At 40.2% G+C, this 243,753-nt stretch overlaps 14 protein-coding genes across 20 annotated transcripts; 7 read left to right on the top strand and 7 right to left on the bottom strand.

Annotated features, from left to right (window-relative positions):
• Positions 1-9,394: 9,394 nt before the first annotated feature.
• Positions 9,395-30,541, top strand: LOC124413021 (paired box pox-neuro protein). Of its 2 annotated transcripts, none has more exons than XM_046893327.1 (6): positions 9,395-9,783; positions 14,204-14,254; positions 22,287-22,507; positions 27,475-27,721; positions 29,266-29,440; positions 29,618-30,541. In XM_046893327.1, the coding sequence occupies exons 2-6, from the start codon at positions 14,242-14,244 to the stop codon at positions 30,162-30,164; spliced, it is 1,203 nt and encodes a 400-aa protein (XP_046749283.1). In that variant the 5' UTR covers positions 9,395-9,783; positions 14,204-14,241; the 3' UTR covers positions 30,165-30,541. The 2 variants fall into 2 exon arrangements, with proteins under 2 accessions (XP_046749283.1, XP_046749274.1); XM_046893318.1 differs by having other exon boundaries at positions 9,396-9,783; positions 27,448-27,721.
• Positions 30,542-34,327: 3,786 nt separating this feature from the next.
• On the bottom strand, positions 34,328-39,632 carry LOC124413032 (LHFPL tetraspan subfamily member 3 protein). The gene is made up of 5 exons (XM_046893340.1): positions 39,321-39,632; positions 38,634-38,828; positions 35,641-35,728; positions 35,404-35,558; positions 34,328-34,850 (listed from the first exon to the last, which is right to left on the bottom strand). Exons 1-5 carry the CDS (start codon positions 39,535-39,537, stop codon positions 34,618-34,620), a joined length of 888 nt encoding a protein of 295 aa, XP_046749296.1. The 5' UTR covers positions 39,538-39,632; the 3' UTR covers positions 34,328-34,617.
• A 21,650-nt stretch (positions 39,633-61,282) lies between these two features.
• LOC124413135 (SAGA-associated factor 29) lies at positions 61,283-63,486 on the top strand. Its single transcript, XM_046893515.1, has 6 exons — positions 61,283-61,412; positions 61,828-61,882; positions 61,983-62,240; positions 62,591-62,752; positions 62,820-63,048; positions 63,126-63,486. Coding segments are annotated over exons 1-6 (900 nt in total). The 5' UTR covers positions 61,283-61,410; the 3' UTR covers positions 63,320-63,486.
• Positions 63,487-64,343: 857 nt separating this feature from the next.
• Positions 64,344-69,834, bottom strand: LOC124413144 (polyadenylate-binding protein 2-B). 3 transcript variants are annotated; one of them, XM_046893536.1, is made up of 8 exons: positions 69,538-69,834; positions 69,014-69,147; positions 68,169-68,283; positions 67,985-68,052; positions 67,580-67,821; positions 67,400-67,489; positions 66,565-66,649; positions 64,344-65,479 (listed from the first exon to the last, which is right to left on the bottom strand). In XM_046893536.1, exons 2-7 carry the CDS (start codon positions 69,143-69,145, stop codon positions 66,616-66,618), a joined length of 681 nt encoding a protein of 226 aa, XP_046749492.1. In that variant the 5' UTR covers positions 69,146-69,147; positions 69,538-69,834; the 3' UTR covers positions 64,344-65,479; positions 66,565-66,615. The 3 variants fall into 3 exon arrangements, with proteins under 3 accessions (XP_046749492.1, XP_046749483.1, XP_046749501.1); XM_046893527.1 differs by lacking the exon at positions 69,538-69,834 and adding an exon at positions 69,311-69,525; XM_046893545.1 differs by lacking the exon at positions 69,538-69,834 and adding an exon at positions 69,311-69,524 and having other exon boundaries at positions 66,565-66,640.
• A 457-nt stretch (positions 69,835-70,291) lies between these two features.
• Positions 70,292-73,196, top strand: LOC124416029 (probable ATP-dependent RNA helicase Dbp73D). Its single transcript, XM_046896852.1, has 6 exons — positions 70,292-70,412; positions 70,646-71,298; positions 71,431-71,643; positions 71,785-71,995; positions 72,092-72,526; positions 72,650-73,196. The coding sequence occupies exons 1-6, from the start codon at positions 70,390-70,392 to the stop codon at positions 73,020-73,022; spliced, it is 1,908 nt and encodes a 635-aa protein (XP_046752808.1). The 5' UTR covers positions 70,292-70,389; the 3' UTR covers positions 73,023-73,196.
• Positions 73,197-76,646: 3,450 nt separating this feature from the next.
• Positions 76,647-165,605, bottom strand: LOC124415858 (lachesin-like). Of its 2 annotated transcripts, XM_046896540.1 has the most exons (10): positions 95,659-95,662; positions 88,090-88,094; positions 86,922-87,039; positions 81,877-81,992; positions 80,248-80,433; positions 79,480-79,666; positions 79,125-79,256; positions 78,082-78,201; positions 77,154-77,324; positions 76,647-77,003 (listed from the first exon to the last, which is right to left on the bottom strand). In XM_046896540.1, coding segments are annotated over exons 1-10 (1,380 nt in total). In that variant the 5' UTR covers positions 95,660-95,662; the 3' UTR covers positions 76,647-76,659. The 2 variants fall into 2 exon arrangements, with proteins under 2 accessions (XP_046752496.1, XP_046752495.1); XM_046896539.1 differs by lacking the exons at positions 88,090-88,094; positions 95,659-95,662 and adding an exon at positions 165,411-165,605.
• Positions 165,606-167,954: 2,349 nt separating this feature from the next.
• LOC124415857 (4-coumarate--CoA ligase 1) lies at positions 167,955-173,586 on the top strand. The gene is made up of 7 exons (XM_046896538.1): positions 167,955-168,021; positions 169,986-170,201; positions 170,859-171,066; positions 171,181-171,514; positions 171,801-172,095; positions 172,169-172,712; positions 172,892-173,586. The coding sequence occupies exons 2-7, from the start codon at positions 170,082-170,084 to the stop codon at positions 173,008-173,010; spliced, it is 1,620 nt and encodes a 539-aa protein (XP_046752494.1). The 5' UTR covers positions 167,955-168,021; positions 169,986-170,081; the 3' UTR covers positions 173,011-173,586.
• A 5,901-nt stretch (positions 173,587-179,487) lies between these two features.
• Positions 179,488-181,450, top strand: LOC124411211 (calcium and integrin-binding protein 1-like). The gene is made up of 6 exons (XM_046890201.1): positions 179,488-179,874; positions 179,984-180,087; positions 180,153-180,255; positions 180,350-180,497; positions 180,689-180,813; positions 181,010-181,450. Exons 2-6 carry the CDS (start codon positions 179,996-179,998, stop codon positions 181,118-181,120), a joined length of 579 nt encoding a protein of 192 aa, XP_046746157.1. The 5' UTR covers positions 179,488-179,874; positions 179,984-179,995; the 3' UTR covers positions 181,121-181,450.
• Positions 181,451-181,506: 56 nt separating this feature from the next.
• Positions 181,507-182,448, bottom strand: LOC124411201 (protein FAM166C-like). Its single transcript, XM_046890189.1, has 3 exons — positions 182,213-182,448; positions 181,975-182,139; positions 181,507-181,800 (listed from the first exon to the last, which is right to left on the bottom strand). The coding sequence occupies exons 1-3, from the start codon at positions 182,384-182,386 to the stop codon at positions 181,534-181,536; spliced, it is 606 nt and encodes a 201-aa protein (XP_046746145.1). The 5' UTR covers positions 182,387-182,448; the 3' UTR covers positions 181,507-181,533.
• Positions 182,449-182,570: 122 nt separating this feature from the next.
• Positions 182,571-187,102, bottom strand: LOC124411194 (E3 ubiquitin-protein ligase TRAIP). Its single transcript, XM_046890176.1, has 9 exons — positions 186,788-187,102; positions 186,064-186,438; positions 185,792-185,893; positions 185,578-185,700; positions 184,270-184,483; positions 184,081-184,179; positions 183,717-183,815; positions 183,364-183,531; positions 182,571-183,240 (listed from the first exon to the last, which is right to left on the bottom strand). The coding sequence occupies exons 1-9, from the start codon at positions 186,898-186,900 to the stop codon at positions 183,052-183,054; spliced, it is 1,482 nt and encodes a 493-aa protein (XP_046746132.1). The 5' UTR covers positions 186,901-187,102; the 3' UTR covers positions 182,571-183,051.
• Positions 187,103-187,256: 154 nt separating this feature from the next.
• On the top strand, positions 187,257-192,775 carry LOC124411179 (translocation protein SEC63 homolog). 3 transcript variants are annotated; one of them, XR_006929655.1, is made up of 14 exons: positions 187,257-187,586; positions 188,167-188,269; positions 188,366-188,480; positions 188,571-188,676; positions 188,755-188,978; positions 189,062-189,223; positions 189,308-189,536; positions 189,621-189,766; positions 189,856-190,003; positions 190,087-190,585; positions 190,681-190,972; positions 191,080-191,253; positions 192,563-192,620; positions 192,761-192,775. XR_006929655.1 is itself a non-coding variant. In XM_046890145.1 (13 exons), exons 1-12 carry the CDS (start codon positions 187,463-187,465, stop codon positions 191,218-191,220), a joined length of 2,289 nt encoding a protein of 762 aa, XP_046746101.1. In that variant the 5' UTR covers positions 187,257-187,462; the 3' UTR covers positions 191,221-191,253; positions 192,563-192,675. The 3 variants fall into 3 exon arrangements, 2 of the variants coding, with proteins under 2 accessions (XP_046746101.1, XP_046746092.1); XM_046890145.1 differs by lacking the exon at positions 192,761-192,775 and having other exon boundaries at positions 192,563-192,675; XM_046890136.1 differs by lacking the exons at positions 192,563-192,620; positions 192,761-192,775 and having other exon boundaries at positions 191,080-192,042.
• Positions 192,776-193,018: 243 nt separating this feature from the next.
• Positions 193,019-197,867, bottom strand: LOC124411189 (inhibitor of nuclear factor kappa-B kinase subunit beta). The gene is made up of 13 exons (XM_046890163.1): positions 197,569-197,867; positions 197,340-197,471; positions 196,969-197,168; positions 196,668-196,826; positions 196,373-196,590; positions 196,189-196,293; positions 195,927-196,065; positions 195,653-195,841; positions 194,729-194,937; positions 194,342-194,629; positions 194,105-194,254; positions 193,591-193,884; positions 193,019-193,289 (listed from the first exon to the last, which is right to left on the bottom strand). Exons 2-13 carry the CDS (start codon positions 197,449-197,451, stop codon positions 193,226-193,228), a joined length of 2,127 nt encoding a protein of 708 aa, XP_046746119.1. The 5' UTR covers positions 197,452-197,471; positions 197,569-197,867; the 3' UTR covers positions 193,019-193,225.
• A 3,145-nt stretch (positions 197,868-201,012) lies between these two features.
• LOC124413086 (bypass of stop codon protein 1-like) lies at positions 201,013-205,219 on the top strand. Its single transcript, XM_046893443.1, has 6 exons — positions 201,013-201,098; positions 202,100-202,213; positions 203,011-203,115; positions 203,813-203,917; positions 204,136-204,381; positions 204,914-205,219. Exons 1-6 carry the CDS (start codon positions 201,054-201,056, stop codon positions 205,124-205,126), a joined length of 828 nt encoding a protein of 275 aa, XP_046749399.1. The 5' UTR covers positions 201,013-201,053; the 3' UTR covers positions 205,127-205,219.
• A 29,240-nt stretch (positions 205,220-234,459) lies between these two features.
• LOC124416272 lies at positions 234,460-235,290 on the bottom strand. The gene is made up of 2 exons (XM_046897202.1): positions 235,023-235,290; positions 234,460-234,899 (listed from the first exon to the last, which is right to left on the bottom strand). The coding sequence occupies exons 1-2, from the start codon at positions 235,288-235,290 to the stop codon at positions 234,460-234,462; spliced, it is 708 nt and encodes a 235-aa protein (XP_046753158.1).
• Between the last annotated feature and the right edge of the window lie 8,463 nt (positions 235,291-243,753).

Raw genomic sequence — 243,753 nt, 5'->3', positions numbered from 1 at the left:
TCGGAAATCGTTAAGAATTGCATAATTAACGCGCATTGCAGGCCGAATTTACGATCAAGCGGTATTTGGAAAGAAGAAGAGGAAGAATGATAATAACAATAATAAAAATAGAAAATAAAATGAAAGCTATGAACGCCTGCAGACAAACGTTTAACATCTGCCCGCAATCGTAAAGTCTGCAGCAGCGCAGCGCATGCGGGGATAAAAGTGGCGAGAACCTGGATCCTAAATAAAGCCATACGAACGGGCCGCCGCACGTTCATCCGTGATTTATCGCTTTATTGGTCACCATGCCGTACACCGCGTTATATAATTAACACGTAAGAACTAATGGCGAGCTGCCGGTGCTCGGCGGCCCTCGATTCGCAAGAGAATCGCACCGACGAGCCGCACTCAGAAAGTCTTCGTTCAAATTCAGGCAGGACGGGTACAGGATTTCGTTTTTCAAGTGTGAGGGATAATTTTGTGATCAATTTACCCATCGCCTTCGGCCGTGCCTCCTGATTTTCAATTTTTAATTTCACTTTCTCGACACCCTCGAAACCCTCATTAGGGTTATAACCTTTGGCGACAGTCTTAATTGAGTTTAAATTACCCGCCGTTGACGCGGAAGCACATAATGGGTACAATTCAGGCCGATGAAAACTGCGATTCATTAATAAAAATTTTCACAGCTCTCAAAACGAAGAATCGTTAAAAGTCCTATAATGTTCATCACGAAACTAAGATGATAAGTAAAATTTGTCGAATCTGTATAACGGAAATAATATCGTAGATCGAAATACGCGCAGGGTAAATATGGCGACACAGATCGAACATGGCCACCGGAGCCCCACCTGCGATTTTTATTCAACTCTCCGATCGATTACAGCACTTGTAAACTATCGAGGTTTGTTTCACGCTAAACGGAAAGTTGGCAAGAACTTTTCGGGTGTTGTTTCACCTCGGGTGAAGGCCAAGGACTGACCATACAAGCTTGCGAAATTCAAAGCGTACATGCATTGCGTATGTTTAACCCTGAAGCGCAAATTATCCAAGGGCAGATAATAAGTACTGTTGAAACATTTCTCCCAATACAAGCTGAAGAAAAAGAAAATAAAAAAAATTCAACACTACGTGTATGCAAATCACTAACTCAACACACACACATATGTGCTCGGTTGTAAATATAATTGGGCGTTTTTTTCAACCATCCAAATGCGCACGTGCAAGATACATACGTTCGTGCTTCGGCGGTTTTTTCTCATAGTTTAGCAAAATCCAAGCCTAACTTCGCGAGCAATTTTGACACTTTAGCAAAGCTATAACCAGGCGCGAGCAATAAACGCAAGGATTTCATTGCCCGGTTATAATTCTAAGGTAACCAACTGGTGTCGGCTGTTTTGGGCTCTGTTCATTCCCGCAGCTTATCGTTAGACGGAGCACTTCGCTCTGCCGTTACACTTATATACGCGGATAATTCCGTGTCGGTGGATTTTTACGATCTGCAGGCTCGCTGGAGGCCCGAAGACCCTGAAATGAGCACGATTTCGCGTCCCCGGGGGCGGAACTACGGTACGAGTGAAACAAACCGTCGACAAATATTTGTACAGCAACGCATCGGGTTCCTCGCACACCCTGAGCGTAAAATCGTCCCGGGCACCTGCCCGCCGCCTGTAATGAAGCAATTTCACAATTACCGAAATGACGGGCGAGCTTTAAGCCCAGAGAATTGTCTCTGGGGCATCCCGGTATGCGTCGGCCGAGCCCTGAACCCTTCTTCGCGTAATAGCGTGTGTACTTAACACCGCTTCTGGCCGCTTTCATTTCGCCTGCACTTCGCCACTTCGCACGTCGAAGTGTGAGCGAGTCATTGCCCGCGAGGTAATCCCAATACTCTGCTCTTTCGTCTTTTTCGTCTTATTTCTCTCCTTATTTTTTCCAAATTTTCTTCCTTTTTTCCTATAGAGTATGTTATTATGCACGTAAGAGTGTAAACTCGAACGATATTCGTCCATGGTAGGTATATAGGTACTGCGCAGAGTCCTGTGCAGGACTAACGAGTCCTAATTGCACACCTCGCTTCGTATTCTTATTGACCTTTACTGGCGTGTCAGAGAGACATCTATCATTCCTCAGTTAAGCTACACGTAAGCATCAACAGTTTAAACAACCATAGAAAAACAAGATCGAGAAAAAGACACGAGAATTACCCGTCAGGTCTCTTGATCGTGTCGTTACGCGACCTCGACCCTCGAGTGGTCTCTTCTGCCATTACCCATTCCAATGATCAGTCGCAACGAATGCAGATATCAAAGTGGCACCAAACATTGACGAAATCTTCTACTTGGCTGCAAAATTGCAGCGCTTCTCAAGATTCTTCTCGATGGGTTCGGAAGCAACAGGCATCGACCATAAACTCCGAGTCGCTGATGGGCATCATGGGCCGGTGGCCGACCTCTTGACCTCGTCAATATCAAAGAATAAAAGGAACCGTGCAATGCATAATTGGTATTGCATGACTGGACGCCTCGACGCCTCAAGGTACCTACACTTTACGGCGGTGCAAAGAGGCCAATCGACGTAGCGGTCATCACGTGGATGCATGTGTGCAATGCATGGTTATGTCGGTATTTATGTGCAGTACCTGTACCTACATACGTCGGGGCAACGACGATCCGGCGCAGGTCGGCATAACAGTCCATGCGGAGACTCCGGGCGTATTATACGCATGTCCCAACAGCTGCGCATCCTTCCTGGGCGTTACGAGGGGAGGAAAAGACCAATCGGAAGGCAGGCTAATATCATCGGGCAGTGTTCATCAGCCAGTGAAACCGTAGCATCGTATCTGCGCGGGGGTGTCTGGCCAATAAGAATTCGAGATTTTATCACGCCAAGACCCATCATTGATCTCACATGGGAATTGACACTTGCCGCGTTTACTTGAGGTGGTGTAGCGAGCCTCGGCTCCGCGATGGTCAACCTACATACTTATTTTTTTCATTCTTTGCTTTTTCATCTTTCCCGCCTAGCGATTGTCATCATTCCAAGGCGACTTGTGTATTTTCCATGATCGATCTTGGGGCCTTTTAGTCCGGCTGTCTTTGATCCACGACGAAGGTTCAGGGTCAGAATGGCGACTGAGTATCGGCTTTCAATTTTCCACTTTCTACCCCGATTTTATGGACCGTAATTTTCAACCCCGATACACAACCAAACCCACCCTAGATGATCTTGGTAATTAATGTTTAAAATTCGATGACCCGTAAAATCGTGCAGCATGCTTATAGAGAAAGGATTTAAACAAAATCGCTCTGCGGTTATGCATTGTGGTTGAAAAAAGTATGATAAAAAAAGGAAAAAGTCGCCCAAAAATTCTCTGAAAAGGATACACGAGCCGCCGTGTTTATACGTTGGTATATATCTATAGTAGCTGCAGCCAGTGCAGGGCAGGTGCGTTGTAGAATATTTACCCGCAGAAATTGGTAAGGGAAAATTACGCCAAGAGTGCTCTTTGGTATAAGGTATTATAGAAAATAATTTCTTTTTCGTTCCGTGGCAATATTAATTGTATATAATGGCTCATCGCTCCCGTCGGTGAATTTCTAAGGTTCCTTTTCACGCCTGTGTGGCTAAATCGGTTGGTTTTAGAAACCCCCATGAAAATTGCAACAGTTCAGCGGGATAATTTCATGGGAGGAACTATGCGGTCTTCGGCTCTGATCCTAAAGCCGTTCCATGTCTTCTTCACACTGTGATTTTCACCCTCTATACGCTCGTTATATATTATACAACCACAAATTAAATTAACGGAGAGGTGTGTTCACCGTAAAAGCTATGAGTGAATTTTCGCACCATTTTATATATCTGCAGACATAAACAACACGTTGATTTTCTTGTCTTTTTGTTTTATTTATTTATTTATTTATTTATTTATTGCTTTTGTATCCTATCTTTATTCGAATTAAGGAATTGACGTGAGTTTAGACGTTTAATTGCCATGTATACGGCATGTGATGGAAAAAGTGTCCTAATTTTCAGTACACGCACAGCGATTAAAAAAGAAAAGAAAAGAAAAAAAAAAACAGATAAATAAATAAATAAATAAATAAAACAACAACAACAACATCGCCACGAAAACTAAATTACATTGAATTATACAGGGGTATAAATTACAAGCGAGCCCAATTAAGCCACGTGAAACTTACATACAATGGCTACAGTCGTATTTAATGAATATATAAAAAGGAGATTAGAGAATTAGAAAAGAGATAAACAACATCAGACTGTACAATGTAAAGCTTATTTCACGGTGTTAGACTAATGAAAATACCGCGTAGAACTGGACTTCGATGAATTAATTCTATATGAAATAGCTTCACCCGATTTTCTGACGCAATTATCCTTTTGCTCAATGTATAGGATTCTCCGTGGCGAAGACGAACGAACCTTAATTTCGGCGGAAGCAAAGCTTTGAGAATTCCGGAAGAAGCTACGTATTCGATTAAGTATTATTCGATACGATGTAGATCAACAGGCTGATCGCTGCTCGGAGGAGAAAGACATTAGAAAATGGGACGATTCACCTGCGTGACTCGTGTCGCGGCGAGTTCCGTAGAGGCTTCCCACCCTCCACCCCGCGTGTAACGCCGTCCACGGCGTTATTGGAAGCGCCGAGTGACCCCTCGAGGCGAGCCGAAGAGCGGTTTTGAGGCCGCCATAAATTAATCCGTTGCCCGATCTAATCCACTCGTTAGGGGTTGTAGAACCACGCTGTTATGACCCTCGGTGTCCCTCCGGGCTTCCCGAGGCATCTGATAACCGAAACTGCGGCGCCCTCTGCAACCCCCGTCACCTATGGGGCACCAGGGGTCGAGGTGTTACACCCACGAGGCTTAAATGCGAGCTTGTGCCGAATTTAGGCTTCTCTCCACCCCGCGTATGCTTGTCGTTGTAAAAATATTCTGTACGTTGGTATATATGCAGACTAACGCGGTGCGGGAAACGCGATTTAATCGGGGCAGTTATTAACAAAGAACCTCGTAAACATTCGAGTAATTGAACAATGGGCTTTGTCACGTGAGTAAACCCAGAAACGTAACCGATGGCCCCCTTTTCCGGTCTCGCTTAATTTTTCACTCCACGGTAGCTTCTTTTTTTTTTGTTTTGTTTTTTCTTTGTTACGGAGTGACGCGTTACGTGCAACTACTGTACTTGTATATTATTTTCTTGTTTTATTTTTTTCGGGTATATTTATATAATTATATGTATCGGAAAATGTTGCAACATTAGGGCTGTAACTTGTTTGAAAGGAAAATTATAGAAACAAATTTACAAAGAGTAGTAAATAATCGACATGTTTTTGTTCGATTTTTATTTTACCAGGCCGCAGCTGGTGAGGTAAGAAATTTAATTTCAAGTGGATGATTGATCGCGTGAAAGACATAAATGCGTTTCGTTTGATCAGTTTCATTAGCCGAGGGAGATAGAAGGAGAAAAAGGTAAAGAACAGTCGAAGGAGAATACGAAGAATAGCCTAAACGTGGAAGAAGTTTCATCCGAGAATCGTTACACGGTGCCATGCGGTAATAGTTTCGTGAGTTGTCAGAATTTTTGTATAATATACAAGCACTAAGGTTGTATTTCATCTTTGTTCTGTAAAATTAGCCGTATAATCAATTTTTATGGAAACGTAATAAGTTTAATACGCCCGAATAATCAATTGTCCAAGTGCAAGTGCAGTGTCTGCAAGTTAAAATTATTCATGTTAATCCAAAAAATACGTTGCTAAATATATTCACAATAATCTTGTGATATTCAAGTCATTAATTACCATCGGAAAGTCGATTATAAGTAAAGATTCGCTGCTTTTAAACAACCGGTTCAAACCCTTTGTCGTCGGGTTTAATCTTACGAGCTGCAGGAACCGTGCTCTAAAAGTAATGTGAAGTCATAAAGTCGGGGGATAATCAACCTGCGGATAGAAGATATAGGAAAGGCAGCGAAGCCTCTCTTGTAATCTTGTCAACGCGGAAGGCACCGCGACAGGATGTCATTACACGGGATAAAATGGTGACTGTGAAGTGTCAATAATATCGGAAAAACTTGTCGCTGAGCTCGTAACAAATTTACGACATCGAAAACCAAGACTCAACCCGATCGCTGCGTTTCATATCAAGGATGGTCACGATAAAATTTGAGACATACATCCCCCCCCCCCCCCCCACCTCCTCTTCCCCCTTCCCCCTGATCCTGTGGTCCTGCGTTTAGAAAGACTCGCGGCAGGTGAAGAGGTAAGAATTTTATAAACCAGACGTGAAGCTCCGATCGCCCTCGACGAAACGACACGCGTGGTTCTCGTCACGATCCGATGATCCGTAAAACGATTTATGGGCCTCAACCTGTTAGTCGTGTCAACGAAAGCAAACCGAAAACAGCCCGAAATAGTCATCGTCACCTCGATATGCCGAGAATAATTACACCGCAGGGGGTAGTTTGCGGTGCCGTGCGGCATCGATGCGCACAGACGCCCAAATCCCGATCCCTCAGGACCCCCTTCGGTCCCATCGAACCCTGCCAGGCCTCGTGTAGACCGTGTCTGTTTGTCACGTGATACAGCTAATCGGTGTACAAACAGACTGCATGACTCCACCCCGAGAGTCTTCCCAGTTTCGGGGGCGAGGATGCGATATCGATAGTCTCGTAACGTTTTCAATGGAGGGAGGTTGGTTGGATGGATCAAAAATAGACGAAGCCTATTAATTTTATTACGAGATTTTTGTGCGTTTAGTATCTCTTGAATTATTGTATGAATATACAAAAATGAGAAGTACCTAATCGAATTATAAACGAAAGCTTAAATATCGATGGTTCGTTTGAGTTTGCTTTAAAATAGTCAAATATCCAGTAGGTTCGATCGATTTTGATAATCTACGATTAATGATTTTGACGATTCGCTATAACGAATTTTTTTTTTTTTTTTCTAACCAGTTTATTAACATCGATATCGATGTGATTTTGTGAAATTAAATATTTAACGACCTGTACAAATCAAGTTTGCAAAATGGTGTTCTGAATATATCGAAGCAATTTTAAACGAAGCATCGATATATAAGCTATTATTTACGATTCTAGTATTTTTGATTTTTTTAATTTTTAAAGAGGTCTTCGCAGCTTAATAACTTATAATCATTTGATGAATACTGAATGTATTTTCAGTTAGAAAAATTCTTATACTTGTAGGAAAGTAGAAAAATAGTTACGAGACGAGTAAAATATTGGTTCTGCATCTGTTCAAAGGCGAATTTTGAACTTTTTTGCGACAAACTTGGTGCGTGGCTATCGTCCGAGTGACGTGAGATGATTGGAGACTGATTGCACAAGGGTGAAAAAAATATCGGCACTTTCAAAGGAAGAAGAAGCGGGAGGCGAAGGCGATGTTTGCCGAACGCAGGGTCTGAGGCAGGCGCATTATGTACGTATATATACAACGTGTATGGACGTGTGCATTATATATCTAACACACGTGCAGGCGGGAAGAAGAGATGAAATCGAAAAAAAGAAGCAGAAAATCCGGCACGCTTCAGGCCTCCGACTACCTGACATAATGCATCCGAACCGCCGTTACGGCGAACATCACGACTCGTCCAGGACCCGCATCCTTCCAGGACCCTTGCTGATGCGCTCCATATTCATCTTCGACCAAATCAACATGCAGAACTACTCTTAAGTTGCTAAACTTTGTATTAACAAGCTTTGATTGAGAGTTTATTTTATTCGTTAAGCTTTTGCTTCGATTATTCCGTGCAGATTTGATATAGACTTTGGAAATAATGAAATTTTATTAGTTGTAAAACATAAGAAGAATTCAAAAATGATTCTACAATTATTTGTGCGGAAATGTAATTTATGGACTTCTTAGTTAGCGACAGCCAATCTCATGTAATTTAAATTTGAAATTCATAAACATAAAATTGAGCGAGAAAAAAAGAAACGGGTGGATGTATTGGAAATAAAAAGTTTCAGAGGGTTGAACTGGCTCTCCGAAAACATTAAACCACATCAATTCTCTTTCTGTTTCAGCCGGGATAAAAGGGAATCGTTGACTTCGAACTTGACGTGGAAATGTTCAAATACCAGACAAACATTAGAATTCAGAGTGGTCTACTTCAAGAATACAGAACATCAGAGCGTGTGGATTGCAAAAATTTGGTAACTTTGAACAATTTTATAAATACACCTTCGGTGAAATAAAATTTACTGATTATTCCCTGTCTTTTACAGTAAGAATAAAAATTCCACACGGAAGGAAAGGATTGTTTAAGTCAATAGTGATATTCGTTTGATTCAACTAAATACCGCGAACACAATATACTAACTAAATTCAAGAAAATACTTTCGCTGGTGCAGCAAAAATTTATATTTCGTTGATTCAACGACTTTTCCTCTCAACGTAGTCTTAAAATATGTTATTTTCCAAGTTCCCTGAGTTTTCCCAATTCTCCATCCCGAATTCCCTGACTCTTCCCCGACTGCGACATCCACCCTGGTGTAATTGGGAAAAGGTCGCTTTGAAAAACGGAATCATCCCTTCCTCCCTCCAAGCACCGGGACGAGGCAAGGCGAGGCAAGGCGAGGCGAGGCGAGGCGAGGCAAGGCGGCCGTGACTCCTCGGTGCTCGGAGATCCCCGTCACGACGCGACGCGGACGCGGTGACTCGACGTCCTCTGGGGGAGCCGGCGTTGCGGAAGGCGTGTGTGCCGAGACCGCCCTCCGAGCAATGCGCGTCCCCACCCCGAGGAAGCCGGGACAGGTCGCTCCGCACGCGAGGACACGCTCCATCGTTCGGGCCTGACTGAGACGGACCGCAAGCAAAACCCGTAACCCTGGCCGTCCACTCAGAGCCACCGTGTCCTTTGGTTGGACCGCATCATCGTTTACCAGTCTCTCTCTTCTTCGATCCGATCGCCGGCCGTCGAGCTGCGTCGAGATTCGATCCGCCACTCGCTGGACCAGAAGAGAGACGATAAATAACCCAACGGCAAGGGTGTCCGGTCCCGTCGCGGTTTGCGCGTTTTGCGCGATTTTCATCGACGAGACGCGTCGCGGTGGAACGCAAATCGGAAAGGGAGGAAAGTTGCGACCATTCGCGCTTTTGCTCGCCCCGAAAATTCGCGCGAACTTTTACCCGAAGGTGCGGAAAACCGCCTGCGAGAAACGGTAAGAAGAGGAACAACTTTTAACGAGTGTTTTGGTGCCGCATATCGACCAACCCATCACCCCAGCATCCCCGACGGCCACGACGAATTCCGCAGAGCTCTTCTGGACGGTGTAACATTTTTTTTTTCTTCAACATAATACCGGCAGTGCGAAGAGGTTTTTATCCGAGAGCGGTCGTAGATTTGGTCTCGCGATCGGGGCTGGAGGAGCAAAGAGGTTTGAAAGATCGAGGAGGAATCGGGGAAGTGAGAAGCAGCACAAGCCTCGGCAAAAGCACGTGTGCGTTTAGCGGAGCCGGAGCCGGTTGTCCGTCCGTGCGGGATCGAAGGTGTCCGAAGGTTCGAGGAGCTGCAGTCAGGGGCTATTTGTCAAGCTGCAACAGGGCAAAACAAATCTGGATTGTAAAAGGAGCGAGGGAGAAGCTCGGCTTTGAAAGCTCGAGGAAGCTGAGCTCCGAGCGATCGCCGTCTCGTCGATATCGGCACGATCCTCCGAGGAAGCTGCGTATATGGGTATCCGGCAGGCATGATCCAGATGCCGGGCACGGATTGAACCAGCGCGAAACACACCATTAACAATCCTCAGGTATGTAGTAAAGGCATTTCGAGCCGTTCGCTTATATCGCCCTGTTTTCTGCACACCGTGTTTTGCGACGAGATCTCGTCTCGCATAGGCGATCCGCGGATGATGCCGGCCGGCCGGCCGATCCGATTGATTGCCCTTGTATTTCTTGTCAACATCGGGATCCTCCTCAACAGCCGCGGACCTGATCCAATTACCCATATAGTATACTGCCTCCGTTCGCTGCGGCAATTACCGGCCATAATGTCTCTCCCCCTAGCCGAGAAAACTACTCTTCGCGCTCTTGTAAACGTGTCGGGATTGTGTTCAAGGTACTTGCAAAAACGACAATATATACATCTATAATAATAATAATAATAACAATAATAATAATAATAAAAAAGAACGAAATCACCTGCCGGGTCATCGAAGGCCGGTTCTAGAGTGAGAAACGACTTTTTTTTTACTTTTCGGGATAAAATGATGCGCGAAGAGGAATATAATATTTTTTTTATTTATTTATTTTTTCCTTCTTTCTTACTTTCTTTTACGAATATATTACACACACATAGATCCTGTTGCCTCCTCACAAATCACGACGTAACGAATGTCAGACGCGCAACGGGCCGAATGACACCTATCTCGTTATATTATACGCGTAAGCTGGACGTCGCGTCGAGAACGCAAATTTCGTCGATATATTACTAGTTAATTGGCTGTTAATTAGAACCTATGTACAAAAATTTTATTTCGTAAGTAATACGGAATACGATGCGAATATAATATATAATTTATAATATATATGTATAATATATACATATATATATATATAGCTGGATCGCTTTGGAAAAAATAAGAAGTGTTCAAAATCATACTAAATAAACGCGCAGAACGGCAGCGTGAAATATTTTCTGTGATTTCCTGACGACTAGGATAAATTTTCATGTTAGAAGTTGAAGTTATTATGGTTTATACACGCAGCTGTATATTATATTGGCCGAAGGTATAATAGCTTTGAGCTGTGTCGTGAATGATGAAGATCATTGGCGTTAATTATGAGGATACGGGAGGAGAGCTGATAAATATTCAATGACTTTGGTATTAGCCATAAAGTCTTAGCACGGCGGGTCAGGTCGGTCGATCATTCGAGGCGATTCGGTCTGTGATTAATACTGTTTACTCGCAGCAACGACATTGAGATTGCCAATTGCACGTGCGGTTATGGCGAAACACACCTAAGCGGCTCGAATAAAGCGCATAATGAATATTCAAATTCCGTACTAAATTTATCCTGAATCCATTTCGTTAGTATATATATGTTACTGTTGTTTTTTTTTTCTTTTTTTTTTTTTTTTTTTCTGTATCTTATTTTACCTGCATAATAAAAAATTCTTCGCGTAGTATAAAAAATAAGCTTACGGCAAAACGCGTTGCGATTTCGGCGTATAAACGACGGGGGCAACGTGTGCCCACAATGTGACCAATCCGGCCAATTGCAAGGAGGCGTGCACACGCCATCGCTTCATTTGAAATGCAAATTTCCTCGTATATGTTGTATACACTTTCTTTCTAGATTCACGCTGCCCCCCCCCCCCCCCCCCCCCTCGCCCTCCTGTAAATGCGCCCTTCCCAAAGACCAGCCCCGAATTATTCTAATTACATCCCCAAAGCTTAGCTGCTCATTTCACGCGAGGGGTAATCAGTTCCGAAATCAAATCCCGCGCCAACGTTGCGGGCAAAATCGGTTCGCGGTGCCGATTTTCGATGCGGGAAAATTCCGGTCGGGGAGATTTTTCCTCAAGTTCTTCTTCTTCTTCTACTTCTTATTCTTGTTCTCTCTCGAAAATACTTATCTTTACGAAGGTCCAAAAAGTCGTTTTGACCAACTTCCGTGACGCGATATGAAGCACCGAGGCACCGCAGCCGCGACCGTTCAAAAACGATCGAAGATTGTACCATGACGTTATACATTCGCCGCTTGCCTGCTTTGCTTGCCTCTGCTTGCCGGTTAATGTTCGCCGCACGATCTCCGCGCGGAATATCGTGCGACGTCGAGACGAGCATTAATATGTATATTCGAATTTTTATGGCCCCGGGCTCTTCTTTTTTCCTCCTTTTTCACGCCATTCATTTTTATATCCTTCCTCTTTTTTTTTTCTTTCGTTTTTTATAACTCGCCGATTTTAGGGCACGCCGCGAGTTCCCCCGAATTTATAAGGTCGATCTCACGATAAGCCAGAGCTTCGGGATATTAGGAATCCGTTTGAACGGTCCAGATTAATCTCCGATGAACGGGACAGCTGTTCTTGCATGTTATACCTGGGCGTGATTAACCCGCGTGTATGTGCAGCCGTCAGTTTTAAAACTATTTACCATTATCTAAAATCAATGTCCTTAATTGCCCCCCCCCCTCCTCCTCCTCCTCCTCCTCCTCTCATCCAGGAGTCTTGAATCTCCCGTTACGAACCTTGTCAATTCTCCGAGGATAACGAGTGGATTCAATAAACCGGGGACAGTGTAGATAAATCTGTTACAGCTGCTGCACTGCACGCGGGGTTGAAATCTGAAGAATGCATTACACACACATAAATCAGGGCCCGCGGTTTAGGCCGATAAATTGACGGGTTCGACCCGGTAATTCAGACTCGGGTTGTAAGTGCGGCTCAAGCTCGGTCCGAGGTCCGAGGATTCGAGGGAGCTCTTATTTCGTATTGGTAGAAATAATTCAGGTATAAGTAGGAGAACCGCCGCCGCCGCCGCCGCCGCCGCCGCATCGCTGCAGGAGCAGAAGGAAAGAAGGAGTGACGATGGTGCCGAGGCTGGAATTTCGAACGGTTAATGGTGGTTAAGGGTACCGCGTCGCGAAGAGAAGAGTTCGCCGCGGGGTGAAAGAGGGAGGAGGTGAGGGAACGGGGAGAAGACACGTGTTCGCAAGAGTTACACCGGCAAAACCTTGGGAACGCCAGAAATGCGGTGCTGACCATGCGGACTATGGTCGTCCTTTGATTTATAATAATCGCTCAATCCTTCTTTTACGAAGACGTCTGCTGCCGCTTTGCCGAGAAGAAATTATACTCCCTGAGTACGGTTGAAAATAAAAGAATTCCGAGGAAATGAAAAACGCCATTTTTCGCTCGCTCTGTACGAAGTCGAAGTCGAAGTCAGTCGCGCTAATGTGTCGCGTATGAAACAGAAAAACGAAAAAAAAGAAACTAAAAAATTAGATAAGTACAATCTTCTATCTCAAATTGAATGATATTTTACGTTTCAAGATTCATATTTAAACTTGAAAGATATTATTTTCAAATCTCGGTGTTAAACAGTGCAAAGACAACTTTTTCATCAAGCTTGCAGATCGATTCTAAGTTCAGGCTAGTGAAAAAATCACCATTTTACTAATATAAAAAAATCACTATTTCTATCGTATCCAACCTACTCTACTCTTTCCTCTTCTTACTCCCTAGATTAAGCCTTAACCCCGTTAAATTTTTCACACTCGTACCGATCGCGCAACGCGGAAGAAAGAGACGAAAAAACTCACCGGCGTGCAATATTTTGACCATTTCGACTTTCTCGGTACGCACGTGATCTATAATTCGATCAGATTAAACGGGATCTAAGCGTGTAACTAGCCTAATGCGGGGTTCGGCGTTTTCCTTGGCGGTGTGGTAATGCCACTCTAACCTCGAAATCACCGAGGCATGAACCTGGCAAAAGGGTAGCGAGTAGACCGGTTGTACACGAATATGCGGGGGTGGAGGGAGAGCGGACTTGTAACGGGTAGTTTGATAATCATGCATTAATTTGCATCTCAAAGTACACGCCATCCGCTTCGCTACGCACGCGTTTCGACCGTACTCTGACCATTCAGTTCTCAAACCACCCCCGAATCCACTCACCGACGAAAAGCATCCCCGAAACTTGGGAAAATTTCGGCGGATTTTGATCGTTCTATTTTCACCTTTTCAACAACAACGTACCCCGTTTTTGATCGAAGCTAGAAATTTCCCCAGCTTTCTCACCCCCGCAAGCGACCTTCGCTGATTTTTCACCCCTTTGCCAATTCACCGTGTGCGTCGATATGAGAGCCACTGTCTATGCCAGCGTAATATTTAGCCGTGCTTTGCTTATCGCTGTGGTTGCATATTTAAGGGCTGCCATGTCAAGCGTCAAGCGCGCGCTTTGAATACATTTAAATTCATTAGAACAGAAGCCCAGAAGCCGCTAGCGCCGCGGCACCGAGCCCAGAAAGGAGGGAATGAAATAACGTATCGCGCCCCGGTGAAAATATGACCGCCGGCTACGAGCTATTCGGCTTCTCGAGGGGGGAAAAAGCGGGTTCGACGCGCTCGTCGCCACCCCGAAAACAGAAGCGTAGACGACCCCCCGTCCAAAGTTGATTATTTAGCAACAAAAAGCAACAAATTCTCCTCGTTTGTTACAGAAACGAAGGACTGGATCGATCCTCTCCAACGATCCGAGATGCCGCACACCGGTAAGTTGCAAATATATAAAATAATCGGGTTAATTTTAATTAGAAGGAACGATCAATTTTGAAAACAAAAAAGAAAACAAATTGTATACAATTTCTCACTTGAACTTTGTCCAATGAATAAAAATGCTCCATCGCGGCACGTGTCACAGTCCTTACAACTGAAAACTGAGAAAATTGTTGTTAAATTTTATGAAAATAAAATCTGATCATAGCACAGGTTGTTGTCGCCGGTCTTCTTTCCCGAGATTTATCACTAGAATGAAAAAGGGGATAAATTAGCTAGGCGTAATCTCAGCTCGAATCTGAGTCCAGTGTTCAGCTACCGTCGGCAAGATCAGAGGCAGCGACGTATCCAGTAGTAAAAATTAAATCTGTCCCCGTCGGATCCCGCGGGGAACCGAATAGAAGGGATTTTGGACCCGGTCAGTGTTCCTGCAACGCGGCCGTCGAAGCTCGGCACGGCGTTAGGTTCAACTAAATCACGATTTAAAAGACATTTTGATAGTAATTAACGGAGAATCCCTATTCGGCCCACCGAGTTTAAGATCTATGGATTCAAATGTAACGGAACCGTTTTAAAATCCGGGGTACAGGTTGAAGAAGTTGAAGAAAAAAGGACAACAACAATCTACCTGCATCGCGTCTCAGTTCAGCTGCCAACAGAGGCGGTCCTGCCTGCCTCCTGCCTCTTTCCTTTCTTTATTACTTTTTAATACATTTTATACCAACTTTAATTATACTCGTGTGGGTATATCGGGATTTTTCTAAATCAAAATCTCACAGGTGCCTCTCCGCACTTCCTGTATCTCATACAGGCATAATTCTTCAGGCCACACAGGATGCGGTACAAGCTTGGACGTGGATATACCTGCATAGGTGTATATATGGATACGTGCATATCTCTAACCATTTTCAACGCGCATCGTTACAATTCTTCAAATTTTTCACTCAGAATATTCTCTGTACCGTGGGAATGAAATACCTGCTTGATCTGAATTCACATTTGTATTTAACGTGTATCATGTCTGCAAGGGGAGGATCCCAACGATTCACCGTTACCTACGGAGTAAACCGGTTGAATTGTGTGTCGAAAATTTTACGCTGCAACAGCTAGCTCGTCAATCCTTAATGACAATTTATTTCTTCTTTCACACTCGTGTAATTGAGATGATTGGTAAATTTTTAAAGAAAGTTTAGATATTTTATTTAACAGCTTTCCAGGATCTTGGACTTGAAAGAAAAAAAATTTTAATCACGTAACCATTTTTAAGTGAAATTGGCAAAATCAAGAGCAGAAAAGGCAACCGATTTTTCTGATAATACTAAGATTGATTTAGTTGTTGATAATAATTGCTTTCGATTTTTATCGCTTGATCTGTAAAATGGCAACTATTCTAAGGAACCCGCGAGTCTTCCGAATCCAGGGACGAAGAGTGTCCGGCGATCTGCAGGACATGGAGGGATTTACACGAGGCTTAAAAACACAAACATCAGAGAGATTCTTGTAGCCGCGAGTATGGGATATAATCGGAGCCACGCGCCTTCACGTTCGATCGAAGTGAGCCGAGGATCGGTAGCCGGGCTTAAACCATTCGTATAATAATTATACGTGGCTCAGATAATTATGTTATTAACTCAATTACTCCTGTCGGCGGATCCGTCCAAAATAACGAGCGTCGAACCACCCCGGCGGAAAAGAAACGAAACAGCGATTTCCGAGATTCTATATATGAAATACCTACATGTGTAACAATTATATCCCCGTATCGCGAAGTTATAAAGTCTCCTTGTGAAGAGGGAAGAAAGTTGTATTTGTGATTTTTGAAAATTTCGCAACTTAGAGGCAACGAAGAATTGAGTTGAACGAAATATACGAGCAGAAGAGAAAAAGAAATGCTGCGGAAAATCGACGCCAAGCTTGCCCGGAAATGACGAAATTACCGTGAGAAAGATGCAGGCCTGTGCGAAGCGTTCTTTGAGTAAGAAAAAAAATTTCTCTTTCTTTTCTACGCTGATCTCGCTTTTATTTAACGCTTTACGCGTAGTTGAAGATAGCTTGACTCAAATTATAAATATCCACGCGACATTCTCTGAGAAAAAACTGGACGAGTTCAAAATTGTTATAACAGTGATCAGAGCTTTCAATGATAACTCTTACTTTCGCTCCGAGTGAAAGAAAATTCATAATATTCCGCACATTTCTAAAAAGTTCGGTATTTCGACAAGAAAATAAGAAAAAAAATAAATAAATAAATTTAATGCTCACGCATTAGAAGAGAATTCAACGCAATAATTTGCTGATTAATTATAGCCTGCGGAAGTTCTTCACTTAATTGGCTCTTTTTATTATAGCCGCTGTAGTAGCGAAGAGCGAAATGAAGAGATTGCCGCGGTTGCGACGATTGCAAAACAAAAATAAATAAATAAAGAAATGAATAACGATAAAAAAAAAACTGCAAATAATGGACAGCTGCAAAGTGACAAATTCGGCAATTCTAATCGACTCAGTGTGGCGTGTGATTTTACAAGAAGAGGCATGCGGTCGAGGTGGACATGAAAAGGGACACAAAGTACACGTTTCTCATATCTCGCGGATTCGTGTATGTAGATATTAGAGTCCTGGTGCATCGCCGAGGCGCATTCCGTTTTTGTGGTAATAATAATTTACTCCTGTCCGTCGGTCCGTCGCTCCGACGTAACGCAGCTATATAAGCCGAGCAAAATTTCACTCCAGGGCGAATGAGGCCCATTTTTTGTCATAATAACGCCAAAATCATGATGCATCTTCGGATTTGTGCGGTAAAACTTGACTCGTGTCAAAACTTACGTTAATTTCTTATGAATATGCCAATGTCGAGAGCTAAGTTCTTGCAGCAGTCGTCAAATTTCTTGGTCGATATTCAAAATACCAAGGCTCACTTTGATCGATTGCTAAACTACAAAATTCGCGAGGAACGAGTAAATAATTATACCGTGGTAATAAAAACATAAACCAGAGGAGAAAAAAAAATTCCTTAACTCTTCATCGGAATTAATTTTTCATATTTATTATTTAACATAATTCTTTATTCATTTATATATTCAATGCGGTGATAGTTAAAAGGTCAGGGATCTCTTCGTGCTGTGGTATGTTAGGTTTTTTTGCAACACTACAAGCTTTTGTACTTCTTATATAATCATTATATTGTTAGGTTATCTTTTTTCTTGTTTTTTCTTCCTCATTCTATCGCGAAGCAATAAACTAAAAGGTCAACCTTTCGTGGTACGTGATAAAAGTTTGAAGCACGTTAAACAGTTGTCAAAAAATTTCATCGACGAAACGTGTCAGAATTCTTTAACGAAGGTGATAATTATTCGAGAGTGATGTACGCTCAGAAATTATACGTACATGTGACTTGGTATAATAATAATAGTACGGCGAATCTCGAAGCGCTTATCTCTCGATCTGAAATCAAAAAATTACCCAACATGCATTAGTTCGTAGTTCCTCATCGTGTCATTGAACGCCTAGTAGTCGGTTGAGTTAACGGCTTTGCGTACCCATGGATCGGGTGAATTATTATCGACGTCGAGCATTAAAAATTTCAGCTTTCCGTACCTACGGTGTAGCGTATGTTTCGAACATCTTCTAGTGGCTATCAATGTCACAGCTTGTCTCCAATCACATTGATTATAAACCTATCCAATCCACCTCTCGAAATGTAACGCGAAAAATTACGATTTAAAAACGTTTCGAAACAGAAATATTTAATATATATTAAAATTAAAACATTTACGCAGATTTATTTTTCGCAGAGAATCGGAGGAAAAAATTTAGATAAATTCTGTAACTTATATCCAAAATTTAGATTAGATTCTTCCACTCGAGGTATAAACCTTTCTACAATAGGTATTCTAATTGTATATATTGCACACGTGAATACTGGCGACGTGTGTTATCTATCAATCTAATTGCCATCGAGCTATGTGACGTATAATATAGTAGGTATAAGGTATCTCTAGCAGCGGTTTCGCAATAGTATAACAGTGAGTTTTGCAAAGTTGGAGTGGAAGAGAAACCGCGATGCAAGTTTCTTCTGCAGTGCATTGTTAGCAGGTAGGTACAGTACACATTAGGTACAGCGAACTAATTCCTCGAGGTATACGCGATTCTTATCAAACTTCTCATTTAAATTCGTAATGACAAACGAATAGATAGCTGGCAAGGGTGCACACTGCAGGGTGTAACGGGCATACACGTACATATATGCATACTTACGTATAGGTACATGTTTATATGTATATATATATGTGTATGATACTAGATATATGTTCATGAAACCGGCCTGCAATTACTAGAGTTTCTGGATATTTATTCCTGCTGATTGTATGCTATAGATATCCGCGGAATTAGCATTCGGTTATATTGCCTCTGTGCACATGCAAATATTACAGACGTATGCAAACTCGAGCAAGCATGCAGCGGTTATCTCTGCGATAATTGTGTTACGAGGGTTCTTTGATGTTTTGAAAATTCGGAATGGTATGCACGAGAGAGAGAGAGAGAGAAAAAAAAATTGATAAAAGACAGAGAGAGAAGGGGAGAGGGGAGGTGAAGTTGAGGAAAAATAGAAGTGGTTAAAACGGACAAAGTGTCGTCAGCGAGTATAAGCAACGGCGGGATTTAAGAGGAGAATAAAATGAAACGAAACGTGAGACGAAATGTGAGTAAAGTGGAGAGCGAAGAAGAGAGCAACGCAATCGACGGGAAAAAAACCCTTTCGAAACTCCGATCCGAGAGATAAGATCGCCAAAGAGTCAGTCGGTGAAAGCGCGTGGATTTAACCCGGCTTCGGTATAATACGAAGAAAACACTGCACCGTGGGGTTTATAGTTAATACCATCCAGGAGTCTAATTAAACAAAATCTTAGGAATTTCAGCTGTCTACTAATTATAATGCCTCCAATTAATCGCTACTGCAAGCTACTATATATATATATGTATATGTATATGTATATATATATATATATATGTGTATATACACGACGGAATAAAATTAAGAAGCTCCCGCGGCGTTGAATTCCGTCCCTACGGAAATGTATACTTATATTTGTATCTACGACTTCTCTGCATCTGGGATAAATTTATTCACCAACTACACAGTCGGCCTAGCGCCGTGCTATCTACTTCATCCGGTTGTCTCGAAACCGGTGACAGCCTAGCGTCAAGCCGCGGGGCGAGGCGTCTCTGATCAATCGGTGCATCAGAATGGTGATGAAAAGAAGAAATAAGGAACCAATAGGAAAAACGAAAATGCTGAACACTTATGTGGAGGTAGAAGTTCAGTAAACTTGTCAGTTTTTCCAAAGTTGGTGCAAAATTGTGCGGTAACGCAAATTTTTTCCAAGTTGAAAATCTATAAAAAGGAATGAAAACTAGAAGAAGGAATTGACTTGGAAGATAGAAATTGGTTCAAAGGAAGATTATTTTCCATTTTCCACTATGACACCCCATGAAAAGTTTGTTCGGGTTAAAAAGAAAAGGTACTGTCAAAAGATGAACGGTTTTCGTTATGTGGAAGATCACGCTCAGTTGATTTTTCGCTTTTTTACATTTTTCTGAATTCACGAAGAGTCACAAATGAAAATGGTTTTTAGAGCTTGCATTAATCACAACGTTAATTTACGTCACGAAGGAGACCCATACTTGCAATATCAAATCTCCAGTTAATGTTTGAAAAGTGGATCTGACGACTTTTTCATCATCAATTCAATCTCATAAAATAATTACAATTCAATATGAATTTTTAATGTAGAAGAATAAGATTCTTGGTTGATATTATATTATTGAGTTATGGATCATGATCATTGGGTTGTATATAAACGTCAGGAAAGAACTGATAATCGAAATGCTAAAACGTTTTTTTTCGCAAATTCAAAAAAATGTGATAAAAAAGTATAAAATCAAATGATGAATATCTTTCTTTTAACCCAAACGAACTTTCCAAGGGATGCGACGGTGGAAAATAGTATTAATTAATAGTAAATGATTTTTTTCTGAAACACCCGTAACAAATTCGTTTAGAACCCAGGTCAGTACGGTGAAAGAAACGTTTTAATCGACGCGGGGGCTTATTTGTTTCCCGAATACAGGGAAATTCGAGTTGTTTTATGCCGGTGGCGAGTGTTCCCGAGAGAATAACGAACGAGATAACGAGCTGGGACGAGAACCGAGCGAGGTTTTTTTAATTTTCAATTTGCATGCGGGACCGAGTCGAGCTGGCAAGTATCGGTTAATTTGGTAGAGAAAATAAGGCCCAGCTCTGGAAAATGTGGTCTGTTTTGTATAATAATTAGATAACAATGTTCGTAGAGTTCATTAACGAAGCAATAAGGACAAGTCGTCGACACCTCAACGAAACCCGGATTTACTCAGGCCAATCCATTTCCCATAACAATTTAGATTAAACCAAGTCGAGAATAAACGGTGCAGTCGATACCTATACCTAACGCCAACCTTCGAACCTACTGATCCTGTCGCCGCATCACGACCGATATCGTATTTCCGGCTATCTAATCGGGGCTTCAACTGACGGATTCTCGTTTTCTTAAACGTTTTCCGACTTTTACCCAGATTCAGATGGTGGCTTGTCATCTTTCCCCGAATCAAATCCTGATGCTTGATTGTTAATTGCTCGCTTCTCCGCTCTGAAAGTCCTCTGAACAAGATCCCGTAATCCAGGTCAGGTTTTTGATCATTATAATAATGAATAGTTTTGCAAATTGAGTGCGAGGTAGTCGGTTGGACTCGCGAACTAGTTTCCTTCGACATTTAAGTACGTGTAGAGGCATCCTGCTCATAATCGAGGAGCTCATCGGAGGCAGGTGAAGAAAAGGTGTTAAATTTTGACGGGGCATCGCGTAATGTAACCCAAGGAGACCGGCGAAGATCTCTGAAGCGGAGAATTTGCAGGAAGCAATTTTGAGTCTAGGGTTTCGGAGGAGCTTCTAAGGTAATTACACGACCCCGGTTTCACCCCGGACGTTTCCTCGGGGCTGCCGCACCGATTCGGAGACACGCGAGCCCGGGATGGGATGTCGAATCGCTCCCAGGGATACCTACGTTTGCCCGTTGTCATTAGGACGTAAGAAGCACGGTGCGAAACCACCTGCCCGAAACAAAACTCACTCTCGAGTCACTCACTGCCGGTATTCCATCCTCTTCGCCGAACTCATTGCCGAGTTTATACATATATCTTACGATATGATCGTTCAATGGGACTGCCGTGAGGTTACTGAGCCTTGATCCTCCTCCACGGTATTTTCGCACAATCATCGACACGCAATCTATGCACTCGAGAAATCCGATCTACGCGTGGTTATAGCAGTGCTTCATATAGCAATTGAGAGAGATCCACCCTGAAGTGACCCTTCAGACTCAATGAGCGTGAAGTTAGGAACGTTACTGAAAAGAAATCGTTTCTTAACCACGCCAACCGAAACACACTCTTATTTTAAAAAACCAACTCCTTGAAAGTCATTTTAAAATTCTACCTCGTTACGTTAACATTACTAACTTCAGCCTCGTCAGTCTGGATACAGTCGAGCTCAGAGGGATTGGAAGGTGAAAACTTTTCTACGTTCACATCATCGTGTTTCAAGTACATACTTACTATAAATTAAGAGTCACCGTGGCTCATTCTTAATTCTTTTTCAATGCACGTAGCAGGCGTAACTTCTCGGTAGTAAATTAAGAGTGAAACACGGTGCGTTTTATAGTGTGGAAAGAGAGGAGCTGATCGAGATCGATGGTTAAGATAGCGATGCAATCCTTGTGATAATCAATTCCGTGTAGGTGCTCACCGCGTGCTACGCGTTATGATCTGTGGCACGTTATTCCGGATTTCTTTTTCTCACCTTTTTCTCAACTGGCAGTGAATGTAGGTGTGATTTTGGACGTCGAGAGCGATGCCGATTCCTTCGATTTCCTCATCGGCTGCTGGTTCAATCGGCTACCGTTTATTTTACCAGAAAATATGGTCTCTTGTTGCAGGTCAAGCCGGAGTGAATCAGCTGGGAGGCGTGTTCGTTAATGGAAGACCATTGCCCGACTGTGTCAGACGAAGGATAGTCGAGCTCGCTCTGCTGGGTGTTCGACCTTGCGACATTTCGAGGCAGCTTCTGGTTTCCCACGGATGTGTATCGAAGATCCTAACCAGGTTCTACGAGACCGGAAGCATCAGGCCTGGCAGCATCGGTGGCAGTAAAACGAAGGTGAAATTACAATCTTGGATCTAAAATGCAGCTTACCTGCTTACGGTTGACAGGATTCATCACGTTTTTGAGAGGCGCGTCATTCGAATAGATCGATTGACGGATAACCGAGCCTTCAAGTGGTTTTTTCTACCCGCAATCCTTTCTCGCGCAGTGAAAATATGCACCGAGTTACCTTGATTTGAAAACCGTGTAGGAAATCGCGAAGAGAATTTGCGGGGAACTCGTTCAATTGGACGAAATTATATGAAATTATGCAAATACTTGATGGAAGGTGTTTGGATAATTGTAGATTCGTCCCGCTATACGGTGGAACAAGCTTTACTTAAAAGCTCATCAGGATCAGCCGAGCCTTGGTCTGTTTCTCGCAAAAACGTGTGTAATAAGTTTGCGCAAAATTTCATCCAATGATCACGTTATTTCCTGAAATTTTTCTAGTACCTACGATATATTTTTCTGTTTTCAATATTTTCGAATTGCTTAGAAGTCAACGTTTTCCCCCAAGCGTCGGAACTGTCAAAACGTAAAACGGAAGCAACGAAACTCCGATCGACGAGCTGCACTCGTTTCTCATTTTTCACTTTTATTTTTATCAAACTAGGATATCCGAGGAGCTTTCGGCGAGATGTGTACACACGTGTGCATCAGCCAATGCTTGGAATTCCAGATCGCAATAACACACTCACTGTGCATACAATAAAGCGTGCGTGTATGATCACTAATGGCAATATAATGGCACGTTGCTCAAAGACTTTTTCCATAGTTTCTGTATAAATATGTATAATACAAGCATGCATATACGCGGGTCGTTTTGTTTGCCAATTTCTTAGCCGCATCAGGCAACGCTTCTATTTCTTTCTGTCTTTCTTTGGTGAAATTTAATTTTTCTCCTACATCCCTTGATAACTCTATTAATTGATTGTCGTGTGATATGCACATGTGTATATCTATATATAAGAAAGATATCGATTAGGTTGGATTTCACAAAATCTATATTTCGTCTCTTTCTATCTCTATGTATCAATTACTGCAGCTTGAAAGATTGTACAGTTGTAATTTTTGGAGGAAAATATAAGGGAAGGCCGCGCCGGTGCAGCTGTGAAAGTTTTTTTCTGATCAAAATTTAGGGTAGGTAATTAAACAATGAGGCTTGGCCAACCCTTTAATTGCCTGGATCGGTGCGCGCCACTTTATAGAAGATTCGGCGATCCCTGATCTAGCCCAAGCTCCCTCGGCACCTTTTACTTTTTTTCAAAACCTCTAGCCACAAACACAGCTCTCCGCGCCTTTCCTTTTAAACCATTATTCTTCTTCCTGCCGCATTTAGAATAATTGCTGAGTAACGAAAGGTGCTGGGTTTTATACATAGTGCAGCCTGTCAAAACATGAGTATCGCTGGCTAGCCAATTTTTCCAAAATCCATATCATTACGTATAAAATATTTAATCCTATCGCAGCCCCGAAATCTTGCCGCGTCACTAATTTCGGGCTCGAAAAATTCCCAACATCATCTCAGCGGGAAAAAAAGTTCCATAAGTGCAGTCACGCAGGCCAATTATTCTTGTTCGATACAGTTCGCCAACTGGTTTGTGCATTATTTTTTGTTTTGGATCGGAAGATCCATTTCCTCTCTTCAATTTGCGTCACGCTTTGATCGCCCAAGGCTATCGTATTAATCGGGACAAGTGCTAGGCCTGCATGTATAACTTCCTGGATTACCCGACGTTGTTGAGGAGAATCGAAAGTTGCGGAAAGAGAACATGGGCGTATGAAATAACTCTAGTTTACTCTACACTTCCGGCGGTATATATACGGTACACGGAATTGTTACGCAGGATCCTTTTACTTTTACATATAGCAGATATAATAGACTGCTTCAGCGTGCGGACAAGATTTTTATTACACGTGGTACAGGCGTATATGCATATATATTATATATAGTAGATGGACAGCTACTCGAAAGAGCGATGTGTACTTTTCACTTTCTCTCTTATAGACATCAGTGGATGGACAAGTTCCGAAGACGTAGACGATATACGTAATGCGTAATAATTTTCCCTTTTATTTCTCCACTTCCCCGACGCAGATATGACAATGGATGATATTACAGGCGTCGTTATATCATCAGTAACGCGTTACACATTATTACAGTCTGTACTGCATAGTTATAATATGCGGGGAAATCGATGCACGATGCTTTATAGATGCTTTATATATTCGATACGGAAATTTTTATTTACTCTTCGCTATTAACTATCGTTTGAGCAGCATGCGCCGTGTTTTAGGACCTCGAGAGAAGTAAAGACCACTCGATAAATCATAAAGTGAAAAATAAATACGATGTATCTAGGTGGGAGTGTAAAGCTCTGTGTTATAGGTTGGGTCGAAGGCCCCGGTTGTTCTCGTTCAAACAGAGCACTCCTTGCGGCAAAGATCTTAATTGCCCGATAAATGCTGGCGACCAATCGTTGAATTTTCACCGACATGATCTACGCTGTGCAGTAATTAATTACACTTCAACCTTTGCATTAATTATCATAACCGACGGATTAGACGGGCAACTACCACGCGTGTTACCACCGGAAATGATTGATCTAACCCGCCATATCCTGCCTCGGAATAATCATGCTGAAACAGAAGTGCGCACTTGCCGTGAAAATCTATAAATGCGATGATCGATATTATATTCCTTTAACTACTCAGGAAACGGAAAATTAGAAAATACCGCGCATTTATCAAAATCCCTTTAATTGCTGTGGTTCAGTTTATGAATGTTTAGTGATGAAAGGTCGCGACAAAAATATGAAACCGAAGTTTATAGTATTGAATAATTAAAGTACTCTGACATTTGTTTCCAATTGTATGTATAACTTGTCGGCAAATTACGAATATTCTTCACATTTGAATTTCATTCAATAAGCCTGAAACCTTCGATCTTTCATTATGCCGAAGGCCGTTTTTAGTCGTTCTCCTTGTGTCACGCCTGAACAAAAATAACTCTAACCGACTGAAGATATTCTTAACGGATTTCCTACGTGTTCCTACGTCCGGTGAAACTTTGTCGTGCGATCAGCCGGGTTGTAACTGCTCCTAAAAACAACAAGAGGAAAAAAAGAACGTTAGCATCGCGATATCTGTAGTCTTCTATCTGCAGCATGTAACCCGCAAATAAGTTTTCAGATCTGTGATGACGTCGGAGATATATAAATGCCTGGGGTGTTCGGTATCCTACATTATATAGACCTGCACACATGCTGTACTTGAAATTGGTTAACCTGTTAGGTAGCCGGGCTTATCTAACGTTTACAATTAGCGCCAGATGTTTAGGGTTGAAACCACGCGGCGAGACACTGTTCGAAATAATTCTGCCACATTAAGGACCGGTGTTGAAGAATGACGGGCATAACTGACTATCGGTCATGTGTGTATAAGGTACTAAGGTACGCGCACATGCATGCACACGATTTGCCCATGGTCTGGGCTTCTGATCATCGCCACACGGGTAATTGTTCCCAGCTCGACGGAAGTGTCCACGGGGTAGAGATTAGAATCTGAGATGTTCCCTTCCGCACGCAACTTCTAACCCCTATGTTGATGCTTCTGTCCGGTGCCGGTAATAATACACACACGCAGAACCGTAATACGCGGTATCCAGGGGTGCATTCGGGCGCTCGTGAAGTCCTCACCCGATACACCAAATCCGAATGACAGAATTCCACAGCTTCCGCTTCTTCGGTGTCTTTCGTTCATTTTCTCCTGTCGAGTATGTAAGTATTTCGATTGAATTTTCAGTCAGTCCTTTGTAACATTTCTTACTAACGTCGCGCTGAACTAAGATGGCCGCCATTCCGCACTTGGAATTTTCTTTCGGCTGTAAAATCTCTTCTAATACTCATGTGTCGTTGAAGACTAGTGCATGCCAGACAATAGGATGGCAAGAACGGTTTGGTCATAATTACCCCATTGACGAAGGCCCGAAAGCTGTGAATTTAGTTTATAAGATCGGATAATGATTTACCCTGAAACGCTGTGACAAAAGACGCGGTAGAAAAATTGAAAACAATTTTAGAGCTATAGTTAATTGATTACCGATGGCGCAGCTCACGCGAGAAAGGAAAATAAATGGCCGTACATCTTCCGGTTCACTTCCTGAAATCTCAGCCCTTCCGCTTAAGGGTATCACGGGCCTGAATTAAGGAGTCGGTAGTTAGGTACTCAGGTATCTTCGATCTGAAAATCAGTACGGAATACGTGAAAGAATATCATTTGCATAGTGTTAACATAAATTTTCTCGTCAAATTAGCATTAATTAGCAATGCAAATGAAACGGATTGAGAACCACTGTTTGACCACTGACCAAGCAGATGACACCCTAAACCCAACTAAACTGAAATAAAGTACTGAAGCATTGCTATCTGATTGACGGCTCCTTCACCTGTGCACCACGGCGTTCGCTTTCGTCGTGGTTAACTCTCCCTTGTAGGTAAGCACCTCGACCGTTCACGTAGACGTACCTAATAACCATGCGCACGTGGACTCGTGTGCGTTTGACCATAACTACTCACCACCGCTTCGCCCATCCCTACGCGAATGGCATGTGAATTTTGTCCTGCGACGCGGACTGCAGCGCTGCTCTGTGTTTAGGTCGATATTTCGGGGACTGCCGAAACGGTTATACTCAAATTAAATAGTCGTTATAAGGCCCAGCACCTCCGATCATCTTCGCGAGTCGAGCCTTCGAATCACCGGACGAAACGGTCAGGATGATGAGATACGGTCCTGATGACACGACGGACGGATCTTAATCCCGTCGCGACATGTGATAATTGTTTCGAGATATCGTCGCTTAGCCAATGCCTGTTTTATAATAACATGACAATGCTGCTAAGGAACTATAAGGGATAAATTTTAACCTAGTTTTTTACGTTTCTCCGTTTTAGACTAACAAGAGAGCTTTGCTGTTGCAGCAAGTCGCAACGCCGACGGTCGTCAAGAAGATATTACGCCTGAAACAGGAACAGCCAGGCATGTTCGCCTGGGAGATCAGGGAGCAGCTTGCGAGGCAGGGAGCCTGTGATCCCCAAAGTTTACCTTCCGTATCCTCGGTGAACCGAATTCTCAGAGGTGGAGGACTTCACGCCGATCATCCAACGATCGATGGCGGCTCTTCGAGCGCCTATCAGACCCAGATGACGTCCAATCTGAACACCAGAGGTAAAAAATCTATTGGCACTCGGTCGAGCCTGATAATACCAGTTATGAAATCAATTGGCAAAACCTTGGTGAATCCGTTCATCGCCTGATCGTCTTGACCGCAACGACAAAAAAAAAAAAAACCTCTACCGCAAACATCGCGTTGTAACAGAAATTTTTGTGTGGTTCGTGGTTGGTTTGCTCTTTGTACTAACGTAAAAACTTAATTCGTACTTGAAAGAGGGTTTAAGCTGCGAGGGATGGCGGGGCAAAAACCTCCGCTCGGTACAGGTAATAATTTGCGAAACGAACTCGTGCAATCTTGTCGGATTTTTACACATATATATATATATATACATATAATATACAGAACCGCGAAGAGACCCCGCGGTATTAAATGCGTCATATTAAATTCCACAAATTATATTAACCGTCTTCCAGAACTCCATGCGAAGTGGCATGATCATAAACTACGTAAATCCGACCATCAAACGTACCATAAGATACTCTTTTCTCAGTCTTAAAATGACGGGGCTGGAAACTGAAACGTGTATATATATATATATATATATATATATATATATATATATATACATTTGTAATTTCTAATTTATTGCTAATAAATAATTTAGAAATGCAGAAGCTACAGCAAGCGAAATCCTATAACGGTAACATTGTTTCTTGCGGTACATAGGCTGGCGTGATATCTTGCATTAAACTTAAGAACTAAACAACAAAATTACATTCTACATACTCAAGACGGTTCAATTAATACCATATAATGTAGAATGATAGTATAAATCGCGCAGAATTATTAGAATAACTATTTCTATAATTGAACTCATATACCGCTGCTACGATTTTCGTTACGTTTTTCTAATTTACATCGAAAGGCAAGAGGATTGTGAAAAAAAATGTAACCTTCGCAGATTTTCGCAACAGCTTGTACAAACAATAGAGCAAACGGTTCGTCGGGCGCAACCGTTGAGCAAGTATCGAGTAGGTACCTACTGTTGCGTTTTGTGTTCGAATAAAATCGCGAGGCACGCGATCTCGAGTCTCTGCAGTGCCTAACCCACTGAAGGCAGATTATTGCGAGGCGATTATTTTTGCACGGCAATTATTAATCTCTGCGTTACATAAGCATCGCTTGTGTATATGTATCTCTATGAATACATGTGTAATATATACATACTCACATACATATATGGATAAAACGGCTTCGTGCAGCGAGTTTAATGCTCGGTGCAACGAGGCTGAATTTGCAACTTCTTTCGAGCAATATCGCAGCGTGATCCGTGGTTTAAGTCACGCGGGGCGTGTCGGGCCTCAAAGTGTGTATATATGTATATACATGTATGATGTATACATATGTGTGTGTATGTACACCATACCTATGTACGAACAATCGATGCATGCAGCCTGTCGTACGCCGGTTGATAATTACAGACTAATTAGCTTCGGTATCGCTCTCTGCGTAGCGTGTATGCGTGTATTGTAACGGTACACCGCCTCCGAAGCTGGACCGATTGTCTTTATTACTTATACACTAACTCGCATTTCAGACGCCCTAATGAGGACCGACTATCAACAGAAGCTCTTTTACCCCGGGACCCTCGGACCCCTGCATATTTCAACAACCTCTGGCGGCGCCACACCACCGTCTTGGAATCCCAGCTTCTATTCCTCTCTCTATCACGCTACGACCCTCCACTTGCAGCACGGAATGCAAACCTTTACGTGAGTCGAATCGAATGATAATCGAACAAAAAGTATACCGATTAATAATTGTGCTTGAAATAATTCTTTGAATGATATTGAATCATCGTTTTTGACAAAATACCACGACAAAGAATAATAACTTAAGAATTATTATTCAATTGACTGCGAAATAACGAATGACACTGCTTTTCACAGATCGCTGGAGTCGGAGCGACTCTCGCAACAGGGCAATAGCCAAAGTCAAGTCGACCTTAAGTCAAGTTCAAGTTCGATGGCGGGTAGCGACGATTCGTTGGACAAGAGTGACCTGGACGATAACAACGAGTCGCAGGACACCTACAAGTCCTTTCAAAATTCTTCGCTGATACTGGAGCTCGGTCACAAGATCGGTAGTGACCGAAGCGCATTCGTTCGGCACGGAACGCCGGTCTTGACGTCGAAGTTAAAAAGCATCCGAAGCTCGCCGAGCAGCTCGGACCAGAGCAACGTCGGGGATATGGACTCGAACGAGGCCTGCGAGTCGCGGAAGGTCCTGGAAACCGACGAGCCGATAAATCCGAGCGAGTCCAACACGGAAAGTGACCGGCAACCGGCCGCGCAACCTCAACGAAAACGGAATCCGTATTCCATAGAGGAACTTCTCAAGAAGGACGAGAACAGAAACGAGTCGAAAAGGCAGAGATTGACGAACATAACCGGGGTCGTTCAGCCCTGCGGTCTCGTCCTTGACAAGGATATTTAGAGTTAGGAAAGTTTGTCTAATTAAAAGCGGCTACGCGCGCTTCAACTATCGTATTATCGCACCCTCGCGACTGTCGTTATGATTATTATTATTATTATCATCATTATTATTATTATTTGTTTTTTCCTTCATTTTAGTAGCTATTATTTTTCATTATTTTCATTATCGATCACCTTACGAGTCATTTTCGTTGTTGTAGACAGTAATGACTTTGCACACTGTAAATTTTAGCTTATGATATTTATACGTAATGATAACTAAATTATTGATGCCATCTTCACGATCACGGTGATCCTGAAACGGAAGCCATAACGTTATACTGTAGGAAGGTATTGTGTAGATTTTAGTGTCTGGAGTTGACCGTACTTCGTATGCCTATATATATACACATCTATATATATATATATATATATATAATAGATTACTTACAGCGTTAAGAAGGTATACGTATATACATGTAATAAATTATCCACGCCACTAATAATCCCAGATTTGTCACGTGGTGTACAATCGCGGGATTTTCATCGCCGGGTTTTACGACCAGATGGAAATAAACAACAAGTCGCTATCATTACGGCGTAGGATGTGAAAAAGAGAGCCGTAACAAATTTGCGACGAAATAACGCTAATTGCGTTTATACTTGCTGTTAGTGCAAAACTGAGAATTGCCTCTGCGAAGAAGACGTTATAAGGGTATTAAAATCGTATCGTGAAATTAGTCGAATCCCGACTCACGAAACTGTCGGTGCGCGGTTCGAAACGACAGAGGAATGCCGCCGTAATAAAATCATAAAACGCTTCCAAGCGTTGCAGCTTCGTTCAAGTTTGAACGCCTCTATTGCACCCCGAGTAGGCATCCGAGGGCCTTCAGGCCTCTGTGCCTCGGCTATTATACGCCTGTATCTGCGATACACGGTATGTAAAAATATCAGGACTCGATGGTCCAGCGGGAAGATGCTGCCACCCGGCATCCGATGCGGAGGTCGAGGGCCGCGGAGCATCGGGACGAACCGGACCCGAAGCCGAGGTCCGTTTACAGCGTTGTAAACGGCTCTCACAGCTTTTTATTCATCCGGGATTAATTAATTCTCCATAAACGAGGCCTCGCCTGGCGCTGCAGGGGGAATGATTCTCCCCTGATTATTCTACCGTGCACAATAATAATATTAACAATAAATAACCGCTGCTGTACATCGATACCTGTACTTTGGTCGTACTTAAATGAATATCATCCAAATTGCGGCAGCACGTATCTGTTATTGTGATGTGACATGTGGGCACGGTGAAAACCGTCTGGATTTCATTTCACAGTGTGAAAAAATCGCAGAGAAATACTCGGTATTCCGTACATTGAATATTTATTGTAGTTGTATATTGTATTATGCCAGTAATAGTTGTAAAAATTAATAATTAAAACAAAGGTGAAAAACACACAGAAAAGAAAACGCGTCACGTCTGTTGGAGGGGTCATAAAGGTTTGAAAAATTCTTGGATTGTTACTTCGAAGACGGTTTAAGACTCCTCTACATGTATTCATCACGAAATACGAGGCACTGAAAACAATTTGAAAAATAGTAAACGATGCTCAAACCTCTTCTAAAGTGACTTTCTTGAGGAATGTTAAAAAAATTTTGTGGCCGCCGCCTGTAATACTCGGCTATAATCAACTTGTAATAAATATCCTGTATCATATCATTAAATATACTAGTCAAAATGTTTCATCATTCGTCTTTTAATCCACATGAGTTATAAATACAGCGGTTTACACCATCAATTATTATTAATTTTCTCACTTATTGTAACAAGTAACAGAAATAATTATCAAATCCATGGATTGCCAAAATAAAAAAGCTCATCTTTACGTTCCCAAGATTTGATAATATGTGTACCGAATTAAGAGGAATGATCAGATAACAAACCGCTTGGTGAAATGAAAAATTATCCCGATAATCGTCTTTACTCTTCTCTTTTTTGGATTCCAAGTATTTCACAAAATAAATTGCCAATTAGAATTGTGCGACGTGATCATTCACAAAAAAGTAGAGTAAAATGTGTACAGCGTCATAAACGTACCCTTAATTTATATAAAAAAAAAAAAAATTATATGTCTTTACAGATTAATTGATTAATTACTCGTGTGACAAAAAGCTGCAGCTAGTGTTACATCAATGTATACAAAAATGCCTATTCTTCAGGCGCTGATCACCAAACTGTCAATTCCTAAGCAGTGCAAGTAAATATGCTAAATTCGTTTTTAAACGATTATTAATGATCACTTCGTTCCGAAGGCCCGTATAATTTTATTTTTTCTCTTTTGTTATTTTTTCATTGTAAAAGTACACAAAATTCACATTACTTTCGTACTACAATATTTCGAAATTTTCAATCCTTACACACGAAGACGAAAGATCTCAATGGTGGTAGGTCAAAGTGAGAGGTCAAGTAAGCTGAAAACAATTTTGTATCATAATTGTTTCATCATTTATCGTTACACGCACCAGTAAAGTAGGCGCTCATGAATAAGCAGCTATATTCGTGTAATTGCAGATTGTTAATTGCAGAACAGATCCAAGGACACTATTATGACGTATTTTAAAGTATATACGACACGTTCATGATCGTGGATTTCCATGAGAAGTTGAATTTCCATGTAGAAAGTTGGCATTGCAGAATGTGTTACAAAAATCAGCCTAATCAGAATATTCTACAAAATCTGACTCGTGATCAGTTTAACATCTTGATTATATCTGAATAATAATTACAGGATAATTTACCGTTAATTTCTTCATCGTCCTTCCTCTGTAAAATTATACTTTAATTACGTGTGTGCAGGTTTTCAAATAATTGTAAATTATTACAAAATTCGAACTTTCAACATTCGTTTTATTTTCTGGAGTCTTATCGCATTTTTTCGTACAAGAAAATCTTTACACACGACACAGACGAAAGTTTTAAACATTTAATGGGGTCTATTATAATCTATACAAAAAAAAACATAACTATGTAAAGTCAAACATATATAATATACGTATACAGTATATAGTAAAATTATAAAATAAATGAATATCTATGGGTAGTAATCGTGAATAAATGGTTTGTATAATATGTATAAATTAATGTAGATAGGTAAAGCTATGTGAAATATACCTCTGGCACAAAATATTTTCCCAACCATTTTGCGCTAGTGAAAGTAAAGCCATTCAAGAGGAGACTTATTCACTAAAAAATAGAATTTCTACTTTCTTGATACAGTTCACGCCCAGTATAATTTTACAATGCTTAAAGTAATCTGATGCAGAGTGAATCCGGAATGATTTCTCTAAGCCGTTACAAAGTTATATCATCTATGATGTTTTATTCATTTTAAACGGTAAACTCGAAGCGTACCTTAAATTAGTAACATTATTTAATCAAGAAATATTTTTTTCTTATTATTTGAAATCAATTTTTCGTACATCCACAAACCTATCATCGAGACTGTCTCCTCCTGAAGGTTCAAGTTCAACGTAAGAAACTCATTAGAGCACAGCTACGAGGTGCTAACAATAAATGAACGAACATTGTGTAAGTAATATAGTAAAGTAAATAGATATAACAATTTCTGGGATATGTGTATAAAATGATAATTTTTTTCTCTGTTATGCATATATATATATATATATATATATATATATATATATATCACTATAATTAAGTGGTAAAGTTGACTTACACGACTAAATAAAATATATGTATACGTGTATCATGACTTGCTCTACATCTTCGATGAAAAAGTGTACAATTAAGCGCAAAACAAATACGTACAATGTAATTAAGAAGTATCATTGTCATATGTACACACTATTCCAGCTTCCTTTAAGAGTTAAGAATTGTGGAGATTTGTGATTGATGTGATAAAATAGTTGAGAGCATAAATTATGCACTGGCAGCATTACGTGGATCTGTGAATTGATTTTTTCACAAGTCGACCTGTGACACTAACTACCTACACGTGTGGTGACTTGAATTCAATAAGAGTTGAAAAAAAATGTGATAGATCCGGATTGAAATAACGTTTAACTTAACACAAGTGATTATTCTGCGTTTCAATGTTTATCAGCACTTTAGAATACCTGTGTAAACCAAGTGAATGCTGCGTTTTCAAAACTTTATGTTCACTTGATCTCATAATTTAATTACGTAGGTATATAATTATTATCGCACACAATTAATGCTTCCCTCGATTTCACATCCCTCTTTTGATCATTCTCCCTCACGGAGCTTGAATAGTAAATAGAAATTCCACTCCACGTCTCATGGTTTCGCTTGAAGATAACCGTGGCATGAATATCTAATCAATACAATAGTGCCTTGCGGTAAATTTCAGGGTATGATGCGTGTTCGAAAAAAAAATCGTGTCAGTCGGACAGTGTCAAAGTTACTGATTAATTATCGGGTGGACGTGACGTCGGAATCAGAGCTGAAAGTTGTGCTGGGAGTGGCTGAGGGTATTCGTCGACATCGTGTGAACAGGATGTGACGGTGCTGGGGAATAGAGGCTGTGATGGGAGTGCGATTTCGCCCTCGAGAGTTCGCTGTACCGATCTTGTTCTGGCGGAGCAACTAGGAGTACTGGTCTAAGAGACAACGACTTCCGGGAGCCAGCGACGCTCTGTGCCTCGTTTACGTATCCTGGATTCACTTCGCCTGGAATGCAAAATGAGCAAAAGTTAATTCTGAGACGTTGGCAATTTTACGCTTGGTAATTTAGAAGCGTGCGCATTCTTCAAGCGACATTGTTTTGACGTGTTTGGAATTGGATCGGAATTTGAATTTCAGATGCTTCTATTCTCTTCTCTATTTCTCTTCGTTTTCTTTGTTTTCCGTCTGTCGGTGAATGAAAGCTGGACTTTGCTGACCGCAGGCAAACGGAATTTAGATCATAAGGCGACTTTCGATTGCTTCCAAGCTGTAAAACAAGCTACAAAAACGCTTCTAAATAAGGAGAAACCGAAAGGTTGGCCATTCTACGGTTCGAAGTAATTTTGTGAACTCGAGATGCTCAATGGTTTTCACGCGATGCTCGAACGCACTTTGAGGGACAGAAATGTGCAGAGAAAACTGACAGCGAGTACCTGATCTCAACTGCATTTAAACGACTTCACATAACTCTAAATGAGACTTATTAGGCTTTTGGGAACAAAAGTGGTTGCACATTGTTCATCATATATGAATGTTTCATGAAACGACAAACACTCACCTTTGTATAATGACCCGTTGTTGAAGGGCTCCGGCTGAAGTCTGACGTGCCTGGAAGCCAAGATAAAGGCGAGGGCAGCCAAGGTCGCAGCATCTAGAGCAGCAATCGTGGCCAAAGGAATAGCCCATCTCACCGCACAGGCGCCAGGATTGTACCTGGAAAATCAAAACTACGTTATAGTTCAGAGTTGAAGAGTACAGACGAAGACTAATCGTGAGATTCCGACTGCAGGCTTACCTGGAAGCAGTTGCACCGCAAACTGCACGAATCTGAGGAGAATCCCAGCCCAAAGGATAAACTGCAACGCCAATTGCCATGCAGACAGCTGCAAAGAAGAGGAAGTAAAAATATTGCTGAAAGGTGAGTTAATTTGAAGGTGATGAGTAAATCAGTAGTCGTCAAATGGGTTTAGAAATTTATCTCGCCCAGCAAGAAATAGTAACTATAATAACGGAAACAGAAACTATACTTCAGGTCCTGGTGATACTGATAAGTTTTTAACCAGGTAGGGAGAAACTTTCGTCTTCCGAATCGTGCGAGCAGCCTTCGTGGAAAGCGATTAATTATACAGAGCTGCAGGTTAATTCTGGTCCGCCAGACAGCACGAGTAAAAGGTTGAAGTTGAAAGAAAGTTGGAAACTTGAAGCGACGATGTGAGCGTAAGCTGCAGAGAAGAACTCTCTACGATGTGTTTGATTTTATCACTGCTTCATCATAGTTGGCTCATGATTATGTATTCTGCTGATATAGAATCACGAGGCTTTCAGTTTTCCGCCTTTTCGTTTTGAGACGACTTAATTCACAACTGCATCGCGTACCGGAGTTTCTCTCAAAAAAGCGAAACTTCTTAGGAATTCGAAACTTCGCGAGCGTTCGGCCAATCCATTCTAAATTCCAAGTTCGTATAAAATCGAACGAATCAGTTGGAAAAGGAAATCGTCTCGGGAAACCGCGGAAGCAGGGAAAACTATGACGTTGATTGGAACTTGTCGACCGTGATTTGAAATTAGTGTCGCAACAATGACGTGTAATTTCTACTATAGAATCCAGTTAAAGGTATCAAATTACGCGCGTTACAACAGCTTTTAGTATATTCACGCAAGCGTAGTTTTATCGAGATTCGTGTGGGTATGTGGATGTGTTACGTTCTTCAGCGCACTGTGAACGAATTTGTACGAAGGTGAGGCAAGGTCTCTAGTGAAAGGAGTGAATGGGCTGACAGACAATCTGCTTTGCTTGGTGAAACAAGCATATTTTGCACATTCAATGTTCCCACACCAATTGACGAAAAACGTGATTGTGGATAGTCGCCGTGCGATATTCCACATTCCAAAAGTGTCAAAGTCAGCAAATTATCGAAATAAGCGTAATCCAATCGCTTTGACGTTATGTAATTACTAGCCTTCTCAGGTTACTACAAACAGCGCACGATCGTCGATCTCCTGCATTTTAATCGGTACAAAGCCAACGGCCAAACTTACGTATATCCACTCAAACATAACGTTGGCTACCGCAAAACTAGTCAACGAACCGGTATTCAACATTTTTTTCTATCTCACTGTTAGATGGATGAAAATTTTTTATAGACCAACACCTAGTCGAGCACGATTTTGTACTGTTTCTATGCGCGTACTTATTATCAACGCTGCTGAGAGCATTGATGTCGAACCATCGAGCTAAGCATCGAATACATTTATCATCGTGCTTCCGGAATCGTATCATCCGAATCGTAATAATTCGCCAACTTTCACTGTCCGTTTTACGTCGCCGGACTGGAATCTACCATTAAATGATGCTACGTTATAACTCGACAACCGTGACGATTTAATGTCGGAACGTTATGTTGTTACGAAACGGTCGTTTCTTTCCGATAAAATAGTCTTCTTAATAGAACTCAGTCAACTTTATAGTGTATGAGAATCGACCAGTCCATTTAAATTAATTTGCAATTTAGGAACTGAAGTGTGATCTCTACAGAGATATTCTAAATGCAGTTTTTGGATTTATCTGATCTCTTTGACCTAAAGGAATATGAAGTTGTACTGTTGAATGTGCGTCCGTTGACACAGCAGAGCAAAAGAATTAGTCACTGTTCAAGTTACTAGTAACCGTTCAGGGTAACAACCAAGGTGTTAGTCAACGGTACATAAACGGCTGTATTACACACAATAACGGTCTCGTCTACATATTTCACTGAGACGGTAAACTGCAAGCAGCAAAACGCTGGATAATGTTTATAAGCAGCCTTATAGCGTAACGATCATAAAGCAACATCGCGGCATTTGAATAAATAAACTAATTTTTTTACTTATATGCAATTTCAAATATGAAGCTGCAGGCTGAAAAACATCGCCGTGATCAGCGAAATGAAGTCTAAAATTCAACCTCACGTACGAGAATAGAAACACTGACTGTTTTTACCGGAAGAGATCCTTGAATAGTGAACACGCGGTCGTATATCCCTATAATATTGAGTGCGATTGAATTATGAATACGATATCGTCGTAGTGAATTACATACTTTGAAACTAGTCTATTATTGTTCGGAGTTACGTTATGTACCGAGAAATTGTTTTTCACATACGTAATGATATAACGAACAATGAAGCCTATCGCGATTCTGCAACCGTGGGTTCTCGACGTGATGAGAACTGGATCTTTGACAAAAGTCGCATTTTCGGTTAAGGAAAAAAATCAATCTAAGGATTGAGGCGAGTTTTGGGTGCAAGGCCCTCAATCGTTCTGCTCTACGATTCGACATCGCGATAAGGCGGCTCCCAATGGATGTGCACTAACCCAGGACGGTTGAACGTGTGTAGGTTACATCACATCCTGCGCCTATGGCACATCATTACAATTTGCAATTACGTCCGTACGATTTGCTCTATCACAAAGCTTAAGGTACGCTATTAGTTGCAACTGTCGCGGTTGCAGGTCACGTGAAGTTATGAATGTTGTACTTTCTAAACTGCAGTTTATGTGATTTCAAGATTTCACGATATGCAGGAATTTACGCTATTAGTATCATTGTTTTATGAGTTTGAGGACGAATGATTGCCCAGATTTTGGGTCAGCTGATAAAATTATCAATTGCAATTGCGTTCGTTTCTTTCGCGAATTTTATTCTAATCGTATATTTTTATGAGCTATTTTAATACGCAAAATTCGTTAGATTACAACGGATAAATTTGTCCAGACTTTTGAGTCGAAGAGACGAATGAGAGTTCTTACCTGAAACTACCTGCATCCAAGCGCACAAGTAAAAGACTGTAGTACTCTGGCAGAAGAAGAACAAAAGCATTGCACATATGGACAAAAGGGCGATTATCACAGCGATTCCAACAAGGATGGTGCTCACTCTAAAAGGCACGCTTGCAATAGAGTATAAGTTGTCTAAGCTGCCCTCACATTCCTCTCCAAGTTCACCTGAGGATAGATACAATTGTAAAGAGAAAAACATCGGAGGATCATTAAATGATGCGTGATCGAGGAAAGAGATCGAAATGTAGTTTAACGGTAGGAAGATTTCATAGAATATTCAACAAGTTTTCACGTCAAAGCCGCGGGCAAAATGCCGACACAGAAATATATATATATATATTTTGTTAATTCCGTATAAATTTACGTGCAGAAAAAGCCATGAGACGGTCAGATATCCCCGGAGAGTGACGTCACCTGCATTCCACCTTATTTTAGCTAAACTGTCCATTGGCAACAGATAGCGGTATTATAGGTATGTGTACATGTATTGAGTATGTGGTAACATAAGAGCTGCGTGCTAATAGAAGGCGAGAATGAATGAGCAAAAACGCAGTCGCCAAAGTGTTTATACAACGTATTTATTGGATCCGTAAAGCATTTTTCTAGCGTGAAAATTCTTGTTGCAATAATCTTATGAATGATGAAAAGAATTCTTGCCATTTCCGCCGTAGTGACATCTAGTCCAAAGGCCAAATCTGCCCGGATTTTCGTGCTCCAAATCTCCCAACCATTCGGGTGTCACAAAGGCTACGACACCGATAATCGCGTAGCATATGGTGAAAATTCCCCAAAGTACACCGATAGCTTTTGAATTGCGGATGTAGTTAGTGGCATACATGTGCGACGATTCCACGTATTCGATTTTGGACCCCATGGTTTTTTATATCTCTCAACGTCTCACGGTGGTTTTGATGTGGCTTTTTTTATGACGGACCTGTAGAAGTGTCACGTATTTTTGACACTTGAAAAGATACGTTTTCCCGGTGACGATCTCACCAGTTGATCAGAATGTTACCGCTGTTGACAAATCGATTTCTATATCGTCGAAAACGGGCGCGTCACATTTTCTTCTGAGTAATCAAATTCTTCAAGTCCCACAGTGCAGAAACAAATAACATTTCATTAACGACACAAGAACAGGATACTTCTTCCCCTCACCACCGTAAACTTTATCCAATCAATTGCATTGATCATAAGACTTTGAAGCAACACACTAAAGATTTCTTAGCAGCGATTAAGCCGCCTGGATAAAACTCGGAAACTTTTCACCTCACAGTAATTGTTCTACGTCCGCACTTCCTCGACGCGCCAGTGGAACTGAGAAATCTGTGTTTCCTAAACAAGCGGAAAATACAAACGAAGGTTCTAAAGAGGGCACGCAGAGACCACGGAGATCAAGATGGCCGTCGCTCAGGTAAGGTTGCCAGGTAAGAGACTCTACTGAATCGGGCCTTGTGGGCCCAGACTAACTTGACAGAGAAAGGCGGCTACCCAAGGAGTAGGGATCTTGTTCATTATGCTCTATGCAGGCTGTGTTGACTCACAACTATACATCTCGCCGGCTTCGTATAGCTGCAACGTCGCGCTCTGTGAGCTGTACACATGTGTGGCCAAGCCTGGTTAAATTTTCCATTGAAAGAGAATAATTTTCAATAAAATGCCGCGAGACTGAAAAGTGAATTGCAGAATCGCAGCATCGTGAAGATAGAACTTAAATACCGTGACAGGTAAAAGAAATGAAAGTACGTTAGGTGTATAATATATAACGTAATATAGTATAAAACCGTATTTTCAGGCGAGCATGTTTCACAATTTATGAAATGATGGGCATCACGTGAGACGATTTCCTATAAACAAAAAGTTACTGCATATTAATATTGTAGAACTTAAAAGGAGTATTAATGAAGTCTCATCTTTTCGAAATTTATGAACAATTACGCTGGCGATACGTTCTTGAAATTTAGCGATCGAGATAGAGATGCAATCGCACTACGGAAAGAAGTCTTCTCAAGAACTTTTGTATTTTTGATACTTGCATTACTCCAAAGAATGATATGCACTTAGAATTGGATATTATATTTGAATATCTAAATTGTACGGTTTCCACGATTCGCAGACTTCTGGTTCATCGACGCCTTAAAATACCGTGAATGGCAACTCGTCGTACTTTGATGCTCGCGCTTACACATTGTTAAGGCGAACCAGAGTATGTCGACGAGGCCAACGGAAAATTACAAAAACTTGTGCAACTAACGTATGAGATCTTTAGGTTGAGATTAAGTACCTCATATGAAATAATACAGCAGGTATGTGATTGGTAAAAAACTCCGACTTCAATTTATTTCACATAAATTCTATTATTCGCCCTGAATAACGTTCTGTACAGAAAGTAACTACAGCGGAAAATTTACTATGTTGTGAAAGTGAATGACACCTTAGCCTTATCATCATGCTGAAAAAATTTTAAAATACCGATTATTCTGCTTTATAGACGAAAAATTGACAAGTAATAATGCACTCATTTTGTGGGCAAGGTAACATCGACAAGTGACGTAAAATATATAAACAGATATAATTTCTGTATTTTTATCGATTTCTATTGCAAAATTACGTCAATGTAGAGTATCAAAGTATCAATTCCATAATTATTGAAAATCGGAAAATTTCAGTCTGTTATATATAAAGGGGGGTTGGCCTTCGTTTTCTTGCAATTTTTGCGCCAGAAAGTGTATGCTTTGTAATTGGTTGGAATGACGATTACCAGACTGATTCGATTCCAAGAATTGCAAAATAAAAATTTATAGCGTCGTAGGATCAACAACTGAGAAAATACAGAGAAAATGTGCGCACTTTTGATCTACTGCTCACAGCGACTTCCGACTGTATGCAACAAATTCCTCAGGGAAAAATACGTCGATAAAGTGTATTTGAGATTTAATTCTAGCGTTATTCAAGACAAATCAATTTTGGACTAAGAAGATCTTAACGGATTTGCCTTGCTCATTCTTCTGTCTTGAGACCAAAACTTTCCATTTATTAACGAGAATCCTTTCAAGGGACCTTTTCCAGCCAAATGAGACCATAAGAAGCGCAAAAAAAAATTTTGACATATCTTAAGACCTACAGCTCAAGAAATAGTAGGATGATACAAAGGAATTGATTTATTCATTTATTCATTTCTATACAGGTTACATCGAATGGTTGCCTGCGAAGAGATACTGCATCTACTCGCAGACGGAACATTGAACTCTACTTAAAATGTACTGGAACTGAATCACACGACGATTTTCATACTCCGCTTCGAATAAATTGTGATTTTGTTCTTTATATGATGATTGCATTTGAGTTTGATCGTTCTGTTGCATTTCTGTGTGTCTTTCTCTATAATACCATTGAGCGTATATATGAAGTATTATACACTCACACCAGAATACGTGTACTATGCGTGAGTATATGAAATAAACTGAAACTGAAGAGTTTCTCCTACTTGTTTGTGAATTATTTTCTCCTTCGCATTGTAATGATAATGGAGATTTGATGTTTTTGCGCTGTAACTGTTGACCCGCTGCTTGCAGTTATTCGAGACCGTGAGCAATCGATTTCTTGCGCAAAATTTCGTCGATATAGGGTATAAAAACATCCGTTGTATCATTTTCCAAAATCGGCGAATTTTTGACCGAAAAAATCCAAAGGGGTTAACATTCCTTTTTCTGCGATTTTGAAGTCTGAAACTTTTCGTCTTGGAATCGATTCGAATGACCCTTTCTAGACTAATCGGACCCCAAGGAAACCAGAAAAGACCTTAAGAACCTTGTAGGGCCAACAGCTTAAAAGATACGACGAAAATTTTACGTTTTTGAGCTGTAACTTTTGATCCGCTGCTCGCAGCCATTCGAAACCATGACCAATCGATTCCTTGCGCAAAATTACGTCGATATAGGGTATAAAAACATCCGTTGTATCATTTTTCAAAATCGGCGAATTTTTGACCGAAAAAATCTAAAGGGGTTAACCTTCCTTTTTCTGCGATTTCGGAGTCTGAAACTTTTCGTCTTGGAATCGATTCGGATGACCCTTTCTAGACTAATTGAACCCCAAGGAAACCAGAAAAGACCTTCAAAACCTTGTAGGATCAACAGCTTGAAAGATACGAAGAAAATTCCACGTTTTTGAGCTGTAACTTTTGATCCGCTGCTCGCAGCTATTCGAAACCATGACCAATCGATTCCTTGCGCAAAATTACGTCGACATAGGGTATAAAAACATCCGTTGTATCATTTTTCAAAATCAGCGAATTTTCGACCGAAAAAATCCAAAGGGGTTAACCTTCCTTTTTCTGCGATTTCGGAGTCTGAAACTTTTCGTCTTGGAATCGATTTGGATGACCCTTTCTAGACTAATTGGACCCCAAGGAAACCAGAAAAGACCTTAAAAACCATGTAGGACCAACAGCTCAAAAGATACGAAGAAAATTCCACGTTTTTGAGCTGTAACTTTCGATCCGCTGCTCGCAGCCATTCGAAACCATGACCAATCGATTCCTTGCGCAAAATTACGTCGATATAGGGTATGAAAACATCTGTTGTATCATTTTTCAAAATCGGCGAATTTTCGACCGAAAACATCCAAAGGGGTTAACCTTCCTTTTTCTGCGATTTTGGAGTCTGAAACCTTTCGTCCTGGGACCGATTCGGATGACCCTCACTAGACCAATCGGACCCCAAGGAAACCAGAAAAGACCTTTAAAACCTTGTAGGACCAACCGCTTTAGAGATACGAAGAAAATTTTACGTTTTTGAGCTGTCACTTTTGATCCGCTGCTCGCAGCCATTCGAAACCATGACCAATCGATTCCTTGCGCAAAATTACGTCGATATAGGGTATAAAAACATCCGTTGTATCATTTCTTAAAATCGGCGAATTTTTGACCGAAAAAATCCAAAGGGGTTAACCTTCCTCTTTCTGCGATTTTGGAGTCTGAAACTTTTCGTCTTGGAATCGATTTGGATGACCCTTTCCAGACTAATTGGACCCCAAGGAAACCAGAAAAGACCTTAAAAACCATGTAGGACCAACAGCTTGAAAGATACGACGGAAATTTTACGTTTTTGAGCTGTAACTTTTGATCCGCTGCTCGCAGCCATTCGGGACCATGACCAATCGATTCTTTCCGCAAAATTACGTCGATATAGGGTACAAAAACATCCGTTGTATCATTTTTCAAAATCGGCGAATTTTTGACCGAAAAAATCCAAAGGGGTTAACCTTCCTTTTTCTGCGATTTCGGAGTCTGAAACTTTTCGTCTTGGAATCGATTCGGATGACCCTTTCTAGACTAATTGGACCCCAAGGAAACCAGAAAAGACCTTAAAAACCATGTAGGACCAACAGCTCAAAAGATACGAAGAAAATTCCACGTTTTTGAGCTGTAACTTTCGATCCGCTGCTCGCAGCCATTCGAAACCATGACCAATCGATTCCTTGCGCAAAATTACGTCGATATAGGGTATGAAAACATCTGTTGTATCATTTTTCAAAATCGGCGAATTTTCGACCGAAAACATCCAAAGGGGTTAACCTTCCTTTTTCTGCGATTTTGGAGTCTGAAACTTTTCGTCTTGGAATCGATTCGGATGACCCTTTCTGGACTAATTGGACCCCAAGGAAACCAGAAAAGACCTTGAAAACCTTGTAGGACCAACAGCTTGAAAGATACGAAGAAAATTCCACGTTTTTGAGCTGTAACTTTTGATCCGCTGCTCGCAGCTATTCGAAACCATGACCAATCGATTCCTTGCGCAGAATTACGTCGATATAGGGTATAAAAACATCCGTTGTATAATTTTTCAAAATCGGCGAATTTTTGACCGAAAAAATCCAAAGGGGTTAACCTTCCTTTTTCTGCGATTTCGGAGTCTGAAACTTTTCGTCTTGGAATCGATTCGGATGACCCTTTCCAGACTAATTGGACCCCAAGGAAACCAGAAAAGACCTTAAAAACCTTGTAGGATCAACAGCTTGAAAGATACGAAGAAAATTCCACGTTTTTGAGCTGTAACTTTTGATCCGCTGCTCGCAGCTATTCGAAACCATGACCAATCGATTCCTTGCGCAAAATTACGTCGATATAGGGTATAAAAACATCCGTTGTATAATTTTTCAAAATCGGCGAATTTTTGACCGAAAAAATCCAAAGGGGTTAACCTTCCTTTTTCTGCGATTTCGGAGTCTGAAACTTTTCGTCTTGGAATCGATTCGGATGACCCTTTCCAGACTAATTGGACCCCAAGGAAACCAGAAACGACCTCAAAAACCTTGTAGGACCAACAGCTTAAAAGATACGAAGAAAATTCCACGTTTTTGAGCTGTATCTTTTGATCCGCTGCTCGCAGCCATTCAAAACCATGACCAATCGATTCCTTGCGCAAAATTACGTCAATATAGGGTATAAAAACATCCGTTGTATTATTTTTTAAAATCAGCGAATTTTTGACCGGAAAAATCCAAAGGGGTTAACCTTTCTTTTCCTGCGATTTTGGAGTCTGAAACTTTTCGTCTTGGAATCGATTCGAATGACCCTTTCTGGACTAATTGGACCCCAAGGAAACCAGAAAAGACCTTGAAAATCTTGTAGGACCAACAGCTTAAAAGACACGACGAAAATTTTACGTTTTCGAGCTGTAACTTTTGATCCGCTGCTCGCAGCCATTCGAAACCATGACCAATCGATTCCTTGCGCAAAATTACGTCGATATAGGGTATAAAAACATCCGTCGTATCATTTTTCAAAATCAGCGAATTTTCGACCGAAAAAATCCAAAGGGGTTAACCTTCCTTTTTCTGCGATTTTGGAGTCTGAAACTTTTCGTCTTGGAACCGATTTGGATGACCCTTTCTAGACTAATTGGACCCCAAGGAAACCAGAAAAGACCTTAAAAACCTTGTAGGACCAACAGCTTAAAAGATACGAAGAAAATTCCACGTTTTGGAGCTGTAACTTTTGATATGCTGCTCGCAGCCATTCGAAACCATGACCAATCGATTCCTTGCGCAAAATGACGTCGATATAGGGTATAAAAACATCCGTCGTATCATTTTTCAAAATCAGCGAATTTTCGACCGAAAAAATCCAAAGGGGTTAACCTTCCTTTTTCTGCGATTTTGGAGTCTGAAACCTTTTGTCTTGGAATCGATTTCGATGACCCTTTCCAGACTAATTGGACCCCAAGGAAACCAGAAAAGACCTTAAAAACCTTGTAGGACCAACAGCTTAAAAGATACGACGAAAATTTTACGTTTTTGAGCTGTAACTTTTGATCCGCTGCTCGCAGCCATTCGAAACCATGACCAATCGATTCCTTGCGCAAAATAACGTCGATATAGGGTATAAAAACATCCGTTGTATCATTTTTCAAAATCAGCGAATTTTTGACCGAAAAAATCCAAAGGGGTTAACCTTCCTTTTCCTGCGATTTTGGAGTCTGAAACTTTTCGTTTTGGGATCGATTCGGATGACCCTTTCTAGACTAATCGGACCCCAAGGAAACCAGAAAAGACCTTAAAAACCTTGTAGGACCAACAGCTTAAAAGACACGACGAAAATTTTACGTTTTTGAGCTGTAACTTTTGATCCGCTGCTCGCAGCCATTCGAAACCATGACCAATCGATTCCTTGCGCAAAATTACGTCGATATAGGGTATAAAAACATCCGTTGTATCATTTTTCAAAATCAGCGAATTTTTGACCGAAAAAATCCAAAGGGGTTAACCTTCCTTTTCCTGCGATTTTGGAGTCTGAAACTTTTCGTCTTGGAATCGATTCGGATGACCCTTTCTAGACTAATCGGACCCCAAGGAAACCAGAAAAGACCTTAAAAACCTTGTAGGACCAACAGCTTAAAAGATACGAAGAAAATTCCACGTTTTTGAGCTGTAACTTTTGATATGCTGCTCGCAGCCATTCGAAACCATGACCAATCGATTCCTTGCGCAAAATTACGTCGATAGAGGGTATAAAAACATCCGTTGTATGAATTTTCAAAATCGGCGAATTTTTGACCGAAAAAATCCAAAGGGGTTAACCTTCCTTTTTCTGCGATTTCGGAGTCTGAAACTTTTCGTCTTGGAATCGATTCAGATGACCCTTTCTAGACTAATTGAACCCCAAGGAAACCAGAAAAGACCTTAAAAACCTTGTAGGATCAACAGCTTGAAAGATACGAAGAAAATTCCACGTTTTTGAGCTGTAACTTTTGATCCGCTGCTCGCAGCTATTCGAAACCATGACCAATCGATTCCTTGCGCAAAATTACGTCGATATAGGGTATAAAAACATCCGTTGTATAATTTTTCAAAATCGGCGAATTTTTGACCGAAAAAATCCAAAGGGGTTAACCTTCCTTTTTCTGCGATTTCGGAGTCTGAAACTTTTCGTCTTGGAATCGATTCGGATGACCCTTTCCAGACTAATTGGACCCCAAGGAAACCAGAAAAGACCTCAAAAACCTTGTAGGACCAACAGCTTAAAAGATACGAAGAAAATTCCACGTTTTTGAGCTGTATCTTTTGATCCGCTGCTCGCAGCCATTCAAAACCATGACCAATCGATTCCTTGCGCAAAATTACGTCAATATAGGGTATAAAAACATCCGTTGTATTATTTTTTAAAATCAGCGAATTTTTGACCGAAAAAATCCAAAGGGGTTAACCTTTCTTTTCCTGCGATTTTGGAGTCTGAAACTTTTCGTCTTGGAATCGATTCGGATGACCCTTTCTGGACTAATTGGACCCCAAGGAAACCAGAAAAGACCTTGAAAACCTTGTAGGACCAACAGCTTAAAAGACACGACGAAAATTTTACGTTTTCGAGCTGTAACTTTTGATCCGCTGCTCGCAGCCATTCGAAACCATGACCAATCGATTCCTTGCGCAAAATTACGTCGATATAGGGTATAAAAACATCCGTCGTATCATTTTTAAAAATCAGCGAATTTTCGACCGAAAAAATCCAAAGGGGTTAACCTTCCTTTTTCTGCGATTTTGGAGTCTGAAACTTTTCGTCTTGGAACCGATTTGGATGACCCTTTCTAGACTAATTGGACCCCAAGGAAACCAGAAAAGACCTTAAAAACCTTGTAGGACCAACAGCTTAAAAGATACGAAGAAAATTCCACGTTTTGGAGCTGTAACTTTTGATATGCTGCTCGCAGCCATTCGAAACCATGACCAATCGATTCCTTGCGCAAAATTACGTCGATATAGGGTATAAAAACATCCGTTGTATCATTTTTCAAAATCGGCGAATTTTCGACCAAAAAAATCCAAAGGGGTTAACCTTCCTTTTTCTGCGATTTTGGAGTCTGAAACCTTTCGTCTTGGAATCGATTTCGATGACCCTTTCTAGACTAATTGGACCCCAAGGAAACCAGAAAAGACCTTAAAAACCTTGTAGGACCAACAGCTTAAAAGATACGACGAAAATTTTACGTTTTTGAGCTGTAACTTTTGATCCGCTGCTCGCAGCCATTCGAAACCATGACCAATCGATTCCTTGCGCAAAATTACGTCGATATAGGGTATAAAAACATCCGTTGTATCATTTTTCAAAATCAGCGAATTTTTGACCGAAAAAATCCGAAGGGGTTAACCTTCCTTTTCCTGCGATTTTGGAGTCTGAAACTTTTCGTCTTGGAATCGATTCGGATGACCCTTTCTAGACTAATCGGACCCCAAGGAAACCAGAAAAGACCTTAAAAACCTTGTAGGACCAACAGCTTAAAAGATACGAAGAAAATTCCACGTTTTTGAGCTGTAACTTTTGATATGCTGCTCGCAGCCATTCGAAACCATGACCAATCGATTCCTTGCGCAAAATTACGTCAATATAGGGTATAAAAACATCCGTTGTATCATTTTTCAAAATCGGCGAATTTTCGACCAAAAAAATCCAAAGGGGTTAACCTTCCTTTTTCTGCGATTTTGGAGTCTGAAACCTTTTGTCTTGGAATCGATTTCGATGACCCTTTCTAGACTAATTGGACCCCAAGGAAACCAGAAAAGACCTTAAAAACCTTGTAGGACCAACAGCTTAAAAGATACGACGAAAATTTTACGTTTTTGAGCTGTAACTTCTGATCCGCTGCTCGCAGCCATTCGAAACCATGACCAATCGATTCCTTGCGCAAAATTACGTCGATATAGGGTATAAAAACATCCGTCGTATCATTTTTCAAAATCAGCGAATTTTCGACCGAAAAAATCCAAAGGGGTTAACCTTCCTTTTTCTGCGATTTCGGAGTCTGAAACTTTTCGTCTTGGAACCGATTTGGATGACCCTTTCTAGACTAATTGGACCCCAAGGAAACCAGAAAAGACCTTAAAAACCTTGTAGGACCAACAGCTTAAAAGATACGAAGAAAATTCCACGTTTTGGAGCTGTAACTTTTGATATGCTGCTCGCAGCCATTCGAAACCATGACCAATCGATTTCTTGCGCAAAATTACGTCGATATAGGGTATAAAAACATCCGTTGTATCATTTTTCAAAATCGGCGAATTTTCGACCAAAAAAATCCAAAGGGGTTAACCTTCCTTTTTCTGCGATTTTGGAGTCTGAAACCTTTTGTCTTGGAATCGATTTCGATGACCCTTTCTAGACTAATTGGACCCCAAGGAAACCAGAAAAGACCTTAAAAACCTTGTAGGACCAACAGCTTACAAGATACGACGAAAATTTTACGTTTTTGAGCTGTAACTTTTGATCCGCTGCTCGCAGCCATTCGAAACCATGACCAATCGATTCCTTGCGCAAAATTACGTCGATATAGGGTATAAAAACATCCGTTGTATCATTTTTCAAAATCAGCGAATTTTTGACCGAAAAAATCCAAAGGGGTTAACCTTCCTTTTCCTGCGATTTTGGAGTCTGAAACTTTTCGTCTTGGAATCGATTCGGATGACCCTTTCTAGACTAATCGGACCCCAAGGAAACCAGAAAAGACCTTAAAAACCTTGTAGGACCAACAGCTTAAAAGATACGAAGAAAATTCCACGTTTTTGAGCTGTAACTTTTGATATGCTGCTCGCAGCCATTCGAAACCATGACCAATCGATTCCTTGCGCAAAATTACGTCGATAGAGGGTATAAAAACATCCGTTGTATGAATTTTCAAAATCGGCGAATTTTTGACCGAAAAAATCCAAAGGGGTTAACCTTCCTTTTTCTGCGATTTCGGAGTCTGAAACTTTTCGTCTTGGAATCGATTCAGATGACCCTTTCTAGACTAATTGAACCCCAAGGAAACCAGAAAAGACCTTAAAAACCTTGTAGGATCAACAGCTTGAAAGATACGAAGAAAATTCCACGTTTTTGAGCTGTAACTTTTGATCCGCTGCTCGCAGCTATTCGAAACCATGACCAATCGATTCCTTGCGCAAAATTACGTCGATATAGGGTATAAAAACATCCGTTGTATAATTTTTCAAAATCGGCGAATTTTTGACCGAAAAAATCCAAAGGGGTTAACCTTCCTTTTTCTGCGATTTCGGAGTCTGAAACTTTTCGTCTTGGAATCGATTCGGATGACCCTTTCCAGACTAATTGGACCCCAAGGAAACCAGAAAAGACCTCAAAAACCTTGTAGGACCAACAGCTTAAAAGATACGAAGAAAATTCCACGTTTTTGAGCTGTATCTTTTGATCCGCTGCTCGCAGCCATTCAAAACCATGACCAATCGATTCCTTGCGCAAAATTACGTCAATATAGGGTATAAAAACATCCGTTGTATTATTTTTTAAAATCAGCGAATTTTTGACCGAAAAAATCCAAAGGGGTTAACCTTTCTTTTCCTGCGATTTTGGAGTCTGAAACTTTTCGTCTTGGAATCGATTCGGATGACCCTTTCTGGACTAATTGGACCCCAAGGAAACCAGAAAAGACCTTGAAAACCTTGTAGGACCAACAGCTTAAAAGACACGACGAAAATTTTACGTTTTCGAGCTGTAACTTTTGATCCGCTGCTCGCAGCCATTCGAAACCATGACCAATCGATTCCTTGCGCAAAATTACGTCGATATAGGGTATAAAAACATCCGTCGTATCATTTTTAAAAATCAGCGAATTTTCGACCGAAAAAATCCAAAGGGGTTAACCTTCCTTTTTCTGCGATTTTGGAGTCTGAAACTTTTCGTCTTGGAACCGATTTGGATGACCCTTTCTAGACTAATTGGACCCCAAGGAAACCAGAAAAGACCTTAAAAACCTTGTAGGACCAACAGCTTAAAAGATACGAAGAAAATTCCACGTTTTGGAGCTGTAACTTTTGATATGCTGCTCGCAGCCATTCGAAACCATGACCAATCGATTCCTTGCGCAAAATTACGTCGATATAGGGTATAAAAACATCCGTTGTATCATTTTTCAAAATCGGCGAATTTTCGACCAAAAAAATCCAAAGGGGTTAACCTTCCTTTTTCTGCGATTTTGGAGTCTGAAACTTTTTGTCTTGGAATCGATTCGGATGACCCTTTCCAGACTAATTGGACCCAAAGGAAACCAGAAAAGACCTCAAAAACCTTGTAGGACCAACAGCTTAAAAGATACGAAGAAAATTCCACGTTTTTGAGCTGTAACTTTTGATCCGCTGCTCGCAGATATTCGAAACCATGACCAATCGATTCTTTCCGCAAAATTACGTCGATATAGGGTACAAAAACATCCGTTGTATCATTTTTCAAAATCGGCGAATTTTTGACCGAAAAAATCCAAAGGGGTTAACCTTCCTTTTTCTGCGATTTTAGAGTCTGAAACTTTTCGTCTTGAAATCGATTTGGATGACCCTTTCTAGACTAATTGGACCCCAAGGAAACCAGAAAAGACCTTAAAAACCATGTAGGACCAACAGCTTAAAAGATACGAAGAAAATTCCACGTTTTCGAGCTGTAACTTTTGATCCGCTGCTCGCAGCCATTCGAAACCATGACCAATCGATTCCTTGCGCAAAATTACGTCGATATAGGGTATAAAAACATCCGTTGTATCATTTTTCAAAATCGGCGAATTTTCGACCAAAAAAATCCAAAGGGGTTAACCTTCCTTTTTCTGCGATTTTGGAGTCTGAAACCTTTCGTCTTGGAATCGATTCGGATGACCCTTTCTAGACTAATTGGACCCCAAGGAAACCAGAAAAGACCTTAAAAACCTTGTAGGACCAACAGCTTAAAAGATACGAAGAAAATTCCACGTTTTTGAGCTGTAACTTTTGATCCGCTGCTCGCAGCCATTCGAAACCATGACCAATCGATTCCTTGCGCAAAATTACGTCGATATAGGGTATAAAAACATCCGTTGTATCATTTTTCAAAATTAGCGAATTTTTGACCGAAAAAATCCAAAGGGGTTAACCTTCCTTTTTCTGCGATTTTGGAGTCTGAAACTTTTTGTCTTGGAATCGATTCGGATGACCCTTTCTAGACTAATCGGACCCCAAGGAAACCAGAAAAGACCTTAAAAACCTTGTAGGACCAACAGCTTAAACGATACGAAGAAAATTCCACGTTTTTGAGCTGTAACTTTTGATCCGCTGCTCGCAGCCATTCGAAACCATGACCAATCGATTCCTTGCGCAAAATTACGTCGATATAGGGTATAAAAACATCCGTTGTATCATTTTTCAAAATCAGCGAATTTTCGACCGAAAAAATCCAAAGGGGTTAACCTTCCTTTTTCTGCGATTTCGGAGTCTGAAACTTTTCGTCTTGGAATCGATTTGGATGACCCTTTCTAGACTAATTGGACCCCAAGGAAACCAGAAAAGACCTTAAAAACCATGTAGGACCAACAGCTCAAAAGATACGAAGAAAATTCCACGTTTTTGAGCTGTAACTTTCGATCCGCTGCTCGCAGCCATTCGAAACCATGACCAATCGATTCCTTGCGCAAAATTACGTCGATATAGGGTATGAAAACATCTGTTGTATCATTTTTCAAAATCGGCGAATTTTCGACCGAAAAAATCCAAAGGGGTTAACCTTCCTTTTTCTGCGATTTTGGAGTCTGAAACCTTTCGTCCTGGGACCGATTCGGATGACCCTCACTAGACCAATCGGACCCCAAGGAAACCAGAAAAGACTCTTAAAACCTTGTAGGACCAACCGCTTCAGAGATACGAAGAAAATTTTACGTTTTTGAGCTGTCACTTTTGATCCGCTGCTCGCAGCCATTCGAAACCATGACCAATCGATTCCTTGCGCAAAATTACGTCGATATAGGGTATAAAAACATCCGTTGTATCATTTCTTAAAATCGGCGAATTTTTGACCGAAAAAATCCAAAGGGGTTAACCTTCCTTTTTCTGCGATTTCGGAGTCTGAAACTTTTCGTCTTGGAATCGATTTGGATGACCCTTTCTAGACTAATTGGACCCCAAGGAAACCAGAAAAGACCTTAAAAACCATGTAGGACCAACAGCTCAAAAGATACGAAGAAAATTCCACGTTTTTGAGCTGTAACTTTCGATCCGCTGCTCGCAGCCATTCGAAACCATGACGAATCGATTCCTTGCGCAAAATTACGTCGATATAGGGTATGAAAACATCTGTTGTATCATTTTTCAAAATCGGCGAATTTTCGACCGAAAAAATCCAAAGGGGTTAACCTTCCTTTTTCTGCGATTTTGGAGTCTGAAACCTTTCGTCCTGGGACCGATTCGGATGACCCTCACTAGACCAATCGGACCCCAAGGAAACCAGAAAAGACTCTTAAAACCTTGTAGGACCAACCGCTTCAGAGATACGAAGAAAATTTTACGTTTTTGAGCTGTCACTTTTGATCCGCTGCTCGCAGCCATTCGAAACCATGACCAATCGATTCCTTGCGCAAAATTACGTCGATATAGGGTATAAAAACATCCGTTGTATAATTTTTTAAAATCGGCGAATTTTTGACCGAAAAAATCAAAAGGGGTTAACCTTCCTTTTCCTGCGATTTCGGAGTCTGAAACTTTTCGTCTTGGAATCGATTCGGATGACCCTTTCCAGACTAATTGGACCCCAAGGAAACCAAAAAAGACCTTGAAAACCTTGTAGGACCAACAGCTTAAAAGATACGACGAAAATCTTACGTTTTTGAGCTGTTACTTTTGATCCGCTGCTCGCAGCCATTCGAAACCATGACCAATCGATTCCTTGCGCAAAATTACGTCAATATAGGGTATAAAAACATCCGTTGTATCATTTTTCAAAATCAGCGAATTTTTGACTGAAAAAATCCAAAGGGGTTAACCTTCCTTTTTCTGCGATTTTGGAGTCTGAAACTTTTCGTCTTGGAATCGATTCGGATGACCCTTTCTAGACTAATCGGACCCCAAGGAAACCAGAAAAGACCTTAAAAACCATGTAGGACCAACAGCTTAAAAGATACGAAGAAAATTCCACGTTTTCGAGCTGTAACTTTTGATCCGCTGCTCGCAGCCATTCGAAACCATGACCAATCGATTCCTTGCGCAAAATTACGTCGATATAGGGTATGAAAACATCCGTTGTATCATTTTTCAAAATCAGCGAATTTTCGACCGAAAAAATCCTAAGGGGTTAACCTTCCCTTTTCTGCGATTTCGGAGTCTGAAACTTTTCGTCTTGGAATCGATTTGGATGACCCTTTCTAGACTAATTGGACCCCAAGGAAACCAGAAAAGACCTTAAAAACCATGTAGGACCAACAGCTCAAAAGATACGAAGAAAATTCCACGTTTTTGAGCTGTAACTTTCGATCCGCTGCTCGCAGCCATTCGAAACCATGACCAATCGATTCCTTGCGCAAAATTACGTCGATATAGGGTATGAAAACATTTGTTGTATCATTTTTCAAAATCGGCGAATTTTCGACCGAAAACATCCAAAGGGGTTAACCTTCCTTTTTCCGCGATTTTGGAGTCTGAAACCTTCCGTCCTGGGACCGATTCGGATGACCCTCACTAGACCAATCGGACCCCAAGGAAACCAGAAAAGACCTTTAAAACCTTGTAGGACCAACCGCTTTAGAGATACGAAGAAAATTTTACGTCTTTGAGCTGTCACTTTTGATCCGCTGCTCGCAGCCATTCGAAACCATGACCAATCGATTCCTTGCGCAAAATTACGTCGATATAGGGTATAAAAACATCCGTTGTATCATTTCTCAAAATCGGCGAATTTTTGACCGAAAAAATCCAAAGGGGTTAACCTTCCTTTTTCTGCGATTTTGGAGTCTGAAACTTTTCGTCTTGGAATCGATTCGGATGACCCTTTCAGGACTAATTGGACCCCAAGGAAACCAGAAAAGACCTTGAAAACCATGTAGGACCAACAGCTTAAAAGATACGACGGAAATTTCACGTTTTTGAGCTGTAACTTTTGATCCGCTGCTCGCAGCCATTCGAAACCATGACCAATCGATTCTTTCCGCAAAATTACGTCGATATAGGGTACAAAAACATCCGTTGTATCATTTTTCAAAATCGGCGAATTTTTGACCGAAAAAATCTAAAGGGGTTAACCTTCCTTCTTTTGCGATTTTTGAGTCTGAAACTTTTCGTCTTGGAATCGATTCGGATGACCCTTTCGAGACTAATTGGACCCCAGGGAAACCAGAAAAGACCTTAAAAACCTTGTAGGACCAACAGCTTAAAAGATACGAAGAAAATTTCACGTTTTTGAGCTGTAACTTTTGATCCGCTGCTCGCAGCCATTCGAAACCATGACCAATCGATTCCTTGCGCAAAATTACGTCGATATAGGGTATGAAAACATCCGTTGTATCATTTTTCAAAATCAGCGAATTTTCGACCGAAAAAATCCAAAGGGGTTAACCTTCCCTTTTCTGCGATTTCGGAGTCTGAAACTTTTCGTCTTGGAATCGATTCGGATGACCCTTTCAGGACTAATTGGACCCCAAGGAAACCAGAAAAGACCTTGAAAACCATGTAGGACCAACAGCTTAAAAGATACGACGGAAATTTCACGTTTTTGAGCTGTAACTTTTGATCCGCTGCTCGCAGCCATTCGAAACCATGACCAATCGATTCTTTCCGCAAAATTACGTCGATATAGGGTACAAAAACATCCGTTGTATCATTTTTCAAAATCGGCGAATTTTTGACCGAAAAAATCTAAAGGGGTTAACCTTCCTTCTTTTGCGATTTTTGAGTCTGAAACTTTTCGTCTTGGAATCGATTCGGATGACCCTTTCGAGACTAATTGGACCCCAGGGAAACCAGAAAAGACCTTAAAAACCTTGTAGGACCAACAGCTTAAAAGATACGAAGAAAATTTCACGTTTTTGAGCTGTAACTTTTGATCCGCTGCTCGCAGCCATTCGAAACCATGACCAATCGATTCCTTGCGCAAAATTACGTCGATATAGGGTATAAAAACATCCGTTGTATCATTTTTCAAAATCAGCGAATTTTCGACCGAAAAAATCCAAAGGGGTTAACCTTCCTTTTCCTGCGATTTTGGAGTCTGATACTTTTCGTCTTGGAATCGATTCGGATGACCCTTTCTAGACTAATTGGACCCCAGGGAAACCAGAAAAGACCTTAAAAACCTTGTAGGACCAACAGCTTAAAAGATACGAAGAAAATTCCACGTTTTGGAGCTGTATCTTTCGATCCGCTGCTCGCAGCTATTCGAAACCATGACCAATCGATTCCTTGCGCAAAATTACGTCGATATAGGGTATAAAAACATCCATTGTATCATTTTTCAAAATCGGCGAATTTTTGACCGAAAAAATCAAAAGGGGTTAACCTTCCTTTTCCTGCGATTTCGGAGTCTGAAACTTTTCGTCTTGGAATCGATTCGCATGACCCTTTCCAGACTAATTGGACCCCAAGGAAACCAAAAAAGACCTTGAAAACCTTGTAGGACCAACAGCTTAAAAGATACGACGAAAATTGTACGTTTTTGAGCTGTAACTTTTGATCCGCTGCTCGCAGTCATTCGAAACCATGACCAATCGATTCCTTGCGCAAATTTACGTCGATATAGGGTATCAAAACATCCATCGTATCATTTTTCAAAATCGGCGAATTTTTGACCGAAAAAATCCAAAGGGGTTAACCTTCCTTTTTCTGCGATTTCGGAGTCTGAAACTTTTCGTCTTGGAATCGATTCGGATGACCCTTTCCAGACTAATTGAACCCCAAGAAAACCAAAAAAGACCTTAAAAACCTTGTAGGATCAACAGCTTAAAAGATCCGAAGAAAATTCCACGTTTTTGAGCTGTAACTTTTGATCCGCTGCTCGCAGCTATTCGAAACCATGACCAATCGATTCCTTGCGCAAAATTACGTCGATGTAGGGTATAAAAACATCCGTTGTATAATTTTTCAAAATCGGCGAATTTTCGACCGAAAAAATCAAAAGGGGTTAACCTTCCTTTTCCTGCGATTTTCGAGTCTGAAACTTTTTGTCTTGGAATCGATTCGGATGACCCTTTCCAGACTAATTGGACCCAAAGGAAACCAGAAAAGACCTCAAAAACCTTGTAGGACCAACAGCTTAAAAGATACGAAGAAAATTCCACGTTTTTGAGCTGTAACTTTTGATCCGCTGCTCGCAGATATTCGAAACCATGACCAATCGATTCTTTCCGCAAAATTACGTCGATATAGGGTACAAAAACATCCGTTGTATCATTTTTCAAAATCGGCGAATTTTTGACCGAAAAAATCCAAAGGGGTTAACCTTCCTTTTTCTGCGATTTTGGAGTCTGAAACTTTTCGTCTTGAAATCGATTTGGATGACCCTTTCTAGACTAATTGGACCCCAAGGAAACCAGAAAAGACCTTAAAAACCATGTAGGACCAACAGCTTAAAAGATACGAAGAAAATTCCACGTTTTCGAGCTGTAACTTTTGATCCGCTGCTCGCAGCCATTCGAAACCATGACCAATCGATTCCTTGCGCAAAATTACGTCGATATAGGGTATAAAAACATCCGTTGTATCATTTTTCAAAATCGGCGAATTTTCGACCAAAAAAATCCAAAGGGGTTAACCTTCCTTTTTCTGCGATTTTGGAGTCTGAAACCTTTCGTCTTGGAATCGATTCGGATGACCCTTTCTAGACTAATTGGACCCCAAGGAAACCAGAAAAGACCTTAAAAACCTTGTAGGACCAACAGCTTAAAAGATACGAAGAAAATTCCACGTTTTTGAGCTGTAACTTTTGATCCGCTGCTCGCAGCCATTCGAAACCATGACCAATCGATTCCTTGCGCAAAATTACGTCGATATAGGGTATAAAAACATCCGTTGTATCATTTTTCAAAATTAGCGAATTTTTGACCGAAAAAATCCAAAGGGGTTAACCTTCCTTTTTCTGCGATTTTGGAGTCTGAAACTTTTTGTCTTGGAATCGATTCGGATGACCCTTTCTAGACTAATCGGACCCCAAGGAAACCAGAAAAGACCTTAAAAACCTTGTAGGACCAACAGCTTAAACGATACGAAGAAAATTCCACGTTTTTGAGCTGTAACTTTTGATCCGCTGCTCGCAGCCATTCGAAACCATGACCAATCGATTCCTTGCGCAAAATTACGTCGATATAGGGTATAAAAACATCCGTTGTATCATTTTTCAAAATCAGCGAATTTTCGACCGAAAAAATCCAAAGGGGTTAACCTTCCTTTTTCTGCGATTTCGGAGTCTGAAACTTTTCGTCTTGGAATCGATTTGGATGACCCTTTCTAGACTAATTGGACCCCAAGGAAACCAGAAAAGACCTTAAAAACCATGTAGGACCAACAGCTCAAAAGATACGAAGAAAATTCCACGTTTTTGAGCTGTAACTTTCGATCCGCTGCTCGCAGCCATTCGAAACCATGACCAATCGATTCCTTGCGCAAAATTACGTCGATATAGGGTATGAAAACATCTGTTGTATCATTTTTCAAAATCGGCGAATTTTCGACCGAAAAAATCCAAAGGGGTTAACCTTCCTTTTTCTGCGATTTTGGAGTCTGAAACCTTTCGTCCTGGGACCGATTCGGATGACCCTCACTAGACCAATCGGACCCCAAGGAAACCAGAAAAGACTCTTAAAACCTTGTAGGACCAACCGCTTCAGAGATACGAAGAAAATTTTACGTTTTTGAGCTGTCACTTTTGATCCGCTGCTCGCAGCCATTCGAAACCATGACCAATCGATTCCTTGCGCAAAATTACGTCGATATAGGGTATAAAAACATCCGTTGTATCATTTCTTAAAATCGGCGAATTTTTGACCGAAAAAATCCAAAGGGGTTAACCTTCCTTTTTCTGCGATTTCGGAGTCTGAAACTTTTCGTCTTGGAATCGATTTGGATGACCCTTTCTAGACTAATTGGACCCCAAGGAAACCAGAAAAGACCTTAAAAACCATGTAGGACCAACAGCTCAAAAGATACGAAGAAAATTCCACGTTTTTGAGCTGTAACTTTCGATCCGCTGCTCGCAGCCATTCGAAACCATGACCAATCGATTCCTTGCGCAAAATTACGTCGATATAGGGTATGAAAACATCTGTTGTATCATTTTTCAAAATCGGCGAATTTTCGACCGAAAAAATCCAAAGGGGTTAACCTTCCTTTTTCTGCGATTTTGGAGTCTGAAACCTTTCGTCCTGGGACCGATTCGGATGACCCTCACTAGACCAATCGGACCCCAAGGAAACCAGAAAAGACTCTTAAAACCTTGTAGGACCAACCGCTTCAGAGATACGAAGAAAATTTTACGTTTTTGAGCTGTCACTTTTGATCCGCTGCTCGCAGCCATTCGAAACCATGACCAATCGATTCCTTGCGCAAAATTACGTCGATATAGGGTATAAAAACATCCGTTGTATCATTTCTTAAAATCGGCGAATTTTTGACCGAAAAAATCCAAAGGGGTTAACCTTCCTTTTTCTGCGATTTTGGAGTCTGAAACTTTTTGTCCCGGGATCGATTCGGATGACCTGTTCTAGACTAATTGGACCTCAAGGAAACCTGAAAAGACCTTCAAAACGACGAAAGAGTTTTAGGTGAGGAGACGCACATGAATTACACAAGAAACAATCAATCACTTTATTTATCACAATACAGATCACATCAGATGGTCACAAATACATTGTCATTCATATTTATTGTGTCGTGCGGAGAAATATTCCACTTGTGACAGGCTGGAACTGAAACTTCACTTATAAACTATGAAAATAATTACATTATTCAATACTATAAATATATCTTTCTCAAGGTATTTGATATAGCACTTCTCTACTCTCAGCGTAGTTTTTTTGTACGGAACGATTTCCTACGAAACGTTCAATCATTCTTTTGCATTGCTGTGTGACTTTCAGACTAATACTATTCTGCAACTAATGAAAGTGTAACACCGGCACCAACACACTTGTAGTAAGATCGAGGCACATTGAATAAACCGGAACTAACACTTTGTACTGATTCATTTGTGACTTGGTCTTGAGTCGTGTTTCTAATGCTGGTTGCAAATTTCATGTTTTCCAGACGCAACTTGTGATCCTTCGCTCCCAGCGTATTCTGACTGCGTGCAATCGATTCCACTTGTAAAATCGCGTCGATATTGTGCATTAAAGATTGGATTTCAGCATCATCCAAATTCGTCAAATTTTCACAATAAATCCAAGAGGGTTTGCCTTTTTCCTATGAGCAAAAAATGTTCAGTTTTACAGCCGATTTGCATCATCCTTATCAGACTTATTGGACCCTCAAGAACGCGGAAAAAATTTCAAAAAGAGTATAGGACCAACAGCAGAGAAATTACGGAAAAAGTCGTTTTGTCTTTCATGTTCCATTCTGGACTCGCTGCTTGCAGCTACTTTAGACTACGCGCAATTGTATCCTTACGCATAACTGTGTCAATACAGCGTCTGAACAAATTGATCAAACCGTTTTGTAAGTACTCTTTTGAAACGCGACCTCCATCTATATTTTTGCACAGAAGTAACGGGCGCAAGACGAAAATCTGGACACCATTCGAACTGCTGCAAAATGTTTTGTAGGGACTCCGCGTGTAAAGAGTCGTTGCAAAAGTGCAAAGTTCTATGGCAACCACGCACCAATTTGCCTCGCACGGCATTAGGGTCTATGAAATTCGTCCGAATGACGAGACGAAGTAACAACCGAATCAAAATCTAATCAAATTACCGCTCGGTAAAGAGGATCGCTAGCTAATTCTCCTTTTCGTACTTATCGGGTCAGGAATTCTGAGAATTAATTGAACCCCATCGCCGTTATTCGGATAAATTGCGTATAAAGTAATAGCAAAACTCGTCCGCGAAGATTATTGTCAATTGTGAATTTATCTCCGAACTACTTTCTGCATGATCGGCTGAAATAGCTGTGATGCTAAATTTCGGTCGGTAGTTCCATAGACATACCTATAAGAATTTGAATAGACGCTTCAGCCGCCATGTTGCTTTCATCATCTGTGGTTTTCAGTGGGTTTTCACTTTTTTACTACTAAATACTGATCGTCTCGCACATTCGCAATCCTTCGCAATCTTCACGCGCCAACACAGCGCCGAGGCGGGAGGCCACCGAGTTGAAGTTGTGAATATCTGATTATGCATATACTTTTTCAATTATCCCGCACTCAAGGTTTCATTATACAATTATTTGTGTACTGTAATTATCCCACAATTTGTAAATTATAATTCATTTGTAAAGCAATAATATTTTTATAAAGAACTGCGCCAAGTAACTTCAGCCCATGTATGTGTTTATATATATACATCGTTATGGATTTGGTTGTACGTTAACTAAAAATATACTTTTCCTAATCTGCGTAATTATTCATTATGATTCAATCAGAGCAGTCATTGATTATCACAAACAAACTGTCACATAGTTACATGTAACGTGATAAAAATCAGTCAAAGTTGACTTTAACTATTCTAACCTCTAACATAATTCTTCATACGTAAACAAAACACTGAGTACATACATAGCCACTTCATAGCATTGAATTGCTCTTGGTTTTAGAAACGAAAAAAAATCCCCCAGACCTACCGTTTTGTGTAGGAATTCTTGTTTCTCAGTTTAAAAGTGTTTTGTTTCACCTTCTTAAACCATCTGCATCCAACTACTGAGGATGTTATAACACCCAACTTCTCAAATACAATTTTAGGAGCTCTCCTTCAAAGATGCCGTTCACAGCTGACGCAGCGGCACATCAAATACAGGTACCAGCAGCATATTCAGAAATCAAACTCGCTGTCAAAATAATTTTAAATCAGCCTTGTCAAATGGTTTATACGATATGAATAACAATGGATGTTTCAGGAGCGGCTCAAGAACATATACAATTTAATATTTGAGATAGAAGAAGAACGCAATCGATCCGAACATAATTTGAATAATATCACCAAGGCTCATGATAAAATAACACCAGACGATAAAGTCTCTCCTTACTATCAACAAAAATTAAAAAGTTTATATAGCGCTGCTGTTTCTGATGCTCAACAAGAAGAGGAGCTGATACGAAAAGCGCTGGCTAAAATTAACGAAATTAGGGCAATTCGAAATGAGCGTAGAATTCAAGTACGTTAATGTAAAAGTAACAGAGTATTAAAAATTTGCATTACCAGAGAAAGTTCACAAATCCAAGTGAAAATATAAATTCCAGATGAAGTATTGCCATATTCATAGATGAAGTCCTTGAGAATATGTCTAACAATTTTACATACTTTTAGACAACTGGTGGTCCAAATTATTCAGATTCTATTTCACGATAATTTTATTGCAGACAAAAAATATACACTCGTCTGTATACTTTGTAAATATATGAAACACTTGGAAAACAGTTATTTGCTAGCGATATGTTATTCATGAAATTTAACAAATTGTTCAATTACTGTGAAAGAATGACAAAAACCTTCGTTCTTATGTAGGCACGTAATGCCGGAAACAAGGAAACAATACGACGAGGTGCATTGATGAAAATGTTGTTAAGCTCTGCACAAACTCTACCACTTTACGTTGGTAAATCACCTGGAGCAAAACCGCCCCCACTATGTGGCGCAATTCCAGCTGAAGTTACATATATAGCAAAGGTATGAAGGGAATAGTTTGTAAAACATTTGAATTTACGTCAAATGATATATTAATAATATTTTTCAGATGGGAGATATGGTTGCCGCGCTCGTAAAGGGATCAGAAGAAGAGGAGAATTGGATTCTTGCTGAAGTTGTTCAATTTAATCCAACAACGAGTAAATATGAAGTCGATGACATAGATGAGGAACAAAAGGATAGACACGTTCTTTCAAAGCGACGTGTTGTCCCGTTGCCTCTGATGCGAGCAAACCCAGAGACAGATGCCCACGCATTATTTCCAAAAGGATCTATAGGTATGGGTATATGCTTGTTTTATAACTAACTACGGTTATTCCCAACTCTATAATGCAGTATGATTTTGCTTTTAAAGTTATGGCGCTCTACCCGCAAACAACATGCTTTTACAAGGCTGTTGTTAATCAGCTACCGACTACCGCGACTGAAGAGTACGAAGTACTATTCGAAGATGCAACGTATGCAGACGGATACTCCCCACCTTTAAATGTTGCGCAACGTTACGTTATATCCATAAAGGAGAGTAAGAAAAATAAAAGTCAATCTTGAAGAGAAGCAAATGTATTATTCACTCTAGAGAATCAGTAACGTATGATGATGATATTGGAATTTTCGAAGCATTAATTCAGATAAAATCACGTCTAATCGAGATGGTGTACAATTCAAATCATGCAATCATACCACTGCCATGAATTATTTTCATAATTACAGTACGAATTTTCTGTAATTCTATATTTACGTAGCCAAATGAATAGAAATCGACTTTTATTTATTAGAGGTTTGTATAACTTCATCAAAGTGTATATAATCAATAAACAGGTGAAATTTTCTATGCTAGTATGTATATGTATTTTATACATATTGCGCACATATACATCTAAAATATTATCAAAATTATAACTTGAATTACTCAAAATTATGCATAAGGATTCTTTATTTGTCCATTCAATCATCTTACATTTATTTTTTAACATGTTTTTTCCTCTTATCTATTTTCTTTTCTTATTTTTTTTTCCTAGTGAGAAATAAAAATTGTTCATGAATACGTGTTATGTCGCTGAATCGAAGGTGATGCTGCACCGCACCTGCAAAATACTTAGCGACATGGGAGTAATGTGGGTTTAATTAGACTTTCGGTCTCTAACATGAACACCAGAACTTTTTAGTGCTCAAAACGCACTCGGAAGTACATTTTGTATAAATATCGGTAATAACGATCAATCCTCGTCTTACAAAGTAGAATTCAACACGTTTTTTTTTAACTTTAAATCAAATTAAAAATCTATTCTTAAAACGGTCCTACTTAATGAAAATTGCAATAACATCAAACTGTGTTGCTTTTGAAAAACTATTTTTATAATTAAAAAGAATTTTAAAGCAACTTCTTTCACCAAATGCATACAAAACTGGTCAATGAACTGATTAACTCGTTATTAGTTATAAACTATGGGATATAATTCTATTCATTCAGATTGTAGTTCAATGAATTTGTTTCTTCTTTTTCTCTTATCTGCTTCTTTTGTCTAGACATCAGCACATGAATTAACATATGGGTATTTTATGTTTTTTTTCCAAAGAACTTGTGATTCCAAACACACTCCTTTGTAGGTATAACATATGAAAAAGGTGTTCTGCCATGAGCATTTACTGCGTACATAAAACAATACCTGAATAATTATGTGCCTGACAATCGTTTGATATTTGGAATTATGATGAAGTTAATGACAGATTTTTATTGCATGAGTTCGTATTTTGTATTTTTACAAATTGCTATAAGACAAATGATCTGGACCAATAGATATTACTTGTACGTTAAACTGTTTCAGAGAAAAGTGAAAAAAATGAAATAAAATAATCGAAGTCAGGAATAAACTCAAACAATTTGTTTAATTAACTTGGGCATTGAACTATAAATAGCAAAACGACAGCTTGTCTTGATCGATAATTACAATACCGACGCAAAAAAAAATTGCTCCTACAAAAATCATTCCAACTTACCAAGGCATGAGGAAAAAAAAAAGAAAAAAAAAAAAGAATTTGAAGGAAAAAAGTATTCAATGTAACATTTTTACATGAAGAACTGATTGCTACAATATTATTCTTATTGATCCAGGTCTCATTGCTGTTTTCATCATTTTTTGCTGTCGCGTTATAGTTATACGATGAACACTTATTTTGTAATAAAAAATATATGGTGCCTAAAGTACAGAGATAATAAATTACAACACTAGATTGATACATCAATAATCATTACGTACGAAATGAATCTTTTAAATGTTTGCCATCGACATGGTTAAACGACAGAATATATTTTGAATGAGAAACATTCTCCCTCTTTGAATCAATGTCAAATATATAAAAATTGAATATTTACTTGCAGCTACCTAAAATCTTCGAGATCGGGAAGACCTACGATAAGTTGCCTCTGTAGGGTGATTGAAAACTTACGCTAAAAAATAAATTGCTGCAATTATTATCAAATAAATTGAACTACAATTGCGAATGATTGACGATCTGGTATTAAAGAATCAGTGGTTCTTTTTTTCTTTGTTGTCGTTTTTTTCTTTCTTTTCATCTTTACTTTTTTTTTTTTGATTCGATAAAATTACGAAATAGGAATAATTGTGCCCGCTTTGTCCAATCTTTTTTTTTCTTTTGACATGTGGCTTTTTTTCTCTCTCTTTTTTTTCCATCGTTTGAGTTTTTTTTCTGTGGACATATCATAAATATGAAGAGACATGAATTTTCTTATTACAACGAAGATTAACTTGCAGTTTTGGGAATGAATTTTTACAATGGCTACATTCTTGACAGAATGCATAAGATAAAAATATAATGCAACACAGCACAGTTTACTCAAAGGGGGGAGGTTTGGATAAATTATCGGGCTAACGGAATTCAGTCAATTAAGATGACAATATTCATAAAATTTCATAAGATACTTCAAAAGTAATATTTAACAATATACTGTGCTCTGTTGTGCAATTATATTTGACTGAGACTATTAGTCACTATTGAAAATCAACAGGACGCTAAGAGCCATATTCTATGTTGTAGTAGCTGCATCTATTTTTGCTAACCGTAATATCCCGCTAATGGAAAAATAATATTTCCTTTCTCAAAAACACGATTCTTTGAGCATATAAATGACTCCACTAGCAATCGCCTTTGTGCATTTGATGAAAATATGTGCTTTAGCGAATACAGAACCTTAGTCGATAATAATATCTTCAGTGTTACGTCAAGATTTCGATAATTCAATTAGTATTACACCTTAGATGAGAAGTTATTTGAGCCTTGAAAAATCAGCATAGAATATGACTTTGTATGAAGTTCTAGTTGAACTGCAAATATTAATGTAGGCTCTTCCTTTCATTCTTCACAAATAATTATGTACACAACAATTGATCCAGTACTGTCAATTTGCTATTTTCCATTGTTAAAAAAGGCACACAAAATCTAGTTATATTAAAGCCGGTAGCAACATTATACAGTAATGAAGAAATCGGTGTAAGAACATCCAGGTTTCGAAATGAAAACGATAATCCATTCTTCACATTATGTCATTCAACATTCGTAGCAAGCTTACAGACGTTGAATGTGGTACAATTCAAAGTGTAAAAACGGAAATCCGGAAAAATTAGAGTTGGTATTACAAATACTGGCGGCATTGATTCAACTGTCTCCAACTTCTATTGGCTATATCATTGCACGAATGAATTACTCATTTTCATTCAAATCACCATGCTGTGATGAGAATAAAATACCAGGAAAAAATATTTCCAAATACTCACCCTGAATATGAATCAGATGGCACCTCTCCTCATATCGAAGGTCTACAAGCGTCAGTAGGGCATGTAGTAGCCACGCCTGTAACTTCTGTGGCGTTACAAAAAAAAAAGGGAGGAACAATAAAACTTCAATTATTTTGTGAATTTTTGTGTCCTTTGTCCATTGAAAAGTAACTTCTACAGAACGAAATAAAATAGAAAAGTGGAAAGTGGTATCCTAGTACTACTGGATTATTGCTACTTTACGTGCAACAGAAAAAAAACTGTAATACTGTTACTGAGCTATATTTGACTAATACGCGTTCAAACTTGAAAAATATCTCATATCAACACATCGAACAAAGTGACCAAAAATAATACAAAATCGAAGCTTTAAATTCACACAAGTATTTGATAATTGTCATATCCCGATTTATAGGAGAATATTGGGCAGGATTTATCGATTTTATAAAACATGAATACTCTGATGAAGTGACAATCAGAAACGATAAGTACCTGTAACGTTCATTATTTGTGGTATTACAAACTGATAGAGAACTTTGTTTTCACAGTCAACTACATGGAAGTAACGTGCATTTCTGAAGAAAACAGTTTCACACATCTATAAAGTTTTAAAACTTCCAAATTAAAATCAAGTCAAATCCGTCTGAGAATCATAACACCGTATATTTATTTATTATTTATCATTGGCTCGAAACATGCTTATAAAATAAAAATAACAATTACTCGATTATTGTTTTATATAATATTCGGAACAAATCGTCTCCAACAAAACACCCAGAGCCATAAATTAAGCTACGCAGTTGTGAATAAGTAACATATTAATGACCGATATTACCTGGGTCGCCTTGCATATCGGCAGCCAAAATAGGCGCTACCACGACTGATTCGAGCAGCTCCTCTGAATCCACGTGCTCCTCTAGGTCCTCTGCGAATGAATTTTTGCAAAAGTTGGTGAAAATTTGCTGTCAATTCAATAACACAGTTCAACATTTCCAACTATGAATAGAGAAATTACCTGTTGGTGATTGACATGCCTGGTCTATTAGTTCTCTTGGGCATCACTTTGATTTGACGACCTCGGAATAAAGACTCATCCATAGCCATCGCAGTCTGGACCGAATCACGATCCCCAAATTCAATGTAAGCAAAACCTTTGGGATGACCATCGAACTTATTGCACAAAATTGTCACTCTGTTGATACTGCCGCACCCGTGGAAATGCTGCTCCAATTCCTCAGCTGTTGCTCCATAATCAACCTATTATTCGTTTGTTTAAATTAGTTCATTATCCACACTGAAGTCTCGAACTATTGCAATCCTGTTTGCCTTGAAAATGTTTGAAGTGTAGGTAATTCACTACCAATTCGTTCAGTGCACAGAGGTAGGAAAAAATAATCAAATGATTAGTGAATTTACTCACATTTCCAACATAAATCGATCTATTATCCACTTCCATTTTCTCTTCCAAAGACATGTTTAATGGGCTAGCTGTAATTGTAATTCAAGAATTATCGATCAGTTAATGACAGGAGTTTTGCCTACGTAATTATATTTATAACAATGAAAGATTGTTGTCTCATTTTAATTGTTTACAACCCACTTACTGATGCCAGGAGGGCTGCCCATGTTCATTTGCTTGTCAACCTCGGATTGCAATTGTTTTAATTTTTCTGCTTCTTCCTCCATTTCCCTGACACGTGCTTTTATTGCCTCCAATTCCTACATTAAAGAGAGAAGATATTTCTTTTTCTGAATACAATATATAGAACGTTGAACGGTTTGTATAACTGAGGTATCAAATGAAACATAAGGCTTGCTTGTTAAACATCAATTTCTAACAATGTATTTGCGAAGAAAATATTTTGTTTGCTTTGAATAAATATCAGGAACACAACTGAATTATGATGAAAATTCTGCTGAAACAATCAGAATTTATAAGATGAGAAATAAGCTCAGCTCATCTGTTAACAAATTATCTCATAACACTTACCCTGATTCATGGTTTTGCTGACAAGAATATGAAAAAAACGATTTCAGGGACATGAACATGGTCATCTTTACTCTCAGAGTGAAGGATATTTTTGAAGAGAAAAAAAAAAAAAAAAAAACACACGCAAAGGTCTTTCAACTTTTCTAAAATTAGACATTGATTACTATAATATTGACGATTCGAGCCACGAGATCTTCGTAAAACATTACAATGGGATAAATCTTTTGATAAATGATGAATACAAGTCAGATGCTACATAATAGAAAACAATCTTTATGAAATTAGTTATAATCACGAACGCGTCGAGCTGCTAGTCGTGAATAACGGGAATCGGCACACCGTGTGGAAGCTCTTTGCGAGTCGAATAATCTATAAACATCTATGACGTAGTTCTAATAATCGAGGAAGTCTAATGGTACGACGTTGATGGATATTAGCAACATTTGAACGATCACTTACAGGGTCATCAACGTTTGCTTCGCTGTTGTTATGATCTCCGTCACCTCGCATCAAAGTATCGCCATCCTGACCATTTTCTAAGCCATCTAGGCCGTCAATTTGATCGCTGGCTAACAAATCTGTTTCAGACATATCTGTAAACAGAGTGAACGACAGATAAATCGTTTTCCGGTATATTTGCCGAAGTCTATGAAACGAGGAGGGGTTAAACCGCCGCGATATCAAAGAATATTCCCTTTGCCACGAAAAAGAAGAACAGAGAAAAATCGAAAAAAAATTAGAAAAACCGATGCTTACCTCATTCACTACTGTGCGTTAAATGAAATAAAGAAAAAACTCTTTAAAAACTTTTCTCGCTACCGGCTCCACGACGTTTATTTATTTATAGAACTATCTCTCCTCCGATATCTATTAAATTCACGACATGCAACGGCGTATTCGCGGAGGACTCGACACTTTCCGACGCCGCAAACCTGTAGTCAGAGATCAATGAAAAGAGATACGTGTACACTGTACATACGTACAGAAACGAGGCACGCGCTGATTTTGTTACCGGCTGCTTCAACCAACGCTGCTTATTCACCGGCTGCCGCACGATGGCGTACGACGATTCTGAAAAATGAATCAATCTTTTTTTTCTCATTCGGTTCCTTATTTCGTTTTCACGTATCATTGAGTCACATATAATTTTTTCGTCACTTGTGACCTTTTCAAACTTTCTCGCGTAAGGTTTAACGTTGACAAAGTATATTTCTCATTTCTACTGACTTTATAAATCAGTATTCGATGCCACTCTAACACCTAGCCACGGTCTTGTTATATACAGGTTTGGAAGTTGGAACGTCCCAAATTTGCCGATGGTAGGGGAGGTCCTCATTTCGAGGCCGAATTGATAGTTCTGTCAACGGCCACCGTGTATTCCATGGATCCTACACTTTCTAGTCGGGTGAAATCCAGAAAGATAATAACAGACAGAGTGGGCAAGATGCAGTTAAGTTGGAACGGTCGTGCAATTCGGGGTGCGTTCGACTTGGGCGCCGCTAGGTTACGGTTACGGATATTGTAAACCGCCCTTAAAAGCTACCTCAGTTCTCTCTCTCTCTATCTGTTATTACCTCTATGTTGGAATCATATTGAATCGATCAAATTGAAAAGTCGATAATGTAGAGCGCTAGCAAAGAGTGTAAATTGAGCTTAATAAGGTACGACAGCATCCTCTGGGTTGCGTTTGAGGAACTCGGAATTCAGCGGCAACGTTCAGCGTGTTGAAAGTATATTAAAGTTCAGATTAGGTTAAGTTTCATTGAAGGGGTTACCAAGCGCGATTCTGAAATTTACCTTTCATAACAGTACGTGAATTCAGCGGTGACATAAATATGAGTCTCTTTGTTGTAAACAGGTAAGGTTCGATAATTTTTTTCATATCTCCTAGTTTATATTCTTATGTCTTTACGTAATTTTCGAATGACTGTTTCAACTGACAATGAACAACGGCACCCACGTGTTTGACGCACGTGTTTCATGCTGCCTACGTTATTTTCAGCCTTAGAAATTTTCAGTGCTTTTTTAACTTTAATTTGGTGTGGTCAAAGACAGTCTAAGATGAACTTATCGTTTTTATATTTTTTTCAGGTATCAGGGTAACGATGATAATGTAACAGATTCAACGAATACAGAAGACCACTACACAACTTTGTTGAAGAAAATTGAGGAGCGCAAAAAGCGCAAGAGTGCAACACAAGAAAACAAAGTTAATCAAAATGGAGTTCACGGCTCTGAGGTTACGGTTGCGAAGAAGAAGCGTAAGAAACAAAAGACCTTGGCTACTAAAGAAAACGAAGCAGAATGCAAAGACACAGCTACTCCTGAAACAATCACACCGTCTAAACATTTCACTGCTACAGAAGTCAACGACCTTGCAGCTAGTGAACGGCATGAAAGCTTGACAGAAACCACAGGTTCTACGCAAAAGGCAACTGCAAAGAAACCTGATTATCTTATTCTCGGATCTGATTCTCACAAGAAGAAACCAGTTATTAAACGTGTCTTACCTGAATGGTTGTCAAAACCAGAACTAATTTCTGCCGATGTAAATAGCGGCCCTAGTTTATCTGACTTCGAATCGATCTTAGATTCTGATATAATAGATGTTCTTAAGAAAAGCGGAGCAACAAAACTTTTTCCAGTTCAAGCAAACATCATACCATGGTTACTGGAATGCGATAGGCATAGAAAAGTGGGCTGGTGGCCACGAGATGTTTGCATTTCAGCACCTACGGGAAGTGGTAAATGGAATTGTATTTATTACACGATATTTTTCTAGATATATTTGCCTGATTTATGTCTTCTCTTTAATATCACAGTGGTTGTTTCCCAAGTATATCCATGTCTCCATTAATAGATCAATTTTGTTCCAGGAAAAACACTTGCATATGTTTTACCAATTATTCAACTGCTAAAGGATCGATTAGTAAGAAAAGTCCGTTGTCTTGTCGTACTTCCAGTCCAGGAGCTAGCTGCACAGGTCTTTAAAGTGATGAAAACATATTCAGAGCATACAAATTTGCGGGTAACATTGCTCTCAAGTGCTGCTACTTTTCAGCAAGAACAGGAAAAACTTGTCAAACAAGGTTTGTACCTAAATCTGGGCATGATGGAATTTTGGAAGAAATTTTGAATTTTATAAAAACTTACACTTTTGCAGGAAAAAAGAAGTTATACGATAGCATCTAATCAAACCGACTTGTTAACACATTGAATATCTGCTTTAGACGGATCTGGAAACTACATCAGCAAGGTAGATATCATTGTAACAACACCTGGTCGCCTGATAGATCACATTGAAAGAACCAAAGGATTTTCACTATCTTCACTGCGATATCTTGTCATCGACGAAGCTGATAGAGCCACGGATTGGCTGCAGCATCTTCCGGCTCCACATTACGGATCAGCCACTCTTAATATATCCAACATTGACTCAAAGTAACGTATAAAAGTTGCTGATTTTGTTGAATACTAACATTTCAACAACTAACAGTTTTGCTATACACTATAACTCCCTAAATATTTTGAAATTAGGAATCGACCTACTCAGAAGCTATTGTTTAGCGCGACGTTATCTCAGGACCCCGAGAAGCTGAGTAGACTTGGTTTATTTCAACCCAAGTTATTCACATCCGTTCTACCAGAAGACAAAGATATAGATTTAAATTTGGACAAAGCTACCGGAGATTTTGTTGGGCGTTACACTAGTCCGGACGAACTAGTCGAGAAAGCTGTAGAGTGCGAGACTTTGAACAAGCCACTTGCTCTTTTCCAACTATTAACTGGAAGCGACGAAGTGCAAAGAACGCTGGTGTTTACAAACTCCGGAAATACAGCGCATAGATTGGCCTTGCTAATCAGTTTACTGGGTAAAAAGAGAGGATTAACTGTGGCGGAAATGTCTGCACGTTTGGATTACAAAAAACGAGAAAGTGTGTTGTCGAAATTCGCACAAGGAGATATTCAAGTGTAAGTCACAGCGTGTGCATGGTATATAAGCCTGGAAAGGATTGTTAAAATTCAACTGATTTTTAATTTTCGTTAATTCACAGATAATTTCACTCTTAATCGATCTTACTTGATTTATTTCAGGTTGGTTAGCTCGGATGCTTTAGCCCGTGGAATGGATATCTCGGGTGTAAATCTAGTCGTTTCCTACGACTTGCCAAAACACATCAAAGGTTACATTCACAGATCAGGTCGAACAGGTCGAGCTGGTACTCCGGGTACAGCGGTGTCTATTCTAACACCCGCACAGATCGCAGCTTTCACTAAAATGTTGACCAGTGCTCGAAAAACTGTACCTGTTATTGAGAAAATGGATGTTGACTCGTTTTCCGAATCCCCTGATTACGAGGAGCATATAGAAAAGCTGAGAGAAATGTTGGAGGAGGAGCAAACCAACGACTTGAATCATATAAAGTCTGTTAAAAGAAGGCATAAACGGATACATAAGAAGCCATAAGTTCAACTACTGCCTTCTGCTTACAGTAAAATATGGAAAACCACTTTTCTAGACACTTTCTGTAATGTAAATAACGTGTCGGGTAATTCTATCACGTACGATACCGAAAAACAATATTTATGTCCACTGAACTACGTTACGTGAAAAATGCAGTGAAGGATTTAACATCGATAATAACATTTTATTGTCTGAATTTTAATAATATCATACATTGCATTATTATTATTATTATTATTATTATTATTATTATTACTAGTTTACGTTGCTCTATCCGTTTAATTTTAATACCAATTTGAATAATCAACTGTTGGTTACTCTGTTTATATTATTCAATGTTTACGAAGGCAACCATTCATATTATAATAATTTATAAAAAGATAAATGATGTCACTTATCTCGTAAAACGGAGAAAATATTATTACGTAACATTACCAAAAATTCTCATCTTTGACGCGCACGTCACTTACTATCTCCCTTGAAGAACAAATCGGTGCGCAATGAATCACGTCTCGCTTTCTATTAACAAGACATATTTCGTCGATGAGATGGAAGTTTACTTTACTAGAAGTGTGCGGCCTAGCGGGAAACGAGAGGTTGATAACTGGAGTTTGAATAGTTATTTCATCTCGAGTAGGACCTGTGCCAATTTCGACTTTGGAAAGTTTGTAATTAATTATTTGGACGCGGTGAAGTAGGATGAAAAGTAACATGATGAAAAATATCACGAATATCAGGGGGAGTGATAAAAATTGCACAAATTCGAATACGAAAATTTTCGAAAGTAAGCGCAGGCCTTTGATGTTTCAGTAATTTATAATCCATTACATACTTGGCTAAACATGTCCTTTTTCCCAATTATGTTACATCATACATATGAAGTCATATTTTAATTTTACATATAAAATCTAACCAATTCTTATGAATTTATTAGCAATGTTTATCGATACTGCGATTCTTGCACGATTCAACATTCCATTATAATTATTTACAGAATACGGCATGTATATGTATACATATGGCATATAGGTATATATATACTATATATGTATGTTAGGTATTCATTTTATACAGGTATATACTGCTTTATGTTATGTTTATGTACATTTAACGTGGTCCTATATAATTCATATGTGTCGTTGCCAAATATCTATTATATATATATTTATATAATTTTTCTCTCGTTTGCCTTCAATTTATTATTTTTTTATTTTTTTTTGTACTTACAACTTAAAACACGTTCATCAGCATATAGATAGGTATGCCGACTGTGAAGGACCGCAGATTTCTTTGGTTCATTATGAGACAATATTAAACCGTTATTCCTTAATTCCTATTCTTCGAACAACTATACGTATCAACTATTAGCAAATATTTATTGTCACGACACCGTGCTTATTATAATAATTACCAAACAATCTTGTAGGATATTTTTCTTGTAAAATTAATTAACAAAGTTGTGATGGAAGAAATTAACGAAATTTCTTGTCATCGTTCGTCATATAAATTAGAAAATTTCTACATTGTTTGTATGATTTACGGTAATACGAATCAAGTTCTATTTTCCCAGCTGATGGATAATTCAAAGTTCATTTCCCAACGCAATATCGTATGTTTTTGCACCAGAAATTTCGTTGCGCTAGAATAATAGTGATTTGATATTGTATGAATAATGATCATTGACCTACGAGCAAACAAACTTCACTTTGAATATAAACTGCTTCACTCTCGTCGGAATTAATGAACGTCAAATTGAATTTCGAGTTATAATTGCAAATCACTTAGTAAATTCCCAAGCAGTATTAAACTACGTAATAATTCGGAAGTCGGGCAAATTTGTGAGAAACTGGAATTGATGTGAATTCTCACATCGCAGCCTATGCCGAAATCATTTATTTCTAATTGTTAGGAATTGTAGGTATTCATTCACCCTTCAATGTCACTGCGATCTGTGATAATTGATTAGCAAACAGTTTGTGTAACTAGTAATTAAGATCGAAAAGCTCGGTCAATTGAGTCTTGGCGCAGGTAAACATTATATAACATACCCGAAATATATACATACTACTACGATGATACATTGTAGAACAATGTGAGAGAGAGAGAGAGAGAGAGAGAGAGCTATTTACCAAATTGACCTTATTAGGCTTTGATTCTAAGCTAACAAACCCTTGCCGGATCTCAGAACAAAATAGCCCTTCTCGTTAGAGAGGCTCAGGCGAAATACTAACTACTCAATTTCACATAGTAGCAGCAGCTCTCATTCCTGTTGACATTAATCCGCTCGTGGGTCTCAGTCCAATATTCACTGGAATAAAAAATTCTAAGCCATCGAGTCAGTGATTGCCTTTTTTTGAGGGCGATCAAGAACGTCTTTTAACAAACCAGCTCGCAATTACTTACGATTTGTATAACATAATACAAGTATTTGTGTAAGATTTTCTTAATCATATTTTTCATGAAATTTATTCGTCATCGGAAAATCAAAATATACAACGCAGGTGGTGTGACGAAAAAGACAGAAAAACTTTCGCGATGGTCTACAATCGTAAACACCCATTGTCCTGGTGGAAAATTTTTTCGCACTGTGTGAAATCTCTGAATGTAACCCGAATTTGAAAAACCGATCGAACTTGACGCAAAATAAAAAATCATGCAGGTGCAATTTTAGGAAAGTGTATTTACAGTTCTCACCGTGTAATATTTCAAAATAATTATATCACACATGAAACAAACATTTTTTGGGTGTATACTCGACGGATCGCAAGATTACAATGATTGGGCAACTATAAAAAATATTATTCATTTTAAAGAGTCGATGAAGAGTGTTTTTAAATATTGGAAGAACGTCTTGGAAGAATATTATCTTTTGCTCGTATTAACAAAGCGTTGTTATACATTTCTATATAGTTACATATATATTTATACAACTTAGAGATATAGATTGATTAACACGATTTTTTATACATAATCTCCGTGTTATTTTCATATATATGTATTGATTTGCAGGATATATCTCACGTTTTCGTGTTCATGATATAATATGTTAAACGCTCTCTGATCATATATAGCTTAAATCAGTCGATATATCGCCGTTTTAACCAGCTAACTTTGGAATATAATTTTTCCATCCCGATTCGATACTGCGACTTAAATTATTGCAATGTAAAAAAAAAAAATGGTAAAAAAAATAAACAGATACAAACAACGTTAAGAAAATTCTAATCTCACTTTACGAGACCCTCGAAAGTTGCTTCGAAATCGAAAAAAATTCGCCGTACCATTGAAATCCTTGAACTATCACACCAGTTTCACCATGATAATTGCAGGTAATATCTACCCTCATAGACGCTTGATGATTTCAAAAACTGATAATCGTCAGAGCTGAATTACCTTGATCCCGTTAAATCTGGGCTGATAATTACCTCAGTTTTATCCTTAACTTTGTTTGACCGTTCGTTCCGCGGTACATGATCCTTAAATTCAACCCCCTCGCGAATATCATGATAGATAAAATATTGCCCATTGGTATTTACAACAGTACCTATATAGTATAATTGATAACGATGTACAAACAGCAATCATAACACATGTTAACGACGATAAACGATACAAATCTGCAAGCAAGGAATATAATCCTTCACTTATACACCGCTGTAACGAAGAGCAGGAACAGCAGCAGCGTCGCCTTCTTCAGGCCGAAGAACCGCTTCCTGCTCGCCGTGTTCAGGATCACCCAGGGGGGAGAGAGGGAAGGCACCGTCAGAGGTTCCTCGGTGCGATGTCCGTCCTGCGTGCTTCCGCTTCCGCCCATCCTCTGGGTGGTCGCAAGGTCCTCGTCGTTGCCCACAAATCCATCATCGCCTTCGGCTCGGCCGCCGTAAATTTTTCCGTTCTTTTTCTTAGTCCTTGGTGGTTTTTTCCGCGGCCGAGGATCCGTGTTTCTCGTCAAACTCACCGGCGTCGTTTTCGGCAGATTTAACTCTGCAGATGCGGAAGGAAAACACGGTCAGAGGCCAACCCGGACACGCGGGATTCTTTTGATCTTTTTTTATGCGCGACAGCACCCCGAAATGTATTTTTATCCCTCTTTATCATTCCTTTTTTCTTCTGAATTTTTAAAAGTAAACTCACCCTGCAGCCGGACCACCCCCTCGGCTTTTCCAAGCGCGTTCTCCGCCGAACAAACATAGCTACCAAGGTCCCTTTGTTCCAGAGAACGAATCGTCAGATTCATCTGCCACGAGTAGTCGTTCACCGGCGCTTCCTCCATCTTGTATTTCTCGTTCGGTAGCAATTTCTCACCTCAACAAAGGTTTCCAATAATTATTATTATTGTTAATATCAAATGAATTCTTCTCACATTATCTCCATTTGAAAAATGCATAACTCAAAATATACTACGAAGAGATTACATCTTCGATATCGATTATGCCTTGAATATTTTTCGAGTTCCTATCGCAATAAGTCAGAGGTCCCGAGCTATAACAAGTGATTACAAACAAAAATAAAAATACAAAAAATAAACCAATTATGTCATTTCAATTTGCAGATGATTCGGTCTAAACTAGAGTTCATATATCTTGAAAGCAATGTTTTGTGAAAAATGAAAGGCAAAGTGAGTATATTAGCCGAGTAAACGTCGTCCCGTATTCTCGCGATATTCTATGAGTTTATCCTGCAGTACAGAAAGTTTCGTAGTTACAGATACACGCGCACACGACTGTGAAACCACTAGGGAAAAGTGCAGCCTTTAATTAGTTCGACTTTCAAGAGCAATTGCACGGAAAGCTTGCGTCAAATTGAAACTCGGTTTAATTCAACAGGCTGCACAGCTGCACCGAGCCGTGATGCAGTGAGTTATAATATAGACTTTGGCACGTATGTATGTACAATGCATTGTGCATGCGCTCGAAAAATAATAATCATGAATCCGTTGAGCAGCTGCTCATTATAACACAACTCGTAACTTATTTCTTGAATAATTATTTTGAAATTAGGTGAAAATATGTCCATAAGCCCGCGGTACGTAATAAAATAAAAGGGCATACTTATCGCTTACCTGTGTCTTTGTACCACGTGTTCATGGCTCGGGGTGAGGCTTCGACGGAACATTGAAGCAACACGTCGCTGTGAAGAGGCGCAGCCACGAGCTGAGTGTGGACCTTGATTAGCGGCTGGACTAAAAATCGGGAACAAGAACAAAGTTTGTCTTATTTTTGTTCCTTGATCGACGTATGACAAGAGATAGAAAAATTGTAAAGTAGAGTTGTAAAAAACTGTAAGTGCCTGCAACCAAAAATTTCAATCAAAAAAACGGAGATAAACTATTTTTTATACAGAAAAAATATAAGCGGTTTTAAGCTGGCCATGAGCCAGCTCTCAAACTTCCCATTTTCACACCGCAGGTTCGAAGTTCGCAGAAAAAATAATAATAATAATATTCAATTCGAATTCCGAACTATAAATTCAGATCCGTGATCAACGATTCAGAGCCTCTGGTACACTATTACAAATTTTGTAAGTCTGACCTTGGATATGTTATCGGTGACCCAAAAAACCTTGGCCTACTAATTCTACCAAAATTCGAAATCCGACTTTGAATTCGTTATTAGCGACTCAAAAATCCTTGTGGTTTCAATTTTCATTCAAATCGATTCATCCATTCTCAAGATATTATAGTTTTGATTATATTTCTTGAAATTTTATTATTTAAATCATTTGAAAAGAACAGAACCGATTAAAACAAAAATCTAATCAGTTTTTAGTTTGGAGGAGCCGCGTCGATGGAGATCAAAATCATTGAAATCCGGTAACTCGTTCTCGAGATATCGTCGGATAAAATAACTGACCACACGCATGCCTACATACAGACGTCAATCCGAAAATGGTCGGTGGTGATTCTCTAGATCTCTTAACGTCAAGATCTATTAAAAACTTAACATTCCATTTTTGGTGTGATTACAATAACTTCCATTTTTCTCTAAAAACAACGAAACTGGAAGTTAAAAAACTAGCATTTTCAGCCTATTCAAATTCTCCTCATCAATTTTCTCTGCAATTTAAATCACATAACCCGAAATATCGACAATGTTTTCCACTCACAATGCACATCGATGGAGTATCTCTTACTGACACTCGGAGGAATGCCGTTGCTGGCAATGCAGAGGTAGGATCCCATTTCTTGTCGGAGAACGCCGGTTAGCTCGAGTATTTCGCCGTCGTGGTACTTGAGTGCTGCGTATAATAATTACGAGGGTTCAGAGTCATTATCTCGCTCGGTTTAGGTTTACACACGTAGGTGGGTGCAAGTGTGTAATAATTATTTAAAAAAAAGATGCAGTATACCGTAAAACCGTACGTATCTAAACGTGAGGGGCGAGGAAAGGGGGATGGGGGGGGGGGATATCCCAGGGGAATTTTAATAAAGTAAAAAAGGTGTCTTGCACACTGTGCTTACCTTCCTTCTGATTGTCGTGCCGCAGGATTATGTTCCGGCCATCCTCTCGGCGCCACGTTACGTTGGGCATCGGAGTTCCGGTTGCCTGACATCGCAGTCTAATATTCCCACCTTCCTTGGCGACGAGGCCGTCGGCAGAGGCGTCGTCCTTAATGTCCGGCGGGATTACTACCTCCATGTAACCGTTCTGGGCAGAGTCATATTATCATGTAATGATAAACTGGTAACTCGATGGGATTAACCCATTGCCTGTATGCAGCCGAGCCAGTGGCAATGTGCGTGAATGATAAGTAATTGTAAGATGAATCCAGGATGAACCGGAATTCAGGAAAAGGGGAAAAACCGTTTGAAAAAATTTCAGGAACGCTAATTGCAATAATATATACCTATATGTTACACGCCTAATTCAAAATATGAGTTTAAATATTTTGAAGGAGTTCTAATTGTGAAACCGTTTTTCAATCTTCTTTCACATTCGAATTTGCTCATAATCAAATTCATTTCACGTATATGTAGTAGCCATGAACGTTGTTTCGTATATTTTTCTCCAGTATCATTGGCAAAAATAATATCGCTGGAATCCTTTATTCAGATCATCAATAATAATTGATATCAAAAGTTTGTAAATTTACAGGCCAAAGAATGATTGCAAAGAAAATCCGTTGAAATAGAATCATAACACGTTTAACAAGGATATTTTTGAGTACATGAATTTACTTTTTTCTTCATTTCTGTCCCTTAATTTTTATATTTGGATACGACTCTCACCTGACTTCGCATCGGGTCCGTGTTCACTTGACACATGTACGTCCCCGAGTCGTTTTTCTGAACATTCGCTACATGGAGCTTCCAAGTGTTATGGCCATTGTGCGTAACAGATAGTCGTGGATTATGGGCGACCATATGCGTGTGGATCGCCAAAATGGCTCTCGAGTCTGACTTGATCCAGGCGACCTGAAATCGAGGTCGAACGATCGATTAATTTACCAATGATTGCTCGCGTATCAGGAGTTTAAGAAAATTGGTTAAAGCTGTGTATAATAAAGAAACACATTTGAGTCGTTCTTCAATTGATGATGCAATTGAATGTAGGTATAGAGGTAGGGGTGATATAACGTTATTTTTCAAAATGTTTTTTAAACAGTCAAAAATGACTTCTATAAACATTATCCAGCATTATTTTGATTTTTCAAAAATTAAGAAAAAAAAATTCTTCCATGAAATCTGAAAATGATCATTTTTGTTTTCTTTGGTTAGAATAACAAAAAAAAAGCTTCAGCGTATTTGAATTCTTGATAACTAAGTATTTTAAGTACCCCGTTTTGCCCCCTCGCCCTATAATAATTCCGGAAACGATATTGAATATTTCGTCACAAATATCCCGGATTAACTCTGCAGGCTGGGTAATTCCTAGCTAATGTAAACATCATTGACTTCCGGGTCATAATTTACGTGTAATTTACATAAATAATACATGACATGTATGTAGAACAGGTACATTTCACATATGATTATAGATACAGGTGCGTATGGGTGAAGAAAGTGACGTGAGGTAGTATAGATACGTGTAGTATAATAATGATAATACGGTATAGAAAATTTTTAATCTATCCTCGAACCTGAATATAGACAAGGCTGAAAATTAATCAGGTTAAAATATATTACCTTGATAATGGGTGCAACGTATAGGTATCTAGTGAAAACGCGTCAACGGATTCCTCTCCATTTATGATATTATAAGCTCTGCTTTGCTACTCGAGGGTCTTTATGTACATACTTTAATGTACGACATGTTTGTGCACGTATATATCTGTATATTTAACAATATGCTATAATATAGTTTCTTGTAGCGCAAAAGGGTGCGTCAACATTGCAGAGGCCTTGTTCTAACAGAAAATTGAAATACACTCCAGCAATTTACTTTCCCACCGTTTACTTGAGCTGTATTATATACATACGTATTATATATACGCAATGTAGGTACGTATAGTTGAACGTGCTTGCGAGGAGAGGCGAAAGCTCGTATCTAAATTCGAGAAAGGACCGGCGGCGTTCGTTCGTCCTTTCCGTTTTCTTCGCTCTTCGCGGAAAAGATCGTTTCGAATATTTTAGCAGCCCAAGTCTCGCGGACTTTCTCGAATAAAGTTTCGAACTTTGGGCTTCGGCGTAAGGTGGAAAAAGTGGCCCAGTCTCAATCAAGAAATAAAAAAAGTTCACTTTACGATTGTTCAGCTTACGCGCTGATACTTCATATTATAAGGCCTGACTGCTTGCTTGCGGGAGTTTCCCGTACAGTCGAGGTAATTGATTTCGGGTCTCGCTTCGGCGGGTGGTTAAAAAGTTAACGAAACAAAGTGAAATAAAATGGCTAAGTTGACCCTAATGCGGTTAACTCACCTTGTAAGATTGAAGGTGATTCACGACGCAGGTGAACGATACGTCCCGGCCCTGTGTTACCGTGTGGTTCTCCAACGGGGCCAAAAACTCTGGATTCACTTCCGGCGAATTTTGGCCTGAAACAATTATTCGTTTATTTTTTAATTACTTGTAATTAATTGAGTGTAAGATTCGAGGGATCGGGCCTCTGACTAATCGATCGTAAAATCGAGACCCAGAAGGTATATACAAGGTGATAAGAAAAGAGCGGGAAAACAGGGCGGAAATGCATCGAAGGTAATTTTGGGAAAATAGTCACGAACGCTAGTGGCAACCCGAAGGCTCTTACGGTTTGCAGCACGAGTGCTTTTGCAATTTGTGAATGGACGAGGTTCGGAATTCGTTGTAATGGAGGGGCAATCGCGCGGTATTTTTTCCCTATACTTCTTCTTCTTCCGCTTTATTTTATTTCTTTCTTTCTTTATTTTTTTTTATTCTTTTTTACTTTCATTCTTCTCTTTCTCGCCAAACGCGGGACTTCCGCACCGCGTTCATATTGTATTCGACAGCGTCGCTTGAACCCGGATTTTCTCCTCTTCCTCTTCCTCTTCCTCTTATACCGTTCTTTTAGTTTTCTTACATTCGTTCTCCTTTTTCCCCGCTTCTCGGATCGCGTGCGGGAGATAAACATTCCGGAAGTCTCTGCACCGAAGCCGTCGCGAATGCGGGAATAAATAAATAATGGTCGATTGAATATTCAACATTTTTCTGCCGCCGATAGATTGGAAATACCATACGCTTGTATTCGTATCGAATTCTCTCATATGCGGTCATGCACGAGACCGATAAGTGGGGAAATTCTTCAAACTCACACGATTCTGGATGCGAATCGCAGATATCGCCCTCGGGCTTCCATATATCCTACATAAAACGTTATATAAAATTCTCCAAATTTTTTTCCGCCCTCCACGTCATACGCTTCCCATTTCTTCAATTCAGAATTCAGGAACTCGGATGATTCCAGACTTTGAGTGTCACATTTGTTCGTCTTATTATTTACAGCCGCAGGCACCAAGAAATATTTTTATTAGATTTAAAGGAATGGAAAATAATTTGAATTCACTTGGTTTCATAAGATCTTGCACTTTCGATTAAGGAAACGTTTTTTCATCCACAGAAATGAATTAGTCACCGGCTGTCTACAAAATATTTTTCTGCTAAAAAAATTATAAATTATTATTAGTCGAACTAAAAGAAATTTATTTGAAGCAATCAACGTTTTTTGAAGCCACGGAAGTATTCTGTGGGTTCAAAATCGACTTGATATTTCGTCCACAGTCGGTTTAATTTATATTCTTTCTCAGCATTGATATCAACGTTCAATTTCACGTATTAGCAGAATACAATTTAAGGTACACGTCGTGTCAGACTTCTAGATGTGAAAAGCGCGCTCTGATTTTCAAATTGAATAACCAGCTACGCATGTAATCAGTAAGTACCGAGGCCATCCGAAGTAATCCATCGATATCCAGAGCTAAGCTTCTGAGTTGATTGAATCGCAACTCTATTACTAGATACACCCACCAACCTATTTCGCGCAAAGCGTACGTATACGGCACGAGACTGATCATCGTGGCCCGAATCTCGTAAAGAAAAAGGAGCTGAAACGATTTTACTTCTCAGCACGAGCTATGAAAGGGGGAAAATTCTGCAGCGCCCTGCTCGGAATGGGAATGGAATTTGGAAAATAGAATGAAGGGTGAAGTCAGAACTCATACCAATTCACTGCGCGAAAAATAATACTGCAGATATTTTTATAGACGTTAAAATTAGCGAAACTCGACGATAGAACGATGTGAAAATTGCGTTTTGTTGTTCAATTCGATCTCTATAAAGAAACGTCTTGTAAAGTTGAGCAGACTTTCAAAGTTTGATCGAATTTCTGTTCTCTATTTTACAGTTTCGGTTACGAATCGCAATACTGTTACACTTCTTAAAATGATATTTCTTTTCTTTTTTATTCTCGGCTGTTCAATATATTCTGGTTCTCTAAAATTTGAAAACTACCTCGCGTGTGTAAATTCTTAGCCTCAGTGACTCGGCTGAATGACAAAAAAAAAAAAAATAAGAAACCGATCGGAATATTGTGGACAGCATATTTTTGCAGTACCTAAGAGGTGCTTCGATTATGTTATATGACAATTACGTTGAAAGAACATGCGTGAGTTTAACTAACAACATATATAAAGCAGTAAGCAACTCACACTACCCTCACAATTCTGACTCCAAAAAAATTCTACTCTACTTTACAAATTTCTCCAGAATTCTTTTTCACGTTTATAATTTTTTCAAAAACGATCTATCGCGAAGAAACGCGCGGTGCGTCGATCGCGTTTCGATCGGATCCACACGAACGGTTATGGCAATATCTGAGCGGGAGAATTCGAAGGCGAGAATAAGGGTAAGATTTTCAGATGTGTTTCACCGTTCGAGGGAGATTGTCTCGTTAGCATAATCCGAAGAGACTGAAGTAAAGGAGAAGGCAGAGAAAGAGTAGAAAGAAGGCGCGAAAGCGAAGGTGGGAAGGGAAAGGAAGGGAAGGGCGAGGGCGGTGGAGGGAAAGGTTCTTCCAGTTTCTCTTAGCTTCTATCAAATTCCCTCGGCTCCTACTGCAGCAGCTTCTCCGTTTCTATATCGAGCCGTTTCTTCTCGTTGGTATTTTTCCAATACGTCTTGGCAAGAAGCCCCGGGGTGGGTTGTCAGAGGGTGGTGCTATTGTGCTTTATTTAAGGGCGCGACAGCCGTATTAAAACTGCTTCACTCAAGCCTCTTACTCCCCCTGCGAACCACCCCCTTAGAGCGACACGATCCAGCTTTAAGCTCACCCACCTCTCACGTCCATTCGCCTCCCGATACACAAACACGACTCTGTACATACCTTGTGAGACTTCACAGGCGTGTAAATACGACCGACAGCCCGACGGCACGAAATACCGGCGACACGTGCGCAGCCGAGATTTACCGTCTTGCAATCAGTCTCCCTGTGGTTTCTGATCATGCCTCGGTTCGACTCGGAGCTAAGATCCCATGGACGATTATAATCTGCATACTTATACATAGTACCTACCCTCAAAATGCTTGAGAGCCTTCAAACTTCTACGCCGGTTTACAAGCTTACTTTTAATTTGACAGTAAAGTATTCCCTGGTAAACATCTCAGGAGACGATTTACTAAAACTGTATAAGAATTTTTTTTCTTATAATTGAAAAAAATTTACACCATTTCCAATCAGCACAATAGATCATTGTATTAAATACGTTCCAAGAATCGAATGCTCTCGACAAATCCGTTATTACTATCTTCCTTCAACTTTCGGACTAAAGTTATTTCGGCTGTCTGCTTGACATCAATTATATGCAATTGATTATTCTCATCTAAGTCTAGACCGATGTATTGAATAGGTGAAAAACTTACTGCGAATCGAATTATTTGAGAATTTATACTTGTAGAATTGGGAAACTGCTGGCTCGATTCCATACGACTATATCCCGTCTCGTAGGCTTTCGATCGACGTTCTTTTTTTCTGTGTAAAAAAATAAATCACATTGATCTACACCGTCGATACGGGTAGTCAGTTACGTTGAGCTGATTGAAATGACTGGAAATCCACCATTTCATCATTTTTTATTTATTTTTTTTTTTCCACTTTATTCAAACCCTTTGAGGATTCCTCAAATATTTCACAGCCAAGATATTGGCTATCCTAATACAACTTCAATGAATCACATTTTGTGCCGAATCACGTGATGGCTTTATTATATCTACATATAATTGTGAAGATTTCGATAATCTTCACACAAATTGAGTTCCATTCTGTGCTGGTATTCTCATTGTTATAATTTCCGCTTATTGTGGCACCATGTTACAGATTCAAAGCTTTATCGTTTTCGGAAGTTATCAGCATGCTTCTCCGAATTCTATCGGTCTTCTATGGTTGTATGATAAATAATTTTGAAAACGCTTTCATGATTAACGCAATTTCACATTCACGTGCAAATCTCCACCGTCCAATTTAAAAAAAAAATTGACAGGCACCAGGTTTTCTTTAATTTTTTTTAATGATGTGATTCGTCTGAAAATTTGGCGAGGAACTAGACGGAGGCTCTTTCGAGGTCCAAATTGGCCCTGACATTTATCGCTTGCGTTTCACCTCGGCTATGGGGGTGCGTTAAAGGCAGTTTATACGGCGCTAAATCAAGGTAAGTACTAGGGCATAATCGAGGCGTAATTCTCGACTTGATCTCCACGGAGAAGTCGCCCCCGAAAGGAGTAACTGATTCGACTGAACGCGGGATCACAGACTCAAAGTGACCAGAGCGTGTGGGTGGAAAGGACTGCAGAGGGTGTGCAGGAGCAATAGATCGTGGAACCCCACCGGGTTTCTCAAAATCCACTTAAATCCGCCATGATTTAGTTAAAGTCACGCGGATTTCCACCGCGGACGATTTTCGTCGGTGCTGCAGGCGAGCGGAAAGAGAACATTGTGCAGGCAAAGCTCTCTCGGTGTTATAAAGTGCACGAGCTGGCGATACGGCGGAACGCCTCGAGGTGAAAATCAAATCCGTATATACAGCTCTGAGAATAATTCTGAGGAAAAATATACGACAAACATTCGTGGTTTAAATGAGATTTTTGAATTCCATGGAGGGATGTAACTATAATGCCTGATTGATGTAGAAATAGCGGTTGTTTCTTCACTTTTTTTTTTTTTTTTTTATATCCTTTGAGAAATGAAGTGTTCCCACGGAGTAAAGTTTTCTAGCTAAATAAATTGGCACCGTTTATTCGAGACGTTGATGTATCGAAAATGAGAATAAGGCAGAAAATGTAGGGGAGTAAAAAACAAACTCCCGTGGGTTCCGTATTAATTTCTGTCGCAGTTGAAATTATTTTACTGATTCTTATCGTCTGTTCCAAGTTTAGTGACAAATTGGCCAAGTAAGTCACACGCGACAGACGAACGTGAAGAATTTATAGAAGTAGGTATATATGAGGGTTCGACTTACACAGGGAAAGATGCAGAATCGCTCCAAGAACAGCAGCGAGTTTCCTCGATGCCATGAGAGCGAGAATTTGTCTTATGCAGCTCGACGAGCAATTCGAACCTGCCGGATGTGCACCAATCTGGAACAGAAAAGCAGGAATTGCGACGTTGGTCTTTCCCGTTTCGGGATCATTTCATTACGAACGTAACACGGGGATGAAAATTTCTTAAAAGTATAATACGGAAGAATCGCGTCGCGAATCCATCGTACAGAGACATTTAATGTCACGCATGCATGTTTGCCCTTCGGTAGGTATATCTAGATACAATAAGCTGTCGCGTTTACGGGTTTCGTTCCATGAATCGCAAATGAGATACGAACTTTCTATAGTTCACAAGTTGAATGCATGTCAGAGGCGATAAGGTACTTGTAGTATTATATAGGTATGCATAACCAGATACACCAGCCAGCTCTGGTAGTGTTTTATATCCGAGGGACATCTCTCTCTCTCTTTCTCTCTCTCTCTGTACTCCACAGGGAGCAATATTTTTATGCTGCACCAGTGAAATTGATAGCAGGCACGTTGTTCCTGCGCGTTTCATCTCGTCCCGCGTCCTTCTATTATACATATATAAGGCACCCCCATTCAATAATCCTGACAGGTTCTTAAAATGCTCAATACCTAGGTATAGCTCTCTAAAATAAGAAGAGAACGAACGATATGAAGTAGCCGCAGAAATTGAAGCGGCGCGGCGTGAAAAAGTTTGATAGACTATTTTCGCGAAGGCAAAAACCGAAACGCGAGCCTCGACGATGAGACGTCTCTACGCGGGTTTGATTGGGGTGAAAATCAATTGACGAATAGGGGTTCGCACCGAAGGGTTTCGAGGCCTCGAATTGAGTAGCAGGTAAAGGTTACTTGATAAATTTCTCTCAGCTGTTTGTCCAGCGGGAAACATAATATCTCGGAGCAACTCCGAGGGAAGAATAAGGTCCTGGGGTTGGCGAAGAGCAAGGACGAGGGTGGCTTAGGTGGTCGTCGCTCGGCTGAATGGCCGCTCCTACACCCTTGTGTTTCTCTTTGCGATACCTGTTCATGACAGGTGGTTCGCAGTTACTCAGTCAACCGCGGCAGAACGATCGGCTGTTCCCCGGGTTCGTATTGCTGTACCATAATTCTCCCGTTTACCTCCACTTCGACGATTATACACATGTGCCCGTGTCATTGGCATCAGCTGTTCAGGCAGTAGCCTGCACTGTTATAAGGTCTCCGAATTGAACTCCTCCTACGCGAATGTCTGAGTTCACGTCATCAACAATTGATGAAAATAAATTGAAACTATATAACCGTTTATAAGAACCACTCGTAGGTTTTTTTTTTCGATTCCTTAGTTGACAACAGTTATTTGACAAGTTTTCTTTTATACTATCCTAGTTAGTATAAATTGTCTGAATAGACTTCTAAGACCAAGACGTTGTTATGTTACAGTATTTAAAGTTAATGCAACCGCTGAATACTTGATTGTACAAATTGTAAAACCTTCGACTATACATGAGATGACGAGTTGGAGGACGAGAGAATTAAGCCCTTTAGTACAATGCCAGGATGCGAAGGTGCCTATAAATTGTGTGTTTAACGTGTCTACGATACCAATTGTATCCTATACTGACCAGACCGTGTCGGATGAGTTGTTTATTCGAGGGCGTCGCTGGTCCAATATCAACACTCGAAAAGGAAGAGCATGCGGAATTTATCGGCGTTTTTTGTCTTTCTCTAATCTCTTCCTTTTGCCGAATTTTAGATTTCCTTCATGTTGACTTTCGTCGTTGTGTACCCAATTCTCACAATACGTCTTGTACATTTATTTCAACATTAATCCCCTTCCCGTTATCCTTTCATCTCGTCAAATATTTACCATCCTTGAGTTACGTCAACTGTACCACCGCTTACAACAAACTCTATCCTTATTCTCATCCGTGTACAAACATCACGTGGTGCAGGTTTCGAAATAAATCTCAAAGTATTGCGTCCCCATAAATTGGCTCTTTGATATATTTTCCCAAACACCAAAAAATTTCAAACGTTCATTTATCAGTCTCGAATTGTCCATAATACCGAAAACCATCGGTAGTAATAATCAGAGTGTCACACAGTTAATTGTTGCGAACCGGAGGTACGGTGCAGAGTAAACAGTCCTGATAAATTTAGTGGATTTTACCACCATTTTGCGTGTGTGCAAATAATGATTCTCTGCAGAATTTCATAAGCTTATAATTAGCTTATTCTATCCCAAAGTTTAATTACAATGGCGCGTCGAACGGTACGTTACATATTTTGATTACAAACATGGTGTATGGGCTGATATTCGACCGCTACGTGATAGAAGTTTTTAGCTAACCACATACACTGTTTTTACGAGTGGCATGATTGCGGGTTATTTTCATCTCTTTAGACTCCCAACGTGCATTGAGCATTATAATTACGCTTCTCAAAGCTTATCTTGAGGTAGACAATTCCGCTGTTTTATTAACCTCAGGCCCAGGCTTCGTTTTGAGTGGGTAACTCAAGGATTTCGTTAATTACGCGCGTATTCCTCATTTAAACCAAGCCTAGGGTAGAGAGCGAATTTCAATTTTCAAAAACGGGTTTCGTGTCATAAGCGTGATAAGAAGAATGCGAATTGCTCTGCGACACTCGCGTAGAGAACCGATGATGGAAGAAGGGATGTAGCTAGTGAATATGACCGCGGTTCTGTAAGATGAAAAGAAACAGAATCCATCGGATTTTCTAAGAGTATTCGCGAGGGTCGAGATGTGTATGCGAACTACTACTGAAATTACATACATGACACGAGTTTTCCCGTAAATACATCCAAAAACGAGTTTGCCCAGCCGCAGGTTTCTTGAGTGAATTCAACGAAGACGTCGCGTAGAAAATTTCCGGTAAAGTGCTTTCGGGCCCTAAATTCAGTTCCCTTTCTCCCAGCTATTCTTCCGCAGCCTCGTTCACTGTCGAAAATAAAGAATGAAATAAACTAAAGAAGTTTGAAAAGGGAAGAAAAAAAATCGCGGAGAACCTGATCGTTCCGCGTGAGTTTCCCACGAGACGTATAGGCGTATGAGAGGGAACACTGCAGGAGCTTCAATTTTCCGATACCCACGGGTGGCTGGATCGACACTTCCAGAACACAATGGAAAATCAAACCGCATCTCTATTTCGTTCCGCAGATTTACGCGTTTTCAAGTACCGGATATTATCGCAGCTGACGGAGTCCCCTTTATAACACAATAACAATATTTCCCGGCGTGATCGGTTCGACGGTGGATGTATTGGGGGTGCTTTTCCTCTCTTTTCTCCAAGCTTTTCCAGGAGCGGCTTTTAGCGACGACTACGTCCTACTTGCAGACTCTCGTCATTCCGATTCTTCACTCCGTTCGAATCTCTGCTCGAGGGCTACGGGAATGAAAAGGTGACGGCAAAGAGCACACTTTGTATGCGTACCGACTACGGCGTAACATGTTTTCTCTATCATCCTAGAGGAGGTCTCCGGCTTCCTCGGCGGCCGATCCGTCGAGCGCTTCTCGTCTGTCGTAGGGACCTGGGCTCGCATGTATCTCGTAATACACTTATCTTCCATTCGTTCGAGCTTATCTTCTTAAATCCAGAGGCTTTTCCCGTCGAATGACTGTCGGAATGACGTCAACCGCCTGAGAATATCTCCTCCGTAGCTTTGATCCAGGATACGCGGAAACCACGCAGACGTTAGGTACTTACGCGGAGAAAAGGTGCAGCATCGGTATGTACGATGTAAGAAGACTCGGGCCACGAATAAGTGACCGATTATTGAGAAATGCGTCTGCAAATGGACCACTAAACGAAGGGTATAAGATTAACACCGTGGCCTCTATCTGCCGGGTGTATAACCAGCTTATACCTTATCTTGAAAGTTGTTCAACTAGCGAAAACTACGATAAACATTAAACTGTTTCCCGTTACCACGCTTCGAGCCAAGTTTTACGAGCAATTAACTGTTGCAAGCACCGAGCCGGCAAGAAATTCGTTAAATTATGTCATTCCGGAGCTGTTATTCTCTCCCTGTTACCCATTGACCTGCCATCCGCACACCGCCGTTCATCGATCTTGCAAACGATTCTCGATCAAACCTTACACAAGTTCCCAGCTCTCCTTATTCCGTTTGCTTGATTCTGCAACTCGAATGTAACATGCTCAAAGTTGTTACTGGAAAGTCAGAATCATCTCAAACTTGAAGATTTCAGTGACCAAAATGATTTCTAATCCGACTGCTTCATGGTTAAAGGAGGAAGGATGAATTCCAAGGAAAAAACGGATGAAGGATCGCTGGGAGGCGTTGTTTAAACACTTCAAAAAACAACACTTAATTCACCCTCGTCGAACGGTCGATTTGGTTAAACGTTCAAGCACTGTTCAACCCTAGACTTTGTTCTCGGTTTTAGAGTTTATTTTGTAGTTTCGTAAGAACGAACATTGAACGGTTGACTGACTGCTCAGCGACAAAAGTTGGGAAAAGTTTCATCACGTTGTAGACTGTTTAGTTTTGCAGTCAGTGGTTCCGAGGTTTAAGCACAGATAGGAACGTAGGACGGTTTCGAAAGTACATTATATACACTGTGTACAAATCGGATTCACCGAGTTTGTCGAATTTTCGTTGCAAACTCTTGGCTAAACTTTGCGCAAAGAGTATGAGGACCGCATCATTTTCCGATGCGCCTTTTCTCTCGTGAACAATATTTCGTTATCCTCGGCGTTTGATTGGATACCGGAATGGATCGGAGCCGGTAGGGAATAAGCCAAGCATTCCCCGAGTAGGCGTAAAACTTTTAACAAGTTGAGGTGACAGCCGTTCGCTGTGAGAGGACGAGCAAGTTTTTGCGTCGGGGTTGGGCATCGGGGTTGGTCTCGAGGCAAGGTACAATGTACACATTTATTATTTATAATATATATATATATAAATAAATATGCAGGCGTGATACGTACTTCCGTCAAATGAACGGTGAGAAATTTTTTTTTATCGCACTTTGTCACGCGTTCTGCGGGTGGCTAATTTACTCGTGGATCGAGGTGAAGTTTCGTTACCTGTTAATTAAAATCAACTTCTTCCGGCCGCCTCGCCTCCGAAGAATGGGATTATTCGAGTCCGCATATCTCTCTAAGGAGCATTTAAATTACTTGTAACAAAAGGCAACTTTTGAAATCCACGAATGAGGCACGTCGGTTCTCGTCGTCTGGAGGAGGACTTTAAGCCCTTGCAAGAGGACGCAATCACCCGAATATTGACAATGGCTCGGGGGGTCGAGGCGGGACCAAGGCAGGCAGGAGTAGGTGTAGGTGATGGGTAGGAGTTCTTCGACCTCCTGAAACTTGTCCCGTTGTCTCTGCTCGGGTCAAAATTTTCCTGCGTGGGATCTAGCGGCATCGGTAAGAAGAAGAGGAATAAGAGGCCACGTTGAAGACGCGTTATCGAACCAGTCGCTTGGCCTCTTCGCACTTTCAACTTCGAGACGCAACGCGAGGCGAAGGAACAACACGCAACGGTTAACAAACCCGGCGTTTCCTCTTCCCTCTCGTTAACGGCAGACCGAGAAGCAAGGGGAGAAAACGGAGAGGAACTAGTTTTTGGCTCTTCGCGATGTCATTGTCTGCCCCAAGATTCATAAGAGGCGGAATAGGAACGGGGCTTCCTGGTCCTTCCCTTATACCTTCTTAGCACAAAAGCTCTGGCAGTTAGTTTAGTCGGGCTAACCTCTAGCTACGCCTCCACTCTTGCCCTCGTACACCGGCACCGACACCCGCCCCATTTACTCGCAAATTCACCCTGCACCCACTATTCCAGTACCCCATCTCACCCTGGATAAATTTCAATGCTGTCTGGCCAGAAGTCGCACGTGCAGGATGAATTGCATGCGGGGTGATCGGATTTTTGTTCCAACAACCTCTGATAGCCAAAAATGTATGGGTATACTCCAGTGATTTGTCATCAATTTCCCATTTTCCTCTAACAGCACTTCCACCAAACAAATCGGGAAAGGCCTGCACACACCATGAGAGAAATTGCAACCGATGGCTGGTGCAGCAGTTGCTATTGGTTATGGTAATACTGCCCATTTGCAATTGCGACTGTAACCAGGCTCGGCCGCGGTTTTTCAACGTTTTTTAACCTCAGCTGTACGTGTCATATTATATCGACAGCTGGACGTGCGCCACATGTAGATCCACATGGTACCCAGTGTAAACTGTCGTCTATATATACAGTATAGGTATAATCTGCAAGTGTCCATAGAATACGCGTGCATTTTCATCCCCTGTTGGAGTAAGAACAAAGCTTTCCTGCATGAAATAACAGAGGCTCCCCAAAGTGGTATATCGAGAATATTTTTGCGTACAGATCCCATTACCGACATTTTACCGACTTTTTAACCGCTTTACAGCTCGGACGCAAACCCTTTTTACCGATAATCGATAAGGGCGACCAGATTGTAGATAACTCCCGTTGAAAAAAGGGTTTCTGTCTGAGCTGTGAAGTGGCTAAAAATGTCGGTAAAGGGATCTGTACGCAGAACTAACCTTATTGTATATCCTTATACTAGGCCAAGGTGTGCTATCCTGGATCCTGAACGAGTGTATGCCGTGGGCAGCTGATGGGAGGTGTACATACCTTACACCGTACGATGTACCCGCGAGTGCAGGTACTTCCTGGACGTATCTACTCACATACGCGGATATGTGCTGCGGATAGAGTGTGTAGTGATGGCTATACTTATGGCGGGAGGGCAGCCGGGGATATAGCCACGGACGTAACTCAGCATCAGCTAGCCGCCGGTTGACCAACCGTACCTAACCCCGGCATTTCCGTAATCCTGGACAACACGCCACCCCGCAGAGAGAACGTATACCTCGACCCCCGTAGATCTCGAGCCGTCGCTCGCGTTTTACTCGCCAGTTACTTTGAGGTCGATCCTGCCTGCATGGGACACCCTCGCCCTGCATCCGCGTCCTCCTAATCGCGCTGTAATTACATCCTTGTTTCTGTTAGTCAGTAAGCGCCTTTCCTCGCATTGCTGAACACCGTCAGGTCCTTTCGCGAAAGAGCCGGGTGTCGCTCATCCGTATTGCAGTCGCCTTGTCTTCTTTTCCAAGGTAGAAATGGTTCTTTACTGACGTTTAAAAAACACGTTCGATGAATTTAAACACGTTATTCTACTCTTGGTATACACCTTTGTTACATTTGGTTTTTTAGTATCCCAAACTTCAAATGCACTCGAGAACCCGATGGTTTTATATTGCAGTCCTTACAGTAAATCCTGGCAGTAAATTTCGCTAAAAATCGATGCACACGATGGTATGAAAAAAGTTGTATAAATAAAAAAAAGAATATGTTGAAAAAGAACTGTCCCCGCATCCTTTTCGACGTGACTGCAGCGATAAATAAAATCCTCGTAGAGGTTGCGTACATGCAGCGGCTGTAAATATAATTAATATACGAAAAGGGCGTAGCTGCTTCACAGTTTTAGTCCGCCTGCAGTAAGCCAGAAAAGCTGTTCAACGCCCGATGGCAAACAAGGTTTGCAAAAACGGGAGAAAAAAATTGGCAAAAAATATTGGGACTGGTGCAGAGAATCGCCACGACGAAAGAAGCGCGTGTTTTTCTGGACGAGCGCCAAATAGTATAAGGCCGTCCGCGTGTGCTGAGGTGAAAATTAGAACTTGCTTCTTTTCCCGTTGTTTTCCGCGGTTTTTTTCGATTATCCTGTCCTTCTCGTCGAATCCCGTGAACTCGAAAATGTCGTGAGTATTATTCGAACCGAATGACGACGAGGCTCGACCGGCTGCAGCAGCAGATCTCTCGTAACTTTTCCGTGTCTGTATTGCTTCGAAGGACTAAAAGGGATCGAGGGTCCGTGCAGCAGGAGCAGAAAGACGTCGTGGACCGATTCTAAAGAGCGAGGGGGTCGAGCTGCTTCCACCGCGAGCAGGAACCTAATTAATCAAACTCCGAAAACAGCTCGACAGCGTCTACCCCACTTAAAACTCCCTCGAAACTGCGATAAACGCTTCATAATCATAAATATACCCAACCTAACGTTGTTATCTTCTTCGTCGGGTGAGCATGATCCGTTATACCAGCAACTAGGAAAACGCGTGTAGGTAGGTACCTACCTACAACCCGGATTATACAGACACTTTGCTACTCGTCTCGAGGACGTTCAACCTTCTGCACCCCCAGCAGCTATCAACGATCTACATTTTACGGTTAATTTTTCACTTTTCATCCGCACCAGCAGGAGTCCTCGAATTTGTAAAAAGACGAATTTCAATACCAACGCCATGATGCTTGGAGATTTTTAACCACGTGTAGGCTACGCTGGTTATAGGAAGATTTGAATATGTCCACCATGTTCATAAGCCCCGTGTTTGTATTCGATAACCGAGTAATTTGTATAACCGTAACTCGATTTGGATACAGCTTAATTGAATATCCAGTGAATTTATCTGGCTCAATTATATTACATGATATATAATTGAATGTTCCACCTGCGAGCAACAACAGTTTGGGGGAAGCAATGCCAAGTATACGAACCCGCACAGATTTCAGGGCTATAATAGACGGGGTTCGGAAACTCGTTGAGAGTTTTTTCACCGGTCGCAGGATGAAAAAGCGAGAACTCGAGGCGATTTGAAATAAAGTAATGGTAAAGTGTATTGGGATAGTTTTTCTACTAGAACTTTTCGTTACGCATATAAATTAGATGTGTATTGAATCGGATAAAGTGAAGAACTTTCTCTTGCGGATTTCTTTTTTTTCCCGTACACGTAATTTCGTATATACCTATAAACTTTTTCACGAAACATTGAGAAGTGAAATAATAATAATTAGCTATTACCGATCTACACCAATTTGCAAAGTTTTCGGGTAACTTTTATTTCGAGCATCGCTTCGCTGTTCGCTCCTGCCTAGATTTCACCAAAACGGTATCTTGGTGAAAAAACCTTGAAGCGATTTACTCTCACGGCAGCTCCTGTCGTAAAGTTGCTTTTCATAAGTTCGCGAGTGAGAGTTTCTCAGCCCCTGAATCTCACCCTCGTCCTCGTCTGACGGACACGCGACGCCGGCGGAAAGCCGCAAAGCCTTGAATTATCGAAACCTAATTAGTCAAGGTAGGTTAAGAACGTCGATAAGCTAATATAAATGCACGACACGCCGATAAAGCCGCGCGCCTTTTTCTCGGCTTAAACTTTTAAAACGCGTTATAATAACTCAGGCTGAATAGCAAACTGTGCGAAACATATGCGTTTACTTTTAGCAGAGGAAATATTACCAAGTGTATATGATAATCCCTAAAACTTTGAAGTAATGGGATTGCGAGACTTTTAAAAAATGATTATTCCGTTGATGTTTTCCTTTCTTCAGTCTACCAATTTTGGTACAAAAACATTCCAATACCCAAACAATATTTCCGGCAAGACTATTCCACAAAACCTAACATCTCCAAATATGCGAAAACTACAAATTTATAGATCGTACAAGCGAGTAACGTAATTTGAAAAAAGGGAGAAGAAGGAGAGGAAACATCCGATACTCCTGTACGGATATCTTTTTCCCGGCTAATTCGACCCCGGTGTAAAGTAAATCAATGGCCAATAAATTGCTGGCCAACAAACCGTAACCCATACGGGGTGCGTTGAATCGGACCGCGGGCTGCGTGGTCGGGAAGAATCATTAGGACGATATCCGTGCCCTTTCACCTTCGCGCTTCGCCCCGAACCAGCTCAGGGCTCTCGGGTCAGGTCAGCCCGACTTCTAGACATGCCTAATCTCCTCGTAAAGACCGCGACGTCGGCAATCTGCTCGAGGGCTTGATTCGAGTCGAGTGTCGCGACCCTCCAGCGACGGGGATGTCGCCTCCCCTCCGCGTTTTTTCCCTGTCACTTTTCCCGCCAAGAATAATGCCCTGCAGATTTCGCTCTCCCAAGGCTTGCCAATTTCCACTTTGCGTTGTATTTGTACAGTATTGTTATTGTTGACGGTGTATAATTATAATCGGGATTGTTTCGCGTCGAAATTATTGTTCGTATATGATTGCGAGCTCAAAAATCTCGTTGTACACTCCGAATACATTCTGAAAAAAAAAAAAATTTACGACCTGCATACGTGGAGCTAGTTGTGAATGCGAAGGAAAAGCAGGTTCTCGAGGCTCAGTTGCAGGTGGGAGTTCCAATGCTCCACCATGCTGTAGGTTCGCGTTTATTTTAACCGGAGAAGCTGCAAGTTCAGAGAAACAAGAAATTCCTACCTCGAGAAGATCTTTTCTATTCACGCTCGACCGGCGGAGGTGCGGTCAAGTATAGCCGGCACTCCGTTGTGGAGAGGCTGCAAAATAACGAACAATAGAGAGATAGAGAGAAGGAGAGAGAGAGAGAGAAGCTCTCTGAAATAGCCAGATTCAGATTGTCTGTGAATTCAGCCCTGACATGATGGTCTTGCAGACATTGCCAAGATGCCAATGCGCGTGAATGAATACTGTATAATATATACAATATATATATATATATATATATATATATATATATATATATATATATATATATATATATATATATATATATATATGTATAAGTGTCTGTTTAGTCAATTCGTTTGCCAAAGCAAAGCCAAAGCGCAAACAGAGCCAGGAGACAGTGCAGGGTACGTGAAAATTATGATAGAGTATATAAACGCGCAAAGCGCGTCTGCCATGATGCCACGTGGGTGTGAAAATCCCGGGTCTAAATTATGATAATGAACAGCCGATAATTGCATGTGACCCAGGTAATATCGCCGTGCGACGAACAAGGTCCTGCAGGATATCCGATCGGGATCCTTAATGTAGGAAACGAACAATGGCGAAGTATTCATAGACGTCATAATATTGTGAATAAAAAGAATACGCAGGAGCATCGTTTGCAGAGAGGAGGGTATACGGACGCGTGGATGGATAAAATGTGCAGTAAAGAGAAAACTTGCCGAGTGAAGTTGAATGTAAAAGTTCAAACAAAAGTCTCTTTGGGTAAATATAGTATTATATAGAGAAAGGTGGAGTGGTGGACGCCCGTCGTCGAACTTTGAAACTAGACTTCATAATTGAACGCGAGTCGATGTCTGATCGCTTATTTTCTCCCGTAGCTCTGACGACGGCACTTTCTTTTACTTTCCCGACATCCAAGACCCGTCGAAGATGGTTCGAATCGCCCGAAGGATACCGAGACGCCTCGCTTTTCGCGCTCTGTAAGATGTAACCGAAGGACTACGAGCCGGATCGATTCGCAAACAGACAAACGCGAAACGAGGAACGAAATAAGAGGGGATAGATAGAATACCGGAGAAGAAACGAAATATCGCTCGACTTTCACTCAAAACTTTTTCAAGTCTACCCAGGGATAAAAGTGGGTTTAACACCAACGAGAGCAGGGACCACTCACTCGAGCTGGCTCTTAACTCCTAACTCTTCAACTCCCAGCCTTCTTCGCCCTCCAGGATTTGATTTCCCGGAACCCTTTGCCTGTTGCCCGCTGCTCCGGGCCATAAAAACTCGAGAGTACGGCCACCTGCGATTGCGAAAGGTGATCCAAGTTGCCTTTAGAGGTTCTTAACCAGTCACGGATACCATCAATCTATTCCTCTAATGCTCACATACTTTGTTTTTATCATAAAACGGTAAGATGATTAGTGCGATAGATTTTCATAAGATCGCCAACTGAGAGCCAGTGATTAATTGAAACAGGATACAGGTGGATAGGTGTACATGAAAAAGGTTCCAAAACGATTCAGGTACGGATACGCGTGTAGTTTTTGAGACGTGTTACCACAAACTCGCTACTTGACCATTGATTCTTGCCATTGCAAATTTCATAAAGCGAGAAACAGTTTTAAACGTTGTCCAAATAATGATCAAAAGTCTCATTCAATTGATTTTTAGAAATTAACAAACCTCAAACTTTTCCGATAACTACGAAAAACTGACCTTTTCTGCAATCACCATACAGGCCTAGGTGAAGGTGAGTAGGTGCTGTATATCCACGTGGATATGGAGGCATGCAGGCATAATATACAGCCGCTAATCCAAATGAGAGTGGCTTTATAACAGACGCGGTATTCGCTGATACCTGTGTGTGTGTGTGCAGGCAGTAGGTTTACTGTTTCCAGTCGGGATGTTTCGCCTTCCGGTAGGTATAGCCCACAGGGATTTTCTCCCATCCAGCCCCTGCCTGCCACCATTGCACAATTACGCCATTGCATCGCCACGTTTCTCCTAAACGTATGAATGTGTACAATATAGATGCAGTTTGAGTGCGGGCTGTGTAAGCGGCTGTATGCATGTATGCTTTATACCTATACCTATAGACCTTGGCAAATGCATTATACTACCAGCATTCACATCGTCTCTATTTCCATCTGCTTAACAAGAAAATCCGCTTGATACACGTTACAGCAGATACAGATAGAGAGAGCGAGAGAGAGAGAGAGAGAGAGAGGGTAAGGGGGGGTGGGGGAAGGTTTCAGCCTGACGTCGCTTCCTGATTACGAACCCATCTCGTGTTGCCTCGCAATCAGACCCTGTCCAAGTATCTCTGCGAACACTTAACCGAGTCAGGGTCGACAGTAGGAAGACATAGGTCACCTTCTATATCATTTTTTTTTTTTATCATTTGGACAGTCTTCAAATTCTGCGGTTCAGGATGTCGTGCAGGTTTCTGCCAAAGACCCTCAGACGTGATTTGCAGATCGGTGGTTCGCTGTTTAAGATCCACCTCGTCAGCTTACAAAGAGATGATACTTGGGTAGGAAACAGCGGCTCGAGAGTTGGAAAAACGCTTAAATGTTGAGAGTATAAAGTAAGTCTGCAGAAGGAAAGCGTCGAGGATGTACTGCGAGTTCTCCAATCGCTGTACTTGAGCTTTAGACGACGGTACCGAAGATTATATCTTCCACAGACCACTCTGAGTGTACTTGAATTTTCTCGGACGGCGGTCCATTAAACTGGACTTGGCTTATTTTTTTTCCTTTTATTTCACTTGTCCAATGATCGGTGACGAAGAAGAAGAAGAAGAAAAAGAAGAAGAAGAAGAAGCCAAGGCAGTTGCGAAAGTTCTCAAGAAAAAGGCTTAAGGGTTCAAGGATTGGAAAGCAGTGGATTCAACTTGAGTCAAAAGTCCGTCCGGCATCCAGTGAATAATCATTTCGAGCGAGGAGTCGATCTTCTTGGGGGTGGACGAAGAGCCAGGGGGATATTAAAGCATCATCTGTGCTTCGCACTCGGAGACAATAGTCTCAGTTGGAACAGCGTCGATTGTGCGAGTTCTTCGTTCCTCCATCTGCACTGTCCCACTGCAGTCCTTCTCCTGTTCTTCTATATCCTTGCCAAGGCCGGAACTGCGAATGCCAGAGGCTGCTTGCTGCAGGAAGCTCATTAGGTGAACCCTGAGGTGTCGTCGAGCCGTTGCGCGCGCAACTCGCAGCGCCGTTTCAACAATTCCAACATTCAAACAGCACCGCCGGCGACTGCGGCCTGAATATTTCTATTTCCCTTCATCCGTGACACTGACGCATTCGTGACGCGCGTTCTTCGTCCCGTCTTTTCAACACACGCGTAATGCCGTAAATTCGACCTGCTCAGCCTCATTATGATCTTAACGAGATCGCAAACTTTGAATACCGGAGGGGAGGTTATTTAATTTCGAAATTTAGTAGACGCTGAATTTAATTAATTCGTCAACCAAGGTAATGCCGCAGATAGGTATGTGGTAATTCGTCGATTCGAACAAGGATTTTTTGTCTAATCACTAACGGTTTGTTAGTTTGGTTCTGCGGGACATCCGAATCAAAGAAGAAAGGAAAGTTGAACGGGATCGGTTGATAGTATTAGAAACTAGGAAGAAGGTTGAAGAATTTTAGTAGCAATGACTTTGCTGAAGTTCAGCTCTGCATATTATTTCTGATCATTGTTTCGTTTTTCCGGGTTTCAGAATTCTTGCAATCTTCTGTTGCAGTTTCCATCATCTTTTTACAACTGAGTTGTTATAGAGCGCATTTTGATCTTGACGTGCTTCCGTCGTCTTATAGCTAGAGATGTTCTTCCCTTCATTTTCTCCATTAGGTACCGGCTATTCTTCGTGACTTTTTCAATTTTTTTATTCCTTCGTGTTTTCATCCCCCTTTTCTCCTCTATCGCTATAATTTTTTCTTTAACACCGCATTCTTTTGTAACCTATCTCTTCATCATTCCTATTGTTTCCTTCTCGGGGATTCTCTTTTTCCATGAACCGTCTATACTGACGGACGTTATTACGGAGTGCTTTGTTTAAAAAATCGTTCTTTCCCACTTTCCCATTATACCTGCAGTTTTTCATTAATGTAATAGCGCGACGGCATTCTTACCGTTGTAAACCGACATCAGCATTGTCTCTGTCTACAAAACTATTCGTTTTTACATCGCCTCCCATTTTTGAAGAACTTCAAAGTTGCCGGTCATCTGAAATAAGCTTTTCGATCATTATGAGCCGAGTGACTGTAGACACTCCAAGTTTCGAGCGCCTTAACAAGCATTTCTAGAAGTACCGTCAGCTTTTTCCACCCCAAATTACAGAAGCGTTTTCGTGGTCCGCATTTTGCCGATAAGTTTTCATCATTTTTAAATTAGATTAGCTTGAATTTGGGGAATATTGACTTGATGCTGAGTAAGTGAGTACATTTAATAACGAAAAAGCGGAGTGCGAATAAACGTAAAAAAGTGTGGTTCGGGGTTATAGCTTGCGCCGACTTTTTTGCTGGTTCTTGGTAAACGGCGATGCAACGGAAAGTCGCTAAACACGTTCCCGGTAATTAAAGACAAACAGAGAAAAGTTAAGATATCTAAGGCATTGGAAGCTAAGAATCGGAGCCGAAGAGTCGGCAAAGAGCTTGACTCAAGAGGTATAGACAGTATTAAGAAAACTTTTCGCACACAATCAGTGGGTGTATTCATCGGCTTATTCGATAAAAATACGGGAGAGCTGGCGGGTGTTTGCTGACTTTCTCAAAACCCTCTCATCCCTCGAATTGCTCCTGTTCAGCGACGGTTCAAATTACGTTAATTTCGTCCAAGTCGCTCGGCGCCAGTTACACGCGGCCTCTTCACCCCCACCCCCGCATTAAGTACTCTTTTAACCCCACCGTGTAAACCCTGTACATTTCCACAGCTCGGAACAGATATATAATCCGTAATTAATTTCAATTTGTCTGCAGTATCACTACGCTATACAAAAGTAAACATAATTTGTTCCATTCGCGAATTCCAACAAACATTACAGGGAGCAACTGACCGCGCAGAAAACGGATAACCACCATGGAGTCTAATGAACCCGCATAATTACATGATCCTTAAATAATTACCGAACCCAAGCGGCTGAACGCGCTCCACGCGCGTAAATACCGCAAAATCGATAGCCAAATTTCACCAACATTTTCAACGACGATCATAATTTGACAAAATTGAAAGAAAAAATGTTTCGGCGGTAGTTTTTGTATAAAAAACCGCAGGAAATATGATTTACGTTTTTGTCATATTCAGCTAATCATTGCAAATAACGATGTGGCGTTCCCAATGGCGGGAAAACTTTCAAATCCATTTTGCGCTGGATCCGCGGGTGAATTCGAATTTCGAACGCTTGTATGGGGCGTGTTGAGTGTGATGGGGCTAGCAGCATGCGCGCGCAAACGTCTGAACCCGCCAACTGGCATCGCGTGAGTGTTTCGTTCGGCGAAGATATTTTCATCAAAATAAAGGGTGAGTTTAAATTGTTATATTCTGTATGAATGTTCCGTAGTGTTGGCTCGAACCAGTACGTTAAATTGTTACGGTTTTAAAATAGCCTCCTATTCGTTGGAGACTTTTGCATACTTTTGTCACCCGTAAATTTCGTCTCACCCACCGAGCGAGAGGCGTGACTTTTAGGTTAGAGTTAGGTTAATCCCACCGCTTACGTAATGCCCGAGATTCGCACGCAGAGCGCGCGCATCTATCGAACGACTAGTTGATGTCTACTTGTTCGATTACTCGATTCAACTGCCTCGAGGTATCCAAGGGCGCGAAGTAACGGTTCGAACGTTTGAATCGCGACGTGTGTGAAGTAGGTAATGAATACGGCGTAAAAAATGTGTAAACTTAACGCAACCAACTTCGCATTCTTTGGATAATCTTTATGAAATTATATCTCATCCTAAACTCGTAAGAGATAAAAGAGTTGCAGTATTTATTCAGTATTAACTGGACACAATTCCCGCCATTTTTCATGTATTCAAAATTTTGAATATTGAAAAGGTTTTACAGTTAAATCTGGATCACTTCGAGCGAAGATTCGATACATGCGATAAGGAAAAAACTAGACCTTCAGAATTATTCTGTGAAATTCCGTGTCTTTGTTCAACAATAGATTGCAGCGCAGTATTCTTCTCGTTACATTTTACTAATGTGTTTCTCTTCTTTCTCTCTTACTTTTTTTCACATTTCGCGCTCTGTTTTACCATGCAAAATGTGAGCATACACGGTGCAGATAAATTATATCTCTCTGGTGGAGCGTTTCTATTCTACCGAACGATATATATTTCAACTCTGCCGCGTTGTGTGTATATAAGCATTGGAATTGAGAACTGTAGCGAGTGTCCTCTCGCAATATCTTTTTTCTTCAATTTCTTTGCTTTTCTTGCCTGACAGATATAATTCTTTTTTTTTCTTTCTTTTTTTCTTTTGTTCCTTTACCGTTCTTTTTTATTCTGTTACTTTATTTTTGACAAATAGTTTCCAGCTTCACGCGAACACAAGGAAGCAGAATACATGCAAAGGTAGGTATGACTATAGCTATACGCACAGAGCTTCAGGAATACTTCTACTCCTCTTCTGTGCTAAAAAACACACACAGAAAGCGTGATATCTAACAAATGTCACATCGCAAAGAGATTCCAAGCAAATTCTGTAACGTAAAAAGGACGGTTTGATGGTTTCAATTTTTCTAAATTCTCATATTATATCTGCTCGATTTTATATCACTATTAAGATACGCCTGTTGTATTTATAGAATATATGTTAGAGTCTTCCAGAGGAAAAAAAAATTTCAAACGTATATAACAGTTTCGATAGAGCATCTGAAATAGAATATTACAGCCGAATATGAGCTTTTTATACTGATATTTAGAGATGTCTATTTTATTTTTTCCATTTTCCATTTAAACAACTCATAGAAAAAGAATCGGAAAATTTTTTCATTCCTTTTTCTCACAAATGGCTTGATTTATAAACTATCCAAATGCAGATTTTTATAGGAATTTTCATACTCTATAACGAAGTACTGGGATAGAATTTTCCCAAGTCTAATCGATTAAGAGGTATTCGAGATGACTCAATATTTATAGGCAAATATTTCAATTGATTAGAGTTAAGAAAATTCTCTCTCAGTACTCTCTTATCGATGATGAAATTTCCTGTAAGAATCTGTATTTCGATAGTTTATAAGTCAATCCGTCAAGAAAAAAAAAATGAAAAACTTGAAAATCGAAATATTTGGCTGAAATCTTCTATCTGAGATGATCTACCCGGATTTTGTTGCGCGTTTGAAAAAAGAAATTTTCTCTCATTTTTTTGCAACACCCTAATATATACGTACAAAGTATTAATCCCCATATAATCGTTCATGCATTGGAATTTGTCTTTTCTCGCGTCAGGGCGATTCTTGTACGATAGCAGTGGGTGTATAATGCATACATAGCGGTTCCCACGTCTCGTCCGTGTCTCGTTAAATTGCCATCGCATTGCTGGTAAAGCATCTTGTCCCTATTCTCGCTACGTCACGACGGACGGATGTTAGATATATCCGAGACCGGCGAGAATGCCGTTGTCCTCTGTGTCCGGATGTAACGGGATTAACTTGAGACCTCCTCTCGACGCCGGGGAAACCCGGAGCTTGACGTACTCGAGCTATTCCCCGTATCCAGGTTTCCGAGGGTTCGCCTGCTGCAGACGTCGCGGATACGGAAACGAAAAACGCGAAATCCTGCATGCGGAGGTAAGGGAAAGAACGGAATTAGCGGAAGTGAGAGAAGGACGGAGAGAGGGCGAAACACATTTGTCGATTAGACTGGAGTTGCGTTGTAAATCTCAAAACAACCATTGCAGAAGTAAACCTTCTACCTGCAAGCCCCTGCAACTGCATTGTTCCAAGATTTATCACGACGTTAGATAATCCCAGTGAAAATTTTACTTTTCGGGGAGCTAAATGTTTCCATTGCCACAGCCCTTTCTGCACGCTACGGAAGTGGTGGGCGAGTCTGATGCACTGCTAAAGCATAAGACTTGAGAACGCAGCTTCCGCGCCTTTCTTTCCATTTCCTAAAACTCGATTCGTGATTTTCATCCCCCAACAGCACGGGTCGAAACGTGAACAAGTAGACTAAACAATTCGTCGAGGTTTTCTCGATACTCTTCAGCATGATAAAGACGCGATAGTCAGATGCCAGAGAAACTAAACTTCTGCAATTTTACCTGACGATCATGCCTAGAAATTAGGTCGAACACTATTGCAGGGTGTTTTCGAAGTAAGTTAGACCCGCGCACAATAAGCTTGTCGTATATTTATACGATTCGACCACATAATTGTCCAATGTCCATGTCAGTCGACCGCAGCAGTGAATGTCAAAACGATCGATAGATTCCCGGTTGTGGTGTGCAATTCCGTTTCGCCAAGGTATAGCCTGCAATAGGAAACCAAGAGCACATACAACGGAGATACACGTGATATTGCTGGTTGAAGGTGGTACTGGTGGTGGTAAGGGTGTCCGAGAGCATTTAGCAAATCGGGTGATTGTTTCGGTAACAGCTTGGTGCGCCATGCGGCATCCTATCTCTCTCTCTCTCTCTCTCTCTCTCCCTCTCTCTTTCTAGCAGAATATCACCCTCGAGGCAGACCCCATGGTCCCTGGGGAAGAAGCTAGTGGGGCTAGTGGCTCACAGCGACCGCCACAATTTGTACACCATGTAATCGGCGGTGTACTGGCACCACCACGAAGACGCACCCTCGGCCTCGTCTCGGCGGCCTTCGACGTTTCGCGTTTCGCGTTTAGCCACCGCCTCCAGCCGCAACACTCCAAAGCCATTACCGTTACAGTCTACCGGCACTCCTTCCCGAGCAGAGATACCTACAGCATCCGCAGGGAAGACTCCATTATTTTTCCCATACAACGCGCATTTTCCTCTCCAATCTTGCACCTTTTTCTTTCTCACTCGTCATTGTCCTCCTCGATTACGCTTGAATGAGGATTTTTAAAGCCGCGATCGCCCGTCGACGAGGACCTGCTTCTTCTTCGCGTTCTCCCTCGCTGCAGAGACCTAAATTGTTTCCTCGTACCTAATCACCGATTCACCTTTCGGCATTGCTCGACTCGCTACCCGGACCGTTTCCACACCATTGTGCCGAACTAACTTCCGGAGCATAATTCGTAAGACCGAGAAATTGGAAAGGTGCGAACGCCAAAATGCTTCGCCCAGGTAGACCGGCTTCCAGGCTACTTACCCCCAAGTCTACACTGCAGTAACAACCGCGGTAGCCGCGGTGGTTTATAAGAGCCTTCAGTATCGGAGATCTTCCGGATCCCGCCGGTATTCTCTCCATGAATTCAATTCCGTGAGAAATACAGATATCGGAATCCAAAACATAAGGAAAGAGGTGAAGCTCTCAGATTGCCGGAGCAATCTCGGAACCCGGAGATACCTAACCGAAGTGGATCCTCCTCCCCGCGGTTACGTGTAGCCACTGTACTCCACTCGACTCCCCGGCACTTCTCTCCCTCCTCCCCCCCCCCCCCATCCCCCATCGCCGTTTGCTCTTGCACGTGAGCACTGACACACGTGTATCGGCGTGTTCATGTGGCGAAGGCACCGGCTCCACGGAGACGGCAGTCAGGGCGAATGACACGGACGGAGTGCGGCAATTTCGTGCAATACCACCGGCATACCGGGGGTCCCAGGAATGTAGCTTAGCATTTTCCAGCTTCCGAGGCTAGCGCCGTGGCCGGCATAAGCCAGCCACCACCCCCGTTTTCTATCCTCCTTCTCAATGCCCCTAGCTGCCTGGCAGCTTTCTCTTCTGCGCTTTTCCTAGCGGCGTAACAATTGTCATTGTCATTATTGTTATCGCCGTTATCATCGTTGTTATATTCATACACGCCGGGCGCGTGCTTCTTGATTTATATCATTTAATCCACTTTTCACTTTTTCCCCCGCCCATTTTTTATATTCGTATTTGTCTTTTTTTTTTCTTTCTTCCTCCCTTTTTTTTCGTATTTTATTTTGCTCTCGTTTCCCCCGGCTGCTTCCGCTTTGATCATTTTTCTCCTCGTACCCTTATTCGCACGGTGTATAATGTGGCATAAATTTCGACGAAATTCGCACCGCTGTTTTCTTAAACACTTTTATAAATCTGCACTTGTTTGAAGGATACTGATTTTCATCTCGCTCACTTTTGTCCCCTGTTTCTCTAAATAAACGTCATTGCATTGATTAACTTTAAACATTATACATTCCTGTTCATAAATATCCTTATGCAACGGAATATTCTTTTCATTTCTCACAAATTTTATACGATCGAACTTATACTGCAGACTGCATCTTGTCCAAGTTTATCAGAGTTTCAAATTCGCGAAACTATGAATACATTCAAAATTCCGTTTTCACGTAATAAATACACAAACACATTTTACCCGTGCGGTGGGATTTGCAACGGAAATTCAACAACGATGGTGCTTCAGCGAATGGTTTCATTATTTTGAAAGGGCGATACGGAGCGAAATTATACGTATTGGTATATCCGTTCTGTGAGTATGGTACTACGGAGGTTGTATAACTCGCAATGGAATTCGGTAATGTATATACGTATATATATTTCTATCCATCGTTGGATAGGTGCTTTAAAAAAGATTTAGTGACGCCGTTGTTATACTCGTCCGACTCAATCGGGATGCAACTCGCGTATAAGAAACGGGACTTTACAAAACAACCCGCGAGATTTTCTCCCAAAATTGTTTCTCCAGCTTTACCTACACGTATATCGTCGCACTTGCATGATAATTAGATAAAATATCTGTAAGTTCTGAAACATGAAATTACCGAGCGATTCATCAGCGACCTTATTTTAACTTAACTTTGAAAATTATCGTTGGAATATGAAACCTGAAATTTTTTTTCTACATGTACGATAATAAAAAAAAAAAAACGAAAAAAGTGCAAAATGAAAATTCAGACCGACGCAGCTGCTTCCTACTCATCGTTATTATTATATAGACGCGTCTGTGCAGCGATGGCGCATACATATTTTCAATTATCTACGAAGCTGGATTACACCGACGGAATAATAATCCGTTGAAACATATTTTTCTACCTGTACTACCGCCTTTTTCTTTCTTCTTCTCTTTTTACTCTACTTCGTAAATCAAACAATCTCATCGCGTCTCTGCCCCTCAAATTGCAAAGTTACAAAATATTGTTGCGAAATCATTACGCTTGGAATACAAACATTCGGATTTTTTTTTTTCACCGCACTTTAATTCAATCTACAAAGTCAAATTTTCGAAATTATGGCAAATGACGATCTGGAATTATTTCAAGTTTATTATTATAGCTTAAAATCGCATATTCGTTTAAAAAGTTTTCAATTAGTCACGTAAATTACTTTTCTGGATCTTTTTTACTGCTGCAGGGTATAATTTACACATGGCCCATATTTTTTACGACCCATGTTCCACTTTATTATATACCTACTTGCAATATAATTTGGTGAAAACTCACCACCCCTGCATGATTAGGATAATAACGCCTTGAGGACGTACCGAAATCGCAAACCGCGATACCATTTCAATATCGCATCTTTGTAGACATTTTAATATGTAAAGAGTCTTGAATCAGCCTGCGTGCAAAAGATCTTTTCACGCGTGTAAACGCACCCAAGTTACACACACAGGTGCATCCCCCATGGAATATGATATCCGTCCCCATATTAATTCGGGTTTAATTTGAATTCTCCTCGAAATCACCGCACATGTATATACAGTATAACAGAGCCATGTGTATAACGGTACGAAAAATTCGCTTGAAAATCACAGTGTAATTCTCGCGTCACATTACACGCGTCTATTGTGCGTAACACACGAGATGAAATGTAGGTACCAGAAATTCACCCACCATGTAGCATGGGGATAATTCTGAACGTGGCAGAAATATAATGCGCGAACAGGAATGAATAAACATTATACACGCTTACCCGCACGCTATTTATAACCAAATTTGAAACTTTATGTGTCCTGTAATTGGATGTGCAGCCTATATTTGACGGTCAAAGTTACATTTGTTCCGTCGTTAAAAATCGGACGAAATACCTCATGCAAGTAGGCATATTATCGAATACTGGATTCTTCACGCAATGGACGACAATCGGTGTCTGCTTAATTCGCGATTTTTTCACGCACAGAATCCTCTCAAAACTCTATCTTTACTTTGCAGTCGAATTATTCTGTTCCCAGTAGGTATATAACCATGATTATCACAAAAGTAATGCCTAAAATAAGAATAAAATGTTTAGTTTACATGTATGAACAATTATGTTAAATCATTATGTTAAATCATTATCTAGCTTTCTCGAGAAAAAGTAGTCATAAATTCAAGTTGAGAAAATTATTTAACTTTGACAAGTTGAGAGTAAAGCACAACTTGAAACGTTTCGCGTTATGAGCTGTGCAATTACTCGAGTAAATAATTTCCAAATAATTCATATTCAATAAAAAGTTCTGGTTGTTAATTCTATCCCTTGTTATTAAAAAAACCTCAGAGAGCCGACTTTGACCCCAATTTTTTTGAGGTATCATAAATTTTAAGGCATCCACTTTGCTCTCCTCCCCTAAACTTGAATTTCAATCGGAATATCAAACAGCTTCGGTAAACCTGACAAGGAGATTGTTTCCGGGGGGGAGGGGGGCTAATTCATCGGATTAGACGAATGACAGCATTTTTCGTTGAGTATATAACGTAGCGAAAATTTTGGCGAGGCGACGCCAATAATTTTGACTGCAGTATGGAGTTTAGCGCATGCCGGTATAACTCGAGAGGCTAATTGTCGGATAACCGTATCAACGCAGTGCAAATTTTGCTGAAAAAGCAACGGATGTGTATACCATGCGTACGTCGAGCTTTAGTCTGCTATGCATATATAGAGTGGAAATTCGTACAGCTGGCGAGCTTTGCTGGGCGATAAAAAGTAACGCTGAAGCTAATCTGTATTATGCACACGCCTCTCCCCTGCTATCACCCAAACACCCTCTCCTCTCTACTCGCTCTCTCGGTTCCAGGTGAGCCTCGCAATGAGAGAAGGGGAGGAACGTGTGTGTGTGTGCAGAAATCGCAAAATTTTAGGCACAAATTGATGCATCACGCATGCGTGATACGCTAGTTTTTGGAGCTTTTGGAGGAATTGATTGAAAATTGAAGAAAGAATTCATTTTCGAGAAAGTCACCCCCTCCCCCCCCCCCCCCCCCCCGCACGTATATGTATGCTTTACATGAATTACAAGTTTTTGGGGTCGTTTATTACGACTTTGATATCGGATTTTTAAAATTCAAGATTGTGAGTCTGATTAGCGACCGCGAAAACCCCTGCAAAGAGTTCTTGACCGTTTTCGATCAAATTTGAAATTTTTGTACACCATATTGAATCCGTCATTCTGAATTTTCAAAACCTGATTACAGATTCGTAATCAACGACCCCGGAAACCACGGAATACGATCTTATTATAAAAGTTTACTTTTCACAATAATGTGTGACTTGAAGGGTTAATTCGATATCACCGCCCATTGAATAAAATCAAAATCGATTCTACGTTGTGAAATTAAATACTTAACTACGACATTAATGATTTGAAAAAATTGTCTTATATCGAAACCCATCCAATCGAAAAAACTTTAAAAAATTCTTAGGGCTTTTTGGAAATACGGTGTCAATGTAGGTGCCTACCTAAACATTTCTCTATAATTTTTTACATTCGTAATGAAATCTTCGTAACTGACGAGTGTTATAATAATTTGTCAAATACTCGATGTACGACTGTCTCGTGATAAAACTGACGAAAAGTATCAGATTTTAGCGACCTGTAGGTGGATCGACTTAAACGACGGGGGCAAATCATTTCGCAAAAGTGGGTTAATTCGGGGGTGACGGAAGCCTCGGGCTTTTCTTTTCACGTTCTAAGAGGTCAATGAGAGCCGGCGAAAATTCCTGCTGGCTCCGAGGACGTGCGGGATAATCTCGTTGTTGATATATCCGTGTCCTGATTTCGGAGCCGAATGGAATCCGCGAAATATCAACCCTCGGGACTCTTAGCGTGGAAAGAGTTCTTCCCGATGCTGTTGGTGCACGTTGCTGTTGCTGTTGCTTTCTCGCCGGCGACCCGCGGGAGAAAAATAAAGCTGACACTGAGCTCCTGGAGGCAACACGGCCGTCTGAATACCCGACAAATAGCCAATCCCTCGATGGACGCCACGACCTCCGGCCAACGGAGCCTCAAGGGAGTTCGCCATCTTTCCCGTGGGCCTTATATCCCCGAATTTTATGTTTTCTAACGGGCAAGAACATTTTGCAAGCGCGAGCATTCGTATATCGATGAAGATTAAATACGGATAGCGTGTGATTTTTATTAACGAAGAAATTACAGGTATAATATGTAGAAAAATTCTGGCAACGCTGAGTTGGGATTAGTTCATGAATTTAAATATTCAAATTCAATCACTGTGGCTGCAGATTTTCTAAAACCGATATCACTTTCTCTTGAAAAAATATTTAATAAGAAATTTTCTACAGGTAATGGATATTTCGCTTCTAATTGTATACAATCGAAAAATTGTCAAATACGAAAAGCAATTACTTTACGTCATGGAAAATTAGAGGTTAAAAAAAAAAAAATCAATGCAAATATCTTCTAAAATTGTACGGTCGAGGCGATTTTTTTCCGTTTGTTTTTGTTTGTTTTTTACGAAGAATTACAATTGAAATCGAACCAATTTTTCAACTTGAAATTTTATACACAACGTTCCATTCCAACGATTTCCATCCACCCATCAACTCCTCCACATCAATAGAGAGTCGATGATACTTCAACGAAATAAAACGAGCTGCAGCAGAAGGTCTGAACGTGCATTCGTCGGACTGGTATTTTATTTATTCTCGTTTCGTCCACACACGTATATATATATAGAGAGAGAAATTGAGTTGTTTCCGAAAATAATTAAAAGTTTCATCGCGTTTGATCCTACAGCGTTTTTCACAATTTTCAATATTCGCGTAGCGATTGACCCTCTTAAAAACACACTAATAAAGAAATCTGTAACAATTTCATATCCATGTAATAAATATAATGTTCGTACATGTAAAATGGTTTTACAGGAACCCATATATATGTGTCTGTTACGTTACCTGTACTGATTTTGTCAGTAATTTGGTAACGTTAAACTGCAAAGTGCAGTCTGACAATCAACGCAAGAGAAATATGCCAACAAACATACTGTCGAGATTAAAAATAAACATGATAAAAAAAAAGAAAAGAAAAAACAACAGTAATTTTGATATCGTTTGTGATCCAACGATCGTATGAAAATCTCGTTTTTCTTTATAGACACATAACGCGTATATACTATACAGCGTAATCAGATTTCCATAACCCTTTGTAACGGATATAAAATTGCAACTGATTTAATTTTCATGTATGTATTTTTTTGTTCTCCTTCTCGGAGTAACGAATATGCGATACCTACATTTATTGTTTTCGAATATATATAAAAATTTTGAATAATAACACGAGCTGCGTAAATACCTACGTTTGCAATTTGTAATCGTTATACGTACCTTTTACCTTTAAAAAAGCTTCCAGCCTGCCGCATTAATGAGAGACCCCGGATCAGCACCAATGACGAAACAATCGCACAATTATACACTTTTCGTTTTTACGTTCTGTTCACTCATCCCCCTTAAAATCGGAATAACAATTATAATACGATTCCTCGTACCATTAAAATCCAAAAATTTTATGCACTGGCCATTTCGTGTTTACCTACATATTCTTACAAAGGTATTTTATTGTAAAAACAATCATGTTCCGACCGTTAAACTGAAAACACTTATTCGCATTAAAAGCCTTTTCTCTCAACATTTTATTCTCGCCTTTGATTGATTCGCTGTAATTAATCTCACGAACCCGTATTTATTTCGTGACGTTCGTCAAACGTTACAATATAGGTATACCTATATATAATAATTATCTTAGCTACGACACTCTGCATGTATACTTCTATATATATCTACATACATGCATGTATGTAATATCTATACTATATATTATGTATACATGGTATATTCCGTACACGAAGCCTTGATAAATGGGTTCGCACGCCGGCTTAACAATGCCGGAATGATTGGCTCCGCTGTCTAGCCTCATAGAGTGGGCATTCACTACTTACAATGCTCAATATACTATCGCAATTCTACACTGCCGGACGCGAATCTCCCAATTCTCAGTGATTCTGTACAGTTCGCTCTCCCTCCCTCCCTCCCTCACCCCCACACTTTCCTTGCCTGCTTCGTCGTCCCATCTTCGTCTCCTTATCCATCCATCCATCCATCCATCCATCCATCCATCCATCCATCCATCCATCCATCCATGCCGAGCTTGGAACACGGAAGAGAGACGGATTCCGCAATAATTGGCCACTTGATGTTCGAACTGTATTTGAATTTAACGCTCAAACGATAAATAATTAGATATCTCTCTGGTGCAGGTTTTAGAAAATGACGAACTCACGATATTCGAGTCTGATCGAAAATACCGGGATTTAATTCTTACTTGAACTTTCTATGGGATTGTTGAAACGCAATGTTTTATATTGTTTATTAATATTTTGACTCACTCATTCATTTCTACTGCAAATAGTATCGCCGGAGGTTTTAAAATCGATTATTCTCTTTCTAACTCTTGGTCCGCACCGATTGATCCTAAAACGACAGAGCTTTTGTGATTATTATTCAAGATCATTTTGATCAATGCAGGAGATAAAACTCGTTAACCGGATAACTCGCATAGAATCATATATGTATGTACAGAAAAAAGTATCCAAACTGGTAATGGATTACTTATATAAATCTTTTACTAACTCTGATATCTCTGGACAAAACTTGACAACAGGACTGAAAATTTACCCCGACTTGAGAGTATTTTCACCCTCAGGGGGTGGCAAATCCAAAAAATAACTTCTGAAATTAAACGAGGGATCTAAAAAATCCCGGATATCAATTTTCGTGTAATTTGGTCGCGTTTTTATAAATTTAGCATCAGAATTGTAAAAACTCGTACGACCAAGTCAACCGATTAATAATGATTTCTGAGTCGAATCCGACCTGAATTGATGCTGTAATTACACATTGCAACCTGATATTTGCAAAATACAATTTCTACCGATTTAACTTGCAATTCAAAATACAGACAATCAACGTCCTGCAGCTTATACGCAAATACATACATCACGTAGTATAGCGCATGCAGTAAGTGGTGATAATCGTGGTGTCGCGTCTCGCTGGAACCTCGCGCCACCCGATATCGTCCGTAACCAACTGTAACCGTACACAACCAAGCGTGGAGCCCTGTTTGCATTTGCATATGCGAAAGCACGCGTGCGGCTGACGTGCGTCGAGAACCTAATAATCTCGTGAACGGCACGAGACGTCTCCACATGCGGATTGAGGGGAAAGGATCAGAGATTGACTCGTAGGATTTGTCAAGATCGGGTAGGGAAAAAATGAAGCAACTTAAGAGGTTACGTGAGGTTTGAAGAGCAAAAAAAAAAAAAAATCATATTTACTCTAATTCTTTTTTATTTTTTTTATTTTTCATTTTTTTGTTAATATAATTAATGAATTATTTTATTCAAACCTTAGGCGTATAAAAGAAGAATATTTGAAGAATATTTTATGAAATCATTAGCAAAAAATTTTGAAAATATGATTTTTTTTTTGCCCTTCAAAACCTATATACGGTTGGAAGTTTGCAGTCGGATAATGAAAATAGGAGGAGTAGGAGAAAAATTATAGAATCTATAATAGATTTGATATCGTAGAGCAAAATAACGGGGAAAAAAAAAAAAACAAAAAAACGTGAGTGAGATGCGAAAAGATGAGGCACAGATTGAAATAGCTTGGATTTCAAATCCCACCGGGCAAAACAATTTTCCGTATAAAAGTGATCCCTTGATCCTCGTGATTGCGGATGGTTTATTAGTGAAAGCTTTTCTGCAATTCCATATCCGTTCTACGTAATTGTCGTCGGATTCTCATATAGCCATTGTTATAATCCTCGTAACAGACGCGTTTCGCAAGGATTATGTTCTTCTCGCACATTGTAATTCCTTTTTAATCTATCTAAGCTGAACACATACGTGGAAGTAGGATGATAAAAATATTACGTAATTCACTTCACGACTTTTTCCATTCCGTTTTCCTTATTATTCGAATTAAATTGATTCCTTATAGTTTACTGTTTGTACAACTTCATCAAACGTGTAACTTAAATTTTGTCACTTTATCATGGATTTTGCAATATTTCGTCAGATAGATGCATAAAAAACGTCGGGAAATCTAGAAAAATTTCAGAATTTATCGCATCAAGGATTAATGTAGGGAATTCTTAACCGGAAAAACACTAGAATTCAATAGAGCTTCAAATAATCTCTCGCAATCGGTTTTTCTGCGATAAAACGATCACCATCCATACATCTCAGTACTCGGATTCATTCCCGTAGCTGCATAATACATACGTGAATAATTATTATCGACAAGCTTCCGTTACAGTACGTTTTCAATATATTTCAAGAGGAATTAAACGTTTCCAAGAGATTTCCACGAGCTGCAATATCATTTTCCCATTAACATTTCCCATTGTAATTAAAAAGCACAGCTCTGTAATGTAATGATCTGACGGTCGTTTATTCCCGAGCAGTAAGGAATGTTATACCAATTCGACTTAGCTTTTACTTTAGAATTATAACTTTTGAATAAACAAGCCTTTTAAAAATTATATTGTATTAATTATACACTACAATGCAAGAGATCGCATTCCAATAAATGTAATTTCAATCGACTTTACCTGAGTTGTGTATTATTTTCACCATTTTTTTTAAATCTTTTATAGTTCAATCAGTGCCATAGAGATTTTTCATTCCTTTTTCTTTTTTTTTTTTAATCCAAACGACGAACATATTTCTACACAAAGAAACAAGGTAAATCAAGTAAACCAAATAACTTTTTCTTCTGCATTGATTTTTTTTTACTCCGTGTATGTACAGCTTTATATATACATCGTCGCACTCCTCTTGTCCTCGAACGTTCAGCTGGGTTTAGTCCATCGGACATATTTCCGAGCGTAGGACCGACCAAGAACACATGCGACCCGTAGAAGCTGCGAGGAGAAATTAGAAGCCTCGTGTTTTTTCGTTTCCCTCCTTTTACGACCTTAGAAAAATACTCGGTCTTTCTCTCTCTTACACTCGATTTTGAAAAGAATCGTTAAAAACTACAATTCCAGTGTTAAATACGATACAGGGATCACCCTGCAGAACAACGAGATCCAGACGCGATGATATGATCCAAGGACGAGGAGTAAAGAGACCTGGTGTTACTTTTCTTTGTGCTAACGATCTGCAAGGGGAGGAATATTCTTCCCCGATAGGATGGGAACGACGACGTCGTTCGTACGCTCGTCGAAACGTCGAGGGATAACAATCTCTCTCTCTCTCTCTCTCTCTATCTCTCTTTCTCTCTCTCTCTCTCTCTCACCTATTAGCAGGCATGCAAAACGCCGATGATATACGTACAAAGTTACTCATCCTCTTGACTATCTATAAACCTGATCTAAATCAGGAAGATGGAATGTGGAAGAGCGGGGATTCGAGCTTGCATGTGTATTAATAATAGGCGGCAATATCTTCACCCCATCTGCACATCCACCTGGCTCGTGTAACCGTGTAATAGATCTATATGTATATACATACATACGTACGTATAATACATAGATGCAAACGTGGGATGTATGTGTAGTATACAGATAGATAAGAATAGTCGCAAGATAGTTAATCAACGAAACTTTTTGGCTTCCGTTGTAATTTGAAGCCGCGTTTCATCCCCTGATCCATTGCTCTGCGTGTACTGTATATCATATATGCATATATACCTATGTTTATAATATCCAGGGATTTTCACCACCGAAAACCACCTTTATTTATCATACATTCGATGCATGAAGCTTTTTCACGATTACCCATTATGCGGGAAAAATTTTACGATGTGGAGGAAAATCGTGTTTAATAATAGAAAAACGAAAAATGACAAATTTTTCAAAAATGTATATTTTCATCCTATAGTGTATCCGCAGTAAATTCGGCCACATGATTGCTCCCTTAATTGGAGAGACTTGAATGGTTTAGCGCGAGTTCCTCCGAAGCGTCAACCGTCAATGAATCCGAAGTGTGATCGAGACGAACGACGTTACAGGTTTAATTCGACGAACCCTTGAAGCATTTCCACGAACAATGCCGAGGGAAATTAAGCCGGTTCCTGAGGAACCCCTGAGATGTAATCCATTGCCGAGTTAAGGCGGGTAGTTTTAGCTTAACGACAAGGGCTTAGTGCCTCCGGGTGTTAATGCTGGTCAAGACTTCGGAGACTTTGCGTGGAAAACGCATTGCGAAACGCATCCATCCGCTGCGAATTTCTTCCAGCTCGGCTTCCGCATCTGTCTCTACGAAACTGTGTTTCCTGCAGAACTGCCGTTTTCTGAATGATTTAATTAGCGCAGTAAATTACCGGCTGCTAGGAGGTACAAGATAAAACCTTGTATCTGACAGCGTCGTTCGTTGAGCGAAGGTTGCACAAGGCGCGTTAGAAACGCCCGAAGTACTCAGGTGCTCGAAGAGGAGGTTCGTGTTATACCGAATCGCGGTCTCTTCCAGCTTTGGCAAGGCATAAACCATCCTCTTCTCTTCTTCCTCGACACTAAATAAATTTCAAACAACGGCACGTGAAGCGCCTCCATAATAAATATATATATATATACACACCTATATATGTATACAATATTACATCCTACTCTGGGATCTGTCCGTATTTTCAGACATCATTAGGTACGTTTTATACATAGAAAGTTCTTCTCCTTGTCCAGTGAAATGATATTGATTACTCCGCTCTGATATAACGCTCCGTGTAATGGTTACTCTGGATTTCGATTATGTATATTCCTGAAAATTGGGCCCCTTTTTCCGCAAGAATACTCTCAAAATTCAAGGGAAAACTGGGAAACCGTCGGTGTATGAATTATGGGTAGTTTCCAGCAGACGACACTTCGATATTTCCTTTATTACGGTCTTCATTGATACTAGGTGAATAAAATCTGAAATTCACGACGGTATACGCTATACGCACTTGATTCACTGTTCCATGAGACACGTATATACTTACCCAATTTATGATACGAAATTTAAAAAAACCAGAGCGGCACCTGCAGATGTAATAAGTTGCGTCTACACCCTAGTCTCCAAACTTCTTCGGACTCATTTTATGGATATATATGTATATATATATATATCCATTATATATTTGCAAGTGTAAATTCAAGTCCATATATTATATACAAATTTCTCCTCGAAGAAGTTTCACTCGAAGTGAGACGAAATTTGCATCAACTCGAAACCGGTTGATGCAAATTTTAAATTTAAAAAAAAAATTTCCTTCTGTCACGCGAATATTTTGAAATTCACACGGATCGTAGTAAAAAATTTTCACCACTTGCGGATTTGAGGATGCTCTGAGAGTTTCTACAGCGTCGAAAACCGACGGCGTTGCAGCGTAACTTTAATATTTTTTTTCCAAATAAAAAACGTCGAGTCCGCGCCAATCGGAGATGAGATTTTAATTGGCGAGCCGGGGTTCGAGGAGACAGAGATGCAGAAATCGATCGCAGGTTTGGTCAAAGTAAAGGGTGGTTCGCTCCTTTGTACATGGTGGGTATCGACGAGCCGAGGGAAAGGACTAATTATAATTTCCCCAATGCAGACGGCAATACGTCAAAACGTACCGTGCAGCCCAACTCGTCGTCCGCTGACGAGGCACACACGCCCGTGTAAATAAACACGAGCGGGAATCCCGCGTCGTCATCCACACGCATATAATGCACGTCATAAATCGTCGGGGGGCAGCCGCTGAACTGGCGTCAATGGCGCTTTGGCGGTCCGCAGGTATACATATATATAGGAGTGTATGTGGACATGCCATATACACATATGGTCGAATACATGCATATTCAGTACTCGCGTATACTCGGCGATATGGCGGTGTGACGGGGGTGGCGATACGCCGGCGTGACGGACCGCCGGACGTCCGACCTGTTACCGCCCCAACTTCACCCCCCATTTCCACCCCCGCCAGGAGCTCGGACGTCATCCTGCGGCATCGCCGTCGAGCGGTAACCGAATACGACGAATCTATTCGGGACCACGAGAGGGTTCAGTCCGGGATGATACGCGTGATACCCTTTGCGTTCTGCCGTGCAGTTGCGCGTGTTTCAATTTCTATATAACGATCGCCTCGCGGAGCTTTTGATGGGTCTAACAAGGAACATTAGTTTGGTGTCCACCTCTGATTTCGTTGAGACACTCGTGTATGTTGTGGAACATTGAAAACTAAGGGAGACGTCTTTTTTTTTATCTGTGGATAAATGGTTTAAAGAGGTGAAAACGAGCCCCAAAGATGGAAACTCGACGGGGTGATTTCTTGACGCGCTTTATTTACTTGAATGAAATCAACACCGAAATGTTTTTTTAATTAATAGGATAACTTCAGCGTTAGTTTCACTCAAATTTATCAAGCGCATCAAGAAATCACCTCGAGTCTTAACGAAATCAGAGGGGGACACCAAACCGATGTTCCTTGTAAGCAGCAATCCCCCGAATCGTCGAAAAAGCCTGGCGCAAGCTGTTTCTATTGGCCAGCGATGACCATTGAGCTAAAAATAATCGATGCGTCGATTAATCGAGTCCAAAAAAATAATTAAACACGTCTCGATTGTCGAAATCGATTATTACGTATTTTTATTAAACGGTGGATTTGAAACAAAAATTTCATGAATTTCAGTATCTAGTCTTTAACAGCGAAAAAGTTTTCCGATCATTTATAGTTTGAATAAAAATATTTTTCAATATCAGGTGCAAACATTCATTCATCTTTCACTTATTATATCAACTATGTATATTCAGTAAGTAAGACAATGATAATAATTGATACTCCAATCACACGAACTGATATTGTATCGCGTCCTTCATGGAAGTAGAAAACAAAAACCGATTACGAGGAAAAATAATCTATTTAATCGAAAATCGATTATTTTTGGTAGTTCCTAATTTCTACAGCATAGCTAGCTATCCTAACCGAATTCGGTTTGGCCGATGCACCTGTCCGAAACGATTCGAGAATTGGTGTAGAACGTGTATTTGTATACGTAGGAGAACTCTGGGTTGAGGTCGTTGTTTCGCTCCCTGCCTTAGCCTCCCCTTTATTTTCAACGTCTAGAACATGCTGAAGCTCGAGGGGAATTGGTTCAATTTATAACGACCATCCGTCAATTAGGACATCGACTGTGTATCGGTATCGCACATGAAATTTTTAACAATGGTGGCACGGAATGTTTGCATATACATATATTGTATACGCACGCGTTCTGGAACACGAATAAATTTTCAATTATTTTCATTATTTTTGTTCCTTTCGTTTCCATTGGACGAACTGTTTGCGAAACATCCGAGCCTCCGGCAACTGTTAGGTTATACGGTCGCAATAGTATGAACATTTAAACATTTTTTTTAATTATTTGTTCGAATATAGAATGGTTGTTAACGACGAACGAAAAGCTCTCCGTGGGCGTTAAAAATGTTGAAGCAAATCTTCTTTCAGATATGTTAGTTCAGAGGTATGTAAATCTATGGATCACTTTTTAAATTCGCTTCATTTTACACACTGTTGAAATTTCTGCGAATTTGAATCGTGGGGTATGTGGAGGACGTGTGAAAAATAAGGCTAGGCAGAGAAAAAGAGAGAGAGAGAGAGAGAGGACGGTATATACGAAATAGATAATAGATACAAACAATGATAAAGTCTACGGTAAAAGAAGATACAATAAAACAATCAGCAGAATGAGGAATGGAGGTTGACTAGAATCGCAAAAGAAGAGGGAGAAAAGAAATAACCGTGAATAAAAACATAAACAACAATTAATAATAATAATATAAATTGTGTAAATAAATAGATGAAAGTAATAATCAGTAAATGATAAAATTTAACGCGATAATGTACGGTAAATAAAAACGATTGAAATGTAATAAAATGACAAAGAATGTTGAGCAAGAGAGGGTGGACGGAGGGGCGGGGAGGGGAAGATGGGAAAGATATGGCAGTCGGGTATATAGAAAATGCTGAGGGAATTACGAACAGGTGAAGTTGATAAAAGAATCTAAGAAGGTTCGGGGAAAACTATTACCGTCGACAAACCGCGAGAGTTTGGCCGGTCGTGCACCAGCAGCAGCAGCAGGAGGGCGAAGAAGTCTTTGGAGTATCTGCTGTCACGTCTCTAACTATAAAGTCGTGTCTTGCGGGAAATAAGAAACTCCGAGTGAAGAGGATGAAGAGAAAAGTACGACAACGGGAAGAAAACGAGGGAGGATTGAGGGGGATGAAAAAAGTAAGAAAAAAGAAAAATCGGAACCGAGAGAGAGAGAGAGAGAGAGACGGAGAAAAAGGCGGAAGGCATCGTGGTCTATTGATGTAGGATATACTCCGAATCATGAGTTGCACTCGAACAGCGTCCGGAGTATATAGGAAAAAGCCTAACTTTCGGTTGATAAACTTTTCGAAATACAAGAGGAAGCGAAAAAAAAAAAAATGTAAATAAAAACTGTTCGCTTCCTCTGTTTCATTGGCTCGAGTTTTTTAGGATATAAATTTAGCAACAGACGAATAAAGCTGAGAGATCATATTGGTGAATCGTTTACTTATCATACCTTAATCTCGCTTTTGCTTTTCGGGTGAAAATGTGATTTCATAAGACAATTATTATTCTCCATTTGTAGAAGAAAAAAAATACAAAAATGAAAAATTAAATAATCCTAACTTGTTCCTTGGAAAAGATATTCGCGACGAGTCGTCGACGGCGTGATTTATATTCGAAGGCAAAATTCGGGAATAACGTTTGTTCTCTAGCACGCGAGAACTCAGAACTACCGGCATACCGGGCCGAAAGGCGTCCGTCAAGTGACAAATGAAAGGGCAAAAGGTGACGCGAAACAAATCGACATTCCGAACGGAATGTTGGACGAGCGTGGAACCCGGTCCCGAAGGACCGGAAGAACCGGAGAACCGGCCGGCTGGGAATTCTACGGGGTGTCCTTACTCAAACCGGCGTGAAAACACTCCGGGGGCAATTTCGGGCCGAATGAAAGCTGCTTAGCATTTTTGCCGTTTTCTCCTCTCCTGATACAGGGTCCTCCTCTTTCTTCGTCAGGAATAATCTGATCAGCAATGGCTGCCTCGCCTCTGCAGGCGCACAGCATCTGCGAGTGGCACCTTGACGTAACCGTTCTTTCCTTCATTCCTTCATTCCTTCGTTCAGTCCTTTCTTCCTCTCTCCCTTTCTTCGTTCCATACACGTGATATTGGCGCGTGCCAGGCAGACACAAACAGTTTCAGCGGACTCGTCTTCTCGTCTGATTAAACTCTTCGACGGAATTGGTTAGCGCTGTTCTCCTCCTGTCACGAACACACGACCGATTTCACGCTGCTGCTGTTGCTGCTGTATAAATGCTTCAAAAGTCCACCCCTAAGCACGTGCCTATCACAATTCTCTGCAAGGACGTGGTACGTTCTCTTCGAGGAAAACGCCGGAAGCTATAACTTTCGTTACGAAATTCGACTCGAAGCCGATGCTCAGGTTTACGCGATTGATACTACGTCACGGATTCGATGTCCTTCGTTCTTCCAGTCGAACAAGTTCGAGATTTTGCCGAGATTTCGATACCTTCGGAACTTTCTTCGATATTAACAGGGAATCCGAGAAAGTTTATAAAAAAAACTAATAAACATCGTTGATTTAAAACCCTTAGGTTGAATAACAAAAGAATTTTAGAATTCGGAAGTTCCAAGTATAAATTGGTCGAACAGCAGAGAGATAAATCAAAGAAGAAGAGTCAAAATCTTTATCTTGTCTCGACTATCTATGTTTAAAATTTTGTTATTTTGAAATTCTATAACATTTTGAGATTCTTAACAGACACTCATGTTTCGGAAATCGAACGACATTGAAATGACTGTAAAATTGCAAAACAGTGACGACTTGAATGTCTCATCAAGTCTGCTTTACTCATTCCAACTTCACAAGAAAAAAAATGTTATTTTTTACATCGCCCAGTAATACCGGAAGCGTTTTCTTTCGTCGAGGGTGTACCTGGTCGCCTTCCTCGAACCCAGCTGTGCCCCGTAATCGCAATTTTTCATTTCCTAGAGCCTAGAGCCGATAAACCGACCCTAAACTATGAGCGTCGAGAACTCCGAAAAGAAACATCGATTTACTTAACACCGAGCTCGTCGTAGCGACGGGTCTCGAGGGGTAGGTATACAAAGGTATTTGTATCCCGGAGGCGTCTTTCCAAGGGAGATCTACTCCTGTGACCGACGGGTCCGTTCTTCCGTGAAATAAAATGATTTAGTTTCGAGGAGATTCCTCTTCTCCGCCACACCGTCTGCATATCCTGCTAGCAGAATGAAAACCTGCAACGTTTCTCCGCGAGGCGATAAATCCGCGTCCTTTTAAAACTCACTGGCTAATTTTACTCACTTTTGTAATTTTTACGATTCGTTTGTTTTTCAGAACAGCCAGCTGTATTCGCTTCCCAATTCTTTTCACTTTGGACATCCACCTTATAGACTCTACGCTACATCATATCTGCTGCAGGGTGAGTGGCCTAGCTGTATATATATATATATATATATATCCATTCATACAGTGAGAAATAAGCTGCGCCAAAATCACTATATAAATCACACTAACTTGGGGTGCTGAGAGACTTTTTGGATAAGAACCGATCGTCGGATTTATGTAGTTATACTTCGTTTTATAGCAAACGATATTTCCGCAGATTGTCCAACTCGCTTCACACACGAGTAGACGCGAAAACTATCGTATAACCGGGATAGTTTCAGTGATACTTTTAAGAATTCATCATCAGAACGATAAGAATTGTGTGAAACTTATCGTTTAATGGCACCAGGCAGGTAACAACAGCTACATTTCAAAAATGTGGCAGTAAAAAATGTAGCTTCGGTTGCTTATTCGCTGGAGTTGTGCGGTGAGTTTCACAGAAAACTGACGGTACGTGTGTTTCCATTTTCTGTTGTGGTTACGTATATTTTGTGCAAGGATATTCTGAATGCAAATGTAATCTAACAATATCAAAAAAAAAAAAAATTAAAGTTTAATACGTATAATTAAATCCAATTACAGAAAGCCTGCATTTTCCGTACAATTTAATAACAACCAAACCTAGCGTAGAGTTTTTTGAAAACTACGCCAAAGGGAGGATTTTTCTTCGACCTTTTTTGTTTCAGGGTAAAAAAAAAAAAATGAATAAAAAAAAAATAAAAAAATCAATAATCCCGTATATTTTCCAGAAAATTATGAGCTGATCAGCTGACATTTTACTTCGGTTTATCGAATGAAAAAGTTTACTTCGACTGGCATGATCCCCTCCCCCTCCCCTGCGACGTGATGTGTAAACATACCCAGATATATACATTAATTTATCCGCGGTGAGCAACACGGTGGAAAGTTTGTCCCGTGGTTCAAACCAGCTAACCCGATTTCGCTGTCCCGAGAAAAGGTCGAAGGAAAGGGAGTCTGAGGAACGGCGGAGAGGGAGTCGATATTGAATTAGTATTTCGAGAAGGGTTCCGCTAGCTCGGATACTGGCACATCTCGCGATGAAGGAAACCACCACCGGGAGAACCGAGAAACGCGACGTGCTTCTTGTTTGCCTAACTTTTCTGATCTCCTCCGTCTTCTGAAGGCTAACTACACGTCGCTGCACCCCCCCCCCCCCCCCCCCCCTTCAACCCCCGACAGTTCTGATTTATCCAATTTTCAAGCAGCGGTTATAGTCCGCGCGATAAAAAAGCTCATAGCTTTCGGTTACATCGGGAGATTTCTGTGAAACTCACCACTCGACGCTACCAGATCTGTCTATTCCGATCAGTTTCACAGAAAACGCGCTACTTCGTTCTATATCTGCGTTCCGCGTATCGTTTAATTCACTGCTAATTTCAAGCCAGTAACGTCGAAGCTTACTTACACAGAAGCAAGAGATGCGCAAGTTCATATCCCGAGTTTCTGCAGGAGCCGACGTTTCACCATCGCTTTCCTTCCCTTCCTATCCCCCCTAGACACACGTATCTTCGAGGATATCTTCATGCTCGGATTCACACGCGGGCGCAACACTTTGGAACCAAGTTAACGCCTCCTAGCCTTTCGACGATGCGTCTGGCGCCCCGATTGTTTCGGGGTTATATTATACGGCGAATAACCTTTTTTCCTTTTTATACCTTCCTCTGCAGCCCCGTTACCGCTCTAATAACGCGACAAGGCTATGAGTACTGACTTAGGCTTCGAGATATTGGGACCATAAAGTGTTTGGAATGGTTTAATGCTTTTTCGGCTTTTTACATCGTTCATCTTATGATTTTATTTCAACAATTTCTGGACAATTTGTTTATAAGTATAGTCGACTGGAAGGGCGGTCAATATGTTATCCAACGAATGGATCATTATAAGTGTTTTTTTGACTTTACAAGTTTTCGAAGATTGAAAAATTCTGAGAAAAGAGAATAAATTATCAGCTTCGCGAAAACAACGCGCAAGACAGATTTGATAGTGAATAAATTCCTATTTCGATAAATATACTACATTCTTTACAAGGTACACGAAAACTCAGCAGAAAAAACTCTGAATTCTACCCAATGTTTTCCATGTGATTTCAACATATCGTTTGTACAGAAAATTCTGCTTTCACATATGAAAATATAGAAATTTAAAAGAATGCAGATATTTTTCAACCCTTAGTGTGCACACAGCGAACCCGGATCGACGCAACGTTTTCGTTCAAGAAGACTAAACATTCCAGCCGGTAACACAGCGGGGGAATAATAATTGGAGTAAAAAGAGCAGCGCGCGGTAGGGGATGAAAATGGACAAAATAAACGGTTTTTTTTTTTTTTTGTCATTTTATTTTTCATCCCCTGTAACCCGCAGAGAGAAAGCTGGGGAAGCGGAGGTTGGTGGCTGTGGTTTCGAAGCAATTATATTCTCAATAAAAGTCGCGTAGTTAACGGGCTTTTGGAAGTAGGTATACACGTATATATATATATGTATATATGTATATCTATATACCTAGCCGAAGCACGCCCGAGTAAAGAAGGCGAGCAGAGCAGCCCTTGGTTCACGGTTAAACTCCGGAGCTTGAGATTTGGAAGCTGCGAAGGCGGCGATTTCATTGCAGAAGACGAGAACAATGGAAATAAGCGAAGTTCGTAACGGTCGAAACAATATTAGCAACTCGGTGGAGAATTTAAACGTTATCCAAGGGAAATTTGGCGGTCTATGAACCGCAAAATGAACCCGAAACGACGTAGGAGCTCGACGGGGATGGGAAATGGGGGACAGAGGGATAACCTCTGACGGTGAAACTTTTAAATTGTACCAAAGTGGGACCCGGGATCCATGGAAGGGGGTGGAGGGAGGGAAGGGATGGCCGATTAGCGGATTATAAACATACTGGAAACTTCTGACGGGATCAAACCTCCCTATAACTGAGAAGATGCGCTTCCCTCGGACGTATTTAAACAACCCCTATACTCCCATATTATGTACCCGCGCAAACTACCTTTGATACAAAAAGTAAACATGAATCATGATGCCTGATGCCTGATGCCGTTTCCCCTCTCTCGTTTCTCTATCTATAGTATATATATAACACACGACCCGTAGATACACGCGGATTCTCTCTTCATTTCCCACCTATTATACCTATACGTCGTAAAATATGCATCCCATGTGACGCATTCTGATAACGAATATTTCTATATATATATATATATATATACAGAATTGTATATACATATGTGTGACGCTAGGTACTATCGATTCAAGAGGATATGAAGGGGTGCGACTGAGATACAAAAAGTACACATTGGCCACGAAGCTAAATGTTTTTGTTCGATTTGCAATTGGGGTTAAAAAATCGAAACATCAGTTTTCCAATAAAGGGTTTCATTGTTCTGCAGATTTAAAATTCTATTTTCACACTTAAAAGTTGTTTGCGGATTCCTAATCCTCTGATTCATTGACTCATTGTCATGCGATAGAACGAAGAAGCACAAATTGTTGGTGGAAGATTATTATTATTATTATTCGAGAATAAAAATTTTTTTCACGAATATATTGACGAGCGTTTATTACATGGAATAAATAATTAATTCCTACGATATTCACAGACAAATAGGAATTGCAAAATTTCTAACAAGATCGTACTCCGTATGAATTATAAAACGAATATCTGTAATTGAAAAGATATTTTTTTACAAATACTGATTATCTTCACAATCTTTTGGACAAAAATAATCACCTTCGACTCTTTCCGAGCAACAAAAAACTTAAAATTTCGTCGTATGATTATTGCTTAATAATCATTATTATAATTTTTTTTTTTTTATTCAAGTAAAAATATGTTAGTTCACGCAACTTTGAGACTATTAAGATCATCAAAGCACCGAAACAGCTAGAGAGAAAGAAGAAAGTAAAAAAAATTGAGATACGTTACAGGTAGAAGTGAAAAGAATACTAAAGTTTATCTGAAATAAAAAATTCCCGCGGCTGTATTATACATCACAGAGGCCGCGGCGTGCGTGTAGGAGTAATATTTAACTCCGGGTTAGATTTTCAATGAGATTTTCACTCGACCGAGAATCGGCGAGAGGGGTCGGGGGTGTATTCTTTAGCCGTCGTGTCTTTATACCTACAAGGGAGAGGACCGCGAGTCGACCGATCGACTTTTTGATAGTGGAATAAAAGTTTCATTCTTTGCTACGAAGCAATTAGATGATGGATCGCGATTAGCGGGAAATGAGAACGTCCCGGCAAAGAAAGCGGAATTCCAGGGGCGGCTCTTCCCCATTGGCCACGCTTCGCCCTTTCCGTTTCTCCGCGTTTCCCCGTTTCCTATTTTTTCTCTCTCTCTCTCCCTTTTATTCTCCACCCGGCTCTTTACTCTCTGCGTATTGTGTGCAGCAGCAGGTCACAGATACAAGCCATATAACTTTGCGTGTGCGTCGGAACTACGTTGTGGAATTTAAATGGACGTATTTCTCCCTCCGTTCGCATTATTACCGTTATGGGGAGCAATACACGTTACTTTTTCATTATTATGCAAACCTCGTTAGACCGCGTTCAAAGAAGTAGCAATCAGAAAACAAAACGAGACCAAAAACAAAGCCCGACAAAAAAAAAAGAAAAGAAATTAAATAAAATGAAATAAATTTGTTATTAAAAAAAAAAAAAAAAAAAAAAAAAAAACCGAAGAAAAAAGCAAAAAGACGGAGAACAACAAAAACACTACCCGGCGAGGGGGGTGGGAAAAAAAAAGGAGAAAAAATTTAAACTTCACCCTACGCACGTGAACCGTGCCGATTAAATACAAGCGACACTTATTAACGCGGTATTAACCCAACCATTCATTCGAACTAAATGAATAAAATCACGCTGATGCCCCCACAAATTTGCAGATAACTTGCTTGCGCTCCACTCGGTTTCCCTTGCCCTCGCTTTCTCTCTGTACTTTCTCTCTTCCCTTGTTAATATGCCTTATAATTCGCCGGATGATCATTGAAACCCTGTGTTGCATATATACATGGTGAACGAAGAGAGGGTGAGGAGGTGGAGAGGGAGGGGGGGGGGGGGGAGGGGGAAGCAGAGAAGAGAAAAAATTACGATCTATCTCGTAAAGATGCAAATAACGTAAATTGGTTCAGTGATATGGCGCGGAAAAAAGTTTTCAACGTGAAATTGCGAATAGATAATATATATACATGTACCTGTATTTTATATATATATATATATATGTATGTGCGTACGTCGCGTATCGTATGTTGAAAATCAGATTCTTCTTCTCTCTTCTCGTGCTTGAATTTTTCACATGCCTCGGTGCCATGAGAAAAAAAAACAAAAATTGAATTGAATAACAATGTTGGAGGTCGTCTAGATACCAAAGTGTGGAAAAATTGCGGTTAAATGTATAAAAATATCTGTTAACGAAAAACCACGTCATCGGAAAAATAGTATATAAACCTACGCTTACAGATGATTTTCATCAAGTATGGTTACATTAATTATACGCAACACTTTCCCGGCAGATTCACGATACGTGGTGTGACCCTTCGCATGAAATTCAGCAACGAGGGCAAGGGAGTAATTCGAATGTTTTTTGCATTTGGTATATAGCGAAACATGTATACGCCATCCGTCATTCTCGACACGTTCGTGTCGTATTTTTCACCGCAACATTGACGTTTATATTATTTTTAAACGTCGAGCGGCACGTTTAGTAGGGCGAAAAAAAATGATATACATATAATGTATATATATATATATATATATATATATTACACATGTATATATATAGAGCGCTGATACACAAAAAAAAAAAAAAAAAAAACTGCAAATAATGGCAAACAACGTCGATAGATTTTTTTCCTAGCCCAGTCAAAAGTTATTTTATAGAACATTTCGCGAACCGGAGAAGCTACATATTTCTCAAACAGAGTGACCGACGCTTTGTATATTAATTTCCGCGCATATTTTTCCATCGCAGAAAAAGACTGAAAGGCGGGGGGACGAGAAACAAAAAATAAAAATAAAAATAAAAAACGGAAGAGAGAAAAAAGAACCGGATAAATAAAAAGAATAACTTTCAGCCGGCCAAGGATCCCTTCCCGGTTCACGCGGCGAATACCGAATGCCGGAATTCAGGGTAACACAAAGATCGCACCCTGGTCGACTAAGTTTTCATAAAAAGTGGTAAATATATTTAACACGTCTTTCGACTCGGGCGAAGGGAGCGAAAAACTAGGTTCCCGGGAATAAAATTCAACGCTTATTGCGGGATGCATAGAAATAACGATAATAACGATAATTGAAATTCCGGAATCCTCTTTCGATGTCGTCAAAATTTTCCCCGACCAACTAAAATTTGAGAAAATTTCGAGAATCCTCGAAATCGTGACTCGAGCAAATTAAATACACCATCAGACCTGATTTAAGATGAGGTCTTGCATGCGGAACCGGCTGTGACATCGATGAGATTAAATCGTGTAGCTTAAGTAAATGAAGTTATTAGTTATACGCTCGAACCTGAAAACCTGGTCTGCGTTAGATATACGCAAGATTCAAACTATCAAAATGATTAGAAACGATTTTATTTATATTTTTCACGCATGGCGCCATAATCGTCGCCATTTCATAACTAGATTGTGATGATTAAAGTAATTTTGTAATCAGACGTGGTCATGAATTGAAAAATATTCGTGCTAAATATTCGCTAAAGAATTGAATAGCCAGCAAAAACTGGGACCGACTAATTGGTCAATCAGACAGTTCGCATAAATTCTTTACGTAAAATACAGTTTTGAGACAAACAATTTTTTTCATCGATGCATCAATTCCCTTTTATGCAGACTCTGCAACTGCAGAGCAACTGCAGAGCGCGTTTCAAACTGTTCTAAAAATGTCATAAAGATTTTACGACAATCTGATAAAATCCTTGAACCAATTTTTTCCCAATATTTTATTCATCGCTGCGGATGGTAGTCGAAGTCTGAGGACAGCAGGAAAAATCAAACCGACGTTTTTCTGTGGTATAATTACTGCATTTTGACCGAAATACACGTGAGTGACACAACCATTGAAAAACCATGATAAAATTAGGTTCGCTAGAGTCTATTAAGCCGGTGTCAATTTATTGCCGGTTTCTCGTTAATTACTTATTATCGTTTGCACCGGTTTTTGTTATCGTTCGGATCCCTGTTATTATACGTTACGCTAATTCTGTTAAAACAGCAAAATTTCCCCTCCTTTTAAACACACACAAATACCCATACACGTATAATTTCACTACCAATCGTTTACCGTTTAACTACAATAATAATAAAATTTTCATCGTCCCAGCAAACAATCGTTTCATGCACAATCAATACCTTAATACTGCATCATCATTTTGACTATTATTATACATATGTATATTGTATATACGCTTTTCGACTAATCTACACATACATTCGTACAAAATTCATATCTTGGTTATTATCCTCGTTGTTATTATTGATAATATTGCAGCTGAATGCACTTTTTTCCACTTGCCATTACTACGGTATTATCTAGAATAATTCTAACCGACTCGACGCGATCCCTTATCTGAATACGTATTTTCAAAACATTTCTTTCACCGCAAATAAAAGCTCGTATGCATAATATACACATAATACAATAATATAACAACATGCGGCACCTAACAACCCAAATTTTTCATGATCCCAATTACTCGAATGCGTTTCCTACGCGCCAAACATACCGACACGCTACCCATATGTGTGCATGTGTATCTGTATAAAGGGCTGATACAAAGGGTAAAATACCCGAAATTTATCATCGCCCGTTTTTTTTTTTTTTTTTTTTTTTTTTTCTTTCGTGAGGGAAAAAAGTTTTTTTTTTCCAACACATTATTCTTTTGTTTTCAATTTTCCGTCGGAACGGTTGATTTCAAAGTCCGTCGAAAAAGCAATCACGGAGTAAACGTGATATTTCTCTTCTCGCAATCAATGCAGTATTTTTCAATCGATGCGTATTTTTTAATTTATTTGTTATTTTATCATTATTATTATTATCATTATTATTTTTCTACTTCCCCGAAAGTTGAACTCAGTTGTTAATTACAATTTTTTTTTTTATACATTTCCCGTATATCTGTACCTGCTGAACCAATATCTGTTACTCGTTCGAACGAACGAAGCTCGTTTTAATTTTCCGGGCATATATGTATATGTATATGGGAAGCGTATAGGGAAGTATAAAAAACGCATAAAACGGGAACAATAAGAAGAGAAGAGAAAAAAAAATTCGGTAAAAATAAAGAGAAATGTAATGAAAAAAAGAGATGTAAAAAAAAAAAAATAATCACGCGCTTCGGCTATAAATTTAAAGCGTAGTATTTCCCGCGAAGCGATCGCAATAAATATAGACAGGCAATGTCCACTGTGCGTGGGTGCGCAGAATACCGGCCAACGTGCTAAACCGTAATGCGGTGCATACGGACCAATTTATAACGCATAGTCGTCTATCGGCGACGGTCCGCGGATTTTTCCGTCTTCGAAAAAACTCATTCGATCGATTTATGCCACGTATGTTCATCGGCTTCACGTATGTGCGACACATACATATATACACCGGAATTGTTGGCCATCTGGGGAAGCAGCCGCGTGCAATAAAATACCTATAATGACAAAAAAAAAAAAAATATATATATATAACGCGGGGATAGAATATTAATTAAAAATTTATTTGAACCGAATTAATGATATCCGGTAGCTCGAAACGATGCTTTAAATAAGCCGATCGATAATTTAATTAAAATAAGACAGAAGATAAAAAGATAATGAGCGAAAATAAAATCTTACGGATTGTCATATCGATAATGATGACGAACAAACTGATCGCGTTTACGGTTCGATCAACACCGGAAGTATGATAGTCGTCAGTGTCTTTTTTTCAAATATAATTTAAATATATGTATATATTGATTGGTGAATATTTTTTGTCAAGCGCCTTTATATCATAGGTACAATAGGAATAACGTAAGTATAGTATATCAGCTTTCTCCAACGAATAGTGCAGAATTCTTCACTGAATATAATTCACTCGGTTCTTCCGGTGAAATTAGAGCAGTGGGCGTTGCAATTATTTACGGGAGAAGATAATCAATATTGCATAGATATGCATATATACATATACTATTGATTGTCTTATATAAGCATACACACGGGGATATATCAGTGATTTATCGAATCATTATATGTGCGCAAGTATATAATTTCAATGCCGTTATCGCCGTTTCATATACATATATATTATATGCATATAATGCATGTACTCGGGTACATGTATTTGCATCGTTTGAGGAGGTCCATTCCTATTTTCGCGGCACAGAAATGCAACTGCCGAGGATGTAGGTACAGGGTGTCCAGTATTCATGGAAATTATGAAATCAGGGAATTTCATATGCCCTAAAAAAAACCTGGAAATCTCAGGGAACTTCATGTCGTATCACGTCATCATTTCATAAAAATTTAGCCATTTTGTGAGAAAAAAAATTTTCTCTTCCAACTTTCAGGCAATGGTCATGAACCGAGCCCTGATTTTTTTAAAATTGTACGTGCTAGCGAATTCTTACAAACTTTTTTCAAAATAAGCTGTACTCTTGTCAAATATAAAATATTTTTATTCGTATGGCTGTTGTATTTTTGATTTATTGTGTACGTAAGAAGATCCCGAATAAATAATGATTCTTGTCTGGAAAACCTGATATTATCAGGGAATAACATTTTCACAAATAACTGGACACCCTGTAGGTATAATGCGTGCATATGTATGTATATATATACCATTCGTAGTCGTTCTAAAAAACTGTTGACCATCGTAGTGGATAAATCGCGTTCGAAAGAGCGGAGACAAAATAAGGGGAGACGTAAAAGAATAGAGAATTCTGAAGACAAAAGGAAGAAAAATAAAGACCGACGACTGGGGGAAATGAATAGAGAAGTAAGGCTTGAAACAAGTGTTGCCAAAAGTGTAGTAGCAACGTAAAAGCTGTACCAGTAATAAACCTTTGAACGCATTCAACGAACAGGTTACAAACTGGCGATGACGTATAATGGCGGTAATATTTCACCTCTCATAACGTCGACGTTCACTCCATATTGCAAATATTCCGCGCGATGTCAAGCCGCGCCAAAATTACACTCCGCTCGTGACGTGCGTGTGGCGAATGATCGAGCATTACTGCAGTGATATTGTGTCAACTGGAAAAGTTGGTCAAATATTGCAACCGAATTAACGAAATACGCGAATTTCATTAATTATTTATACAAGTGTAAAATAAACGAATATACGAAACGCAATTTGAATTTCCCGCGTAAGCTAGCAGCCAAACGTTTTAATGTTTGAATAAAAATTTTGCGACATACCCCCCTTGAACCCCCAATACCTTTATAAAATTATGAGGATAAAACTGATCTGCATTTTTCTATTGCCAAAAAGTTTGACACTTTTAGCTTCTAACTTCAGCTTAGTCGTGCAATTCTGTCCAGTTGCATCCCTGATTGCATTACAAAGGTAATGCGTGCACAGCGGGGACTCAATAGCGTTTGAAATCGATTCTGCAATAGTCGAGTAGTCGTAGACTACTGTGCAGAAGGGGCGAGAGGGGGGGGGGGGGTATAAAAAGGCGTAACATCGTCGATTTGTCAAGTTTTTGCAATGAAATTCCCGCAGGACGGTGCAGAACGCGTGTGCAGTACGGAAAAAGCGGTAATGCGATTGAAGATTAAACGAAACTAAAGTTTCTAAGTATGTATGAGGCATTCCGTGCGAAATAAACCGACTTTTAGATTTCACAGTTTTTGATTTTTGTTGAAACTTTCGTTCAGGTGATAAGTGCAGCACTTCTAGAAAGCTGATTAATCAATTTTTTTTTATACAAAATTCTTTCTGTGGAATCACTTCCGAGTTGAAAATATTTAAACTATCTTAGAGTTTTACTCTTTTCCGAAATCTCGAAAGATTCTCTAAAAGTTAGTTTTTTTCTATTTTCACGGGATTTTTTGTTCACTTGTCGTGGGAATATAAAGAAACAAAAAAATCTGAAACATTATCAATCCGCGAATGAACACGTTGATTTAGTTTTGTCGAATATTTAAATAATTTTGTGTAAAGGTAAAAAGTGATCTAGATTCTAATCGATAAAAATTACCGAAGTAAGGGAAGAATAAAATAAAGAAATAATCAAAGCTATCGGAATGTCGACTGATTGAAATTATTACGTACTAGAATTTTTTACAAGATGTAACAATAATTTTGAGTAAGATCTTTCGAGATAAATGTGATGAAAAATAGTTGAAAAATTAGTATCATCGTTCTACGCGATTTCGAAGTTCTTTTTCGTTATAGAATCGACAATGTTGAAGAATTATAAATTTTTTTTCCATCCTCATAAAGTCAAACATTGATGTTTAAGAACTTTTCTTGAATGAAATTTACAAAAAAAGTTACCGAAACTTCGATAAGGTTTGAATATCCGTGTCTCAGAAGTGATTCCATAAGAAACTAAAAGAAAAAAAAAAAAAAAAAAAAAAAGAAAAAAAGAACCGTCGGCAAACATTGACGGTATTGAAGATAAAAAAGTTTCAACAAAGTTGAAAATGGCGAGGGGTTAAAATTGCTCGATCCCATATGGAATATCCGATTATACACACAATACGAATATATTCGCTGGCGGGAAAAGTTCGAAATTGGTATTCGACACAGATAGAAGACCACGGCATTGATCATCGCGGCTGTAAGCATACAGAAACAATGTTCTCCCATAACAAATGTGCGCCAGGTATGTATATCGAGTTCGTATCCCTGCACGTACCAAAAGGCGCGGGCCTGCATGCGGAGGATTGCTTTTCACAATTTTAATTGAATCGTTAGAGAGAAAATTCGCGAGGAAGCGAAAAGGCGATGGATGAGGGGAGCCACAAGGGTTCAAACCGAGCGAAAGAGATGAAGTATTGTTCCGACGAGCAGCCAGGCAGCGTGATTGCGTTACATCAAAAACAACGGAAACTTCTTCGAAAGGCGGAGGTTCGCGGCTGGTGCCTGATACAGACTAGAGTTTCGCCACGGTTTCGCATTACTCTGAAACCGTTGGTAGAATGCAGATATTACACGAGCTTTCCCGCGCGAAACTTTCGCGTCCCGGAAAATTCAGCTCCCCGATTATCGCCCAAATTCACTCAAAGCCTCGTTTATTAACAGGAAATACAAGATTTTTACTTCGGTATTCGCGTTTTCGTAACAGTACCTGCCAGCCGCTGACATAGCGGAAAGTTTCAATTTTCCATTATCTCTTTCCGCTTTCAAAGAAATTTGAAAATATTTCCATCATTTTTTATTACATTTTATTTAATATTGTGTAGCATGTGAAATGTGAAGGAAAAAAACAAGAGGCGTAAATTTAAATAATAGTTATCATATCGTAACAATTAGTTTCAATCGAATGAAATAAATTTTTCTCACTAACGACAAATGAATCATTCAATAATGATTCTTATTCAAGTAAAATCTTTCTGTTACAATAAAGTCGAAATTAATGTTTTTTTTTTTTATCAGCACAACCGCTATAACTTGGCTCTAAAAAATACTCACCTTTCGTATAAACTTCAATTTATTCCCCCCCCTCCTCCAGCCCTTATTTCCGATTCTTTCGGAAAGTCAATTGTATTCCGAAAACGAGGATTGACCATCGCAAGAACTCGTATAGGATGAACACACGGTGCGTGGGTGGAAATGTCGAGATTAAATCAAACGGTCATTGTGTTTTCGTTACGGTTCAAAATACACGCTCACACCTTACACCTTATACAACAACCGATGGGTGCCAATCAGGAATGATAAAAGTCGAAGGTGTCTCGTCACGTGTCTCGATCGTATACGACACGACGAATCCACGTAATTTCGCAGCCTCTCGCTGAATGACGGGGCAAAGAAAAGAAGAAGGAGAAGGAGAAGACAGGATCTTTTGTTCAGTGAAGAACAGGGATCGGTCCGTACACGGAGCTTCCAAAGTTATGCATCGTTTTTCCTTAATAACGCGAATCTCATCTGGTTTCGAGAAGGTCGAATACGAGGAAAAAAAACAAATTTTTGCATTCGCGAGACATACCAGGTATGCGGAGAAAAGGTGGATAAAAAGAATTTTTTCTACTTGGCGAAGATGAAACGTTTGATTTTCTGTACGCGAAAAGAAATTCGCAGAACTGGATCAACGTGACCAGACGGTTTTCTTTTCTTAGAATTGCGATACCATCGAGTTTCATTGAATGTACAGCCGTACAGCCGTATGGCGATCGTACAAAGTTGGAGTTCTGGAAAATCGGGATGCACGCATATAATCAGAGAATCATTAACTGTGCGAGTTCACGAGTCAGGACAAGGTCGCAAAAAATTTCGCATCTATAAATCAGTAATATGTTAATTTTGCGATATTTCAGCAATCTTGAAAGCAGGTTCTTCGTTTTCTTGCAAACTTGATCACAGAAATGAAGACAAATGAAGAAATGTTGAAAAAAATTTAAACACATCAAAATATTCGCGATATCCAGACGCCGTATTGTTTGAATTATACAAATTATTCGCGATTCGTACTTAGGTAGACAATTTTCTCACTTCAAGTCAATTATTATTATTATTCTATTCTCTCCAAGTGCTGAATCTTTCTCGCACAGCTTTTGAATTCCGAAATACCTTTCAATCATTATTAATCGGTTTCGGAAAACCGCCGTTCAAACATTTCAACAGTCGCGAGTTATTCGCGTTATCCGGATTTTTCGCCTGTTTTGTGACAGTGGTCTCTGATTTTTGACGCCGTGCGGTCGAAGCACTTCGCCGAGGCGTGATTCCCGATCAATTTAGCTGCATCCTCGTTGTTGTTTTGTGTTGTGCACCAAGCTGTATGGACGAGTGTGCATTTAACGAACCGCCGCAGCACTTTCCGAGCTTGTCAACAGGTTCTTTCGCCGATTAAGCCCCCTGCAGTCATTGGCGTTTGTCCAAACGATAGAATTGTTCTCCCAGGCTCTGTTATAGCCAGACTCCGACAACAGGACAGGGAAAATTCGGGTTTAAGAAAAAATTCCGACATTAAACCACACGTCGTGAAAAGAGATGATTTTCAAGTTGGTATACCTGCATAACGTGTCGTTTTCGGGAATGATCGTTATTTCGCAACTTTGTTACGATATTTTGGAAACTTAAAACTTCTTCGAAGTAATCGTTGATTTAAAAAATGACGATTTCTGTTTAAATTTTTCATTCACGTCAACGTCACTAACTTGAAAAGCTTATTAAAAAGAAGTATAACGTTTATATCGTTAGCCAGTAACAAAATTCGACGCGTTCAATTGCGGAAATTTTTGGATTCCTATCCTCGCGATATTTTTTTTGCCTCTTTACATCCAACGTCGAACTTTTTCATTTCACTTACGCTTCTCGACAGAATCGACACGTGGGAGGTCGATATATACGGCGTTTTTACAATCCTTTTCCTACTTTCCACCAATTACCGATCTATCATATCTCACAAGTATACAGGAAAAAAAGAGGAACAGAAAGAAAATTAAAGTCCAAAGAAAGGTCAGCAACGAGAAATATGATCAACCGTGATAGCCTGGAAACTATAAACTATAAACAAAAACGGATTTTGTTCAATCCGTTGCCTCGAAATTGAATGGCAAGCGGTTCCCATGCAATAACAAAAGAATAGTCGACTCACTTAGTGGCTGTTGATTTTATTGTTCCAAATGACCTTCTTTGAGCCTTGAACAATCCGGTTGAATAGAAACCTCACTGTATACATTACACGACAAGCTTGACTTTAGTTTTACACTTAATTTAAAGGATGTCGATATATCAAGCTTTCGAGAGAGTGAAAAATTGGTATTGTTCTAAATACGTGTTTTCTCAAATCGACTGCCCAATTCATATTTCCCTGACCAATTTCGCACGGCGTTAATGTCCTACCAACTGCGCGAATAAGTAGAAAAAAAAAAAAAAAAACACCACCCAATAAAACGAAGAACGTAAAAACTTGAACTTCATCTCTAACGTCGTTCCTGCTCGCTAAACGTTGGTCATTTGCAGAGGGGTTAAAATTGTTCGGGGAAAAGCGCGCGATAACGCGATATTATTACAGAGGCCATATAAGTTGCCCGCAAGCCCGTTATCTCCAAGTATATTCGCACGCCGTTTTCATTCACGTTACGCGTTCGGCATTTTGTGTGTGTGTGTGTGTGTGTGTGTGTGTGTGTGTGTATCAGGTATTATAGCCTCGAGGCAGGTACTTACCCTTAGAACTTTTGCCACGTGTGATTGACTCCGTAGAGGGAAGATCGATGATCGACGATCGACGATCGACTGAGGCGTCAACAACGCTGCATGTCTATAACGACGCCGCACTGACTGAAAACATTTGCTTTAATCTGCTCTCCGTATGTTCGACACAGCGCGAATATTTCCACCTGATTTTCGCAACTTTTTCGCGACGGTGATTCGCAAGTGTTGCACGAGCCTTTCGCACGCGGTCTCACTCCCAGGGGTGGCGCGGCACGACTGTAGCGCGTCTCTGACAGAATTGCTGCCCTCCCTCTCTCTCTCTCTCTTTCTCTTTCTCTTTCTCTCTCGCTCCCCCCCCCCCCCCCCCCCCTCAGCCTCCAAGAAGAGCGCATTTTGGCGCGCGCAACGCGCCGCGACGCCCGCGATAATCGGCGCGCGCTTCGCGCCCTCAGCCTTTCACCCTGATGCACAGACGTCGGAAAGCGTGCCGTCCGGCTCTTTGGGGTAGGTTAGGGACGAGATTTATGAACACACCTGTACTGCGTCCCTCTCGCTCTGCCGAATCTTTTCCCGTTTTTTTCTCCTCCCGTTCGGTATCACGAATCGTTTACTCGCTGCGTTAATGATTTTCTGATCGAGGTGAGAATGTATAAGAAAGAATGTAGGGGAAAAAATCCGACAAGTCCGAGTATAGGACTCGCGTCATGAGGATTCCGTACAAACTGAATTTTTTTTTCTTCTTCTTCTTTACGTGATAAAACTGCAAATTCACTTTTGCCGTGAGACCTTGCTTCTCTCCAAATTTCATCATTCTAGGTCAACGAGAAATACCCTATAGGTTTTGAAGAGTGAGTTTGCGAATATCAAAATATGTGAGATAAATGGCCGTATGTTTTGATTGGGGTGACTTTGGAAGCTTGGATTTTTTACAACTGATACCTTTGCTTGTTCGTGAGAAAAAGGGTCTTGACGGACGGATAACAAGTGATCCTATAAGGGTTCCATTTTTTTCCTTCTGAGATACGGAAACCTAAAAATATAACGGCAAGAATTTTGAAATCGTAGAAAGCTGAAATATATAGAAAAGATCAGAGTACGGAAAATTGAAACAGGTGTACGATCGTCAAAATTGGGTTTTTGAATGAAAAGTTTTTATATTCGTACAAATATTCAGGCAGAGAAACTAAAAACATTGAACTGTCATATCTTTCCTTTGTTTTTTATAAATCAATAATTTATTGGACTAAACACAAAAGATCTGAAATTAAAACTATACATATTACAAATATGTTAGGGAAATCAAATTGTTTCTAATATCCGAAGTCATATTTTTTGACGAAGCATAAGTTTTTGCTTATTTTATGTTTCTTTATTTTACACCTAATGAAAAATTGATTTTTTTTAATCCAGAGTCCTGATTCCGATACTTTGATCTTTTTGCATTTCGACTTTATATCTATGTATTTGAAACCCTGTGAGATAGATTTCCACGTCTTTAAAAATTCTACACAGCGACACTTCTATTTTGTGATGTAACAGATGTAAAATCTATGTTACATATTTATCCGTAACCACAATCTATTTATTGCAAGTTTTCAAAATTCTCGCTATATTTCAAAATCGAAATTCCCTATAATTTTTTCGAAAATTTCCTAAAAAAAAAAAAAAACAAACAAATAAACAAAAGTATTAACTTTTACGCAGTGACAATACCGGCACTTTGTAACTTGTCAACCTGATGAAACGGCATTTTGTCCGTGTAATTATTTTGGAACAAAAGACACGTATAAGATTGAAGCTGGCGTTGATCCTGATATACTTTGGCAAGACAGCTTTCTCATTGACTGTATAGCTAATCTAACTGTGAGAGATGCCGCCTCACAAATAACGACTTTTACATTTCATCATTATACATTTGAGAAGACTATAATATAGCCAATCAAATCTGTTGGGATATTCCGCCCGATGTATTATGGGTACGTCTTACTTTTTATGATTGATGAGCAATTTCTGTACTCAAGGAATAAAATTAAGCTGTCTCGACTCGTTCCATTTCTCTGTTGGCTGCAGAGGTTGTAATCAGTCCGAAATTAACTGTGATTAATTGTAAGAGTCGGTTTCACCACTCGCGCACTGATCAGCAAATACAACATTTTACATTCATAGCATCAACAGGACTTTACGACGAATTCATTTGAACGCATAAATTTCACTGTATTAAAAAAGTTTTCAAACTAAATTACTGCGCGGCTGTTTCGTGCCGGATCTCCGGTCGGAATGTACATCACGGCGTATCGAGCAAACAATTTCAATCAAACTGACACTCGATTATAATTTATGTAAAAATGATTGACAATTCCGTCGGCGGATTGGTATTATACATGCAATTTTGATGTTGTCTCTTTTTAGAGTCCAGACAGCGATTCCGACTCGATTTCTGTATCTCCGAATACCTCGAAAGTATAATAACACATTTATCGCAAATTGTTTTGCAGTCAATTTTTTTATTACAGAAGCCGATACACGCATGAGTCGAAAGAAGGAAGATGATGTGCTCGAAGGGGGTAAAAATTGAAGAAAGCGGTAGAAAGTTATAAGAAAAGGAGAAAAAAAAAAAAAAAAAAAAATACCAAAAAATAGAACATCAACAACGCACAATAACGAAATTACGAAAGTTGTCAAAGTTGAGAATTCCAACTCAGTAAATTGAATTTTGTTTCGTCCTACAAAACGGCGAGGAATTGATAAGGATAGATACGAGATAGGATAAAGCGAATCGTCGATCATCTCGGATCGTAAGCGGCAGATGCATAGTCCGATATTATCCTGGTGTGAGAGAGTCGCGTGTATGTCTAAGATGTGAGATTCGGAATCGATCAGGAAGGTTTAAGACTGTGTCGGACATTTTTGATGGCGCGTGTCACACGTTCATGGTATTAGTACGACAGGCGGAAGTGAGGGGGAGAAAAAACAGGAGGGAAGGACCGGGTTGAATGGAGAAAGGGATGGGAAGGGGAGGGAAGGAGCGGGGCAAGACGGGGTGGAATGCGCCCACCTCACTCAGACAATAAAGGACGAAGGATAAAATAAAGGATAGCGGACTGGGATATGTGCCTCGGGCGGTGCGCCGCGTCTATCGCTCGCCAATATCAGCGAAAATTGAAATAGTCGCGATATTTCTTTGAGAGAGAAATAATAAAAGAGAGAAATAGGGCTTCGAGATGCTGCTGCTCCCCCTCCTCCACCTCCTGCACCGCTGAAAACCGTCGAGATACACCAGCCGGAAGAAGCTGGAGAAGGAAATCGCGGCTAGCTACCCCCTCGGATAAATTGAGGTGTTGGCTTTAGGTGTTCTTTGCAATCAGATTTCTCACCCAGCGGTTCGCCTATCGTTCGATGAAATTCAACTCCTTTGTCGCCGCGCGCCCCTCGCTTCTTCCGGTTCTCCGGCTCATTGTACTTTTCGTTCTATTCCATCCTATCTTCGGTCTCGATTGAAAATAAATATGTGATTAGATGAAAACCGCATCGTATCGAATCGAGGACAGGCTCTTAAGGGGACGAGTCCGAAGCCGAGACTGACCGCAGGTTTGAGGATGAATCCGAACCACAGTCTGGATCAAGAGATAGGAGAAGAGAAAATACTGTTTGAACAATCGTCGGCAACGTTGATCGAATAACACAAGCTAATTAGATATCAACTCTTTAGAAATCGAGTGTTCACCTGATTTGAACTGTCATCGATTTGCTAAAACCGAGCCTAAAAATTGACTGTTTAATTTCGCAATCACAGCCGACGGAAGTTGATGAAGAATACAACCTAATCCTGTGGAAGAAGAGAACTTTCGATATTCGGTGTACCTAAAACATTTCCAAGATTTTACGAAAATCCATTCATATTATTTCAGGTAATAAGTATTGTTTGTCAATTTATTAAAAGAGCTTCAAGGAAGTTGCAGGGGCTCTCGCGGTCCGACGTCGCAAGGCGTCGCGACGTCCGCGTCCGAGATAAAAGTATAACACGGTTCCCCACGGCGAGAATTGTAAACTTTTTAATTGGATCAGATCGATGTTCTATACCAACACATACAAATTGTATATACCAGTGTATATAAGGTGCGTATGTATGCGCACAGTATATAATTTTTAATAAATTATAAGTATATATATATATATATGGGGCATTCCATGTCAAACCAACGGTATAGTAGACTGACCTTTGGGATTCTGATGAGCAATGGATATTTTTTGTTTCAGTTAAAAATGATACCGATAATTTTTCCGCCATTTTAGAAAAGTGCGGTGACCTTATGAAGTGAGGAATTATTCTTGACACGAAGATGGAAAATCGATGAAACTTTTTTGTAAAATCAGGGACTCGAAAACACATTTTTATGTCATGGTTCGAAAACGTGATGAGAATACTAAAAAAAAATTTTTTTTTCTTTATTTTGGATTTTTGGTATTCATACAAAAGAAAAAATTTAAAGATTTACTAGAGTTTATTTTTGATGGTGGTTTTTCGTACGAAAAAATAAAAAGAAACTCCGTTCTGTTATGATTCGACCTTCTTTTTGCTTGAAGAGTACGACGAAGGAAACGATGCTGAATTCGAAGAGAAATAATAGAAACTCAATTAACAGGAACCTTGAATAAAATACATCATTTATTTAGAGAAATTACGTAATTAAGGCTGAATGAATGATTTACTTTGTTCAAGCTTCACGTCGATTGAGTTTATATTATTATTTTTCTTCGAATTGAGCATCGTCTTCTTATTGTTAGTCGAACTCTCAAACTAAAAAGAAAATCGAGTTCCACCATCGCGGTGTTTTCTTTTATATTATTTTTTACTACGAGAAACCATTATTTAAAATCAATTCATAAAAAAAAAAAAAATCATTTTTTTTTTTTCAAAACCGAAATCTCGAAGAAAAAAAAATATTCAACATTCCCATCCCATTTTTGTATTATGATAAAAAGATACGTTTTCAATCTCCGTATTTTATAAAACAAAATTTTCATCCATTTTAAAAATATTCATCTTCATGTCAGGGATATTTCCTCACTTGATGAGATTTGCACACTTTTTCAAAATGGTATCATCTTATACCGAAACACACAAAAAATCCATTGGACATCAGAATCCTAGGGGGTCAGGCCGATGACCCATTGGTTTGATGTAGAATGCCTCATGTATAGGTATATGCACATATATAATGCTAAAAAACAAACTGCCAACTTTTATTTCAAAGTATATGCACGTGGTTGGGTGCAGATCGCCGGTATTGTACCTACCCACTGCAGCCATCCACTTCCCCCGAGGGACAAGTACTTACTTTTGTTTGCTAACCAAAACCCGCTCGCCTTTATGTTTATCTCTGCGTACATATCTATGCTATATTTACAAATGCTTCCACTAAGTCAAGCGCTTTATGCCGTTTAATATTGCGTCCATGCGCCTCCAGCTTCGTGGTATGGCGGTTGTGGAAGGTACGCTATGGTTTGCGCTTCGGTCCAGGTTCTCCGGCGACGGATGCACGGCAGAGGTTTTCCAGGTCTCTGCAAAAGTTCCTTCCCACACAGACGGAAGTACCACCGCGTCTTCGTGTTTTCGTGTCTTCGTCGTACTTCCCGTTCGCAAGTCTAGTGGGTACAACAGCTCACGTACCTACCTACTACTATTAAACGTCGGTATTATGTATACCTACGAAAGCAGGAGAGACAGCGAAACTGTCGAGGAAGTCCTTCTCCGCCCCGGGCATCGGCATTTCGTAAGTTTAATATTGCTATCAGGATGCCGGTTTACACCCTCCGGGGAATTTGCGGCCATCGCGGACACGGAAACTCCCAGCCTCGTCGCTTTGGAACTCGTCTACGACAGAAGAAGGGTCGTCCCGATCATCGTCTCGGGTTTGAGCCTCACCCGCACGTCAGACAACTACTAAAATCAGTCCAAACGATATTTTCCACTCAACTTGAGACTCCCTCGATCCCCTCCGCTCTCACCTCTCAGGGCCTTCAACTCGGGTATCAACCGAGGGTTCGATCGCACTTGAAGTCAGGTGTACACCTGGTGAAAAGTCGCTAATGTATTGGAGGAAGTTACAGTCTCCGTATCTGGGGTTCACCTGGATTAAATTGGTGGGGGTTAAAACTTGGAAGGTTCAATATTTCGAATGGCAGAAGTATGGGAATTACAAGCATGGGAAAATAAAATAACGAAACCGATTGGCAGTCATTCTAATCAGTAACACTTTCGGATATCAACATTTCTAACAATTCATCTATCCCATCCAATTAAATCACTCGATTTAATTCGCCACGTCTTGAAATCAGCGATGCAATAGCTATACATTTCCTTCCAAAACGTTGACTCGTTTATCAATTTACCCAAAAGTTAGCAAATGAATCGAAAGACCTCAAGCTCACTTCGAAGACACCAATGTCCAATGACACCTCTTGTTTTTACCACACACGTAGATCATGAGATAAAAAACGGAGGATGGAGAAGTCCAACTTGTAGGATCAAGGTCACGTGATTAATTTAGGAGTCTAAATCGTATTTGGTTATTGAGAAACGAAGGATTATACAAGTGATCGCGGGTCGCTAAGCGGGCGTCGCAAAAAGCCGCGACGATAACCGCAGACTCTGGCTAAACAAAGCGCGATAATCCGCGTGGAGTTAATGGGGGTAGTACGTGGCGTCTTTAATTTGAAATAGGATCCTTTGTCTCCGTGCACGCGTCGTCCTCTCGATGTTTGTACCCAGCACCGCGCCGGGTTGCCGGGGCAAATCGTGGGTTTTACTACTAGCTCCCTGCAGCTGTTTGTACCGACTCTGCAGGTTCGTTTCCTCCTTCTCCCTCCCTCTTCCTCGCTCTCTTTCTCTCCTCCGACTCCTCCACAGGGACTGCTGGCCCTTTGAAAGCCGAACTACAAATAGCACTCTGTCACTCGCGGCGAGAACGCGCTTTTCAAAGAGCCGGGGGATGAAGCAACGCGTCCGTTTTTTCTTTTTTTTTTTTTTTTTTTAATTTATTTGTTTATTTGTCTTTTTTTTTTTTTTAGAACAACGCAGAACCGAGTACCACGATTACGGTTCTATCAATAAGACATCGTTTTAATCACCTCGGGCATCCGGTGGTCCTTTTAATTTCCTGAGAAGGCGAAGATAAGAGGTCTTTCTAAGCCTCTGGGCCAAAATCCACCGGAGGTCGCTGGGACGTCTTATTCTGCTTTTTATCCTGATTTTTCCCCGACTTTCGCTCGGGTTCCTTATAGTCCTATTGGCTGAAGACCGGCGCGCGGTACAAGGTCCGTCCGATCCCAAAGCGCGTATCTTTAATCTCGTATAATTGTGTGACTTTTACGTGGCTTTGCCTTGTATCTTGACTCACCAAAGCGGGATGACGCGGAGGGGGTGAAGGGACGTCGAGGGATGTTGAGAGATGGAGATCGCGTGTTTCACTCGCGTTTCCTTCCCTCCATACTCGATTCCGCTTCCCCGTTTCTACTGCCCCTTGCTATTTACACTCCCACTCTGATTGTGAGCTTTCTCCGGAGCCAAGGGCTTCTAGCCTCTCGACGTTCGGCTTTGATTACGCCAAAGTGTTTTTATATCAAGGTCAAATTTATTGCTATAGCTTTTACGCACTTATTTCCCAACGCTTCTACCGCGTCCTTTTACTTAACAAGCCGCCAATTCAAGTCAAAGATTACCTAAAGATCATTGTTTCTCGTTTCTTTTTACTAGTTTACACTTTTTACACGGTACAGTACAGTTCTTGCAGGTTGGTTATTACATAAAACGATTGCCTAATTAGCTAGGAATATACCCACAAAATATTATTCATTTGAGTATAATTTTTTAGGAATATTCCTGTGCAACACGCGTAATGAGATTTGATATCTTAAAAGCTTCAAAAGATTATACACATATATATGTACATAGAATATTTAAATGAACCCTTATATACGAAATCTCACGTAAACTTGAATCCTCGTTTCGATTTCATTCGCGCGCAATTTCTCAATCGAATTACAGAATTTTTCTAAGTTGCTTGTATTCAAACGAATTATTTTTTTGGTTCCAACAAATTTCTATTTCAATTTTCGTCTCTGGCTTTACATGTGACACCGATCCGACTGATTTTTGTGACTTATCAACTCTTGGAATGGAAAATACTCTTCGTCTTAAATCTATTTAATTGACGTTGTCCGTTCAACGATTCGCCGTTTCGTCAACGATGACTCATCTTTTTATACATGTTATTGATACGTTACCCATAGTTTTTGTGTCTCGGCACACTTTTTGGCGAGGTTTCTTCTCTTCCTCGGCCTCGTAGCAGCCGAGTGAGAGGCCTATTATAGTAATTCTCCCCACCTGCAACATCCCCTTCGGGTAACATTCCACACGGTCAGTTCGAGGGCAAATACCACGGGACCTGTACCTATTATGTACAGGCGTAGGGTGTTTGTTCAAATTGAGAGGTAGCCGGTGAGCGAGGTGAGGACAGGCGGGATAAGGATTGGGGTGAGCCAGGAGAGCTCGTGAGAGAGGGAGGAAGAGATAGAGGAAGAGAGTGAGAGGGAGAGAGAGGGAGAGAGACGCGGGCGGATTCAGGATGAGCCTGAAGGATTAATTTCCTCCTTGAGAAAGCTTACCCTCAAGTTATGAAGCCGGCTAAACTCCGGCCGACATCGTCGGATAAATGTTAATCAACCATTTATCCTCATCTCTGCCACGGGCACAGCGGCCTTGACAAGGCCGCAATGCGGCCGGTTTGTACAAGCGTCCCTTATTTCGAATCTGAAAGACAAAAAAAGACATATCCCATCACAATTGCGCAGTTTGAATAACTGTGTGCAGCAAAGGTGGAAAGGAGGAGAATGTGAACGTGGCTAAAAGTGAACTCGCCGTAGAGAGACAACGAGAAGAAGAAGAAGAAGAATAAGAAGAAAATGGAGAAGGAGAAGAAAAAGCGAATGCGGAAACGAAAAGAGAAAGAGACAAAGGGAAAAGTGTTTGTTATTCGCCAGAACAAAGTCACCAGGGAGTAACGGCGTGGAGCAAAACCAGAATATCATGATAATGGAGTGAGGCAGTAAATAAAAACTGAAAATAAAACTATAAAACTACGTACATAAGAGCGTAATGCAAGTACATACAAAACGACTGCACGGCAGTGGAACACGAGGTGAGAGACTGGAGGGGGGGGGGGGGGGATGAATTCTGGAGAAGTTGTTTTAAAATCTTGCCTCCCGTACAGTCGAATTGGTTGAGTGCATTAGGTATGCCTCGTGAAAACTAGTTACAGCTCTATAAAAGTAGGGAAGAAAAAGTGGCGGATAGTCGGTATATCCGCTCGGTGGAGGCGGTCGTAACGACGTTTTACGAACAGCTTCAATTGCCCGCGTAATTCAAACGCCGGTTTCTCACCGAGAATCATGAGTAGATGTAGGTATGGAGTATACACGTATTGCGGATCCTTGGGCTTTATTACACGGTGTGTACAAGCTGCGGATCTACAGTGTAATCGCAAGAAGTAGCTCTGAGCTCGCGACGGACCCTGGTGGGTATACAGAGGTAATTTTTAAAATCCCTTCACGGAGTCTGAACGCGCCTCCATGCACAGGCTCGAATTAATAAACTCCAGAGCAGACCTCGCTCTTCAGGATAATAATAAGATTTCGGCACATCCCACAGTGTAGAGAGGGAATAAGGTAGTAGGTACCTACTGTGAGGTGGGTGCGCGCCAAGAGAAATGAAGATTCACCGCAAACCGCGAAATATTACGGTGCTTAGTGCCGGCCAGGAATTTCGCGGTTTTCATATTTGAGATAGTTTTGCATCGCGTAATGTGACCAATGCGTCTTTCCGTTTTTGCCCCGAAACCCTTCTCTCCCCGGGTCCCAAGGGTGCTGATTGAAACAGATTCAACCTGTAACCGAATAGAAATACCCGGCTAATACGTATTCAAAAATTTTACGCCTTCGTGCTCGGCTTGCCGGATGATTCTACCCGTTAAAATCAGATAAAACGAGCGTAGTTTGTCAGTGGAGAACGAGGCGAGATCCTGCGACGTAGGTACAACGTCGGTGGATACGTATGTATACAAAGTTTGCTGGAATGCGGGAGAGGATAAATTAAGCAAGAATGAGATTGAGTTTCCGTGGTGCATTTACACTGTATCATGTGTCTCAGGGTGTAATCAATATGCCAGCATTGAACTTTCAATTAGTGTCACTTAGCTCGGTAAACACAGCCGCTCCTCTTCCGAAACCACGACACGTTCACGGAGAGACGTAAAAGCTCGATCATTGACGCTCAAAGTTCAAATGTGCAGATGTGTATCGTTTCGCGAGCGAAACTTTTATTCACACTGACATGACGACTGACTGTCACTCGTTTCTCCCAAACCGACAATCTCGAAGCCGTGAGATTGGCCTCGATACGCGTTTTGTCGTGTTCATCGATGTTTAGAAACGTGCTATCCAGATGCGACGTGCTTACGAGTATATGGTGTGCACCTCAAAGCAAATAGAGTACCTGCTCCTCGTGTAGATGGTGAATCCTGCTGCAGAGGTGGAAGAACGTGCCTTACTCTTGCCGCAGGATTTACCACCGTCCGTAGTTACCTACATGAATCCTTACAGAGGTTCATAGAAACATGCACCTGCAAAACAAATTCGCGGCGGTGGTGAATGAATGCACGTGATTTCCTTTGCCAGGTTGTTTGTGTAAGGGTCATAATTTTCGAGGTGGGTTCGGTTCAATGGACTAGAAATATTTTCTCCCTCATCGTCGAGAATCGGAATACCTTCATGCAGGAGTTTCGAGCGAACCGTCGTCGGTCCGTATTAATTTAGTCGTTAATACGTGAGCCGACAAGGTGGACGAGAAGGATATCAGGAGGGATGAAAGAAGCGTCGAGCCGTAGGCGGATAAGAGAACGAAAGGAAGGAAGTGGGTGGATGGGTGGGTTGACTGCACATAAGACTGTTCTGAAGCATGGTTCAAAATTAAAGACAGAGTTAATAATCTTTGACGTCCAATAAAGAGCGGATTCTCTCAGGTCCGTTGCAGTTGCCGGAGTGAGAACCGGATATTTCTCGCGGTGCTTCCGGGGGTTGCTTAGACAGGGCAACACAAGCCTCGAAACGGGGGTCGAGGTCGTATACCTATGAGGGTGGGAGGCCTCCTTCCCCTGCGTTGTATACGTACGATATTCGTTATTAATAACACCTTTCATATAATAAATCGTTCGTGTGGATTAATTTTCGCCTGCCTTCCGCCGCATTCTCTCCCCCGACTTCGCCCCTCTCTGGCAACCTGGCTGCGATAAGCGGGCGAGGACTGCCAAAGGCAGACTGTACACAACGTCGCGTACTTACATGTCTATATCCATACAATTTTGGCGTGCCTATGCGCCTGTAGTCGAGGGTGAGGACAACACACCTGAACTGAACTTATACTGCTTTTGCGGTGGTAGACGGCGCGTGGTTTGAAGGATCCGTTGCCGGGTTCGCGGAAGGAAGGAACGCGGGCCGGTCTTATCGAAAGACGTCTTAACCATGTGGTGGATAGTTTACATAGTTAAGAAACTAGAGCCGATGAGAAGGGGCCCACCTGCCTAATTGGCAGCCTAAATAATTAACAAGCCAGGAACGTTGGGTAAACGCTCTCAAGGATCAACCTGGTTAAAGAGTAACCCCGCAGAAGTTGGAAGGATGCCTTTACGTGTGTGGGTGTTAGCGGCGGTGTGCGCTGCGCGAGTTCCTTGCTCCCTAAACCTAAAACTTCACTATCTTACGTCGAATAAATTACAATCCACGACCAAGGTGCACTTCAGCGAAACTCCTACCGCGTCCCGGGATCCAGGATCCAGATATTCGAACACACTCGAGACACGCGTAACGTTCGAATGATTTTTGCTCCTTGAGTTTGGCTGATCATGAGCACTGGAAGCGGTGATCATTGGACTCGTGATTTTCTTTGTATCGTAATTTTGCAAGGATCCTTTAATTTCCAGTGAAGCTAATACCGCTTGCTCAGAAGTCTTCCGAATTAGTATCGAACCGATGGTAACAGCGACTGAAATGATCTCCTCGTTGAAGCGCAGTTGAAATTGATACTGCCGAACGAACGACCAGGAACGGTGCTGAACCTTTCCCTGTAAAGCTCAACGCACTTCCTGGGTGAAGTTATTGGTCGGTGGGATTGCCGGTCCTAGTGTCAACCGCAATGCCGCGGCATGTCGATTTGGTAATTAGTGGAACAGCGTCGAGTGCAAGTTACGACCCATCGATGGATTTGTGGGTGATTTGGGGGGATCCGGATGCGCCGCGGCGGCCGCTTCCCGTAGGATGGTGGAAGAGGCGCGTTGCGTATCCCAAACAGCTCCCTGGGTCTAATCGATATCCGATCGCTCGAGCGATACGTCAAGTACATCCCTTGGTTGACCGCCGATCGTCCTGAATGCAGGCGAGGAACGAGCAATGCCGCAATAATTAACTAAGTTTTCATTAATCTTTGCGGGACCAGCTGCGGGCACATGCTTTCCGCACTCTGACGATATCCTCGAATACCTTTTTCGGCCATTCCTTCCTTTTGTCGTATAGGGGAGGAGAGATGATGAAACGACTTTTTCAATACCGAAAACCGGGGGACTCTGAAAATTCTACGACACCAGACCAATCTTCCTCTGAAACAATGCCAGACGAGTTTTTCCCTCCTACGTTGGTTCTCAATCAGACTATGAATCCCGTATAAAGACCGACCGTAGCTGACATAATACAGGCATTTTTACAATCCCGGAATAATTTTCTCCGTCATTCACTCGGTCAACGATGAAACTCAGTCCTCGCAGTCGTTGTTGCTGACGTGTGACAGTCCGGAGTAGATTCTCCAAGGTACCTAAGTAACCACATGGTATCCGATCAGTGTTTCCGATAATCTGCATAGATCTTCACCGGCTTTCATTGCGATGTAACACAGTGATCACTCACCGCTGAGATGATAAATTAATAGATCCCTGTATGCAGGAAAGCGTGTTGAGATTATTTGCGGTCGAGATTTAAGTGTTTGCTTCTGACGTCCGCAAACAAAAAGGTGAAGAATCGCGGTCCGTTTTTCCTGGACGTCGCACATGTGTGTTGTTTGTTTTTTTTTTCTTTTTTCTCTTTTTTCGTTTGGTACCTTTTTCAACAGGATCGCGTCGAGGCCAGGCTGTGTGCCCAGAGTTTTCTCGCGGATTCGTAAATAAAGTTAAAAATTGTCTCGGAGCGGGGCAAGGAGAGCTCTCTAAATTGGTTCTATCAGCGCGTTCGGTTGGTCCTATATCATGCTGGAACCAGCGGCCACAGAGAAGGAACACCTCCATCTTTCAACGTCAGTGCAGCCCTAGGTTGCTACAACGCAACACAGCGCAGCCAAAACGTAACCCAACCTTATCTGCCCCCTCGTCCCCATTCGCCACCACCACCACCACCACCACCACCACCACCACCACCACCGCCGCCGCCGCCCTGGGAACCTCTGAGTTGCTCGATACCCAATCCAAGTTTTTCTGTATCCCTTCTTGACTGGCCTATCGTCGACTGATTAGCCACAGCTTGATTTGACTTGATTAATAGCTCCGGCCTGTGTACGGTGCCACTGCCATTCGTCCAGCCTTTTAGCTCGGTTCCCTTAATCCGAGAGAGATGAACTTATTTCAACCGAAAGCTGACTCATCCTCGTCCTTCAGCTCTGCACACTTGATACAGCTGACGTGGGTAATTGCTTGCCGGAATTTTCCTTATTCTCTTCACCCACCTTACCGTTCCTCCGGCTGTTTGTTATATGGCAATCGGGATGAATCGGTGATCGGCGATAAGAGGCCTGCAAGCAGCTTCTGGAACAAAGTCTTAGACTTGGGAAAGATAATTAGCAATAAAAGAAACAACATTAGCTCCTTTGAGCGGCTGGAATCACGTATACCTTATTCCGAGCTGTATTTGGAACTGTGGCGGGGATTAGGCCGGGTCTGACTCTGGCTTTGCCTCGGCTTTGGGGACGGCATCGAGGCGACTTCCACTCGGCTTCGGAGGAATCATGTAGCGGCAGCGTTCAGGTTCGGTCAGGTCGCTTGACTTCTTGGTGAGATTAGCTTGGAAACAGATAACGCCGCAAAAGACCATCCCGTAGCCCGCACCATGTCTCACTCTCCCCAACCTCAACCTTCAACCCTTCCACATGCACATCCACATCCAAACCTCTCCGCAGTCGGTTTGCCTCGTCTAGTGGGCACCTAGAACGCTAAGAGGATGCGAGAAATCGTCTGTGGGGTAAGAACTTTGATTATCTTTCCGGAGAGAGCTCAGCTGAGCTCCGACACTGGCTTGTATGTAGCTACCAGCATGAATGACTCTTCGCCCTCGAGAGATGCGGCGTGTGTGTTGTACCGCAAGTTTTCACCTTGCCACATCCAAGGCACATGTTTACGTAGTTGTACGGGGTCCTATACGACCTAGGATCGAGGTGATCTCGCCACGGTTGTATCGTCCTGGATGTATACATGGAAGGAAATTCTGATCCTTGTGGCCCGAGCGGCACCACGCTTGGGTTAGCTAGCGGAAGGTTTGGATTCCTCGTCGTGGAATTCCCAGGCTTCAGGCAGGTGCGCGGAGAAGTTGACTGGCATTCGCCGGATAGCAGCTTAGCTTCGAGCCTTCTTCGGGAACTGATTGTGGGTGGGTATCAGAATCCTCACGAGCGCCCCGAAATTGCTTTGCTCAAGGTAAAACCAGCGACGAATATCTTCGGTAGAAGCTCGTTCTGATCGTATGGAAGGCGAATGTGAAACGCTTTAACGGTCGTCCGTACGTTTCCATCGCATTGCCGAGTTCAGCGACCAATTCTGGAATAAGTAATACTGGAAACTTAACTTTGGAGTTCAGAGCTTATTTTTCGGAAAGAAAAGATGCATCTTGAAAGTCTTGCAGCGCTGTTATTACTAATAAAGTATAAAGTTCACCCACCTACGCATTTTCGCATCAAAATTAAATCGTCTGTTTATTCTTCTATCTCTATTAGTGGAAATCGACTAGTTTGGAATAGAATAACCGTAACTATAACAGAGGCTAGACATGCATCCATATTATACTATAACTTTATCAAGCCTTGTATTATCGCAACATTTCATTCAACTTCACCTACGTCTGATGAGTCTCGGGGTTGGATTACCCCTCCATAATTGCTCCACCGATCCGTGGTACTGAAGTGATGAAGGGCCTTTAACCTTTAAAACTTTATCCCGCCATCCCAGGCACCACATATGCGTATACAAACAAATTTATACTCATCGGCTGATGACTTCGTTTCACGCAACATCAAGCTGTCGTGCTTTCGGCAAAAAACAATTACTCCATAAATTTCCAATATTTCTTCTTTGCGATCCCGTCATTCTCTAATATTATCCAAGAAGTCAAAATGCACGCATACGGTTCACCTGCTTATACAAAACTTGAATAATCCAGAAAACTCAGGGCAGTATTTCCTCGAAAAATAAACGCCTAACTTGGGGTCCTGAGTACTGGCTCTCAGAGTGTTCGGTTGAACTCGAGGACCAAGTGGGGTTCTAAAATCTTGAGGAAGTTAATTTGATTATAGTCATACCGGAGATCGTTGCAGAGAAATAATTCAGCGATATAACGACAGTGCCGGTTCCCTGACTGGATGGCTGGCTGGCTGGTTGGTTGGTTGGTGTTGGAACCTTGCGTGGTGTTGGTGCAGGGTGGCCGGCTCTGTATACCCCGTTCTATTGTAGGGTTGTGTAGTGGCGTCGACTGGGTGCAGGGCGCGGCTCTCGTACTGATTGGCCCCCAGCTGGGGCAGCAGTAAACATTCTCTCTCGCACGCGCGAGGCTTGGTCTGGGTTGCCGGCCCGCTCCGCCGCCCAAGAGTTTAAGCCCGATTTAATGGGGTGGAAACGCGCGGCCCGATCAAGTTGTATTCAATTATCCCTCCCCCTCTCTCTTCTATACTACTACCCCCCTATACACGGTGTTCCGGAAAGACACTGTCGAGGACCCGGGAGCATTCGACCACTTTTTTGCTTTCCACTTCGTCGCCTGTAGAGTAGCAAGTGCATAAATGTCGGTGACTTTAGTTGACTTTTTGCTATTGAAGATTTTCTTGGAAATTGAATTGGAAGAATATCGGGATGCAAGCTACGCGAGTTTAGGTAACCCCAGTATATGACATATGACTGAAAGTTCTTTGATCTAACGCGAAATTTTTCAATGTTGACGATTCAAATTTTGGATGAATTTGTTTTTTGTCTTTTGTTGTATTTTACGTACATGACAGACAGGCTTGGAATTTTTTTTTTATGGTTTGTTTAATTACGTTAATTTCTTGATCTATTTATTCGTTCATTATATTAAACAACTGGGCCACTCTGCGGCATGAAACACAACCCTTGACGCCAAAGCTCAGGAAATTACTCATCCAAGAACGGCGCCGTCTGAAAACGAGTCGTTTCGGTGACATTGCGGTGCTAAAGAGCAAATGGTCATTTCCCCGTCAGTCAAAATAAAGCGCGGCATACCTCAAATTACAGCGGTAAAAAGTAACGCGCTATTTATATAACAATTTCTTACTCCTCCAACCTCACCCTCTCTCGTGAAAAACTTTTATTTTTCCTACTTGTGCCGATTAGTATTTTTATACTTCCATTCCGAGCATATAATCGCGTATTAAAAGCACCAAGGTTGCATTAATGCCAATTCCTTAACACAGAGATCGAATGATAATGATTAGTTAGTGAGTTCAGGAAAAATTTGTAAAATGTTGAATAGAGAACTTCGCTTCCAACACCATTTTCCTTTCTCGAATGTCCATCAATTCGGGTTACTTGGTTCTGCAGGTTTCAAAACCCAAGTTGTATTCTCAGCAGGATATCACTGTCAGCCTGCACTTAGCGTGAATTTTAATATCAAGGTAAAAAAAATTTGGTTAATAGTGACTCGTTAATGCATGAAAGTGTTCCTTTCGTTTTTTCTCGCGACACCGCGTAACCCGGCGAATCCATTCCCAAACGGTTCAAACTTCCATCTCCTCTCTTCGCCGCAATCCCAACCCCAACTTCGACGGTGATTCGCCAGAGACGTAGTCTCGGTACCTAGTGGAGTCTACGCAAAAGTTACAGTCGCCTCCGAGCAGTGTACACACAACAGTAAGCTTTTCTGTTCACCCGCCTGTGCTTGACATTATTCTTCGAAGTTCGTTCATCGGTGTACGTTCCATCGTTCTTTCCCGGAGTGAGGTATACATAATTTACGTAAGATAAGTCTCTTCAATTCACTTGATGTCACTCGAAGTCACTAGAAGTCACTTGAAATTATGATGCTAAGTGAACTTTTCCGAAGTCATTTCAATTCACTTGAACTCTTTTAAAACCTCTTTAACTCACCAAGTCCATTGAAGTCACAAGTACGCTGAATGCTCAGCGGCAGAATGGTCAATCAATCGGATATCGCGTACCTACTCATAATAACATTCGCCGGGGGGGGGGGGGGGGGGGGGGCAAACTGAAGAATCGATGAAACGTTGACGAAGAAGGGAGGCTAAAGGGGCTTAGAAGTTGTCGGGAACGTTATTATTCCGAGCGTCAAAGGCTTAGACTTCGCAATAATAAGAAGGGGAAATATAGAGAGACACTGTACGTATACGGAGTGATTGTAAGCTCTGACTTAAGGCCTGTTATAGCGGTAACGTACAGCCTTGGCGTGTTATACCATTATACATACATTATACGGTGATGTTGATTACGGTTTCGGATCAACTGATCAAACCTGTACTACCGGTCCCTAAGTAACCGGTAGATAATAATAAGTAGCTTAAACCTCATAGCCAAGCAAGCTTGTGTCGGGTGGCTAATATCGGAAACCTGAGATTTCTCTCACGCGAACCTGACATGAACTCCATTTTTACAGCAAATATGTACCGATAAAATCCGTATCCTTATATCCGTTCATTCCAATTTTTATGGTACTTGAACTTTTTATGACTTGTGTGTCTATCTCGACTGGATCTACAAACAATTGTTATAAGAATAATTTTCGACTGGCCGTTAAGGTCTCAATATCAATTTTCTCGTCGCGTTTGTCTCTACGAATTCATATAGCCATTTCTGTCCTTCATTTTGTACAAATTTACGCGTTAACTATTGACATTACCAAGTCCGTGAAGCGGGCAGTATCTATACCTCGCAGCTTGTCCCGAGGAGAGTCGTACAGAGTCTGAAACTTTACGGACATCCATCCGTTTAATGAACCATGTGCAGGGTTGCGTGATCCAAGATACGGTCTGTGATTAAATTGGGTTTAACTTCTACCGTATCATCGTGCTCATCAACTAATTACTCTCCCTTTATACCTTTTTTATACCGTGAATTAGAAGCTCGAGTGACGATATCAAAGGATAATTAAAAATTTTAATCGCGTCACTTAAGAATTCTGATGCAATTTCATTTCACTGAAATTGTGAGCATGGGCAAAATTCCGAGTAACTGCGACATTCCGCAAAACGATAGGTCGACGAAAATGCGAGAGAGAGAGAGAGAGAGAGAGAGCGAGAGGAGGGGGAGACACCAGGCAGACAGAACTGCGGAACTAATATCGCATCTACGTAGCTATACGTAGTTTCTTGCCGCAAAACACTGAGCTGCAAAGCGATATTGCCTTCTCGTATACTCTTGTTCGTAATTAGGCAGAACATCGGTCTTCGCGGACGCAGAACGTCCGATGTAAATTAGATCGAGCGTACATTTGTTGACCCTTGTACAAAACGGCGACCGAATCGCGATTAGTCGCAATGCCATTCAGTGCGGAATCCGAATGCGGTATACATATACGCTGCGGATAAATTACTTTATCGCTTCAAGTAGACACACGCGTGCATGGCCAGCAAGGCAAATAGGATAACGTTTCGCTTCCGTATGGAAAACGCGGAATCGGGATCGCCGCTGCATTGATGCCGGATCAATTCCTATTACCGGCTGTACACGTACGTATAATACACATGTACATGCTTCGGCAATCGGAAATCGATAGCAATTAATACACGGGAAATATTTCAGGGGCTTGATCAAATTTTCTGCAGGAATCTAGTTTGTCTCAACTGTAGAACAAGGGCGTTCCGCATGGCGGTATAAAGTATGCAGCACGAAATGCCACTTCGTCATCTTTAAACGCTCTAATGGACCCAGAGCTCAATTCTCTCCTAATTTTTTTTCTTTTTTATTCGTAGTTAATTGCCTCGACTTGGCAATCGCGGATAAAGTCGAAAACAGATTTCATTACTTCACAGCGTTGCGGAAATAACTAACGAAAATTCTTCATGAAAATGAAGAAATGCGTTCGACTAAAATTATTTTCCACACATTTTCAGGCTCTTAGTCCTTCTCCTCCAACCGTTGTAGCGGATTTTTTTCCCTCGATAGATTTCTTTCGACAAAATCATCTGCATTCCGGGTTTTGAATCTATTTACAGAAAAACAATTGTATCTCTATAATTTTCATACAATCAAGCTAAGTCAGATAGAGGGTTTCCGGCGTATAACGAGTGAATTTGATCACGTCACGTTGGGGACATTCGACAAATCAACGTTCACGGGGTCTCTAATGTTTTCAGTAACGTTCTTGACGTTTTATTTGTTTAGTCTGGTGCTTGCGAACCTTCCAGACGTCAAACAAAATAAGACCGTCTTCTGTACAGATCTCTTACGTTTTTTTTCCGAGTAGATCTCGGCTGATTAACAAACGCTCAGCAAATTGAACCCGACTCGGGTTTCGAATCTCGTATAGCCGTTACAACAAGGTTTTTAACCCCCCCCCCCCCCCTCCATCAATCTTATACAGAATCTCTCATTCTCGGGTGCCATACAGACGTCGTCTACGGGGGCGCCAAAGAGCCCGTAAAAGTTCTATTGAATTTCGCGATTAAGGATTATACGCCGGGGGTTCAACGCATCCTTTTCGTCCTGTGTCCTCCGCGTCGCGTCTTACAATCAAAAGGACGTTTTTTGGCGCTTGTAAAATCGCCTCAGAGTTTTGCTTCTCTTTTTTCGTTTGCAATTCGGAACCGCGTGTCGAAAGGTGGCGCTCCAGCCTCCAGGACTCTTTCTCTCGTGCCTTCGGCAGGACGAAAACTATGCGAAGCATGCCTTTCGCGGTTCCTCGCAGCATCGCGTTGCGACAAAGCAGGCCCTGAGGCCTGGACGGGGTATACAGAGAAGCTACGACGAGGATGCCGAGTTCTACTACACACGTCCACGTTATAGCCTGCAGATACGACACACTTACCCCGGTAGAATCTCGCCGAATTAACTCAGACGACGAGCAAACGTTTCGCCGCGCAAACTTGCGCCTTCATGAGCTTACCTTGTGCCAGTGCACCCGAGACTTGGAGGCCTCGCAACCTCGGCAGCAAGGCATTGAAAGCAGAAAATGTTGCAAAGGATCGAGGACGATATGCTCCTCTGGTGTGCGGTAAGCCCAGGCATCTGCCGCCGCCTTCCTTTACGGCGCAAAACAATTTCTGCGCATACTTTGACAACAACGCGAGCTGTTTCACCGAATCCTCCTCTTGCCCCTCGAGCCTCCATGTCGAGGACATTTTTACGTTATGGTCCAGCGCCCCAAAGGTCATTGTATACCTTGTTCTCGCTCCCTACGGCTGAAATTATTTTTTTTTCTCTCTAGCAGATGGTCACACGTCGATGAATTTTCTCCTAAGCCATACGCGTTGCGGATTTTTGCCTTTACTTGATTTCATTTCATAACTGTGGGCTTGCTGCTCCATCTCACTCTGTGTGCGATGAGCTACGGAAGCGAAGTGTTTTTTTCTGATAAATAAAGGTCCGTTTCTTCGTCCACGTTATTGAGAATGAAGAAAATTTCACTTCCTGTTAGTACTAAAGTTTCATTTCTTTTCTATTAGTATTTTTTCCGTCCTGCTACTTTATCATGGCCTCCTCGAAATGTATATAACTTCAAATTACTTTCAACATAAGTATCTTTCCAGATGGATGAGAATAAGGAAATTCCAATGTTAGAAATCAGGTCAAATTCCAGAGGGATAAAAAAGTACAGCAACTCGTTGTATACCTAAGTATAATACATACCGTGATGCGCTCCTAAAGCCGGGGCTTCTTTTCCAGGATCTCCGATAAATAAAATTAAACATCAGCACAACAATTCTGTAATTACGTATAAACGTTCAACTACGGTAAAACAATTTTCCGATGTTTTTTTTTCTCAGCAGTGCGAAATATCGATCAATTGTTTTTGTTTCTTTCTCTCTCTCTCTCTCTCTCCTTTAAGCTATAATATAATTATATTACAGTTTCAACAGTGAATACTGGAGGTTATAGAAATAGTTGTAAATAGACAAAGGTGAGAAAACGGGATGCAATATCATCCCTTAATAAATGGCAACGATCACGCGGTGGTTTTGGGGTGCGGAAATTTTTCCGTTTTCAAACTTTTTCAGGACCGGTGAAAGTTTGCGGTTGGCGTGGTAAAAAAAAGAGGAAAAGGGGTGAGAACGAATTAGGGTGCAGGCGTGATCGGAAGCGCGAAGCGTTGAGAGAAAAATGGTAAATTTTAATCGACGAGGAAAAAACCCCGCGTATATACGTAATACGCACCGACTATTTTACGTTATAGGAATGAATGATTCCACTTCGTCGATGGAAGGTATTATATGTATTGTATGAATTATACAACATCGGAGATAAAGAAAAAAATAAGAGAATGTAAAACGTTAGAGCACCCGAAATCGTCAGCGTTAAACGAACGGCTACATTAGGCTTGAATGATCCAGCAATGGGTTCGAATTATTTTTCAATTACACCGGTGATTCCAGCTCCGTTAATCATTTAGCGAAATTGGGTATTCGCCGAGGCTTTTAATGCCGAGTAATTCAGAGTTACCGCGTCTTCGCGTTGATATCGACTTACCCACATAATTGGAGCGGGGTCATTTAATTCTCATCAAAGTCGTGGCTCACCCTTCGAACAGCTTTGATATATTAACACCGGAAATCGTAGGCGATAGTATCGCGTGTCGATTTGACAGCGTGTCTCGATCCGATCTCAGTTCCTGTAGAATTTATCCCTCCGTAGGTATCATCCGTATATTTCGATCGTTTTGTTCCTCAGCCTGAGATCGCGAATTCCTAACAATCTGTAACAAAGGAGCAAACTATGAGCGCCCCTTTCTTCTTACCATCTTTAAAACTGTAACGCGTTTACGGAACAGCATATTTTCGAATCTCATTATTTTCCTCGAACTACAAGACCGGCCAACCGTCGGAGCTTTTCTTTATCTTCCCTCCATTTGCCGTTCCCTTTTCAAACGAACTACCAAGTCAACCAACGAATGAAAAAAAACCTTGGTATCTCTTTTATCTTCCAACTGAACCGTCTTCTCTCCCCCTGTTCCTGGCTAGTTTCGTAATAAATTGAAGCCGGAAATCTACGCGAGGAAACCAGCGCATTCTTTCATCAAGTAACTTTCCTAGCCTTAGGCAATTTTTTCTTGTATTTTTTTTTTTCTAGTTTGCATAACGACAACAAGTCAAATTAGCAGCAACTTGTGTTTATGTTGTGTACGAAAAAAATTCTCTTCAACAGAATTTGGCACACGAGTTATGGACGCATGTGCGTATATTACACAACGTATTCAGAGCACATTTGCAAATCTTCAAAAGAACGAAAAGCGATTCTTGTAACGGGCCATTATAATGCTTTGCGGTTTCGAGAGCGAGTGAAACGGCGGTAGGTATAAAAGTCATGTCGAAAGTCAGCAGATCCTTTGTGAAATACACCCCCCGCACTCTCTGGGCCTTTTGTACCAATTTGAACCACACAAGGGCACGACGACGCGGCGTCTAACCTTGTCCGCAACCCTCCATCCCGCAGCTGTGCCCTGACCCTTGGATTTCGTTTGCCGCCTCTCAGCCGCGGGCTTCTCGGTTCTTTTAAATGGATCGAAAAAGCCAGGATAAAGTAGAAGAGAAGAGGTCAATTTTTGAGATTCCTTTTCCTTCTTTTACCCCGCCTCCACCCTCCTCCTTCTTCGTCTTCTCCTTATTTCCCTCTTTCTCTTTACTCTAAACTTTATAAAGAAAAGGGGCGAGTGGAGAGACGGATGAAGCGATACATAGCGTCGGCCTTTATTATGCCCCGAGGGCTATATACGCTCCCTAAAAACAACTCGGACAGAAAGTATAGGAGAAATAAAGTAAAATAAAGTAAAATAAAATTTGAATACCGAGTTAAACCGTTCAAAGCGTGGCGGATCAATCGTGACTGATTTATTGGAATTTTATAAATTACTCCGAAATACCTGCGCAGCATTTTTTTTTTTTTTTTTGCTCTGTCGCACGTGAATGAGTTAGCGAAACAATTCTTCGGCCACCGTGCTGCGCACACCTGTCCAATTCTAATGGGTGAAAATTTCTATTTCATCAATTTTCTCGCGACGTATATGTATATATAGACGCGACTCAACGGATATCACGTGCGGGAGAATCGTCGGGGTGCAAACGGCTCGCGAATTGCAAAAAGGGATCGAAGAGGCGCAAGGCATTCGAGGTACACGGATTAACCAGTGTCTCGGGCGAGGAACGACTTGACTGAATAATTCGGGTGGAGCCCGGTGACAGATGCTCGTGATTAACGGACCGCCATGCTCCTGAGATAAGGAAAGACGACGCGGGATGCTGGATCGGCCACATTCATACGTAATAGGCAATACACTTTGGCTCTTTGCTTCCCCGGATCACCGATATCTACCCTTGACCATTCCCTGCCCCTCCGAAGCATCATCCATCACCCAACCCGTCATAACGCAACAGCTAGCCCAGCGAACCATGTCCGACAGTATGGCTCATTGTCAGCTGATCCTGACGCAGCCTCCAAACTTTATCTCTTCGGTCTTTTCAATATGGAAAATATTTTATCACGGATGCAAGAAGAAAGAGGTTTTTGCTACATGGATTGCAAGCTTGAGGACGTTTTGAATTCCAATTTGAGGTTCGAGTTCGTGACCACTGAAGTGTATTTAAATAAAGACTTTGACGATATAGGTCAAAGAGACATTTTCTTTATTCTTATGCAAAAAATATATACTCTGCGACGTTTCAATAGGGACCCCAAGAAAAAAATAATTTCTTTACATTGTTTATCTTTTACGATAGTTATATCTACATGATCGGGTTGTATTTTGACATATTTTAGATTCCCACAAATCGATTTTTTAAGCAACAATTTTTATTCATCGGTCGGCAGTACCGTACCGCAGTTATTACGTTCGGTAGAATACGGCTAAAGTTCGATCGTATTTTTCCACTTACGTTAATATAGGTACATAATTAGGATTTTTTTTAAAGAATTCTGCACGTTAAAAACATCTTGAAAATTTACTGTCAAATGTTTAAAGCGTAAAGGCCACACGTACTTCACCGAATCGTATTATCGAATTGGCTTGTGCCAGATACAGCGGATATTATGCAACACATCAGCGGATCGAGAAGAGATAAGACGCGAAATTGTATAATTTGCGTCAAGATTAATCATCGAAGGCACAAATGTATGTAATAATTTAAAGCAGTAACAATTATGACTGTACGTATCAGGTTTGGTGACAACCGCCGCGGCACTTCCGTCGTGTTTATAATGGTTGTAGGATCTCGCAGGGGTTGACAGATTGCGCGACGGGGCACATATACATATAAGCGAGAGTCTACAGGGTGAGGAATTTATGTTATTTACCAAAGAAAGGGTGGAGGGTGTGTACGCGTACAGCAGGGTGGGTCTGCTGTGTCGTACCTATATGGGGAAAATGCCGCCCCCGACTGAAGACTGAAAGGTGTGCAAACAGGCGAGGTGGTAGAAAAAGCGTTTCCCCGTGTTATTTATTGCGCGGACCGATGAGTGTCATTTAAAATTTCGATATAAATTAATTTAAGGGGTGAAGGGGTTTCTAGGCGGTGCTGTGCAGTGGGACGGGGCGTAATGGCTCGGAAAATGAAGTTCTTGTAGCTCGCCGAGAGAGAATCCCACCCTCCTCCTCCACCTCCACCTCCTCTACAGTCTCTCGAGCTCCTCGCCCCAGCCTCAACCCCCTGCACTCGCCTTTCGCAAAACTCGCCGCCTCCGAACGCCGACGAACAGTTACGAAGCGGCGTTGCCTACTGAAATATCCCTCCTTTCCGAGGGTGCAGCAGCCCTCGCTGTTCCCATCTCCGTCGCTATTATCTTGAGTAAACAGACTCTACCTGTGCTTCCGCGAATGCTAGATAGAGTCGTATGTTATCAAAATCCTTTCTTAGAGGCCCCGGTGATACTAATTTTCAAATATTATCACGTCCGCTGCTTAGCTAACCTCTTTGCATACTGTAGTATCTGTACACCCTCCCTACAGGTTGGCTCAAAAACGGCATTCGCTCTTCCTCGCCGTAAGTACACAAACATATCTCTCCCTGACTATAAACGCTTTGATTGCAACATATTTACGGTAAAAAAAATTTATAGCAGAAAAGATCATTCACTTGCTAATCGAATGAATGATTTAAACATTTTTTTACCTCATCGTGTTACTTTTCTCAATTTTTGGTATACCCAGTGATTTTCATTGGTTTTCAAGCATCCCAGGTGATTTTCAGTGATTTTAAGTTTGAATGGAATCACGGAAAATCGCTCAAAACGCTGAGAAACCATTGCAAATCAATTGAAATTACTTGGTAAATTGGAAACAATCGAAAGCACGTGGTAAGATAATAAAAGATGACTGCATGTTAATGAATCGTAAATATTTGACGTTTACAGCAAGATTGAAAACGATTTCTATAATTTCCAACGCTATAATTGCCACGGGGTTTATGCAACGATATCATGTGATTTGCAATGATTTCAAGTTCCTTCGATTTACGATATAATGTCCAACGTTATAACTACACGAGAGAAGAAAATTGTTTTACGATACATACCTGCATAAACGGCAGCATGTTTGTTTTTGGCGTAAATGCTTCGCGGAGTTTCGGATATCGAGATTCTCAACCTTAGGCCAATTTTCTGAAATCCGGAGGCTCACGTTCCAGATTCCCTCTATGTCCACGTCTAAATTCCAGGCGGCCTCTGTGTCCCTCGAGTCGCGCACATTCCCGCTTTAGAACCTTGGAGCACTGAAATGCGACGTTATGCTACAGAGAATTTACGATTTTCAAAGTTACCCAGCTGCTGAATAACGTCGAATAGCGGTTGTGACATGCGTCCAATAACCACGGTACTTACAGACAGCGATTGTAACTCAACTTGGAAATCGGTTTGTCGGCTATACAGACGCGAGTATCTCGTTGGTTATGCGTACGTGACAACAAAAACTCGGACAACTAACGGACTAAGCGAAAAAAAATTCCATATATGGTATTTTATAGATTTCAGACTTGGATTTCTACTCGGACTCTGGCTCCTTCCAGAACTGAAAGTACGATCGGTATATGCATAGTCCATAGTTCAAATATTCCTTTTCATTTTTCACCGAGATTCAATTATCTCCGATAATTGGTTTTCCATTTGTGACGATTGACGCGGAAAGAGGCGCGATATTTTTAATTTTTCAAACACTCGACTCCTCACACACCGCCTGTCACGAGGTTTTATAAGATTGTTCTTCACGCGTCGGAATTTCACTTTCCGTGTAATTTATCCGCTTTCTTACAACCTCCTACACTCTACAATATTGAAAAAAATACTGCCTTCAGTGATGACGAATTAATCCTAAAGAAAGGTCGTTAATCGCGTATTTGCTAGATGAACACTTCGGTCAAACGAAAGTCCAATAACAAATTAGCCCACCATGAAGTAACGATTGTACTAAAATGACTACCATTTTACCGATCAAGTTGACTGACATCAATAACGCGCTTGCAAAATATACGCTTAAAAAAAAACAGGATAAAGCAGGTTCCGACACATTAGAAGTTTCCAAAATCAACTGTTATCAAACAACAGTCGATCTCCCTCAATACGTAAAATCGCAGAGCCGAATGATCTGCAGGGAATGATCGCGGCTGGACTTTTGCACCGAGTTGCTGCAATTTCCCAGAGAAATGATAACGATTATGGTTTGAATGCAACCGTGTCGTTGTCAATGGCTACTAATTATCTGGCCGATGCACCCGGGCTGGCTGTCAGTGGTGGACAGTAGCGGACAGCGTTGGGTACCCGAGGGGACATCGTGGATCCGAAGCTACAAATGTTTGCGGTCGTGTAAACCGATACAATTTATGCTCGGCGTTCCGGGCATGGGATAGTATGGGAGACTATGGGCAACCAGGACCGCGGAATCGGCCAAGTGTTGGCTACCCCCACCCCTTTAAACCCCTTCCATTTGCTCCACATATGCCAGCACGAATCCGCGATATTTGAACCCCAAGCGCGTGCCACGTTGTGTACCAGACACACCAAGCCGCACTGCATAGTTACACCAATTATTACATGATCATCGCTCGGCGAGATCCACGACGCAAAATCATCCCCTTCGTTGGGTATTCTGTTGTGCAATATGCAGCCTTGCTGCATTATTGCAGTGCAGATTAATTATTGGATGATTGTTAGGATGATTTGAAAGGAGTGAAAAAAAAATTTGTGAATAAAAAATTTGGATTATGCTAGAGATTATTCAAAATTTTGAAAACGCCGAATATTATATGGATAAATTGACGCAATTAGTTACAATTTGGAGATTCTACACCTTTTGAAGTGATAATGTTCGAGTTGGTATTAATTTTTGCCATTAAAAATTTTGAGCGACTCTTTGCTGTAGATTTTGCTATTGATTGAACAAACTGAAAACGGAGTGAGTGAAGCCCCTGCGCAGTACGTTTGCGAATTAGCCTTAGCTAGGGAAAACGAACCGGCAATTTTACAGGGAATGAAGACGAGCGCGAACGCGCGTGATAAACACTAGCGGCTTTTGGAAAACCAATATTTATTGCACCGTGTTGAAAATAATGGTATACCGTAAATTACAGTGCAAACAGGTTCGCATTTTGGAGACCGCCGCTCTCCATACCTGCTGTTTTCTACACGCATGAATCTCAATGTTTTCAATCGTATATTTGTCAAATAAAAGAATTCAAAAAAATGTATATGTATATATATATATAGACATATTTCACACTCGACTACGGGTTAATATTCTCTGCGAAATAAAAATGAACTTTTTTTTTAATTTTTTGTCAATGTGCTCTCTACTGTCAGCGAATGCTTCATACAAAAACAGTCCATTTCCGGGTCTCGTAAAATTTGCGGAAAATTTATGAAAATGATATAGTTTCGGTGGTAAAATTATTGGAATTTTTACGTCGGACTTATGCCGCGACGTCTTGATCGCTGATTGTAAGTTCAAAACTCGGTATTAAACTCATCGTTAATACGATATCGGATTCGTCAAGCCAGCTGGGAAACTGGAGAGGGGCAAACATGTGCGGCGTATCGAGCCAACGCGACTGCTGTACTAAAGTGGCTGATTGTTCTTCGTACACTCGGTAGTTATACAAAGTGAGCGCAGCTGGTTCCCAGCGCCTGTTGCTTATCGTAAGTGTCTTTGCATTAGAATCGTATCGCCAAGAAACAGGTATGCAAGGCGTAAATAAATACTCTCGCATTATACTGACGTTTCACCGTTTACCAAATCCCGGAAATCGCACGATCTATCAAAGCAGACGCCGTGAAACCCGCACAATTTCTCAATATTACACATCCTTCTCTCCTTGTACAGTTTAAATGATTTGGAAATTTTCTTAAAGTACTTACCTAATGACGTTATAATAAACGGTAACTATAACAACAACGAATTCAATTTTGCATTCGAAACCGCGAATTTTATAAATGGAATTCATCCAATCAGTAGGAACGATAACCTCCAGTGACAGCTTGCTTATTTCTATGTCTTATCAAAACAAAGAGAAGATATTGTATCACCACGCGTTATGAAACCGAAGCAAATCCATTTTGCAAGTACAAAAAATGTCCTCATGACGTCAGCTAGCCTGTTTGTAGACGCCATTTTTGGCAAATTGTAATTTTTGGAGTTTCAAATTACTCATGTCACATAAATTAATGAAACGTGTTGAATAATATAGGTCTTTATTAGTTCCATTTTTTCCGGCAGGCGACGCATCGTAAAGTGACCGAAGTTTCCAAGAAATTACACATGTATATGACACGCCAGCTGCATTAAGTGCATACTATAATTACATAATTTTGATCAATCAAAATTTCAGCGCCGAATAACTATCGGCTCGATACCACTGACGAGTCATGTGATTGGCTTAAAAATCTAAGCACGTTCCCGTTCCAGAGTACCGAGGAATAGTTTGGTAATCGAACCGCACTCATTGCATGCCTGGATTAATTAATTAGTTGCAATCAAGGAAATTCACGGAAATCAGAAGAGATTGAATAATTGATATATTACTATGCTCGGAGCGTCTTGAAACGATGGAAATCTACATTTTTAGATTATACCTTTGTAATTTCTTGCATTTTAATTGCGCTGGATGATAACAAAAAAAAAAAACAAAAAAAAAACGCACGTACACAGGCAGCACATTTTCCGCTTATTCGCATTTTTAACGAGTTTTTTTATTTTATATATTAAACGCTAAAATATTGAGCATTGAAGACCGAATTCGCACGTTATAATTAGCGCTGCTTATTTCATCCGTAGAGAAATAGAAGCGTTTTACTATGACACCAAAATGGCACTAGATTACAGGTGCCATGATAGCTGGCTATAGAATACAGACGCCTTAGCGTCTATGAAGCCGACTGCAATGAGGCAGAAATTTACAACGGGCAAACGTCTGGAGTATTGTTAGAGTACGTCGAGACATTGAGCGTCTCCTGACTCGGGTTTGACTCGAGTCTCGCGACCTCCGACTTCAAATAACCCCAAAATTACGTTTCATCCTCGTTACCACACGCCTCGTCCCCGAGTTGCCCATAAACTCTCAAGTCTAACTCGCCGACAAACTTCGGGAGTATGTTTGCTATGGCTGCAGTGATAGCATTGTATGTACACATATATCACTGCAGATTCGACTCCTCAATTTCATTTCTACAACAAATCTTCAAACTGCAAACGCGTTTCTCAGACATTCACCTCGTTATACGGGGTGAGGCATTTAAAGTGTTAGAAAGCAATAGGACTCGAACTATTAGTAACATGGAGAAAAAAGTTGAGGTGAAGGTTGTATTGTTCGAGAAGGATGTTATACGGAATCATCGCAAATTGTTTTTTTTATGGAGGTACCAACGCTACGTCAAGATCAACTCCACTTTTCTGAATTGTTGAAAAACTTGAAAGAGTACTTTTTAATTTGCGTTTCAAATTAATCAATCAAATTTTAGGACAGCTTTTTCCTCTCCCGAAAAATCATAATTATAGCACTTACAACGTTTTGCAGTGGCAACGTTTTATAACTTCGCGAATAAATTTTTGTTACGCATATCGTTTGAACAGTATATTCAGTTACAATTTGTGTTTATTTTTGTAGGAGGGCCGTTTCCAGTTAAAGAGAGCAGTGAATGGAATGATAGAAAGTAACAAACTGTAAGAAGAATAAAAGTCAGAATAAACTCACAAAGACAAAATGTCAAAGAATAATGGAAAGGTGATAAGCAGTATCATTCCGAGAACTCCAACACCTCGAATGTCTCTTGGGCAGTACATGCTGAACTGCCTACGCAACAATGGAACAAGCGTTGCACAAGTACGTATCATAGTTTATATTATTGTTACAATTATCGTTATACGATTTTAATAAACCTTATCCTGCAAATTTTTTTAACACTCAAGTAGCCTGTCGTGTGGTAATAAATAGTGATCAGAGTCCCGTCTGACGACAAGTGACTGATAAACGATCCACAATATAAAATCAAGATGCCTTCCGTTCGATGAATCAACGGTAAATGGTACTTTACGTTTTAATGAACGCTATTCAAAAACAGTTCCGCGTACGAACGGATCGATCAATATGTCGGTTTCCCAGTTTACTCCGTCTGCTCGCTGGACTTTTCAATCTCTTCTCTTGCGAGTAACACTTGTCAAAGTATAGTAAACAAAACTTAACCGCAGGTTCAAAATATTGGAATAATTTCAACAGATTTGAGTCAAAAATCCAAAGCAAAATCAAAGCAAATTGAGCTTGTTTTATAATTCACATTTTGTTGAGTCAAGAGTTCAATGGTTGAAACAGGTAAAGAAATTTGTTGTTTCAAAAATATTTTGCATTGACTAAACATTAGTTATTCAAGCGCGCAAAATTCAAAGAATGTGGTGTTTCTATTTTTTTGGTCCGAGAATTCCTTTTCCTTCGTGCATGAACTTCTCAATGAATTCACCTAATTTTAACACTGCAACAAAACAGGTTGACGCTGTCACGGGAGAGATACTCAGATACAACGAGATATTAGAGCAGAGCATTCGTTTATGCGAGAGTCTACGTAAGCAAGGGCTTAAGAGTGGTGATCACGTCAGTATTATAAGCGAGAACCGATTGAATCTGGTCATTCCTACATTGGCTTCGCTTTACTTGGGCGCAGCGATAGTTCCTCTGAACCCAACTTATTCGAAAGGTATAGTCAATACGTACCGAGATTGATTTTCATTCCCATGGTTGACGGGACGAATTTCCTCCTGAAGTTGTTCGTAAACTTGTCCTTCTAAACTTGTTCCTCTTCTATATACAGCCGAGCTGTTGCACGCTCTGAACATTTCAAAGCCGAGCATAATCTTCGTGTCACCACGATCGGAAAAGCTCATGCTGGAAATAGTCGGTGAGATGAATCCAAAGCCGCTGGTCATTCAACTTTCTTCGGATGCCGATTCCTCGGCTATTCCCACCCTGTCGGACATTCTTGAAGAGACTGAGCCACTCTCCGATCTTAACAGCTTCCGTGCCGTCGAGTTTCAGGACTACAAGAAGCATGCCGCTGTCATTTTGTGCTCCAGTGGCACCACTGGATTGCCAAAAGGCGTCATGCTGTCTCATCACAACATCTTGACTCTGGTCCAACATTTTAGGTGAGTTTCATGCTGGGTTTAAGTTTTTGCAGCAATGTTTTTGTCGCCTTGAAAAAAGATGTTCCATCGCGCACGTGACGGTGCTAGTATTTGCCGAGACGACGAGAGCACTTAGCCGGCAAACGCAGCAATCGGAATGTACGCCATGTAATAGTCAGGGCGTAGCAATAGGGTCACGTAATCAAGTAACTAGACCGAGAACACCGGAGCGAAGATGTATATACATAGGGTGGCGGTAATAGCAAACGCGACGAGTGAATGTAAATACCGAAATTCCAACTTTCAGGAATCCCGACTTCGTGGACTTGAATCCAGACCGTCCGTTGCTCGGGCTTTTGCCATATTTTCACGGTTACGGCTTCTCCCTGGTTCTCGGACTGATAGCCACCAGAGGAAAAGCTATCGTGATGAGCGAGTTCGACCCTCTGGTCTTCCTCAGCGCCATACAAACTCACAAGGTGGCCATCGTCCCGCTGGTACCGCCAATCATGGTGTTCCTCGCCAAGCATCCGGTCGTCGCTAAATTCGACTTGAGCAGCATTCAGGAGATCATTTGCGGCGCGGCTCCGCTTTCCGAAGAGGTTGTATGATCACGCAGTAACCTGAAAACAGCATCTCGTTACGAAACTTATGCGTTGGCTACTTCCCCCACAGATTCAAACAGCCGTGATGCAACGTCTCGGCGTCCCCTGCATCCGTCAGGGTTACGGCATGACCGAGACTACGGTGATAGTGTCTCTGAGTCCATCGACGAAGAACAAGGCCGGAAGCGTGGGAATCGTATCACCCGACACTCTGTGCAAGGTTGTCGACGTCGAGACTTCCAAGGCTCTCGGTCCCCACGAACAGGGCGAGATCTGCATCGCTGGGGATCTCGTCATGATGGGATACTGCGGCGACCCCAAGACCACGGCCGAGATAATAGACCAGGACGGATGGCTTCACACCGGCGACATCGGCTACTACGACGAGGACGGCTACATCTTCGTCGTTGATCGCCTCAAGGAGCTCATCAAGTACAAGGCGTTCCAGGTACCGCCGGCCGAGCTTGAGGCCATTCTGCTGAAGCATCCCGCGGTCAAGGATGCTGCCGTTATCGGCATCCCGGATGAAAACTCCGGGGAACTGCCACTCGCCTTCGTCGCTCGGCAGCCTGGGGCTCAGGTTTCGGCTGACGAAATTCGAAAGTTCGTCGATGGTAAGATGATAATCGTGATAAATGAGTGATAGATTAAGAACGAGAATTTAGTTATTTATCAACAGTTACATCATTTTTTTTTTTTTATCGGAATGTGAAATTCAATTCGTTCCGTACCTCGCTCTGTTTCCAGGATCAATTATTCCTCGTCATTTAACAACTATTTTACTCTTCTGTAGGTCAGGTATCACCGTCAAAATGGCTGAGGGGCGGTGTCCGGTTCATTGACGAAATCCCAAAGAGTCCATCGGGAAAAATACTCCGACGAGAGTTGCGAAAACTGATATCAAAGTTGTAGATAATCCACCGATACCTGAATAAATTGGCATCAATAGAATTCAAATATAAAATATTGACGGTGTGAATTCGTAAAAGTATAAATGTCGTTCTCTTTTATACATGGTACTCGGTTCCATAAAATATGTGTTCGTGCTTTTCTAAACTATTTCTATATTTATATATGTAATAATGTATGTGCGAGTACGTGTATTGTAATAATGATCAACCGATTGTCAGATCAAATTAGTCTTTTTCCCAACAGACAGTATTTCAACGGGCCAAAAAAATGCATCTCATTCTAAGTGTCAATTAAGTGTTCAATAACTTGCAAAGTTGCAGCTAATTAATTTATTGCGTTGCCAAAAGCCAGTATCTATGAGGCCAGTATGTAGATCCCCGCATTCGTCAGTCGTGCGAAAAAATCGTTAATGCCTACATAAATTCTTGGCGACGACGTGACGTAGAAGGAGATGTTTTGCCGATTTCTTTGGCGGATCAATGCATTTTTTTCTGCAAAAACAGTCTGAAGTTGCGATTTTCATAGTGCTGGTTCCACCTTAGACCTTTGCGAAATTTTCACTACAAATTCCTTGTGAAAGTATGAAGCTTTTGAGATCTTGCCAAAGATGGAGAGATCTTTGATCCAGAAGTTAATTGTAAAATGCTTTACAATTAATTGAGTATTCCATAAACTCAGGTAGGTGCATAATTTTTCAGGACGTGTACGATTTTATGCAAATACAGAAGAATTGTTTTATTATACGGTTGAAAGATATTCATTCTGTGATAGATCGAACATCATTTTTGTAAAAGTAATTATATTTACATATAGCTCTCGTTTTTTTTTTTTTTTTTTTTTATTATTTGTGATTATTGTAATGTTGATAATTTTACTTGTGAGATATAACTTATTACCGCAGACATTTACTTCAAATATGCATTAATTTGATTGTAACTTCGGAACCAAAGATCTCTGCATTTTCGGCAAAGTCTCGAAAGTTTCACAAGGAATTTATGGTGCAAATTTCATGAAAATCGGAGGTGACCACATCATGAAAGTCGCGATTCTAGACCGTTTTTGAAAAATAAATGCATCGAGTTGCCAAAAAAATCGCCAAGAAATATTTTCTCCTACTTCACGTCACCGCGAAGAATTTATGTAGGTATTAAAGATTTTTTCGCACGACTGACGGATGTTGGGATATAAATTAGTACGAAAATAAGACAACTTTTCAGCCAGCGGTAAAAAAAATCTGAAATAATTCAAGGGTTACTTTTTCGATCCCTGAAATATTCTACGTTAAAGTTCAAGCAAAATTAGAGACGGTGAGGGTTGGCGGCAGGTCGTGTTGGTCTGGAATCTACCCTACATTATATCTATGTGTTGGCTCAGTAAATATATGTATACCTATCTATAATCAATAAACGTAAATCATTCATCCTGAATCTGTGTCCTTTAAATATTCATTCCTTTCTTGTATTTTTCACATTTGCAACAGGTGATCCTATCGCGTAATAAAAGTATGCAGGTATCTGAAATCAGCACCTCTTAATTGAGGCGATAATCAACCTTGTCGTATTGTAAACCAAGTCACATTTCAGCGCTCTGCAATTTTTATGAAATAAAGTGGACAAACAGGTTCGTAGGTAACTATTTTAAACCTCTCATCGCGTATTACAAACGATAAGAGACCATTCAAATATTACGTCACGCTGTTTTTTAGGCGTATTTATTTGTTTTTTGATCGAACAATCAACATTATCCGTTATATTGTATTATTAACAAATTTTCACGACGGAGGGAGGGTGCAAAAGTGTAGACAGTCATGACGACCAATTAAACGGTAACAAAATTGCGCGGGTCGCCAAAAAGAGGATCGAGCGTTTAATTTATCACACTTACTCAAATCAAATGATCGCGAAGAGTTGCCTTTCCGTCCTAAATACCTTCGACCCTTATTTAGGAGTTCTTGCTTTCTTTATTTTCTTTTCCTCCCACTCTCGCGATAGGCGAAAAGGCGTGTGCAGACTTCTTTCACAAAAATTCACAATATTAAGTTAGATCACATTAAAATCAGGTTGGACGAACGTGAGCGACGAAACTGCTTTAAGCGATACGCTACACGCGAGTAGTATATCTATATCGAGTGACCATTCTCTCTGTCCAGACTCCGGGGTGCATGCTACTGGACCAGTGGCTGCAAAGTCACCGTCGGTCGTTCGAGAGCGATTTCCAACTCTAGCGGCAGTGCACCAGAGTTAATATAATTTGTAACGTCCGTTACTGACAAATCTAATTGACAGATGGCAATTATTTAACAGGGAGAAAGGGTGATGGCTGCGCTGAAATTGAGCTGTGAAGAACGAAAAATAGAATTTATGTCCCATTTTCAAATTATTCCAGTCGTGTCTTTTTTATTTCACCTGCCTCGCGAGTCCTCGTGAATGTAAAAATCCTGTGAACTTAAAACACATCGGTCAAAGCTATTCGCCTCTATTGTTAAAAATGATACGAATACCTCTTCTGATTAATGGTAGTGAAAATTCTAGTACAACATCGACGAACACTCGAAAGCAGTATGTGGTCAATGTAAAAGCTGATTCAACGAGACATTTTCACCAAATTGGCTCTCCCACATTGATTGGCGCACATTCTCAGCGGAGTAGATACAGGTATTGAAACTACCCGGCAGCCCGATTCAAACACGTTTAATAATTAATTCTCATTCATCAATATCGAGCCGAAGTGGGTACGCCGCTCCCATTAGGCGAAACTTAACACTAGACGAGAGACGGCGGGTTGTAGAAGCGAGATAACCCTGAGACGACGTTTTGTTCGTCCGTTTGGTGACAGTCAGGGGTGTTCCATCGTCAAGTTGCACGACTTGTCCACAGATATAATCTCGATCCGTGTTTGCACCGCGCTTCATTCAGTAATGTGGCTACTTTGAAGCCTGCCGGATGGTTCGAGGTCGAGGAATCTGTAGGTAGACGCTTCTCCGTGAAGTCTTATCTCTCGGTTGGGTGAGGCAGGACGATTCTTCGCCCGGCAGGAGTCCAAGTCCCTTGGGATGAGGCGAGATGCCCTGCACGTCGCTCTGATACAGATTTCTCGCTCTAATGAATCGTGCTTTTCGAAATCCTCGTATAACAAGGCAACATCATTTTTCCAGAGCCCTTTTCGTGTCTTCTGTCCTGAAATAAATCCAACTTTTAGGTACGACGAGAGTTGGCACAAAATATGTGGGGTCGGAAAATTGAGGCAAAAACTAGGAGAGTTGATTCGTTATCTATAGGCGCGTTAAAATTCGAGTAAAGTTATCGACAAACTCGAGTCGAGGGATTTTTTTTTGATCGCTGCATTCTTTACCATGAGATAGGTTCTTGAAAAAATAGCGCGTATAACCCAAGTCTGAGTAAATTTCAACTTTAAGCTCGAAGCGATGAAAATATTTGTTATAATCATCATACTGGATGAATATATTTATTAAACTGACTTGTAGCTTCGTTGAGAATCTCTCCAGAAGTCCTCGAGAATCGCTGGAATTTGTTGAGCTCTTAATTAGCACAAGCTATTGAAATGTTGGATCTCGAGTTTCAAACTATCGGAGTAATATACGAGACAGCAACTAATTTCACTTACCTAATTAAACAAAATCAAATTCAGTATGGATCGAGATAATTTTATAATTTCCATCTATTTCCTATAATACTGATTATACCTCATGCAGGTATACACTAAATATATGTATATATATATATACTCGGTCAACCAGGACGATTCCATTAGACGATTGACTTGACAATATACATATATGTAACACAAATTAACATCAAAATTTGCGTAGGCCACTCGAGTTTAATTGAGTAGCTATAAATACCTTAAAAATCTCTTGTCTTTAATTAAGAGGATTGTATACGTATACCGTGAAATTAAAGGGGATTATTTTTCACCGTAATTTGTATACCTCAAGGAAATTCTTCCGTAACGCAGTTTTGTTATATCAGATTATCCACCCTTTTGAAGTATAATTAGACGGGACTAAGAAACCATGAGATTTTGCTTCGAAAAACAAAGCGTTGGTAGAAGTACACGCGTTCATATTACGCACCGTTCTTCGTCGAATACCTTTGAGACTCGGAAATCCAAGAATTTTATGCAATAACAGGATCGCCTTGAGATCAAAGTGACGAATAAAAATTTCTTCTTTCTAAAAATCCACTTTCGCACCCTTCAAAACACTACCAGCTCGTTACATCTGCGCTCTCTTCGTGTTGCTGTTTGTCTAAGGCCTCAGGGGATGTCCAGAGAGGACACTTGGTGGTCAAGTACACGGTACATGGAGACGATTCAAAGACTCCGGAGGCTGCGTCGCAAAGTCGGCGAGACGCGAGTGAATGTACCGGCTTGGCTTCCTTCCATTCACATTCAAGTACACGTGTATATGTATATATATATATATGTATGCGTAAATGGACACATTCATACCGTATAACCTCGAGAAGAACTGAAACGCCAGGAAAGTGAGATACGGAACTATCAAGCGCTATCATCCAGAATATACTATACAACGCGAAATATGGTGACCGGGTTGTAAGGATTCTCGGACAAGGAGTTCACCCTACAGTATTACAGTGAAGGTACTGCTGTGTGACGTTTCGCGAACTTCGTCCCAGCTGTAATACGTGAATACGCGTTTCAATTTTCTGAGGAGTATTTTACAAGCAATACTCAATAAACCGAAACATTTTCCCGAAAATTTCGGTTTCTTGTCATTCGCGTTTTCAGAAGCTGTTACATTCTCCGCACTAATCGATCACTTAAATCGTGCTCGTTATGTGATTTCAGGAGTTCAATAAATGGCGTAAGTGAATTAATCGGTGTACGTTAAAGAATGAAATATAACTAAGGCCCGATGGAATATGCGAGTGTATCACTTATTATCGCAGGCATAAAAAATCCTCGAAAAAAAGCTCTCGATCTACATCTGTCAGCCGTTGAAACAGTTCACAGGTCACAAACCAAACCGAGCAGTGGTTCGATGGGATGCAATAGACGTGCCATGACATATACTTGCCGTTGACACATCGATACATCACTCTCTATGGTTCTGGTCTCTCTGGTACCCTGCGCGGTTTCCGCAAATGCCGCCGTTCCGCAGCGAAGCGATATCGCAAATCGGAACGGCTTATCGACTTTGTTGGTCCGTAGAGTTTTTCCGCTTTCGCGATGATCGAGCTCTCAATTCTTTCTTTTTGTTTTGTCGTTGTTGTTCGTTTCTACCTCTATATGTTGGTTCATTGATACAATTTTCTTCGCGTTTATTTCCAACAGCGAGAACCTCTCGCGTGTATTGAATGCTAAAATTTTTATGCAAAAGTAATTAACCGAATGCGGTGAATTAATTATCCGACTGATTGGACCGGGTGTGGTTTCTAACTTTCCCTCTATTATCTTCCGCATAAATTTAAAAGTTATTAGCATTTGATTGAAATGCCAATAATCCCTGGTTGTTAATAAATTAATTCAAACTCCAGCACCGATATGTGCAAGCTGCAGCGCATTCGCTGTCGAGTGGAAAATTCCCCGTATTCGGTTACTAATAATTATTTCAAGTGGCCGTGCGGTCGAATGATCAAATACCGCGTCCATACGATTTCCAGATAAGCCCCGGTCGTGTGAGCCGAACAGGAAATTTCGGAATGATATTCCTCTAATTCCTCGGCTCCGTAAAGTGACCTTTTGAATGCAAATTAATCCGATACTCGTTAGAGTGGTCTTTGAATTATTTCAGAACTGCTGCAGTAGGTTTTTCACGAAAAACGTGGTTACGAGCCGAGCTGCAGAGGCACTTGCGGTGTGGCTCGTAGCCAGAGTCTGCAGCATGCTTCACGACCTCGACTTTTATCCTCTCTACAAACCGGTAACGTTCGTTCGGTCAATAGACGAAGACAAACCGGGAAACTGATTGTGAGTGTGTGGCATCAGCTCGTTCCTGCTATTCAACCCGAGCGAATGAATCGCCGGTGAGTCAATGTAAAACACACTTGTAATCTCACTCGTCAGATATGAACGAACCGCCGCGATAAGATCTTATCAGACACTGTGGAGCCCATGGTTCGTTCGATTGGATCAAAGAACAAAGTGAAAAACACGCAGGTGAAACACCTCGCGTATTTGACGTATGGACTTGCGAATAAAAACCACGTAGATTACGAATCAGCGAGGATGTGTGTAAACGTGCCTGTTTGTGTGGTTTTTTTTCGAGATATAGATTATCACACCGGCCTGATATCTCTCTCTCTCTCTCTCTTGACTGACTAAGGCTTGTTGCGCATAGTGTCCGGCAGTGTGTAGACATTTTTCATGGGAGACATCAAGCATATTTTTTAACGGTAAGGTTTGTATCACACATGTTGCAATGTGTAAATACACTCGTATCAATAGTGTGCCTTGTTGCTCTGGTACACATACGTACAAATACGTCATGACGTGTTGCGTCACAAGGTGGAGTTGTTGACGCGAACGTGCTGAAAAAACACGCAATTACTGTACTTGTGAATTCTTTTTCTCGATTTTTCTTTGAAATCAATGCAGAGAGTGGAATGATCAAACGGTGTAAAATATTAGATCTGTTATCAGTTCGAGTCGAATATTAAAATGGACAAAATTGTTAACGATTCGTTTTACAATAAGTTTTCAACAACAATGAAAAAATAACCTTTTGACGCTCACCGCGGTGCGATAAACAAGAAGTTAAAATGATAAGGTGGTATTTTAACAATCGTAATTATACCAGGTGACGCATAACAATTGATTGCTCGAACGGGGGAAAAGTTGGTCTAAATTGTCTGCTCGAAAGAGACTTTGAAAAATTGACAAGTAAGTGAAGAAATTATAGCTGGGTTGCGGATATTATGAACCTTTGTCCGAGAGAATGGAGACTGTTAACCGTTAATGGTGGCTAATTTGAGATTCGATTAATTCTCAGAAATCTGGAATCATGGGGAGCTCAGTTAGTACAAAACAAATTACCCAGGAAAAGCTGGAGGAGTATTGCCAGCTGACTTTTTTAACGAAAGCCGAAATCATGCAGTAAGTCGAAAACGCGTTCTCGTCAACAGTGGGACATTGGAATAAGGAAAACGTATTTTTTTCAGCATTTACAAGCTCTTCAAAACCTTAGGACCAGAAGAATTGCAAGAAGATTTTAAATATAGATTCCCTGTCGAAGACATTGTCAAGATTTTTCCAGCGATTAGGGTATGAAATATTTAGCTACGTATATTTATTGCATTTTATTTGTCAACAACAAGCCCATCATTGTTTATTTAATCTTCTTTCGTCACATTTTCAGCACAATCCTTTCCGCGATTCAATCATGAGGGTCTTCTCTTCAGAACAAGACGGTCATTTTAGCTTCGAGGATACTCTCGACCTGTGTTCTGCACTTTCAGAAAATTGCCCGGAGGAGGTCCGAGCCGCTTGGGCATTTCGAATTTTCGGTAATCATCATTGTCGTTAAGGCGGTCTTAATCGATATATGTATTTAATATTTATAGATTAATTTAAATGGAGAATAATTCAGGTGGTATTTCAAAAAACAATCTCACGAGGTCGCGACTTTGTGCATAGATGATTTTTTTTTTTCTAATCGAACCTTTTCAACATCCGAATGATTTCTGTGCCCTTTCAGACTTCGATGGCGATAATCAGCTGTCGCTTGACGATTTGATCGAGTCTATAGAGAGATTAACTGGTTTAAACGAGAACAGCGAGCCTCGAATTGATCGGCCAAGTTCCGAGTACATTGCCCAAGCGGTGAGTACATAGACTTGCAGTATGTATGTATACCAAAATCTAAAAATATGTGCATATATCTGCATCAATTATCCCTTTGTGACATAATTAATTGCAGTTAAGTTTTCTTCCAAGATTTATCGAGCCGTATAATTCACGATTAAACTGTAAAAGATTTTCCATATATTCAAGGGGCTTTTTCCCGGATATTTTATAGGTACTTCAAGAGATGGACATGGACCATACCGGAAGTGTAGCCCCTCAAGAGTTCGTCCACATCGTTTCCAGGATGCCAGAGTTCACGCTCACTTTCAGATTTATGCCCTAGCTACGAGGAAAGCAGACTATCGTGGGTATAATTAAGAAACGAGCACATCAATTGGAACGGAATTCTACGAGAGGACCGTGGATTGAATTACTACGTGTTAATGAACGTCATGAATAACATACGAAGTTTTGAAAAGTGCCAACGTTTAATAAATTCAACAGTATTAGTTCGTAATTACCGTTCAAATGTCGTTAAAATACACTGAAAACTGCAACAGTAAGTCGATCAAAATCGTATTCTAGTCAGGGTAATTCGTTAAAAATCTCTGATTGCGCAATTGGCTTTTGGATAAAAATTATTATATATCATATGTGTATTAAATTATGACAAAATCAAATCAAAAATTTCTTTACCCTGTCAAAGCACGTGAATTCCTACCCCTCAGAGATTCTTCTCTCGTAAACAACCAAAGATTATCGTTTGTAGGCGATACAGTTGCCAGGAGAATAAATTCCCGGGAAGGCCAATTCGGGCATGTACGGGGTCTTGGACGCCCTCTCAAAGGTCAGAGGGACGACAGGAGGTCGTTTGTACTCCGTGTAGGTTTCCGGATACTTGGAAAAGTAGGAGGGTATCAGTGTCGGGGAACACTGGAACGCGTACTCGTCCGCTTTGAAGAAGCTCAACGGGTGGAGGGATCCTGTATGGTCCTTGTACTGTTGACGATGCATTTGTACGCCCTGTAGAGAGAAATTCATGAATCCTGAACAGCCAGAGGACGAGCCCGGTACCAAGCCTAAATCTTCGAGTCAAGTGTCTGCGTTTTTGGGCCATTAAACTCCCCCATTGATTTAACCTTCAGTATTTCGAATTGAATATCCTGCAAAGTATATATTTTTGCACCACTGTCTCACCTTGTACAGATCATCGACTTCCTGCATGCGTCCTGCATCAATCGTTGTGACGTTATTTCGTGGAACCGATAACGACCTGTTGTAGTCACGAACTTTCGCGGCAGCGACTAAATCCGGTCTTGGACTGTAAGGGGTGCTTTGCAGTCCCCATTCGTAAGGCGGCATCTTTCTTGGAACATTGATTTATTAGATTTGTCAATCGTTATATTCATTGAGTGTCATAAGTGCAAAGGCTCACCGAAAACCTGGACAGAGTCTCGTTTCTGTAATTTTGGAAATAGCTCACTGTTCCTCCTTCGTAGGATGAACCGCCGACTTTAATTGGCGGATGAGCACCCATGTATGCAGGATTTAAAGAAGGAGGATAAAAGGTTGCCTGGTTCTCTGACAGATTTCGGTTTCCCATCACCATTTTTAACGTTTATTTCTCTTCAGCTCGGTTGTAATTTAGTTTTGATTTACTCGTGCTGAATTTGAACATTTGATTGGATACTTCGTTTTTTTTTTTCTAATTTTTATTTAATTATCGTGACCAGAATTTTATGCTAAACCTTGTGCGTACGTAAAGAATAAATAATACAATATGTGACAACGAAGGGTTAATTTCTGGCGTCAAAACAATGCCGTTTTTCACGATTCATAATCACTGCCGCCCGTTCTATTGCGGCAAATCTAATTCGTAGAATCGCCACCAGGACGACGCCACCGCCAGGATTACCGACTGGTTGCATTTTAACTGACCACAAACTTTGGCAGATATCGCATTATGCCAGGGTAATAATCTTGGAGTAATATATGAAACACGGGTTGCATGTAATTGAAATACGTTGGCGATTTGCACGATTATTAACGAACTCGGAATCACGTGTAGCAAAATTTTCTTCCAAATCGCTTGTTAAATAAATATAAAAACCTATAATTGAGATTGAAAAATTATATAAACATATTCCCTATTGGGTATAGATTGAATAATATAGATTAAGTAACATAAATGGCTTGCTTCAGTCTCCTAACTTCACCGGTGATGATAAAACAGCTCGTTTATGTATATACAGTTAAAAATATAATGAAATCTTCCTACGTTAAGTCAATAAAAAATTTATCTAGCTTTTTGTTGTTGTCATCACTAGTCTTAGACCGTTTAACTCTGACTGACATCAAGTTATTCTTCTTTTTCTTACACTTTAAAATCGGACTCGGAAAGTCATCGACTTTTGAATGTCCACCAAAACCGTCGTACTGCAGGTCCTTAGATTTCGCCCCTTTCTAAGATCAGAAAAATTGACAAACATCATCTTATAAAGTATGAAATTCATTGGTGATAATATATGAAATAATGAGAAATCATAGAAAGACGTATATTCATGAGTGAAAATAAATATTCTGTACCTGTGAAAGATCAAGTCTTGGTTTTTTTGTCAAAATCGAGAGACTTGAACTCGAGGGCCTCACTCTGCTACTCTGACTCAATATCGAGTACATGCCAACACCTTGAGACTTGAGAGGTTGATATGGCGACGATGCCTCATCACCAGACTTTTGACTGCATGCCGAAGGCTTTACATAAATAATACGTTAAATAATGCACACTTAACGGACATTAAAGGCCAAAAAAAATCAAATTCCGCATTGCATATGTTGGAGACTGAACCTTGAATCCAAGAGACATCATACTTCATAGCTCTGCAGAAACTGGGTGCACATAAACTAGTTATAAATGAATTTTGGTAACACAAAATTACCGTGGTATCGGGTTTGGAGGTATCAGATATTACCACTGGTTTCCTCAATATCTTCATTCTCCTCGAAGTTGGACTCTGAATGGTACTTAGTGAATCGTCCTAAAATTACATTATGAATATATGTAAGTCATCTGAATGGGGGTTTTTCCTCGACCTTGTAGAATATGATGTATATTATACGTAAGTTATATTCTTATAAACTTCCAAACTGCTAATAAAAGATTATACATGTAGGTCGATTCTTGAAAATTTTAAATTCTGAAAACTGCTGAAACTTGAATCATAGATCATACTTCATAGCTCTACAAAAACTGAGTGACAATCATAAACTAGTTGTGAATAAAATTGTGTAAAATAAAATTACCGTAGGGTTGAGTTCAGGGGTATCAGGTTTTACCACTGATTTCTTCAATATCCTTAGTTTCCGTAAAGCTGGACTTTGGATGACAGTTGGTGAATCGTCCTTAAATTACATTATAATTATGTATATTTCGTATTCTTACAAAAAACCCGAGCTATTGCTCGGTAAAATATAACTTTGTACTGAAATTACTGTTTCAACATCGAATTCGATGCTAGCAGGTACTGTTGCACGCTTCTTAGGAGCTTTCATGCTTTCTGGAGCTGGACTTTCGGCAATATATCGTTGAATGTCTTCGCTGGTTCGCAATGTGGTATTCGAAGTAAGTTGACTTTTGAGTTCTTCGAGTTTCAATTCCAACGATTTCTTCTCGTTCTCGCAATGAATCAAGTTTGCTTCCAATTGTCTGGAACACAAATGATATTTTTGATGTTGATTGAATATGACTAATATATATTGCAAATAATTGCAGAGCCTGATTAACAATTAACGATTATAACAGTGGATAAGTAGAAACAACAGGCGTAGGAAAGGATTGACACGGAAATGAGCAAGACAGAAAATACTAAAAGAAAAGAAACTAAGGTGACAATCAAAAAGCTGAAAAAGAACAAGAGTACAGGCATGGATGGAGTGAAAAACGAGGTATGGAAATACACAGGTAAAAAAGTAGGGAGGGATTCAGAAAGATTATGGATAAGATTTGAAAAGAAAAGGATAGACTGGAAGAAAGGCATAATATGTCTGTCGTAATATAAGGAACTGGAGGTAAACGTGGAAAGATTACTGTACAGGCAGGAGAGAGAGTACGGAGAAAACATAAAGAGGTCAGAAAATACAATACTCAGACAATGCAGGAGGGAGATGGATAAAGAAAGTTGAACAGAAACCAGACTAGGAGAAGCAAGGGATGAACTATACAAAAACTAAGATTGAGCAGATGGGAGGCAGAAGGAAGAGACGACAAAAGAGAAAACACGTCGGAATTATGGAGAAATGGAGTACTGGAAGTAGAAAAAGAAAGAGAAAGTAGACTGGTGGAGTCAACGTATACCAAAGACTACAAAGGTGGAGAACAGAAAAGTTTCCAAGATACTTCCAGGAGAAAATTAAGGGACAAAAAATAAGATAATAGAAAGATTTAGACTAGGAAAGAAATGGGGCGCAATCAGATACTGGAGATGGAAGAAGGGAAAAAACTATGTAGATTATGCGAGACAGAAACAAAGACAGGAATCTATGTAATGAGAGAATGTGTGTCATGAGTAATAAAGGACAAGGAATAGAATGGTTGAAAAGCGTAAGAAGGAAGCGTGAAAGAAGAGGATACAGCAAAAGCACAAAGAAGCAAACGTACTATATATAATGTATATTATTTAAAATATTGTATGCAAGAGCAAATTGCCAGACAGCGAGTAGATGCATCATTTAACCCAAAAGGGAATCATTATTTCTAATAAAAATAACCAGAAACTGTTAGTTAACACGAAAAGTTTATACCTGAATTTACTTTCTTTCCGCATAAGATCATTTCGCTCAGATTTAACAACAAGGAGTTCTTCTTGTAGCTTTCTGACTCTTTCTCGGATTTCCTTGCGTCTCTGTAAGCTGCAGCTCATTTCCCTGCAATGATCCATTTAAGTAAATATTCTTATAGATGTTTGAGATATAACTTGATTATTTGAATTCGGATAGTTTTTTAGTACATAATTACCGTTTCATTATGGAGAGATATGTGATAAGCGATTCTCTGTCATGTGATTCGCTGAGCATTCTGTCTACTTCGGCTTGTGAACCAGTTATGAGTGTTTGTATTCTGTAACGATAATAATAAATCATTAGATTCGGTTTTAATTTTTTTTATTTCAAGCTTCAGAAGCTCGCATTGATAGGAAGCCAAGTTTTTTTCATCATCTTGTGTAATTGGTGCTCAACATTGCTCTTTAAGAATTGCCACGATTATAGTGTTCAACTAAATTTGCTTACTGGTGGCATTGTTGAAGACATGCTTTCAACCTAACAACTTCTTTCTGAGCCGCATCAGCATCAGAGCTTTTTTCTTTCAAGTATTTGGCTTGCTCCTTAAGGGCGTAAATGGCAGACCTCTGTTTCTCAATTTCAATCTCAAGTTTCTTAACTTCTGCCCGAAGGCCGATGTTCTGTGCCTTAAACTTTGCATTCTCTTCTCCACAATTCTTAATATCCAAGTCTTTCAGTTTGATTTCAAATTTCAAACTGTCAATTTTACTATGAAGCTGTCCAACATTTTCTCGATCTGTGTCTGTGTTCGAAAAATTGAAATATGCTCTGTGGATTGTTTTTTCTGTGACCTTTGTTCTGCATTGTGGGCAAGTCTTGGACCTGGCAAAGTATAAAAAATAAATAATCAAATTGATGTAACAGTGTTCAAGATGACAACAACAATAATGACCTCCAGGTTCTTGGCCAGAGGACCTTCTATCTACCGATGAAGAAATTTGAGTTAAATAATCATCTGTACGTCTATTCGAGAGCAGGGATTTTGTTGTGCTGATAAAAAACGTTTATCTATTAGAGATTCGTCGTAAAATTACGAATAAAAGTAAGATTGCAGATCACCGCAGAAGACGTAAAGACACGTAAAGCCCTTTGTCTTGAATTAAACTTGATGAAACATGGGGCGGGTACGTTGAAATATGACATTATTTAATCGACTGTGAATCAATAATACCTTTCCAACCAGTGAGTAACGCATACGAAATGAAAGAAATGTCCGCATGGTGTGAAAGTCACATCGTCCGAGGGTACAAGAAGCTCGGCACAAATGCAGCACGTAATGTTCATCGTCTCGTCGATTATCAATAAAAAAATTCAGGCTAGAGCCTAGGACGAAATGCCGTCGATCGGATTATACATGATTTGTAAAAATAGGCCCTGTCACCTACGATTCACTGAAAACGAAGTCGGACTGAACTTCAGACACCGGGATCACAACACACCGTTTAATTCAACTTTCAGATCTCGTCCGGCATTCGGTTTCCCTGAACATAGCTGCGTAACCGCTCTCGAAAGCAAGGCTGCCAATATCGCAGACAGACAATGATTCCCGCGAAATAACCAGAAATTAAATGGTTCAGTCATGGTTACTTTGCTAGCTGATGAGTTGGCAGCTGCGTTGCTGGCCTGCCGCACACCCATGAATGACTGTGAATGACGACGTCGAGTCGTGAAGATATCAAGATAGCGAAGAGTTTGTACGCGGCTGTTCGCGAGCGTACATAACCTCGGTCCTTATGGCATCGCGAACATAGAATATAGAATATTTATTCAAGTGAAGGAGGAGTTAGGTGTTATTCCGATTACAGAAATTACAATAAACAAGTAAAAATAATTAAATAGGTTTAAAATGAGTGGACAGAAATTTCAATACGACGAAAGCGGTGGAACGTTTTTTTACTTTCTTCTATCATTCTTGGCTCTGCTACTGATACCTGGGACATACTATTTGTGGCCACGTCGGCCGAAACAAGGTTAGAATATCAATCAACCTTTTATCCGGTTATTGTTTTCTCTTCGATTATTCTCATCATTGTCTGTTTAACCGTTTCGCACGATTTTCATCGCACCGATCCGTTATAACGAACGGTGTTTTCCTCAAAGATCACCCGATACCGTCGTGCGCGTGATTACTAGCATCGGCAATAACTGTGTCATTATGATCCCACCACCTGTATTCGTCATTCAGATTTTGTAAACAGGCTTCAATTGGTTATTAACGAAAGGGCAATGACCCGCCCTTGAAATGGACTCAAGATTAACCGATTTTATGCACGAATAAGTTCGCTGTTTATGCTTCTTTAATAGCAGCTGCTTAACCTGCGTTCCCATTTTCTTTTATCTTGTGTTCTGTTTTTTCTTGATTTTTCATACTTGAAAAAGTGTCACAGAATATATCGGTAGAGATTCTAGCGCCTCAAGTTAGCGAGCAAGTTTCATCCATGGTAGTTTGCTAGAAATTGTCAAAATTTTAATAACAACATTTCAATTTTGTTGAGAAAAAATTCCACAAGCAGAATTATTCTAATTTTACTACTTTTGTTTTTCGAACAGATCCTGAACTACTCTCGAGAGAATGCCAATGCGATGGATGTAAAAAGAAAAAGATCATTTTGCAATCAAGCGAGCCTTGGAAAGAAACCAAAGCATTACTCACGTAAGACATCTTTCGAAATGTTAGAAAAAAAAATATGTGCCATATTAATTATGTTAAAGAAGCAATAACATAGTGAAATACTTTTCCATATCGTAGGAAATCCCTCATCATCCTTGGCTGGGTCATACTGTTATTGTTGGCGTATAAAGTTTCCCAGTTTGACTATGAAATGGCAAACTTTGATCCATTTGAAATATTGGGAGTTCCATCGGTGAATAATATTAGCTTTTCTTTTTTCCATTAAACCTTAATCTATGCTTTAGAGTAATTAAAGTCCACTGCTGATATGTCTTAATTTTAGGGATCGTCACAAAGTGAAATCAAAAAAGCATACAGGAAATTATCACTGATCCTCCATCCAGACAAGGAAACTGGAAATGAAAAAGCATTTATGAAATTAACCAAAGGTAATTAAAATTTGGCCCAGGAAAATATTTATACATACGGTTCCAAACATGCATATTTTAAAATTTTATTTTTTACAGCCTATCAGGCCCTGACTGACGATGAAGCGAGAAAAAATTGGGAAAAATATGGAAATCCGGATGGTCCCGGGGCCATGAGTTTTGGAATAGCTCTGCCCTCGTGGATCGTAGAAAAAGAAAACTCGGTTTGGGTACTAGGGCTGTATGCTCTTGTATTTATGGTTGCATTACCAACTGTCGTTGGAATGTGGTGGTACCGAAGTATCCGATACTCTGGCGACCAGGTAAACAGGTTCTTCCCCTCACCTAATATCTGAAAAAATATTACATCCTTGAATACTATGACTGCATAACAATTGTGATACAGGTGCTGCTGGATACCACACAATTGTATTATTTCTTCTTCCACAAAACCCCTTCCATGACATTAAAACGGGTAATAATGATTCTGGCTGCATCTTATGAATTCTACAAGGGGCGTAACAACGAGATTGTAGAAAGACCAGGTGACAATGAAGAGGTTCCTGCTGTAAGTTTTTCGTCTACCACTAATTGGACAAGTTTTCACATTTTTTAAGCTATCGCCATTGTCTGACTGGTTTCGCTTTTACAGCTTATAAAGCAGATCAGTAACCTAGGAGCTAAGAACAAAGAGAGGCCCTTGTGCTACCTTTATTCACTTAAGGCAAGAGCATTACTTCATGCTCATTTATCTCGGATGCCATTAAATCCGGAAACATTAGAGAAAGACCGTCAATATATTGTTAAAAAGTGTCCTTACCTCATACAAGAAATGGTTACTTGCGTAAATCAGTTGATATTATTAGCGTATGCCAGACGTAGTAAGTATAATAGACATAATCTTATGTGTAATGGAAAGGTTTAAATTACCTTCGATTGTTAACTACGAATTTTCACTTTTCTAGTTCAACGGTTACCGAGTATTGAAACTATTGAAAACTGCATGAAGTTGTGCCCTATGATTGTACAAGGATTCTGGGAATTTAGGAATCCACTTCTTCAATTACCCCATATTACAGATGATAATCTTAAGTACTTCCTTGCCAAAAAGGTATGTAAATCGCTGTTGTATCAGAAATTACTTGAAATTATGGCATGACTTGATTACATACTGAATAACCGAATTGTTTTTTTTTCTAGCGTCAAATCAAAAGTCTGCAACAGTTCGCGCAGTTGAAGGGGGAAGAGAGGCGTCAGATTCTTAGGGCTCTAACCGATAGTCAATATGAAGATATCATGAAAGTTCTTGGCAGCATGCCGTATATTGAATTTAAAGTTCGCTCAGAAGGTTTGTACTTATGTTGACAACTTTTACTCACTATTACAAGAAATCTAAATATGACAACTACTGATGCTTTTTATTCATTTCAGTCATTGACGATGAGAACCCAACTGTATATACAGCCGGAGCAATAGTTACAGTCACCGTGTCTTTGACACGTAAAGATATGAAACATTTGTTTGGTGATAATACTGTGAAGGAACAAACAATAATCGATGATAGCAAATCTGGTGCTGCTGGAGAAGGAAATGAAGAGGCTGTGGAAGAAGAAAATCAAACTCTTAAGAAACCCGCATGGGTGAGGCAAAGAAAGGGTCCTAAAAAGTCGAACAAAAAAGGTTCAAATAAGAAAGCACCACCACAGAAGGCGGCACCAGTTCAAGCGCAAGCAACGGCAACTTCGGCTCAACAAAACAATACGCCAAATGCCAGGAGAAAGGATGAAGCTAAAGCAGAAAAAGATCCAAGCAAGGAAGGCGGTTCAGATGCTAGTGACACTGAATTGGATTCGGAAAGAAGTGACGATGAAGAAAGTTCGCATGATAAAAAGGACTCTGCGGTTGACGATGACGATACTGAATGGGAGAGGTAAAACTTTTTTTATGCGTATATGGACATTGGCTAATGGTCTCTTATTATAATATATATAATGACTTATTCAAAATTCATGTTTGTTGTACCAGATTTCAGCAAAGAATTTCAAAGCGAGAAAAGATCCTAGAGGGAAGAAGCAAGCTCTCGCACGAAGTGCATTGCCCTTTGTTCCCAGAAGCAAAGCAGGAATATTGGTGGGTTTACATTTGTGATCGCAAAAGTCATACTCTACTCACCGCACCTGTTCATGTGACATCACTGGCAACTTTTGAAGAGGTACAGCTGCGGTTTACCGCACCACGCTGGCCAGGTCTATACACCTTCACTGTATGCTTGCGTAGTGATTCCTACATTGGCTTTGATCAAGCTCAAGACATCAAAGTGAGTGAATTTTGGTTGTTTTAGTTCTCGTATTGATACCCTGAAATGGAAGAGAAGAAGTAAATAGAAAATAATAAAACTTTACACAATTATTTTCACATTCACAGCTGGACGTGAAAGAAGCGCCAGAGATACCAACAGAGCACCCACAATGGGACATATCTGACGAAGAAACAGCGGAGGATGTCGATGCTGGTGATGAACATTCCGAATTTACGACCGACGAAGACATCAGTGACAATGAATAAAGCTCATGATTTTCATTACACTAGTAAATTGAGGTGATGCATTCACATCTTTTTTTTAAATTTGAACCCTCTCATAGTCGACATTGTATCCTAATTCCTAAAACTTGCCAATATAAGCAGCGTAGTTACGACAACATGATTGACGCGTAAACAAAATATTGGTTGTACCACAGACTTCTACCTGTACTTTTCTCTTTTCAGTTGAAGTATTAATTCAAGTTGGCACCTAACTAGTTAGAAATAAAAGAAAATTTTCATTACTTGTTTGTGTTTCTACCTGTCTTGGTAACAAAATCGGTTAATGTAAATCTCATTGTACCTCCTACGAGATCAGGGAATGTCTGCAAGAAGCAAGTCAATTAACTAGGTATAGCGTAATGTTAAATACGTTCATCTTTCGATTGGTAGGCTACAAATTTCGTTGGAATCTTATCAGATTTCCCTCAAGTACTTAACGTTAAGGTAGAGTTGAAGATTTCAGATCCGTTCATGATCTTCGTGTCATTTTCGTTAATCAGTAAATAGAATATAAAAAATTAAAAAATGTGTTATGAAAATAGCCGCAAGAGAATGCATCCCCTTAAATAATGCTCCAGAAATCAACAATTCTTCACTCAAGACAAAATTACATGGGAGTTTTGTACGATGAATTAATTATGTTGGATATTACGAAGGAAACTCGTATGACAACGGAACATAAATTTTTCCATACACGGGAAAGGATTAGCGAATATTTATTTTATCATTGTTAATTGATTTAAATTTATTCTAGCAATTATGTGTGCACAACTTTGTAATAAAATGGAAATATCTGTATGTTTAGAAAAAATGAGTTTTCTTTAAATTCTCAAAAATTAATTTTTCACCCAAAAAAAGACATGCCTGGTGTTTTAAGCATTCATGATATTCCATCAGATGCGGTTTTTGTAGCCTTTTATTTTGATTGATAAAAAATTAGAAACTCTTCTGGTTACAGTTATTTGAAACTACTCCAAACAATTGGAGTGAATCAAGAGAAAGTTTAATAAAAAGATAATTGTATAGACCGTTCATTCGTGTCACTTTCTGTGAAACTGACAAGGCCTTGTGATTCTATCAGTAGGAACATAAGTACAGAACTGAATAGACTTTGATCGAAGAAAGAGACTTTAGATCGAATAGTGAAATGGATGTTTTACGTTTAGTAAGTGAAATTGGTCCGCCAATGTAGTGATAATTGCACAATTTCTCAACAAGTCTGTAAAACTTTAAATTATTCGTGCATATAAATATGATCGGATGTATTATGACAACACGATTTGATAACACTAATGTATTACTTACGTTTGATTCATGTTTACAGATTATCCTCATTTGTTCCACTGCCGTTTTATTCAGCATTGCGTGTGGTGCTAAAATTCGTAAGTACTGAAATCTGGAAACAAATCATAATTCTAGAAAAAAGTACAATACATGAGAACAAACAGACGTTATTGAATACTCACCTAGGGATTGATTTGATTTTTTAATAAGATGTAAAATTATGTTTCTTTCATAACAGCACGCACTAATATTCCAAAACGGGTACAGGATAAAGTGACCAAAATGGATGCCCCGGTTTACACATTTGTCAAGACCGACAAGAAAGCAAACATCAAGTGGGGTGTTCGGCATTATCTGCCCCGTAAAAACTAATGTTAATTATTGATTTGTTGTAAAAACTCCATAGTTGTATATGTAAGTTGTAGGTAAATATTTACAATCATAAATCACGTGCTCTGTTCGTATACAATATGTATGTATAAGAAATAGACAGGTGTTGCATAAGAAAGTATTATATTTTTCGTATCAAATATCACACTGTATAAAATCAGAATTCATAACAGACGGTTTATAATAGACCTACCATTTAGCAATTATGTATTTTATTAAAAATCGGTAATAAAATATTTGACTAACATAAAACGTAGTTTTATATATTTTAATGTAAGATTCAGAATTATTATTTCACTTTGATTTCACCTCCTTATGGATTTAGGTTCATTATTTGTTTGAACTGTTCATATGTTTCGGAAATAAAGTCATGCATCCTGTAAATAATATAATTATACCTTATTGTTGCTAAATCAACGTTTTTAATACGATAGAAAATTTCCTACAACTGATTATACATGTGTCGAGGCATCAAGTTTTGGGGAAAAAATGCCCGCGTGAAAAGTAAATCTCACCATGACTATTGAACACCGTTGCTAAAAGTAACATGATTCTACAACACAAACTCCATGCTGGTTTCACATTTTTCGCTAATCAGTAATCGAATATTATGAATTCCATTGTAATCAAGAAAATGAATACTCATTGGTAAGGAATTATCACAAGATAAGTACTCACAGGTATCGTATTACCAAGTTATCATAGATAACATGGTCGCTGGTCAAACCATCTCCTTCATTCAGACTTCGTACGGAAGATTCCAATTCACGGTTATCGTCAGCGTTACATTCTACATCCATGCTGTCTAAATTTTCGGGGAAACTAGCTACTTGCTTGTAATTTTCCCATTTCTTACGCAAATTTGAAATTTGTTCTCGGTAAACATCAATCAATGCAACAGCAGATTCAACATACTTTTCTTGCTTTGAAAAGTCTTTAGCTGCTTGAGCCGTGGACACGTGATCAATTTCACTACAAAATTGAAAAAATGAATGGAAATGGTATCAAACATTTATAGTGCATTGAATGACTGACAGTAACAGACAAAGCTGCTCTTTTCGAATTCAGTCAGAAATTCACAAGTGCAGTAATCATAATATTGAGTTATTGATAAAATATTGTATAGAATCGAGTCTCCTCCATTTGAGAGATTTTTCATACATATTTGCGTTGTGAAAATTTGGTAATGTACCTTTTCATATCGACGAGTTGTTTATTATTCATTAGATTTTTTCGACATTTGAGAAGTTCAAATATAAACTTGGCCATACGGACTGGTTGATGCTTACTCTTCTCAGAGAGCGTTTTAGAGTTTTCAACGATATCTTGTGCTTTTTCTAAGCTGAAATTTCGAATGATATTAACACGAAATATTTTTGCAACCCATCAAATTAATATTAGAAATAGTGCAGTAGTTTTCTTAACTTACAGTTCCCTGTATTCTGCTGTCCATTCAATATCTCCGAGCTTGATTAAAATATTTCGTACATGTAAAAATTTATCACATTTTGCTTTGAGAGCACGGACCCTTTCTGAGAGAAATTCCAGCTTCTGTGTTAGATTTTTGATTTCGTTCTTCAATGTGTCTAAGCCGTTAGTTACATCATTTTGTACCAATTCACACATTGAATGAAATTCTGCCTGTAGTAAGTTGAAGCCTGATGCCATCTGATCTTTCTTTGATAATATAGTATCGAATTTCGAGTTGACTAGATCGCTGCAATAATAATAGGTATATTAGTGGCACAATTCATTAATAGAGATGCTATGTCAAGGAAAAATAATTTTTTTATTAATCGCATGTACAGTTACGAACATTTTCATACACAGAGCCAATATGTAAGATCGAAACAGTTGAGCTTCTTTTTTTACAAAAAATATTGCAGCGGAGTAGCACCGCTGCAATTCATACTTGGTCATCGTCATTTTGGGCGTTTCAATGATTTTTCTAACCAAGCAAGGCACATCCGGATCAGGTATTTCAGTCAGCACACTTTCTTTTTTGGAAAGCGTTAGTAACTTACCCTAGAATAAATAAAAATTCCGAAATCAATATAATGACTGAAATAAACAGTCTGAAAATAAGATACAACTATACAAATTCTGGTTAAATTTTTCAATCGGAAAAACATTTCTATATTCATTTTTTTGAATTCATCAACATAGGATCTTACAGAAGAGATCTATTAACTAACAGTTTAATAGATTCGTTCGCGACATTATTGCGATGGTCCTTAATAGAATTCACTTAACTTTAGAGAGGATGATTATGAAAGAACCGACTCTGGCTGCGCGATTATAATCCAAGTAACTCTACGGACTCTGATGATGAAATTATTAATTCCTATGTATATGCATAGAAGATAAGTATTTCATCATCGAGGTCTGTAGAGTTACTTGGATTACAATTTTTATACCGAAGTTAGGTGTTCTATAATCAACTTATCTAAAGTTGAGTGAATTTTATTAGGGGCCATCGATTCAAGACAAAAGGCAACATTGCAAGGATTGAACAAAACGATTGTGCGAAATAGTCAGGCGACATGTGTTCAATTCTTCTCGCAACCATGAATGGAAGTGGCTTCTCCACCCTGCCCATGTGTACCTCTACTCATTTTACTGTCCTCGAAGTCTTTAGAAAGGCAACAATTTCAAACCCTGGATCATTACAGAGACAATCCTTCAGAGGTCAATGACTTTCCAATAAAAGTGCAATTATTCTGAGCATTCACATACTCACTTGTAGGGTGCTTAATTTTATAATTCCATCATCCTTGAGAAGACTACCGTCTGGGTCAAGTAATTCTTGACTAGAAATATTGATTTGAGTATCTTGCTCGATAAAACATCTCAGTTGCTTAAGAGTGGTAGCACTCGATATTTCGTAATGAAATATACGATAATGTGGTACACAGAAGACATGGATCACCTGTACATCGAACAAAAAAATCAGCACAATTGATAAGTTGCAATCAATTTTCATTGAGATTTGATTTTTCATGTTTCAGATGTACCTTCTTGGATAAAATTTGCGCAAGCATGGAAAAAACAACCATGACTTCGGTACCATTCTTCTGACATTGTCGCCCACGTTTTTTCGGATCCCATTGTAGAACAGTTCTGAACCAATCTTTCAAACCATTCCTGATGCATCTGATGCAATAGTAATATAAAAAATATCATCAGAACAATCTGAATAAAAGTATGCATATTATAATGATCTTTAAATAATTTCTTATTTTCATTAAAGATTGAATCAAATGTGCATTATCTTACGGTGATATATCAGTGGTATCTTGAATATCTTGCTTATAAACCACGTCGCCATTTTCATATTGGACACATATATCATCGTTTGATTTGCGTGAGATGTGTTTCTTCCTGGATATGGAAAGTTGATAAATCTCAAGCGAGGAACAGTTTTGAATGATTGTGGTATTTTCACTTGAAATTTTTTTACCATTCTATAGGACTCGTTTCGTTTGGCAAAAATGGTCTAGAGCCAGTTATTACTTCGTAAAACAAAATTCCTAAGCTCCAGTAATCAACAGAACAAGTATATTTCTCTGCCCATAATATTTCTGGAGCAACATAATTTAACGTTCCAACAGCAGATGCGCAGATACTATCGTGTCCCAGTTCCTTGGCGTAACCAAGATCAATTAATTTGTAGATTATCTGTAAGGTGAATAATGATTTAAAAAATATTATGAATATAAGATAACAGAATATATAAATATAAACGATAATATTACCTTATTATTCCACTCTTGCAACACTACATTTTCAGGCTTCAAATCTCTGTGTGTTATTTTCTGAAAGTGGAGGTAACTGATGGCACTTGCGACGTCGCGAAATATTTGCATGGCATCTGGTTCTGCCAAGCCCGCCCAATTCTCACTCTTGCTCAATACCTACAATCAATAATAACATGATTCAATGGAAAACGGTTATGGAAATTATTGCATACACGTTGACTCGATCAGGCATAAAATTCGAACCATTATTTTATTCACATTACTTTTATATACACAAATATTTCAACAGCAAAATTACAAATCTGAGATCTCCTTTCGAACAGTATTCCATGCAGAGTACAGGCAGTGACCCGACACCGTTTTTGAGTTCATCTGGCAAAGGCCTGGTACCGACAATATTTTGGTGTTTCAATTGATTCATTTTATCAACCTCGTCCACCCATCGTTCCCTCTGCCTCTCAGTTAATTGAGCATCGCCAGATTTACACTTCTTTATTGCTAAATGTACAATGTCATCAATACTAATTATTCTAGTTAAAACTACAATGAATAATATACCTAGTATACCTCATCGCTGCTGAAAATTAAGCGACAATGCGCAACAATCAAGTGATAAAGGAACGTTTATTGAACATCCTTTTATTTCAGGATCGGCAATACTGAGCTCACCTATTTTGTTCCCAGTATGAGTATTTCTCCAAAGCTCAACGATCCCAAAACCGCCAGAGCCAAGGACCGTCTCAAGGACCCAATCACTATCAATATCCATTGCAGTTGCCATTTGTTTATTTACTTTATAACCTATGATTTATACTCTGTTGGTTAAGTCATCAGGATCGAGATGACAGATGTAGGCTCAATAATGTTCAAAGAAATGAGAAATCATTCTCTGGGTTACCTTAATCAAGTTTATCAATTCGCAGAATCTTTGGCGAAGGATGAGTTCTTTCTTAGGTTTGCCGCTTTTTGTTTTTGTTTGATAACTCTAACCACTGACTGACGACGAGACGTCAGTAGGTTTAGGCATTTTACAGCGCTGCATACGAGCCGTGACTAATTTATTTCATAGTTGGGCTAGATTCTTAATATTAATTATTTGGTACAAGATACAAAGCGGCAAAAAGTTGCGCAGATTATATGCAACATCTTATCACTCATCACATTGCAAATGGCACTGATGGCACTTGGCACTGACTAATTGTGTGGCTACGACACAGCAGAAATAGCAGCTTGTCAGACTGGGACAGACATATTTTGCATGGTATACGAGAGTGTGCGAAGTGCCAGTCGGTAAGTTAGGAATTTCGACGAGATTCGGTCGGTAAAAGAAGACATCGTCCGAGATTTGCCCAGTCGTTGGGCTGATGCTGCAATCGGCTCACCCTCGACGTCGGGGATAAATCAGTTTTCCGTTGAATAACTAAATCAATTTTATAATCCTGTCGAAATTAGGAAATAAATGATTTTTTATACCTGGACTCTTACCGAGCAAATCTTATATTCCATACGGAAATCACCGAAAACAAATTTATATGCGTCTCGGAAAAACTGAAAAAAATTCTGTAACAGCCACGGAAAAAGCTTCTATTCCATGATTGGTAAACGTGGATTTAATTGTACATCTCTGTGGAAAATACTGAACAAATTTAATACTTGACGATCCTCGCTATGAAATTTATCAATTAATAATTATGGATTCCTTATAGACCCTTGTAGAATCAACATCCAATTATTATCATATACAAATCTAACCGTCTGATTTATCTCGCTAATTTATTGCATCAGTTCCTTCATCCAACCTGTGATAGTCAAAGTACCCACAGCTAATTTCCACCGTCCTGAAAAGCTAGGACTATACTGCTCTCCGTATTTGTATTTACGCTTCGTTCTTCAATCATCATTACAGTACACAATTGGTTCTCGATATTTACATATTAAACTATAAGTGCACAATGGTCGCGGTGGAGTGTCGTTATGTCTGTTGATTCAAGTTAGCAAAGTTTGAGTTTTCGGTTGCAAGTAATATTTTCAGTATTGGTGCACTGTACATAAGGCATTATTTTCAATATACACGTATGCAACCAATTTACAGGACCTGCAATAAACAAATTCTAATTGCTAAAAATTCAAATTACGTAATCAGGAACGCAAAGAAAATACCCGAAGTAGGGAAGAAAACAATTGTAGAGTAAAAGAAATTGATGCTTCAGTAGGCTCGATTGAACTCTTGTAACTTGATTGCGAAACGAAGAAGATTTATATATTTAGTAAAAATATAACTGTACGAATAAGTGAGTCAAATCATAAAGACATTTTCAGTATACCATTTTTTCTGGATCAAGAAACAGCAATTTTTTAATTCCACGCGTAGGTTTGTCTGAACTATTTAATCAAATGGCCTCAATTGCACTTTTGTTAGGGCCACGTTGCGTATTTTTCAAATTCTAAAACATGATACGTGTACAAACGTGATTCGGCGCGAATCGATGACAGTTGTGGAAAAAAATGACAAAACATGCCGAAATTTATTCGAAAAACAACATTTTCTGAAAGAGTCTAACGATCCAAACTTGCAGTATTTGGATTCGAATGCCATAATTCTTTAATGAATTATTCATCAAACGATAATCACGCTGGAAATACCCATTTTCTAATAAGTAATTCTTCGCCAGCCATATTTTCAAAGTTATGGACTATGAAAAATTAGAAGTAGATACTACGCAAAATATTCTGCCACTCGAAATGTGATTTGCAGCATTACGTGCTTTGTGGGATGATACTTTACGGAAAAATCGCTATCTTATTCCGCCTAAAAATAAATCCTTTAATAATAACGTATATGTCATCTGTGCAAACAATCAAAAGTTGGTTGAAAAATAACATTTTGACGTATGAATGTATAATAATGTATAATAATGATTCGATAGCGACCAATCTTGGTACCATCTGTTCAAGTAATATTTCATACAAATTACGTCAAGATATTTATTTTACCAATTTCTAAACATTGATGGACTGTACATATACCCTAAGTTTGCAAAAATATCACGAAGTCGACACGTACGCGAAACATTCGTCAGGATTCATTCGACTCTACGAAATTATTTTCAATCCTATTATTTATCTTATTTCTCTCGCTATGACAGATGTTAGTAAAATGTTTCTGTTTTGCTTCGACCAAATTTACGTCATTCACAAAAAATTTACTGTTACAATTAACAAATAAACTGCTGAAATAAAAAATATTTCTCTCCTTTCTCCCAAAAAGAAGTTCAACCGAATCATTAATTCATTTTTCTTCTATTGCCTCTTTTCACAATTAGTCACAATTTGGCGCATCAACCTTATTTTTATTATTTATTTAGCATTACCACTTAACTCGGTATAAAGATGATAATAAAGCAAATATGCAATAGCTGAGGTTGTACAGATGGCGTAAAGCGTTTCTTCTGCAAAGTGGTTAAATGGTTAATGACTTTAGGAAGTCTGGAAGGAGTCAAAAACACGTGATGCGTCGGCGGAGACAGGGGGGTGTCTGTTCAATCGTCACGAGGGTGAGCAATATTCCAAAAATGAGCGTCGCGTGTTTTATGAAAGGCCCCCGTGTTACTTTTTTATGGTTTACATAGCTTTAGGTATGACATTATTGAAAACGGACGAAGTAAAGCACGTAATATGGGTTTTAAAACTATCATTTCTAGGATCATATCTAAATGATTGTTTACTGCGCGATTGATAATTAAATATGACTGATGGAAAAGCCGGAATGCCTTGACAGTAATCGAAGCAGAAATTTCAAGAAATTGTTTGTTATTACAGAGCTGCAGGAAATAATGGTTAAGGAATATGCAAGACGTTCGCTTGGAAAATCGACCAAGTGAAAAGTCAAAACAACAAAGTGGAGATATTCATGCGCGAATGACTAAATTAATAAAAAACTGTAAGTGCAGCAAGACTTGAGAAATTAGGTGTCTATGTGAAATATTGTGTACAGACTGATTTTTCTTCTGTACGACCTCCGAAATTTTGGAATCGCAAATTTTTTTACTGGACGGTTTTCGATATCTTTCTAGAATTGAACCGTTTTAAAAGATTATTTACTCCCAAGAAATTAGCTATCAATTTTCTACGTGTTTATTGCAACTTGGAGAATTTTGAGCCGTGGTTTCAACCACTCTGTACTGTCTGAAAAGTTCGCCCATACGACGATCACGTGTAAATTTTTGCGATCAGCTAATTAGCGAAATAATTCATCCGCTTGATCCGCGGCTTACACAAGTGTTGAATTTGGTAGGTATATAAGGAGCGCGCTTTTCGGCATTTATATCAAGTCTCCGTTTGAACTCGATTGCCATCTATTCTGCTCAACCCAAATCGTTAAAGATGGCAAAATTCGCAATTGCTTTGTGCCTCCTGGTCGCTTCAACCGTGAGTAAAATAAAGTCATGCGAATAATAAGCCTTGACTTCGATCAACAAGAATTATGAAAGGTTGCAAAACCATCACACAATTACGAACAATAGGTTGGAAATCAATACAGTGTCAATTTAATGCGTGTCATTTTGTGCTAAAAACACGGGAAAGATATCATTCAATACTCCAAATGTCCGTATTTTTTGAAGCACTGATACTTTGTTCATTTCCAATTGATTCTTTTATTTTATGTTATGATTCAACATTTATCGAAATATCACACAATGCATTTGAGACTGATGGTTTTTCGCTGTACGATCTTAAGATATTGTCTTTTAGTGACAAAGTTCTCTCTGAGGATTACTATACCAACATTGTAATATGTCAGTGAACATTTCCACTTTCAAATGATTCTGCATTGTCTTAAATTTTGCAAAATAACCTAGATAAAGAGTACCAAACCATGAACTAGTAAACTTTTTTTTAATGAAATCATCACTCATCTTCAGTTTCCAAATGTAAAATAGTGTTGAAAATTTGTAGCCCCAAAATGGTCGGCCGAACCCGGACTGAAACGTCGTCAATAAACGCAATTTGAACTTTACATCTGCAAACTCCATCACCGTATACATACATCGCGGTTACAAACTCCTTTTCAAATATATTAATATTCGAGTCGAAATTTTCTGATTTACCCCGTTGACCGTGGGAAAGTTTTTTTTCATTGTTTCTGTATTGATCCCAGCAATATTCTCCACAGAAAATTGAAAATCATTAATCCACCTTTCTTGCACGCGATTAAATTATGTAATCCGATAAAAATCTCTACTTCAGAATGATACAGTTGTGAATTACCAGTACCAAATACCGCCGATTTTACTCACTGTCTCTTCGAAGAATCTTTTTCACCAAGACGATAAGAATAATTATGAATTGAATAGACCGTACCGCATGATTACATATAAATTCACAACATAATCTCGACTTTTATTTCAACACCATAATTGTGTTCTCAGGGTATTCAAGGCTCGAGTCTTCTCACTACTTTGGAGAATGCGGCAAGTGCTGTAGCCTCGACTATGTCGATATCAGCCGTAGCTTCCGCAATTGATTCGGAAGTGAGCAGTTTGGTAAGTGACACTGTGGTATTAATTAAACAGGTAACATTTCCTGACTAATAAAAAACTTACAGTTTTTGCAATAGTCATGATCGGATGACTGCATTGATAGTCTTCTATTACTCGTTTCTAGTTTATTTCGTTAAATATTCGAGTAGGGTCGTACCTATAAGGTCAGCTTTATTTTAATTCAACATCCAAAAATCTATTTAGATTTTTTCTACTAAAACCCGTTCACCGAATTTGTATGATTATTGAAATGTATTGAGGATGATTAAATTTTGAGTTGGTTAAAATTTATTTTAGGTGTAGAAGGTTGAAAATTTAGGTCTGTTCGACCTTTCAAATTTTACATGACCTGAGTTCAAACCGGTTTAAATGAGGTTGGGTTCTATCCTTAATTTTTAGAAAAATTTTATTCCGAGAGGACTATTATTTGAAATCATTAATAATATTATTTTGACAGAGTAATTTTGTACATTTAAAATTCATTTATGTATAAATATTAGCGGTGAACTAATAAACCCACACAAATATGGGTACAATAAAAACAATAGGACAATCATTATTCATAAAAAAAATGTTAGTGTTGAAAAAACCGATCTACATAGTCTACGTTACAGAAAGCAAAGGTCATTGCGGTATTGTAAAAACGTAATTAAAACACTTTGAAAAATACAGAAACGATATATGCCATTTCAAAACGATGGCGACAAAGAAGTATGCATTTCGTAATTCGAGTAGGATTATTTCGGTTTGAAATTTTGAAAGACTTCTAACGTGTGAATCTCGATGGTTGTGATTTTCAGACTTCCTCCACTAGCTCAAGTTCTATTTTATCTGTTATTACTTCGACGTCTACCTCGGGAATAACGACTTTCGTCACCGAAGTTGAGACGATTTTTAGCGAAATGGTAAGTGAACACTACTAGAGCGATTAAACAGGTAAATCAAAGAACATAATTTTGAAAAATCCTTAACGTTGAAGTTATCACGTGACAAATCTATTTCCCAGAGTCGACATAAAATTTTATATCTTTTTGACGTCAAACCGTGCATTTACAAATTTTTTCCCTAGCGAAGAGTAAAACTTTTCTCGAGCCACGTATGAAAGTTAGAAAAAAATCGCAGAAAATTATACGTGTATAATGGTATCGTCATTTCCTAGAAAGTTGTTTATTATTTACTGCAATCGTTACGACTCGATTTATAGTTTGATTTTTTGGGAGGCTTGAAAACTCTAAAAGAAATTCTAAAAATTGTATCGGAAAAATTAGAAAGGTTTTAAGGATTGCATAAAATTTATTTAACTAAGAAAACAAAAATCTTACTACTTTCGAAAGAACATTCTCATCAACACGGTAAGAATAATTATGACTTGACTCGACTTTATCGTAACTTCGTAACGTTTATACTTACAATAGTGGGATCTACAAATACAGAATCTTCGGTAGGTACGTGCAAAATAAATGTTACTTTTGGCACGCTTCACATAATCTGAGTGTTTTCTTGAATTCTCATTTCATCTGTGCGAAAACTGCGTCTGATCTCAACGATTATGTTTTCTCGGAGTATCTAAGGCACGAATGGAATCATTTTCTTTTTTCGCAGGAAACTGCATTCCAATCTCTTTTGACCGAAGCCACATCAATAGAAAGTGTAGCTAACGCAACTATCGTATCCGCGACGAGTGAAATTGCAACAGTTGTTGAATCGGTAAGTTAAAAACGACTTACAAGTTGGAGTCAATTTTAAATCCTGAAAAGTCCTGACGATGTGAAACGGTCAGATTTATAGCATGGTAAATCGATTCTATAGAGTTGACATGAAATTTCAGGGTTTTCAGTTGCCAAACTATATGCAAAAGTTTTCTCTAAATGTGACAGTAAACTTCTGAAAAATTACTAACACGAAAAATTGATACACCCAAACAGTATTCCAATTCGAATGTTGACTTGAGCTCGTGTACTACCGTGGTTACGGAATTTGAAATACTTGCCGCTAGTGCAATGAATGAAACAACTGTCTGCGCCAGTACCTATATAACTGACATAACTACTGATTATGAGGAAACAGTATCTGCGATGGCAGATCTCTTAGAAGATCTGTATGATATGGCAAAAGAAGCGAACTCATGCAGTATAGACGATTTCTTTACTTACATTTCATGTATGGCAGAGGTGAGTACACTCCAGTTTTTCTGTAGTGCTTGCAGAAGAAAATTTCTCTTACACACTCTGCACAAACGTCGAAACGTATTTTCAGTGTTCTCTTACTAGAATGGCTCAATCATTCAGCATGTTAGGCGAGTACCTCTTGTTTGATTATTGATCTTCTTGGAATAATGACTATTGAAACAATGAATCAGTGAAAAAAATTAGTTTCCATCCACAATGTGGATATACAGTACCGCTAACAGATAACCGCGATATTACGACATTTAAAAAATCTTTCGTCGACCAATTAGAAGAGTTTTGCAAGTGTATAACGTAAGAAATTTTCCAAACCTTTGAAATATGCATGTATTGCTTTCAAAGAAACGTAATTAAGTTTATTTGTTTCAAAAGCAATACATATGTGGCAGTTGTGACGGTTGCATGATTCTGTTTTGTTTGAGGTGAAAGTGGGGGCTACACAGATCGATGAGCGTATGTATGCATGTGTGCTTGATTCCGTTATACGTATGTCAGTCTAAACAATATTATTGTGCAGGCGGTTGCTGATTTGTCAACGACGGCTGCCACTGACTTTGCGACCGTGATGGCCGACGCGGCCACTCTTATGACAGAGATGAGCGAAGTCGAGACAAAATTAGAATCATGTGGCATTTCGTCTGCGGTGTCGACGCTTCAGGATAATTTAGTCACATACATAGCAGAGTACGCAGAATGTGCAGAGGCGTTGGGTGCCACTGCTACAGAATAAACTTCTTTACAAGTTATATGCTCAATAACGATATTAGATCGAACGTAGTGTATATGTATTCAAGTCGGATAATAAAACATAATGTCATTGCAATTTCATTTAATGCATTTCACACAGAAACACGTCAATTGCAATCAACCGACGCGAAAGGCAATGTTCACCGTCCCCAAAATTCCTTTTCACGTAAATTACTCACGTACTGCAGCAGTGTAGAGGCTTGTGCGTCGCTCGAACTATTTCCAAAGCACCAAATCGACCTTCCGCATCGCATATTGGCGGAAAATTCCAAATACCATACCTCACGACGACGTGTCATCACGTTTTAAAATATTCTATACGGTAAGTTAAAGAGTATAATTTCGCGGCGTCATCACTTCCTGCGTCGATTACCACAATCTCTTGTCAATAGGATTTGGCAATTAAAACTGCCTGTATCAGAATCGAGACTCGGTTTTATTCTTATTTTTATTTCATAGTTTTGTTTTAATGTAAACTGTGTCAACTCTATGCTTCTCAATAATGAAACTAGATTAAACTGAACTACTTGACAGTCCATGCATTGTACTCTGAAAAGTATGACCCATGACGACCATGGAGAAATTCTTGCAACAGGGAGCTATGATTACCCATTCTTTATCCACCTATACCGCACTTAATTAATACAAGCTGTAAATTTGCTTACGAATAAACAAAAACATGTTTCATTTGCGTTGCAGCCTTAGTTTTTCAACAGTATTGTTTTTTATAGACCTGAAATATTTTTCAATGAACTGAGAAATTATGGCTCCAGCTTAGTCGCACGCGATTAAATGAGCGATTCGATAGATTTTTGCAAGAAATTTCAACTTCAGAAATCTTTAGTTGCCTTCCCTTCAGAGAATCCTTATTGTAATGACGATGAGAATCGTTATGCCTTGACACGTTTTAACCGTCTTTACATATAAATTTACCACTCGGTGTCGATACATTTAAAAAAACATTGTATACCGGCGTGCCGGATATTGATTCCAACAGACAGAATAATAAAACTCTTAGTCATGCAACAGGTAAAAATTAATAAACAATAGAATATCAAGTCGAACGAACATTTAAAAAAAAAAAAAAAAAAAATCCATATCCCAGACCTGAAGGGTTGAACAAAAAACATTCTAGGGTTTAACAATCGAAAATATGTTCTTTCAAATAAACCTGATTGTGGTCGACAAGGACAAAAAAACAAACACAAGAAATTAAACAGAAAATTGAACTTTTATTTTGTATTTATTTGAAGTTGTAACGGGTAAGTACTTTGGTGACACGTAATATTACTCTGTTCGCTAGCTGATAGTTGTTGGAATTCTGCGTCGATCCGCTGCTGCTCGTTTCCTTATATAGTCCTTGGTAGTAGGGCGGGGGGGGGGGGGGGGGGGGGGGGAGCAGCTATATACGCGATAGTGCTGCCGATAAGAGCTTTGCGTCGTCGTACCTCGATCTCTAAACCAAGACCCTGTGGCTTTTTGATAATCTTATTTCAATCGCCGCTCTCATCGTGTCCCTCGTTAGCAATCGGCTCCGGGTGGCTGTATGCCATCCCGGACACGAAACGGGTGACCCAACAAAACGTCGAGCTCATCCACGATGAAAGCGATAAGTTATCATCATACAAATAATTTTTAAGCCAATGCACACGACGCGACGCTTACGTGATCGCGGCTAATTCCAATAAATCTCCATATTCGCGAGCTTTCTCCCCGCATTGTTCATACATGAACCAAGTAATTTTCTTTTTCAATAATGAACTATAACGCGGGAGGAAACCGAAATGCAATCAACGAAAATTATTGACCTTCACGGTCCTGTCCATAACACTGATGGTATTGGTCCTGGTTTGAAAAAACATATTTATTTAACTCCATGAAAAGATGGTATATTTTTAGTGGTAAATTTCAGTAAAATTTACATATTTGTTACGTCCGGCGTCCCGCCACACGTCTCCTCCACCTTCCTCGACAACCTCTCGCCTCTACCTGACATTCCCATCGTAATGCTACACTCCATATCTCGTCCTCCTATTTCCATCTTGCCTTACGCCACTCGTTATCGCCCTTACCTTGCTATTTCTATTCCCCTCTACCCTGGATCCTCACTCCTTTTCTCACGCCGAAGATGCACTCCGATCCCAACGCTCTAGCCTTCAACATCTAGCTCCAACTCCTGTTCCCCAAAAACTCTCCTCACCTACTCCCCAACGACTTCGCTGCTTATTTCACCCCATTTCCAAATCTCAATAAAAGTTTATTCCTTATCAAAGATAATCCTTCTCTAATTATTATTCTTCCCTCTTCCATTCCCTGAACGAGGACAGTGACGAGAACGGACCGAAAAATAGCACCCGAATCAACATCTCGGGTGGGTACAAGGACTACCGTCCCTTTGTACCATAACATATTATAGAAAAATTAACTTTTTATTGACTGAAAAATTATAATACTAATGTATAAAAAGTTAATTTGAAAGTTAGGAGATCGAGAGGAAAATATTCACGTGAGAAAATCATTAAAGTTATGAAAATAATGATTCTTTTCTTCGCATCCACTTTACTCTCCTGAGCTGAATTCATTGTACGTGACTGGTGGATGATTCGGGGAAAGGTAACGACTTTAGTTGAGTTTCTCTTCGATATTGTCGAATATACATATTTTTTCTAAAATTTAGATCGTAGCAAATGATTTTTTTTCGGATGGTTAATATTGTTGAAAAATGTTGAATTCGATGAGGAAATACGAATTCTACGAAACTCTCACTCACGCAAAAACCGAACGCCGTTAGCAAGTTGAACGAATTCGTCCTCTCACTAATCCTATACGCTCAGTGTACAAAAACGGCTGCACGAAAACTAGCGCGTTTTGGCCTAAGGCCCTGCAGTGAGAAAAACTTTTCTTAGGGGGTGGTCAGAGGCCACCCCGATACGTCACTCTCGGAGTACTGAGGTAGTACGAGTGGACGAATTCGTCCTCAGTGGCCAACGAAAGGTTAAACTGATGAATCGAAATGTGGAGATCTGAGAAGTCCTGAGGAGAAAACTAGGTGATCGCGTGGAAAATCTATTTCCCAGGGTCGATGTTGAATTCTTTGGTTTCGCGACGTCAAACTACACATTCGAGTATTTTGTCCCTGATTTACATAAAAAAGAAACTTTTCTCGGGACATGTGGAAGAATTATTGTAAAGATTCAGTAAATTGGACGAGTATGGAAGAATATCCGGTTTTTCGGCTGGAGTAATTGTACGACCAGAAACTCGGAAAACATATGAAAAACAGCGTCGGACCAACAGCAGTGAAATGACGATGAGAATTTCCAGTTTTTCGACTGGAACTTTTGATGCGTTGCTCGAAGCCTATTGGGACTGCGCTCAATCAATTTCTCTCGCAGAAATACGTCGGACTAGGGCCCTCAAGAATTTATTGCAGCACTTTTCAGAATCCTCGAAATTTTCGCAAAAATGCAGATGGGTAAGCCTTACTTTTCTGGTCATTTTCGGAGCCGGAAATTTCTCGTCTCGGAATCGATTTGTATGACCATCTCTAGAGTAATTCGACCCCCAGGAACTCGGAAAACACATGAAAAACAGCGTCGGACCAACAGCAGTGAAATGACGATGAAACTTTCCAGTTTTTCGGCTGTAACTTTTGATGCGTTGCTCGCAGCCTATTGGGACTGCGCTCAATCGATTTCTCTCGCAAAAATACGTCGGACTAGGGCCGTCAAGAATTTATTGCAGCACTTTTCAGAATCCTCGAAATTTTCGCAAAAATGCAGATGGGTAAGCCTTACTTTTCTGGTCATTTTCGGAGCCGGAAATTTCTCGTCTCGGAATCGATTTGTATGACCATCTCTAGAGTAATTCGACGCCCAGGAACTCAGAAAACACATGAAAAATAGCCTAGGACCAGCAGCAGAGAAATGACGATGAAAATCTGCAGTTTTTTGGCTGTAACTTTGCAGGTGTTGCTCGCAGCGTATCGGGACTGCGATTAATCGATTCCTCTCGCAAAATCACGTCGGAATAGTACTCTAAAGAATTAATTGCAGCACTTTTCAGAGTCGTCGAAATTTTCGCCAAAAATGCAAAGGGGTTAGCCTTGGATTTTTTTTGGCCGAAAAATCTTTATTCTGGGAATCGATCCGTATGACGCTTTTTAGACTAATTCGACGCCCAGGAACTCAGAAAACACATGAAAAATAGCCTAGGACCAGCAGCAGAGAAATGACGATGAAAATCTGCAGTTTTTTGGCTGTAACTTTGCAGGTGTTGCTCGCAGCGTATCGGGACTGCGATTAATCGATTCCTCTCGCAAAATCACGTCGGAATAGTACTCTAAAGAATTAATTGCAGCACTTTTCAGAGTCGTCGAAATTTTCGCCAAAAATGCAAAGGGGTTAGCCTTGGATTTTTTTTGGCCGAAAAATCTTTATTCTGGGAATCGATCCGTATGACGCTTTTTAGACTAATTCGACGCCCAGGAACTCAGAAAACACATGAAAAATAGCCTAGGACCAGCAGCAGAGAAATGACGATGAAAATCTGCAGTTTTTTGGCTGTAACTTTGCAGGTGTTGCTCGCAGCGTATCGGGACTGCGATTAATCGATTCCTCTCGCAAAATCACGTCGGAATAGTACTCTGAAGAATTAATTGCAGCACTTTTCAAAGTCGTCGAAATTTTTGCCAAAAATGCAAAGGGGTTAGCCTTGGATTTTTTTTAGCCGAAAAATCTTTTGTCTGGGAATCGATCCGTATGACGCTTTTTAGACTAATTCGACGCCCAGGGACTCAGAAAACACATGAAAAATAGCCTAGGACCAGCAGCAGAGAAATGACGATGAAAATCTGCAGTTTTTTGGCTGTAACTTTGCAGGTGTTGCTCGCAGCGTATCGGGACTGCGATTAATCGATTCCTCTCGCAAAATCACGTCGGAATAGTACTCTAAAGAATTAATTGCAGCACTTTTCAGAGTCGTCGAAATTTTCGCCAAAAATGCAAAGGGGTTAGCCTTGGATTTTTTTTGGCCGAAAAATCTTTATTCTGGGAATCGATCCGTATGACGCTTTTTAGACTAATTCGACGCCCAGGAACTCAGAAAACACATGAAATATAGCCTAGGACCAGCAGCAGAGAAATGACCATGAAAATCTGCAGTTTTTTGGCTGTAACTTTGCAGGTGTTGCTCGCAGCGTATCGGGACTGCGATTAATCGATTCCTCTCGCAAAATCACGTCGGAATAGTACTCTGAAGAATTAATTGCAGCACTTTTCAGAGTCGTCGAAATTTTTGCCAAAAATGCAAAGGGGTTAGCCTTGGATTTTTTTTAGCCGAAAAATCTTTTGTCTGGGAATCGATGCGTAAGACGCTTTTTAGACTAATTCGACGCCCAGGAACTCAGAAAACACATGAAAAATAGCCTAGGACCAGCAGCAGAGAAATGACGATGAAAATCTGCAGTTTTTTGGCTGTAACTTTGCAGGTGTTGCTCGCAGCGTATCGGGACTGCGATTAATCGATTCCTCTCGCAAAATCACGTCGGAATAGTACTCTAAAGAATTAATTGCAGCACTTTTCAGAGTCGTCGAAATTTTCGCCAAAAATGCAAAGGGGTTAGCCTTGGATTTTTTTTGGCCGAAAAATCTTTATTCTGGGAATCGATCCGTATGACGCTTTTTAGACTAATTCGACGCCCAGGAACTCAGAAAACACATGAAAAATAGCCTAGGACCAGCAGCAGAGAAATGACGATGAAAATCTGCAGTTTTTTGGCTGTAACTTTGCAGGTGTTGCTCGCAGCGTATCGGGACTGCGATTAATCGATTCCTCTCGCAAAATCACGTCGGAATAGTACTCTAAAGAATTAATTGCAGCACTTTTCAAAGTCGTCGAAATTTTTGCCAAAAATGCAAAGGGGTTAGCCTTGGATGTTTTTTAGCCGAAAAATCTTTTGTCTGGGAATCGATCCGTATGACGCTTTTTAGACTAATTCGACGCCCAGGAACTCAGAAAACACATGAAAAATAGCCTAGGACCAGCAGCAGAGAAATGACGATGAAAATCTGCAGTTTTTTGGCTGTAACTTTGCAGGTGTTGCTCGCAGCGTATCGGGACTGCGATTAATCGATTCCTCTCGCAAAATCACGTCGGAATAGTACTCTGAAGAATTAATTGCAGCACTTTTCAAAGTCGTCGAAATTTTTGCCAAAAATGCAAAGGGGTTAGCCTTGGATTTTTTTTAGCCGAAAAATCTTTTGTCTGGGAATCGATCCGTATGACGCTTTTTAGACTAATTCGACGCCCAGGAACTCAGAAAACACATGAAAAATAGCCTAGGACCAGCAGCAGAGAAATGACGATGAAAATCTGCAGTTTTTTGGCTGTAACTTTGCAGGTGTTGCTCGCAGCGTATCGGGACTGCGATTAATCGATTCCTCTCGCAAAATCACGTCGGAATAGTACTCTAAAGAATTAATTGCAGCACTTTTCAGAGTCGTCGAAATTTTCGCCAAAAATGCAAAGGGGTTAGCCTTGGATTTTTTTTGGCCGAAAAATCTTTATTCTGGGAATCGATCCGTATGACGCTTTTTAGACTAATTCGACGCCCAGGAACTCAGAAAACACATGAAAAATAGCCTAGGACCAGCAGCAGAGAAATGACGATGAAAATCTGCAGTTTTTTGGCTGTAACTTTGCAGGTGTTGCTCGCAGCGTATCGGGACTGCGATTAATCGATTCCTCTCGCAAAATCACGTCGGAATAGTACTCTAAAGAATTAATTGCAGCACTTTTCAGAGTCGTCGAAATTTTCGCCAAAAATGCAAAGGGGTTAGCCTTGGATTTTTTTTGGCCGAAAAATCTTTATTCTGGGAATCGATCCGTATGACGCTTTTTAGACTAATTCGACGCCCAGGAACTCAGAAAACACATGAAAAATAGCCTAGGACCAGCAGCAGAGAAATGACGATGAAAATCTGCAGTTTTTTGGCTGTAACTTTGCAGGTGTTGCTCGCAGCGTATCGGGACTGCGATTAATCGATTCCTCTCGCAAAATCACGTCGGAATAGTACTCTGAAGAATTAATTGCAGCACTTTTCAAAGTCGTCGAAATTTTTGCCAAAAATGCAAAGGGGTTAGCCTTGGATTTTTTTTAGCCGAAAAATCTTTTGTCTGGGAATCGATCCGTATGACGCTTTTTAGACTAATTCGACGCCCAGGAACTCAGAAAACACATGAAAAATAGCCTAGGACCAGCAGCAGAGAAATGACGATGAAAATCTGCAGTTTTTTGGCTGTAACTTTGCAGGTGTTGCTCGCAGCGTATCGGGACTGCGATTAATCGATTCCTCTCGCAAAATCACGTCGGAATAGTACTCTAAAGAATTAATTGCAGCACTTTTCAGAGTCGTCGAAATTTTCGCCAAAAATGCAAAGGGGTTAGCCTTGGATTTTTTTTGGCCGAAAAATCTTTATTCTGGGAATCGATCCGTATGACGCTTTTTAGACTAATTCGACGCCCAGAAACTCAGAAAACACATGAAAAATAGCCTAAGACCAGCAGCAGAGAAATGACCATGAAAATCTGCAGTTTTTTGGCTGTAACTTTGCAGGTGTTGCTCGCAGCGTATCGGGACTGCGATTAATCGATTCCTCTCGCAAAATCACGTCGGAATAGTACTCTAAAGAATTAATTGCAGCACTTTTCAGAGTCGTCGAAATTTTCGCCAAAAATGCAAAGGGGTTAGCCTTGGATTTTTTTTGGCCGAAAAATCTTTATTCTGGGAATCGATCCGTATGACGCTTTTTAGACTAATTCGACGCCCAGGAACTCAGAAAACACATGAAAAATAGCCTAGGACCAGCAGCAGAGAAATGACGATGAAAATCTGCAGTTTTTTGGCTGTAACTTTGCAGGTGTTGCTCGCAGCGTATCGGGACTGCGATTAATCGATTCCTCTCGCAAAATCACGTCGGAATAGTACTCTGAAGAATTAATTGCAGCACTTTTCGGAGTCGTCGAAATTTTCGCCAAAAATGCAAAGGGGTTCGCCTTGGATTTTTTTTGGCCGAAAAATCTTTATTCTGGGAATCGATCCGTATGACGCTTTTTAGACTAATTCGACGCCCAGGAACTCAGAAAACACATGAAAAATAGCCTAGGACCAGCAGCAGAGAAATGACCATGAAAATCTGCAGTTTTTTGGCTGTAACTTTGCAGGTTATGCTCGCAGCGTATCGGGACTGCGATTAATCGATTCCTCTCGCAAAATCACGTCGGAATAGTACTCTGAAGAATTAATTGCAGCACTTTTCAGAGTCGTCGAAATTTTCGCCAAAAATGCAAAGGGGTTAGCCTTGGATTTTTTTTGGCCGAAAAATCTTTATTCTGGGAATCGATCCGTATGACGCTTTTTAGACTGATTCGACGCCCAGGAACTCAGAAAACACATGAAAAATAGCCTAGGACCAGCAGCAGAGAAATGACGATGAAAATCTGCAGTTTTTTGGCTGTAACTTTGCAGGTGTTGCTCGCAGCGTATCGGGACTGCGATTAATCGATTCCTCTCGCAAAATCACGTCGGAATAGTACTCTAAAGAATTAATTGCAGCACTTTTCAGAGTCGTCGAAATTTTCGCCAAAAATGCAAAGGGGTTAGCCTTGGATTTTTTTTGGCCGAAAAATCTTTATTCTGGGAATCGATCCGTATGACGCTTTTTAGACTAATTCGACGCCCAGGAACTCAGAAAACACATGAAAAATAGCCTAGGACCAGCAGCAGAGAAATGACCATGAAAATCTGCAGTTTTTTGGCTGAAACTTTGCAGGTGTTGCTCGCAGCGTATCGGGACTGCGATTAATCGATTCCTCTCGCAAAATCACGTCGGAATAGTACTCTAAAGAATTAATTGCAGCACTTTTCAGAGTCGTCGAAATTTTCGCCAAAAATGCAAAGGGGTTAGCCTTGGATTTTTTTTGGCCGAAAAATCTTTATTCTGGGAATCGATCCGTATGACGCTTTTTAGACTGATTCGACGCCCAGGAACTCAGAAAACACATGAAAAATAGCCTAGGACCAGCAGCAGAGAAATGACCATGAAAATCTGCAGTTTTTTGGCTGTAACTTTGCAGGTGTTGCTCGCAGCGTATCGGGACTGCGATTAATCGATTCCTCTCGCAAAATCACGTCGGAATAGTACTCTAAAGAATTAATTGCAGCACTTTTCAGAGTCGTTGAAATTTTCGCCAAAAATGCAAAGGGGTTAGCCTTGGATTTTTTTTGGCCGAAAAATCTTTATTCTGGGAATCGATCCGTATGACGCTTTTTAGACCAATTCGACGCCCAGGAACTCAGAAAACACATGAAAAATAGCCTAGGACCAGCAGCAGAGAAATGACGATGAAAATCTGCAGTTTTTTGGCTGTAACTTTGCAGGTGTTGCTCGCAGCGTATCGGGACTGCGATTAATCGATTCCTCTCGCAAAATCACGTCGGAATAGTACTCTAAAGAATTAATTGCAGCACTTTTCGGAGTCGTCGAAATTTTCGCCAAAAATGCAAAGGGGTTAGCCTTGGATTTTTTTTGGCCGAAAAATCTTTATTCTGGGAATCGATCCGTATGACGCTTTTTAGACTAATTCGACGCCCAGGAACTCAGAAAACACATGAAAAATAGCCTAGGACCAGCAGCAGAGAAATGACGATAAAAATCTGCAGTTTTCCGGCTCTAACTTTGCAGGTGTTGCTCGCAGCGTATCGGGACTGCGATTAATCGATTCCTCTCGCAAAATCACGTCGGAATAGTACTCTAAAGAATTAATTGCAGCACTTTTCAGAGTCGTCGAAATTTTCGCCAAAAATGCAAAGGGGTTAGCCTTGGATTTTTTTTGGCCGAAAAATCTTTATTCTGGGAATCGTTCCGTATGACGCTTTGTAGACTAATTCGACGCCCAGGAACTCAGAAAACACATGAAAAATAGCCTAGGACCAGCAGCAGAGAAATGACGATGAAAATCTGCAGTTTTTTGGCTGTAACTTTGCAGGTGTTGCTCGCAGCGTATCGGGACTGCGATTAATCGATTCCTCTCGCAAAATCACGTCGGAATAGTACTCTAAAGAATTAATTGCAGCACTTTTCAGAGTCGTCGAAATTTTCGCCAAAAATGCAAAGGGGTTAGCCTTGGATTTTTTTTGGCCGAAAAATCTTTATTCTGGGAATCGATCCGTATGACGCTTTTTAGACTAATTCGACGCCCAGGAACTCAGAAAACACATGAAAAATAGCCTAGGACCAGCAGCAGAGAAATGACGATGAAAATCTGCAGTTTTTTGGCTGTAACTTTGCAGGTGTTGCTCGCAGCGTATCGGGACTGCGATTAATCGATTCCTCTCGCAAAATCACGTCGGAATAGTACTCTAAAGAATTAATTGCAGCACTTTTCAAAGTCGTCGAAATTTTTGCCAAAAATGCAAAGGGGTTAGCCTTCGATTTTTTTTAGCTGAAAAATCTTTTGTCTGGGAATCGATCCGTATGACGCTTTTTACACTAATTCGACGCCCAGGAACTCAGAAAACACATGAAAAATAGCCTAGGACCAGCAGCAGAGAAATGACGATGAAAATCTGCAGTTTTTTGGCTGTAACTTTGCAGGTGTTGCTCGCAGCGTATCGGGACTGCGATTAATCGATTCCTCTCGCAAAATCACGTCGGAATAGTACTCTAAAGAATTAATTGCAGCACTTTTCAAAGTCGTGGAAATTTTTGCCAAAAATGCAAAGGGGTTAGCCTTGGATTTTTTTTAGCCGAAAAATCTTTTGTCTGGGAATCGGTCCGTATGACGCTTTTTAGACTAATTCGACGCCCAGGAACTCAGGAAACACATGAAAAATAGCCTAGGACCAGCAGCAGAGAAATGACGATGAAAATCTGCAGTTTTTTGGCTGTAACTTTGCAGGTGTTGCTCGCAGCGTATCGGGACTGCGATTAATCGATTCCTCTCGCAAAATCACGTCGGAATAGTACTCTAAAGAATTAATTGCAGCACTTTTCAAAGTCGTCGAAATTTTTGCCAAAAATGCAAAGGGGTTAGCCTTGGATTTTTTTTGGCCGAAAAATCTTTATTCTGGGAATCGATCCGTATGACGCTTTTTAGACTAATTCGACGCCCAGGAACTCAGAAAACACATGAAAAATAGCCTAGGACCAGCAGCAGAGAAATGACGATGAAAATCTGCAGTTTTTTGGCTGTAACTTTGCAGGTGTTGCTCGCAGCGTATCGGGACTGCGATTAATCGATTCCTCTCGCAAAATCACGTCGGAATAGTACTCTAAAGAATTAATTGCAGCACTTTTCAAAGTCGTCGAAATTTTTGCCAAAAATGCAAAGGGGTTAGCCTTGGATTTTTTTTAGCCGAAAAATCTTTTGTCTGGGAATCGATCCGTATGACGCTTTTTAGACTAATTCGACGCCCAGGAACTCAGAAAACACATGAAAAATAGCCTAGGACCAGCAGCAGAGAAATGACGATGAAAATCTGCAGTTTTCCGGCTGTAACTTTGCAGGTGTTGCTCGCAGCGTATCGGGACTGCGATTAATCGATTCCTCTCGCAAAATCACGTCGGAATAGTACTCTAAAGAATTAATTGCAGCACTTTTCAAAGTTGTCGAAATTTTCGCCAAAAATGCAAAGGGGTTAGCTTCGGATTTTTTTTGGCCGAAAAATCTTTTGTCTGGGAATCGATCCGTATGACGCTTTTTAGACTAATTCGACGCCCAGGAACTCAGAAAACACATGAAAAATAGCCTAGGACCAGCAGCAGAGAAATGACGATGAAAATCTGCAGTTTTTTGGCTGTAACTTTGCAGGTGTTGCTCGCAGCGTATCGGGACTGCGATTAATCGATTCCTCTCGCAAAATCACGTCGGAATAGTACTCTAAAGAATTAATTGCAGCACTTTTCAGAGTCGTCGAAATTTTCGCCAAAAATGCAAAGGGGTTAGCCTTGGATTTTTTTTGGCCGAAAAATCTTTATTCTGGGAATCGATCCGTATGACGCTTTTTAGACTAATTCGACGCCCAGGAACTCAGAAAACACATGAAAAATAGCCTAGGACCAGCAGCAGAGAAATGACCATGAAAATCTGCAGTTTTTTGGCTGAAACTTTGCAGGTGTTGCTCGCAGCGTATCGGGACTGCGATTAATCGATTCCTCTCGCAAAATCACGTCGGAATAGTACTCTAAAGAATTAATTGCAGCACTTTTCAGAGTCGTCGAAATTTTCGCCAAAAATGCAAAGGGGTTAGCCTTGGATTTTTTTTGGCCGAAAAATCTTTATTCTGGGAATCGATCCGTATGACGCTTTTTAGACTGATTCGACGCCCAGGAACTCAGAAAACACATGAAAAATAGCCTAGGACCAGCAGCAGAGAAATGACGATGAAAATCTGCAGTTTTTTGGCTGTAACTTTGCAGGTGTTGCTCGCAGCGTATCGGGACTGCGATTAATCGATTCCTCTCGCAAAATCACGTCGGAATAGTACTCTAAAGAATTAATTGCAGCACTTTTCAAAGTCGTCGAAATTTTTGCCAAAAATGCAAAGGGGTTAGCCTTCGATTTTTTTTAGCCGAAAAATCTTTTGTCTGGGAATCGATCCGTATGACGCTTTTTACACTAATTCGACGCCCAGGAACTCAGAAAACACATGAAAAATAGCCTAGGACCAGCAGCAGAGAAATGACGATGAAAATCTGCAGTTTTTTGGCTGTAACTTTGCAGGTGTTGCTCGCAGCGTATCGGGACTGCGATTAATCGATTCCTCTCGCAAAATCACGTCGGAATAGTACTCTAAAGAATTAATTGCAGCACTTTTCAGAGTCGTCGAAATTTTCGCCAAAAATGCAAAGGGGTTAGCCTTGGATTTTTTTTGGCCGAAAAATCTTTATTCTGGGAATCGATCCGTATGACGCTTTTTAGACTAATTCGACGCCCAGGAACTCAGAAAACACATGAAAAATAGCCTAGGACCAGCAGCAGAGAAATGACGATGAAAATCTGCAGTTTTTTGGCTGTAACTTTGCAGGTGTTGCTCGCAGCGTATCGGGACTGCGATTAATCGATTCCTCTCGCAAAATCACGTCGGAATAGTACTCTAAAGAATTAATTGCAGCACTTTTCGGAGTCGTCGAAATTTTCGCCAAAAATGCAAAGGGGTTAGCCTTGGATTTTTTTTGGCCGAAAAATCTTTATTCTGGGAATCGATCCGTATGACGCTTTTTAGACTAATTCGACGCCCAGGAACTCAGAAAACACATGAAAAATAGCCTAGGACCAGCAGCAGAGAAATGACGATAAAAATCTGCAGTTTTCCGGCTCTAACTTTGCAGGTGTTGCTCGCAGCGTATCGGGACTGCGATTAATCGATTCCTCTCGCAAAATCACGTCGGAATAGTACTCTAAAGAATTAATTGCAGCACTTTTCAGAGTCGTCGAAATTTTCGCCAAAAATGCAAAGGGGTTAGCCTTGGATTTTTTTTGGCCGAAAAATCTTTATTCTGGGAATCGATCCGTATGACGCTTTTTAGACTAATTCGACGCCCAGGAACTCAGAAAACACATGAAAAATAGCCTAGGACCAGCAGCAGAGAAATGACGATGAAAATCTGCAGTTTTTTGGCTGTAACTTTGCAGGTGTTGCTCGCAGCGTATCGGGACTGCGATTAATCGATTCCTCTCGCAAAATCACGTCGGAATAGTACTCTAAAGAATTAATTGCAGCACTTTTCAGAGTCGTCGAAATTTTCGCCAAAAATGCAAAGGGGTTAGCCTTGGATTTTTTTTGGCCGAAAAATCTTTATTCTGGGAATCGATCCGTATGACGCTTTTTAGACTAATTCGACGCCCAGGAACTCAGAAAACACATGAAAAATAGCCTAGGACCAGCAGCAGAGAAATGACGATGAAAATCTGCAGTTTTTTGGCTGTAACTTTGCAGGTGTTGCTCGCAGCGTATCGGGACTGCGATTAATCGATTCCTCTCGCAAAATCACGTCGGAATAGTACTCTAAAGAATTAATTGCAGCACTTTTCAAAGTCGTCGAAATTTTTGCCAAAAATGCAAAGGGGTTAGCCTTCGATTTTTTTTAGCCGAAAAATCTTTTGTCTGGGAATCGATCCGTATGACGCTTTTTACACTAATTCGACGCCCAGGAACTCAGAAAACACATGAAAAATAGCCTAGGACCAGCAGCAGAGAAATGACGATGAAAATCTGCAGTTTTTTGGCTGTAACTTTGCAGGTGTTGCTCGCAGCGTATCGGGACTGCGATTAATCGATTCCTCTCGCAAAATCACGTCGGAATAGTACTCTAAAGAATTAATTGCAGCACTTTTCAAAGTCGTCGAAATTTTTGCCAAAAATGCAAAGGGGTTAGCCTTGGATTTTTTTTAGCCGAAAAATCTTTTGTCTGGGAATCGGTCCGTATGACGCTTTTTAGACTAATTCGACGCCCAGGAACTCAGAAAACACATGAAAAATAGCCTAGGACCAGCAGCAGAGAAATGACGATGAAAATCTGCAGTTTTTTGGCTGTAACTTTGCAGGTGTTGCTCGCAGCGTATCGGGACTGCGATTAATCGATTCCTCTCGCAAAATCACGTCGGAATAGTACTCTAAAGAATTAATTGCAGCACTTTTCAAAGTCGTCGAAATTTTTGCCAAAAATGCAAAGGGGTTAGCCTTGGATTTTTTTTGGCCGAAAAATCTTTATTCTGGGAATCGATCCGTATGACGCTTTTTAGACTAATTCGACGCCCAGGAACTCAGAAAACACATGAAAAATAGCCTAGGACCAGCAGCAGAGAAATGACGATGAAAATCTGCAGTTTTTTGGCTGTAACTTTGCAGGTGTTGCTCGCAGCGTATCGGGACTGCGATTAATCGATTCCTCTCGCAAAATCACGTCGGAATAGTACTCTAAAGAATTAATTGCAGCACTTTTCAAAGTCGTCGAAATTTTTGCCAAAAATGCAAAGGGGTTAGCCTTGGATTTTTTTTAGCCGAAAAATCTTTTGTCTGGGAATCGATCCGTATGACGCTTTTTAGACTAATTCGACGCCCAGGAACTCAGAAAACACATGAAAAATAGCCTAGGACCAGCAGCAGAGAAATGACGATGAAAATCTGCAGTTTTCCGGCTGTAACTTTGCAGGTGTTGCTCGCAGCGTATCGGGACTGCGATTAATCGATTCCTCTCGCAAAATCACGTCGGAATAGTACTCTAAAGAATTAATTGCAGCACTTTTCAAAGTTGTCGAAATTTTCGCCAAAAATGCAAAGGGGTTAGCTTCGGATTTTTTTTGGCCGAAAAATCTTTTGTCTGGGAATCGATCCGTATGACGCTTTTTAGACTAATTCGACGCCCAGGAACTCAGAAAACACATGAAAAATAGCCTAGGACCAGCAGCAGAGAAATGACGATGAAAATCTGCAGTTTTTTGGCTGTAACTTTGCAGGTGTTGCTCGCAGCGTATCGGGACTGCGATTAATCGATTCCTCTCGCAAAATCACGTCGGAATAGTACTCTAAAGAATTAATTGCAGCACTTTTCAGAGTCGTCGAAATTTTCGCCAAAAATGCAAAGGGGTTAGCCTTGGATTTTTTTTGGCCGAAAAATCTTTATTCTGGGAATCGATCCGTATGACGCTTTTTAGACTAATTCGACGCCCAGGAACTCAGAAAACACATGAAAAATAGCCTAGGACCAGCAGCAGAGAAATGACCATGAAAATCTGCAGTTTTTTGGCTGAAACTTTGCAGGTGTTGCTCGCAGCGTATCGGGACTGCGATTAATCGATTCCTCTCGCAAAATCACGTCGGAATAGTACTCTAAAGAATTAATTGCAGCACTTTTCAGAGTCGTCGAAATTTTCGCCAAAAATGCAAAGGGGTTAGCCTTGGATTTTTTTTGGCCGAAAAATCTTTATTCTGGGAATCGATCCGTATGACGCTTTTTAGACTAATTCGACGCCCAGGAACTCAGAAAACACATGAAAAATAGCCTAGGACCAGCAGCAGAGAAATGACGATGAAAATCTGCAGTTTTTTGGCTGTAACTTTGCAGGTGTTGCTCGCAGCGTATCGGGACTGCGATTAATCGATTCCTCTCGCAAAATCACGTCGGAATAGTACTCTAAAGAATTAATTGCAGCACTTTTCAGAGTCGTCGAAATTTTCGCCAAAAATGCAAAGGGGTTAGCCTTGGATTTTTTTTGGCCGAAAAATCTTTATTCTGGGAATCGATCCGTATGACGCTTTTTAGACTAATTCGACGCCCAGGAACTCAGAAAACACATGAAAAATAGCCTAGGACCAGCAGCAGAGAAATGACGATGAAAATCTGCAGTTTTTTGGCTGTAACTTTGCAGGTGTTGCTCGCAGCGTATCGGGACTGCGATTAATCGATTCCTCTCGCAAAATCACGTCGGAATAGTACTCTAAAGAATTAATTGCAGCACTTTTCAGAGTCGTCGAAATTTTCGCCAAAAATGCAAAGGGGTTAGCCTTGGATTTTTTTTGGCCGAAAAATCTTTATTCTGGGAATCGATCCGTATGACGCTTTTTAGACTAATTCGACGCCCAGGAACTCAGAAAACACATGAAAAATAGCCTAGGACCAGCAGCAGAGAAATGACGATGAAAATCTGCAGTTTTTTGGCTGTAACTTTGCAGGTGTTGCTCGCAGCGTATCGGGACTGCGATTAATCGATTCCTCTCGCAAAATCACGTCGGAATAGTACTCTAAAGAATTAATTGCAGCACTTTTCAAAGTCGTCGAAATTTTTGCCAAAAATGCAAAGGGGTTAGCCTTCGATTTTTTTTAGCCGAAAAATCTTTTGTCTGGGAATCGATCCGTATGACGCTTTTTACACTAATTCGACGCCCAGGAACTCAGAAAACACATGAAAAATAGCCTAGGACCAGCAGCAGAGAAATGACGATGAAAATCTGCAGTTTTTTGGCTGTAACTTTGCAGGTGTTGCTCGCAGCGTATCGGGACTGCGATTAATCGATTCCTCTCGCAAAATCACGTCGGAATAGTACTCTAAAGAATTAATTGCAGCACTTTTCAAAGTCGTCGAAATTTTTGCCAAAAATGCAAAGGGGTTAGCCTTGGATTTTTTTTAGCCGAAAAATCTTTTGTCTGGGAATCGGTCCGTATGACGCTTTTTAGACTCATTCGACGCCCAGGAACTCAGAAAACACATGAAAAATAGCCTAGGACCAGCAGCAGAGAAATGACGATGAAAATCTGCAGTTTTTTGGCTGTAACTTTGCAGGTGTTGCTCGCAGCGTATCGGGACTGCGATTAATCGATTCCTCTCGCAAAATCACGTCGGAATAGTACTCTAAAGAATTAATTGCAGCACTTTTCAAAGTCGTCGAAATTTTTGCCAAAAATGCAAAGGGGTTAGCCTTGGATTTTTTTTGGCCGAAAAATCTTTATTCTGGGAATCGATCCGTATGACGCTTTTTAGACTAATTCGACGCCCAGGAACTCAGAAAACACATGAAAAATAGCCTAGGACCAGCAGCAGAGAAATGACGATGAAAATCTGCAGTTTTTTGGCTGTAACTTTGCAGGTGTTGCTCGCAGCGTATCGGGACTGCGATTAATCGATTCCTCTCGCAAAATCACGTCGGAATAGTACTCTAAAGAATTAATTGCAGCACTTTTCAAAGTCGTCGAAATTTTTGCCAAAAATGCAAAGGGGTTAGCCTTGGATTTTTTTTAGCCGAAAAATCTTTTGTCTGGGAATCGATCCGTATGACGCTTTTTAGACTAATTCGACGCCCAGGAACTCAGAAAACACATGAAAAATAGCCTAGGACCAGCAGCAGAGAAATGACGATGAAAATCTGCAGTTTTCCGGCTGTAACTTTGCAGGTGTTGCTCGCAGCGTATCGGGACTGCGATTAATCGATTCCTCTCGCAAAATCACGTCGGAATAGTACTCTAAAGAATTAATTGCAGCACTTTTCAAAGTTGTCGAAATTTTCGCCAAAAATGCAAAGGGGTTAGCTTCGGATTTTTTTTGGCCGAAAAATCTTTTGTCTGGGAATCGATCCGTATGACGCTTTTTAGACTAATTCGACGCCCAGGAACTCAGAAAACACATGAAAAATAGCCTAGGACCAGCAGCAGAGAAATGACGATGAAAATCTGCAGTTTTTTGGCTGTAACTTTGCAGGTGTTGCTCGCAGCGTATCGGGACTGCGATTAATCGATTCCTCTCGCAAAATCACGTCGGAATAGTACTCTAAAGAATTAATTGCAGCACTTTTCAGAGTCGTCGAAATTTTCGCCAAAAATGCAAAGGGGTTAGCCTTGGATTTTTTTTGGCCGAAAAATCTTTATTCTGGGAATCGATCCGTATGACGCTTTTTAGACTAATTCGACGCCCAGGAACTCAGAAAACACATGAAAAATAGCCTAGGACCAGCAGCAGAGAAATGACCATGAAAATCTGCAGTTTTTTGGCTGAAACTTTGCAGGTGTTGCTCGCAGCGTATCGGGACTGCGATTAATCGATTCCTCTCGCAAAATCACGTCGGAATAGTACTCTAAAGAATTAATTGCAGCACTTTTCAGAGTCGTCGAAATTTTCGCCAAAAATGCAAAGGGGTTAGCCTTGGATTTTTTTTGGCCGAAAAATCTTTATTCTGGGAATCGATCCGTATGACGCTTTTTAGACTGATTCGACGCCCAGGAACTCAGAAAACACATGAAAAATAGCCTAGGACCAGCAGCAGAGAAATGACGATGAAAATCTGCAGTTTTTTGGCTGTAACTTTGCAGGTGTTGCTCGCAGCGTATCGGGACTGCGATTAATCGATTCCTCTCGCAAAATCACGTCGGAATAGTACTCTAAAGAATTAATTGCAGCACTTTTCAAAGTCGTCGAAATTTTTGCCAAAAATGCAAAGGGGTTAGCCTTCGATTTTTTTTAGCCGAAAAATCTTTTGTCTGGGAATCGATCCGTATGACGCTTTTTACACTAATTCGACGCCCAGGAACTCAGAAAACACATGAAAAATAGCCTAGGACCAGCAGCAGAGAAATGACGATGAAAATCTGCAGTTTTTTGGCTGTAACTTTGCAGGTGTTGCTCGCAGCGTATCGGGACTGCGATTAATCGATTCCTCTCGCAAAATCACGTCGGAATAGTACTCTAAAGAATTAATTGCAGCACTTTTCAGAGTCGTCGAAATTTTCGCCAAAAATGCAAAGGGGTTAGCCTTGGATTTTTTTTGGCCGAAAAATCTTTATTCTGGGAATCGATCCGTATGACGCTTTTTAGACTAATTCGACGCCCAGGAACTCAGAAAACACATGAAAAATAGCCTAGGACCAGCAGCAGAGAAATGACGATGAAAATCTGCAGTTTTTTGGCTGTAACTTTGCAGGTGTTGCTCGCAGCGTATCGGGACTGCGATTAATCGATTCCTCTCGCAAAATCACGTCGGAATAGTACTCTAAAGAATTAATTGCAGCACTTTTCGGAGTCGTCGAAATTTTCGCCAAAAATGCAAAGGGGTTAGCCTTGGATTTTTTTTGGCCGAAAAATCTTTATTCTGGGAATCGATCCGTATGACGCTTTTTAGACTAATTCGACGCCCAGGAACTCAGAAAACACATGAAAAATAGCCTAGGACCAGCAGCAGAGAAATGACGATAAAAATCTGCAGTTTTCCGGCTCTAACTTTGCAGGTGTTGCTCGCAGCGTATCGGGACTGCGATTAATCGATTCCTCTCGCAAAATCACGTCGGAATAGTACTCTAAAGAATTAATTGCAGCACTTTTCAGAGTCGTCGAAATTTTCGCCAAAAATGCAAAGGGGTTAGCCTTGGATTTTTTTTGGCCGAAAAATCTTTATTCTGGGAATCGATCCGTATGACGCTTTTTAGACTAATTCGACGCCCAGGAACTCAGAAAACACATGAAAAATAGCCTAGGACCAGCAGCAGAGAAATGACGATGAAAATCTGCAGTTTTTTGGCTGTAACTTTGCAGGTGTTGCTCGCAGCGTATCGGGACTGCGATTAATCGATTCCTCTCGCAAAATCACGTCGGAATAGTACTCTAAAGAATTAATTGCAGCACTTTTCAGAGTCGTCGAAATTTTCGCCAAAAATGCAAAGGGGTTAGCCTTGGATTTTTTTTGGCCGAAAAATCTTTATTCTGGGAATCGATCCGTATGACGCTTTTTAGACTAATTCGACGCCCAGGAACTCAGAAAACACATGAAAAATAGCCTAGGACCAGCAGCAGAGAAATGACGATGAAAATCTGCAGTTTTTTGGCTGTAACTTTGCAGGTGTTGCTCGCAGCGTATCGGGACTGCGATTAATCGATTCCTCTCGCAAAATCACGTCGGAATAGTACTCTAAAGAATTAATTGCAGCACTTTTCAAAGTCGTCGAAATTTTTGCCAAAAATGCAAAGGGGTTAGCCTTCGATTTTTTTTAGCCGAAAAATCTTTTGTCTGGGAATCGATCCGTATGACGCTTTTTACACTAATTCGACGCCCAGGAACTCAGAAAACACATGAAAAATAGCCTAGGACCAGCAGCAGAGAAATGACGATGAAAATCTGCAGTTTTTTGGCTGTAACTTTGCAGGTGTTGCTCGCAGCGTATCGGGACTGCGATTAATCGATTCCTCTCGCAAAATCACGTCGGAATAGTACTCTAAAGAATTAATTGCAGCACTTTTCAAAGTCGTCGAAATTTTTGCCAAAAATGCAAAGGGGTTAGCCTTGGATTTTTTTTGGCCGAAAAATCTTTATTCTGGGAATCGATCCGTATGACGCTTTTTAGACTAATTCGACGCCCAGGAACTCAGAAAACACATGAAAAATAGCCTAGGACCAGCAGCAGAGAAATGACGATGAAAATCTGCAGTTTTTTGGCTGTAACTTTGCAGGTGTTGCTCGCAGCGTATCGGGACTGCGATTAATCGATTCCTCTCGCAAAATCACGTCGGAATAGTACTCTAAAGAATTAATTGCAGCACTTTTCAAAGTCGTCGAAATTTTCGCCAAAAATGCAAAGGGGTTAGCCTTGGATTTTTTTTGGCCGAAAAATCTTTATTCTGGGAATCGATCCGTATGACGCTTTTTAGACTAATTCGACGCCCAGGAACTCAGAAAACACATGAAAAATAGCCTAGGACCAGCAGCAGAGAAATGACGATGAAAATCTGCAGTTTTTTGGCTGTAACTTTGCAGGTGTTGCTCGCAGCGTATCGGGACTGCGATTAATCGATTCCTCTCGCAAAATCACGTCGGAATAGTACTCTAAAGAATTAATTGCAGCACTTTTCAGAGTCGTCGAAATTTTCGCCAAAAATGCAAAGGGGTTAGCCTTGGATTTTTTTTGGCCGAAAAATCTTCATTCTGGGAATCGATCCGTATGACGCTTTTTAGACTAATTCGACGCCCAGGAACTCAGAAAACACATGAAAAATAGCCTAGGACCAGCAGCAGAGAAATGACGATAAAAATCTGCAGTTTTCCGGCTCTAACTTTGCAGGTGTTGCTCGCAGCGTATCGGGACTGCGAATAATCGATTCCTCTCGCAAAATCACGTCGGAATAGTACTCTAAAGAATTAATTGCAGCACTTTTCAAAGTCGTCGAAATTTTTGCCAAAAATGCAAAGGGTTTAGCCTTGGATTTTTTTTAGCCAAAAAATCTTTTGTCTGGGAATCGATCCGTATGACGCTTTTTAGACTAATTCGACGCCCAGGAACTCAGAAAACACATGAAAAATAGCCTAGGACCAGCAGCAGAGAAATGACGATGAAAATCTGCAGTTTTTTGGCTGTAACTTTGCAGGTGTTGCTCGCAGCGTATCGGGACTGCGATTAATCGATTCCTCTCGCAAAATCACGTCGGAATAGTACTCTAAAGAATTAATTGCAGCACTTTTCAGAGTCGTCGAAATTTTCGCCAAAAATGCAAAGGGGTTAGCCTTGGATTTTTTTTGGCCGAAAAATCTTTATTCTGGGAATCGATCCGTATGACGCTTTTTAGACTAATTCGACGCCCAGGAACTCAGAAAACACATGAAAAATAGCCTAGGACCAGCAGCAGAGAAATGACGATGAAAATCTGCAGTTTTTTGGCTGTAACTTTGCAGGTGTTGCTCGCAGCGTATCGGGACTGCGATTAATCGATTCCTCTCGCAAAATCACGTCGGAATAGTACTCTAAAGAATTAATTGCAGCACTTTTCAAAGTCGTCGAAATTTTTGCCAAAAATGCAAAGGGGTTAGCCTTCGATTTTTTTTAGCCGAAAAATCTTTTGTCTGGGAATCGATCCGTATGACGCTTTTTACACTAATTCGACGCCCAGGAACTCAGAAAACACATGAAAAATAGCCTAGGACCAGCAGCAGAGAAATGACGATGAAAATCTGCAGTTTTTTGGCTGTAACTTTGCAGGTGTTGCTCGCAGCGTATCGGGACTGCGATTAATCGATTCCTCTCGCAAAATCACGTCGGAATAGTACTCTAAAGAATTAATTGCAGCACTTTTCAAAGTCGTCGAAATTTTTGCCAAAAATGCAAAGGGGTTAGCCTTGGATTTTTTTTGGCCGAAAAATCTTTATTCTGGGAATCGATCCGTATGACGCTTTTTAGACTAATTCGACGCCCAGGAACTCAGAAAACACATGAAAAATAGCCTAGGACCAGCAGCAGAGAAATGACGATGAAAATCTGCAGTTTTTTGGCTGTAACTTTGCAGGTGTTGCTCGCAGCGTATCGGGACTGCGATTAATCGATTCCTCTCGCAAAATCACGTCGGAATAGTACTCTAAAGAATTAATTGCAGCACTTTTCAAAGTCGTCGAAATTTTCGCCAAAAATGCAAAGGGGTTAGCCTTGGATTTTTTTTGGCCGAAAAATCTTTATTCTGGGAATCGATCCGTATGACGCTTTTTAGACTAATTCGACGCCCAGGAACTCAGAAAACACATGAAAAATAGCCTAGGACCAGCAGCAGAGAAATGACGATGAAAATCTGCAGTTTTTTGGCTGTAACTTTGCAGGTGTTGCTCGCAGCGTATCGGGACTGCGATTAATCGATTCCTCTCGCAAAATCACGTCGGAATAGTACTCTAAAGAATTAATTGCAGCACTTTTCAGAGTCGTCGAAATTTTCGCCAAAAATGCAAAGGGGTTAGCCTTGGATTTTTTTTGGCCGAAAAATCTTCATTCTGGGAATCGATCCGTATGACGCTTTTTAGACTAATTCGACGCCCAGGAACTCAGAAAACACATGAAAAATAGCCTAGGACCAGCAGCAGAGAAATGACGATAAAAATCTGCAGTTTTCCGGCTCTAACTTTGCAGGTGTTGCTCGCAGCGTATCGGGACTGCGAATAATCGATTCCTCTCGCAAAATCACGTCGGAATAGTACTCTAAAGAATTAATTGCAGCACTTTTCAAAGTCGTCGAAATTTTTGCCAAAAATGCAAAGGGTTTAGCCTTGGATTTTTTTTAGCCAAAAAATCTTTTGTCTGGGAATCGATCCGTATGACGCTTTTTAGACTAATTCGACGCCCAGGAACTCAGAAAACACATGAAAAATAGCCTAGGACCAGCAGCAGAGAAATGACGATGAAAATCTGCAGTTTTTTGGCTGTAACTTTGCAGGTGTTGCTCGCAGCGTATCGGGACTGCGATTAATCGATTCCTCTCGCAAAATCACGTCGGAATAGTACTCTAAAGAATTAATTGCAGCACTTTTCAGAGTCGTCGAAATTTTCGCCAAAAATGCAAAGGGGTTAGCCTTGGATTTTTTTTGGCCGAAAAATCTTTATTCTGGGAATCGATCCGTATGACGCTTTTTAGACTAATTCGACGCCCAGGAACTCAGAAAACACATGAAAAATAGCCTAGGACCAGCAGCAGAGAAATGACGATGAAAATCTGCAGTTTTTTGGCTGTAACTTTGCAGGTGTTGCTCGCAGCGTATCGGGACTGCGATTAATCGATTCCTCTCGCAAAATCACGTCGGAATAGTACTCTAAAGAATTAATTGCAGCACTTTTCAGAGTCGTCGAAATTTTCGCCAAAAATGCAAAGGGGTTAGCCTTGGATTTTTTTTGGCCGAAAAATCTTTATTCTGGGAATCGATCCGTATGACGCTTTTTAGACCAATTCGACGCCCAGGAACTCAGAAAACACATGAAAAATAGCCTAGGACCAGCAGCAGAGAAATGACGATGAAAATCTGCAGTTTTTTGGCTGTAACTTTGCAGGTGTTGCTCGCAGCGTATCGGGACTGCGATTAATCGATTCCTCTCGCAAAATCACGTCGGAATAGTACTCTAAAGAATTAATTGCAGCACTTTTCAGAGTCGTCGAAATTTTCGCCAAAAATGCAAAGGGGTTAGCCTTGGATTTTTTTTGGCCGAAAAATCTTTATTCTGGGAATCGATCCGTATGACGCTTTTTAGACTAATTCGACGCCCAGGAACTCAGAAAACACATGAAAAATAGCCTAGGACCAGCAGCAGAGAAATGACGATGAAAATCTGCAGTTTTTTGGCTGTAACTTTGCAGGTGTTGCTCGCAGCGTATCGGGACTGCGATTAATCGATTCCTCTCGCAAAATCACGTCGGAATAGTACTCTAAAGAATTAATTGCAGCACTTTTCAGAGTCGTCGAAATTTTCGCCAAAAATGCAAAGGGGTTAGCCTTGGATTTTTTTTGGCCGAAAAATCTTTATTCTGGGAATCGATCCGTATGACGCTTTTTAGACTAATTCGACGCCCAGGAACTCAGAAAACACATGAAAAATAGCCTAGGACCAGCAGCAGAGAAATGACGATGAAAATCTGCAGTTTTTTGGCTGTAACTTTGCAGGTGTTGCTCGCAGCGTATCGGGACTGCGATTAATCGATTCCTCTCGCAAAATCACGTCGGAATAGTACTCTAAAGAATTAATTGCAGCACTTTTCAAAGTCGTCGAAATTTTTGCCAAAAATGCAAAGGGGTTAGCCTTCGATTTTTTTTAGCCGAAAAATCTTTTGTCTGGGAATCGATCCGTATGACGCTTTTTAGACTAATTCGACGCCCAGGAACTCAGAAAACACATGAAAAATAGCCTAGGACCAGCAGCAGAGAAATGACGATGAAAATCTGCAGTTTTTTGGCTGTAACTTTGCAGGTGTTGCTCGCAGCGTATCGGGACTGCGATTAATCGATTCCTCTCGCAAAATCACGTCGGAATAGTACTCTAAAGAATTAATTGCAGCACTTTTCAAAGTCGTCGAAATTTTTGCCAAAAATGCAAAGGGGTTAGCCTTGGATTTTTTTTGGCCGAAAAATCTTTATTCTGGGAATCGATCCGTATGACGCTTTTTAGACTAATTCGACGCCCAGGAACTCAGAAAACACATGAAAAATAGCCTAGGACCAGCAGCAGAGAAATGACGATAAAAATCTGCAGTTTTTTGGCTGAAACTTTGCAGGTGTTGCTCGCAGCGTATCGGGACTGCGATTAATCGATTCCTCTCGCAAAATCACGTCGGAATAGTACTCTAAAGAATTAATTGCAGCACTTTTCAAAGTCGTCGAAATTTTTGCCAAAAATGCAAAGGGGTTAGCCTTGGATTTTTTTTAGCCGAAAAATCTTTTGTCTGGGAATCGATCCGTATGACGCTTTTTAGACTAATTCGACGCCCAGGAACTCAGAAAACACATGAAAAATAGCCTAGGACCAGCAGCAGAGAAATGACGATGAAAATCTGCAGTTTTCCGGCTGTAACTTTGCAGGTGTTGCTCGCAGCGTATCGGGACTGCGATTAATCGATTCCTCTCGCAAAATCACGTCGGAATAGTACTCTAAAGAATTAATTGCAGCACTTTTCAAAGTCGTCGAAATTTTTGCCAAAAATGCAAAGGGGTTAGTTTAGTTTAGTTTAGTTTATTGGATATCTCCCATTTCGGTGAACACAATACATTTTTCAAAAAATACGCTACATAGTTATACTTGTAATTTTATATAATGTTTTTTTTTTTTTTTTTTTCATTTCTGTCTGCGTGAAAAATAACTTATATTCTACGATGTGTACCTCCATGTAGAGTGCGTCGCCCTTCCCCACATAAGTTCGGAAACTTGTGCGTAGGGTGTCAAGGGTTCGGCTTACTTATTTTCCTTATTTTGTTTGTGTTGTCCGTCCTGTGTTCTGATTTGTAGGTCTTATCTGTTTCATTCCTGGCTTGTAATTTTGTTGAAGTATTCTCTTCCTCTGCTGAAAATCCATTGTTTCATGTTTTTTTTGAATCTGAGTGTTGGTTGTTTCCTCATTTCGTTATCGAGTTCGTTATATATTTTTCGGCCTATGTAGTCAGCTTGGTGTTGTCCTTTCGTTGTGTATGTTTTCAGGTTTGTTACCTCTTTGTTGACTCTTGCCCTTGTATCATGCGCGTGTACGATCTGGTATTCTTCGTCCGTTAAGTTCGATTTATGAATCTTTATTGCTGCAGCCTTCATGTAAGTTTGTCTAATGTCCAGTAGTCCCGTTTCTTCATATAATTTCTCGGTAGAGTATTTTCTATCCTTCTTGTACGCTATTCTTAGGATTAGCTTCTGAGTTATTTCCAGTGGTTTCAGATGTTTGCTGTATGTTCCACCCCAGCCTATTATACCGTATTCTAGTACGGAGTTCACGAGACTATAGTATACTCTTTTCATTGTTGTTTTGTCTACCATATTTTGTAAATTGATGAAGGTGTGTATCAGTTTTCGGATTCTTGCCGATGTTTGAAGTATATGTGTCTTCCATGTTAGTTTTTGGTCAATGATTATTCCTAGGTACTTCATTTCTTCTGTCTTTTCAATTTCTTCATACGTACATTTCTTGTTTGTTGTATCGCATCTATGTAGTTTAATTGAAAATTCCGGTCCTCTTGTTTCTTCTCCTATTTTGCTGGATGCGTATGTCATATATTTGGTTTTTTTCTCATTCAGGGATAGTAGGTGTTCGTTAAGATATTCATATACTGCATTCAGGTCTTGGTTTGCTGTTTCAAAGGCTTCTTTCCACGTATCCTTTGCAGTCAATATGACAGTGTCGTCGGCGTATGCTAATATTTTCGATGACATTTTCATGTTGCATATATCATTAACATATACGTTAAACAAGATTGCCGATAGGACAGTCCCTTGGGGTATTCCGCATTCCGTAATTTTTCGTTCACTGTATGATGTTCCTAGTTTTACTTGTTGCGTTCTTTCTGTCAGGTAGCTTCCGAACCATCGCAGAGAGATGCCCCTGATCCCTATTGCTTCCATTTTCTCCAACAGTCTTTGATGTGGCACCGTGTCGAAAGCTTTCGCTAGGTCTAGATACACTCCTACTATTTTCTTCTTTTTGTCTATCTTCCCGTATATGTACTTTGTTAGTGAGTAGATCGCATCCTGTGTGCTGCAATTTTGTCTGAATCCATATTGATTTACTGAAATGATGTTGTGCTTGTCCATGTGTTTTATCAGCCTAGTTTTCATACATTTCTCAAGGAGCTTTCCTATCGCACTGGTGATAGCTATGGGCCTATAGTTGGCCATGTCCATTTTATCCCCTGTCTTATATATAGTCGTTATGGTGTTTGTCTTAAAGTGTATCGGAAATATTCCTTTTTCTATACTAAGATTGAATATGTATTCTAGGGGTTTTGTAAGGTATTCTACATTGTGTTTGAGAAATTCGGCTTTAATGTTGTCATGTCCCGTGGATGCACTGTTTTTCTGCTCCATTATGTGTTTTTTTATTTCTGCTTCGTATATTGGTGTCAGGAATATTGAGTCCTTTATGTTTATTTCGTTTTTTGTGTTTCTCATCTTGGTTTTTGGGATTTTTTTGGCGAGATTCTTACCCATACTGATGTAAAACTCGTTAAAGCTGTTGGCAATTTGTTTAGGGTCGGTTATTTTCGTTTCTCCTATTTTTATTGTATATACACGTTCCTTGTTTCTATCCACTTTTTCATATCGATTTTCGTTGATTACTTGCCAGATCCTCTTCTGGTCATTGCCTGCTTTTTCTATTTGCTTACTGTAATAAGAGTTTTTTGTTGCTTTTATAAGTCTTGTGAGACTGTTCCTGTATATCCTGTATTCTTCTTTTTGTACGGTGTCGTTTTTGTTTCTCCGAAGCTTTCTCGCCATCTCGTCCCTCTTTCTAATAGATGTGATTATGCCTTGTGTGATCCATGGTTTTATTTTTTTCCATTTTGTGTTTGTTATTATGGTCTTGGTATTTGTTGCTTCATTGATTGTCCATTTTATTATTTTAATCAGGGCTTCCGTAGCTTTATTGACATCAGTTTGTGTTGTCACTTCTTGCCATTCTTCTCTCCCCAGAGATTCCCTGGTTTTGTTGTAGTCGATTTTTTTTATTTCAATTATATCCGGTTGCACTGCTTTGACGGTCTTCATTTGTATCATCGTCGAGAAGTGATCTGTTATGTTAGTTTGGATGACACTTGCTTTGACGTTTTTGGCATGTTTTTGTTTAACGAAGATGTGGTCGATACATGTGCTGTTGTTGTCTGTAACCCGAGTTGGAACATTTATGCAGGATATAAATTCGTGGTTGTACATTATGTTCAAGTAGTTCTCTTTTTCCTTGGATCTGATCCGATCTAGGGTGTCAATGTTAACGTCTCCAGCAAGTATAATGTTGTTTGATGTTTCTTTTTCCATTTCTTCATTGAGGCTTTTTAGAAACTCATCTACCTTGCCTGAAGGCGACTTGTAAATCGCATAAATCACGAACTCTTCCTTCTCTGTGCGTATTTGGAGTTTGATCACATTAGCCGCTTCAATCTGGCATACACCCTTCTTAGCTTGTAGCCCTTTTTTTACCAGAATTACAATTCCATCTCTGTCGGAGATTTTGTTTCCTGTCCAGAAGGTTGTGTAATCTCCGTCTTTGATATGTTCTTCATATTTGTCCATCCAGCTTTCTGTAAGTATGATAATGTCCAGTTTTACTTGTAGTTGCTGCATGAGTATAACGAGTTCGTCGGCGTGTCGTCTAATGCTTCTAATGTTCATCTGGAATATGGTGAGTTCGTTTTTCTCTGTGAGCTGTTGTTTCAGACTATCGGTTTCGTCGTATATGTTTAGGTAGTCAGTGTTGTATGTTTTCGTACCAATTTCTTCGTGATTCTCTATATGTGTGATCCAGTTATCCATGTTGTTGTTCTTTTAGTCTTTTACTTCGATATATTATGTTTCCGATGATACTGCATTTATCGATCGTTGTTTTTGGAGTAGAGTCAATGAGTCAATCCTAATAATTCTACTTTCTTCTGTTTCCCTAAGAAAGATTTTACCGTCTTTCACCCACACAAATTTATAATTATTTTCGTGCGCGAAAGATTTTGTGTGATACAGGAGAGATTTATTTGCGATTGTTAGAGCTTCATTTATGTATATTTTGGTCGTTTTTGGTATGCCTTCTATATTATGATTTGTCTGAATTAGTGTCCTTCGCTTTTCTAGCCAGATGTTGCGGTTTTCATTGTTGTTCATCCTGACTATGATAGGCTGCTTTTTGTTTGGTTTTGCCTTTGCCCTGAAGATATCTACAATGTCTCCGTGTTTGAAATTGGCGTTAATGGTTTTTGCTATATTGTGGACTACGTTCGTGAGGTTACCTTGCTGCACTTCCGGCAAACCGTAGATTTCAATCTCATTGTTTTTTCCTTTTTGCTCAATTTCGTTGAGTTTTTTTTCAAGGTTGTCACATCTTGTGCTCAGTTCGGAATTTTGTTTTTTCATTTCATTACATGTGGCTTCCATTTCTCGATTGCTTCTCGTTAGCTCCGTTACCATCCGGGTCAGCTCGTCTACTTTGTCAGAACAGAAATTGGCAGCCTGTTCGCAAGATGTCACCACAGCCCTCATATTAACGACTTCGGCGGTGTTGTGATTCATGTTTCTGTCTAGGGTGTCAAATTTTTTGGTTAGGTTTTCGAGCGTTATTTTTATTTGTTGAATGTTATTTGCAGTACTATCCTGTCTAATATGATGTGATCCAACAAGAATTCCCTCCATATTGCCTGATTCACCAGCATCATTGTTTGTTGATTTTCCTGGTACAGCGGTAGCTTTAGCCTTGGATTTTTTTTGGCCGAAAAATCTTTATTCTGGGAATCGATCCGTATGACGCTTTTTAGACTAATTCGACGCCCAGGAACTCAGAAAACACATGAAAAATAGCCTAGGACCAGCAGCAGAGAAATGACGATGAAAATCTGCAGTTTTTTGGCTGTAACTTTGCAGGTGTTGCTCGCAGCGTATCGGGACTGCGATTAATCGATTCCTCTCGCAAAATCACGTCGGAATAGTACTCTAAAGAATTAATTGCAGCACTTTTCAAAGTCGTCGAAATTTTTGCCAAAAATGCAAAGGGGTTAGCCTTGGATTTTTTTTAGCCGAAAAATCTTTTGTCTGGGAATCGATCCGTATGACGCTTTTTAGACTAATTCGACGCCCAGGAACTCAGAAAACACATGAAAAATAGCCTAGGACCAGCAGCAGAGAAATGACGATGAAAATCTGCAGTTTTCCGGCTGTAACTTTGCAGGTGTTGCTCGCAGCGTATCGGGACTGCGATTAATCGATTCCTCTCGCAAAATCACGTCGGAATAGTACTCTAAAGAATTAATTGCAGCACTTTTCAAAGTCGTCGAAATTTTTGCCAAAAATGCAAAGGGGTTAGCCTTGGATTTTTTTTAGCCGAAAAATCTTTTGTCTGGGAATCGATCCGTATGACGCTTTTTAGACTAATTCGACGCCCAGGAACTCAGAAAACACATGAAAAATAGCCTAGGACCAGCAGCAGAGAAATGACGATGAAAATCTGCAGTTTTCCGGCTGTAACTTTGCAGGTGTTGCTCGCAGCGTATCGGGACTGCGATTAATCGATTCCTCTCGCAAAATCACGTCGGAATAGTACTCTAAAGAATTAATTGCAGCACTTTTCAGAGTCGTCGAAATTTTCGCCAAAAATGCAAAGGGGTTAGCCTTGGATTTTTTTTGGCCGAAAAATCTTTATTCTGGGAATCGATCCGTATGACGCTTTTTAGACTAATTCGACGCCCAGGAACTCAGAAAACACATGAAAAATAGCCTAGGACCAGCAGCAGAGAAATGACGATAAAAATCTGCAGTTTTTTGGCTGAAACTTTGCAGGTGTTGCTCGCAGCGTATCGGGACTGCGATTAATCGATTCCTCTCGCAAAATCACGTCGGAATAGTACTCTAAAGAATTAATTGCAGCACTTTTCAAAGTCGTCGAAATTTTTGCCAAAAATGCAAAGGGGTTAGCCTTGGATTTTTTTTAGCCGAAAAATCTTTTGTCTGGGAATCGATCCGTATGACGCTTTTTAGACTAATTCGACGCCCAGGAACTCAGAAAACACATGAAAAATAGCCTAGGACCAGCAGCAGAGAAATGACGATGAAAATCTGCAGTTTTCCGGCTGTAACTTTGCAGGTGTTGCTCGCAGCGTATCGGGACTGCGATTAATCGATTCCTCTCGCAAAATCACGTCGGAATAGTACTCTAAAGAATTAATTGCAGCACTTTTCAAAGTTGTCGAAATTTTCGCCAAAAATGCAAAGGGGTTAGCTTCGGATTTTTTTTGGCCGAAAAATCTTTTGTCTGGGAATCGATCCGTATGACGCTTTTTAGACTAATTCGACGCCCAGGAACTCAGAAAACACATGAAAAATAGCCTAGGACCAGCAGCAGAGAAATGACGATGAAAATCTGCAGTTTTTTGGCTGTAACTTTGCAGGTGTTGCTCGCAGCGTATCGGGACTGCGATTAATCGATTCCTCTCGCAAAATCACGTCGGAATAGTACTCTAAAGAATTAATTGCAGCACTTTTCAGAGTCGTCGAAATTTTCGCCAAAAATGCAAAGGGGTTAGCCTTGGATTTTTTTTGGCCGAAAAATCTTTATTCTGGGAATCGATCCGTATGACGCTTTTTAGACTAATTCGACGCCCAGGAACTCAGAAAACACATGAAAAATAGCCTAGGACCAGCAGCAGAGAAATGACGATGAAAATCTGCAGTTTTCCGGCTGTAACTTTGCAGGTGTTGCTCGCAGCGTATCGGGACTGCGATTAATCGATTCCTCTCGCAAAATCACGTCGGAATAGTACTCTAAAGAATTAATTGCAGCACTTTTCAAAGTTGTCGAAATTTTCGCCAAAAATGCAAAGGGGTTAGCTTCGGATTTTTTTTGGCCGAAAAATCTTTTGTCTGGGAATCGATCCGTATGACGCTTTTTAGACTAATTCGACGCCCAGGAACTCAGAAAACACATGAAAAATAGCCTAGGACCAGCAGCAGAGAAATGACGATGAAAATCTGCAGTTTTTCGGCTGTAACTTTGCAGGTGTTGCTCGCAGCGTATCGGGACTGCGAATAATCGATTCCTCTCGCAAAAATACGTCGGACTAGGGCCCCGAAGAATTTATTGCAGCACTTTCCAGAATCCTCGAAATTTTCGCCAAAAATCCAAAGGGGTAAGCCTTACTTTTCTGGTCATTTTCGGAGCCGGAAATTTCTCGTCTCGGAATCGATTTGTCTGACCATCTCTAGAGTAATTCGACCCCCAGGAACTCGGAAAACACATGAAAAACAGCGTCGGACCAACAGCAGTGAATTGACGATGAAAATTTCCAGTTTTTCGGCTGTAACTTTTGATGCGATGCTCGCAGCCCATTGGGACTGCGCTCAATCGATTTCTCTCGCAAAAATACGTCGGACTAGGGCCCCGAAGAATTTATTGCAGCACTTTCCAGAATCCTCGAAATTTTCGCCAAAAATCCAAAGGGGTAAGCCTTACTTTTTACCCAAAAAATCACCCAGTTCCCCTTGTTTCATCACTGATCTTCTTGGAATAATGACCATCGAAGCAACGGATCAGTGTTCAAATTCAGCTTTCAATCCACAATGTGTCTACACAGTACCGCTAACAGATAACCGCGATATTCCGACATTTCAAAAATCTTTCATCAACTAATCAGAAAAATATTGTAAGTGTATAACGTCAGAATTTTTTCCAAACCCCTGAAATATGCGTGTATTGTTTTCAAAGAATCGGTAATAAGTTCATTTGTTTCAAAGGCAATACATATGTGGCAGTTGTGACAGTTGCGTGATTCTGTTTTGTTCGAGGTGAAAGTGGGGGCTACACGGCTCGTCGAACAGATGCCAATGGTTTGTCTCTTGGGTAGTGAGTCTAGCGTGTGTATGTGTTTTTATTCCTCACAACTGAAGTATAGGTATTAGTCTAAAGCAATTCTCTTAGGCAGGTTACTGCTCTTGTTGCAGGTATGACTGCCACTGGATTTGCGACCGTGTTGGCCAAGATGATCACTATTTTATATGACAGAAACCAATTCCAGACAGAATTGGAATCACGGCAGAAAACAGCGGCAGAGCCCTGCATTACTGACTCGATTATGAAATGACGAACACCAAATCAAACAAAAGTGCAAGTAAGAAATCAATTCAGGTATCGGACGACGCAAGAACGCTTCGAGCTCAAGTCGCGTGGATTTTATGGAAATGATTATTCGATGTTATTTCTCATATGATGGATAAAAAGTGGCCAGGGGTGGGTCTGAAACTTACGATTATTTCTAAATGAATTTAATCAACAGTGACCTCTCATGTTGCATATCATATTATTGTACAGATATTAACGTGCACAATTAATTAATCATATCATTATCCATAGATGAATTAGCTAATTGAATTATTTAAGATTCTAAATCTTTGTTTTCATTGATTGCAATAAAGTGATTCATTCAGAAGTATGTTTTACAATGCACTATATCTTTCAGTGCCCTCAATCTCACAATTAGCCTTCGATCAAAACGTTTCCTTCCCTCTTATTCCTCACCGTTCCCTCTTATCGTATCATGTAAAAATTATGAATCACAGGCTAATTGCAAAAAGCTCGAAGACGATCATTGCGGAATCGGACTGAATCCCGATTTCAAGGGCTTTTCAAGGGCACCTCCTCGCTGAGCGACTTCTTCCTCTGATGCTCGACCGCTTGGACCTCGAGGACATCCTTCAAGCAGACGAGCTGCAGTCATACTTTTTTTCCAAAAATGTAATAGCTACCAACTGAATGTGAAGAAATTAAAATTGTTGCAGAGTCGATGTAAATAATGACCAAATATACTGTATTGGTTCTAGTCAGTAGCATTCAATTTATACATTACAAGTGTTATTTCGGTATTGGTGCATATTGTAAGGCATTGTTCCGATACATACACGTAGACAATTAACAGTGTCTGCAATAGATAAACTCAAAATGCTAGAAATCCAAGTCACGTGATCAGAAACCTAAAGAGAATATACAAAGTAGACAAGAACACATATGGTGGAATAATGGACCGTTGATGCTTCAGTGGGTTCGATTGAATTCGGTGACTTGATTGTGTGCGAATGTAGAGCGCGTATATACTACTAGAGTGCCTAAGCGAACATGCGTACCGATCGAACCATGTGATTATGTGCGTCAATGTTTGTGTGTTGTTGCGAGTCTACGAGGGCAGAAGTGCTCGCATTTTTCCTTACGCGACAGTTGGAATAAAAGTTTCACCATGTAACCGTGTGTTCGTTTCTATCTTTATCCAAACACATTAGAGTTTCGACGAAGCCATAAAGTTCAAGCGACTAAAAAAAATAATAAACAGCAAAAAATTTAGCATGAAGTAGCTATGACCGAAAAAGCTCCGATACAAAATTTGACGAAAAGAAAAAAAAATTAGAGAAATACAAGTGTACTGAGTATAGATTAAGAAAAACCAACAGGTAGCTATACAAAAGAATGTTAAGCAGTGAAGTAAAGTTTAATAAGAAACCGCATACAAAAGTGAGAAAGAATATAACGGAATATAGATGAAAATTCGATTTTAAAATCGGTAAGGATGATTGGAATGAATTCATAGGTATAAGGGAATCCAGAATGAAGCCTACGTGAATGGAACTTGCCGATGGTTCAGCAGTCTTTAATAGGTCAAAACGATCATGAAAAGTACTTTTATACGTACCAATTACCTGAAAAAATTGTCATTGAAATATTACAGCGGAAAATACGCCAAGCGAAAAGAACAATAAAAAATCTCAGTATAAAGTACGGTGGTATTTGGAGTTCAGGAAATCTGTACGTAGTGACCGACATGGGAAAATCACTTATAGGACGCTATTGGTTAAATGAATTGAACTTGTGGCCTTTGGAAACATAGTAATCAAATACAATATCAAAGAAATTCAAAAAATAAATGCCGAGAGAATAAACGTGGTAATCGTTTAGAAAAAAAAAACTCTCATGCTAGCAGATAAGACAGAGACAATGAACAAAGCACCAACACCGAGAAATCTCAAATAATTAAAATAGAATATCGGAGTTTATTATTATCTATAACAATATTGGACAAGCCTAGAAGCTAGGTACAGATAAAATTGAAAGCATTCTTAGGGGTGTTAAATTACTATGATTTATCGAGAATAGTGCGTCCCAATTCAAACCTTCACTATTTCCTGGTTTTGGTTTGTAGGTTTGTGCAGTTTCCATATAAACACGTAGTACGGACACGAAATTCAAGTACAAACTTTCTTCCTTGTAGATTCAGGCTGTAGGTGACGTAAAATTGGATCTGCTCATACAAGTACGCAGTCGAGCTGGACTTGGAAGAAATCATTAAAAGGTACTTGAATGAAATTCGAAAGTAATCAAGCAACGTTAACCACGGTGAGGAGGCTTCCGTGACAGTGGTAAAAAAACAACCGTCAACACTATAGTAACAAGTGTTGTGTTGGGAAGGTCACCATGTGAACACGTGTCTATTTCTCTCTTCAGCCAAACATATGACGTATATATACTTTTTTTGAGAACAAATAGCGACTCTGGTTCTCCAATATTCTCTCCAATATTTAAACAAGTGGCCAGATTAATGCATTTGTCGGGGTTACGTTGGGTGTTTGAATTATAAAACATGACACGTGTGTGAAGGCGAAACGGAGCGAATTGAAGCTAGCTGTAAAAAAAGGGTATCGATGAAATATGCGTGAATTTTTACGAAAAATAATATTTTTCAAAATATTCCTACTTCTAAAACTTACGGTGTTTGGATTCGAATTTCGAAATTCGTTATTGGATAATTTATTACACAGGAAATGGTAATTAGGAGTTATTTCACGCCTGCAAAAACTGTGCAAAGAATAAAAATTCGAGCGGAAAAAAACATTCTGACGTACAAATGTGCTATAATTATAATAGCAATTAGATAACGAATCAAGATTTTCGGTGCAATCCGTTTCAATTATCTTTCACCCACGTTGTGTCAAGACATTCGTTTTGCTAAGTTCTAAAATCAGATTGACTGTTCGTGTACGAGGGATTCAAAAACGCCAAAGTCGACGCGTGTCCAAAATATACGTCAGGAATTACTCGATACCGCAAAATTATTTTCTGTCTTATTACCTAGCGAAACTGACGGTAGACATTCTACAGTGTCTCAAAAAAAAAAAAAATGTGTGATTTTTCGTTGTAGAGAAAGTAAAAATGGTGAAAATCCAAGCTATGTGATGAGGAACAAGAAGATAATATTCAAAGTAAAGGGGAAACAGATGGTAGAATAGTAGAATGTTGATACTTCAGTGGGGTCAATTAAACTCAATGTCAGTAACTCGATTACAAGAAATAGAAAAATTATATAATTGGTAAAAGGATGATGGAACAAATGAGAGAAGAAAACTATGCAAATATTTGCAGCATACCTTGTTTACGAACAAAGCGATAGCGATTCAGGTTCTCCAATATTCTCTTCAATATTTAAACAAGTGATCTGCTTCTCCGCACGCGTTCGAGCCACGTTACGTATTTAAATTCCAAAATTTGACACATGTATGAGCGCGAATCCTATAATTAGATTCAACAGGTTTGATACCTAATTTGTCTCGTTATAATAGAGGTGAAAAACATTGTTTTCCAGCAATACAGTGGATTGCCTGTTACGACACCAACATCAATAAGAAAAATTTTGTTCAAATTTTTGCTACTTGGTTACTCAGGAGTTTTCATTGCCTTCGACAAAGAAATTTCTGGAACGGAATACTTCTCTTCGTTTTGCCAAGAAGAAATTAATCGGAACCATTGATTCGTTAGTTTTTTCTTGCCCTTTCTCACAATCAATCGTAATTTGCCGCATCAACGTCATCTTTTTTTTCATTTAGCACGTAAATCGATGTAGAAATAATACTAATGAAGCAAATATTCGAATGCTAAAGTTATGCAAATGGAGGACACGAATTAATTCTGTGAATTATCGAGAAGGTAAATAAATTTTCGTAGTCTAAGAATTTTCCAAGATTTGTACAGGTTGAGATACTATATAATGCGAAATGGCTAAAATAAAGCATGCAATATGGTTTTAAGATTATCGTTTATACAACGTTATTCGAATTATTTTTTTTTTTCTGTGAATTTCGATATGAGTCGTGGGAATCCTGAAATGTATTAATACCGATCAAAGCAAGGATTCTAAGAAAGTTGTCAATTATTGCAGAGCCGCAAAAAATAATGCTAAAAAATGTGCTAAACGTTCAGTTACAAAATCGACCTGATGAAACGTTAAAAAAACAAAGTGGAGAGATTATATTCCTGGGCGAATGCCTAATCTGATCGACATAGAAAAGGGAAGTTCAATAAGACTTGAGAAATTAGTGAACTGTGTTGCAATGTTGTGTAGAGATCGATTTTTCTTCTCTAATACTTCAGCAATTTCGAAATTACAAAATTTTATACTGAACACTTTTCATTAAAAATTAGATGTCAATTTCTTACGTCTTTAGTGCAGTGTGGAAAATTTTCGGTTCAACCACTCCATACTTCCTGAAAACTTGAGCCACGACAATCACGCGTAAGATTTTTGCGACGAGGAACTATGTTCAGTCGATGTTTATTCGCCTATTCCACGGTTTACACAAGTGTTTAATTCGCACACGATTAGGCTGATTTCACAGCGCAGGTATATAAGGAGTGCGAATTTCGGCATATCATGTTAAAACTCTGTTTCAATTCGACTGCCAACTATTCTGTTCAACCCAAATCGTTCAACATGGCGAAATTTGCAACTGCTTTGTGCCTCCTGATCGCTGTTGCCGTGAGTAAAATAAAACAGCGACAATAATGAACCTTGATTTGAATAAACAAGAACTATGAAACTATGCAAAATGAATAATAAACACTTACTTGAAAATCAATGTAGTATTAATGCCGGTAATTTTTCGCGGAAAATACGAGAAATGATTCATTCATTATTAAAAATTTTCGCAGCACTGATACTTTGCTTATTTACATTCGATTTTTAACATATATCAAAATATTGCGCACAATGTGTTTCGGACTTATGGTTTTTCGTGTGCGGCCTTACAATATAGCATTCAAGTGATTCAGTTCTCTCCGGCGATTATTGTACT

This window comes from Diprion similis, chromosome 2, assembly GCF_021155765.1.
Source record: "Diprion similis isolate iyDipSimi1 chromosome 2, iyDipSimi1.1, whole genome shotgun sequence".
In the NCBI taxonomy this organism is placed as follows: Eukaryota; Metazoa; Arthropoda; class Insecta; order Hymenoptera; family Diprionidae; genus Diprion; species Diprion similis.
Note: the sequence above shows the minus strand (reverse complement) of the source record. Positions and strands in the feature narration are given on the sequence as shown.

What these genes read in the sequence shown, in the direction of transcription:
- LOC124411211 (XM_046890201.1), top strand. Translation starts at nt 179,996, where the DNA reads ATGGGGAGCTCAGTTAGTACAAAACAAATTACCCAGGAAAAGCTGGAG. An exon ending in ACGAAAGCCGAAATCATGCA is followed by an intron (nt 180,088 to 180,152) that starts GTAAGTCGAAAA and finishes TATTTTTTTCAG; the next exon opens with CATTTACAAGCTCTTCAAAA. An exon ending in AGATTTTTCCAGCGATTAGG is followed by an intron (nt 180,256 to 180,349) that starts GTATGAAATATT and finishes TCACATTTTCAG; the next exon opens with CACAATCCTTTCCGCGATTC.
- LOC124416029 (XM_046896852.1), top strand. Translation starts at nt 70,390, where the DNA reads ATGAGTCTCTTTGTTGTAAACAG. An exon ending in AGTCTCTTTGTTGTAAACAG is followed by an intron (nt 70,413 to 70,645) that starts GTAAGGTTCGAT and finishes TATTTTTTTCAG; the next exon opens with GTATCAGGGTAACGATGATA. An exon ending in TTCAGCACCTACGGGAAGTG is followed by an intron (nt 71,299 to 71,430) that starts GTAAATGGAATT and finishes ATTTTGTTCCAG; the next exon opens with GAAAAACACTTGCATATGTT.
- LOC124415858 (XM_046896539.1), bottom strand. An exon ending in GATTCTGCATCTTTCCCTGT is followed by an intron (nt 81,993 to 86,921) that starts GTAAGTCGAACC and finishes TAATTGTTTCAG; the next exon opens with GCCAAAATTCGCCGGAAGTG. An exon ending in ATACTCCATCGATGTGCATT is followed by an intron (nt 78,202 to 79,124) that starts GTGAGTGGAAAA and finishes CCCGATTTTTAG; the next exon opens with TCCAGCCGCTAATCAAGGTC.
- LOC124413144 (XM_046893536.1), bottom strand. Translation starts at nt 69,145, where the DNA reads ATGTCTGAAACAGATTTGTTAGCCAGCGATCAAATTGACGGCCTAGAT. An exon ending in AAGCAAACGTTGATGACCCT is followed by an intron (nt 68,284 to 69,013) that starts GTAAGTGATCGT and finishes TCTTTAATGTAG; the next exon opens with GAATTGGAGGCAATAAAAGC. An exon ending in CGATATGCAAGGCGACCCAG is followed by an intron (nt 66,650 to 67,399) that starts GTAATATCGGTC and finishes GTAACGCCACAG; the next exon opens with AAGTTACAGGCGTGGCTACT.
- LOC124411201 (XM_046890189.1), bottom strand. Translation starts at nt 182,386, where the DNA reads ATGGTGATGGGAAACCGAAATCTGTCAGAGAACCAGGCAACCTTTTAT. An exon ending in AGACTCTGTCCAGGTTTTCG is followed by an intron (nt 182,140 to 182,212) that starts GTGAGCCTTTGC and finishes GTTCCAAGAAAG; the next exon opens with ATGCCGCCTTACGAATGGGG. An exon ending in AAGTCGATGATCTGTACAAG is followed by an intron (nt 181,801 to 181,974) that starts GTGAGACAGTGG and finishes TTCTCTCTACAG; the next exon opens with GGCGTACAAATGCATCGTCA.
- LOC124416272 (XM_046897202.1), bottom strand. Translation starts at nt 235,290, where the DNA reads ATGGAGGGAATTCTTGTTGGATCACATCATATTAGACAGGATAGTACT. An exon ending in TCGAGAAATGGAAGCCACAT is followed by an intron (nt 234,900 to 235,022) that starts GTAATGAAATGA and finishes GTTTGCCGGAAG; the next exon opens with TGCAGCAAGGTAACCTCACG.
- LOC124413135 (XM_046893515.1), top strand. An exon ending in CAGCGGCACATCAAATACAG is followed by an intron (nt 61,883 to 61,982) that starts GTACCAGCAGCA and finishes TGGATGTTTCAG; the next exon opens with GAGCGGCTCAAGAACATATA. An exon ending in ATTTCCAAAAGGATCTATAG is followed by an intron (nt 63,049 to 63,125) that starts GTATGGGTATAT and finishes TTGCTTTTAAAG; the next exon opens with TTATGGCGCTCTACCCGCAA.
- LOC124411189 (XM_046890163.1), bottom strand. Translation starts at nt 197,451, where the DNA reads ATGGCAACTGCAATGGATATTGATAGTGATTGGGTCCTTGAGACGGTC. An exon ending in CGCAAATTTTATCCAAGAAG is followed by an intron (nt 195,842 to 195,926) that starts GTACATCTGAAA and finishes TTCGATGTACAG; the next exon opens with GTGATCCATGTCTTCTGTGT. An exon ending in TAAAATTAAGCACCCTACAA is followed by an intron (nt 194,938 to 195,652) that starts GTGAGTATGTGA and finishes TATTTATTCTAG; the next exon opens with GGTAAGTTACTAACGCTTTC.
- LOC124415857 (XM_046896538.1), top strand. Translation starts at nt 170,082, where the DNA reads ATGTCAAAGAATAATGGAAAGGTGATAAGCAGTATCATTCCGAGAACT. An exon ending in GAACCCAACTTATTCGAAAG is followed by an intron (nt 171,067 to 171,180) that starts GTATAGTCAATA and finishes TTCTATATACAG; the next exon opens with CCGAGCTGTTGCACGCTCTG. An exon ending in ACTCTGGTCCAACATTTTAG is followed by an intron (nt 171,515 to 171,800) that starts GTGAGTTTCATG and finishes TCCAACTTTCAG; the next exon opens with GAATCCCGACTTCGTGGACT.
- LOC124411179 (XM_046890145.1), top strand. Translation starts at nt 187,463, where the DNA reads ATGAGTGGACAGAAATTTCAATACGACGAAAGCGGTGGAACGTTTTTT. An exon ending in AAATATTGGGAGTTCCATCG is followed by an intron (nt 188,481 to 188,570) that starts GTGAATAATATT and finishes TCTTAATTTTAG; the next exon opens with GGATCGTCACAAAGTGAAAT. An exon ending in ATTTATGAAATTAACCAAAG is followed by an intron (nt 188,677 to 188,754) that starts GTAATTAAAATT and finishes TATTTTTTACAG; the next exon opens with CCTATCAGGCCCTGACTGAC.
- LOC124413032 (XM_046893340.1), bottom strand. Translation starts at nt 39,537, where the DNA reads ATGGGGTCCAAAATCGAATACGTGGAATCGTCGCACATGTATGCCACT. An exon ending in ATGTCACTACGGCGGAAATG is followed by an intron (nt 38,829 to 39,320) that starts GCAAGAATTCTT and finishes ATCTATCCTCAG; the next exon opens with GTGAACTTGGAGAGGAATGT. An exon ending in TGCGGTGCAACTGCTTCCAG is followed by an intron (nt 35,559 to 35,640) that starts GTAAGCCTGCAG and finishes TTGATTTTCCAG; the next exon opens with GTACAATCCTGGCGCCTGTG.
- LOC124413086 (XM_046893443.1), top strand. Translation starts at nt 201,054, where the DNA reads ATGGCAAAATTCGCAATTGCTTTGTGCCTCCTGGTCGCTTCAACC. An exon ending in TTGCAACAGTTGTTGAATCG is followed by an intron (nt 203,918 to 204,135) that starts GTAAGTTAAAAA and finishes ACACCCAAACAG; the next exon opens with TATTCCAATTCGAATGTTGA. An exon ending in ACATTTCATGTATGGCAGAG is followed by an intron (nt 204,382 to 204,913) that starts GTGAGTACACTC and finishes ATTATTGTGCAG; the next exon opens with GCGGTTGCTGATTTGTCAAC.
- LOC124411194 (XM_046890176.1), bottom strand. Translation starts at nt 186,900, where the DNA reads ATGAACATTACGTGCTGCATTTGTGCCGAGCTTCTTGTACCCTCGGAC. An exon ending in GTTACTCACTGGTTGGAAAG is followed by an intron (nt 186,439 to 186,787) that starts GTATTATTGATT and finishes ATACTTTGCCAG; the next exon opens with GTCCAAGACTTGCCCACAAT. An exon ending in CCTCCAAACCCGATACCACG is followed by an intron (nt 183,532 to 183,716) that starts GTAATTTTGTGT and finishes ATTTATGTAAAG; the next exon opens with CCTTCGGCATGCAGTCAAAA.
- LOC124413021 (XM_046893318.1), top strand. An exon ending in GTCCAATCTGAACACCAGAG is followed by an intron (nt 27,722 to 29,265) that starts GTAAAAAATCTA and finishes CTCGCATTTCAG; the next exon opens with ACGCCCTAATGAGGACCGAC. An exon ending in CACGGAATGCAAACCTTTAC is followed by an intron (nt 29,441 to 29,617) that starts GTGAGTCGAATC and finishes TGCTTTTCACAG; the next exon opens with ATCGCTGGAGTCGGAGCGAC.